General features: G+C 43.9%; 2 non-coding genes across 2 annotated transcripts; both read left to right on the forward strand.

Annotated features, from left to right (window-relative positions):
• The first annotated feature begins 200,470 nt into the window (after window positions 1–200,470).
• Window positions 200,471–200,545, forward strand: Trnat-ugu (transfer RNA threonine (anticodon UGU)). The gene has a single exon. It is a non-coding gene; the product is annotated as a tRNA-Thr (tRNA).
• A 369-nt stretch (window positions 200,546–200,914) lies between these two features.
• Trnat-ugu (transfer RNA threonine (anticodon UGU)) lies at window positions 200,915–200,989 on the forward strand. Its single transcript has one exon. It is a non-coding gene; the product is annotated as a tRNA-Thr (tRNA).
• The last annotated feature ends 87,369 nt before the right edge of the window (window positions 200,990–288,358 follow it).

A 288,358-nucleotide genomic window follows, 5' to 3' on the forward strand; every position in this document is an offset into this window, starting at 1 on the left:
ATCCATTCATGTTGAAACGCCGAAGAGGCGCCGGCCCCGAATTTAGTTACCGAGCAGTGTAGCGTAGTGGTTAGCCCGCTCTTCGGGAGGACGACGTTTCACATCCGCATCCGGCCAACCTGATTTAGGTTTTGCGTGATTCCCCTAAATCGCTTGAGGCAAATGCAGGGATGGTTTCTTCGAAAGGGACCGACCGCTTATAAAGGCACATTTGCATGCCGAGCGTGAGTTTCCTCGGAAACGCGAGATATTAATTAAATAAATAATCAGTGACAAATAAATAAAGCCTATGGCACACAACTGCAGCGCTGTGTCGCTGATAAAACAAAAGCACAATTACGTTACTCGTATGTTTGATTAAGAAAGAAGAGCTCTGGTTGAAGTGGTGCGAGAAGCACGTATTTTATTTTATTGTCTGGCACACCGCCATATTTCATGTTATAGAAAATTACTGCGAGTTGCAACCACACTAGGCACTCGATTCTGTAAAGAATTTATATTTATAAAAGTAAGTAGGATTATGAACTGTAGGCTTATTCATTGAATATATCTGATTTAACTAACAGTGTAACTTTTTTATGTTTAGTAGACAATCACCTCTGTACGACGTTTTGGCATGGCTGGCAAATTATTGTAATATTGAGATTTAGATTATGAGTCCGCACCTACCGCAGCAGTCTTTGGAAACGATTTAACTACGAAGTCCGATTATTTCAATTTTATTTCACGGTCAACTACGAGTAACATTGCCTTTACGAAAAAGCCATTGTCAAGCGTCTGATACCGAATAATTATCCAGATAAGCAAATATCAATTACAATTACAATCACCATCATACAGAATAATTAACATTAAAATAATTAATATTTTAATTAATATTTTATTTTATTTATTTTATATTGGCGACTGCGTGTCGGACTTGTTATTTTGTCATTTGTTACATTGTTCTCTTTGTTTCATGTAAAAAAATCAACTTTCTGGACCTGGACGTCAATGTATGAGAGATAACAAAATTTGAAGACATTGCAATTCTGAAATTTTGCCGGAAGACGCAAAGAAGCTTCCAGCAAAATAAGGTAAGACGCAGCATCCTTGCATTAGCAGGCTTGACCAGACGTATAATTCAGTGTATTAGCTTTTCAGTAAATTCTGTAGTGTTTCTTTTCCGCATAACAGTTTCAGTGATAAATTTCATTCTCAGTACTTTTCCCTAAACAATAACGTATGCAACAATACCAATACACGAGTGTACAATATGGCCGACTTCTGTACGATACGTAGTAACATGGACAGCAGCCATTACCAATAATCTCAAATTCAGTTTATATTTTTAAATTAATAGACAGCCATTGTTGCTACGAGCGATTCATGCTCAACTGCATTTTATTTTAAAATCAGTGTCAAATATTTTCTTGAAACATATTTCACGTGTGGCATGGTAATAACTAGAAAACAATACGCAAAAATGGAACAGCAAGGACGTACTATTCAGACGCAATCCGACTCGGACGTGAGACAAGTGTTAGAAAATGACTTTACGACAGCAACCGGTAGTGACGATTCATCAAACATTGACGCAAGTGTTGACGAAAATTTTGACAATAGGCCGTCCACCACAAAAATTTCAAAGTCTCAATCAGAGCCCATGTTAATGCATGACGTCACGTCTAATGACGCGGCGGGGGCAGAGACCTTGCAAACGGTAAACATTGCCGACATGTTACAAATGTTAATCAAACAGAACGCCGAAAACATGGCAACCTTAAAGACACAAAATGACGCAATTAAATCTGACCTCATAGCACTCAAGACAGGTAATGACACTTTATGTAAACGTGTGGAACTTATAGACGCCACACTGACCAAACAGATGACTGAACTCAGTACTAAATTTTCCCAGCTTAATACGAGACAAGAAAAGACTACAACTGACGTAGCACTTTTACAGACACAAATAAAAAACCTTAATGTCACGTGTGAAGTTCTTACTGAACAAATTCAAACATATCCTTCAGTACATGACAAACTTGAAAAACGAATTACTGACGTACAGAATAAATTTGACAATGTTGAACAACACCTGACTGACATCTTACAATCTGATGCCACAGCTCATTTTGAAAATATTAATAAAGAATTTAATGATTGGGTAGTGAACAAAGACAAACATTTTGATACATGCTTACGTGAAAATTTACCAACAATTGTGCACGACTCCGTAGCGCAATACATTACTAATAACAAACAGCTGATCAGTGACGCAGTACAATCCGTCACTGCACCCATGGGACAATTCACCGATCGACCACAGTCTGAATGTAACGAAAATATCAGTCAAAATGTACAGTTCAGAAACCAATATACATTCGAGTATGATACACACATTCCGCACACGACAAATACACAAGAACAAAACGCACCACGACTACAACACATACCACGATGTGCAAACACAAACACAAGCTATTATCATGGTAAACCACAGCAACATTATCGTAATTACTCGCCAGCTGGACATAGCAGTAATTACAGTGGGACAAATCCATATCATAATGCAAAGGAAGACGAAAGCTTAATGAAACACAGGCAATTTCAGATTTTTATCCCAGAAAAACGAACCATTCATCCGGTGATTTTTCTTAAATCTTTTAGTAACGCATTTCCACGCACTTGGAGTGACCGGAAAAAGATTTCATATATTGTCGGTTACATCCAAGGCGATGCAGCTGTCTGGGCATACAGTCAAGCTGACGTATGTACCACGTACAGTGAGTTTGAGCGTGCTTTTCTGAACAAATTCTGGTCGCAATCCGTCCAGGAGCGACTCAGAAGACAAATTTTAGAACCTGAAACTTTTAACAGTAAAAATGGCAACTTACGCAGATATTTTGAAAAATACTTGAACATGGGACACTTTTTAGACGAACCAGTCGCAACGCGTGATATACTCCGTGCGTTGAAGGCCAAATTGCCTTTCAACATTAAAGAAAAACTTCTACATATCCCGGATGACGATTCAGATTATTTTTTAACAGCTTTAGATTCGGTTGACATGTTACTTGAAGACCAGCGCTTCGCGCGGCAAAACAGCAGCCACAATGTTTACACTAGTGGTATGCAAAACATGCAGGCTTGCCAACACAATTCTGGCGCGCCCACAGTTGGATACGCGGTACAACAAGAACAGCAAACTCACATGCCGTCTCAGTACGGAAATCAAAATCAACACGCGTATTCCAATACAAACAATAGTTACAACAGTAATAACACTTCATGCGGCAATCCATACAAAAGGCACCGCGGTAATAACTACAACGGTAACAACGGATACAAAGGTAATAACAAAAACACAAACAGAAATAGAAATAATAATAACTACGAGCCAAGACAGCATCAAGGTTGGACTCGTAACGATCAGTACTTTCATTCAAACTCTGCTTTACCACAGCAGCCACCAGGTCAAAATTGGAGCATACCTTACGACCGACAGGTAAGTTATAATGCGCAACAGCAACAACAACCGCAAAAGTTTGGAGATCATAATAGGCAATATCCGAATGTGAATATAATAGAAATGACACCTGATGCACAACCTCAATCTGTGTCAGTACCTAGTACAAATGCTAATCCAACAAACTAGAAACAGTCACTACTTTGCCCCAGGTCGTGGCTGAAGAATTCTTGGGGGGCGGCTTCAATGTTAATCAGTTATTTGACACCACACTTGAACAACAGAATAATGATATGCCGAGTAATTCTAAACAAAAACTACCTGTTTTATTTATAAGATACAACCACAATAACAATATATCAGATGAACTTTTACAAGACAGTACACAATGTCGTTTAAACACAAATGAAATTGTTTTAGCATCCACTACTGGTGTAGTAGGTGGGATTCCAACTACTATTGTCCTAGATACAGGTGCAGCTGTGAGCGTTTTATCTTTTAATTTTTATAAAAAGATGTGTGAATTGGAACCTGTGCCTGAGTTTCCTGCCCAAAACTGTAAAATAACTACTGCACTAGGTAATAAGTCATGTAGGGTTACGAAGCAAGTTTTTGTAAACGTTAAAATAGGTAATGGAACCGTACAATGGCAATTCCTGGTTGTACAAAACCTTGTGACTAATTGCATATTAGGAATAGATATTATGAGCGAGAAGCACTGCATTATAGACTTCTCCAAAGGTAAATGTATTTTAAATGATAAAAGCAGGGTAATTATTGTTGATTTGGACAGGAGAACTCTAAAGCATGACAAACACTGTACAGGGTACAAGGTTCAGTTAGTACTTGACAAAGACATTCAAGACATGCAAACACACTCATCTGACGCAGAGCTAATGGACTTGAAAACATTGCTTGATCATAAGATAAGTGAAGCTACAGCTCTCAGTGTACATGAACGTATAAAACTACAGGAAGTGTTATCAAAATATTTACAAGTTTTTACCAAACGATTAGGTGTTATCAACACGTATGTGTACAAGATTGAAGTTAAGCCTCACAAGATCTTCTACCACAAGACATATAACGTACCGTTATCTCAACGACCTGCTGTGTGGCAAGAATTAAAACAAATGTTAGACTGGAAGGTCATTGAACCATCCACCTCACCTTACTGTAGTCCTCTACTTGTTGTCAAAAAATCAAATGGAAGCATTAGGTTAGTGTTAGACGCACGAGCTATTAATGAAATAATTTTACCGGTTCACACAAAACCTGAAAATTTAGAAGAGCAATTACAGAAATTTCTAGATGCAAAATATTTTTCCACAATAGATCTCGCTAATTCGTTTTGGCAGGTGGGTATCACTCCTGATTCTCGGAAATATACTGCATTTATGTTCGGGGGGCGAACCTATCAGTTTTGTGTTCTACCCTTCGGACTGAATGTCAGCTCTGGGGTATTCATTACAGCCCTGGATACCGTGCTAGGCGACGATTTAGTTGAGACAGTCACACACTATGTAGATGATATACTGATAGCTACACAATCCTGGAATGAACACGTTGACACACTTCAAAGAATTTTAGAAAAATTTGCACAAGCTGGAGTCACAGCCAACCTAAGAAAATCAAAATTTGGTTGCAGTGAGATAAAATATTTAGGACATATCATTAATTCACAGGGCATACGTCCTGATCCCAGTAAATTAGATGCTATCAGAAACTTTCCTAGCCCTCGAACTAAAAAGCAGTTAAAATCATTCCTTGGGCTATGTTCATTTTTCAGACGTTTTTTGCCACAACCACTTTTGAACAGTAAACATCTGCTAAATCTACTCAGAAAGAATCAAGTTTGGATCTGGTCGGAACAGTGCCAGAATGACTTTAATACAATTAAACATGCTTTAGTGAATGCTAACATATTGAGCCATCCAGATTTCAATTTAGATTTTTGTATGACTTGTGACGCTTCACGTACTGGCTTGGGCTGTTGCTTATTTCAAGTTGTAAAGAATAAAGAAAAGGAACAGATAAGAATTATTGGGTTTGCAAGTCGTACTTTAACTGAATGTGAGCGTACATACTCGACTACTGAGTTAGAAACACTTTCCATAGTATGGGCATTCAAGAAATTCAATTATTATTTATTTGGAAAACATACAGTAATTTACACCGATCACCAGGCCCTGACATTTTTGTTAACTTGTAAACTTGTACATCCTAGACTATCACGATGGGCAGTTACACTTCAGAACTACTCTTTTGAAATTAAGTACATAAGAGGTAAGGACAACACCATTGCGGACACTTTGTCTAGACTTCCACAAGGTATGAATGATACCAACAGTGACTTAGAAAATATAAATGACTACAGGATTCTCTTAATGCAAGACAAGCAGTATCACCAATATTATATTGATATGTGCAGAAACATGGCTGAATTACAAAAATCTGATCCTCACTGGTATAAGATAATAACATTACTGGTAGAAAAACAAAATCATCCTTCGACTAAGTATTACAAGTTACACAATGATGTGTTATTTTATCGACGACATCCAAATGCTACTAACTGGTGTGTATGCATTCCCGAAGAGTCTGAACGTAATTTAATTTGGCACACACACTTAGTTTGGGGTCATTATGGGACGAAAAAGTGTTTGGCAAAGCTCAGCACATACTGTTATTTTAGCAATATGAGAAGAAAAATTTACAGGGAACTGAAAACATGTGTCATATGTCAAAAATCAAAACCTCAGAATTTATCCACAAAAACAGATTTACATTCTATTTTACCCAGTAAACCCCTGGAAATTCTGTGTACTGACATCAGTGGACCGCATCCAGCAAGCTCTGGAGGCGTCAAATATATCTTAGCTTTTTACGATGTATTTTCTAAACATGTAAAACTTTATGCTTTAAAATCCGCCACTGCAAGTGCTATAATACGAAGATTCTCAAGTGATTACCTGACGCACGTGGGAAAACCTAAAGCAATTCTGTCAGATAATGCAGCATACTACTCTGGGTACAAATGGAGAAATTTCTTGAAGGACAATAACATTAAAAGTATATTTATTTCGAGGTTTAGTCCACAATGTAACGCGACTGAGAGACTTTTCCGAGAATTAAATCGATTCATGAGGACCTATATTTCATCAAAACATACTAATTGGGTGTCCTACCTAAGTCTTTTCGAAGACGTACACAATAACTTAAATATTTACGATACAAATTACACACCTAACGAGATCATGTTCAATTGCAAACAGAACGATCAGTGGATAGAACCATTACCTAAGTTGTCAGACAAGGAAATCACACCTGAACAGAAAATAAAAGAAGTATTGACTACATTGACACATCACGCACAAATACGAAACAAACATCACAGAAACATAATAAAAAGAAAACAAAAATTCGAGGTAGGAATGCTTGTACTACTTCGTACTCATCATAAATCTGTTGCACTCAAACGACGCAACGCTAAGTGGCGTCTGCTATATGAAGGACCTTATATAATTGTTAACATACCGCACCCTGGTGCGTATCTGTTACAACATCGTAGAACTAACAAAATTATTGGGCTATACGCACACCGAGATCTTAGAGCATTTCATGCTGAATAATGTCAAAGTCATACCCATCAAAACATTGCTAAGCAACTCGTTACAACACAGATAATAAGTAGTATAGAAATTTTCATTTCAGCGTTCCAGAGTCGCAGTTGAAGACAGAAGAACTTTTCTTTCAACGCCACGGCTCCACCGAGAAGACTGAATATTAAAGTAAAATTTATGATTACGTAGCAGTGAATGATATATTAATTTTTCACGGAACATTTGTGACTGTAGGTACCACTGACTTGGTATGACACCTGACGAACTGACAGACGTCATCTGTGAAGCGATCTTTTACTTTGAGAAATAGATTAGACGCACATCTCTCAACACGAAAAGCATCTACCAGTAGTCAAGGCCACACAGACACTCTACACACACGCACAAAACGCGAGGAATCGAACATTTTCTCTCTCTTACTATTTTGAATATTTATTGAGTAGTGAAAACGCCTGGTCTTGCCTACTGATGTAATGAATGTTGTGTCTAACCTATCTTAATTTCAGGTGACATCACAAAACCGATAAAGAGGACGTAAATATCTGCAATTCATGTAATCAAATGTGACACAATGTAATAACCTATAGCGATGTAATGATGATGTAAACATGTTTATGTGCAACTGTATTATGTTTATACTAAGAAAATATGTGACGTGTGTATGTATAATTACTTTTTTTTTAACTGATGTATCATGTAAAAATTTGAACAAAACGAGTGCCAAAAAGACATTGCATAGTGAACCTCTGTTCACGGACATTAACGAACATTACTAACTCTGCAACTACGCAGAAACCTATGTGAAGGAAACGGTTAATGCCATTCATTATGCATCGTACCTATGTAAACGCGATGAACGATTTCCTTGATTAATAACTACGAACATTTAGGTGAGCTATATTCAGCAAAAAACTGAAAATGTGAAGTGCATAATTCGTGCATCGTCTAGTGACATTACTACAGTACCTAACTTCAAGATGTTAACTGGATTAAATGGACGCAAAGTGCCTGTCCAGAAAACAACACGACGGGTGGAAGAATTTTGGTTGGAACTTCAGGGAATGAAATGTTCTCGAAATGTGACGGACACTCTTACCTGGTCTGTCCAAGGATCGACGCCAGCTATGTGCCGTCCGAGGTTCTACAACCAAGCTTCCACGGAATGTAAAAAACGAACTGCACGTGGACCAATTACTCGGCGGGTCACGTCTGATCTGTAATAAGCAATGCTTTTACTCACAACGAACTGCATCACAACGACTATAATGAAAATAGGAAATGGACACGCTTATGTATTAATCACGTTGTTATACAACGATGTTACTGTGATCAAAAAACTTTACCACGACGATACTAACCTGTAAAAAATTATTGTGCAGCAGATGAATATGAACTGTGATAACGACACGATGTGTATAGGTCAACGCACCTGAAACATACGGACATTTTTCTTTGAAGTATTTCAAAACAATACTATGTAACTAAGAACATTCAACAATCTAAGTTGTATTGTGTTATAACGAATATTGTAAATTTAAAACTAAGTTACCTGTCATAGAATGTAGTCTTCATATGTAATCTTGGTTGAATATTTTCTTGGTGCAACGACTGAGAGACGCGCGCACACGAACAATATGAACTGCAATACTGTGCCGCGTGATCTAACTGTACGACATAACGGCAGTCACACAGACGCTTTGCGCATGCGCGCACTCTATCTGCCAACATAAGAACTTTTACGGGGCACCCGCGTCATTCAAAGTTTGTATATAATGTGTATAATGTGTAGGTCATGTAAATAGTTGTAGATAACTTGGATTTTCTTGTGCCTTTAGGTGAATTGCTCGCCTGCAGGTGTGTCCTTTCGCCTCGCAATTCAGGGGGCAATATAAAGGCACATTTGCATGCCGAGCGTGAGTTTCCTCGGAAACGCGAGATATTAATTAAATAAATAATCAGTGACAAATAAATAAAGCCTATGGCACACAACTGCAGCGCTGTGTCGCTGATAAAACAAAAGCACAATTACGTTACTCGTATGTTTGATTAAGAAAGAAGAGCTCTGGTTGAAGTGGTGCGAGAAGCACGTATTTTATTTTATTGTCTGGCACACCGCCATATTTCATGTTATAGAAAATTACTGCGAGTTGCAACCACACTAGGCACTCGATTCTGTAAAGAATTTATATTTATAAAAGTAAGTAGGATTATGAACTGTAGGCTTATTCATTGAATATAACTGATTTAACTAACAGTGTAACTTTTTTATGTTTAGTAGACAATCACCTCTGTACGACGTTTTGGCATGGCTGGCAAATTATTGTAATATTGAGATTTAGATTATGAGTCCGCACCTACCGCAGCAGTCTTTGGAAACGATTTAACTACGAAGTCCGATTATTTCAATTTTATTTCACGGTCAACTACGAGTAACATTGCCTTTACGAAAAAGCCATTGTCAAGCGTCTGATACCGAATAATTATCCAGATAAGCAAATATCAATTACAATTACAATCACCATCATACAGAATAATTAACATTAAAATAATTAATATAATATTTTATTTTATTTAATTTATTTTATACGCTTTCCTTCTCCGTCCCTCCCTAATCTGAGCTTCTGGTCCGTCTCTAATGACCTCAACGTCGACGGGACGTTAAACACTGCTCCCTACCACCACCACCTCCACATCCTCCTCCGAATAGAATTCGTCTGGGGGCAGGGGGAGCTGGTGGGAAAGCCACCTTGATGGTTTCGCAAACCCGTCTGTGGGAATAGGGGGCTTGTACACACGTCCCACCTGTTACGTGATTCGCATTTAGAAAACACTGGTTCACATCTATTACGCGATACGCAGACAGCTGAGGTACCAATATTGCTATCTCGGGTGTCGACGAGAAGAATGTCCGTCCACCATGTCAACAAACCGCAGCAGTTCCGAAATACGCGGTCTTGGCGCATTAGTGTAACCACCACCGAAGCTAGACATCATCGTGCAACAGCCGTTCATAGACGACACAAGGCCCCACTAGCAGTGTAGGGCGCTTAAAGGCTGTTCAAATAGCTCTAAGCACTACGGGACTTAACATCAGAGGTCGTCAGCCTCCTAGACGTACTAGGGGAGATCACGACGTTTGGAACGCGGATTTACTGCAAACTTCATACACTCGTAGTACTCCATGAGGACAACAAAATGTGTAAGCAGTAGCGCGTACTTCTCGGGCGTTATTGAGAAAACCGCAAGATAATTTCGGTCGTCAAATATATACCTGTGCGTGGCCATTTTTATCATGAAGCGGCGGCAGACGAATGGGGACACCTTACGCCATCGCTTCACTTGTGGCGGTCATCTCATTAACTGAAAATGGGTGCAGCAGAGGCTGGGCCTGATTACCCGCAGCAGCCCAGCCAGCCACTGCACCGACATCCTGTTCTGGCCGGACACGAAACATTTTCCAGCTACCAAGAACAACATCGTTTTGTGGCTGTTAGGACAGTTTGTGACATACATCATCATTCACAACAGTGAAGATAATCTCATTAGTTTCGAGGCTTATATGAGAACGGCACGTTGGATGATGAAACGTTACCCAAATTTCAGGACGATCTTTGGTAACATGTTAGACATTATGTTTGAAAAAACCAGTCGTAGGGTAGTTCTCGACGCCGGTAAGGACACAAATAACATGCAAGACTGTGTATCGAACACAACACACAACGAATAAGGGGCTACACCTGTTCCTAGGACTGCTCCCGACTTGTCAATGATGTTATTAACTTCATTTGACGTTCTCCTTAATTTATGTTGGTTGTGCATGTCTTTGTTATTCGTTTGTATGCTCCAACTGACTTTCTGTGAATTGAGGCATTAGAACTGGAATGCACCTTGTAGAACTACAGGGTTATTACAGATGATTGAAGCGATTTCGCAGCTCTACAATAACTTTATTATTTGAAATATTTTCACAATGCTTTGCACACACATACAAAAACTCAAAAAGTTTTTTTAGGCATTCACAAATGTTCGATAAGTGCCCCTTTAGTGATTCGGCAGACATCAAGCCGATAATCAAATTCCTCCCGCACTCGGCGCAGCGTGTCCCCATCAATGAGTTGGAAAGCATTGTTGATGCGAGCTCGCAGTTCTGGCACGTTTCTTGGTAGAAGAGGTTTAAACAACGAATCTTTCACATAACCCCACAGAAAGAAATCGCATGGGGTTAAGTCGGGAGAGCGTGGAGGCCATGACATGAATTGCTGATCATGATCTCCACCACGACCGATCCATCGGTTTTCCAATCTCCTGTTTAAGAAATACCGAACATCATGATGGAAGTGCGGTGGAGCACCATCCCGTTGAAAGATGAAGTCGGCGCTGTCGGTCTCCAGTTGTGGCATGAGCCAATTTTCCAGCATGTCCAGATACACGTGTCCTGTAACGTTTTCTTTTCGCAGAAGAGAAAGGGGCCGTAAACTTTAAACCGTGAGATTGCACAAAACACGTTAACTTTTGGTGAATTGCGAATTTGCTGCACGAATGCGTGAGGATTCTCTACCGCCCAGATTCGCACATTGTATCTGTTCATTTCACCATTAAGAAAAAATGTTGCTTCATCACCGAAAACAAGTTTCGCACTGAACGCATCCTCTTCCATGAGCTGTTGCAACCGCGCCAAAAATTCAAAGCGTTTGACTTTGTCATCGGGTGTCACGGCTTGTAGCAATTGTAAACGGTAAGGCTTCTGCTTTAGCCTTTTCCGTAAGATTTTCCAAACCGTCGGCTATGGTACGTTTAGCTCCCTGCTTGCTTTATTCGTCAACTTCCGCGGGCTACGCGTGAAACTTGCCCTCACGCGTTCAACCGATTCTTCGCTCACTGCAGGCAGACCCGTTGATTTCGCCTTACAGAGGCATCCAGAAGCTTTAAACTGCGCATACCATCGCCGAATGGAGTTATCAGTTGGTGGATCTTTGTTGAACTTCGTCCTGAAGTGTCGTTGCACTGTTATGCCTGACTGATGTGAGTGCATTTCAAGCACGACATACGCTTTCTCGGCTCCTGTCGCCATTTTGTCTCACTGCGCTCTCGAGCGCTCTCGCGGCAGAAACCTGAAGTGCGGCTTCAGCCGAACAAAACTTTATGAGTTTTTCTACGTATCTGTAGTGTGTCGTGACCATATGTCAATGAATGGAGCTACAGTGAATTTATGAAATCGCTTCAGTCATTTGTAATAGCCCTGTATATTTGACGCCCGAAATTATCTTGCGATTTTCTCAGTAAAGCTTGAGAAGTACGCACTACTGCTTACACATTTTGTTGTCCCCATGGAGTAGTACGAGTGTACGAAGTTTGCAGTAAATCCGCGTTACAAACGTCGTGACCTCCCCTTGTTGACCTACTTAAACCTAACTAACCTAAGGACATCACACACCTCCATGCCCGAGGCAGGATTCGAACCTGCGACCGCAGCGCTCGCGCGGTTCCGGACTGAAGCGCCTAGAACCGCTCGGCCACCGCGGCCGGCTAAGCGTGTCAGGCTGACGCAGAAAACAGTGTAGTCCTCATGAAAACTCGCAAACGAAGCGTTTTTTTTTTCACGTCTATAAGGGCATCATCATTGGATTATTGGGTCAATGGTGGACGCATTTCCGAAACAGCTAAGTTTGTGAACTGTTCACATAGTGCCATTGTTAAAGTATAACGTTATGGCAAAGTGGCGCTATGCAAAAGCGGCACCGACTCAACTGTGGTGCACCACAAGTCACAGATGACAGGGGTGAACAATGGCTGCTGAGATGTGTATGTGCAACTGTTGAGCAAGTGACAGACCAGATGAACCAACGAGTTAACAACAGTGTCTTACCTACGACCATTCAACAAAAATTGCAGTATGCATTCATGCTGACCGCTATTTGTTGGCGACGAACGCTGGAACTTGCTCACCACTTCCCCAACTGGACATCCATCAAGTAGCGCCCGGTGGCGATGTCAGAACGAATCACCTTTTATGTTACTGAGGACACTGTCTTCGGCGTGTATTACGACCTGGGTATTTTATTAATGGCTTGCCCTTGGTGATGTCATCATGTATGCATCTATCACTAACGACCTTGTTCATCCCTCCATGTAGTTTGATTTACCTCAACATCTACCAGCAGGACAATGCACCATGTCAAAATACTCGCAGTGTACGTGCGTGATCTAAGATTTCCAGGATGATTTAATTGTATTCTGCTGGCCACCAAACTCCCTGGAGGTAAACCTTATCGAGAATCTACAGGACTACATTGATTGGGCTGTTCACGACATAGATTCTGAACTCACGACATAGATGCTGAACTGAGAAACTTATCACTGGAATCACCTTGGTTGCACGTCCCTGTCAGTACCTTCCAGAACGTCACTGATTCTCTTCTTGCATATCTTGCAGATCCCATCGAAACAGAAGTGTTTGATGTCCTGGAGGAGCACTTTGGGGACTGCATTCTGTGGTACTCAGAGGCCACTGGCATGGGCCTCGATTGGCCGACATATTATCCGTATCTGAACACCCCTTTTTGTGGGGATATATTGAAGACAAAATGTACAGCAATAACTCCGAACTGGTCCAACTAAAACATTCATATTTCTTTATGTACTACACGAATATGTAATAAACAATTGGGGTTCCTATTTTTAAAAAAATCCAGTTGATATCAGTTTGACCTATGGCAGCGCCATCTAGCGAGCCAACCACAGTGCCATCTGGTTTCCCTTTCCAAGCTAGGCAAGTTTCGTTCTTTGTAGTTTTTTCGTTTGACGCTTATTTCGTGAGATATTTGGCCCGGTCACGATCAATTGACCGCCCTGTATACCGTATGTGTTCTGGCCGGAGGCAGTTTGTTCCACGCTCTTGCATCTGCAAGTGCTGAATAAAACTTCCTTAAGTGTTTGTCATAAATCTAAGTACACCTTCTTCTATGTGGGATCTGTGGTGTCACCGCCAGACACCACACTTGCTAGGTGGTAGCTTTTAAATCGGCTGCGGTCCGCTAGTATACGACGGACCCGCGTGTCGCCACTGTCAGTAATTGCAGACCGAGCGCCACCACACGGCAGGTCTAGAGAGACGTACTAGCACTCGACCCAGTTGTACAGCCGACGTTGTTAGCCATGGTTCACTGAGAATTACGCTCTCATTTGCCGAGACGATAGTTAGCATAGCCTTCAGCTACAGTTGCTACGACCTAAATGGCTCTGAGCACTATGGGACTTAACATCTATGGTCATCAGTCCCCTAGAACTTAGAACTACTTAAACCTAACTAACCTAAGGACAGCACACAACACCCAGCCATCACGAGGCAGAGAAAATCCCTGACCCCGCCGGGAATCGAACCCGGGAACCCGGGCGTGGGAAGCGAGAACGCTACCGCACGACCACGAGATGCGGGCAAGCTACGACCTAGCAAGGCGCCGTATTCAATTGCTATAATACTTCTGTATCATCAAGAGCAATGTTCAACAGATGTGGATTAAAGTTAAGTATTCCAGAAGCTACGTACTTTTCTTTATAGCATTCATTACGTATCCTGTTTCAGACCTCACGCCAGACTGCTTGATTTTAACGCGTGCATTTCGGCCTTCTCTAGCTATACAACACGATCGATACCCAGCGTCTCCACCAGAATAATGTCATGTAGAAGAAGGTATAATTAGATAAATGAGGATCACTAATGTCATTTAACGGAGGTTTATTCAGCACTTGCACATAGAAGAGCGCGGAGCGATCTGCCTACGGTCAGAAGACGTACAGTATATATACAGCTACAAAACATTCCAGTATAATCATTGTTGACATTTGTGGATACTTCTAGAATGTACTCGAACCGAATATAGAAATTAAAATTGTACGGTACAGGTGAGTTTTGAACTCACGACCTCCCCATTCATCAGTTTAGTATCATAAACACTACATCACAGTGCTACTCCGCTTCTTCTGCGACACTATTAAAAAAGAATAATGAATACAGCACCATACTATAGTACTCCAGGGTTAGTCATACCAGCACCATTTTCTGAATAGATTGTGGATCAAGGGATGTTCTGCCGCTGCAGAGAGTGGAAGGAGAAAGCTCCCAGAGGCAGATAAATTAGTTACCCCTAAGTGGTGGTGAACGCCCTTGTTCATTAGGTTGCGAACGGAAGTGATGGGCTCGGAGAGGCTTAGGCTACTACCGACTTCTCCTCGGCCAGCCAGACTCTCGCTGGTGTGATGTTGTGGAGGGGTAAGGGGTGGGGAAGAGGGGGTGCTCAGGAAGTGGACAGGGAAGTGGCGTGGCTGTAGAGGTTGTAGGGGCGTGGGGTAAACAGGGAGTAATGTAGAGGTGGGGGGAGGTAGTGGGATGGTGAAGCTATTGTTCCGGACACGGAGCCGGAAGGGCCGGGGGTAGAGAGGCATCTCAGTTAGGCCTTCAGGGGCGGAAGTGGAGCGAACCGCATTAAGAAACTTGTTGGTCTGACAATCGCGTTGGATGGCAACTCGGCTGTGGAGTCGCGCTTCTGCTGTTTCCTCCATCTTAACTCCGCCTGACACCACACTGTGTACATGGGGGGGGGGGGGGACTAGGCGCTCTCGTTAGTGCAGCGAATCGGTGGCGTTCTACCACAGAACATTCCGCCCCGATAGCTGAGTGGTCAGCGTGACGGATTGCCGTCCTACGGAACCGGGTTCGATTTTCGGCTGGGTCGGGGATTTTCTCCGTTCAGGGACTGGGTGATGTGTTGTCTTCTTCGACATTTCATCCCCATCCGGCGCGCAGGTCGCCCAATGTGGCGTCGACTTTAATAAGACCTGTGAAACATCCCCTTTGAAAAATTGTACATGACTGTGCTTAAACTGACACACAATATTTTTAGCGCAACGCAGTCTGACTATCAAAATCCCTACAAAAGAATGGCCCTGACTAACATTAATCTATGCGTTTCACAAATCGCTTACCTCACAAAAATCTTGGTTACTCGAACTACCGCAATACAGCGAGCGCCACTACTGCCAGCTAAATTAAAGGTTCAAACTACGGAAGGCACTAACTACTGATAGGCATAGTTAGCAAATGAAAGATTTTGATAGAGAACAAACAATGTATTTACCTTAATAGTGTTGAAAAATCATAATATACATACAGTTCATAATATACAGTATTACAAATTTCAAAACTCCGCCATCTCTCTCCCCACATCCACCACTGCTGGTGGCTCACCTCCAACTGCGCAACGCTATGCGCTGTTCACGTCCAGCTCCCCAACACTACAATGGCAGACAACAATGCAAACTAGCCACAGACTGCACACAGCACAGCCAGTGATTTTCATACAGAGCGCTACGTAACGTTGCCAATAAGAAAACATAAATAGCATTTTATCACATCATTATTGGCCACTGCCCCAAACAATTTGTAAAATTTTTTGTGGGGAGCATGGGGACTATGTAAGTAGGCTGTTTATGTTTTCTTATCGGCAACGTTACGTAGCGCTCTGTGTGAAAATCACTGGCTGTGCTGTGTACAGTCTGTGGCTAGTTTGCATTGTTGTATGCCATTGTAGTGTTGGGCAGCGGCAGCTGGATGTGAACAGCGCGTAGCGTTGCGCAGTTGGAGGTGAGCCGCCAGCAGTGGCGGATGTGAGGAGAGAAATGGCCGAGTTTTGAAATTTGTAAAAATGGATGTCATGAACTGCTGTATATATTATGACTTTTGATGACTATTAAAGTAAATACATTGTTTGTTCTCTATCAAAATCTTTCATTTGCTAACTATGCCTATCAGTAGTTAGTGCCTTCCGTAGTTTGAATCTTTTATTTAGCTGGCAGTAGTGGCGCTCCCTGTATTGCAGTAGTTCGAGTAACCAAGATTTTTGTGAGGTAAGCGATCTGTGAAACGCATAGGTTAATGTTAGTCAGGGCCATTCTTTTGTAGGGATTTCTGAGAGTCAGATTGCGTTGCGCTAAAAATATTGTGTGTCCGATTAAGCACAGTCATGTATAATTTTTCTAAGGGGATGTTTCACCTGCACCAAGGCGGCTGGACCTCCCTACAAGGGGCATCCTGGCCAATGACGCCAAACGCTCATTTCCATTACCACAGAACACAGGGCCGAAAGGTTATGCCTCACCGCCAGCTTTGATTGAGGAAACCAGCATCACAGACGAGTAAAGTTCTATTTTTCTTAGAGAAAGCATCACCAGTATCTTCGATCGTACCACCAATATCAGGCATCGCTTGGTCATGCTTGTAACACTCTACTTACTTGCTTCCATTACCCTCAGTAAAGTATTTATTTCAACAATAAATGAGGAACGGTATCAATTCAAAATTTTCTCCGAGTGATGGAAGAAGGCCTGTTGGGGAGGGGAGGGGCGGACGTGGAAATTTTATTTTGTTAATTACTTGTGGAAAACATCGCAACTCTTGACTTTCTCAAGAAAGTGGAAAAGCAGTTTCAATTTTCAATGTAATCTTTATTTTCCTAGATCAAGAGCTTTCAAAAATCATATGCCTAGGTTCCGTTGTGTTGGCAATTACCTTCAGATCATAAAATATCGTTACAGAGTGTAACATTCACATGTCGTACTATCACGTATTGAGTCATTAATCTTCCTTTTCTAGGTAGCGAGCTTATAAAGTAAAATGAGCAGTTTCGGTTGTCTTAGGAGTCATCTTCAGACCATAATATATCTTTGCAGAGTGTGACACGTAACATGTTCTGTGATCAAGCACTGAGTCATTAAAGTAACCTTCATCTTTCTAAATCGCGAACTTATAAAATGATACGACCTGTTTTATCATAATATATCGTTACAGAGTGTAACAAGGCACATATTGAACTGTCAAGTACCAAGTTATTAAAATTTATTAATAACCCACAAATTTAGTGCTCAAATTGTGGCGTATTACACTCTGTAGCGATGTCTTATGATCTGAAAGCGATTGCTAGCACAACCGAATCTTGTCATATCATTTTCAATACCCGCAAAGTAGAGATGTAAAGGTTATATTTGTGGAAAGATTTGTTAAATTTCGTCAACTAATAAGTTCCTGCCGGCCGCTGTGGCTGAGCGGTTCTAGGCACTTCAGTCTGGAACCGCGCTGACGCTACAATCGCAGGTTCGAAACCTGCCTCGGGCATGGATGTGTGTGATGTCCTTAGGTTACTTAGGTTTAAGTAGTTCTAAGTTCTAGGGGACCGATGACCTCAGATGTTAAGTCCCATAGTGATCAGAGCTATTTGAACCATTTTTAATAAGTTCCGAGCCGCAGAACAATGGGCCAAAACAGCGTGGAGTCCACAACTCTCTGAAACAAGGTAAATTTTGTTAATATATTCGTCAGTCTTAGTTTTGTATCCATTCAGAATTGACTTGTTTCCTGTTGCATCAGGCTAGAGGCACTGCTATTTTTATTAGCAATTATTTGAGCTATTACGAAGTTAATACGATGACGTGCAGGGCCTGTAATTCTCACTGAAATTTTTACCATTTGTTGTTCTCTGGGGTTCGTTCCCTTCGCGAACCGAAATAATGTGAAAGGTAAATTAATTAACTTGAATCAGTTTTTAGATTGTACAGCATTTCTTCTTATATATATTTTTTTTTGCGTGGAACTGAAACTTGTTCATTCCTCGTTTTGTCTACTTGTATTATAATAAAGCTTTCTTTAAGTTTCACTCAGGTATTCAGATCAAATCTGCATCTGTATTTTAGTAGTCTGCTGCTCTCCCTCGGCTTGACCTCCATGCTACCTTCTGTTGTTTCTATTCTGTATAGAGAAACACTTGATATCATTAGCTATAGTTCTGAGCCTGTAATGGACTCGGACGTGTAATTAATTTTTTAATTAATGATACTGCTCATTGTACAAGTCGTTGAATCTCATGACGAGAGATCGATTGATAAAGGTCTCTTCGGGCACATGCTGAGATTTAACTAGATTATTTACGCCTCTTTAATGTTTGTAATCACTTTCTTCACAGTTTCAGGAATTAATTCTGCTATGAAGAAATTGGGAATTCGACAAGACAGTGAGCGAGTCTGCAGGCGGTCATTAAATAATTTCATAAACCTAGCATAGAAGATGTCGAGCCCCACAAGCCAGCATGCATTGCGCTGAACACAGCCATATTAGGTGCAAATACTTTCTTTACAAGAATCAGAATCTTAACTACTGGTGTTTCAAAGGAATTTGTGGAAGATTTCAGAATCAGTTTCAATTCAGAATCAAAATACACTTACAGAAACTTAATTAAATATCTTATCCAAATTAATTCGACAGAAAGGTTATGAAATAATTCAGTATTTTTCGCAGTCTAGGTGCGACAGTGTATTATTAATCATAGGAAAATACTTATTCTAGGGCCCCAGTCTCTTCCTTTGTGATGATAAATCTAGTTCCAGGGAATTTAGCAGCAGTGGATCAGCCCCATATATATATAGATATAGTTTTAGAACGCTGTGTTCTGCAATATTATACTTTTTCTGGTTAAACTAAATACATTCTCTGTGAATTTAAGCTGGCGTTAAAGTGAAACACGTACAATTTATTATTCTAATAACGACTGGGGCCATTAGATACCATGTGTTACAAAATAAACGCTGAGTACACAGATCCTGCACTACTAAATGAGATAAACACGCTGTTTGTTGATTCAAGTTGGAATTAACAGTGAGTCTGTGACGAATATATTTTTCTAATAATCACTGAGGCAATCAGCAATTACGTTTTGTTAAAGTAAACGCTTATTCATTTCAGTGATGGTGAGTATACAAATTCTGAATTGGCAAGCGAGATGACTTACAGCCAATTTCGGTAGCTGATAGATAATTTGCCTAACTGCCAGTTCAAGCCCTTTTTTGCGTGTGTGACTGAATGTAATAGAGATGTACTCCTGCACAAAATTATCGTCACCATCATCTGTTTGGAACTTAAGCCTCGCTATCTAGCGTTTTCCCATCATGTCACATAACTCATATTTCCACAGTACATCTTCTACATTCTGTTTGATTGTGTTTTGACTCAGTTCTTTTCTAGTGCTTCCCAGACATTTCTCCTACAGACGTTAGGAAATGCCTTTTTTACATCAGAGAAAGCGCTCATGATATCTTCCCAAAATTCATAGCGGTGCTCCTCTAGCTGTCAGCTAGGATGTGCATTTAATTGCGACTTGTATAAAAATGAAAGATTCCTGGCCATCAATGGGATTTATATTTTCATGCCCTGGTTTGTTGTTGTGATCTTCAGTCCAAAGACTGATTTGATGCAGCTCTCTATGCTGCTCTATCCTGTCCAAGCGTCTTCATCTCCGAGTAACTAGTGCAACCTACATCCGTCTGAATCTGTTTACTCTACTCATCCCCTGGTGTCTCAATGTGATTTTTACCCCCCACCCACGCTTCCCTATACCTAGTGCTAAACTGGAGCTCCCTTGATGCATCAAAATGTGTCCCACCAACCGATTCTATCTCTTTGTCAGGTTGTACGACAAATTTGTCTTCTCTCCAATTCTATTCAGTACCTCCTTACTAGTTTCGTTATCGACCTATCTAATCTTTAGCATTATTCTGCAGCACCACATTTCAAAAGTTTATATTCTCCTCTTGTCTAAACTGTTTATCATTCATGTTTCACTTCCATACAAGGCTACACTCCATAGAAATACTCGAGGTTCACAAATTTCTCTTCTTCAGACTCTCTTTCCTTGCCATACCCAGTCTATATTCTCTCTACTTCGACCACGGTCAGTTATTTTGCTTCCCAAATAGCAAAACTCATTTACTACTTTAAGTGTGTCATTTCCTTAGCTAATAACCTCAGCATCAGCTGATTTAATTCGACTATATTCCATTATCTTCGTTTTTCCTTTGTTGATATTAATCTTACATCCTCCTTTCAAGACAGTGTCCATTCCGTTCAACTGCTCTTCCAAGTCCTTTGCTCTCCCTGACAGAATTACAATGTCATCAGCTAACCTCAAAGTTTTTGTTTCTTCTCCTTGGACCATAATTCCTATTCGAAACTTTTCTTTTGTTTCTTGTACTGCTTGCTCAATATACAGATTGAATAGCATCGGGGATAGGCTACAACCCTGTCTCACTACCTTCTCAGCCACTATTCCTTATATGCCCCTCGACTCTTACAACTGGCATCTGGTTTCCGCACAATTTGTAAATAGTACTTTTTTCCCCGTGTTTTACCCCTGCCACCTTTAGAATTTGAAAGAGAATGTTCCAGCCAACTTTGTTAAAAGTTTTTTGTGAGTGTACAAATGCCATAAATGTAGGTTTGCCTTTCCTTAAGGGGAGTCGGAACGATCCATCTCCTCCATGTTAATTTTAGCAAATAGAAGGAAATTTTTTCTAAAACCATTAAACATATTGCTCTGAAATTTGGACTACATTTTCAGTGAATATGTCTCTAGAAAGTTGTAAAGCTATATTAAGAAATATTTATTGGTTTTTGTTTTACAATTTTTTTAAACAGATGCTTATTTTTTTCTCTAAAAGTTTTCATTTTTTCTTCTATAACTATTGAATTATTCAATATTTTCTACAATTTGTTATAAAAATGGAGGAACAGACGTAAAAAATATAGTGTATAAATTTCATTGGTATGCTGTTAGCGGTTTTTGAGAAAATGTTTCTCAAAGATGAAAATTTTAAAGTTACAGATCATGGCTTCCTAAGTTTTTTAGTACATTCCTGCCCCATATGATGGATTATCAACATCCTCTTCTTTTTCCAGTTTTAGTTTCCCTTTTGCTGCATGTTGTAGGCTTTTGTCTCTTCTTCCTGCACCTCCTAGTCTTTCTTCATCAATTAGGCGCATTGTGGAAATGGTGTTGTGTCCTGGTTGGAAACCTAAACGTTTCAGTATATCACATGTGATAATGTTTCCTTCATTGTATGTTGTCAATGCATCATACACTCCAAAATGCAATGTTTTTATCTGTACAAACATTCTTTTGGGAACCTTAATTGAAATTAAATTATTTACACTTTCCTGTATATTTTGTGTTTTCCCATGTAAACACTTTTTCAATAAACTTGGCTCTGATAAATCTCTGAATATGGGCTTAATTACATCAGTTACAGCATTTGGCAAACTGTTTTATGGGTATATTCCGTTCCTTATTGGTACTTATACCATGAGTCATCACCTGTGGGGCACAGTGCATGTTGTGGGTGCTCATTTGTTGATACAGTATAAAAAATAATGCCCTTACTGCGCTCCTCATGTGCTCAATGCTTGTATTTTGCCTAATTCCACACCCATAATACCTTAGCAATCTGTCAGTTGCTTCATCTGTCAATCTTCCTCTTCCTCCAAGGGTCTTACCGTCACTAAGTTCTGGGATCCTAACGTCTGCATTAGTTTGCGCAAGCGAGCCCCCATGCGCTTCTGCACATGTCCAATGCACTTCTGTTTTATAATGTGAATTTCATTGTTGTAAGTTTTGAGTTCCTCTAAAGCTTTACATCCCTTAGAATCACCATCTCCTAGATAATTAGTGTATCATACACTATGCCACTCCTGTGATCTGGAAAAAATTGCTTTCACTCCCTCTACTTCCATCGCTCCACTCGTGCCATGAAAATTTGTTTCATAACTTTCACTATGTTCGTCCTTGGTATAGCCCTTACATCTACAATGTTTTGAGAGAATAGCAACATCAGTTACTTTGCAGCTGTCTCCACTAGTAGCTGTCACAACTCCATTTAGAGAATTGTTACCTCTAGGTTGCCATGGTCCATCTAAAACAACAGTTAAATCTCTACAATTGCCATTATCTGTCACAGCTTCAACTGCTTTCTTCATTGTTGCTTGAGCAACATCTTCAGCAGAACATCCCACCAATTCATCATAAAATCCCAACTTGGTTGGTGGTTTTGGCAAGTTCATATTTCGACATAATATTGTCCCTGCAGCACTGTCCTTGCCAATGCAACGGAAGCCATACACTAGCCTAACATTTATATCTTACACCTTCTTTCCACTATTACCAGTACGAGGAATACTGTTAGAATCAGAGAACGAAACTTCTGCAGCGCATTTGTTACACTTCAATAATATTTTACATTCAAAACCAATGCGTGAAGTTATTTTCAATTCCAGTCCTCTTTCTTTGCAAACTTGGCATAATACTTTATGTTTCAAATTATTAGAGTGCAAGGAAATGTTAATTATTTCATTCACATCATTATTGTCACTTACATAGTTTTCATATTTTTATTTTCTGTCACAAAGTTTCTTGCTGGAAGAAGTTCTATCAATTCATTTGGAGTATTGGTGAAGCAGACTGAGGAGCATATTCCTTCGAAACAACAAAAGATTTGTTCTTGCACTCATCATGCCTTTTCGTAAACACTCGATTGCTGAAACGGGGCATACTGATATTCACAAACCAAATACGTAAAACAGGTACGAGCAAAATTCGTCAGATACGCAAAATTGAACAGCTAAACAACACAAAGCAAACTCCACAAGTCAACACACACGGTATAGCGTTTGTGTTTACCGATGTGAACAGTCACCTGTCACAGAGATAAAGTCATACAACGCTGGAAAACAAAACACTGTCTAATTCCGCAAAGATACTCTCCATGCAGCCAGCGAGAGGTGCCGTCAGAGGTCACACACCAAGTCGCTACAACCGTTTACGCGGCGCGTCAACTTTGCAGCGATAAAAAACACACTTAGAATTCACTTAGAAGGGTAAAACTGGATTTGTTTTATTCAGAAAACTCCAAATTTTATAATGAAAAAAAACTTGAATTTTGTTATTTTCATCGTTCCGGCTCCCCTTAAACTGACTTCTATGAGAACTCGGCGTCAGTATTACCTCGCGTGCTCCTATATTTCCCCGGAATCCAAACTGATCTTCCCTGAGGTCAGCTTCTAGCAGTTTTTCCATTCTTATGTAAAGGATTCCTGTTAGTATTTTACAGCCGTGAGTTATTAAACTGGTAGTTCGGTGATTTTCACACCTCTCAGCTTCTGCATTCTTTGGAATTGGGATTATTATATTCCGCTGGAAGTCTGATGATATTTCACATGTCTCATACATCCTGCACACTAGATGGAATAGTTTGGTCATGGCTGGCTCTCCCGAGTCGATCAGTAGCTCTATTGGGATGTTATCTACTGCTGGGGACTTGTTTCGACTTACATTGTATGCGGAGGTTACTAACGCGCAGAGCTCACCAACGAATTCCGTCCTGTTCTTCCGTAATGTGTTGTAGGTTCTGTCCGGTGGTTCTTCATTCTTTTTTGACCATTGAATTAACTGTTGCATGTTTCCTCAATGCAATTCGTATGATTGATTCTCATTTCTGGTGTCTTTATGATCCAGCATACCCCACCGAACCAGGCTTCTTCTTATTAAAGCATATCCTAATTGTTCTTATAAAATATATAAACAATGTTGGTTCAAAGAGTATTAAACTTGTCAGTCTGTAGCCAGCCTCGTATTTCATTTTCTTTTTTTACTCAGCACAATTAATTCACCGATTCCATAGGTCCACTTAATCAATAAATCTCTATGTAAAACAACTATTACCCTATGCTTATCTGACGGCAGAACCTCGCCTTCTTTCCATTTCACTTCACTGATCCCCCACTATATTTAGAGCGAGCATTTCCGATTCCACATTCTCTAGATTTAAAAAGCTTAAATTGTTGACATTCCACGACTGACGAGTATTGCGTTATCCTTTCGTTGGTTATACAATCTTTTTCTCACATTCATCTTCCCCTCGGCAGTCTACTCCCGGAGATCCGAATGGGGACTTGGCCGCAATCATTTACCAATGGAGAGACCATCGTGACACTTTTTCAGTTATAGGCCACATATAATGTGGAAACATACTATTTGTCTTTAATGGAGTGGTTTCCATTGCCTTATGCAGGCTGACGCTGTGGACCATATGTGATTCTTCCACCTTTTATGTTCAGTTTCCTGTCCCAGAGGGCAACAGAGTTTTCTGAACCTCGCTGTCCGCACCTCTGCAATCGTTGACTAGGTCTTTGGCAGACTGTGTCTTCTTTTGCTGGAGGTCCTAGTCCACTATTGCTGATGATTTTTATTCAGAATTTAAGCGATCGCGGGCTTTGAAGCCCGTACCACGTTTTGATTACTATACAAAGACGCTATCATCACACCACGTGTGCAGTCTTCAATGACAGCGAAGAAGAATTACAGGATCTGCTGAATGGAATGACCAGTTTAACGAGTGCTAAATATGGACTGAGAGTAAATCGAAGAAAGACGAAAGTAATGAAAAGTAGCAGAAATGAAAGCAGCGAGAACCTTAACACCACGATTGATGGTCAAAAAATAAATGAAATTAAGGAATTCTGCTGCCTATGCAGCAGTATAACGCATGACGGACGGAGAAGAGAGGATAGAAAAAACATTCTAGCACTTTCAAACAGGGTGTTCATGGCCAAGAAAAGTTTTCTGGTATTAAATATAGGTCTTAAAGTGAGGAAAAAATTTCTGAGGATGTATGTTTGGAGTGAAACATAGGCTGGGGGAAAATGCGACAAGAAGAGAATCAAAGCATATCTGATTTGGTCGTACAGAATAATGTTGAAAATTAGGTGAACTGATGAGCTAAGGAATGAAGAGGCTTTCCGGAGAAACGGAATGAATAGTTCAAATGGTTCATATGGCTCTGAGCACTATGGGGCTTAACATCTGAGGTCATCAGTCCCCTAGAACTTAGAACTACTTAAACCTAACTAACCTTATGAAATCACAAACATCCATGCCAGAGGGAGGATTCGAACCTGCGACCGTAGGAGTCACGCGGTTCCGGATTGAAGCGCCTAGAACCGCATGGCCACCGCGGACGGCGAAAGAACAGTTGGAGAGTACTGACAAGAAGAAGGGATACGAAGTTCCCATCAGTTAATACATCCGGCAATAGCTTCCATAGTACTAGAGAGAAGTGTAAAAGGTAAAAACTACGGAGGTAGGTAGAAATTTGGATACGTCCAGCAGATAACAGAGGATGTAGGTTGCAAGTGCTACTCCGCGATGAAGAGATTGGCGGAGGCAGGCATTTTTGACCGGCCACATCAAACCAGTCAGAATACTGGTGATTCAAAACAAACTGAAATGGAAGTAACTCGGCCGCTGCAGTGAGACGTCGGCGGCTGAGGACGCATACAGACATCTATTGCACTGGTGAAAAATCCAAGTGGCGTTCGCGTTCGTTCACAACACCTGGGGAGAGGCGTAGCAGGTCGATCATGGACGTCCACTGCAGAGAAAGAGTTAATAACCCGACAACCGTTTCATATGTTCTTCTGTTGATTGTTTCCAATGTACGAGGGTATTCCCAAAAGTAAGGCCTATTTTTTATAAGTACATACACCTGTTTATTTTTAAAACGGTTTAAATCAGTTTACAGCTTGAACATTTAGCTATTTTTCTACATAATCACCATTTGTGTCGATGCGGTTTTGTAGACGCTATGGCAGTTTTTGTATGCCCATGTCATACCAGCTCGCCGCCATGCTGTTCAGAAAGCTACGAACCTCTTTTTTCACCTCGTCGTCGGAGCTGAATCGCTTTCCGGCCAAATGTTGTTTTCACTTAGGGGACAGGTGATAGCCACTGGCCCCCAAGTCAGGACTACAGGGTGGGTGGGTGATTATGTTCCACTGAAATTGTTGCAGGAGAGCAACGGTTTGCCGACCGATGTGTGGGCGAGCGTTGTCATGGAGAAAGTGTACGCCCTTGCTCAACATTCCTCTTCCCCGGTTCCGAATTGCCCGTTTGAGTTTTTTCAGAGTCTCATAGTACATGTCAGCGTTAATTTTGGGCCCAGTGGGCATAAAGTCGACCCCGTTATGATCCAAAAAAATCGGTTGTCATGACTTTATCGTTTGTTTGAATTTCCGCGGCTTTGGCGAAGAAGGATGCCGCCACTGGCGTGATTGTTGCTTGGTCTCAGGTGTAAAGTGGTGTGCCCAGGTCTGGTCATTCTTGACAATTGAGTCCAGAAACTTGTCCTGTTCGGGTGCAAGGCGGTCAAGAAATGTGCGGGAAGCATCAACTCGTTGCCGCATGTGGACCTCAGTCAGCATGCGTGGCTCCCATCTTGCGCGCACCTTCCGGTAGTTAAATGTTTCCGTTAAAATTCTGTGACTGGTTCTTCGGGAAACCTCAGGAACCAACGTGCAGAGATCATACAGGTTGTTCCGCCGATCTTCACGCACGCTTTGCTCGACTTTCAGCACTGTCTCCTCAGAAATGACGGTCTCCCGCTCCTTTCTTCGTCGTGGATTTCGGTCCAACCAGCTGCAAACTCTCTACATCACTTACGAACATTTTTGACATCGATGCACGACCCACCATACACTTCCGTCAATTGGCGATGGATTTCAATCGGCGCAGTCCCCTTTGCGTCCAAAAACCTTGCCTTTCGCGGGCAAGTGCTCTACCAACTGAGCTATCCAGGCACGACTTACGCCCCCTCCTCACAGCTTTACTTCTGCCAGTACCTCGCCTCCTACTTTCCAAACTTTACAGAAGCTCTCCTGCGAACCTTGCAGAACTAGCACCCCTGAATGAAAGGATATCGCGGAGACATGGCTTAGCCACAGCCTGGGAGATGTTTCCAGAATGAGATTTTCACTCTGCAGCGGAGTGTGCGCAGATATGAAATTTCCTGGCAGATTAAAACTGTGTGCCGGACCGAGACTCGAACACAGAGTACTTGCCCGCGAGAGGCAAAGGTCCCGAGTTCGAGTCTCGGTCCGGTACACAGTTATAATCTGCCAGGAAGTTTCAATAATTTTCTCAATTATTTCAATAAGGGACGTTGACAATATTTAACTTCGAATTTACAACGGTGCGCAAGCGATGGGCGACATGCAATCAATCAAAGTCCTTTGCTGTATACAAGGTCGATGTATACAATTGATATGGATCACACGTCACTGCTATCGTAGTACCAGTCTAGTGGTGTCCTAATGCTGTGCCCCCAAGGCTGGCAGGAGCGGCCCTGATATTCTCTTCTTACAGAGACCGCTCCTGTCATGGTGCGGTCATAGTCAGCGGGCTATTGGCAGACGTCATCTCATACTCTTCTCTACTGTTTGTCATGTACCGAGTGCGACCCCAGCATGGGAGGCAGGAGCGCGGGTGCATCGATGGACCGGGAGATGTGATCAGAGTTTTGTGAGTGGGGTTGTTGACAATTCTTCCTGGTTATATGGCCGTGGTCCATGGAATTCTTCTATTCCTAACGTTTCGTTCAATACTACGTTGGACATCCTCAGAGGTATGGCTTGTCCTGCTGAGTCCTGCCGATTGACGAGTCGGGCGTCGGAGAGCGGCCTAAATACCGAGGAAAGTGGGCGTGGTCTAGCTTGCACATAGTAGCAGAGAGAAAATGTAACTATCGATAATAGTCCGTCATAGATAAAAATGACTTATCGAGTCTGTAACGTCACTGTCCATATCTCGCTTAATTTCAGTGCCTCTTATTTTCTATTAAAATTATCGTCATGTTTATAAATTTCAATAGCCTCCCTATACAGTCGTGGATAATAGTTCGTGGTAGCACTTAAGACTGTAGTTTCAGAAAACTGAACTACATGGTCACCTGACTGAATTGCATCTTCCGCAACGGCCGATTCATCTATTTTTCCCATCGGCAAAGACTTTTATGCTCCTTTACCCTCGTATTCACACTTCTTTTCGCAGTACCAATGTAGACCTTGCCACAAGTACACGAAATTTTATACACAGCGCTAGATGATAATGGTGGCCTTCTATCTTCAACAGAACGAAGTACTTGTCCTATTTTTCTGGTAGGTTTGAATACCGGTTTCACTTTATGTTTCAGCAGAATTTTGCCAATTCGATCTGTAACCTTACGAACGAAAGGTAAAGACACCGTGTTCTTCCATTGCTGTGTACCATCCTTGTCCTTTGGCCTGCTGTAATTAGGTCTTAAAACTCTATTAATTTCTTTGTTTGAGTACCCATTCTTTTCGAAGGCCTGTTTCAGATGATTCAGTTCCGTATCCAGATGTTCCGGCGTACAAATCCGTTTTGCCCTAGATGTTCCGGCGTACAAATCCGTTTTGCCCTGTCCACTACACTTATGATTACACCTCTTTTTTGTTGTGGGTGATGATTGGAGTTCTTATGTAAGTATCTATCAGTGTGTGTGCTCTTCCGAAACACTTTATGTTTTAGACTGCCATCGGTCTGTCTCATGACTAATACATCGAGAAACGAAATAGCCTGGTCTTTTTCCACTTCAATGGTAAACTGATGTTTGGGGTTTATGCTATTAGGATAATCAAAAAAATTAGTCTAAGGATTTTTTACCGTGTGTCCAAAACACGAACGTGTCATCTACATAACGATACCAACAACAAAAATAAACATGGTCTCTTATTTGCTTTATTCAACGCAAATCGTTCAAATTTCTCCATGTAAAAATTGGCAATCGCAGGGCTCAACGGGTTATCCATGGCAACACCATCCACTGAAACTGGCTCGATGTAAGATGTGAGTGGGCCGAATTCTTATGTTTATTCCGTTGCAAACACACGGATTGCACATGTCCTTACCAAACCACAAGTGTAACACTTAGCTTGTCAGGAGGGGCAGTTTTGGAGTTTGTGCCGTGAATATCACGTAGGGCAAGACTTGATTCTGTTCACCAGTGTAACCGCCCGCTTAGCGAACTGCCTACGCGGCGTGGAGAGGTGTTGTTTACTCGGCTTGGCCAGCGCAAGCTACCGCCGATGAATGAGCCGACCGCAAGTAAGGGACTCAACCCTACTAACAGCAGGCTGCTCAAATTTATCGGCTGACAAGGCAACTGAATCGTACTGATCTACTATTTGCACTACCTGCTGAAATGATGGCTCGGATTGTTGCAAAATCTGTTCTGAGTTTTTCATCATGCATATTGTACACGATCACATCACACAATATAACATCCGAATAAAAAGTACTGCAACCACATTTGAATTTGCATTTTCTTCTCATACCCTGCGAATCTGTTAATCACTCGCGATAAATTTGTCCTGATCGATTTTTGCAATTAAAGAATTGATACCTAGCTGCTTCCACATTCACTTGTTGGTAATGATAGTTTGTTATCGAATCTACCACTTGGTCGTAAACAAGTTCGCTCGTGGCTGCGTTAGGAAAAAGTTTTAGTGTTTAGGCGGAACACTGCACTTCCAACTGTTGATGTTATATACAGGGTTATTACAAATGATTGAAGCGATTTCACAGCTCTACAATAACTTTATTATTTGAGATATTTTCAAAATGGTTTGCACACACATACAAAAACTCAAAAAGTTTTTTTAGGCATTCACAAATGTTTGATATGTGCCACTTTAGTGATTCGGCAGACATCAAGCCGATAATCAGGTTCCTCCCACACTCGGCGCAGCATGTCCCCATCAATGAGTTCGAAAGCATCGTTGATGTGAGCTCGCAGTTCTGGCACGTTTCTTGGTAGAGGAGGTTTAAAACACTGAATCTTTCACATAACCCCACAGAAAGAAATCGCTTGGGGTTAAGTCGGAAGAGCGTGGAGGCCATGACATGAATTGCTGATCATGATCTCCACCACGACCGATCCATCGGTTTTCCAATCTCCTGTTTAAGAAATGGCGAACATCGTGATGGAAGTGCGGTGGAGCACCATACTGTTGAAAGATGAAGTCGGCGCTGTCGGTCTCCAGTTGTGGCATGAGCCAGTTTTCCGCGGGCTACGCGTGAAACTTGCCCGCACGCGTTCAACTGTTTCTTCGCTCACTGCAGGCCGACCCGTTGATTTCCCCTTACAGAGGCATCCAGAAGCTTTAAACTGCGCATACCATCGCCGAATGGAGTTAGAAGTTGGTGGATCTTTGTTGAACTTCGTCCTGAAGTGTCGTTGCACTGTTATGATTGACTGATGTGAGTACAATTCAAGCACGACATACGCTTTCTTGGCTCCTGTCGCCATTTTGTCTCACTGCGCTCTCGAGCGCTCTGACGGCAGAAACCTGAAGTGCGGCTTCAGCTGAACAAAACTTTATGGGTTTTTCTACGTATCTGTAGTGTGTCGTGACCATATGTCAATGAATGGAGCTACAGTGAATTTATGAAATCGCTTCAATCATTTGTAATAGCCCTGTATAGCTGTTTCACAGTACCTGGCACGTTGTGTGCGAGAAGGTGCGCTTCAAACTGGGACAACCAATGGAGCCATTCCTCGTCTTGTGCATTAAACAGTCGAAAAGGTGGTATAGCAGTAGATGTAGCTGTAATTGGTGCTTGTTCCGTAGGGACCGCAGTATTGGAGAGCAGCTGCTGCTGATAGGTGTTGAGTCTGCAACTGAAACATCTGCATTAGCTGTGTGGCATCTAACGCTTGCGGCTGTCGCGCCTGAACAGGGGGCGGGACATTAGGCGTGGGCATCTTGGAAGAGACAAATGTAACGAATAGACAAGATAAGCAAAACATACAAAACAAAAAAAAAAATCTGCAACGCCCACCTGAAAACACTGATTAGCAAAAATGACAGTAAACAGCAAATGAGCGCCCGTGCAAAGTAAAGACAAGAGACAATTACGGCGCCACCAAAAAAGATATTCCATGCCCGTCAGGCGCAGGGTTTGGTTTTAAGTCCTCGTCACCAATGTGGGGCCCAGCCTACTCGTCGCTTATAGGGTGCGTAAGGAATACTGCGTTCTCGGATAGCTATAGAGCAATTCAAGCAAATCACATTAATAATTTTGAAATGTCCCCTTTAGAAAAATTATACATGACTGTGCTTAAACTGACACACAATATTTTTTAGCGCAACGCAATCTGACTTTCAGAAATCCCTACAAAGGAATGGCCCTGACTAACATTAACCTGTACCTTTCACAAATCACTTACCTTACAAAAATCTTCGTTACTCAAGCTACTGCAATACGGAGAGCGCCACTACTGCCAGCTAAATAAAAGATTCAAACTACAGAAGGCACTAACTACTGATAGGCATAGTTAGCAATTGAAAGATGTTAATAGCGAACAAACAATGTATTTACCTTAACAGTCGTAATATACATAATATAGTAGTTCATGACACCCAGTGATACAAATTTCAAAACTCCGCCATCTCGCTCCCCACATCCACCACTGCTGGCGGGTCACCTCCAACTGCGCAACGCTACGCGCTATTAACATGCAGCTGCCCAACACTACAATGGCTGACAACAATGCAAACTGGCCACAGACTGCACACAGCACTGCCAGTGATTTTCATACAGAGCGCTACGTAACGTTGCCAATAAGAAAACATAAACAGCCTACTTACATAGCCCCCATGCTCCCCACAAAAAATTTTACAAATTGTTTTGGGCAGTGGCCAATAATGATATGATAAAATTTTTCATAATTACAATAAAAAAGAAATCAAATGCACACACTTATTAATACAATGTTGGTCAAAACTAAAATTTTCTCACAGTCCATAAAGAAAGTTCTGGTCATTCATCACAGTGTTGTTTTTTTTTTCTCAAAGTCTGAGCAGTAAAAGAGAATGCACACAGAAGTAGTGGATTTCCATGCAGTTTTGAAGAAGTAGTGTTGTCCTTCCAACGGAAAGAGAGTGCTGACACTCGACATGCAGACAGGTAATAGCAATTGAAAGATGTTAATAGAGAACAAACAATGTATTTACCTTAACAGTCATAATATACACTCCTGGAAAGTGAAATAAGAACACCGTGAATTCATTGTCCCAGGAAGGGGAAACTTTATTGACACATTCCTGGGGTCAGATACATCACATGATCACACTGACAGAACCACAGGCACATAGACACAGGCAACAGAGCATGCACAATGTCGGCACTAGTACAGTGTATATCCACCTTTCGCAGTAATGCAGGCTGCTATTCTCCCATGGAGACGATCGTAGAGATGCTGGATGTAGTCCTGTGGAACGGCTTGCCATGCCATTTCCACCTGGCGCCTCAGTTGGACCAGCGTTCGTGCTGGACGTGCAGACCGCGTGAGACGATGCTTCATCCAGTCCCGAACATGCTCAATGGGGGACAGATCTTTGCTGGCCAGGGTAGTTGACTTACACCTTCTAGAGCACGTTGGGTGGCACGGGATACATGCGGACGTGCATTGTCCTGTTGGAACAACAAGTTACCTTGCCGGTCTAGGAATGGTAGAACGATGGGTTCGATGACGGTTTGGATGTACCGTGCACTATTCAGTGTGCCCTCGACGATCACCATTGGTGTACGGCCAGTGTAGGAGATCGCTCCCCACACCATGATGCCGGGTGTTGGCCCTGTGTGCCTCGGTCGTATGCAGTCCTGATTGTGGCGCTCACCTGCACGGCGCCAAACACGCATACGACCATCATTGGCACCAAGACAGAAGCGACTCTCATCGCTGAAGACGACACGTCTCCATTCGTCCCTCCATTCACGCCTGTCGCGACACCACTGGAGTCGGGTTGCACGATGTTGGGGCGTGAGCGGAAGACGGCCTAACGGTGTGCGGGACCGTAGCCCAGCTTCATGGACACGGTTGCGAATGGTCCTCGCCGATACCCCAGGAGCAACAGTGTCCCTAATTTGCTGGGAAGTGGCGGTGCGGTTCCCTACGGCACTGCGTAGGATCCTACGGTCTTGGCGTGCATCCGTGCGTCGCTGCGGTCCGGTCCCAGGTCGACGGGCACGTGCACCTTCCGCCGACCACTGGCGACAACATCGATGTACTGTGGAGACCTCACGCCCCACGTGTTGAGCAATTCGGCGGTACGTCCACCTGGCCTCCCGCATGCCCACTATACGCCCTCGCTCAAAGTCCGTCAACTGCACATACGGTTCACGTCCACGCTGTCGCGGCATGCTACCAGTGTTAAAGACTGCGATGGAGCTCCGTATGCCACGGCAAACTGGCTGACACTGACGGCGGCGGTGCACAAATGCTGCGCAGCTAGCGCCATTCGACGGCCAACACCGCGGTTCCTGGTGTGTCCGCTATGCCGAGCGTGTGATCATTGCTTGTACAGCCCTCTCGCAGTGTCCGGAGCAAGTATGGTGGGTCTGACACACTGGTGTCAATGTGTTCTTTTTTCCATTTCCAGGAGTGTATATAGTAGTTCATGACATCCAGTGTTACAAATTTCAAAACTCCGCCATCTCTCTCCCCACATCCACCACTGCTGGTGGCTCACCTCCAACTGCGCAACGCTACGCGCTGTTAACATCCAGCTGCCCAACACTACAATGGCTAACAACAATGCAAACTGGCCACAGACTGCACACAGCACAGCCAGTGATTTTCATACAGAGCGGTATGTAGCGTTGCCAATAAGAAAACATAACCAGCCTACTTACAATTTTTATTTTAGAGCAGACTGACAATATTTAACTTTGAATTTACAGTGGTGTTGCAAGCGATGGGTTGAAGAATGGTTCAAACGGCTCTGAGCACTATGGGACTTAACTTCTGACGTCATCAGTCCCCTAGAACTTAGAACTACTTAAACCTAACTAACCTAAGGACATCACACACATCCATGCCCGAGGCAGGATTCCAACCTGCGACCGTAGCGGTCGAGAGGCTCCATACTGTAGCGCCTAGAACCGCTCGGCCACTCCGGCCGGCAGCGATGGGTGTCATGCAAACGATGGGTGACATGCAAGCAATAAAAGTCCTTTGCTGTATACAAGGTCCATGTAAGCAACTGATATGGATTACACGTCACTGCTATCTAGTGCTGTTCTAATGCTGTGCCCCCCGAGCCTGGCTGGAGCGGTGGTTGTACTCTCTACTTGTAGAGGCCGCTGCTGTCGTGGTGCGGTCCTAGTCGGCGGGCTATTGGCTGACTTCTCACAGCCTTCTCTACTCCTGCGTTCTTCATCTCCGTGTCTGCCCTTGTCTACAGGCCGGAACAAGTAGTTTAACGTTTTACAATTGTTTTCAAAATATACAATTTCAGTATACTGATAAACAGAACCACTACTTGAATCAGACTATAAGTCCTTGTACAGGCATGCAACCTATATGAATATAATTGGTTTAAATGGCTCGGAGCACTATGGGATTTAACTTCTGAGGTCATCAATCCCCTAGAACTTAGAACTACTTAAAAATATCAAACCTAAGGACATCAATCACATCCATGCCCGATACAGGATTCGAACCAGCGACCGTTGCGGTGGCGCGGTTCCAGACTGTAGTGCCTACAACCGCTTGGCCACCCCGGCCGGCTGAATATAATTATTGGAAGAATTGTGAAAAAGCTGCTTCGTTATTTGTAAACAATCACTACCTTTACGAAAAAACTGTTGGTTCAGTTTTTATTAGAAAGAATTTACGCACATATGTGGGCAACCAACTCCCAAATGTTCTATATATTATTAATAATCAATTTCTGTAACTGTCTTTTAAGAATTTAAGTATAATACTGACTTTGGCCTCGTATCTGCGTGGCGTTCCTTAGATGTTCTTCGATACTGTTACACCACCTTGAGTGACCATGTGTTTCTCTCAGAACATACGACTGCGCCGGTCATTGCTTGTATGGAATTTAAACAGTTAGAATCAAACTGTACAGTTACTGTTGTTACTTACTTTACTGCATTTTGGTACTGACGTCTTTAACACTTACATCAAAGTCGTTGCTTGTATGGAATTTAAACAGTTAGGATCAAACTGTACAGTTACTGTTGTTACTTACTTTACTGCATTTTGGTACTGACGTCTTTAACACTTACATCAAAGTCCCATGTACCGGGTGATCAAAAAGTCAGTATGAAATTGAAAACTGATAAATCGCGGAATAATGTAGATAGAGAGGTACAAATTGACACACACGCTTGGGATGACACGGGGTTTTATTAGAACCAAAAAATATAAACGTTCAAAAAATCCCCGACAGATCGCGCTTCATCTGATCATAATAGCAATAATTAGCATAACAAAGTAAGACAAAGCAAAGATGATGTACTTTACTGGAAATGCTCAATATGTCCACCATCATTCCTCTACAATAGCTGTAGTCGAGGAATAATGTTGTGAACAGCACTGTAAAGCATGACCAGAGTTGTGGTGAGGTATTGGCGTCGGATGTTGTCTTTTAGCATCGCTAGAGATGTCAGTCGATCACGATACACTTGCGACTTCAGGTAACCCCAAAGCCAATAATCGTACGGACTGAGGTCTGGGGACCTGGGAGGCCAAGCATGACGAAAGTGGCGGCCGAGCACACGATCATCACCAAACGACGCGCGCAACAGGTCTTTCACGCATCTACCAATATGGGGTGTTTTTTTGTTTGGTTCTAATAAAACCCCATGTCATTCCAAGCATGTGTGTCAATTTTTACCTCTATATCTGCATTATTCCGTGGTTCATTAAGTTTTCAAATTTATACTAACTTTTTGATCACCCGGTGTTTGTTTCTAAAATGGTTCGTATTCCTTTATGAAAAAGCATTTTGCCGGCCGGTGTGGCCGTGCGGTTCTAGGCGCTTCAGTCGCGAACCGAGTGACCGCTACGGTCGCAGGTTTGAATCCTGCCTCGAGCATGAATGTGTGTGATGTCCTTAGGTTAGTTAGGTTTAAGTAGTTCTAAGTTCTAGGGGACTGATGACCACAGATGTTAATTCCCATAGTGCTCAGAGCCATTTTTGAAAAACCATTTTTTTTCTTGAATACTATTCCTTTAGAACAGACATTTTAAGACATTTGTGTGTTTTTGAAAAAACTGTAACATGGCGTTTGTTACTTTTTTATAGTAGCTCATCAGATGATCGATTGAATCTGAAACGCGCCACCACAGTTAATAAACAAAATCCCTTCCCAAACCAAATTTTCCAGATAGAAGAAATCTTATGACAAATTTAAAATAATAAAATACTTTTGAGTTTTATAGTAGTTTTACATCTTCTTGCAACATTAAATATAGAGTGGCAAAATGTTAGATCTACTTATGAAAAATTTCCATACTTGCGCATTGGCATCTAAAACTAAACACCGAACATGTGTCGGAAGGCCCAACGCTGTCGACCGACCGCCGTGTCATCCTCAACGACACGAGTCACCGGATGCGGATATGGAGAGGCAAGCGCTCAGCACACCGCTGTCCCTGCCGTTGTCAGCTTGCGTTTTCGGAGCCACTAGTTCTCATTCAAGCAGTTCATCAATTGGCCGCACAAGGACTGAGTGCCCCAGCCTTGCCGGCTGTTGTGGACCGGGGGCGTCCAGTTTGATGGCAATGTCTCTGCCGCTGGACAATAATAACGCAGGTGTTTTAGAGGGAATGGTGCGTGGGTTCTAGAGCAGTGGACGCACAATGAAAGTAGCACAGAATAGTAAATAGTAGATTACATTAATCAACTTTGGTAGCGCTGGATACAGCAACTGTAGGATGCAGATTTAGCCTGTCTTTCCTGCGTTGACTATAGATCCATGAACACGATGTGAATAATGTTCTCTAAACTAAAGTCGGCAGAAACTTAATCATCTGTCGTCCTGTACCATTCGAAAAACAAACTAACCGAAAATAAATTTAATCTCTAGGCAGCTGGTCTCTGTCCGTGCACAGTGATTACATTTACAGTCCAATAGGGCAAGCGGTTCTGACGTACCTGGTATCTACATCTGCATCATACCTGACGGTGTGTGGCGGAGGGTACCTTGAGTACCTCTATCGGTTCTCCCTTCTATTCCAGTGGAAAGAAGGATTGTCGGTATGCCTCTCTGTGTGGGCTCTAATCTCTCTGATTTTATCCTCATGGTCTCTTCGCGAGATATACGTAGGAGGGTGCAATATACTGCTTGACTCCTCGGTGAAGGTATGTTCTCGAAACTTCAACAAACGCCCGTACCGGGCTGATGAGCATCTCTCCTGCAGAGTCTTCCACTGGAGTTTTTCTATCATCTCCGTAACGCTTTCGCGATTACTAAATGATGCTGTAACGAAGCGCGCTGCTCTCCGTTGGATCTTCTCTACCTCTTCTCTCAACCCTATCTGGTACGGATCCCACACTGCTGAGCAGTATTCAAGCAGTGTGCGAACAAGCGTACTGTAACCTACTTCCTTTGTTTTCGGATTGCATTTCCTTAGGATTCTTCCAATGAATCTCAGTCTGGCATCTGCTTTACCGACGATGAACATTATATGATCATTCCATTTTAAATCACTCCTATTGCGTACTCCCAGATAATTTATGGAATTGACTGCTTCCAGTTGCTGACCTGCTATATTGTAGCTAAATGATAACGGATCTTTCTTTCTGTGTATTCGCAGCACATTACATTTGTCTACATTGAGATTCAATTGCCATTCCCTGCACCATGCGCCAATTCGCTGCAGATCCTCCAGCATTTCAGTACAATTTTCCATTGTTACAGCCTCTCGATATACCACAGCATCATCCGCAAAATGCCTCAGTGAACTTCCGATGTCATCCACAAGGTCATTTACGTATATTGTGAATAGCAACGGTCCAACGACATTGAGAATGACATGCTGCGTTATGTGATCTAGGAACTCCTCAATCCAATCACACAATTGGTCTGATAGTCCATATGCCCTTACTTTGTTCATTAAACGACTGTAGGGAACTGTATCGAACGCCTTGCGGAAGTCAAGACACACGGCATCTACCTGGGAACCCGTGTCTATGGCCATCAGAGTCTCGTGGACGAATAGCGCGAGCTGGGTTTCACACGATCGTCTTTTTCGAGACCCATGCTGATTCCCACAGAGAAGATTTCTAGTTTCCAGAAAAGTCATTACACTCGAACATAATACGTGTTCCAAAATTCTACAAGTAATCGACGTTAGAGATATAAGTCTATAGTTCGGCACATCTGCTCGACGTCCCTTCTTAAAAACGGGGATGACCTGTCCCCTTTTCCAATCCTTTGGAACGCTACGCTCTTCTAGAGACCTACGGTACACCGCTGCAAAAAGGGGGTCAAGTTCCTTCTCGTACTCTGTGTAAAATCGAACTGGTATCCCACCAGGTCCAGCGACCTATCCTCTTTTGAGCGATTTTAATTGTTTCTCTATCCCTCTGTCGTCTATTTCGATACCTACCATTTTGTCATCTGTGCGACAATCTAGAGAAGGAACTACAGTGCAGTCTTCCTCTGTGAAACAACTTTGGAAAAAGACATTTAGTATTTCGGCCTTTAGTCTGTCATCCTCTGTTTCAGTACCATTTTGGTCACAGAGTGTCTGGACATTTTGTTTTTATCCACCTACCGCTTTGACATGAGACAAAAATTTCTTAGGATTTTCTGCCAAGTCAGTGCATAGAACTCTACTTTCGAATTCATTGAACGCCTCTCGCATAGCCCTCCTCACACTACATTTTGCTTCTAGTAATTTTTGTTTGTCTGCAAGGCTTTGGCTATGTTTATGTTCGCTGTGAAGTTCCCTTTTGCTTCCGCAGCAGTTTTCTAACTCGCTTGTTGTGCCACGGTGGCTCTTCACCCACTGTCCCTGCTGTCGAGACACCTTTGCGGGTACCGGGCGCGGTTGGGCCAGATGGCTCGAGCGCGAGCCACGCGCGGCTCAAGTATCGTGTCGTTACATTTTACAAAAATAAAGAAACACCAGCCTCAGATATTAGGCTGATCAACGAAATTTTCACCAGCGTGCCGAGTTATCTATTCAGCGCGGACGAATCGCAAGCGAGTTTCCCTCGCTATGCAACAAACCGCGCAGCTGTTACGAGGCCTGCCTCCCTCCCTCCCTCCCACCCACCACATAAACAGGCCTCAGCGAGCGACGCGTCCGCTGCGAACCAATTACCAGCGCCGCCACCAATAAACGCCGGAGAGCCAGTCTGGATCCGACGGACGTACGCACCGTTTTAAACACGCGCCCCCGAATTACCGGGGCGCGCTATGCTCCATAATGGACGTAATTAGAGGGGTCGCCATGCATGTTTTAACCGCCGTCTTTAATCATCCGCGGGCGCTTGTGATCACGCCGCATAGAAAGGATTAGCGGGCGCGGCCGATCGGTACGTAAACATGTGTGGCGATCCCCCACACATTATTATTAGTCATAACGAGCTAAGCCGCTCGGAGCTACACGGGCTGCGTCCGTTCCAATGAGCGTTACATTTGTGTCAGACCTGATCGTGGTTTCATCATTACCTAGCTCGTCTAGCAACAACGATTTCATTAAATGCCAACACGATTTTAACTTTCACATTTATTAAAATGTTCTGCTCAGCACTGGCAGGCATCAACAAAGCAAACCAGGACGGATGGCATATAATGATACTTTAGTTACGATGTGTTGTAACATATTATTTCCTTGCCAAGTCCATCGGCTGCTGCTCGTTTCCCACTTTCCAATTTGGAGACAATATGCAGATATTCCGACACCTAACCCGAATAAATGAACGGTTCTCTTTTCTCTAGACAAATTCGCTGACACAAAAAAAGTCGCAACACCAAACAGTACTAAATACAGAGTAACGAAATGTCGGGAATATTTTTTTCTAGGTAACTTATTTAAGTGATTAACACTGCAAGATCACAGCTTAGTATAACCGAGAGATAAGCCATTGCAGATGTGAGATACTGATAAATTAATAACCGGTGTAGCCGACAGAATCCTTCCTCGCATTTTGTTGTACAGCTGTCGCATGTCAGTTTCTGGGATGGAGGTCCATGCCGGATGCCTTTCGTCGCTCAATTAAGCGATGGGTAATGCTTTTGGTGGATGACAGTGAGATTGTCACCCGTTGTAGTCGCATATACACTACTGGCCGTTAACATTGCTACACCACCAATATGACGTGATACAGAGGCGAAATTTAACCGACATGAACAAGATGCCGTGATATGCAAACGATTAGGTTTTCAGAGCATTCACACAAGGTTGGCGCCGGTGGCGACACCTACAACGTGCTGACATGAGGAATGTTTCCAACCGATTTCTCATACACAAACAGTAGTAGACTGGCGTTGCCTGGTGAAACGTTGTTGTGATGCCTCGTGTAAGGAGGAGAAATGCGTACCATCACGTTTCCGACTTTGATAAAGCTCAGATTGTAGCTATCGCGATTGCGGTTTATCGTATCGCGACAATGCTGCTCGCGTTGGTAGAGAGCCAATGACTGTTAGCAGAATATGGAATCGGTGGCTTCAGGAGGGTAATACGGAACGCCGTGCTGGATCCCAAAGGCCTCCTATCACTAGCAGTCGAGATGACAGGCATCTTATCAGCATGGCTGTAACGGATCGTGCAGCCACGTCTCGATCCCTGAGTCAACAGATGGGGACGTGTGCAAGACAACAACCATCTGCACGAACAGTTCAACGACGTTTGCAGCAGCATGGATTGTCAGCTCGGAGACCGTGGCTGCCGTTACCCTTGACGCTGCATCACAGACAGGAGCGCCTGTGATGGTGTACTCACCGACGACCCTGGGTGTACGAATGGCAAAAATAATTTTTTCGGACGAATCCAAGTTCTGTTTACAACATCCTAATGGTCGCATCCGTGTTTGGCGATATCGCAGTGAACGCACATCGGACGTTACCTTTCAGATGCGTTACGACCCGTGGCTCTACCCTTCATTCGATCCCTGCGAAATCCTACATTTCAGCAGGATAATGCACGACCGCATGTTGCAGGTCGTGTACGGACCTTTCTGTACACAGAAGTTGTTCGACTGCTGCCCTGGCCAGCACATTCTCCAGATCTCTCACCAACTGAAAACGTCTGGTCACTGGTGGCCGAGCGACTGGCTCGTCACAATAAGCCAGTCAGTACACTTGATGAACTGTGGTATCGTGTTGAAGCTGTATGGGCAGCTGTACCTGTACACGCCATCCAAGCTCTGTTTGACTCAATGTCCAGGCGTATCAAGGCCGTTATTACCGCCAGAGGTGGTTGTTCTGGGTACTGATTTCTCTGCTTTTATGCACCTAAATTGCTTGAAAATGTAATCACATGTCAGTTCTAGTATAATATATCTGTCCAATCAATATCCGTTTATCATCTGCATTTCTTCTTGGTGTAGCAATTTTGATCGCCGGTAGTATATGCTCGAATGGTGACGGATATGGAGACAGAGCAGCTAAGACAACATGTCGACTAGATGTAGAGCATGTTCAGTTACAACAACGATATCTGTCCTACCCTTATCCTGTTGCATAATAACCTCTGAAATGCTGCTCGTGGATGGAACCACAACAGGCACCGAAAAAGGGATCCTAAAAATCAGACAAATATCCGTGTCTTCGGTTTGTTGCAGATTCCAGATTGACGTGGAAAACTGCAGAGAGGCTACGTGGGAGAATCATGGGAGTGCTCCTGCTGTCACACGAAACCTTACCCAAGACCATAACTCTAGGTTTAGACCCAGTATGTCTAGCACGCGCACCGGATCTTTGCAGGCTCCCAAACTTGCCTCCTCCTAATTGACACACGGACATCACTGAGTCAGAACCAGCTTTCAGAAGCTCACGCTTGATAATACTAAAGTCACAAATGGCCACCCAACTTGAGTTTTAGACCCAGTATGTCTAGCAAGCAGACAGGCTCGTTGCAGGCTCCCAACCTGCCTCCTCCTAATTGACACACGGACATCACTGAGACAGAACCAGCTTTCAGAAGCTCACGCTTGATACTACTGAAGTCACAAATGGCCACCCAACTTGGGTTTTAGACCGAGTATGTCAAGGAAGCAGACAGGCTCGTTGCAGGCCCCCAACTTCCCTCCTCCTAATCGACACACGGCCATCACTGAGTCACAACCAGCTTTCAGAAGCTCGCGCTTGATACTACTAAAGTCACAAATGGCCACCCAACTCGAGTTGTAGACCCAGTATGTCTAGCAAGCAGACAGGCTCGTTGCAGGCTCCCAACTTGCCTCCTCCTAATTGACACACGGACATCACTGAGTCAGAATCAGATTTCAGAAGCTCGCGCTTGTTACTACTGAAGTAACAAATGGCCACCCAACTCCAGTATAGACCCAGTATGTCTAGCAAGCAGACAGGCTCGTTTCAGGCTCCCAACTTCCCTCCTCCTAATCGACACAGGGCCATCACTGAGTCAGAACCAGCAATCAGAAGCTCGCGCTTGTTACTACTGAAGTAACAAATGGCCACCCAACTCCAGTATACACACAGTATGTCTAGCAAGCAGACAGGCTCGTTGCAGGCTCCCAACTTCCCTCCACCTAATCGACACACGGCCATCACTGAGTCAGAACCAGCTTTCAGAAGCTCGCGCTTGATACTACTAGAGTCACAAATGGCCACCCAACTTGGGTTTTTGACCCAGTATGTCTAGGAAGCAGACAGGCTCGTTGCAGGTGCCCAACTTGCCTCCTCCTAATTGACACACGGACATCACTGAGAGAGAACCAGCTTTCAGAAGCTCACGCTTGATACTACTCAAGTCACAAATGGACACCCAACTTGAGTTTTAGACCCAGTATGTCTAGGAAGCAGACAGGCTCGTTGCAGGCCCCCAACTTCCCTCCTCCTAATCGACACACGGCCATCACTGAGTCAGAACCAGCTTTCAGAAGCTCGCGCTTGATACTACTAAAGTCACAAATGGCCACCCAACTCGAGTTGTAGACCCAGTATGTCTAGCAAGCAGACGGGCTCGTTGCAGGCTCCCAACTTGCCTCCTCCTAATTGACACACGGACATCACTGAGTCAGAATCAGCTTTCAGAAGCTCGCGCTTGTTACTACTGAAGTAACAAATGGCCACCCAACTCCAGTATAGACCCAGTATGTCTAGCAAGCAGACAGGCTCGTTGCAGGCTCCCAACTTTCCTCCTCCTAATCGACACACGGCCATCACTGAGTCAGAACCAGCTTTCAGAAGCTCACGCTTGATACTAATGAAGTCACAAATGGCCACCCAACTTGTGTTTTAAACCCAGTACGTCTAGCAAGCAGACAGGCTCGTTGCAGGCTCCCAACTTCCCTCCTCCCAATCGACACACGGCCATCACTGAGTCAGAACCAGCTTTCAGAAGCTCACGCTTGATACTAATGAAGTCACAAATGGCCACCCAACTTGTGTTTTAAAACCAGTACGTCTAGCAAGCAGACAGGCTCGTTGCAGGCTCCCAACTTGCCTCCTCCTAATTGACACACGGCCATCACTGAGTCAGAACCAGCTTTCAGAAGCTCGCGCTTGATACGACTATAGTCACAAATGGCCACCCAACTTGTGTTTTAGACCCAGTATGTCTAGCAAGCAGACAGGCTCGTTGCAGGCTCCCAACTTGCCTCCTCCTAATTGAAACACGGCCATCGCTGAGTCAAAACCAGCTTTCAGAAGCTCGTGCTAGATACAACTGAAGTCACAAATGGCCACCCAACTTGTGTTTTAGACCCAGTATGTCTAGGAAGCAGACAGGCTCGTTGCAGGCTCCCAACTTGCCTCCTCCTAATCGACACACGGCCATCCCTGAGTCAAAACCAGCTTTCAGAAGCTTGCGCTTCATACTACTGAAGTCACAAATGGCCACCCAACTCGAGTTGTAGACCCAGTATGTCTAGCAAGCAGACAGGCTCGTTGCAGGCTCCCAACTTGCCTCCTCCTAATCGACACACGGACATCACTGAGACAGAACCAGCTTTCAGATGCTCGCGCTTGATACTACTAAAGTCACAAATGGCCACCCAACTTGAGTTGTAGACGCAGTATGTCTAGCAAGCAGACAGGCTCGTTGCAGGCTCCCAACTTCCCTCCTCCCAATCGACACACGGCCATCACTGAGTCAGAACCAGCTTTCAGAAGCTCACACTTGATACTACTGAAGTCACAAATGGCCACCCAACTTGTGTTTTAAACCCAGTACGTCTGGCAAGCAGACAGGCTCGTTGCAGGCTCCCAACTTGCCTCCTCCTAATTGACACACGGCCATCACTGAGTCAGAACCAGCTTTCAGAAGCTCGCGCTTGATACGACTATAGTCACAAATGGCCACCCAACTTGTGTTTTAGACCCAGTATGTCTAGCAAGCAGAGAGGCTCGTTGCAGGCTCCCAACTTGCCTCCTCCTAATTGACAGACGTTCAACACTGCGTCAGAACCAGCTTTCAGAAGCTCGCGCTTGATACGACTGAAGTCACAAATGGCCACCCAACTTGTGTTTTAGACCCAGTATGTCTAGGAAGCAGACAGGCTCGTTGCAGGCTCCCAACTTGCCTCCTCCTAATCGACACACGGCCATTTCTGAGTCAATACCAGCTTTCAGAAGCTCGCGCTTCATACTACTGAAGTCACAAATGGCCTCCCTACTCGAGTTGTAAACCCAGTATGTCTAGCAAGAAGACAGGCTCGTTGCAGGCTCCCAACTTGCCTCCTCCTAATCGACACACGGACATTACTGAGTCAGAACCAGCTTTCAGAAGCTCACGCTTGATACTTCTTCTGTCACAACTGGCCACCCAACTTGAGTTTTAGACCCAGTATGTCTAGCAAGCAGACAGGCTCGTTGCAGGCTCCCATCTTGCCTCCTCCTCCTAATCGACACACGGCCATATCTGAGTTAGAACCAGCTTTCAGAAGCTCACGCTTGATACCACTGAAGTCACAAATGGCCACCCAACTGGAGTTTTAGACCCAGTAAGTCTAGCAAGTAGACAGGCTCGTTGCAGGCTCCCAACTTGCCTCCTCCTAATCGACACACGGCCATCACTGTGTCAGAACCAGCTTTCAGAAGCTCGCGCTTGATACTATTGAAGTCTGAAATGGCCACCCAACTTGAGTTTTAGACCCAGTATGTCTAGGAAGCAGACAGGCTCGTTGCAGGCTCCCAACTTGCCTCCTCCTAATCGACACACGGCCATCACTGAGTCAGAACCTGCTTTCAGAATCTCGCGCTTGATACTACTGAAGTCACAAATGGCCACCCAACTTGAGTTTAAGACCCAGTATGTCTAGCAAGCAGACAGGCTCGTTGTAAGCTCCCAACTTGCCTCCTCCCAATCGACACACTTCCATCACTGAGTCAGAATCTGCTTTCAGAAGCTCGCTCTTGATACTACTGAAGTCACAAATGGCCACCCTACTTGAGTTTTAGACCCAGTATGTCTAGGAAGCAGACAGGCTCGTTGCAGGCTCCCAACTTGCCTCCTCCTAATCGACACACGGCCATCACTGAGTCAGAGCCAGCTTTCAGAAGCTCACGCTTGATACTACTGAAGTCACAAATGGCCACCCAACTTGAGTTTTAGACCCAGTATGTCTAGCAAGCAGACAGGCTCGTTGCAGGCTCCCAACTTGCCTCCTCCTAATCGACGCATGGCTATCACTGAGTCAGAACCAGCTTCCAGAAGTTTACGCTTGATAGTACTGAAGTCACAAATGGCCACCCAACTTGAGTTTTATACCCAGTATGTCTAGCAAGCAGACAGGCTCGTTGCAGGCTCCCAACTTGCCTCCTCCTAATCGACACACGGACATTACTGAGTCAGAACCAGCTTTCAGAAGCTCACGCTTGATACTTCTTCTGTCACAACTGGCCACCCTACTTGAGTTTTAGACCCAGTATGTCTAGCAAGCAGACAGGCTCGTTGCAGGTTCCCATCTTGCCTCCTCCTAATCGACACACGGCCATATCTGAGTTAGAACCAGCTTTCAGAAGCTCACGCTTGATACCACTGAAGTCACAAATGGCCACCCAACTGGAGTTTTAGACCCAGTAAGTCTAGCAAGTAGACAGGCTCGTTGCAGGCTCCCAACTTGCCTCCTCCTAATCGACAAACGGCCATCACTGTGTCAGAACCAGCTTTCAGAAGCTCGCGCTTGATACTATTGAAGCCTGAAATGGCCACCCAACTTGAGTTTTAGACCCAGTATGTCTAGGAAGCAGACAGGCTCGTTGCAGGCTCCCAACTTGCCTCCTCCTAATCGACACACGGCCATCACTGAGTCAGAACCTGCTTTCAGAATCTCGCGCTTGATACTACTGAAGTCACAAATGGCCACCCAACTTGAGTTTTATACCCAGTATGTCTAGCAAGCAGACAGGCTCGTTGCAGGCTCCCAACTTGCCTCCTCCTAATCGACACACGGCCATTACCGAGTCAGAAACAGCTTTCAGAATCTCGCGCTTCATACTACTGAAGTCACAAATGGCCACCCAACTTGAGTTTTATACCCAGTATGCCTAGCAAGCAGACAGGCTCGTTGCAGGCTCCCAACTTGCCTCCTCCTAATCGACACACGGCCATCACCGAGTCAGAAACAGCGTTCAGAAGCTCGCGCTTCATACTACTGAAGTCACAATCGGCCACGCAACTCCAGTATAGACCCAGTATGTCTAGCAAGCGGAGAGGCTCGTTGCAGGCTCCCAACTTGCCTCCTCCTAATTGACACACGGACATCACTGAGACAGAACCAGCTTTCAGAAGCTCGCGCTTGATACTACTGAAGTCACAAATGGCCACCCAACTCCAGTATAGACCCAGTATGTCTAGCAAGCAGGCAGGCTCGTTGCAGGCTCCCAACTTGCCTTCTCCTAATCGACACACGGCCATCACTGAGTCAGAACCAGCTTTCAGAAGCTTGCACTTGATACTACTGAAGTCCCAAATGGACACCCAACTTGAGTTTTAGACCCAGTATGTCTAGCAAGCAGACAGGCTCGTTGCAGGCTCCCAACTTGCCTCCTCCTAATCGACACACGGCCATCACTGAGTCAGAAACAGCTTTCATCAGAAAGCGCAACATTTCTCCACCCTGCTTTATAATGAGCCCGCGCTTGATACTACTGAAGTCACAAATGGCGGTGGTTTGGAGTCAGTGGAATGCACCCTGTAGGACGTCTGGCTTGGAGATGTCCTTGAAGTAACCGATTTATAAGAGATCCTGGTGTCAGTCTGGTGCCAACTGCTGCTCAAATTGTCGCTGCAGACGCAGTACGAATCATGATTTTTAGTTTAGAGTCGGATTCTGACGAGTATAAGGACATGCTGGGTCATTACATAAAACTTCAAAACGAATCAAATCAGAATGGAGAAAGGGATGGACGAAAAAGAGAAATGATACTGGCGAATTCGCTTTGGCATCAAGATCTTACAGATAAACTGTTCACGAAATGAGCATAGCGACGGAAGTAAGGCCGTGAGGTCGGGTCATAGCTCTTCTTGGGTAGCTTAATCGGTTGAGCCCTTGCATGCGAAAGGCAAAGGTACCGACTTCAAATTTCGGTAAGATACACGGTTTTAATCTGCAAAGAAGTGTCAGTCCGGAGTCAGTTCCACGAGGTTCATGAGTTTCTGGGGAAATCTATAGTTCCTGAGCAGTTGGAAGTGAAGATCTCACTGTGTTCTTGGGATGACATTTACTGAGATTTCTTACAAAGTAGACATCAGCAAGAGCTACATTGGTTACTTTGGAAAATTGGTTATGTAAATTGTAGTTCTTTTTAAAGAGTTAAACGTAAGATCCAGCAGCTTTTATTAAAGGCACGTGTACTGAGTTCTGAAGAAGTGTCAAACACACGCCGCTTTCTTCCGACGAGTACAATGCACGTGAAGTATTTGTTCCTCGTAATTCTTAGGTGTTTCAAGTTGTTGAGCTGTAGGTCTGTGAATTCCTAGGAGAGTTTCTTCAGCTTGCAAAATCATTTCAAATGGTTTACTTCACTTGAAATGTTGATCTCTTGGTGGAATATTTTTAGTTGCTTGGTATTAGGGGCAATCAAATGAAAAGCAAACACCCACCACTGCACCATGGAATGGCAGAATTTGAAAGTAATCACCACTCACTTTAAGACATTTATCCCACGGGAAGACGAGACGATCAATTCGGGTTTCATAGAACGCGATCGGCTGCTGATGAATTCAAGACCGCGACCTATCTTGATCTCCCTAGTCTTTCCAATCAAAGCGCTGGCACGTACCCTTCGCCCGATTGTTGTTACATGCCGGCCGCAGTGGCCGAGCGGTTCTAGGCGCTAGAGTCTGGAACGGCGCTACCGCAATGGTTGCAGGTTCGAATCCTACCTCGGGCGTGGATGTGTTTGATGTCTTTAAGGGGCTCCGGAACGCCCTATACTTGCAATGTTAAAATAACGCTTATAAATTACATCTTTCCTCACAAAGTATTTGAGGTAGGAAGTTGAACTTATTACAGATTATTTATTGGAATATGGGCTACAACTTAACACAGGGATTTTACAGAATTTTTGTTCAGTTATTAAAGATGATTTTTTTTCAATTGTGTTGAAAATTCACAACGTTTTTTTGCAATTTTTTATTTATATATTCAAAAATACACAGTTTTTTGGAAAAAGGCTGTGTTAAATTATACAGAAGGTACAGTGTAACATTTACTGAAAGTTTGAAACAAATATGTTTGGAAGATCCTTAGAAAACATGTAATTAGTATGAGAAAATAAAAGTTTTGGGAATCGAGCGAAAAAGATTGGATTAACTTTTTAGTGCATTCCAGGTCCATAGGATGGATTATCTTCATCCTCTGCAAACTGCTCCTCCAGCTTCCTCTTGTTCCTCCTCCTGTTTACTCCTGCTTGTATTTCTAGACTCTTTACAGCCCTGTCTGCAGCCCGAAGGCGTTCCTTGTCTAAAGCAAGCATCGCTCATACCATGTTAGAACCTATCTTCATTCCCATATTTCTAAATACCTTGCACCTTACAATGTTGCCATCACTGAAAGTCGCAACAGCATCATACACACCAAAGTGAAGTGTTTCTATTCCAACAAATACAGTCTTGGGGATTCTCGACCATATAACACTATTTACACTTTTATTGGGGGTTTGAGTTTTTCCGTGAATACACTTTTTTAACAGTTCAGGTGCTGCTAAGTCTCTGAAAATAGGTTAGCCACAACACATATCTTATCTCACATCACTAAAATGTACCTGGTGAACACGGACGTTAATAATAACACCATTTGACAGCAGTTTAACAGCGCCACAGTGGGTCAGGCCCATGTAGAACACATTTCAAAAAAAATTAAAAATAGTTGTAGTCTTCGGAATTGAATAAATTATATATCTATTGAAAGGTAATAGTATGCAGATTCAGAAAACGCAAAAAAGTAAAAATTGAACTTTTCATGATTTTGAGCCTTTCCGGAGCCCCTTAAGTTAGTTAGGTTTAAGTAGTTCTAAGTACTAAAGGACTGATGACCTTAGAAGTTAAGTCCCATAGTGCTCAGAGCCCTTTGAACCATTTTTTTGTCGTTACATGGCAGAGTAAGTTGTTCCCACGACGTTCGCCTGAGCCGGTGTAGCGAGCGGGCGAGGAATTCAGGCCACGGCTGCTGCGCAGCTGTATGAAGGGTAGTCGAACTGCAGGCGTTAGCCTTACGATACTGTGACACCTGGACGATTACGCTATGGTCCTAAGTAAAATGCGGGTGTATGGATTCCATTCCAACCCTTGTTGATCAGTCTGGTGTGGCAGTTGAAGATAGGAAAACGAATGCCGAAGTTTTAAATTTCGCATTCAAGAAATCGCTCACTCGGGAGAATCATACAAACATACCACTATTTGACCATCGGACAGGCTCCCGTATGGACGACGTAGTAATAATCGTCCCTGACGTAGACAAACAACTGGAAGATTTGAAAGCAAATAAATCACCAGGTCCGGTTGGAACCCAAATCGGTTTTACGGCATTGGACCCCTACGAAGCTTGTGTTTATCGTGAATCTGTTACCCAGTACAAAGTCCCAGGCGACTGGTAAAAAGCTCAGACGACACTAGTATATAAGAATACTAGTAGAACAAACCCGCAAAATTAGGGCAATATCCTTAATTTCTGTTTGCTCCAGAATCTTTGAAGATATTCTCATATCGAATACAATAAACTTTCTTGAGACCGAGAAGCTTATGTCCACAAATCACCATGGTTCTAGATCGTGCGAAACACTGCTTGCGCTGTCGTCACATTTTACAGTGCGGGCAATGGGTGAAGGGCAATAGGAGCATTCCATATTTCTAGAATCGGTGTCCCACTGCAGGCTGTTAACGAAGATACGTGCATATAGAATAAGTCCACAGTTGGCTCGAAGACTTCTTAAGTAACAGAACCCAGTACGTTGTCCTCTGTGGCCAAAGTTCATCAGAGACAAGGGTATCGTGGGACGAGGGAAGTGTCAAAGAACCGCTGTCACTCTCTGTATACATAAGTTACTTGGCGGGCAGGGTGGACAGAAACAATTGGTTCAAATGGTTCTGAGCGCTTTGGGACATCTGAGGTCATCAGTAACCTAGAACTTAGAACTACTTAAAACGTAAGATAATGCGGATGCTTGACATAGTCAAATAAATATCTGGGGGTAGAGTGGCAAAGCGAAATTAAATGGAACGAGCAAGTGAGAATTGGGGTAGGGAAGGCGAATAGTCTACTCCGATTTATTGGGAAGCTTTTAGGAAGGAGTGGTTCAGCTGCAAAGGTGACTGCATGGACGACCGTGGTGCGACGTACTCTTGGGTACTGATCGAGTGTTTGGGACCCGTACCAGGACAGATTGAAGAAAAACATGTAAGTAACTCAAAGGCAGGCTGCAAGATTTGTTACCGGAGATGCTTCGGGAACTAAAATCAGAATCCCTAAAGAGAAGCTGACGTCCATTGCCAGAAACGCGATTGAGAAAATTTAGAGAACCGGCATTTGAAGCTGGCTGCCGATCGATTCTACCTACGTCAACAAACACTACTGGCCATTAAAATTGCTACACCAAGAAGAAATGCAGACGATAAACGGGTATTCATTGGGCCAATGTATTATACTATAACTGACATGTGATTACATTTTCACGCAGTTTGGGTGCATACATCCGAAGAAATGAGTACCCAGAACAACCACATCTGGGCGTAATAACGGCCTTGATACGCCTGTTCATTAAGTCAAACAGAGCTTGAATGGAGTGTACAGGTACAGCTGCCCATGCAGCTTCAAAACGATACCACAGTTCATCAAGAGTAGTGACCGGCTTATTGTGACGAGCCAGTTGCTCGGCCACCATTGACCAGACGTTTTGAATTGGTGAGAGATCTGGAGAATGTGTTGGCCAGGACAGCTGTCGAACACTTTCTGTCTCCAGAAAGGCCCGTACAGGACCTGCAACATGCGGCCGTGCATTATCCTGCTGAATTGTAGGGTTTCGCACGGATCGAATGAACGGTAGAGCCACGGGTCGTAACTCATCTGAAATGTAACGTATACTATTCAAAGTGCCTTCAGTACGAACAAGAGGTGACCGAGACATGTAACCAATGGCACCCCATATCATCACGCCGAGAGATACGCGAGTATGGCGATGATGAATACACGCTTCCAATGTGCGTACACCGCGATGTCGCCAAACACGGATGCGACAATCATGATGCTGTAAACAGAACCTCGATTCATACGAAAAAATGACGTTTTGCCATTCGTGCACCTAGATTCGTCGTTGAGTACACCATCGCAGTCACTCCTGTTTGTGATGCAGCGTCAAGGGTAACCGCAGCCACAGTCTCCGAGCTGATAATCCATGCTGCAGCAAACGTCATTGAACTGTTCGTGCAGAAGGTTGTTGTCTTGCAAACGTCCCCATCTGTTGACTCAGGGATCGAGAAGTGGCTGCACGATCCGTTACAGCCATGCTGATAAGATGCCTGTCATCTCGGCTGATAGTGATGCGAGGCCGTTGGGATCCAGCACGGCGTTCCTTATTACCCTCCTGAATCCACCGATATCATATTCTGCTAACAGTCATTGGATCTCGACCAACGCGAGCAGCAATGTCGCGATATGATAAACCGGAATCCCAATACGCTACAATCCGACGTTAATCAAAGTCGGAAACGTGATGGCACGCATTTCTCCTCCTTACACGAGGCACCACAACAACGTTTCACCAGGCAACGCCGGTCAACTGCTGTTTGTGTATGAGAAATCGGTTGGAAACTTTCCTCATGTCAGCACGTTGTAGGTGTCGCCACCGGCGCCATCCTTGTGTGAATGCTCTGAAAAGCTAATCATTTACATATCACAGCATCTTCTTCCAGTCGGTTAAATTTCGCGTCTGTAGCACGTCATCTTCGTGGTGTACCAATTTTAATGGCCAGCAGCGTACATTGCGCGTGAGAACCATGAAGTGAAGATTCGAGAAAGAGGGGCTCACGCGAGGCACACAGAGAGTCATTTCTCCCGTGCTCTGTTTTTCGAGTGGAGCAGAAAAGGGAACGACTAGTTGTGGTAGAAGGTACGCACCGCCACGCACTGTGCGAAACCATTTTGTTGAGCCCAACCTACATACGTAGGAATGATCATCAAAATAAGAGAAAACAGAGCTCGAACAGAAAGGTTTAGGTGTTCGTTTTTCCCACGCGCTGTTCGGGAGTGGAATGGTAGGGAGGTAGTATGTTTGTGTTTCGATGAACCCCCTGCCAAGCACTTAAATGTGAATTGCAGAGTAATCATGTAGATGTAGATGTAGAGTATAGACGCATTTGTAAATGTATACATTGGACAAATCCACCAACAACCGAAATCATAGGCCTGTGATGTGGCGCTATACCTTTCCCCTGCCACAATGGTGACAGTATGGAATCGTAACAACAGTGGGGCCACCTGTCACGTGGGTTGTGTGTTATAGCGGGCATGTGCATCTCATGACAGGAATATGTTGTCGACCCACCTAACTTGTACACTTAGCAAATGGGTAAAAAGATTATTCTACCTTCCCCGATTTAGGTTTTTCTATGGATGTGATAATCACTCCCAAAAAAAGTGATGGAAACATAAGAGTTTGTCACTCAAACAGCAACAAATGAATGCAACAGTTTCACAGTCGCACAGTTTCCCGTGTGCTCTGTCAAAACATATGTTTTTAAAGTTTTCAAATTTTTCTGTGTGTAGCCCGTTAAATCCTGCATATGTCCAATCAAATCTGAGCATGTCCTGGAATTTTGGAGAGCGTAGTTGATTACGTGTGAGTGCCAGAACTTTGATAATTGACACACAATCACTTAAAAAATACTGCTCTGTGTACCTGTGCAGCTTCGCAAAATAATTGTCAGAAAATAAAAAATTAAACTTTTCATTTTTTTTGTAACGTATATAAACTTCTATTTACAATTTTTAACAGTTACAGGTTCTTACATAAAATGGTGTGCTTGATTATTGGACCGTGGTGTACATTTTCTCGTTTCTGTTGTGATTGTTCTTTTAGTTGTCTTTTGGTTGAGTTATAATACTTCTATTCTTTGAGTGTCCTTCAGATAATTTTTCCTGTCATTTGTTTATACCTTTTTTAAATTACAAACGTGCGTTACATAGATCTTTTTTTTGTATTTTGAATTTAAAAACAAATATTATGTATGGCATTAGAAATGCACCTCTTTTGGAATGTTCGCTATGTGTTTGCCAAAGGGGAAGGGGAATATAAACCAGAACATCTATGTGAATAAATAAATGAATACAGAGGTTATTCATGTACTGTGCAAGGGTGGACGAAACAGCTTTCACAGAATTTTGGGGCATAGAATGTCTAAAGTTAAAATTATTTTAAGTCGCAAAGAGCATGCTACGTTTAGGTACATAATGAGCCAAAATATTGAGAGGTGGCAGAAGCACCCTCTCATATTTCTATCTTTGAGTAATTCGATTTTCCTCTCTAATTGCATACGGTGAATGTTGCTATTCCTTCACATGCGGACTTCCCACGCAACATCTCTCGTCATCCGGGTTGCCTGGTGACAGGCTGGCACTGCTGATCTTGAAAGTGTTAAGCTGACGGGTGTGAGGGAGTCGAGTGAATGCTTTCCAGACGCCGACATTGTCATAATAGCGGCGGAGACACGCCCGCAGGGGCCTGAAGGAGCGGCTGGGCTAGAGATTCCGTTACTTCGCAGAAACTTAGCGAAAACACTTTCTGGCGGGCTACCAGTGGGGCGTGGGAATGACTTGTGTTCCCAAGCAGTCTTGGCGGGCAAATTCCCGCGTTTTCCGCAAAATCGTAACTGTGATAGGCTTGCTCAGGGCATAGCTCCATGACGTAGCAAAATCGGCGAAGAAATTGGCGCCAAGAATCTCCATTGGTGAAATGGTAGTGCTTTGGCAGTAGAGTGGAATTTTCCGCCGGTTTTATAGCTGCTGATTGGAATGTTTAACCTCGGCCACTGTCGTGGGGGCGGGAATTTTCTGTGTTCGGTTTGTATGGGTGCTCTTGTGGGAGTCGGCTCTCGCCTTTCGGTCAGAGTAGGTTACAAGACTGAGCTCGCTGCTCTGGACAGCCTGCCTTCCGTTGGCTGTCTAATGTACTTTCATTTAATTGTAACTGTTTGACGAAGTTGCTGAAGTTTCGAATTCAACGTAACTTTCCGAGTACAGTTCGCAATAGAGTGTTCTGCATACAAGAAGCCTATGTTGTCTGTCTTGAGCAGTTTTGGCTAATGTTGACTGTATCGGAGCTCCTGTGTGACTTCGCTTGTTAAAATCAATCACTGTACCGCCACTGATTGTGTGGCGAGCCTTCTTCGTCTCCCTCAGAGGCGCATTTGTATTGCTAGGAAGTCTTTAGTCTGAAACAACCAGACCAGGAGAATTTGTTTTGTGCTATACTCGTGACATTATCATCACCACGACGGGACGTCGAAGCAACCAGCCATCGCCTCCAGTACACCAGATCGTGTCCGTGCAATTGAGAAGACAGCTTGGTAATGTACGTCTGCAGCACCGGCAAAGCAGGCAATTTTGCTAGGTGATAATCAGAGCTGAGCAGAGCGCGCCTGTTTGTCTTTTCTAACTTTGTTCTGTCTTGGGTGTTCATTGTCTGAGTTCTCACTAATGTAGCAGCAATTAATGTTGGGTTGGCTGTGTGTCTCTCTTAAGATTTGAGTTGGAAGGAATTGGCTCCGTATACCACTTCGTCATAAACGTCACAATCTAGTTTAGGGACAACTTCACCTTCCCAGCATTTATTTGGGTATCCAATTTGAGCCAATTTGATGTATTGTGAATGTTTCATGTGGTTTGTTTATTATTTCTAGTTTAGTAATAATAAATCATATTGTTATTTTGGACACAACTTTCATTCTTTTAATCAGTAGAGCAACCATTTCATTTCTCACTATGTTAATGAAACTTCCTTTATTTAACTTATTTATCAAATTAAATTATTGCAGGTTCCAAACTCTTTCCTATTCCACTTGCAGGGTCGATTACAGTCAGTTCGCGTTTCTTTTTAATCCATGTGCAACAGCAAAAGTCGGAGTTAGAATAGGGGGGCTTAGAGCATCATTTATATTCGAAGATTCTCGAAGAATTTAGTGTTAAATACACTCCCAGCCCCGGCACCTCACAATATATATATATATATATATATATATATATATATATATATATATATATATATATATACACACACTGCTACACGTACTCACTTTCACTTTGCACACATTTTCGCAAACGCTTTCCGCACTAGACCACTCTTGGCGTCGCGGCTTCGAAGGGATATATATATATATATATATATATATATATATATATATATATATATATATATACCACAGGAATGAACACTAGAAACAAACAACAAAAAAGTTCAAAAACAAGAAAATAAACGTACCTTGAATGGAGAGAGCGAGAGAGAGAATTTGAGTGAGAGAACACATTAATTACATGAAATACACTTTTTCACATTTCGTTGTTTTCTTGGAAGAGTTATTTGTATCCTTTGCACTAAATTAATGGCTGATTATTTCCTTTTTGCCAGCTTTATTTGGCTGTTGGGCACTGGACACTGTGTGGCTATAATTGGCACACGTCACTCTCACTTTGGCACTGATACGCGTACTCACTTTCACTTGGTATACATTTTCGCAAACGCTTTCCGCACTGCACCACTCTTGGCGTCGCGGGTTTGAAGGGATCGTTTGGCGACGTCCTCAGGGCCTGGGGTGTGGGTGTTGTGGGAGGGCTTCGGTGACGGCGTATTGAAGGCGTCTCGGAAAGCGGCGTCCAGCGCTACCTGCAGGAAGTTCCGGAAGGTCTCGCGGTACTTGGAGCGTTGTTTGGCCCTCTTGTGTTCCTCCCACAGGTCCGTGAAGGACTGCGCCTTGTCGGTCTGCCGTTTGCTGACGATGGCGTGTGCCGTCATGGTGGTGATCCACATTGTGGCCAGGCGTTTTGCGTTGGGGAAAGGCTTCGCGTCCGGGACAGTGACAACTGCGACGTGTAGCGCCCTCTCGTCGGTTCTGTTGATGTGGGCGATCATTCTTCTCGCTGTCGCCAATATTTCCCCGCTCCCTCACAGCCAAACAGATGCTCGATGGTGTCGATTTGGTTGCAGAGTTCTCAGTTGGGAGATTCCCGCATTTTTATGCGTGCTAGTTTTCCCTTTGTCGGCACTGTTTGGTGGATGATTTTATACCACGTGTCCCTGGAGTGCTCAGGAAGTATCCATTCCGAGACATTCTTCCAGACCAGTGGCCAGTCGTGGTCGGGAAGTCTCGTCTCTATTTTCGTCCTTCTTGCCTTCCCCCTCAGAGCGCCGTAAATCTTCCTCGCCATTCTCTGTTGTGGGTTGGCAACAACCGCGGCGATGTAACTCTTGTCGATTGTCATCTGTTTAAGGGGCTCCGGAACGCCCTATACTTGCAATGTTAAAATAACGCTTACAAATTACATCTTTCCTCACAAAGTATTTGAGGTAGGAAGTTGAACTTTTTACAGATTATTTATTGGAATATGGGCTACAACTTAACACAGGGATTTTACAAAATTTTTGTTCAGTTATTAAAGATGATTGTTTTTCAATTGTAATGAAAATTCACAACATTTTTTTGCAATTTTTTATTTATATACTCAAAAATATACAGTTTTTTGGAAATAGGCTGTCTTAAATTATGCAGAAGGTACTGTGTAACATTTACTGAAAGTTTGAAACAAATATGTTTGGAAGATCCTTAGAAAACATGTAATTAGTATGAGAAAATAAAAGTTTTGGGAATCGAGCGAAAAAGATTGGATTAACTTTTTAGTGCATTCCAGGTCCATAGGATGGATTATGTTCATCCTCTGCAAACTCCTCCTCCAGCTTCCTCTTGTTCCTCCTCCTGTTTACTCTTGCTTGTATTTCTACACGCTTTACAGCCCTGTCTGCAGCGCGAAGGCGTTCCTTGTCTAAAGCAAGCATCGCTCGTACCATGTTAGAACCTATCTTCATTCCCATATTCCTAAATACCTTGCACCTTACAATGTTGCCATCATTGAAAGTCGCAACAGCATCATACACACCAAAGTGAAGTGTTTCTATTCCAACAAATACAGTCTTGGGGATCTCGACCATATAACACTATTTACACTTTCATTGGGGTTTTGAGTTTTTCCGTCAATACACTTTTTCAACAGTTCAGGTGCTGCTAAGTCTCTGAAAATAGGTTTAGCCACAACACATACTTTATCTCACATCACTAAAATGTACCTGATGAACACGGACGTTAATAATAACACCATTTGACAGCAGTTTAACAGCGCCACAGTGGGTCACGCCCATGTAGAACACATTTCAAAAAAAATAATTTAAAAATAGTTGTAGTCTTCGGAATTGAATAACTTATATATCTATTAAAAGGTAATAGTCTGCAGATTCAGAAAACGCAAAAAAGTAAAAATTGAACTATTCATGATTTTGAGCCTTTCCGGATCCCCTTAATGTGCCGCAACTTGAATGGAATGTGGATGGAGTGTACGGGAGCCTCTTCAGATTCCAGTTTGTAATCGTTGATCAGGCTGAACGTTATGCTGTTGTTGTTCTGGTTCTCCATTTTCATCGCACGGAGCAGTGCCGCGCATTTTGTTTTTACGTCCGTCAGACCGAGTCCGCCTTCATGCCTCGACAGGGAACACGTCGCCTGGGAGACCTTGAAGATTTCCCGCCTCCACAGCAGGTAGTAGGCCGCGCCTGCTATCGCTCGCGCAATTCCTGTCGGTACACACATTATCTGGGCCACGTACCACGCTTCCGACCGGATCGTTTCGTTTACCAACTGCACTCTTTGGCTCAGCGTCAGGTTCCGGTTTGCCTGTGTCCTCACGAGCCCTCTCGTTGTGTTCAAGATGCTGCGCCAGTTTTGTGCTGCCATTTTCAATGGGCACTGTTGTAGTTTCACTCCGAGGGCCCTATGGTTGCTTGTCACTCGTGTAAGTAGGCTGTTTATGTTTTCTTATTGGCAACGTTACGTAGCGCTTTAAATGAAAATCACTGGCTGTGCTGTGTGCAGTCTGTGGCTAGTTTGCATTGTTGTCTACCATTGTAGTGTTGGGCAGCGGCAGCTGGATGTGAACAGCGCGTAGCGTTGCGCAGTAGAGGTGAGCCGCCAGCAGTGGTGGATGTGTGGAAGGAAATGGCGGAATTTTGAAATTACATATATTATGACTCTTGATGATATTAAGGTAAATACAATGTTTGTTCTCTATTAAAATCTTTCATTTGCTAACTATCCCTGTCAGTAGTTAGTGCCTTCAGTAGTTTGAATCTTTTATTTAGCTGGCAGTAGTGGCGCTCGCTGTATTGCAGTAGTTCCAGCAACGAAGATTTTGTGAGGTAAGTGATTTGTGAAAGGTATAGGTTAATGTTAGTCAGGGCCATTCTTTTGTAGGGATTTTTGAAAGTCAGATTGCGTTGCGCTAAAAATATTGTGTGTCACTTTAGTGAATGTTTGAGTACGTTCGGTTTTGCTCAGCTGTTTGAAAAGCAAATAGTGTAAGAGGTTTATCAGCACAGTCGTGTATAATTGTTTCCAAGGGGCAGCAAATAAACAATTTTTTCAGCCTTCAGTTGCAAGGTAATTTTACTCGTTTACCTAGGTTTCGATTCCAGTAATGGAACAAAAAATGAAATTATTTTGTGAGCCAAACACTGGCCATGTCACAGATTAAAAATTAAAACGTTAAAGACGCATAATCATAAATTTAATCTGTGACATGGCCAGTGTTTGGCTCACAAAATAATTTCATTTTTTGTTCTGAAGAAGATTCCATTACTGGAATCGAAACCTAGGTAAACGAGTAAAATTACCTTGCAAGTGAAGGCTGAAAAAATTGTTTATTTGCTGTACATTTCACAGTTGCTGACACGCTGCAATATGTTAAAGATTTGTAAAAGTTTCTAAGGGGACGTTTCACTCGGTACCACTGTCTAGCTGGTCGCAGTCTGCCGTTGCCTATTGGTAGTAGCACTGTCTTCCTCGGATTCGTTTCGGCACCTGAAGCTCTTTCGAAGGATCCCATGGTAGGCTGGATAATTTCTAATTCTTCCTCGTTTTGAATGAAAATGCGCATGTCGTCGGCATAGGCCATACATGCGACGTTTGTTGCACCTATTGTGTAGCCTCCGATTTCAGCTGTTAGTATTCGTAGTAGAGGGTCGATAGCTATTGTGAAAAGTGCCATCGATAATGGACATCCTTGCCTGACAGATCTTCCTAATCTTAATGACTTGGAAGTCCATCCGTTTACTGTTACTTTTGAGGTGGCACTTGTGATGACGTTCTTGATTGTTCTTCCGAATTTTGGTGCGACAGTTTTCAGCAGGTACCAGTGACTGATCCTGTCGAAGGCCTTGTGGAAATCGACAGAGATTACGGCTGCGGGTCTCCTAGTTGTTGCGGCGTGGGCTAGGATGTCCCTATATGTGCAAACGGCGTCGAAAATCCTGCCAAGCACTGCACAGGTTTGCCATGAGCTAATGGCTTTCTTTAGTGCGACCTTGATGTTTGCTGCCAGGCACTTTACTGCTATTTTATAGTCCGAATTTAAAAGTGTTATGGGCCGAAAATCTTCGATTTTGGTGGCTGCCTGCGTTTTGGCGAGCAGAATCACCGTCCCTTGCAGAAATTTTCAAGGCAATTCTGTCCCGTTGAGAACTTCATTTATTATTTCGGTGAGTATTCCGCCGACTCTGCACCAGAGCGGAGTGTAGAATTCCGTTGGGATTCCGTCACTCTAGGGACGACTTGAACCAAGGACCTCTCGTTCCGCAGTTGCTCACGCAAACCACGGGACCACGGCGCTCCCGAGCTCACAATAACCTCGATGTTTCCTGTCTTGCACATGGACTGCTCAGTTTGCATATTTTGCTTATTTTTTTCATAGTCCCACACAACTTCTTCCTGTTTTCTCGAGTGATCTGTGTTCAGTTTTTCAAGGCCTGTCCACTGTGCCGACTTATAACTAAATCTGAGGGGGGTGCAATGGGGAGGTTCCCTTGCTAGAGCAATTTGCATTTTAGAGGTCGTCCAGCAGCATTGTCTCATGCTCAGCTTCTTGCAGTAAAGTACAGGGTGTTTCAAAAATGACCGGTATATTTGAAACGGCAATAAAATCTAAACGAGCAGCGATAGAAATACACCGTTTGTTGCAATATGCTTGGGACAACAGTACATTTTCAGGCGGACAAACTTTCGAAATTACAGTAGTTACAATTTTCAACAACAGATGGCGCTGCAAGTGATGTGAAAGATATAGGAGACAACGCAGTCTGTGGGTGCGCCATTCTGTACGTCGTCTTTCTGCTGTAAGCGTGTGCTGTTCACAACGTGCAAGTGTGCTGTGGACAACATGGTTTATTCCTTAGAACAGAGGATTTTTCTGGTGTTGGAATTCCACCGCCTAGAACACAGTGTTGTTGCAACAAGACGAAGTTTTCAACGGAGGTTTAATGTAACCAAAGGACCGAAAAGCGATACAATAAAGGATCTGTTTGAAATATTTCAACGGACTGGGAACGTGACGGATGAACGTGCTGGAAAGGTAGGGCGACCGCGTACGGCAACCACAGAGGGCAACGCGCAGCTAGTGCAGCAGGGGATGCAACAACGGCCTCGGGTTTCCGTTCGCCATGTTGCAGCTGCGGTCCAAATGACGCCAACGTCCACGTATCGTCTCATGCGCCAGAGTTTACACCTCTATCCATACAAAATTCAAACGCGGCAACCCCTCAGCGCCGCTACCATTGCAGCACGAGAGACATTCGCTAACGATATAGTACACAGGATTGATGACGGCGATATGCATGTGGGCAGCATTTGGTATACTGACGAAGCTTATTTTTACCTGGACGGCTTCGTCAATAAACAGAACTGGCGCATATGGGGAACCGAAAAGCCCCATGTTGCAGTCCCATCGTCCCTGCATCCTCAAAAAGTACTGGTCTGCGCCGCCATTTCTTCCAAAGGAATCATTGGCCCATTTTTCAGATCCGAAACGATTACTGCATCTCGCTATCTGGACATTCTTCGTGAATTTGTGGCGGTACAAACTGCCTTAGACGACACTGCGAACACCTCGTGGTTTATGCAAGATGGTGCCCGGCCACATCGCACGGCCGACGTCTTTAATTTCCTGAATGAATATTTCGATGATCGTGTGATTGCTTTGGGCTATCCGAAACATACAGGAGGCGGCGTGGATTGGCCTCCCTATTTGCCAGACATGAACCCCTGTGACTTCTTTCTGTGGGGACACTTGAAAGACCAGGTGTACCGCCAGAATCCAGAAACAATTGAACAGCTGAAGCAGTACATCTCATCTGCATGTGAAGCCATTCCGCCAGACACGTTGTCAAAGGTTTCGGGTAATTTCATTCAGAGACTACACCATATTATTGCTAAGCATGGTGGATATGTGGAAAATATCGTACTATAGAGTTTCCCAGACCGCAGCGCCATCTGTTGTTGAAAATTGTAACTACTGTAATTTCGAAAGTTTGTCTGCCTGAAAATGTACTGTTGTCCCAAGCATATTGCAACAAACGGTGTATTTCTATCGCTGCTCGTTTAGTTTTTATTGCCGTTTCAAATATACCGGTCATTTTTGAAACACCCTGTATGTGCTGTACATGCGGCGATGGCTAAATACTCTTCTTCTCAAGTAGCATCGGACAGTGAGATTACAATTAAAACGCTACTTCGTAACAACAACAAAACGGGAGCTACTTCGATATCACAGGCAGCTACGATTCCACGTGGTCGAATACCAGGAGCCCCAACCGCTTGTTTCGTGGAGGATGAGATGCTGACTTGTGTTGGCGACTATCATGCGGCCGAATCCATCAGCTGTAATTTGTTGGCCATCGTTGGCCTACTTTGTGCGCGTCCGTAAACGGTGGCGAGCGCACGCATCCAGCGCCGGCGTCGGCAAGAAGTGCTCTGCCGCAGCTTTCTCGGCCAGCTTTGCCCTCTCAGCTGCTGAGGGGCGGCCGCGCCGCTTCCTTTGTGCGCCGCCGCTGGCCGCCGAGTGGTCTCTCCCCCGGCCACACAATGGGCCATTGTCTCGCCCGCTCGCCCCGCATCACATCACAGGCGGCCCGCCTCCCGAGGCGACGCCCGCGCGGCCCGTTATCTGCGTATTTATCTCCCTCCGTCCGGCCGCCAATTGCCGCGAACGCAGCGGAACGGCGTTTCGCTGCTTACCTTCGCACCGCTGTCGCCACATCGTGGGCAGCCACATCAATGTTCGACACGGCCGCCGCGGGGGAGCGCCATAAACTTAGACGAAATGTGTGGCCACACATTCAGGAGTGCCCGGGGAAGCGGCGTTTACACAGTCACTCTTTCCGGTCATGTTTGGCAGCTTGCTTGCTCGGTAGAGCATCTTCTTCAGGGTACGCCCTCTTACCCTCGTTGGTCGGAGTACTTGCAGGATACCCCTGCATTGCCTCCATATCATCACTTCGACGAAATGTAGTTGTTTCTTCACTTATTGTTCGTGTCTTCTCGTTGCCCTTCTCAGGTTTGTAGGCTTCTGTGTTGCCCGCGTGTGTGGACTACGGTGTTGGCCCATGGCGGGCCGACTGCACACCTCCCGGCGCGGACGGCGCAGGGAGCGCCTCACTGCAGTTGCCGCTTAGCGGCCGCTTGTGTGGCCGTCAGCATGGCCTCTGCTACACGCTGCAGCGTGTCGGCAATGTTTGCCACCTTGTCGATCGCCACAGACAGTGCAGAGACGGCTGTTGCCAGGATGTCTTCGTTCGCTGCAGGTGCAGCCTCTCGCCTTGCAGCAGCAGGCCACTCTTGCCTCCGCCCGTTGTTGTGGCGTCTTCTTTGCGCATTTTCCCCTTGTGGGGGGAAACGCGCTCAGCTTCAGGTGTGCCCTCTCGGACACGTTTGATGGCGCGGATGCGCCTTCTTCTGTTCCCCACCGCGGTGGGGGCGTTGGTAGCGCCTGCGGCTGTCCTCTTCGTAGTCGCTGTTGCCTGCCGCCTCGCCGGTTTTGCGCCTGGGCGCGGACGGCCGAGGGAGCAGCCGGCAGACTTCTGTGCTGGCTGCCCGCGCTGGCGAGCAATCGCGGCTTTGAAGACTTCACAGCCACGATAACTCGCCACATGTGGGCCGCCGCAGTTTGCACACTTCGGAGTGTGCGTCCTGGGATGTGGGCAGAGCCCACTTGCGTGGGGGCCTGCGCACTTCACACATGCCTCGGGAAAGGAACAGTGGCGAGCCACGTGTCCCATCCCCTGGCAGCGGAAGCACTAGACGAGCCCCCTGCTTGAGGCCCTCCGCGGTGACCGATGTGTTGGCCACCTTCTTCAGCTCGAAGAGCCGCCTGTTCTCTGGTGTGTCGGTGGCAATCACCAGCAGGGAAGGCGACTCTTTATGGTTGACGTGGGACTTGACCCTTGTCACGTTCCTGACGTGGAAGTCAAGGTCCGCCAGCTCTTCCTTCAGCAGGTCCGGTTCAGCCGCCATGGGGAAGCCCTTGACGACTACCTTTAGTAGCCTCTCGGGGACGGCGGCGTGCGTGTACCAGTGCAGGCCCTGGTTCGACGCCTCCGACGTCACCTTCATGTAATCCTGCGTGTTAGCGACCTGCAGCCGCACAAGGTTTCCAGAGGCAGCTCGCAGCGTGAAGTTGGCAGTCGTCCACTGCCTGACGAGCTGCAGGAAGCCCTTGTAGTCCTTGGCCACCTCAAAGACTATCGGCGGCGGTCGCCGATGAGACCGCCCGGTGGTGGGGGCCGTCTCTCCTTCGTAGTCCGAGCAGCCCTCCAGTGCAGCGGTCGTGGGCGCCGTCTGCGCGGATGATGACTGCTCCGGCCTCACGTCGTCTGCAAGCACGCCGAAACGGTTTGCAGTCGATGTGGGAGGCGGGGAAGGCGCCGCCCTGGGTCTGGCCTCCCGTCGGGACGAAACGGTCGTCCAGGTGGCGCCTGCCACGATGTCGTCACGGATGGCGCGTTTTCTGCCTCCTGTGGCAGAGACAGTAGGCTGCCTCTTCTTCTTAGTCGCCTTTCTGGCGCCGAGTTGAGCGGCGGACATCGGCCGTTTGCGCCGCCCGCCTTCTGGGAGATGCGGTGCGCTGGCTGTCGTCCTTCGCTCGTTCGTCGTGGGCAGGAAGTCTGCCATGTTGACGATGACATCGTCATCTTGTTCCGAGTCGGGGTCCGTGTGCGGTGGCCGAGTCGTCGTAGGCGGCGGGTCAGACGGGGCCGCCGGGTGAGCACGCTCCTCCGGACGGCGGTCTGCCACACCAGCTTCTCCAGTCGTCGTATTTGGGGGGCCGGATGGGGCCGTCGACTGAGCGGGCTCGGCCGAACGGCGATCCGCCACACCCATAGCTCTGCTCAGCGATCCTCTGAACTCCGGGCGCGCCCACGACATCTCTGCGCGCTGCCGGAGCGACGACTGGTGCGGTCAGCAATAGTGTTGCTGCCCTGTCGCAACGATAGACGGCAAATTTGCCCTATAGGCAGGCGATATTGCTGATAGGACGTTCCGGGCAGTTGCCACTTACTGCTGAGGTGCTGCACGTGTTTTTCAATAGACTGGCCGAACACGCCGTGAAGGCTCAACGGTGCCGACCAGCCACCATGTCATCCTCAGACCATAGGTGTCAGTGGCGTGGCCAGCACAACACTCTCCCGGCCGTATATCACTTTACGCAGACACTCCTTCCTGTGATGTTTGGCTGCAACACTAATGCTGCAGTATTACAACGATACACGGCAATATTGCCCTAAAGGCAGAAAATATTGCTGATAGAACAGGATGTTGCAGGCAGTTGCCAATTACTGCTGAGATGTTGCCTGTGGTTTTCGATACAGGGAGCGAAAGGCTATTTACAATTTGTACAGAAACCAGATGGCAGTTATAAGAGTCGAGGGGCATGAAAGGGAAGCAGTGGTTGGGAAAGGAGTGAGACAGGGTTGTAGCCCATCCCCGATGTTATTCAATCTGTATATTGAGCAAGCAGCAAAGGAAACAAAAGAAAAATTCGGAGTAGGTATTAAAATTCATGGAGAAGAAGTAAAAACTTTGAGGTTCGCCGATGACATTGTAATTCTGTCAGAGACAGCAAAGGACTTGGAAGAACAGTTGAATGGAATGGACAGTGTCTTGAAAGGAGGATATAAGAAGAACATCAACAAAAATAAAACAAGGATAATGGAATGTAGTCGAATTAAGTCGGGTGATGCTGAGGGAATTAGATTAGGAAATGAGACACTTAAAGTAGTGAAGGAGTTTTGCTATTTAGGGAGTAAAATAACTGATGATGGTCGAAGTAGAGAGGATATAAAATGTAGTCTGGCAATGGCAAGGAAATCGTTTCTGAAGAAGAGAAATTTGTTAACATCGAGCATAGATTTAAGTGTCAGGAAGTCGTTTCTGAAAGTATTTGTATGGAGTGTAGCCATGTATGGAAGTGAAACATGGAGGATAACTAGTATGGACAAGAAGAGAATAGAAGCTTTCGAAATGTGGTGCTACAGAAGAATGCTGAAGATAAGGTGGGTAGATCACGTGACTAATGGGGAGGTATTGAATAGGATTGGGGAGAAGAGAAGTTTGTGGCACAACTTGACTAGAAGAAGGGATCGGTTGGTAGGACATGTTTTGAGGCATCAAGGGATCACAAATTTAGCATTGGAGGGCAGCGTGGAGAGTAAAAATCGTAGAGGGAGACCAAGAGATGAATACACTAAGCAGATTCAGAAGGATGTAGGTTGCAGTAGGTAATGGGAGATGAAGAAGCTTGCACGGGATAGAGTAGCATGGAGAGCTGCATCAAACCAGTCTCAGGACTGAAGACCACAACAACAACAACAACAACAACAACAATAGACTAAACTGCGGCCGAACAGGTCGTGAAGGCCTGGCGTTACCGACCGGCCGCCGTGTCATCCTCAGCCCACAGGAATCACTGGCGTGGTCATCGAAACAATCTCCCGGCAGTATGGCAGTTTACTCAGTCACTCTTTACGGTGATGTTTGGCTGCAATAGTGTTGATGCAATGTCGCAACGAAATGCAGCAACATTGCCCTATAGGCAGGCGATATTGTTGATAGAACGGGATGTTACAGGCAGTTGCCACTCTCTGCTAAGGTGTCGCATGAGCTTTTCAATAGACTAGACTAAACTCCGGCCGAACAGTCCGTGAAGGTTAAACGATACCGACCGGCCGCCGTGTCATCCGCCACCCAAAGGTGTCACTGAAGTAGTCAGCACAACCCTTTCCCGGCTGTATGTCAGTTTACACAGGCACTATTTACGGTGATGTTTGGCTGCAATAGTCTTGCTGCAATGTCGGAACGATAAAAGGGAACAATACCCTATAGGCAGGCGATACTGATGATAGATCAGGATGTTGCAGGCATTTTCCACTTACTGCTGAGGCGCTGCCTGTGTTTTTGAAATACAAGACTCAACTCAAGCCCAAGAGGCCGTGAAGGTTCAACGGCACCGACCGGCCGCCTTGTCACCCTCAGTCCACAGGCGTCGCTGGCGTGGTCAGCACACCCCTCTCTCGGCCGTATGTCTGTTTACACAGTCACACTTTCCGGTGATGTTTAGCTGCAGTAGTGATGCTGCAATGTCGCACGATACGTGGCAATATTTCCCTGTAGGCCGGCGATATTGCTGATAGAACAGGACGTTACAGGCAGTAGCCACTTACTGCTGAGGTGTTGCAAGTGTTTTTCAATAGATTAGACTACGGCCGAACAGGCCGTGAAGGCACCACGGTACCGACCGGCCGCCGTGTCATCCTGAGCCCACAGGCATCACTGGCGTGGTCTGCACACCCCTCTCCCAGACGTATCTCAGTTTACGAGATCGGTTTCTCAATGAGGGTGGAGAATATTTCGTGAGACTAGGTCGTACCTGTTCGTATCCTCGTCTGTAAAATGGTTCCCTCTCATTCCCTCTTTCTCTCGCCGACTGCGCTGCAGTGATAAGTCACGACATCTCTCAAGGGTACAGGGAGTGTGCTCCCTGCCGCCGTTGGATAAGCAGCTGCCAGCAGAAAGTCGTATACCCCTAGCTCACTTATTTGTAACATAGTTTGATTCTTAATTTCCTTGCGTGATTTTGGTACTTGCATTGCTTAATTCATAAATTTCGGGCATACTATAGTATTTGAGAGTTGTAGCATCGCGTTTTAGTACCTGAATAGTGTAAATTCGCGTAGTCGTCTGTATTCTGTTTTTGTTTTGAACGGCCAGTGTCGGTTGGTCACAGCCAGTGTGCTCCCTGCCGCCGTTGGATAAGCAGCTGCCAGCAGAAAGTCGTATACTCCTAGCTCACTCATTTGTTACATAGTTTAATTCTTAATTTCTTTGTGTGTTTTTGGTACTTGCATTGCTTAATTCATAAATTTCGGGCGTATTATAGTATTTGAGAGTTGTAGTATCGCGTTTTAGTACCTGAATAGTGTAAAATCGCGTAGTCTCCTTCCGCAGCCGAGCAGTGTGGCAGCAGTGCGCTAGTAGCAGCATTACTGCATTTACTAGGCAACAATCTTGTATTTTAATAAGCGCTTAAATTTTGAGTCTATTTGTTTGTGCTCTCTGTAGATTAGTTCAGACGTTCTTTGCACAACAGTTTTTAGCATGGATAGGGACTGCAACTACTGTGTTCGGATGCAGGCTGAGTTGGCATCCCTTCGCTCCCAGCTTCAGGCAGTGTTGGCTTCGGTCACACAGCTTGAGGCTGTAGCCAATGGGCATTACTGTGAGGGTCCGGATGGGGATGTCCAGCTCGTCCCACGCATCCCCCGATCGGCCTACGACTGTGGCTGCCCGGGATACTGCCCACATTGAGGCTGATCCCTCACCTGTGGTAGAGTGGGAGGTCGTCTCGAGGTGTGGCAGGGGGCGAAAGACATTAAGGAGGGCTGAACGGAAGGCCTCTCCGGTTTGTCTGACGAACCGGTTTCAGGCTCTGTCTCAGGCTGATACTGATCTTGGGCCGGACATGACTGCTTGTCCTGTTACAGAGATTGCCCCTCAGTCTGCAAGATCTGGGTGGTTGCAGAGGGTGGGCTTACTGGTAGTTGGGAGCTCCAACGTCAGGCGCGTAATGGGGCACCTTAGGGATATGGCAGGAAGAGAGGGGAAGAAAACTAATGAGCACTCCGTGTGCATACCTGAGGGAGTCATTCCAGATGTGGAAAGGGTCCTTTCGGATGCCATGAAGGGTACAGGGTGCACCCAATGCAGGTGGTCGCTCATGTCGGCACCAATTATGTGTGTCACTATGGATCGGAGGAAATCCTCTCTGGCTTCTGGCAGCTATCTGATTTGGTGAAGACTGCCAGTTTCGCTGGCAGGATGAAAGCAGAGCTCACCATCTGCAGCATCGTCGACAGGACTGACTGCGGACCTCTGTTACAGAGCCGAGTGGAGGGTCTGAATCAGAGGCAGAGACGGTTCTGCGACCGTGTGGGCTGCAGATTCCTCGACTTGCGCCATAGGGTGGTGGGGTTTCGGGTTCCGCTGGATAGGTCAGGACTCCACTACATGTAGCAAGGGGCTACACAGGTAGCAGGGGTTGTGTGGCGTGGTCTGGGCGGTTTTTTAGGTTAGATGGCCTCGGGCAGTACAGAAAGGGCAACAGCCTCAAAGGGTGCGGGGCAAAGTCAGGACATGCGGCGACTAAGCAGCAATCGGTATTGTAATTGTAAACTGTCGAAGCTGCATTGATAAAGTACCAGAACTTCAAGCGCTGATAGAAAACACCAAAGCTGAAATCGTTATAGGTACAGAAAGCTGGCTGAAGCCAGAGATAAATTCTGCCAAAATTTTTACAAAGGCACAGACGGTGTGAAAGGTCTCTGTTGGATTCCTTTCATGTTAATTTCTTAAATCGGTTGTCATTTACGGCATAAATTCCTCTTCTAAATTTACTGTGGCGTTTCTGACTATCTGGGAGGAGACTGAGTAGTGGAACGTGTTACTTTTACACATAAACAAGAACGATCTGTCACACTACTACACTTAAAACACAGTTTATATGTAATTCATGTCACACCGTCTCATACGGAACCTACGCCTGCTTTCTTTTATATACTGTATATGATAAGATACTGTCATGCCCCTTCCCTTCTGTGTGAGAGGATAAATGAGCAAATGTATTTCTAGTTGCATGCTTGAGGGTAGCAGACAAGCCTGCCTGCTAGAGAACAGTAGGACCAACGTCGGAACAGGTAGCTACGCTTTTTAAAAGCAGAGAGGTTTCTATTCTTAGTACGGTCTGTCCGTCCCTTGTCATGTTGGTATAGGAAGCTGCCTCTCTGGCCACTTCCGTTTATATTTGTGAGCCACCCTCAGAAAGCGACCAGGTCAGTCTGTCCGCGGCGAGCGTCTGAAGTGGTAAGATCTCCGGCTAAGCGCGTGTCTGCTAAGTCCGTAGGACAATGGATTTCCTAAGTCCAGCCTAACTGAAAATTTAATCACCTTTATTTCAGGTTTAGCTCTGAAATATCTAATGTTATCTTAAATTGCAACGCAGTGTAATTCGCGTGTGAAGTTCAGAATATCTTCCGGTAGTTGCTTTGTCACTAGTTTGTAAAAAAAGTGGAACCACGTGTTGATCAGTAACTCTAACTAAGATCATGAATCTTAAATGCGAATGCTCGTGTGATTATAACGCCTCGTCTTGACAATATTTTTCAATATAGCAACTTTCCTTTATGTTCAACTCACGTGGGGTGTACTTTGTGAGACCAGTACCACGTGCTTATACAATTGTTTGACCCATCAGGTTAATAGTAAGACGTTAGTAACCACTTCGAGGTTTTCCTTTTGTAAATTGCTTTTCGATCAAATTTATTTTAATTATCAAAATTATTGTGGAGTTACACTCTTTGTGTAAACCAAGTTGACCACGTGAAGCATGTGGTGTAATCATCAAAGTAGCCCTCAGCCATTCTTTACGGGAAGATTTCACAGAGAGAGTATGAATGTACTATACCTGTGTGTGGTATTTACATGACGGACAGGATTGCGCTACGAACGCAACTTCTTTGGATGAAAATTGAATCGGTTGGTAGTGGTTAATTTCCTCTTGCATATATTTCAACGTTCTTCGTGTGTTATTTTATGAATGCAGTGTTGCATGCAGTCTCCCAATCTTGGCTCCATATTTGATGTGTTCTGTAAGATTACAAACTCACATTTTCACAATCCTAACTAAGGCACCAGTTTAGTTATGTATCAAGTTTAATATGCTGAAATTTTAATGATCAATGTTAAAGTAAATTTCCCAATATATACTGAATTATTTCTTTTTCTTTAAATTCTCTTTTATATATACACTCCTGGAAATGGAAAAAAGAACACATTGAGACCGGTGTGTCAGACCCACCATACTTGCTCCGGACACTGCGAGAGGGCTGTACAAGCAATGATCACACGCACGGCACAGCGGACACACCAGGAACCGCGGTGTTGGCCGTCGAATGGCGCTAGCTGCGCAGCATTTGTGCACCGCCGCCGTCAGTGTCAGCCAGTTTGCCGTGGCATACGGAGCTCCATCGCAGTCTTTAACACTGGTAGCATGCCGCGACAGCGTGGACGTGAACCGTATGTGCAGTTGACGGACTTTGAGCGAGGGCGTATAGTGGGCATGCGGGAGGCCGGGTGGACGTACCGCCGAATTGCTCAACACGTGGGGCGTGAGGTCTCCACAGTACATCGATGTTGTCGCCAGTGGTCGGCGGAAGGTGCACGTGCCCGTCGACCTGGGACCGGACCGCAGCGACGCACGGATGCACGCCAAGACCGTAGGATCCTACGCAGTGCCGTAGGGGACCGCACCGCCACTTCCCAGCAAATTAGGGACACTGTTGCTCCTGGGGTATCGGCGAGGACCATTCGCAACCGTCTCCATGAAGCTGGGCTACGGTCCCGCACACCGTTAGGCCGTCTTCCGCTCACGCCCCAACATCGTGCAGCCCGCCTCCAGTGGTGTCGCGACAGGCGTGAATGGAGGGACGAATGGAGACGTGTCGTCTTCAGCGATGAGAGTCGCTTCTGCCTTGGTGCCAATGATGGTCGTATGCGTGTTTGGCGCCGTGCAGGTGAGCGCCACAATCAGGACTGCATACGACCGAGGCACACAGGGTCAACACCCGGCATCATGGTGTGGGGAGCGATCTCCTACACTGGCCGTACACCACTGGTGATCGTCCAGGGGACACTGAATAGTGCACGGTACATCCAAACCGTCATCGAACCCATCGTTCTACCATTCCTAGACCGGCAAGGGAACTTGCTGTTCCAACAGGACAATGCACGTCCGCATGTATCCCGTGCCACCCAACGTGCTCTAGAAGGTGTAAGTCAACTACCCTGGCCAGCAAGATCTCCGGATCTGTCCCCCCTTGAGCATGTTTGGGACTGGATGAAGCGTCGTCTCACGCGGTCTGCACGTCCAGCACGAACGCTGGTCCAACTGAGGCGCCAGGTGGAAATGGCATGCCGAGCCGTTCCACAGGACTACATCCAGCATCTCTACGATTGTCTCCATGGGAGAATAGCAGCCTGCATTGCTGCGAAAGGTGGATATACACTGTACTAGTGCCGACATTGTGCATGCTCTGTTGCCTGTGTCTATGTGCCTGGTGTTCTGTCAGTGTGATCATGTGATGTATCTGACCCCAGGAATGTGTCAATAAAGTTTCCCCTTCCTAGGACAATGAATTCACGGTGTTCTTATTTCAATTTCCAGGAGTGTAGAGATATATATATATATATATATATATATATATATATATATATATATATATATATATATATATCACCGGTTGTCGTATGACTATTAAAAGATTATAATTAATGTTAGTCTGGTTGGGAATTTGGTAAGCTAGACTGGACACCTGGTGAAACAGTTGCTCAGTAATGCAAGGTTAACTTCCCCAGACAGCTCACAGCTTTTAAACCGCTTTTATTGTCTATCAGCACCGCTTTCAAAACAAATTAAAGCAACAACCTTACACATGGCGACCCTGTTCTGTGATTCCGCTAGACTCTGGAATCTCTGAAACGTTAGATTGCGAGCGCTGTATAATCTTAATTTTTTTTTTCCTGCAGCGCTGAAACAACTTCTGCGTTGTTTCTGAGCAGACTTTCAAATCATTCACGGCGTTGTTGAACGGCGTTGTGTTGTTTGTCTTGTTGTTTTGTTTTCAATATTTGTGTGTTTTATATGTGTGTGTGTGTTTTTTTTCTCGCTTGTAAATTGCACTGTTTCGATCAAAGATAAAAATTTTTTTTGCGTGTGAAAAAGTGCGTACTAGGTTGGGTACCTTTCGAGTAACTGTCATAATTTTTGGGGGATACATTTATTGTGATTAGTGTGTTGCGTACTGGGTATAAATTGAACTAATGCAGACACGTAACCAAGCTAAAAGTAGGCGGTCCAACAACTTAAGCAACATGGACCAAGGGGATAATGTGATATCGAATATTAACGCGTCGGACGGTTCCAAAAATGCAATGGGGAATACTTCAGACGAAATGCAAAACAGGACGAATGGGCTCACAGCAGAGCCAGAAATTAATTTGCCTCCTACTAATCAAATTGATTTGGCAGAACTCATGAAAGCCTTATTGCAACAAAAGAAAGAAAATGGAGAGAAATCTGAAAAATCGATCCGGGAGCTAGGCGAACAAATGACGCAGAAATCTGAAAAATCGATCCGAGAGCTAGGCGAACAAATGACGCAGAAATCGGAAAAATCGATCCGCGAGCTAGGCGAAGATATGACGCAGAAGTCTGAAAAATTGATCCGTGAGCTACGCGAACAAATGACGCAGAAATCTAAAAAATCGATCCGCGAGCTAGGCGAACAAATAGACGAAAAACTAATCCAGCAGACAAATAAAGTCGACAAGTCGATGCAGAGAGTGTCCGATGATATCTCACAAAGAATAAACAATCTGGCAAGTGAAATAAAAAGTGATATTATGAAAGAATTAGGCCGTACATTACAACAAATCGATGATCGTCTGCAAGCCTTAGAACAGGGCAAGCGGAGTCGCGATGCGGAATCGAAAGTGAGCGAAGAACAGCTACTTAGGAATTTCCAAGCGCTGAGGGAAGAATGCCAAAGAGAACACCAGCAGGTACTTTCCAGGGTCCAGGAGGCGGAAACGCATTGTCCCGCGTCCGTTAGCAACACAGTAGCGGACAACAGTCAAGCGATTCACGAACTCGAACAGCAAGTAGAACAATTGAAGCAGACTGGGGCGGAGGACAACAGACAAATACATGATAAGATTGCGGCATTAGCGGCCATCGTAGGCACGATGAAGGTGACGGAGAGCGATAACTATACTACACCGGTAGCGGTCGCAGAGACCGAAGAAGTGCGTTCGCTTCTTAAATTTCAGAAGGGACAGTTCGAAGTGAACAGGCGACACAAAGCTGTAACAGACGAATTACAATAACGCATGGCGCATCTGGAAAGCCGCATGGGGAGTGATTCCGAACTCGCCAATAGCACTAAAAATAGCCGTACAAACAGTGCAGAGAGGGACTCCGGCCACGAGGGAGATTTTAACGACTGGGAGGAATGTATTTTGAGGGGCAGACATGAGAAAAATAGAAACATACAAGGGCCTCGCCGGGAGGAAATGCGGGGATTTGATTTCAAACATTTCCTTACGGTGAGAAAGTTTGAGATATTCCGAAATTCGCAAAAAGGAATACATCCACGAGCATGGCTCGAGCAATTTGAGTTTTGTCTTCCCCCCGACTGGGCAAGTTCACATAAGATAGAATATATGTGTGGCTATTTGGAAGGCGAACCGGCGATTCGCATGAGGTTGGCAGCGCGTCACTGCAACTCCACTCGGGAGTTTCGACAAGCCTTTCTGTCCGCCTATTGGTCGGAAGCGGCACAAGATAGGGTCAAGCATGGCATAATTATGCTGCCAAATTTGAACCAGTTTGGTTTCGGCAGCCCAGCACACCCATTCGCCCACATGCTGCAGGCAAATCATTTTCTCTACGACCCATACGGGCCTGCGGAACTAATTAGGACATGCATCACGAAATTGCCGATGCACTTGCGCCACGTCATTCTTGCGGGACGATGCAAAGAGGACGTGGAAACGTTTAAGACACTTCTCCAAAAGTTGGAATATAATACAGCAGAATGCCCGCCTAATCAGGCACAAAGTTATTACGGGGCACAGCAGCGCGATCGCAGTCGTGGCCGTAGTACTAATCATCGGCGTGACTGGTCGTCGCGACACGAACGGAACAATAATCGGGACCGGCCATATAGAAACTGGGGTAACAGTCGCGAACACAGGTGGAACAACGGAAATGTTCGAGGACGTGGACAAGATCGTGAACGCTACAGGTACGGCAACCAGAATCGATACTACGATGAATACGGTGGGAATAGGACTGTAGGCGGAGCACCTCATGATGTTGAAATTCGGCCGGCTAACCCTAGACATAATCCAGCAAATGGAAATGAACAAAACTGGCAATGACAAACGATCAGCGCAGAAGGCGCCCAATCGGAACAAATGAGCGACATGGCAAATGAGTAGAAAGGACAGTGAGAAGTAGAGAGGACGGTGAGGAGAAAGAATTGATTAGTTTAAATTTGTGGCGTATGCATTTTGAATAATATGTTGGTAAAAATAATGATAAAGATGTTTCGATGTGATTGATGATTTTAAATTTTTTTTCTTTCCTTGTGCAATTAGGATTTAGGTTGTTTCAAAGGTGAAGATAAAAGCTTTCTTTGTGAAAGAGAAATGCTGTTTATGTTTTTTTTTTGTGTGAATTGAAACGAGTCGCTCCTGAGAGAAGCAAGATCTGTGATGAATTAATGCAAAATTCAGGGGAATATCCGATCTGTGGATATTATGGGTCTGGCAAACCCAGGTCCCCAGCTGTTAGTAGCCTTGTTTCCAATTTTCTGCTTTCAGTGCTGCTATCTATCTATTACTATTCTATATCTGTCAGTATAAACGAGAACCTCTTACTATAGTATGCGTGCTGTATGAATATTTTAAAATAGGAGAACTCTGAGAAAGGAATGAGTAAGTTTGGAATCTTGAAAACAGGATGCGATAATACGATTGTTTAACCATTGGATTCCCAATATGCGATGATATGTTAATATTGATGATATATGCCTTTTTTGTTCTTTATAGCTGAGTTGTAAAGTGCTGTCTGTGGATTTCGTCAGTATATTGATTCCCTTCAAGGTGAAAGAAGAATTGTGGTTTGTGTAATTTACGTGGCCCTGTGGTAGTCAAATACGAGCAGTTTTTCAGCAAATGGAGAATGGAACAGATATATGGATCCTTTCTGTAGTCTTGATTGATGTTGAGCCAGAGCCTGAAAAATTATTCTGCGTTAATACTTGTCCTAGAAAAGCGACGTTCATGTGTTTTGCTGATGCTGTGAGCATTACAGCTTACTGTTTTCGCTGGTGCGGGATGTACTGCAGCCTATATGAGTTGAACTGAAGAAATTTCCTTCCTGAAGGTAGAAGAAGATTAAATAATTTTGATTATGGGACCGAAGGAACGCTTGGTTTAATATAATAAGGATGAGGCAAAACATTTGTCATTTAAACTACAGGAGGATTCGGATCTTTTGTGTCTGTTGTAAGTTCAATATGTTAAGATGAAACTGTTTTACAGAATAGAGGAGACCACAATTTTGCCATTCATGAGAAATGAATCCAGAATAACCACCACAGCCGAAATAACTGATTTGGAAGCGAAAGGTAACTTAAAGAAGGAACGAAATTGGAGCAAAATGGGTAAGAAAATGTAATATAAACTGTAAAAAAAAAAATTACCTTCTCAGAGTCATCAGCGTGATTAACTCTTGTGATAACGTAATTTTAGATGAAATTGTCTTACTGTTTTATGTATAAACATATGAGTATGATAAATGTATAATTGCGAGTCTCTTATCAGGTGTGTCAACTGGTATAAGTGTTTTGGCGTGTAAATAACCATTGTTCCTTTTACTGTGTATGTTTAAGGAAACTTTCTCCATATTTATCATGTGACAAGACATATGCGGCGGGCGTCAGGAAGAGGACAAATTAGAACAATGTTGTAGTGGTGTAAACACTATGTTAAAGTAGCATTGAAGTAGCTTGTTGGATTAACTACTAGTGGATAGAAGTAGAATTTTGAGTAATACGTGTTTATGGGTAGTTAGTTTGTAGTATAGGCAACAGGTGTACATGTGTGTGTGTGTAAATAACATGTGAACCTATGCTGTCCTGACCTGTACTTCCACAAGGCATAATCTTATTCATTTTAGTGAATTAATAAGTGGCATATGATTTTTTAAAACGCAAGTGAACCACACTAGTGATGTGGATTTAGATATTATATTGTCAGTTCATTTAAATTTAGTTTTTATACTGTCAAGCCATTTCACTTTTATTTTTTTTATATTGTCAAGTCATTTAACTTTTATTTTTTATATTGTCGATTCATTTAACTTTTTTATTAAAAAAAAGAATAAGTATCACTTTTGTTCTTAAAAATTGTGAAAGACCATACTAATGTATGTATGACATTTGTAATCACATAACTATGATGAACAATTTCTGTGAATGCAGTTGAGAACGTGAAAGCGAACCGGCTAAACTCTTATGAGGCAGTGGGAGCAGCGAGGAGGAGGACTAGTTGTAAACCCGCGGGTTTCCCAGCAGAACACACTGTCAACCGGGCCACATCGGGGGACTGGGACAAACACTTTCCCTTGCACCCGGAGCTAATGGCCGACCGCACCAGTGCGACCCTTCGTGGAGGCGATGACCTGAGATGGCCGAGCGGTCCACCGCGCGGAAATCCATCTGCTGGCAACGCACCACACGCACGCGACCGTGACAAGACGGCCGCGGTGAAACGACAGAAGACAGGAAATAAAGGGGCGTGCGCCTATCAACATTTCCTGATGGATGCCCACTGTCAAGCCACAGTAAATCATGGTTCGATGTTCTCTGGTCGCTAAGGGTGGCACAAAGATGAGCCATTAAGTGTCATCCTTGCCCAGGAATATCAAACCGGCGAGCCAATTGAGGATAACTCAAGAATGTAACAATACAAGGAGTGTGGAGCCTTTTGAGAAACTGGCAGACTTCAACGACGCCTATCAACATTTCCTGGCGGATGCCCACTGTCAAGCGACAGTAATTCATAGTTCGATGTTCACTAAGGGTGGCACAAAGAAGAGTCATTAAGTGTCATCCTTGCCCAGGAATATCAACCTGGCGTGTCAAAAGAGGATACCGCACGAATTTGACAACACAAACATGGAACCAAATCGAGATGCACATGACACGGACCACCAAGAGAAACTTCATGAGAGGGCAGAGACGGCGGGATTGCACGCAACAGATGGACAAAAATCCCTACTGCCAGATGCGGCGACGAACCCCCCGCCCCCCTCCCCTTATATTGTGCCACGGAGCAGTAGAGCTACTGAGTGTGTCAGTGAACAGTGATTATACGGTTCTTAATTCAATGCATATATGTGCGTTCCTGTCAGAGAAACTTTGAGTCGTGAGTTTTGCCGGGGTTCGATTTATTGGTGTTTATTAGTCTGACTCTTGAATTTTGCAGGTGTTCTATTTATTGTTTTTTTTAGACTTTGACCCTTGTATTTTGCAGGTGTTTTATTTATTGGTGTTTTTTTAGATGTTGACTATTGTACTTTCAGAGCTGTTTTATTGATCAATGTTTGTTCTTGTGTGATGTATTAGATTTGTGATATTTTGTTTCGTAAATTCATTCCTTTGGCATTGCTTCGTTTATCAGTCAGATAGCTATTCATTCTCATTGGACTGCGATCGATTAGCCTTTGCATGGGGCATATTTATTGTGAGGAACCCCTTGAGGGTAACCATCACATAATTAATTGTAGTTTCAGTATAATGACACAGTGGTCATTGTTTGCTAACTAACTGAAATATAGTAGAGTGATCAAATTAGTGCCACAAAGTTATTTTAATTCTACAAATTATTGGTTTTATAAGATATAGAATTTTCTGTGATAACCACTTTGTAAAACATATTTTTTTTTCTCCTATCACTTTTTTGCTTTTGCGGATTGTGCATTGTAATGTTCTGCTTTATAATACTGATGTTATTTTCATGTTTCTTTTAATTGCTGTGGCACCTTTGCTATTTTCATAAATGTTACTTGTTAATAAACAGTCATAAATTTTCCTGTGATCAGTTGGGTCTTGCAATGGGCAAATACTGGTGAACTCCATAAGGGTAACAACCAGAAATTGTTTTCATATTAATGACACAGGGACCATTGTTTTTACTTGCTTAGAAAGGATAGATTGCATGCAACCAGTGGTGGCGTGTTTGTCGTTGTTAGTAGTAGTTTATACTGTATTGGAGTAGAAGTGGATAGTTCCTGTGAATTATTATGGGTGGAGGTTACACTCAACAACCGAGCTAGGTAAATAATTGGCTCCTTTTACCGACCTCCCGACTCAGCAGTATTAGTGGCAGAACAACTGAGAGAAAATTTGGAATACATTTCACATAAATTTTCTCAGCATGTTATAGTCTTAGGTGGAGATTTCAATTTACCAGATATAGACAGGGACACTCAGATGTTTAGGACAGGTGGTAGGGACAGAGCATCGAGTGACATTATACTGAGTGCACTATCCGAAAATTACCTCGAGCAATCAAACAGAGAACCGACTCGTGGAGATAACATCTTGGACCTACTGATAACAAACAGACCCGAAGTTTTCGACTCTGTAAATGCAGAACAGGGAATTAGTGATCATAAGGCCGTTGCAGCATACCTGAATATGGAAGTTAATAGGAATATAAAAAAAGGGACGAAGGTTTATCTGTTTAGCAAGAGTAATAGACGAAGATTTCAGACTACCTAATAGATCAAAACGAAAATTTCTGTTCCGACACTGAAAATGTTTAGTGTTTATGGAAAAAGTTTAAGGCAATCGTAAAATGCGTTTTAGACAGGTACGTGCCGAGTAAAACTGTGAGGGTCGGGAAAAACCCACCGTGGTAAAACAGCAAAATTAGGAAACTACTGAGAAAGCAAAGAGAGCTTCACTCCAAGTTTAAACGCAGCCAAAACCTCTCTGACAAACAGATGCTAAACGATGTCAAAGTTAGCGTAAGGGGGGCTATGCGTGAAGCGTTCAGTGAATTCGCAAGTAAAATTCTATGTACCGACTTGACAGAAAATCCTAGGAAGTTCTGGTCTTACGTTAAATCAGTAAGTGGCTCGAAACAGCATACCCAGACACTCCGGGATGATGATGGCATTGAAACAGAGGATGACACGCGTAAAGCTGAAATACTAAACTCCTTTTTCCAAAGCTGTTTCACAGAGGAAGACCGCACTGCAGTTCCTTCTCTAAATCCTCGCACAGACGAAAAAATGTCTTACATCGAAATAAGTGTCCAAGGAATAGAAAAGCAACTGCAATCGCTCAACAGAGGAATGTCCACTGGACCTGACGGGATACCAATTCGACTCTACACAGAGTACGGGAAAGAACTTGCCCCCCTTCTAACAGCCGTGTACCGCAGGTCTCTAGAGGAACGGAAGGTTCCAAATGATTGGAAAAGAGCACAGGTAGTCCCAGTCTTCAAGAAGGGTCGTCGAACAGATGCGCAAAACTATAGACCTATATCTCTGACGTCGATCTGTTGTAGAATTTTAGAACATGTTTTTTGCTCGAGTATCATGTCGTTTTTCGAAAACCAGAGTCTACTCTGTATAAATCGACATGTATTCCGGAAACAGCGATCGTGTGAGACCCAACTCGCTTTATTTGTTCATGAGACCCAGAAAATATTAGATACAAGCTCCCGGGTAGCTGCTATTTTCCTTGACTTCCGGAAGGCGTTCGATACAGTTCCGCACTGTCGCCTGATAAACAAAGTAAGAGCCTACGGAATATCAGACCAGCTATGTGGCTGGATTGAAGAATTTTTAGCAAACAGAACACAGCATGTTGTTATCAATGGAGAGACGTCTACAGACGTTAATGTAACCTCTGGTGTGCCACAGGGGAGTTTTCTGGGACCATTGCTTTTCACAATATATATGAATGACCTAGTAGATAGTGTCGGAAGTTCCATGCGACTTTTCGCGGATGATGCTGTAGTATACAGAGAAGTTGCAGCATTAGAAAATTGTAGCGAAATGCAGGAAGATCTGCAGCGGATAGGCACTTGGTGCAGGGAGTGGCAACTGTTCCTTAACATAGACAAATGTAATGTATTGCGAATACATAGAAAGAAGGATCCTTTGTTGTATGAATATATGATATCAGAACAAACACTGGTAGCAGTTACTTCTGTAAAGTATCTGGGAGTATGCGTGCGGAACGATTTGAAGTGGAATGATCATATAAAATTAATCGTTGGTAAGGCGGGTACCAGGTTGAGATTCATTGGGAGAGTCCTTAGAAAATGTAGTCCATCAACAAAGGAGGTGGCTTACAAAACACTCCTTCGACCTATACTTGAGTACTGCTCATCAGTGTGGGATCCGTACCAGATCGGGTTGACGGAGGAGATAGAGAAGATCCAAAGAAGAGCGGTGCGTTTCGTCACAGGGTTATTTGGTAACCGTGATAGCGTTACGGAGATGTTTAACAAACTCAAGTGGCAGACTCGGCAAGAGAGGCGCTCTGCATCGCGGTGTAGCTTGCTGTCCAGGTTTCAAGAGGGTGCGTTTCTGGATGAGGTATCGAATATATTGCTTCCCCCAACTTCTACCTCCAGAGGAGATCACGAAGGTAAAGTTAGAGAGATTCGAGCGCGCACGGTGGCTTTCCGGCAGCTGTTCTTCCCACGAAACATACGCGTCTGGAAGAGGAAAGGGAGGTAATGACAGTGGCACGTAAAGTGCCCTCCGCCACACACCGTTGGGTGGCTTGCGGAGTATAAATGTAGATGTAGATGTACAAAGTTGCCCTCCCCGATTTAGTTCATATTCAAAGTATGTGTGGGGAACGACTTCGACTTCAACAAATGTAAATAGGAAGGCGCAACTCTTAACTGTTCCGAGAAAATCGAGCTCGAATATTTTACGTGTTTTTGTACAGGGTGTTCGGAACTTCTCTAAGACTTATGGCCTGTAGAGGGGAAGGAGTGCATAATACTTTGAAAAGAATCCCATGTCCAGAAACGTAAGGCTTCCGTTCTACAACTGTTTCAGTACAGATGTTTAACTGCAGTACTTCTGCTTGGGGAATTGAATTAGGCGTCTCACAATACAATTATTAGGGAACAATTCGAAGGGAAACATAACGAAATATCCATTTATCACTTAAGCACATTTTATTGTATTAAAACCTGAATATCAGGTGTTTACAATTGTCAGAAGATAGAAGAACCCAGCATAGTGCACATACAGAACGTAATGTTTAAGTGCTACTACAGACAAATGTTCTTAAGTCATAGATGGATGTTTCGTTACGTTTCCTTTCGAATTGTTACCTAACAATGATACAGCGTCGCGTCTTATTTAACTACTGAAACAGAAATAAGGTAACCATCTGAATTGGAGCTGTTGTAGAACGAAAACGGCACGTTTCCGGACACGGGTTCCTGTTGAAAATATTACGTCCTCACGTCTCCTTACAAGCCGTAGAAGTTTCTAACGAGAATTCCGGAACACCAGGTATGTTTCGTATGGTCGCTCTTACTCGAGAAATCCAGAGCCGAGTGTTTTAATCGGCTAGTTTCAGGAGCTCTGGGTCTCTGGATCTAAAGCCCTGCCAGCACTTCTTTTTCGTTATATCTGAGCAAACTGTCAGTATTCAATAATTCATTTATAATTTTCATACTCCTTATTATAGAAAAATCAAGAAAAAATTTTTCCTATTGTGCCTGCAAGAAATGGATTAACAAGAACTTTCACTCAAATCAGTATGGTAATTTTATTTGTATTATTTAATTTCCATGTGTGGCAAGTATAGTGTGTACCATATGGACCACTGGACGAATGAGGATGATACTGACCATTGCGACATAAAGCACTTGTATTGAACGCTGAATAACCTCATATCCATTGTTTTTTCATTGTGTCTATTGGGAAACAAACTTAGATACATTCGAAAGCAGAACTCGATCATCACATAATTTCGCTGCGTACCACGCATATCTGCTGGTAGAATTACATGGGAATGAAATAAAAAAAATGTATCGAGCGCAATTCGGTCCACAGACCTCACCCTCGTTAAACTAATCGCTTACACGCTTATTTGGGCATTTGTTGGTGACTAGCCAATTTACGAAGTGCGAAAGTACCCATAATGTTCGTACTCGATTTTGTCGAATACGGTTCAGAATTGCGTCTCGCTGTTTACATATGCTGAAGTATTACTCGAGTCCTACACAGCCTACCAGTGTGCATCAAATTGGTGACAGGAAGTTCGGAAGGGCACCTTGTGAGGAGTTATCAACACAATTTCGATACAGTTTGTAAGCAGGGGTGCGATAGTCGAGTCACTCGATTTGTTTCATGTCTACACGAATTCAGAAATGGGGAAAACGATAGAAACTGCATTCCATAAATCTGTCACGTATAGTTACTACCAGAATCACGGAAAACAGGAGATTCTTTGCTGATGGTGCAATCATTTACCGTCTAGTGATGTTATCGGAAGATCAAAACCTACTTACACACGATATCTTCATGGTGCAAAAAGTAGCAATTTTCATAGAATAAAGATTCTGATAACATGATCGATCATGCAGATTTAAAGGCTGTCATTCCAACCATATACCTAGGAATTTAATTACGAACCGCTTGAATTGGAACGATCGCACAAATAATTTTTTTTTTTGGGGGGGGGGGGGGGGGCAAACCAAAGACAAGCTTTATTGGCAGAATACAACGTAGAACAGGTCTACAAAAGAGACTGCCTCATTACACTTTTCCATCCTATGTCAGAGTACCGCTATGTGGTATGGGATCATTACCAGATGGGATTGAAAGAGGACATCAAAAAATTCCAAATAAGGGTAGCATATTCTTTATTATCGTGAAATAACGGAGAGGGTGTCACGAGCATGATGTATCTTCAGGGGTGGCAATCATTAGAACATAGGCGTTTTCCGTTGCGGCCATATGCGTTCAAGAAATACCAATCACCAACTTTCTTTACTACAGGCGAAGATATTTTAGTGCAGCACAACCTACTTAGGGAAAAATTATCAACACAATGCAAAATGAGAGCTAGTACAGAAACATTTTGGAGTTCATTTCTTCCACGTGCCTTCATATATTCAATTTTGTCATTATGAGAATGTTGAAGGGTGATCTGATTCAGTTGACAGAAACCATTCAAAAGCCAAGACCACATACAATATTTTTTATTCGAGACAACCTGTTTCAACAGTCTTAGCCATCATGTTCAGGCCCTAAAATTTTTTTTATAGCAAAGGATGCTCATTTTACGCCGACCTCATGCACAAGATGTCAAGTAGATGTAACTCAGCTCATTACAAACGTTTGTCATCGCTAAAATATTTTAAAATGCACAACATCTTGTCCAAAAGGCCATGTCCATACACATATTACTCACAGATGCTAGTTGCATTATAAAAATACGTGCTGGACACATACTAGAAAGTGCAAATATACTTTGATGTCGTACAAGGTAGAGACGGTGTTCACATTACTTTTCGTGAGGTACCACTTCGATTAAGATTTCATTTTTGTTTTTTCGTTGTTTCTCTGCAACCAGCATCTATATTTATTCAAAGCAAGGGCGCTGATGACGTCGCTGTTAGAGTTCACAAGATACCAGTTATCCAGTCATCATCATCATCATAAGAGGAAGAGAATGTGGTGAGAACATATCTGGAAATTTGCTTCCTACAGTTGAGCAATATCTGTTTCAGAAAGTTTAGGGAGTGGTTGCCGCGGAAATTTGTTTTAGGTTGGTTGGTTGGTTTGGGGAAGGAGACCAGACTGCGTGGTCATCGGTCTCATCGGATTAGGGAAGGATTGGGAAGGAAGTCGGCCGTGCCCTTTCAGAGGAACCATCCCGGCATTTGCCTGGAGAAATTTAGGGAAATCACGGAAAACCTAAATCAGGATGGCCGGACGCGGGATTGAACCGTCGTCCTCCCGAATGCGAGTCCAGTGTCTAACCACTGCGCCACCCCGCTCGGTTTTGTTTTAGGTGTCTGGCGTTCTCAACCTCCAGTGATAGTGCAGATTTGAAAACCTGAAGCACTTAAGGCCTGTTTCGTTGCTCAAAGTTTCAGCAGTTAATCCACTTGTCTTCTATGTGTTTCGATTTAAAATTCCGTTTGATCTGTTTTACTTTAGACTGTGAATTATTCTAGCTAAATAGCCTGGAATTTATCGAAAACTGTAATTTTTTTGTCGATTTTAAATTCTGAGTTTTGCGGATCCTCGCTAATAATGTTTAACTTCAAATTCTCACCTATTTAATAAAGTTGCCGCTGTTCTTGAATCCTTAGAAGCACTTTCACTCTATCAATATGTGTCTGGCATCAATGTGTTTTGCAAGAGCTACACTTTTCATTTTATTTTGTTTGAGCAACAAATAATAACCACAAAATGTCGACAGTTTACAGAAGTGCTTTTGCTTAGAGCATTAGCGAAATTTCGTCACAAATGAATTTTTGTATTATTGAAGTTAGGTTATAATATTTTCATCTACTCCAAATCGAAACTGTGTCAGCCTTTCCCTATTCAACATTGACGTTGTCGCTATTAATACACCTTCATCCTTGAGGTTATCCCGGGGTAACGACAACGGAAGGGAAAACCAAGGATCCGTTGATGACGAACAGTGTGACTTTAGAGTTCTGAGAATGGAAGGCAGACTACAGAAAAACCAAGACACGTTAATACAACATGTTGACCTGGAAAAAGCATTCAACAATGTCAAATGGTGCAAGATATTCGAAGCTCTGAGAAAAGTATGCGTATTTAATAGGTAAAGAATGCAATATGCAATATGTACAAGAATCAAGAAATAACAATTAGATTGAAAGGCCAAGAACAAAGTGCACGCGTTAAAATTGGAGTAAGTCATAGTCGTACTCCTTCGTTCCTACTGTGCCAGCTAGATTTCGAAGAAACAGTAACTGAAATAAAAGGTTGAATCAAGTATGACATTAAAATGCATGGTGAAAGGAGTCAGTGATAAGACACAAAGATGATATTTCTATTCTCTGTGAAAGTGAAGAAGAATTACACCACTTGTTGAATGGAATGAACAGTCTAATGAGTATAGACTATGGAGTTAGAGTAAGTCGAAGGAAGATGAAAGCAGCAAGTAGTAAGGGAAGTGAGAACAGCGAGAAACTTAAGACCAAAATAGGGGACCACGAAGACGATCAAATTAAGAGTCTGCTACATAGGCAGCAAAAGAACCTTGACGGACGTAGCACGGAGGGCACAAAATGCAGACTAGCGCTGCCAAAAAGGACATTCCTGGCCAAGAGAGGTCTACTGGAATCAATCATAGGCTTATTTTGAGGAAGAAATTTCTGAGAATATACGTTTGGAGTACAGTATTGTATGTTGGTGAAACATGGACAACAGAGAAACCTAAACAGAACGGAATCGAAGCATTTGAGATGTGGCACTACTGTGGAACGATGAAAATTAGGTTGACTAGTGAGATAATGAATGATGATGGTCTACCGCATCGTGAATTGTCCAGTAGTGAGACATCACCTTCTTTTAACCTTTGCAATCACCGCTGGATATTGCTGCTATCCACTGTGTCCTCCCCGTAAACAGGGAGCAACTTCCCGTAAATCCTTGTGGGAGAGTCATCACCGGTCTTGAAGATGAACTCCATCACCGACGGTTGTCCCAACTGGAAATCTTCTTCACGGTCTATTACGGCTCACCTGTAAATAAAAGAAAATACTTTTATATACGAACTTGTAGTTAAATGTTCCAAGTATGTTCGCAGAAATTTTCATTCTCCTCCCGCAGAAAATTAAAAAAAATTAAAAATAAAAAAAAAATTGGTAGCCCGCATCTCGTGGTCGTGCGGTAGCGTTCTCGCTTCCCACGCCCGGGTTCCCGGGTTCTATTCCCAGAGAGGTCAGGGATTTTCTCTGCCTCGTGATGGCTGGGTGTTGTGTGATGTCCTTAGGTTAGTTAGGTTTAAGTAGTTCTCAGTTCTAGGGGACTGATGACCATAGATGTTAAGTCCCATAGTGCTCAGAGCCATTTGCACCATATTTTTGAAAGAAATTGGTGACGACTGTGCAAAACATTTCAACGCCCCTTGTAAATATGGGACTGATGCTCCATGGTATAACAATTAGTATTGCTCACAGTTTGGTATCGATAGTTACGATTCCACGGCATAGGTGCGTAGGTTGGCACTACGACACCGACACAGACGACAGCGCTCTCTAGCCGGCACTGTGCAACTCTACGAGCGCCCCTCCAGATTCAGCCCAAGAGATTCCGAGGAGACGACCTAGCAGCATTGTTTCTACTTCATAGGGGGCTATCCAATACAGACTTTGTTACTTCAGTGTTACCAGAAGCTGTTAGCGTTGAGCCGGCCGCGGTGGTCTCGCGGTTCTAGGCGCGCAGTCCGGAGCCGCGCGACTGCTACGGTCGCAGGTTCGAATCCTGCCTCGAGCATGGATGCGTGTGATGTCCTTAGGTCAGTTAGGTTTAAGTAGTTCTAAGTTCTAGGGGACTGATGACCACAGCTGTTAAGTCCCATAGTGCTCAGAGCCATTTTTGTTAGCGTTGATGCCTGTATGGCTTCGCATCTACGTGCTCATCTCAGCCAAAGTTAAGTAATGTTATAATTTGTACATGTTTATACACTAGTAAAAGAGTTTTAACTTACACGCAGTACTGCAGTACTTCACCTTTTCCTGCTCTTATTCGCTTGCTACATTCGGCCTACCCTTAAAGTTTACAGGAGCAGACCACGCGCCGCCTGCCACGCGGGATACAAAACACAGTGTGTGTGTGTGTGTGTGTGGAACGTTACGCAACTTGACTAGGAGCTCACCTAACGGCACGGTTTGAATACCTGACCCCCGAGGTGTACCGCATGGTTTCAGCGAAACTCTCCCTCCCCCTCCCCCTCCCCCTACCCCTCATGCATTCTCGTTAACGAGGAACTTCGCCTCCAAAAGTTGGACACATGAGCACGCAGCACGGCCTACGGAAGCTGCTGAAACTGGACCGTAGGTGTGCTCAGCAGCTCCGGAATTAAACGCCAGTCACCTGGGAGGTTCTCGCCGGAGCTTAATTACATTCCACGTTCGGCGTTCAGCCACATCACCTCCTTCAAGGGAGTCGACGTATCCCTATGTCAGAGCGAAGTACCGACAACGCGAACAGAGGCCAAATGAATGTGAAGAAGAGAAGGGATGAGAACTCTTTGCACAAGTCTTGTGACAGCTCTGTTCAGTAAAGACTGATTTACACTGGAGCGAATGTAAGCGTAGCAGCCATCCCCTCTTTGTCACCCTTCTTCATTTCCGCGTATACAGGGCTATTACAAATGATTGAAGCGATTTCATAAATTCACTGTAGCTCCATTCTTTGACATATGGTCACGACACATTACAGATACGTAGAAAAATTCATAAAGTTTAGTTCGGCTGAAGCCCCACTTCGGGTTTCTGCCGCCAGAGCGCTCGAGAGCGCATTGAGACAAAATGGCGACAGGAGCCGAGATAGCGTATGCCGTGCTTGAAATGCACTCACATCAGTCAGTCATAACAGTGCAACGACACTTCAGGACGAACAAAGATCCACCAACTGCTAACTCCATTTGGCGATGGTATGCGCAGTTTGAAGCTTCTGGATGCCTCTTTAATGGGAAATCAACGGGTCGGCCTGCAGTGAGTGAAGAAACGGTTGAACGCGTGCGGGCAAGTTTCACGCGTAGTCCGCGGAAGTCGACGAATAAAGCAAGCAGGGAGCCAAACGTACCACAGCCGACGGTTTGGAAAATCTTACGGAAAAGGCTAAAGCAGAAGCCTTACCGTTTACAATTGCTATAAGCCCTGACACCCAATGACAAAGTCCAACGCTTTGAATTTTCGGCGCGGTTGCAACAGCTCATGGAAGAGGACGCGTTCAGTGCGAAACTTGTTTTCAGTGATGAACCAACATTTTTTTCTTAATGGTGAAGTGAACAGACACAATGTACGAATCTGGGCGGTAGAGAATCCTCACGCATTCGTGCAGCAAATTCGCAATTCACCAAAAGTTAACGTGTTTTGTGCAATCTCACGGTTTAAAGTTTAGGGCCCCTTTTTCTTCTGCGAAAAAAACGTTACAGGACACGTGTATCAGGATATGCGGGAAAATTGGCTCATGTCACAATTGGAGACCGACAGCGCCGACTTCATCTTTCAACAGGATGGTGCTCCACCGCACTTCCATCATGATGTTCGGCATTTCTTAAACAGGAGATTGGAAAACCGATGGATCGGTCGTGGTGGAGATCATGATCAGCAATTCATGTCATGGCCTCCACGCTCTCCCGACTTAACCCCATACGATTTATTTCTGTGGGGTTATGTGAAAGATTCAGTGTTTAAACCTCCTCTACCAAGAAACGTGCCAGAACTGCGAGCTCGCATCAACGATGCTTTCGAACTCATTGATGGGGACGTGCTGCGCCGAGTGTGGCTTGATGTCTGCCGAATCACTAAAGGGGCACATATCGAACGTTTGTGAATGCCTTTTTCAGTTTTTGTATGTGTGTACAAAGCATTGTGAAAATATCTCAAATAATAAAGTTATTGTAGAACTGTGAAATCGCTTCAATCATTTGTAATAACCCTGTATATCGCATCCCACATCACTGCAGCCATCGTCCCCGGCGATTCCTTTCTCCCAACAGTTGCAACTACAACTGCTTCAACGATGTTATTTTTGTATTAAAACATGACCTGCGAGTCTGTCTCTTCTTTGGATGTGCCTTCACAGAAATCTATTTTCCTGTGCTCTTCTCAGCACCTATTCACCGATAACTCTGTTTATCTGGCCTTAGTCAGCATTCGCTTGGACTACTCCTTCTACTGCACCAAATCCCCACGGCTTCTAGCTGCCTTCTCTCTTGTTTTCCTTCCGTCTAAGTTTCACACACGCTGAACATGTATTTAGTAAGCCGTTTTCGTATTCCCAGACAGGTGTTATTTCTCGTATATAAGTTCTTTCCCAAATTAAACGCTATTTTTGCCTGTTTTATTCTGCACACAATTTGTTTCCGACTTCTACATCTACATCTACATCTACACCCATACTCCGTAAGCCACCTGACGGTGTGTGGCGGAGGGTACCTTGAGTACCTCTGTCGGTTCTCCCTTCTATTCCAGTCTCGTATTGTTTGTGGAAAGAAGGATTGTCGGTATGCCTCTGTGTCGGCTCTAATCTCTCTGATTTTATCCCCATGGTCTCTTCGCGAGATATACGTAGGAGGGAGCAATATACTGTTTGACTCCTCGGTGAAGGTATTTTCTCGAAACTTCAACAAAAGCCAGTACCGGGCTACTGAGCGTCTTTCCTGCAGAGTCTTCCACTGGACTTTATCTATCATCTCCGTAACGCTTTCGCGATTACTAAATGATCCTGTAACGAAGCGCGCTGCTCTCCGATGGATCTTCTCTATCTCTTCTATCAACCCTATCTTGTACGGATCCCACACTGCTGGGCAGTATTCAAGCAGTGTGCAAACAGGTGTACTGTAACCTACTTGCTTTTTCGGATTGCATTTCCTTAGAATTCTTCCAATGAATCTCAGTCTGGCATCTACTTTATCGACGATGTACTTTATATGATCATTCCATTTTAAATCACTCCTCATGTCTACTCCCAGATATTTTATGGAATCGACTGCTTCCAGTTGCTGACCTGCTATATTGTAGCTAAATGATATCGGATCTTTCTCTCTATGCATTCGCATCACATTACACTTGTCTACTTTGAGATTCAATTTCCGTTCCTTGAACCATGCGTCAATTCGCTGCAGATCCTCCTGCATTTCAGTACAATTTTCCATTGTTACAACCTCTCGATATACCACAGCATCATCCGCAAAAAGCCTCAGTGAACTTCCGATGTCATCCACAAGGTCAATTATGTATATTGTGAACAGCAACGGTTCTACGACACTCCCCTGCGGCACACCTGAAATCACTCTTACTTGGGAAGACTTCTCTCCATTGAGAATGACATGCTGCGTTGTCTTATCTAGGAACTCTTCAATCCAATCACACAATTAATCTGATAGTCCTTATGCTCTTTGTTCATTAAAGGACTGTGGGGAACTGTATCGAACGCCTTTGAGTTTCGTGGACGAATAGCGCGAGCTGAGTTTCATACGATCGACTTTTTCGAAACCCATGCTGATTCCTACAGAGTAGAAGAGAAGGAACTACAGTGCAGTCTTCCTCTGTGAAACAGCTTTGGAAAAAGACATTTAGTATTTCGGCCTTTAGTCTGTCATCCTCTGTTTCAGTACCATTTTGGTCGCAGAGTGTCTGGACATTTTCTTTGATCCACCTACCGCTTTGACATAAGACCAAAATTTCTTAAGATTTTCTGCCAAGTCAGTACATAGAAATTTGCTTTCGAACTCATTGAACGCCTCTCGCATGGCCCTCTTCACATTAGATTTCGCTTCGCGTAATTTTTGTTTGTCTGCAAGGCGTTGGCTATGTTTATGTTTGCTGTGAAGTTCCCTTTTCTTCCGCAGCCGTTATCTAACACGGTTGTTGTTCCACGGTGGCTCTTTCCCATCTCTTATGATCTTGCTTGGCACATACTCATCTAACGCATATTATACGATGGTTTTGAACTTTGTCCACTGATCCTCAACACAATCTGTACTTGAGACAAAACTTTTGTGTTGAGCCGTCAGGTACTCTGAAATCTGCTTCTTGTCACCTTTGCTAAACAGAAAAATCTTCCTACCTTTTTTAATATTTCTATTTACGGCAGAAATCATCGATGCAGTAACCGCTTTATGATCGCTGATTCCCTGTTCTGCGTTAACTGTTTCAAATACTTCGGGTCTGTTTGTCACCAGAAGGTCTAATATATTATCGCCACGAGTCAGTTCTCTGTTTAACTGCTCAAGATAGTTTTCAGATTAAGCACTTCTATCATTCCTCTCAATTTCCGTATAATTTATTGCTCCACCCTTCCAATTCTTGTTGTCAACTGATCGTTTTCCTGGTCAGCACTGCATGACCTTACTTCTGCCTTTCGCTTATTTATTTTCATACCATACTGGTTACAGAAAATCCTGTCCATTTTGTTCAGGACCTTCCCCAGATCTTCTTTCATATCCGTGACAACAGAAATATAATCTTGGTAACGCAGCATGCCTCTCTTTTTCCATTTATGTTGGTCCCCACAGCAGGAGTTAGATGAACTTGGTCTATAGGTTACTGGATGTAAACACTGACCGAAAGAGGAGGAAGGGCACATTCTTGCTTCTCGCCTTTTCTTATGTTCACTTTTTAATCCCGATGAAAATTCGTACTCACAGCTACTTCGTTCTTATCCGACCTGTCTGTCACCGGCATGCCTTTGTATTTTTGATCTGCTTTCTGAACATCTCTTGCCAGAAACATATTCAAATTCCTTTCGCAGTCTACAAAGGCAAGATGCTTCATTTTCCTGTCTTTGCTTTTCGATATGAATCCTCAGTGCCAGATCTGCTTCTCTTATTACTAATCTCCTAAATCCGAACTGATCTTCCCCCATCATGTCCTCCGCCTTTTCTCCAATTCTTCCTAGAACTACAGGGTTATTACAAATGATTGGAGCGATTTCACAGCTCTACAATAACTTTATTATTTGAGATATTTTCACAATGCTTTGCACACACATACAAAAACTCAAAAAGTTTTTTTAGGCATTCACAAATGTTCGATATGTGCCTCTTTAGTGATTCGGCAGACATCAGGCCGATAATCAAGTTCCTCCCACACTCGGCGCAGCATGTCCCCATCAATGAGTTCGAAAGCATCGTTGATGCGAGCTTGCAGTTCTGGCACGTTTCTTGGTAGAGGAGGTTTAAACACTGAATCTTTCATATACCCCCCCAGGAAGAAATCGCATGGGGTTAAGTCGGGAGAGCGTAGACGCCATGACATGAATTGCTGATCATGATCTCCACCACGACCGATCCATCGGTTCTCCAACTCCTGTTTAAGAAATGCCGAACATCATGATGGAAGTGCGGTGGAGCACCATCCTGTTGAAAGATGAAGTCGGCGCTGTCGGTCTCCAGTTGTGGCATGAGCCAATTTTCCAGCATGTCCAGATACACGTGTCCTGTAACGTTTTTTTCGCAGAAGAAAAAGGGGCCGTAAACTTTAAATCGTGAGATTGCACAAAACACGTTAACTTTTGGTGAATTGCGAATTTCTGCACGAATGCGTGAGGATTCACTACCGCCCAGATTCGCACATTGTGTCTGTTCACTTCACTATTAAGAAAAAATGTTGCTTCATCACTGAAAACAAGTTTCGCACTGAACGCATCCTCTTCCATGAGCTGTTGCAACCGCGCCGAAAATTCAAAGCGTTTGACTTTGTCATCGGGTGTCAGGGCTTGCCGCAAACGGTAAGGCTTCTGCTTTAGCCTTTTCCGTAAGATTTTCCAAACCGTCAGCTGTGGTACGTTTAGCTCCCTGCTTGCTTTATTCGTCGACTTCCGCGGGCTACACGTGAAACTTGCCCGCACGCGTTCAACCGTTTCTTCGCTCACTGCAGGCCGACCCGTTGATTTCCCCTTACAGAGGCATCCAGAAGCTTTAAACTGCGCATACCATCGCCGAATGGAGTTAGCAGTTGGTGGATCTTTGTTGAACTTCGTCCTCAAGTGTCGTTTCACTGTTATGACTGACTGATGTGAGTGCATTTCAAGCACGACATACGCTTTCTCGGCTCCTGTCGCCATTTTGGCTCACTGCGTTCTCGAGCGCTCTGGCGGCAGAAACCGGAAGTGCGGCTTCAGCCGAACAAAACTTTATGAATTTTTCTACGTATCTGTAGTGTGTCGTGACCATACGTCAATGAATGTAGCTACAGTGAAATTATGAAATCTCTTCAATCATTTGCAATAGCCCTGTATCTTTATGATAAATTTTTGATGCATGAGGTATTAGACTTAAGATCGCTATTGTTCACATTTCTGGGGAGCCGCCTTCTTCGCTATGAGAACTGTGATGCATTTCCGGCAGTCAGTTGGTATCTCTTCTGTGTTACGGATGGATCTAATCAGTATCAGCATCATTTTCACTCTTGATTAGTTTTGCGGGAACGTCTTTAACACTGGTTTCTTTGTCGTCCCTTAGAACCTTAAGAGCTTTTTCAAATGCTTCCTGCAGAATGTTATTTTCATATGCTTCCTCCTCTTTTTCTATTACATCCTCTGATAATGGTATACCGTCAAACAATTCCTCAACGTATCTTCCTCTTTCTCCATCGTGTCTACACCAAATATCATTTCTTCCTCCTTTTTTTCTATTGCACGCGAGTGTGTTGTTTTGTGTTTGCTAAACATTAATCTGCTTATCCGTAGGTTATATCAGTTCTTCCATTTAGCAAATTTTCTTCCATTTCTCTGCACATTTCATCAAGACAACTTTATTTTTCTTTCCTTACTTCTCTGTTGACTAAATACCTTAGCCTTCACTATTCACCTATTCCTTGTACATCACATTCATTTTTGCATAGTCTTCTGTTTTCGATGAGCTGAGTAAATCCTCGTGTAATCATTTTTCCATTGTATTCCCAAATATTTTTCTGGTGCTTTGTATATGCCAGATATAATTTGTGCCCAGTCCTCTTTTAACCCTTCATGTTGGAAAGTTTTTGCTTTGTTGTCTGCGTCCTTGCCTTGCGTAGCCCTCAGTTTTCAAGCTTTCTTGCTTCCCATTTCTGTTATACTGTCTTTTTCATCAGACATTTGAAACTGAATGAGCCTTTCGTCAAATGACTGGTGCCCGGACCGAAACTCAATTATTCGGGCTCGTCTTTAATTTCTTCTTCTAAGTCGATAGTTTCCCATAATCCCCCTTCCGGTTCTTCAGCTATACCTACGTTCCACACCGCCACGACAATCAGATTTTCGTCTTCTTAGAATGTATTATCATGTTACTTATTAATTCATGTATTTCGTCAACTGAAGCAGCCGCTTCTTTGGATGTCAGCATCTAAACTTTTGTTATCACAGGGTCGTTTTGTTTAGTTTCAATTTTCTCTTGCATTGTGCTAGAGCTGTATTGCACATATTCCTCGACACATGAGACAGTGTTTTTTTCCCTTAAAATTACTCCCGATCCTCCCATTCAACAACTGTCCCGATTAGTGGCGATCTGAATGACTCTGTTTCTCGAGACCAGAAGTCTTCTGATTGCGGCCCTCTCCGATATGCCGAGCATATGTATTTCCAGTCGTTGCATTTCACGTTATAAGTCTTCTAATAACTGCAGCAGTGTTTCCACATTCCAGATGGCTATTTTAAAACTGGAATTGTTGTTCTCCACCTTGTCAGTATCTTTTGCAATCCCCAGCTGGGAATCCAATTCAGGGACTATATTACCTCCGTAAATTTTTACAGAAGATACTGGCATGGTTTACTGCTGACGCCTGGGATGTCTGTGGATCTTTAATGTGGTGGTTTCCTTTTCCTTCCAAATGCATTCCCACTGATCATCAATTTGTTATTTCTCCTTCGTAAATGGTTTCTCATTTCCAGGGCGAGAGGGCACCTTGTCCTGCCTGGTCATTCCTCGGTCGTTGCCTTTGTTCGTCCTCACATGACATTCGGAACCCCCTCTCTTTCATGGGGAGGCGTAGATTAGGAGTTTCACTTCATCGGGTCTAGGACCTTAGGGTAAATACCTTGATTTCTCTACCATTTTAAGGGAAGATTGAACATGAACCTTGAGACTTATCAGGTGATCCACACATTTTTAATTTCAATAAACATAACTGATAGATTAGGTCGGAAGACGCTAATTGTGACTTTCCGTTTTAATAAAAATAAATACTAAGTTTGTGCTTATTCACACGGTTTCTTCTTGCTGCAGGAATCTAACGAATCTCTCGTCTTTTCTACATTCCCAGTTGAACCAATATTCTACCAATCATAACTCTTTTGTTTTCACCATTTGTGCTGAGACTCTCTCGGATCCTAGAAGAATGTTTGAACTATTCTTCTATCAGCAACATTATTTTCTCTTCAGATAGCTTCATCGCTGACGCAAATCATGTCAAAAAGAGAAACAGGCTAGAACTTTCAGTAATGCTAGCGCCTAACCAGAGACGTCGGGAAATTCTAATTATGTCTCGTTAAAACAGACGCGAGCAGTAGGATACGAGTGAACAAATGCGAATGAGAACCGAACGGTACCATCGTAGTTTGCTCTCGTTCGCCTATCGTAACACCAGAGAGAGTTCTCGTTCGGTGTGCTAGTTCGCTCGTGTTTGCTGCGGAGTGAACAAGGCTTAACAGTCATTAAAATGCACATAAGCTGAATAACGAGTCACTAATGTTTTCACTGGTCTGATGCTGTCCGTTACTTCCCGTCTTATAATAAAATTTTCTTCTCCACGTACCGTCCGAAACATTGACGACAGAGATCGCGTTCGAGCGGTATAATAATTAGCGCCTTGATCTAACCCTACTATTTTCCTCCCTACTTCTCCTACTCGTGCACAACTATAAAACGTCCCATGAACCTGGATCTTTTCCTGGTAATGGTCTTCCATAGATTCCCGTCCTTACCTATTCGTTTTAGGCTACTACTTTTCGTACCTGCCCACTAAAACCTTAACGTGCCTCTACGGCAACATATTTCGAACGATTCTAGTATTTTCTTCTTCGGGTTTCCGATGGCCCACGCTTCAGTTCCCAACGTTCTACTCTAAACATCTATTTGCGTAAATGCCTTCGCAACTGCCACGTAAATATTCTATGTCACACTGAAGAACGCGTTTTTTCACAGTGCCACTCTACTTATGATGTTTTCTTCGGCCGTCCTGTTTATTCTTACTGCCGAGTTATAATTCTTATACTTTCCTGTGTTGCTGTGTTATACGGATGACTTCATGAACGAGGTTTGCTAGGCCTCGCCTTACTGCCACACTTAAAATGTACTCATTACTACTTAGCGGCTCTTCAGAGTCAATTTCAACTCTAATTATTACGGAAACAAAATGGTTTGAACACTCATCTCACGTTATGGAGAGGTCCCACAATATTTCATATCTATCTGTCTGAATCTGAGTCCTAATCCACTTGGTACACAGTTTTAAAACATTCTCGTAGATCAAGTCGGGATGTGATGAAACAATGGATGAGTTGCGTCCATTGGAGAGTGGTTGACGGCTGTGTCCACTGGCGCTCGTCGTAACGGGGTTGTCTCTTGGACTCTCCTGTGAACAGCCTTAACTGGATCATGCAGCGCACATAAATACCCCGTGGGTTCCCATGACAGCTAACAACTCTCAGTTATCGTCCAAGTGGCAAAGCCAAAGTATGGCACCAAACATGTCATCCGTAGGCCAGACGGAATTGCGGCTTCAGATGTACGAGGGCTGTTCAGAAAGTAAGCTCCGATTGATCGCGAAATGGAAACGACTATGATAATCCGATAAAGCTTTGCACAGAAGTGTTGGGCAGTGTCTCTAGTATAGCATCACGTCACTCCTCTCATTTCTGAGCTCACAGTGATCGCGTAAAGTTGTCTAGAGAATAGTGTCTCCCGCCAAGTACGAGGACCTGGTGAGAAATTTCGCCTGAAGCTATACAGCCAACATTACATAACTGTCGTGCAGTTTCTTCTACAAGGCAATATTCTCAGCCGCATTCTGAAGGGGCAATGAAGATGCTCCTGCATCGTTTTCAATTGGAAATGTTTGACTACCCACAATACAGCCCGTAATTGACTCCCCCTGCGTTTCATTTCTGCTCACATGAACCGCTGGCTATGAGTACAACATTTTGGCACAGAAAACGAGCTGTAGGCCAGCGTAGAGAATTGGCGGAAAGCACTGGCGGCTGTCTTTTATGATGAGGGTATTGGAAAGTTGGTACAACGCTACGACAAATGTCTTAGTCAGAACGGCAACTACGTAGAGAAGTAGCTGGATGGTGTAGCTAACTGTTAAAAATAAAACATTTCTAATTTTCACTGTGGTTCCCATTTCGCGATCAATCGGAGCTTACTTTCTGAACAGCCCTCGTACATCGTCTCGCCGCCTAACGCCAGCTACGCAGGCAACCATAATGGCACTGCTGTACCACTTACAGCCTCATTCCTTGCAGGATGCACTGAGCTGCTCGGTCGTTGTAAATAATTGTTACGTAGGTCGTTAGCTTCCTCTCCGATTTACTTCATCACTTTCACTCTTGTTGTCTTTAACACTGAGCTTTACTCTGTCCTATGTGTGTAACGTATTGCCTTCATCATATCTTCCTAGTGTTTGTTTCTTTAACTTGTGTACCTTCACAAAGAAATATGTTTCCCTTCAAACTTTATTCCCTTCCTTCAGCTACCATTTATATTGCACAGTTCGCTACTAGTTTCAGCCAATGACGATTACCAAGCTCAACTGGCACAAACGGCAGGAAAGTTGAACCATAATTTGAACAAAAGTAATTTGCTTTTTTAAGCCCACCATAGCACGTAGACAATATCTCACAATAATAACGGTTTCAATAATTTTCGTCAAGAAGCAAGTCCACATCGAAAGCTAGTAACACGCTACTTGCTGTCGATGTGGACTTGCTTCAAATTATGGTTCAATTTTCCTCCCGTTTATGCCAGTTAAGGGTGGTAACGGCCATTGACCGAAACTAGCAGCGAATCGTGCAAAATAAATGGCAGCTGGACGTTTCAGAATTAATTTTCACAATTATTTGGCGGCTAATTATCCCCACCTGCAAACATACATAAATTTGTTCCTTTCTCTTAATTACGTCTCTGATGTAGCAGTTGATCAGCAATGCCGCATAGTATATGTCTATTAACCTCAGTGAGCTCCTTATTTTCCGTAAAACACACTTTCGTTGCAGTAATATAATAAAGATTTCATTTGTATGACAATTTTTGTGTGTACATAAGGTATTTTAGCCTTTTCGACACATTCTTGTAATATTTTGAGCCTAATGTGGAATTAGAAAGCCGGACGGAGTGGCTGAGCGGTTCTAGGCGCTTCAGTCTGGAACCGCGCGACCGCTACGGTCGCAGGTTTGAATCCTGACTCGGGCATGAAGGTGTGGGATGTCCTTAGGTTAGTTAGGTTTGAGTAGTTCCAAGTTCTAGGGGACTGATGACCTAAGCTGTTAAGTCCCATAGTGCTCAGAGCCATTTGAACCATTTATTTGGAATTAGAATTTGTTGCTTGTTCTTCTCCGTCCGCCGTTTCTAGACTTATCCGATGCTAACCACAAGTTTCTCGGTTTTAGCATTTAGATTTCAACCACAGTTCTAATTCATGGTACCCCCCCCCCCTTCTTTACAGTATTTATTACTTTCAATAGCACTATTAAATAGATGCATAGCAAAATGTCATTGCAATGGTGCTTTCTTATAAGCTATTCTTCCTAAAGTTCTCCAATGCCAAAAACAAGTTTTTCCATATCAGCTATTAGCTCTCAACAAATCTTAGTACGTGACATCCTCACCCCTTTTACATAGTATTTCTTGTTTTTAAAAACACAATTTATTACACGCACAGCGAAATATCGTTGCATTTGTGCTCTGTTATAAGCTTCTATTTGTAAACCCTTTCAACGTTAAACGTAGAATCACTTTAGTCGTAATTCATGTTTTATGCTCTCTGAAGATAGGGGTCTCATACGACAAGAGCCATTTGGTTTTGTTCGTCGTACTTAATCGACATGTGATGTACCAAGTGAGTACACTTGTCATAACATCATTTCGCTGCAGTTGTTATTTTATTCTGTTTAAAATATTTTTATAACTACTAATGTAATACACTGTATGAGGAAGACAATTTTAAAACTGTCGAAACCTAGTTCAAGGTTTCCAATACACACTTATTTGCAACTGGTTTACTGACGTTTCAACCTCTCAAAGGTAACTGCTGATGAGCTTCAACTGTAGAATTTATGTTCCTTGATTTTCCATTACTACCATCTGGGTTCTATACATGTTGTAGATTACTTATTTATCTCTGTACTTTAACCCACATCTTCGGAGTGTAGTAATGCGATTAATGGAAAAGAAAAGGGGTAATGTAAACAATTTTGTGGTCCGCTTAAGTATCTGAATCTACATTTACGTTGATACTCCGCAAGCCACCGCACGCTGCGTCTTGAAGGTACCCTGTACAGCTACTTGTCAATTCCGTTTCTGTTCCACCCGCAAATAGAGCGATGGAAAACCAACTGTCTATATACCTCCGTATGAGCCCTAATTTCTCTTATCTTCGGTCCTAACGCGCAGTAGAATCGTTCGGCAGTCAGCTTCAATGCCGTTTCTCTAAACTTACTCCATACCGTGTCTCGGAAAGAACGTCGCTAAAGCTCAGTCATGTTTAAAATTAAAGAAAGTTAAACCTTATGGGAAAGGTAAGGGGCCGAGAGATAGGTTGGCGTAACTTATTAAGCAAATGTAATTCAGTTTATTAATAGGTATAAACAAAAGTGCATCCAGAATAAGCAGTGACTGAAAAACTCAGCGGTGGGTAGAACAAAATATTTATTACCACCTGATGAAGGTGAAGCACTTTTACGAAGAGCTTTGGATAAGTAATGTAATACATATTTTTCCCCGACAAATGTCGGTACACAAAGAGGTCCAAATGTTGAGAACAATTTAAAACTGAAGACGGACGAGCGCACAGAATGAAATAAACAAATGCAACTGCACGAAGACTGGTGCAGATGGAAGGAGGAAAGAGAGACCATGTGAAAAACAATGAAACCGACTGTCGGAAACAAGGTTGTTTCGTCATAAAACGTCAATCGAAACTGTACTGGATGCTATCTCAGAAAGTTACTCTGAACAATTAGTTCATAAGCCCACTCGAAGCGTAAATGTTTACGGAAGCATACTTGACATCTTAGCCAAAACCAATCCTGGACTAATAGTTTCGTGATGAATACAGGGATTAATGACTACAAGGTAGTTGCTGCTAGGCTGAATACCGTAACACCCACAACCATCAAAAACAAAAGCAAAGTATATCTATGTAAAAAAGCTAATGAAAATGCTTCAACGGATTTTTAAGAGACAGTCTTCACTCCTTCCGATCTGATCATATAAGCGTAGAAAAAATGTGAAACGAATTCAAAGAGATAATATCGACGGCAATTAAGACATATATACTACATAAATTAATAAGTGATGGTACTGATACCCCATGGTACACAAAAAGGTCAGATCGCGATTGCAGAAGCAACGGAAAAAGCATGCCAAATATTAAAGAACGCAAAAGCCCCAAGATCGGCAAAGTTGTGCAAAAGTTCGAATTATAGCGCGTACTTTACTGCGAGATTCTTTCCACAACGAAACTCTGTCTCAGAATGTGGCAGAAAACACAAAGAGTTTCTGGTCATACAAAAGCACACCAGTGGCAAGACGCAATCAATACCCTCACTGCGCGATAACAACGCAGAAGTCACTGACGACAGTGACAATAAAACAGAGTTATTAAACACGGTTTTCCGAAACTCCTTCACCAAAGAAGGCGAAGTAAATATTCCTGATATCCAATCAGGAACAACTTCCACGATGAGATTCACAGAAGTAGATATCCTCGGTTTGTCAGAGCAGCTTAAATCACTTAATGAAGGCAAGGCCTCCGGGCCAGATTGTATACTAGTCGCGTTCCTTTCAGAGTATGCTGATACAATAGCTCCATATTTAGCAATTATATACAACCGCTCGCTCATAGAAATATCCGTACCTGTTGTTGTTGTTGTTGTTGTCTTCAGTCCTGAGACTGGTTTGATGCAGCTCTCCAAGCTACTCTATCCTGTGCAAGCTTCTTCATCTCCCAGTACCTACTGCAACCTACATCCTTCTGAATCTGCTTAGTGTATTCATCTCTTGGTCTCCCCCTACGATTTTTACCCTCCACGCTGCCTTCCAATACTAAATTGGTGATACCTTGATGCCTCAGAACATGTCCTACCACCCGATCCCTTCTTCTGGTCAAGTTGTGCCACAAACTTCTCTTCTCCCCAATCCTATTCAATACTTCCTCATTACTAATGTGATCTACCCATCTAATCTTCAGCATTCTTCTGTAGCACCACATTTCAAAAGCTTCTATTCTCTTCTTGTCCAAATTATTTACCGTCCATGTTTCACTTCCATACATGGCTACACTCCATACAAATACTTTCAGAAATAACTTCCTGACACTTAAATCTACACTCGATGTTAACAAATTTCTCTTCTTCAGAAACGCTTTCCTTGCCATTGCCAGTCTACATTTTATATCCTCTCTACTTCGACCATCATTAGTTATTTTGCTCCCCAAAAAGCAAAACTCCTTTACTACTTTAAGTGTCTCATTTCCTAATCTAATACCCTCAGCATCACCCGACTTAATTCGACTACATTCCATTATCCTCGTTTTGCTTTTGTTGATGTTCATCTTATATCCTCCCTTCAAGACACCATCCATTCCATTCAACTGCTCTTCCAAGTCCTTTGCTGTCTCTGACAGAATTACAATGTCATCGGCGAACCTCAAAGTTTTTATTTCTTCTCCATGGATTTTAATACCTACTCCAAATTTTTCTTTTGTTTCCTTTACTGCTTGCTCAATATACAGATTGAATAACATTGGGGAGAGGCTACAACCCTGTCTCACTCCCTTCCCAACCGCTGCTTCCCTCTCATGCCCCTCGACTCTTATAACTGCCATCTGGTTTCTGTACAAATTGTAAATAGCCTTTCGCTCCCTGTATTTTACCCCTGCCACCTTTAGAATTTGAAAGAGAGTATTCCAGTCAACATTGTCAAAAGCTTTCTCTAAGTCTACAAATGCTAGAAACGTAGGTTGCCTTTCCTTAATCTTTCTTCTACGATAAGTCGTAAGGTCAGAATTGCCTCACGGTTCCAGCGTACCTAAAGACTGTAAAATTGATCAAGTCACACCAACACCGAAAAATGGAAATAGGAGTAATTCGCTGAATTACAGGCCCATATCTCTAACGTCTTTATGCAGTGGGGTTTTAGAACATACACTGTGATCGGACATTATGAAGTAAATCGAAGAAAACTGTTTATTGACAGGTAGTCAGCATGGATTCAGAAAATACCGTTCTTCTGAAACACAACTAGCTCAGGAGTGCTATCGACAGGGGATGTCGAATTGACTCCATATTTTTAGATTTCCAGAAGGCCTTCGACACCGTTCCTCACAAGCGCCTTCTACCCATACTGCGTGCCTATGGAATATCGCCTCAGTTGTGCAATTGGATTCTTTATTTCCTGTCAGAAAAGTCACAGTTCATAGTAATAGACGGAAAGTCATCGACTAAAACAGAAGTAGTATCTGGCGTTTCCCAAGGAATGGTTGTAGAGCCTCTATTGTTCCTGATCTGTTTAGCAACATAGGAGACAATCTTAGTAGGTGTCTTAGATTGTTTGCAGATGATGCTGTCATTTACCGTCTTGTAAAGTCATCAGATGACCAAAACAAGTTGCAAAATGATTGAGATAAGATACCTGTATGGAGCGAAAAGTGGCAATAGACCCTGAATAATGAAAAGTGTGAAATTATTCACATGAGTACTAAAAGAAATCAGCTAAATTTCGATTACGCGATAAGTCACAAAATTCTGAAATCTGCAAATTCAACTAAATACTTAGCGATTACAATTACAACTAACCTAAATTGGAACGATCACATAGATAATTTTGTGGCTAGAGCAAAGCAAACATTGAGATTCATTGGTATAACACTTAAAGGTGAAACAGATCTACTAAAGAGACTGCTTACACGACGTTTGTCCGTCCTACTCTGAAGTATTGCTGTGCGTTATGGTATCCTCTCTAGTGGGACTGATAGATGACATCGAGAAAGTTAAAAAAAAGGGCAGCTCGTTTTGTATTATCGCAAAATAGGGGAGATAGTGCCACAGACATGATATGTGAATTGGATTGGCACTCATTAAAACTAAGGCATATTTCGTTGAAACTGTTTCTTCTCATGATATTTCGAACACCAGCGAGCTGTGAAGAACCCGGCTTACACATTGCTTTAAAACTTGACTGCTATTCTGCGCTTTGTTTCTCGTGGCTCTGAACACTATGGGACTTAACTTCTGAGGTCATCAGTCCTCTAGAACTTAGAACTACTTAAACCTAACTAACCTAAGGACATCACACACATCCATGCCCGAGGCAGGATTCGAACGTGCGACTGTTGCGGTTTCCCGTGGTTATTGCTGTTATGCCGTGGTTCTTCCTCTTTCTACGTGTGGGAGCAGCGGTGTGTATCGATATTGGCACCGTATACCACCTTTGGTATGGTGTTTGGTCCCGGCGGAGGTTCGAGTCCGCCCTCGGGCAGGGGTGTGTGTGTTCGTCCTTAGAATAATTTAGGTGAAGTAGTGTGTAAGCGTAGGAACTGATGACCTTAGCAGTTAAGTCCCATAAGATTTGACACATATTTGAACATTTTTGTATGGTGTTAACAGTTCCTGCTTGGCGGCGTGTTGCCAGTCGGTTGGTTGGAGCGGATCAGCAAGCAAGTTTCCGAGCAGTGCATTCGGCCGGGCGCGCTGCCGGTCTCTATGCAGTGGCTCACTGTTGGCGGTATTCCTGAGAACAACACCGAGTGTGCAGTTGGTGAAGATTTAGTCTCCGTTTGGCGGAATGAACCACGTTTTTCGGTTTGAAATTCAAGTTCTCCAGCGGAATTTTCTGCCTTGGAGCCGATAGTGTTCCGGTTACCTGCCCTGGTCGTTGACGTAAATTCAGGCAGTGTCCTTTCCTCACCCGTTGTCGCTGTCCAACATGGTGTGTAGTTTTGTCACCTTAATGTATTTTTGGTTGTGGGCGGCTATGTCTGTGACGTTTTGGCTTTGGAATCCTCGTATACTGGTCCGTGTTTAGCAAGTCGCCTGGTCAGTGGGTCCCTGACTGGCTCTTCGTTGTGTTGACGGCGGATCGAGTATGGTTCGGCCGACTTATTGTCTCACGTAAGCGTATGTTAAGATTTCAAGGGCAGACCGAGCCCCCTGGAAACTTCTGAGCGCCGTTGCCTGTACTACCTTTCTGTTGGCGTTTAATTGTGTATTTTTAATGGCTCATAGCCGGTGGTTGGATTTTGTATGCTTGTAATTGTGTTTTTAAAAGCAGAGGCCTTCAGCTGTTTTAAGTTTTTCTAAATTAGGCCACTCTTACATTGTCTGAAGATAAATCTGGGGCCTTCTGCATGTTGAAAATTTGTTGCATTGCTTTATGGTATCGGCCTTCAGCCGCTTTAAGTTTTAAGGATACTACTTGTCAAGTATTACCTTTTAGAAGATAAAGATGTGGGCCTTCGCCCTGTTGAAAATTTATCGTAGTTGTATTTTTCTCAAAATGTTGGGCCTTCAGCCGCTTTAAAATTTTGGATTCTTACGTGTCAAAATTTACGTCACTTGGGCTTAAATACTATTGAAGGTCAAAAGCTTTGAGCCTTCTGCCTTGGAAAATTGGTTGCAGTTGTTTTTAAACAAAGGCCTTGAGCCCTTTTGGAGTAAGTTTCTTATTGGTCATAAATCTTGGGCCTTCTGCCTATTGAAAAGTTACTGTAGTTATGTTGTTTTAAATTTATCGGTCTTCAGCCGCTTTTAAAAAACTTAATCCATCTGACTGGTCAAGTATTACATCGCTTGAACTTAAATATTATTTTAGGTTAAAGCCTAGAGCCTTCTGCCTCTTGACAAAATATTCATAGCAGTTGTATTTAATTCATGGCAACGGCCTTGCCGCAGTGGATACACCGGTTCCCGTCAGATCACCGAAGTTAAGCGCTGTCGGGCGTGGCCGGCACTTGGATGGGTGACCATCCGGGCCGCCATTTTTTCGGGGTGCACTCAGCCTCGTGATGCCAATTGAGGAGCTACTCGACCGAATAGTAGCGGCTCTGGTCAAAGAAAACCATCCTAACGACCGGGAGAGCGGTGTGTTGACCACACGTCCCTCCTGTCCGCATTCTCAGCTGAGGATGATACGGCGGTCGGATGGTCCCGATGGGCCACTTGTGGCCTGAAGACGGAGTGCTTTATTTAATTCATGAGCCTTTAGCCGTTTTAGAATTAAAGATGTCTTCTGTCGATAGTCAAGCTTCGAAGTTGCGCTGTAATGTTAGGACAACTAAATAAAGTGTTATGTTTGGGGCAACTCATTCTGGCCCCCTTCCACAATTCCTACTACTTGTCCTGTCCTGCGGGTGTAGTAGGGCGTCTCAACCAGTTTTCTCCTCCGATTGCGAAAACATTATGTTGGCACCCACCTACATAGGGAGAAATGATCATCACGATAAAATGTGAGAAATTACCGCTCTTACGGAATAATTTAAGTGCTCGTTTCCCCCGCGTGCTCTTAGAGAATGAAACGGTAGAGGATCTTGAAGGTGGTTCATTGAATTCTATGCCAGACAATTTATTGTGAATAGCAGAGTAATCACGTAGATGTAGATGTAGATGAAGGGAACAGTGTGTCGTAGTTGGCACTTTTCCAGCTAGTAACTGAAGTGGGATGCACTTTCGCCGTCTGGCGTAGTCCAAACCGTTGGCACACGGGTTGTTTATCTGTGGGGCAGCGAGGAGGAAGTGGCGAGAGTACGGAGCGGGGACGAGTGGGCCGTAAGTGCGTGGTGGGTTGTTGTGCCTTTTTGCCTCCTGAATGCACTGGCAGCAGCTGGTGTGTTGCAAGCTACTGTTACTGGATATTTTGTTTGAGTGGAAGGCAGGAGATCGACTTGGTTAGTCGTTGTACCGGAAACTTACGCACATGATCGATATTTAAATGTCGACACTCTGCAAAACCCTCTACTTAGGAAAGCGGTCCTAAACACGTTAGTATGCCGAGCGAAAGTTATTTCTAACGACGACCACAGTCTGAATTTATAATGTTACTTAAAATCCGTCTTGATTGCAAAAATTTTTTTTTTTATTATTCATATGACCGGTTTCGGTTCATTCAGAACCATCTTCAGATCTGATATTTCAGTTACAGGAGTAACCTGTCCAAATCCAGCAACTTTCACATGCTACGTAGCATGTGAAAGTTGCTGGATTCAGACGGGTTACTCCTGTAACTGAAATATCAGATCTGAAGATGGTTCTGAATGAACCGAAACCGGTCATATGAATAATAAAAAAAAAATTTTTTTGCAATCAAGACGGATTTTAAGTAAAATTATAAAATCACTGATTGCTGTTATCCCATAAGACATTATGTCTGTTTTTGCAAAACAGTCTGAATTGTAGCACTTGAGACACCTGTTCAGAGAGAATGGTTACAGAAAATAGAACTTGTAAACGCAATTCAGTTGCGACGCCTTGTGAATCGGCAGAAGATGCCGAGCCGGCTGCTTTCCTGCCATATTGAGTGGTAACGAGCAGCAAGTTAGGGCGTGTGTTGCAGAGAGACATGGGCTGAGACCAGTGTTCCGGCCGACCCCCACGAAACGAGGTAGTAAACAAACTGAGCTTTACAAGTCGGCCATATCTGGGTATTGCTTGGGACACTGACACAAATGCACTTAAAAAACATGAGAGTCTCGGCTTATGCGTGGACGTACTGGTATTTCATTACAAAATAGGCGACTTGAGATTAGAATGCAGAACAACAGTTTTAATGGAGATCAGCGGTAAACACTTAATGGTGTGGGCTGAGGATGCTTCACGTTTTTAGAGAGGCGGCAGCGACAGTTTGAAACGTAGTGCCTTCGCCTCGCACAACCTGACGCCACTCGGTCCAGTGGAAGGCCGGAGCTGCTATGAGTTGCCCAATTCACATTGCATGCACGCGTCTGATTGGCGCCAGAGACTGCAGTCGTGGCTATATAAGCGGAAAACCGCATAAGCCCAGCAGTTAGCAGATTTACTCCTGACGACGATGGCGGAGATAACGATCTAAGACTCGAAAATTCCGCGGCTTGAAATTCGAAAAGATTTTATTCAGGCATGCTGCCGCAAAAGATTCCAAGGGCACATGGTTGCATTAAGTATGACCAATGACAAATTTAATGTCCAGTGCCAGTACCCTGCTAGGCAAGTGGAACTGAAGAATGTGAATATGTGGCATGCGTAGCCATTCTGGGCACCGCTCCCTCTTAGTGTTAACAGACACTGTGATATTTCTTGGTTTCTGTTGTGGGTGACAGCTAGCTGTACCGAGTCGACCGACAGACAGTGTTATTGTGTTTGCAAACACGGATTGTTCTTATTGCTTGACATTTCGACATGCTGTTTTCTCAATCCAAGTTGTCATTACGTATATGAAAGAGAGAACACTGCACACCCGGTATTTCTATCGGTTCTGACATTTCTACATGCTATTTTCTCAATCCCATTTTGGCCCACGTGACTGACAGATAGTTACTTCTAGGCGCACTGGCAATTTATGCGGGATTACATTGGTAGTGAATAGGAGAATTACTGAATGGCGTTGATAATAATGAAAGTGGTTGCCGGGTATTAATGGCAGTTTGTGGGAAGTCTGATTCACCTGCATTTATACTACTCGAATTAAATCATTTACTAAATGCCTGCCACCTGTGAGAAGGAGGGCTACGTCAGTGCAGCATGCAATGAAACAGGGTACCTAATTTCTTTTCTGTACGTACATTAAGCCAAATGAACTGTATCCTTTGGAACATAAATTTGCTCACGTTAGTTGGACATGCTGTTAAGATAGTTTTGTTTCATGAGTCCCTTAGCAGACTCTAAACAAATTCGTTTACAATGTTTTCTTGACTGTCGTACAGAACTAAATGATGAAAATTCTTTCCTTATTGATCATAACTCTACTATGAATATTACCTGGTCTTTGAAGCTAAGTTACTTGCCAACCTACTTTAAATAATTAAAAATATAGCTGATTCCTGAGTTAAGCATTACTGTCAAACCTGTTTGAATAAATGAAAGGTATATTGGCTAATGTTGTCATAATGGAATGACACTTGCCAAGTTGTTGAATAGCTATAGATTAACGTTTTTATAATTTAGTGTTAGTTATCAATCTGTTGAAAATAATAAAAGATTAAGGTCTCCTAAAAAAAAATCAGTGTTGTGATTGGAACACATAGTCAGCTGTGAGTCCATGTCAGAATGAAATGTTTTCTTTTGGATTATGGCCATATTAAATTTTATTAAATTTTTCAGTAAATATGAAACCCCAGTTCAGTCACTCTTTTATGCTAAGACCCGACACAACTTTGAACGAGCTTTCGTAAAAAGTCGTTGATCAGATCTTCAGTTTAGTGAAATTTTCCTTTGTACCTGTACCCTTTTCTTTTTTTTTTTTTTTCATGGCCGTCATGGGACCACTACAGTCAATATTACGAATGAGGTTCTTATGTTTCTTGTTGGCCCAATACTTTTTCATTCTCTGCTCATCTGAAATCATCCTTACAAATCTCTGTTTAGTAATTTTGATTGGTAGTGTGATATATTTCTCCTGAAGTATCTCTAGCGTGTCTATGTTGCGTTTCAAATCCTCCGTTGTAATCTGCAATTTCATCATGTCCACCTTGTCTCTGCGATCCATCTAATGCTGATCTTACTATTTCATACTCCTGCTAATTCTATTTCCTGTTGCCCACATCAGATGTCCTACGAAAGAGATCCGTTTCTTATTCACTGTACTTGTTATTGGTTCTATTTCTTTAAAACCTCTTTCATTTGAAGCTTTTCACTAAACTGAGTCTTTTTGGTATTTTTATTTACACGTGTTCTGACCATCCTTCTTCATATTTTAAGTAATCTGCATACTGCTATAGTGTTGGTTGTTTTAAATATAGTTCCGTTATCATATGTTATTTTCCGGCTGTGTGGCTCTTTTGTAGTGTTTCAGTTTTGTGGCTATTGTGAGACATTTTTTGTTATCTGTATTCTTGGTAACATGTGTTTTTATGAATTTCTTTATTCTACGCTGCCTTGATGGTTTCCCATTCAGATTGTGTTATTATTTCTCCCAAGTATTTCAACTTTTCTATTTTATGTCGTGGTGTCCAATTATAATTTTGTTTTCCAGTGGCGGCTCCATTAGCATTATTTCTTTTTTTCCAAAAGATACTTTAAGGCTATTGCTCTGGTCTATCTCCTGTAATGATTGTATTTCTTGAGACATCTTGGGTTGTCGGGTGTTCTGCCAGATATCAGCGTCGTACTTGCACGATATTTCGGTCACGTAGCTCGTGATCTTCATCAGGTGCGACCTGAGACTGCTCCTCGAGTGGACCTGGTCCAGTATTTATGCCTATACAGAAGAACCATAGACATGGAGATGGACAACGAGCCCCTGACGGACTGCCAGGCGCACCAGACCGAAGAGGGAACACCCAGAAGTGGGACTGGTGGGCGCGGACCGCAGAGGGAACACCTAGAACCGCAGCGGACGGAAAACGGAGCGGCAACGCTCCAACAGGTCGTAGGGAATGGGCGCGGACCACAGAGGAACCGCCTGCAGCTGTTGGTGGAGGGTGAAGGCCATAGGCATAAATACTGGACCAGGTTCACTCGAGGACCGAATCCTCCACCAATCAGACGAACTATACGACAGAACTCTAACGCCGACTGGAATAAGTACAAAGACGTACTCGAACAAGAATTATCCATCCCCATGACCGTGACAGACCCCCACGACCTTGAACTTGTCACGACTAAAATAGAATCAGCTTTTAAACACGCAATAGAGGAAGCCATACCGCAAATCACCATAGACAACTGGAAACCTACTATCCCCCGAGAAGCTCTCGACCTAATACAACGGAAAAGACGACTACAAAGAGAGATGAGACGAACCAACAACCCGAACTTACAACCGCGTCAAACAAATCATCTCGACACATCGACAAAGACAGTGGGAAGAAACATGCGAGAGACTAAACTACAGAAACTGAGGAAAATTTTGGAAACGATTTAAAACACTGACGGGACAAAGAGCGACAACTACCAACACACTAATTACAAACAACGAGCCAACGACAGACCCACAACAACAAGCCGACATCTACAAAGACGTGTTAGAAAACGTATACTCCTTCCCACATGACAACAACTTCGACGAGGTTTTCAGACGAACGGTAGAACTCCGACTCCCACGACTACTTAACACACACACAGTAGAGACGGAAAACGAAAACTCCCTAACTAAACCGATAACTGACAAAGAAATAATGGACGCGATACTAACGGGACAGAACTCAGCGCCAGGCCTAAACGACATACGACGAATTCACCTACAAAAGGCAACTCTCCTTACACTCATCCCTATCCTATCCCTCATATTCAGTTATTGCATCAGTACAGAGACCATCCCAACTGCCTGGAAAACAAGCAAGACGATCATGATCCCTAAACCAGACAAACTAAGAACAGACCCACGATCCTACAGACCCATCTCTCTTTTAGACGTACTGGGAAAAACCTATGAGAGAATCATCACAGACAGACTCAAGACATACGTAGAACAGAAAGAACTCCTTCCCCTGATCCAAGCTGGCTTCCGCAGTAAGCACGCCACGAATGATCCACTGTTCAAACTTGTGAACGGAGTCACACAGGGCTTTAACAATGGACACTGCACCCTCGCAGTATTCCTAGATATTGAAAGGGCGTTCGACAAGCTATGGCATGACGGACTCCTCTACAAGCTGTGCGAGATAGGGATCCCTGTCAAAATGGTCCGGCTCATAAAGGCATACCTCACCGACCGAGTATGCAGGATACACGTACACAACACCTCTTCCCAACCTTTCACCCCACAAGCAGGAGCGACGCAGGGCGGCATCCTGTCTCCGCTGCTGTACGCGCTGTACACAGCAGATATACCGACCACCCAATCCACAGACGAAACAATAGCCCTATACGCAGACGACACAGCTTACTGGTGCACATCACTCAGGACAACAACTATACAGAGAAAGTCGGACGCATACCTAAAACGACTCGAAGACTGGATGGAAAAGTGGAGAATCAGACCAAACCCAGCAAAGACACAAACAGTACTCTTTCGACACAGAAACCTGACCAAAAAGAGACAGCATAACGACAACGACATACAATTAACACTCTGGAACACGCCACTCAGACTTGTCAACACGGCCAGGTACCTTGGCGTATTCCTAGACAAACACATGAACTGGATGACTCACCTGAACTACCTTCTCGACAAGACTAGAAAACGCCAAAGACTGATACGACAAGTACAAGGACGCCTCCGTGGCTGCAGCATGGAAACAGCCATACACACTTACAAAACTTTTATCAGACCTGTCCTAGAATACGCCAGCGCCCCGCTGGGAGGAATTCCGCACACGGTAGCAGACAGACTTTACAGTACAGAACGACGACTGCTCCGCAAGCTTGCGAGACTCCCGGCAAGGACGCCCAACAACGACGTATACGAAATAGTTAACGTGGAACCACTCCAGACACGACTGACAAAACTGCGCGCGAACTACGGACAACGAATACTAACGCAAAGACCTGACATGGAAAACCTAATTACAACAAGACCTCGTACTCAACGACTCCCCAAACACAAGTATATCTGCCCAGTGCGTACGGTAGCACAAAACACATCACACCACTTCCCAGACTTAGCCCCAACTATGGAACCGCTGACAACCCATACCACTACCCCTCCCCACCTAGACGTCACACAATAATACACAGACAGACATATACCCTCTCTCCCTCTTTCTCTCTCTCTCTCTCTCCCTCTCTCTCTCTCTCTCTCTCTCCCCCCCTCTCTCTCTCTGTCTCTCTCTCACACACACACACACACACACACACACAAACACGCACACACACACACACACACACACACACACACACACACATACACACACACACACACACAAGCAACAAAACGACAACACTCGCACAATTAAACAAGCCGGCACACTCTTCAACTACTCAATCCTGTTCTGCCACTGAAAAATATGAAAATAGAAAATAGCAATAACTGTACAACAAAAGCAAGGAACAATAGTAACATCATTATACGCTACTCACAGACTAACATCCAAAACCTCTTCTCATATGCTCTCCTCCCCTCTGCTCCACAACCGAACACAGACGTAATTTCGGAAATATTACACAAAAATCACACACAGAAACACTACACACTCCAACGTAAATAACCACAATTATATATCACCATATGTCAATGTTTATACCTTCAAACCTCACCAAATGCCACTGCTTGTATCTTTATCTCTTACTGTCACACCCCCAAATCTCTCCCTTAACCTCTCCCCTTCCATATTCTATTATTATAAACATTGTTAATTCTAGTACTATGTACATTGAGAAACTAAAATATAACCTTGCAAATCATATCTCGTTGTTAAATTCTTCTACTATATTCTTTGTTAAACCAAAATATAACCTTGTTAATTTTATTACAACCTTGTTAATTATATAAACTTGTTAATTATGTAATGTAATACTAAATATTAATTGTTAATGACCATATCAAAGTGCAAAAAAAAACTGTAAAGCACCTTTCTGCAAGCACTTTAAATTGTATAAAAAAGAAAAGAAAATTGTAAATCTCGCCTAAGGCTAAAAAGTGCAATGCAAGCACTAGAATAGCCCGCTGTCCCCCCTAAGGGAAGGGAATGAAATGTGCTAAAAAAAAAAAAAAAAAAACTCGAGGAGCAGTCTCAGGTCGCACCTGATGAAGATCACGAGCTACGTGACCGAAATATCGTGCAAGTACGACGCTGATATCCGGCAGAACACCCGACAACCCATGATGTCATTAGATCGCTGGGAAAGCCTGAAGAGTTATATTGTATTTCTTGTTTAGTTTCTAATAAACAACAAGATACTGCATTCGGTTAAACTGCAAGATACATTAATACTCCCGTCTAGTTTGGCGAACCGCTCCTTAGGACCCATTCCTTCGTCAAACACCCACCTCCACTCCATAAGTGTAATGTTGACCACCACTGTAGTCAAGAGAGACCAGTGAGTTCACAGGGATAAGAGGCCGTTTGTTGGACCTGGAAGGAGGCAGGCTAATGCCTGAAACGGGCGGGCAGGCCTCATCGCTTTCAGGTCAGCCACGTGTATCGAATTAGCGCTCGTCACGAGACAAACAACTGCACAAAGCCAAACACACAAACACACACATTCAGACGCGTATTCAGCTACGCGACGGAGACGGGTCTTGGCAGAATGCAGCGACAGCGGCCGCGCTAATGGCATTAATTAGTGCCAACTGACTCTAATCCCAGGGCGAGAAGCGCCACGCGCTCCGAGCGGTAATTCGTCACGCTGAATGCTGAACCTCCGCGGTAGGGGTTTGTAATTTGGCTAATTGCTCATACGTGGTTTGAGATAGGGTGGGGTGGGGCAGTGCGTTAGAGAGACGGGGAGAGTAGATACGCAGTCGCCGTATGGACTTGGCGAGAGATATATCTCTACATTCTCGTCGGCAATTCGCTGTGCGCCAACTCCTCGTGTCAAAGGCAAACACGTTAATTTAGCATGGATATTGGCCAATGGATAATGTTTTCATCAGCTCTCGGATTGTTTTATTATTAAACCAATTTTATAATGTCACGGTAACGTCTTATATTTCATACGTTACATCTACATATATATTTATAGTTTCCCAACATTACGGTATGTAACAGAGGAACTTTTGAGTTTCTCTGTCCGTTCCCATCTTTCTTGATAGTAATGGACTTCGTTACTTAGTACCGCTAATTTTCTTAATAGACAACAAGATATGCCATTCCATTAAACTACACAATACATTGACATTTCTCATACTATAAACTGGTCCTTGTTTTGTTACATATTTTTCATAGATCATTTACATTAGCCGCAAGTACGTGTAAAAAAGAACTGCCTTTTTGAAGCACGCCTGCACCTAACCGATGTTAATGCCAGACCTTTGGACCTCCGTCAGATTCCCTCTTTCCTGTTCGTGATGGAACGCCAATACTTCATGATTGCTTAGTAAACAGTAAGTGGCACCATTCCAGTAAACTGCCGATATGTTAATGCGAGAAATTCTCACACTGCTTCCTGGGTTCGTGTTCTGTTAATTATTATTATGATCAAGCCCTGTATATGATGTACACATACGTTTCAGTTGTAAATGCTTTTGTGTGTTGTGCCTGCTCCAATACGATGTTAATTCAAGAACTGAGCATACTTTGACTCACACATTCACTCACACACTGGCCATTAAAATAGCTACACCACGACGATGACGTGCTACAGACGCGAAATTTAACCGACTGGAAGAAGATGCTGTGATATGCAAATGATTAGCTTTCCAGAGCATTCACATAAGTTTGGCGCCGGTGGTGACACCTACAACGTGCTGACATGAGGAAAGTTTCCAACCGATTTCTCATACACAAGCAGCAGTTGACCGGCGTTGCCTAGTGAAACGTTGTTGTGATGCCTCGCGTAAGAAGGAGAAATGCGTACCATCACGTTTCCGACTCTGATAAAGGTTGGATTGTAGCCCATCGCGATTGCTGTTTATCGAATCGCGAGACTGCTGCCCGCGTTGGTCGAGATCCAATGACTGTTAGCAGAATATGGAATCGGTGGATTCAGGAGGGTAATATGGATCGCCGTGCTGGATCCCAACGGCCTCGTATCACCAGCAGTCGAGATGACAGGAATCTTACCCGCATGGCTGTAACGTATCGTGCAGCCATGTCTCGATCCCTGAGTCAACAGATGGGGACGTTTGCAAGACAACAAACATCTGCACGAACAGTTAGAGGACTTTTGCAGCAGCATGGATTTTCAGCTCGGAGACCATAGCTGCGGTTACCCTTGACGCTGCGTAACAGACAGGAGCGCCTGCGATGGTGTACTCAATGATGAACCTGGGTGCAAGAATGGTAAAACGTCATTTTTTCGTATGAATTCAGGTTCTGTATACAGCATCGTGATGGTCGCATCCGTGTTTGGCGACATCGCTGTGAACGCACATTGGAAGCGTGTATTCGTCATCGCCATACTGGCGTATCACCCGGCGTGATTGTACGATGTGCCATCGGTTACACGTCTCAGCCACGTCTTGTTCGCATTGACGGCACTTTGAACAGTGAATGTTACACTTCAGATGTGTTACGACCCCTCGCTCTACCCTTCATTCGATCCCTGCGAAACCCTACATTTCAGCAGGATAATCCACGTCCGCATGTTGCAGGTCCTGTACGGGCTTTTCTGGATACAGAAAATGTTCGACTGCTGCCCTGGCCAGCACATTCTCCAGATCTCTCACCAACTGAAAACGTCTGGTCAATGGTGGCCGAGCAACTGGCTCGTCGCAATACGCCAGTCACTACTCTTGATGAACTGTGGTATCGTGTTGGAGCTGCATGGGCAGCTGTACCTGTACACGCCATCCAAGCTCCGTTTGACTGAATGCCCAGGCGTATCAAGGCCGTTATTACGGCCTGGGGTGGTTGTTGTTCTGGGTACTGATTTCTGAGGATCTATGCACCCAAATTGCGTGAAAATGTAATCACATGTAAGTTCCAGTATAATATTAGTGTAATATATTTGTCGAAAGAATACCCATTTATCATCTGCATTTCTTCTTGGTGTAGCAATTCTAATGGTCCGAAAGCCACCTAACAGTGCGTGGCTGACGGGACGGTACCCCATACCAGCACTAGTCATTTCCTAAGCTATTCCACTCGCAAATAGAGCAAGACAAATACGAATGTCTGTCTGCCTCCTTATGAATCCTACTTTATCTTCGTGGTCTTTAAGCGCAATAGATGTTGGCGCCAATACAATCGTTCAGCAGTCAGCTTCAAATAGCGCTTCTCTAAATTATATCAACTGTGTTTCTCAAAAAGAACGTCGCCTTACCTCCAGCGAATCCCATTTGGGTTCCCGAAGCATCTCCATAACAGTTACGTGCTGTTCCAAGTTACCGGTAACAAATCTAACATCCCACATCTGAATTTCTTTGATGTCTTTCTTCAATCTGACTTGGTACGGAATCAAACCACTGGGGCAGCACTCAAGAAAAGATCGCATCAGCGTCCTACACTCGGTCTACTTCACAGGTGAACCATTCAGAAGTTCTGTTTATCGTTACAGATTTGTAACTAATACTGTTGATAATTGAAATATTGGCAAATAATGAATGCAAAAGCTTGAACCATATATGAATTTCTTTTGTTTGTATTAAAATGTTAATGTTAGAAGTACTTTAATAGCATTAATGTACATTCTATGGTATGATGGTTTTTGGTGAGTCTAATTTTTAGTTGGACCTCGCGTCGTTTGAGTGTGTTCATGAAGTACTGTGATAATGTAAGAGGAATGAATAAAACTTGGAAGATTCAAACACCCTGCAACATTCCTATTAGTAATATATACGGAACTAATCGTGTCCTAAGGACTCCTACGAGATAAGCAGAAGAAATGTACATTCATTACAACACAGTTCCAGTATATACGAGGTGCGACAGTAAAGTAATGAGACTGATTTTCTTTGCAAGATGTGGCAACCCTGCAGGCTTGCGTAGGCACAATATCTTTGATCTTAGTCTAAAAGCTGCTTCTAGTCCTAGCCGCACATCGATGCAACTGCACAGTCTTGAGTTGTGCTGCAATAAGTTCACACGTGTTTGTGTCTCTCGTCACGGAAATGGAACGCATAATACTGCGCAACGGTATGCCATTTGTTATTGCGTTAAATTGGATGGAAACGCTACGACAACTTACGGTAAGTTTCAGAAGGCTTTTGGAGAGGAGGTTATGTCAAGAGCTTAAGATTTTCGTTGGAATAAAATGTTTAGTGAAGGCAGAACGAATGTTGAAGATGAAGACCGCAGTGGGCGACCATCAACCTCACAGACAGATGTCAACTTGGCGAGGGTGCGTGAACTCGTACGATCTGAAGATTATCCGTGAAAATGATTGCAGAAGAACTGAACATCAATCGAGGAACGGTTCGTCTAATAATAACTAAAGATCTAGGTATGTGCAAAAATGGTCCCCAAAAATCTCACACCACAACAGCGAGAAACACGGAAAAATGTGGTAGCCGATCTATTAGAGCAAATTGAAATCAATCCAGAATTGTTGAGCCGTGTTATCGCTGGTGACGAAAGTTGTTTTTTTCCAGTACGATCCAGAGACAAAACGCCAAAGTTCTCAATGGTGCTCAAAGCGATCACCCAGACCAAAAAAAGTTCGCTTGTCAAAGTCAAAAGTGAAATGCATTCTTCTGTGCTTCTTTGATTCCAAGGCAACTATTCATAAAAAGTGGGTACCTCCTGGACAAACAGTAAACCAATATTACTACAAAGATATTTTAGAAAGACTTCGTAAAAGAGTTCTTCGTGTCCGTGCCAACATTGCTGATAACTGGATTCTGCATCACGATAATTCGCCATCCCGTACTGCTGTGTCAGTACAGCAATTTTTGACCTCAAAACAAGTTTCAGTACTACCACAGCCACCTTATTCACCAGATATCACTCCGTGCGACCTTTTTCTATTTCCAAGTGTCAAAGCGGTGGTCAAGGGACACCATTTTCAAACAACACAAGATGTCCAAAGAGCTGTGGCGGATATTACAGAGGATGAGTTCCAGAAATGTTACCATCAATGGCAGAAGCGCTGGAAAAAGTATGTGCAATCAGAAGGGAACTACTTTGAAGGAGACGACACTAAACTTGACTAAAACGGTAAGCAACATTTTTTTACATCAGTCTCATTACTTTATTGTCGCACCTCGTATGAAGGGACTTAAAATGTTTACGCAATATTATTGTAGGCGAAGTTACATTTACTGAATGCTATACCACAAAGTGACACTGACACTTAGTACCTGGCCTGTCTAAGCAACGATCGGAAAGTTCCACCATTCATTCAATTTCTCAACGGTAGAAATTCGCTCCTTAGTTTCGCTGACGTTTCAACGACCGCATGCCTGAAAAATATGCTACTACTACGAACAGTCCCTCAATTTGCTGGAAAATATCGTCTGTGGTCGATATTGTTGGCTTTTCTTAACTGTCAACATCAGCCTCGTCTGTGGGTCCCTGATCAAAATGTCGACAATGTTTCGTTGCGGATGGACGTGACATAGCCTCTGGTCCTTACGGCGCCAAAATATCACGATGAACGTGTGTGCATTTTAGTTTTTGGGCCCAAAATAATTGTACTGTCCTACAGGCTTCAACTTTGGAGTACATTGCCAATGGCCGTGCTGCTTCATTTGTACAGTGTGAGCCACAGTTTAAACGAACTGCAGGTGAACACTCACTGCAGAAAACGCAGAACATCTACTCACTCCTGACAACGCCGCACAGTTGCCGTATAGTGATGCTAGCGTGAGACGGCATATGTAGTCAACTGTTTGAAGTCCCCTTGTAGATAAACTCTTCCTGTTATGTTTTCCCCAAGTGTGAGAAAATATACTACGAAGTAAGTGACAGCAGGTATTGGCAGGGTTTTCGAAGAAAATTTTTGAATCGTTATTCAACTTAATAACCCAAGCCAGAGGATAACTATTCCAGTCACGAATGGTCTAAGTAATTCCGTGTAAGCTCCCATGTTCACTCAAAACTTTCACATTTTACTTTCATAATCAGCGTACTAAAACCGCACTCCATCTGGACGTGTTTCAGCAAGAGATACTGTACACAGAGATGTCAGTGCAAAGTGGCGTTATGTTCCATTCCTTTCACGTGCTAGAATCTGCAATGACAAAGAAATGGCCATTGACTTTGTGGTCCGGCACAATTCACATATGTTCACATAATCCCTTTTTCTGCAAGTTGTCGCCGGGCATAGTATAAAAACCAGCCATAGAACAGATCAGACGTAGGAATACCAAGGCACTTTTCCACAACGCGTATTACGAAGAGGTGGCACGGAGGCGGGGGTACTTTACGCCTACCCTATAAAAAATAAAAAGGCCAAATTGTTGTTGAATTATATGAAGTGCATTCTTTTTAAGGAGATACTGATATCTAAGTAGGGTCCGGAATCCGAAAATACCTTGTAGCACACTCGTGGAAACATCTATTTACATTCAGTAGCCTGCACTGCCAACATTCTGACCTCAATGAGTCGTACTGCCAACATTCTGACCACCACAAAAAAATTAAAAATGAAAATTTCGTTCATTGTTGCTGACCATTACTCTCAACCCATAGTTTAAAGACATAAAGACAGTGCTGCCAAAGCAGAGTTACTAAACATAGTCTTCCGAAATGCCTTCACAAAAGAAGGCGAATATTCGAGAATTGGAATCGAGAACAGCTGCCAACATGAGTGACGTAGAAGTAAATATCCTCGGAGTAGCGAAACAACTTAAATCACTTAATAAAAGCAAGTCTTATGGTCCAGATTGTATACCAATTAGGTTCCTTTCGGAGTATGCTGATGCGTTAGCTCCATACTTAACAATCATATACAACCGTTCGCTCGACGAAAGATCCGTACCCAAAGACTGGAAAGTAGCACAGGTCACACCAATATTCAAGAAAGGTAGCATGAGTAATCCACTAAGTTACAGGCCCATATCGTTAACGTCGATATGCTGCAGGAATTTAGAACATATATTGTGTTCGAACATTATGAATTACCTCGAAGAAAACTGTCTATTGACACAACATGGGTGTAGAAAACATCGTTCCTGTGAAACACAGCTAGCTCTTTAATCACATGAACTACTGAGTGCTATTGAAAAGGGAGTTCAGATCGATTCCGTATTTCCGGACTTCCGGAAGGCTTTTGACACTGTACCACACAAGCGGCTCGTATTCAAATTGCGTGTTTATGGAATATCGTCTCAGTTATGTGACTGGATTTGTGATTTCCTGTCAGCGAGGTCACAGTACGTAGTAACTGACGGAAAGTCGAAGAAAGTCATCGAGTAAAACATAAGTGATTTCTGGCGTAGTGTTATGCACCCTTTGCTGTTCCTTATAAACGATACTGCAAAACAATTTAGAAAAAAATATCTGAATGGTGCGAAAAGTGGCAGTTGACCCTGAATAACGAAAAGTGTGAGGTCATCCACATGAGTGCCAAAAGGAACTCGTTAAACTTGGGTTACACGTTAAATCAGTCAAATCTAAAAGCCGTAAATTCAACTAAATACCTAGGTATTACAATTACGAACAACTTAAATTGGAAAGAACACATAGAAAATGTTGTAGGGAAGGCTAACCAAAGACTGAGTTTAATTGGTAAGACACTTAGAAAATGTAACAGACCTACTAATGAGACTGCCTACACTACGCTTAAAGGAATGAGGGAGTACATCGAAAAAGTTCAAAGAAAGGCAGCACGTTTTGTATTATCGCGAAATGTCGGAGCGAGTGTCACGGAAATGATACAGGATTTGGGCTCGAAATCGTTAAAAGAAAGGCGTTTTTCGTTACGACGGAATCATCTCACGAAATTCCAATCACTAACTTTCTCCTCCGAATGCGAAAATGTTTTGTTGAGACCAACCTACATAGGGAGGAACGATCACCACGATAAAATAAGGGAAAATAGAGCTCATACGGAAAGCTATAGATGTTCATTCTTTCCGCGCGCTATACGAGATTGGAATAATAGAGAATTGTGAAGGTTGTTCAATGAACCCTCTGCCAGGCACTTAAACGTGATTTGCATAGTATCCATGTAGATGTAGATGTAGATAGATGTGTAAGTAGCGCAATGTGAATGGAAAGTATTGAATACGACACTGTGACATCTAATAATGAGAGTTAAGTTGGTGGATTTAACTGAAAAATTTAAATAAGGTGACTGATTAGGTTACAATATTTTCAAAAGGTGTGGATAAATTCCCCCTCACCCTCTTGGTCCTCCGAGGGTTCAAACCAAACCAAGATGGACAATCTTTCTCCTCCTGGAACTGCAAGACAAAGAAGTTCTAATTAAGAAAGACAGTGGCGTGTTACTGAGTCAGGCATGGAACCATGCACCGAGCCGAGGTGGTGGCTCTGGGCACTATGGGACTGAACCGAGGTAAAACAATGTGTTAGCATACAGTGGCGTCCACACCCGGCAGGGGCAGCACGGAGACAGAGGGTTGCCACTCGCAGCCGGGGTTAACCACCTCCATCCCCACCACCATCTACCATGGCTGCTCCAATGACAGCAACAGGAGCAAGATGATGGAGGAGGTAATGGTACACTCTTAATAAGTTCCTGTGAGAAGTACGGGCCACTTCGGTGTATCTCGTATTTGCCATTATGCAGCGAATGCATCCAGTGCCTCGAATAAAAAGCAGTAGACACTCCGTCATATGCTGCAACATGAGTGACGTAACTATTGCGTAAGCGTCACAAATAATTTTTATTTTCGAGAGCCGAAGCTTACGAATGGTGTAATTAGCGGCACTGTTATATACAGCTGAAGATTAGAAGTAACATTATTGCTATACGTCACGTAGTGACACGCCTAACAGACAACACTTTCGAGATCTACAAGAGGAAGATTTATTAACTAAGCAACAGGGCACTGACAAAACAAAAGCTTCTTCCCCCAAAAATTAATACAAGACTCTCGTAGTCTTCTATCAGGCTTGCGTCTCGAAAACAACAAAATGAATTAAGATGAAGGGACGTAGAGACTAATGCAACGAAATTTCCCACGGGAAGAAAGTACAGTGTACTCGGCGAAGGCTGGCCAAAGATACTTCTCGGGGGCGGTGGTAGAGAAGTCCGAAGACCCTCTGCGGTGGCTCCTACCCAGCTTCGGTTGAAGGACTAGGATTAGCCGACAATTGATTCGGCTTGGCTCGTCGACGGATAACTGCCGATGAGTGGAACATTACAAATGGCCAGTGCACCGAGCTACTCTTGTGAATGTATTTACACGCCCGTGACTTGGTGGAGGGAAGTAGATTTCCAGTGAGGAGGACCTCCATTGCCGTACTGCCGTTTTTTTCCAACGTCTACTGGTTTCAATACGTCTGTCACCAATCGCTAAAGTGCCGTACTGCCGTTTTTTCCAACGTCTACTGGTTTCAATACGTCTGTCACCAATCGCTAAAGTCCTGGAAGGCGACGCCTTGGCGGTCTGAATACATGCGATGCCCTTCCGTCTGAAGGGTTGCCGGTCCTGCAGGGGTATTGCTGGTAAATGACAGTTGGCATACCAGTGTTTTAAGACAGTCTCATGTAGGTTCTATTGTGACCCTGTCACTCAAGAATGTTTTTGTTTACGCCATGTTTTAATGTGCTGCGTCACTCCCGTAGTATCGGCCATACTAGGGCCGTGTAAGAAAACACTTTCTTTAGGGCAGGATGTCACAATGAAGCAAGCGGTCTCAAGTGTACTGTAAGGCGAAATGAAGGAATCAACTGCTGCCGATCGTTTAAATGTTCGCAGAACTACACTCCAGACGGGATGAAAGTCATTGTTTGGACTCAGCGTGCAAGTGCGACACACTCAGATGCGATTTTTCAATCCAGCAATGTTTGTATGGAATTTTTCTAAGAAAAATGGTGTGGGCATTGTAGGCAAATTCGAGTTATGATGAAGACCTTTATTCGCGGCAGTGGCACCAGCACCTGTAGGCTGTTGCGAAGGTGGAGTCCGAAGGTAGAGAGAGAGAGAGAGAGAGAGAGAGAGAGAGAGAGAGAGAGAGAGAGACAAGGCATTGCGTTGCGAATCGAGGGAACAGTAGAGTTGGTCATGAGCTAATAATGAGCTAATAATGCGCAGCTGGATTAGCCGACGTGACTACAGCAGGTGTGTTACAATTGTGATCGGCGCTACATACGCTACAGGGGCTTCATGATACTGCAGCAACGTTGGTACCAGAGTTGTCTGAAGTGGAATTAAACACGACACCATAGAGGATTCCATCAGCACAGCTAAACTTCCAGGAAAAGGGCCATGGCTGTGCAAGGGACAGTAAATTCATCGGTACATGTCCTCTGAGAGTTAAAGTGCTTGACTTACGTAAACTGAACTCGAGTGCCATTGGATCCAGATCCTCACTTGAGTAGACTCCAGCTCGTGGTCTCGCGGTAGCGATCTCGCTTCCCGAGCACGGGGTCCCGGGTTCGATTCCAGGCGGGCTCGGGGATTTTCACCTGCCTCGAGATGACTGGGAGTTGTCGTGTCGTCTTCATCATCATCATCATTCGTCCCCATTCAGGTCGGAGGAAGGCAATGGCAAACCATCTCTACTAGGACCTGGACTAGTACGGCGGTGTGGGTATCCCGCATCGTTCGCTCTGTTACGTAGTATGGGTACTTCATCATCCATCACTTCGGTAACTGCATTTGGTAACACATCCTCCCTAGAACGCCAAGCGCCGGGACAAGCTAGTCGGCAGCTGCACAAGGCGTAGAAAAAAACAGGAGTAGATAAATAATTAATGAGTGTTAAACCAGATGACAGATTCGCGAACTTTTTAAAAGAAAGAATCCGTTGCCGTATCCATAATTTGCATATCAATTTTATTTCTAAATACCTAAATACTGAACTGGGAATAAAAGCATGAAAGTAATTATATACAGGAAAGGACCCTTACCCTACATGCAGAAGAAACGAAATCTGTAAACAGATTTTTGCTTCTATCATTTTGAGACGAAATAATGATTTTCTCGGTATGGTGGCAGCCGTTAAAAAGATCTGACTTTAAATGGAGCATCGTTTTGGTCTTGAGGAGCGCACGAATACAGGAAAGTCGGCCGTTCCAACGGACGAGGCTGTTCCAAGCAAGAAAAAAGGGCGAAAAAAGATGCGGCCGGTTATGCGGCTCAACAGGCGAGAGCTAGTTGCTTGACCTCCCAGCAAGTTGCACCAGAACTAACTTCCTTCAAGCGTGGGTACACTTGTTTGAGGTGAAGGCCAGCTAACAGGCCCCCGTCCGTCGCCGCACGAGACGTTTCTGGAACATGTTCCTGGAAGGTCCACGAGATGCTTTCTTGGCCGCGACCGCGTCTTGATTATAGGCATGCATCGCCATGCTGCAGTAGATTTTAACTGTTCTTTGCTTTTGACAGAGATAAGTAACGTCAGTTGGGTCCTATCATCATTTTGGTCGTTTGGCGAGCGTGAGTATTTCGTGATGCAACTGGGCAACAGTTGTGTCAGCCAGGTGGCGGGGCTCACCGAACATTGCCTCCCGTCTTTGTTGCTTAAACCTAATTCTCGTGGTTCAGTCCCCCCCTCCCCCCCCCCCCCCGATGTGCCCACTCTTAGGACTGTGTGGTTGTAACTCAATATCCATCTGATATATCATTTTGCAAACATGTCTATGTAAGTGGACGCTGCCCTCGTCTGAAACTGCTGTGTCCTGTTTTGATTTCAGAGTACTTCTCTGTTGTTATATTTTCTGAGTGCTTTATCTATTAGTATTGCAATTTACACCATATTCCTCCCGAATTCATACAAGTCAGTGGCCTCCTGCAAATAGGAGTGCAGTTAATGCCTTCACGTGCTCAGATACTCGGTAGCCAATAAAACTGACCTACCGACGGCTTATTAACATTTATCTCGCCCGCTACCTGGGCTCTGTTGCTGCCTGGGATACACACACTGTGTCAGTCACTTTAAGTTCGGCGACGCATTCTGAACTTATCTGTCGAATTCCAATCTTCGGGTATGCAAGCTATGGATACTAAACTCACAGTTGGCGCCTCCGTTTGGATTTTTCTGGGTACACATGTAATTAGTTGTACATTGGAAGTTTTATTTAAGGGGCTCGGGAACGCCCTATACTTGCAATGTTAAAATAACGCTTATAAATTACATCTTTCCTCACAAAGTATTTCAGGTAGGAAGTTGAACTTTTTACAGATTATTTATTGGAATATGGGCTACAACTTACCAAAGGGATTTTACAAAATTTTAGTTCAGTTATTAAAGATGATTTTTTTTCAATTGTAATGAAAATTCACAAATTTTTCTTTGCAATTTTTTATTTATATATTCAAAAATATGCAGTTTTTTGGAAAAAGGCTGTGTTAAATTATGCAGAGGGTACTGTGTAACATTTACTGAAAGTTTGAAACAAATATGTTTGGAAGATCCTTAGAAAACATGTAATTAGTATGAGAAAATAAAAGTTTTGGGAATCGAGCGACAAAGATTGGATTAACTTTTTAGTGCATTCCAGGTCCATAGGATGGATTATCTTCATCCTCTGCAAACTCCTCCTCCAGCTTCCTCTTGTTCCTCCTCCTGTTTACTCTTGCTTGTATTTCTAGACTCTTTCCAGCCCTGTCTGCAGCCCGAAGGCGTTCCTTGTCTAAAGCAAGCATCGCTCGTACCATGTTAGAATGTTATTATTTACAGTAATAACACATAGCTTTGGCCTTCCAACATTTCTCCTTTTCTTAAAAGCCTTCAGAGGATTTCTAATAACTTTACTTTTACTCATTATTATACTTCAACAAAACAGAGACTCAAGAATTAATTACGAATATTTTCGAGATAACGACAGAGTAAATAAACATGAAAAAATCGACAATCACACCAGCGATATATATTGAACCATCACAGGTTAGCCACAACACATACTTTATCTCACATCACTAAAATGTACCTGATGAACACGGACGTTAATAATAACACCATTTGACAGCAGTTTAACAGCGCCACAGTGGGTCACGCCCATGTAGAACACATTTCAAAAAAAATTTAAAAGTAGTTGTAGTCTTCGGAATTGAATAAATTATATATCTATTAAAAGGTAATAGTCTGCTGATTCAGAAAACGCAAAAAAGTAAAAATTGAACTTTTCATGATTTTGAGCCTTTCCGGAGCCCCTTAAGAAAATCTTGTAATCTTGGGTAGTAGTTAATGCACAAGGCACCAAACCTAATAAGTCATTAACCTACATAAGTTTAACTTCGACGTTTGGTGTTTTACTGATGATGTATTTTAAGACGTATTTGGTAATTACTGTTACTGTTACGAGTACTGTGATTTCTTTTATCGAGTTGGCTAGACAGTTATGAATTTAGTTTACCGAGTTGTTAAAATTTTTACTTGCTCAGCGTGAATTGGTACAAAACTAGTGTACATATTGATAATTCTGATGAAAATATTTCTGTATTTTCTTGCTGTAACTCGAACAGTCATTTGGAGTACCTGTGGTTTATTATAGCTAGTGTCAGGTCATGCTTGGACAAAATGTTATAGGAAAAGGTCCCAAATTGTTGCAGTTGCGATTGTAACCGCTGTTCGATGAATAATGATGCTTGTTATTTTTCACGTGTTCTAAGTTATTTTCTTATGTAATCTGTTATAACCTCCACACTGAAATTATGTGTTGAACTTTGTGGCCCGTGGACCGACTCTCTCTAAGTGACTTCCATTGTCATCTGTTGTGATATCATAGTTGAGTAAATTATGTGCTCCTCTGAATGGTCTACTGAACGTTATTTGTTAAGATAATTTTACTGACTGCCTTTGCCACTTTTAAAATCAGTTCATCGTTTCATTCCTAAAATCATTTGTTAACTAATTTTTCTTTTCCTTTTAACTGTAATATTTTTGGGCTGTCTCTGGGCAGCTAAACTTCTTCTTATAAAATTATTTCTTTTTATCTAACAAATATTTCTAATTACTTTAATGTGACATTCGGCACATTATTTACCCTGGCCTCATTCCACATAGCCCAGTGGCTCACTACATCCAGTGTCCGCCCCCGGTAGCTGAGTGGTCAGCGCGACAGAATGTCAATCCTAAGGGCCCGGGTTCGATTCCTGGCTGGGTCGGAGATTTTCTCCGCTCAGGGACTGGGTGTTGTGTTGTCCTAATCATCATTATTTCATCCACATCGATGCGCAAGTCAAATCGAAATACTTGCACCAGGCGAACGGTCTACCCGACCGGAGGCCCTAGTCACACGACATTTTTACTGCCTCCAGTGTCTCTGAAAGAGACATAGAGGTTCGTTGTACAAAAGTGAAAACAATATTTTTTTTATTTTAAACTTTGAAAATTACAAAAGAATTAGTTAGCTAACTTGGATCGTGAGGAAAACCAAACTATTATCTACCATAGTAAAATTTACGTATGTTATGTTTTTTTATCTTTTTATTATATTTTACATTTGATATAAAACCAGATTACATTTGTTTAACCACAAGAATACCTTTTTCCTTTAAAAATCTGTATGGTGTTGTTTGGCCCATACTACCTTACGCTTTAATTCACCCTTCCCAGCCCAAATTTTACATTGGATAAGAAAAGAAACTTAAGCGTTGTTTCTGACTTGTTCCATTGTAGAAACATATTAAACATTAGTTCATTTTATTATTAGGGCATTTTTTCTAATAGAAACCGTGATATGAATACAGTCAATAACAGTCATAACATAATTTTAGAATCTTCAAACAAATACTTAATACTATACTATATACTACTACTATACTATACACTAATAGGAAAAAATGATAATAATTAAGATAAACAATGGACCACACTAGACGGAAATTACAATGTTCGCTAGTGGGAATTCGGTCAGAACACTTCTCTTTGTCATGGAAACATAACTTCAAGTCACATTTACCGCATCTAGTGTGTGTTTCAACTTGTATAGACAATCTGCATCTTTGTTATGCACAGACGAGGGTCCAGTCTGGTCGAACCTAACATGGTCGATAGGTGCTGGATGAACAGCACTCTCCCCTGGAAGTTCAAAAGTCCCTACTTCATTTGATGTGCTACCGTGTTTCTATTTGTTGTCGGAATTGAAACAACGGCATACGCCATTCCTTTACCCTGATTAATTTGATTATAAGGAAATAACTGGCGAAAACCCATGTCAAGAGAATATCTTTTGCCGTGTTTTATCTGGTAAAACGCAACAAGCAAGTCCAGAAGGTGTACTCTCTAACAATACCACGACTTGCAAAGTAGGTTAGAAATCAGATTAATAATGTTACTCACGCAGCATATGTTCGCTTTATCGGGCAACAACAAAGTTATTGACTGTGGATGGTTTCATCAGAATGGAAATAATTAGGTCACTGTAAAAAAGTCATTAATTTGGCACTTATCTTGAATGGATTCCCACGTAGATTTCATCGAAGTCGTTATGGCTCATCTTGTTGATTCTAGGGTGATTCCACTTTGACTGCTAGAAGGTCCAGATCTGTATTTTAGCAATATTTGAAGACCCAACAAATGCGTTTTTCAGGAAATTCTTAATGATCAAACAATCCCAGATCAGAACAGTGCCAAGGTAGAAGTAATTTTTGACTTGGTGTTCACGATCCACATTTTTATTAAACTTCATGTAAATTCACATTTACTTCTTCTTAATTGCCACATCATCAAGAAAACAGTTTTGTATCAATCTTGATATATTTAATTTCCACTTTAACCAAACACAAGACTTGACTGTTCTTTTACTAAGCGAAATAACAACTTAACCTCTGCCAAAGTGAAACAAAGTCTGCTCTGTGCGCATTCGCGCCAAAAAAAGTTGCAAGTAAGTCAAATATTATGACAGTCTCACAGAAATTAATACACACAAGAACCATATCGCTGTAATATATGGATACATCGGAGTACTTATACATTAATAAAACCAAATGTGAATATTGTCACTAAAGTATGTCTGTTACTTCGCAGAAAAGTAGTACGATATTACTGGTATCGAGAACTGGGGTTGGAGTGCCGTAATGGTCACGCAAATAAAGAACCATTACAAATCCACCTGTATACTTGTTGTACTCCCTAACAAAATCAGGTAGGTTTCCAGTAAGGTATTCTTTATGTTTTACTGACCGTCTGCTCTTTGCGTCTGCTGTTAATTTATAAACCAGCAAAGGGACATAAAAGTGATTTGTTCACACAGTAATGCTTTCTTAAATAACATCACTTGTAGGCCTACCGTCCGCAGTTCGTGGTCGTGCGGTAGCGTTCTCGCTTCCCACGCCCGGGTTCCCGGGCTCGATTCCCGGCGGGTCAGGGATTTTCTCTGCCTCGTGATGACTGGGTGTTGTGTGATGTCCTTAGGTTAGTTGGGTTTAAGTAGTTCTAAGTTCTAGGGAACTGATGACCATAGATCTTAAGTCCTATAGTGCTCAGAGCCATTTGATTTTGTAGACCTACCTCCAGATACCAATGTTCCCACTGGGTCCATATGGGTTCCTTTGATTACTCACTGGTAATACTGCAAGTAACACGCACATTTCCCTGTAAGAATGTAGTTTTAAAAGCATTTCATCCATTCTAATTACATATTTTTAAAAATAAAAAATAACCAATACTTACCTAATAAGCTAACTTCTTTAGGAGGTCTGATGACGTAGTATCTCCATGTGTTCACTTGATTACAAGATGATGGAAACGCCCTGTCTGTTCTTGTTCCTGTTGATGCTGCCAATTAGTGATCTAGCTTAGACACTAGTATGTTGTGGTGTCAGCTGGAAACAATGGGATTTTGTGGATATTGCAGAAATATTTAGGAACTGGAATGGGGCCCATTTGGGCCCACTGCACAAGAAGTGCTTGCTTAACATCTCGAATTGTAAGTCTGCTGTGTGTCGCTTTGGTTGCAAATCTTCTTTCAGCATTTATGCCAAAGCAACAGGATATATGTCGCACTGAGTACGTATTCCAGGAGAATGGGTGGTCAAATAATGTCAATGGTGGCTTACCGGGTCATTGCACATGCCACTAACAACGAAAACGAAAATGAAAGGAAAAGAAAATGATGGTAGAGGAGATGAATATTTGAAGAAGGCCATCGGACCAGTGAATTGGGAGATCTAGCAGCAAATGATGGTACCTTATTTAGTAACGTTACCAGAAAGTCCAATAAAGGCGTTAACTATTTTTCCCAAGACCTGTTTCGACAGATACATGCTGTCATCATCAGTTCTTTTAAGGGGTTTGGTACGTCAATTGGGCCGACTTGGAGCAGGCGAGGCATCACAGGACATTTTAATTTCCACTGTCTATATTTTTACAAATAAATTCATAAATCTTTGTGAGCATGACTAGGAAGGATTCAGAATTTACACTCACAGCAGTGGAAGTTCTAAAACTAGAATTTTACAAATCTATTAAAAACTGAGGTAAAAATTACTAGAAAATTTGTGTTTTTTCTAAACTTGATGTTTAAAATATAAGAGCTCATTCGTTTTTTCATAAATTAAATAAATTCTAGAGTTTCATACACCTGTAAGTATGGTTTGTATGCTGTGCCAAATTCATCGGAGCATCTCTCTAACTTATGAAGGAAAGTGTACCTATAGCAACAAATGCAGCCATTAGTATGTGAAAGATTGATGAAATTTCACACGTAAAAAAATATTTTGTTATGTTTTCGATCTTCCACTGCAATGAATGTGAATCCTGAATCCATCATGGCGATGCTGACAAAGTTTTATGAATTTATTTGTAAAATATGAACAGTGGAAATTAAAATGTCCTGGGATGTCTCTCCTGCTCCAAGTCGGCAAGTTTGACGTCCTACCCCCCTTGACATTATTATATGAGTGCTTGTTATAATACTAAAAGTCACATGGTGATGTTCTGTTAATAAAATGTGGCAGCAAACATAACCATGTCACAAATGAAATAATACACAATTAATACATTCAACATGTTCTGTTGATGCTCGAGTAGATTCTCCATGCTGCTGTAAGTTGGGACATTAGCACAATATGTTGTATGTTCTAATTGTGAATTATTTGATTTGTGACACGGTTATGTTCCCTACCGTGTTTTATCTAACGCTACATCACTGTGCGACTTTCAGAATTGTAACAAGCATGTACGTGTAACAATGCTGCAAGATATGATGGTGATAGCGTGGATCTGTTGAAACTGGTCATAGTAAGAGACAGAATTGCTAGCGATGTTGGAAAACTTGATACTTCAAGAATAAAATGACTTTCAGGTCGCTGCCAAACTGATGCAATGTTAAACGTGCATGATCATGTACTTGTACAAACGCATTTGGTAGAAAGTATTATGTGTCATCTATTGATTAAAACAAATTTAATAAATGATATTTTCCATAAACAGAATAAAATTTCCGAATTTACAAGTATACTTATTGATAATCTTATGACAGTAGTGTTAGAGTCTGAAGAAATATTTTAAAATTGGTTCCCTGGCCAGGACTCGAACCCAGGTCTCTTTCCTTATGAGGTAGGTGTGCAAGCCATCACATCAGTGTATCCCTGTACACAATGCCGATGCACAGACTAGCTTATTCCGATGTCCTATACTGCCACGCTTCTGTAATGGCTATCACATCTGCCTAGTAAGCAAGGAGATGTCGGTTCGAGTCCTGGCCCGGACACGAAGTTTAATTCATTTCTTCAGCTTCTATCATTACTTTAGATAATGTTGACGTTTCACGGAGAATTTGATTATATCAGGTCTATAATAATATGAGCATTGGTTGGTGTACTAAAGAAGTCTCCTCAGTGTTTGTTAGTGAAATATCGAGATAGTTGTCTAGTGAACTGGCCATTCTTAGTCTTGATAACGTCACATAGAGAATGAATTTCGTCCCTTCATATGCAGACCGTACCTTTGTTTTCTTTCAGCCTTCTGACTGGTTTGATGCGGGATGCGACGAATTCCTTATCTGTGCCAACCTCTTCGTCTCAGAAAAGCACTTGTAACCTATTATCTCATTTAGCAAAGGACTTGGAAGAGCAGTTGAACGGAATGGATGGTGTCTTGAAGGGAGGATATAAGATGAACATCAACAAAAACAAAACGAGAATAATGGAATGTAGTCGAATTAAGTCGGGTGATGTTGAGGGTATTGATTAGGAAATGAGACACTTAAAGTAGTAAAGGAGTTTTGCTATTTGGGGAGCAAAATAACTGATGATGGTCGAAGTAGAGAGGATATAAAATGTAGACTGGCAATGGCAAGGAAAGCGTTTCTGAAGAAGAGAAATTTGTTAACATCGAGTATAGATTTAAGTGTCAGGAAGTCATTTCTGAAAGTATTTGTATGGAGTGTAGCCATGTATGGAAGTGAAACATGGACGATAAATAGTTTTGACAAGAAGAGAATAGAAGCTTTCGATATGTGGTGCTACAGAAGAATGCTGAAGATTAGATGGGTAGATCACATAACTAATGAGGAAGTATCGAATAGGATTGGGGAGAAGAGAAGGTTGTGGCACAACTTGACCAGAAGAAGGGATCGGTTGGTAGGACATGTTGTGAGGCATCAAGGGATCACCAATTTAGTATTGGAGAGCAGCGTGGAGGGTAAAAATCGTAGGGGGAGACCAAGAGATGAATACACTAAGCAGATTCAGAAGGATGTTGGTTGCAGTAGGTACTGGGAGATGAAGAAGCTTGCACAGGATAGAGTAGCATGGAGAGCTGCATCAAACCAGTCTCAGGACTGAAGACCACAACAACAACAACAACAACATCTCATTTATTTGCTGGATGTATTCCAGTCTCTGCCTTACACTTGTTTTTAACCTCTACTATCCTGCAAGTTATTCCCTGATGTCCTAACAGATTTCCTACCACCATGCCCCTTCTTCTTGTCAGTGTTTTCCACATGTGGATTTGCTCGCCAATTATATGGAGAGCCTCCAAAATTCTTGCCTTATTATCCTGTCAATCATATTATGCGAGAAGGCGATTTCTTTTTATTGGTCACACGGAAGCATTCTCGCTGAAATGCACTCAGCAACTACACTTGTTAGCACTCAATTTCCTATTTTATTCTGCGGTTCCGTATACGGTTACTTTTTTAATTTCTTTCTTGCACGTTCCATCGCCTGTAATTTTCAGTACACTCTACTTTTTATTAGACCACACTCCGGTTCAAATTTAACGCTGCCGCGCAGAAAACGTAGCACAGGAGTCGAATGAGCCCGGTATGTAGCCTCTGAGGCAGCTTGTGACATGAAACGTGGTGCTGCCTTTTGTCTCATGAGTCGTGCAATAATATGCGGCACTGCGGCTCGAGTTACTGCCGCGTACCACAACGTGTGCAAGATGTAGACACGGTGTCAGCCTGTAAGCCCACTGCATATGGCGCAGAGCAGTGGCCCTCGCGGCGACATCTCTTCGTTCGCTCAGACCCGTGGGACAGTATGCTCCTGGTGAGCACCGGCGAGCACGTCTACCGTGAAATTAGCTGCCTTCACAGACGGCTGGCCGACCGAGGCGCGACTTATGGGGCCATCTCGCAAGAGTCACGCCGCTGGTGTCTTTTCGCGGAGCGCGAGGCTGTAACCTGTTCTGAGTATCCTCCTACTACAGGCGACGTTCTTGTCTGATGGACGCCCACGTGCTGGCAAAGTTGTTTCGACTACGTTGTAGATATTTCGCTCGTAAGCCCTTAGACACCCTCTATAAATTCCCGGTCTCTCCCGTATGATTTACACGTTTCTAGAGACCTGAAGCCGTGCAAGTACGGGTACAATCATCTTTCCGCCAGTGACTGTTCAAATAATCCTAATGGCTCTAAGAAAAATGGGACTAAACATCTGAAGTCGTCAGTCCCCCAGAACTACTTAAACCTAACTAACCTAAGGACACCATACACATACATGCCCGAGGCACGATTCGAACCTGCAAGTAGATCAGCAGCGCGGTTCCGGACTGAAGTGCCTAGAACCGCTCGACCACAGCGGACGGCCCAGTGACTGTTATAAGTTTTTATCACACTATTGCAATTTCGGCGTTAGGTCATTATCAAGTGCTGATGTTATGGCTTTAAGCCATGTCAACGTAATGTAAGCTGACTCATTTGTATGATTTTTCTTTCTCTTTATTGAGTTTCGATTCCCCCGTAGGAGGCGGGCTGGCAGCAGCTTAGTACGCCGCTCTTCAGCCTACAGAATGTGTTTTAAAAAGATGAAGATAATAAATAATAAAAGCAGGCGATAAAATCGGTGACTTAAATGGTGAAATGGCGGAAAATCGTGGAAAACATAGAACGAAAGGTTGATGATGCTAATAAAATACATATGAAGAAGGGAGGTAAAAGAATAGACAGACAATTAAAAAAACACATCGACAGTGGTTTCTGTTCGCAAGAGACATAAAAGTTACACCCAGCGACAGCATGGTTTCTGTTCGCAACTCTTTGGAAAGACGAACAACACTGAACATTCACTTGAACACTGCACTAAAAAATTGGCACAAATATGATATACCACAGCCGAGGGCATATGGGGGGAACCTGAACAGATGATGGGAAAGGAAAGGGGGGAAGGAGAGGGAAAAAATCATGTGGGGGGGAGGGGCGAAAGGAGCCGATCGAGAACGAGGACCCATAAGAGGGGGGCGGGTGCTGGGCAGAAGCGACAGGGAGTGGAGAAAGGCAGAGAAAGGGTATACAAAAGGACTCGATGGGAAAAGGGGAGGCAAAGAGAGGTTAGGTGGGGAGAAAACAGGATGGAAGGGGGGGAAGAGGGAGCCTGGGGAAAGGCCAGAAGAAAGGAGGGGGGTTGAGGATCAGACTTGATAGGAGGGATAAATGGAGGGAGAGACGACATCATCCAAGAGGGGGGGTTGACGGAAGCCGCCTTGGGAAAGGAGATGAAGGGTGTAGAGATGGAGGGTAGGAGGGGACACAACAGTGGCGGCGTGGCAGAGGGTGGGGATGGGAGAGGAGAGGAGCAACCAGTGGGTGAGGGGGATCGAGGTCGTAGAGGATCCACGTGGGGGATGGGAGGCGTATACGGAAGGCGAGGTGGAGTGCATGGCGCTCGAGGATCTCGAGGGACTTATAGAATTTGGTGGGAGGGGGGGGGGGCGGATATCAAGATGGGACTGGCATAACAGAGGATGGGACGGATTAAGGATTTGTTTGTATGTCGTTGTCAGTACTGTTAAATACACTCGTGGCGTTGTTACACAGTGCGAGCACACGTATTCAAACATTGTAAAACAACATAATTTGTAAGTGCACATGTTCGTTAAACCATCACTAGTCTCACTTGCATTAGACCACAGCTGCAGATACTGTTTGCAGGCTATTCAAACAGTAGTCTGCAGCTGTGGTCGAATGCATTTCTGACTAGTGATGGTTAAACGAACATGTGCATTTGCAGATTATGTTGATTTACCATGTTTGAATACGTGTTCTCACACTGTGTAAAAACTGAGTGTATTTTACAGTACTGACAACGACATACAACCTCCCCCCTCCCTCCCCATCAGCCGCCGTGTCCCCTCTACAGTGCTGTTTTAAGTGTTCAGTGTTGTGCATCCCCTGTCAGTGCTGTGAACAGCCACCATACTGTCACTAGATGTGTTTTTTTTCTCATGCGAACAACAGAAACCAGACTGTCACCGTGTTTTTTAATTCTGCATGTCTCCTTCCTGTGTGTCTTCATCCGCATCGTTAACGCCGCGTTTTTGTTTTTTAAATTCTGCAACTTTCCGCCATTTTACTGTTATTAACGACGTCACCATTTTATCGCCTTTTTATATTGTTTGTTCTCTCTCTCCATTGTTTGTTTAATATTTCTCTCGGCTGTAGAGCAGCGCATTAAGCTGCTGTCAGCCCGCCCCTCCCAGGTGGAGGGGAATCGAAATTCAATAAAGGAAAAAAGAACAGACATACAAATGTGTCAGGTTACGTTACGTTGACGTGGCTTGAAGCCGTTATATCAGTACTTAATATTGGCCTAAGGCCGAAATTGCAGTAGTGTAATAAAGACTTATAACAGTCACTGGCGGAAGGATAATGTTCTTAAAAATATTCTTTATGACTGTGAATCCCAGCTACAACAAGTTTAATCATATTTCTGTAGGAACCACAAATATTTTTCCATGAAGGCAATAATAGTCTGGCCTCTTAATGGGATAAAAACACTGAAAGCTTTGGCGATTGCTTCTTAAATAACAAACGTCAACTTAATTTCTCCGTATGTCTCGTTTTCATTCGACTGCTGTATATAAGCTCACCGTACAAAAACGCTTTAGATGAACCGTTACTGAAATGGACATGTGACTTCATGTGGTCATAAAGTTGTAGAAATAAGGAAAATCAAAAGCTGTACTTCTTATAAATGATATCAGTTAGCGACCAGTTTGGGCGCTACATTACTGTCGTCCTCAGACTCCTATGCAAACTGTACTAGGAGAGGTACCATGTGTATTGACTGGTCTCACGAATTTCTATTTACAGGATGTGTACGCTCCAGCTCCCTAACAACAACTCTCAAGATACCTAATATAGAGGTGTGACAGAAGTTCTTACACGGCTGGAGTTCACACATCGTGTAAATAGAAATTCGTGAGACCATTGAATCTAGATGGGACCTCTTCTTATGCACGGAGGCTTGGCGTTCGGTTTGCTTAAGGGCCCAAAGATGACACTTGCAAAGTGACGAAACTAGTCGTGTAATGAATATACACTCCTGGAAATGGAAAAAAGAACACATTGACACCGGTGTGTCAGACCCACCATACTTGCTCCGGACACTGCGAGAGGGCTGTACAAGCAATGATCACACGCACGGCACAGCGGACACACCAGGAACCGCGGTGTTGGCCGTCGAATGGCGCTAGCTGCGCAGCATTTGTGCACCGCCGCCGTCAGTGTCAGCCAGTTTGCCGTGGGATACGGAGCTCCATCGCAGTCTTTAACACTGGTAGCATGCCGCGACAGCGTGGACGTGAACCGTATGTGCAGTTGACGGACTTTGAGCGAGGGCGTATAGTGGGCATGCGGGAGGCCGGGTGGACGTACCGCCGGATTGCTCAACACGTGGGGCGTGAGGTCTCCACAGTACATCGATGTTGTCGCCAGTGGTCGGCGGAAGTTGCACGTGCCCGTCGACCTGGGACCGGACCGCAGCGACGCACGGATGCACGTCAAGACCGTAGGATCCTACGCAGTGCCGTAGGGGACCGCACCGCCACTTCCCAGCAAATTAGGGACACTGTTGCTCCTGGGGTATCGGCGAGGACCATTCGCAACCGTCTCCATGAAGCTGGGCTACGGTCCCGCACACCGTTAGGCCGTCTTCCGCTCACGCCCCAACATCGTGCAGCCCGCCTCCAGTGGTATCGCGACTGGCGTGAATGGAGGGACGAATGGAGACGTGTCGTCTTCAGCGATGAGAGTCGCTTCTGCCTTGGTACCAATGATGGTCGTATGCGTGTTTGGCGCCGTGCAGGTGAGCGCCACAATCAGGACTGCATACGACCGAGGCACACAGGGCCAACACCCGGCATCATGGTGTGGGGAGCGATCTCCTACACTGGCCGTACACCACTGGTGATCGTCGAGGGGACACTGAATAGTGCACGGTACATCCAAACCGTCATCGAACCCATCGTTCTACCATTCCTAGACCGGCTAGAGAACTTGCTGTTCCAACAGGACAATGCACGTCCGCATGTATCCCGTGCCACCCAACGTGCTGTAGAAGGTGTAAGTCAACTACCATGGCCAGCAAGATCTCCGGATCTGTCCCCCATTGAGCATGTTTGGGACTGGATGAAGCGTCGTCTCACGCGGTCTGCACGTCCAGCACGAACGCTGGTCCAACTGAGGCGCCAGGTGTAAATGGCATGGCAAGCCGTTCCACAGGACTACATCCAGCATCTCTACGATCGTCTCCATGGGAGAATAGCAGCCTGCATTGCTGCGACAGGTGGATATACACTGTACTAGTGCCGACATTGTGCATGCTCTGTTGCCTGTGTCTATGTGCCTGTGGTTCTGTCAGTGTGATCATGTGATGTATCTGACCCCAGGAATGTGTCAATAAAGTTTCCCCTTCCTGGGACAATGAATTCACGGTGTTCTTATTTCAATTTCCAGGGCTCACTTTTAAAACGGATGAAGGCCTTTTTTTCTAGAAACACAAGTACAAGCATACAAATATAAACCATGTACTATGAGCCATTAAAAATACACAATAAAACGCTAACAAGAAGGCAGTACAGGCAACGGCGCTCAGATGTTTCCAGGGGGCTAAGTCTGCCCTTGAATTCTTAATGTTCGCTTAGGTGAGACAAATAGTCGGCCGAGCTATACTCGACCCGCCGGCAACACAACCAACAGACAATCAGGGACCCACCGACGAGACGACTTGCTAACCAACAACCAGTATACGAGAATTCCAAAGCCAAAACGTTACAGACACAGCCGCCCACAACCAAAAATATACAGGGTGTTTCAAAAATGACCGGTATATTTGAAACGGCAATAAAAATTAAACGAGCAGCGACAGAAATACACTGTTTGTTGCAATATGCTTGGGACAACAGTACATTTTCAGGCGAACAAACTTTCGAAATTACAGTAGTTACAATTTTCAACATAGGATGGCGCTGCATGTGATGTGAAAGATATAGAAGACAATGCAGTCTGTGGGTGCGTCATTCTGTACGTCGTCTTTCTGCTGTAAGCGTGTGCTGTTCACAACGTGCAAGTGTGCTGTGGACAACATGGTTTATTCCTTAGAACAGAGGATTTTTCTGGTGTTAGAATTCCACCGCCTAGAACACAGTGTTGTTGCAACAAGACGAAGTTTTCAACGGAGGTTTAATGTAACCAAAGGACCGAAAAGCGATACAATAAAGGATCTGTTTGAAAAATTTCAACGGACTGGGAACGTGACGGACGAACGTGCTGGAAAGTAGGGCGACCGCGTACGGCAACCACAGAGGGCAATGCGCAGCTAGTGCAGCAGGTGATCCAACAGCGGCCTCGGGTTTCCGTTCGCCGTGTTGCAGCTGCGGTCCAAATGACGCCAACGTCCACTTATCGTCTCATGCGACAGAGTTTACACCTCTATCCATACAAAATTCAAACGCGGCAACCCCTCAGCGCCGCTACCATTGCTGCACGAGAGACATTCGCTAACGATATAGTGCACAGGATTGATGACGGCGATATGCATGTGGGCAGCATTTGGTTTACTGACGAAGCTTATTTTTACCTGGACGGATTCGTCAATAAACAGAACTGGCACATATGGGGAACCGAAAAGCCCCATGTTGCAGTCCCATCGTCCCTGCATCCTCAAAAAGTACTGGTCTGGGCCGCCATTTCTTCCAAAGGGATCACTGGCACATTTTTCAGATCCGAAACGATTACTGCATCACGCTATCTGGACATTCTTCGTGAATTTGTGGCGGTACAAACTGCCTTAGACGACACTGCGAACACCTCGTGGTTTATGCAAGATGGTGCCCGGCCACATCGCACGGCCGACGTCTTTAATTTCCTGAATGAATATTTCGATGATCGTGTGATTGCTTTGGGCTATCCGAAACATACAGGAGGCGGCGTGGATTGGCCTCCCTATTCGCCAGACATGAACCCCTGTGACTTCTTTCTGTGGGGACACTTGAAAGACCAGGTGTAACGCCAGAATCCAGAAACAATTGAACAGCTGAAGCAGTACATCTCATCTGCATGTGAAGCCATTCCGCCAGACACGTTGTCAAAGGTTTCGGGTAATTTCATTCAGAGACTACGCCATATTATTGCTACGCATGGTGGATATGTGGAAAATATCGTACTATAGAGTTTCCCAGACCGCAGCGCCATCTGTTGTTGACAATTGTAACTACTGTAATTTCGAAAGTTTGTCTGCCTGAAAATGTACTGTTGTCCCAAGCATATTGCAACAAACGGTGTATTTCTATCGCTGCTCGTTTAGTTCTTATTGCCGTTTCAAATATACCGGTCATTTTTGAAACACCCTGTATATTAAGCTGTGAGAAACTACACACTATGTTGGACAATGACAACAGGTGAGGAAAGGACACTGCCTGAATTTACGTCAGCGACCAGGGAAGGTAAACGGAACACAAACGGCCACATGGCAGAAAATTCCGCAAGTGCACTTGAATTTCAAACCGACAAATCCAGTTAATTCCACCACACGGCGGCTAAATCTTCACCAACACGAACATCCAATAGCGAACCACCAACCAAGGGGACAACGTGAACAGACGTGGCTTCGGTAATAAAATCACCACCCAACTTTTATGACCTGGGTCGGTGAGCCAGGAACCTCATAACACTCGGTACAGCCTCCACACGCTCTGACACTGCATAGAGTGCAGCCAACTGTGCCGCGCGGAGACTTGCTTGCTGATCCGCTCCAACCGACCGACTCACTCCCAGTACCCAGACAACATTTAAAACAAGTTGTCAGTGGAAATGACACCAACTACACACAGACAAACTCTTGCACGAAGACTTGAGTGACACCTAGCAGTGGCTGTGCAATCACGAAGACACATCGCGGGTCGATACACACACACAGCCAACCCACAAGCGATCGGCGAGCCAATTCACGTCGTCCAGTATGACGACTGACAGAAGATCCTCAGAGACGGTCCCCGGCTCAAGTGATGCGTGGCGGCAACGGTCGGGTGAGCCATGGACAATCAGGCCTCAGTGCTACTCCACCCCGACTGAACTAGTGCTGCGTTTCAACTCCACGACTGGCAGGTCCGAACTGCCCTCCTGGCACGTTCCAACTGGCTCAACGACAGACGACAACTGGGAAGTAATAGCAGTGCAACAAAGATGACACGTGAGGGCTATATCGATAGGCCCTGCTGCTGCCGCTGACGGGCAGACTAAGCAGCAACTCAGTTACAACAGAAATTGAAACTAACATAACGAGGTGGAAAAACGAGAAATAAGGGATGAAAAATAATATGCAACAGCGCAAGCCACACGCGGCTCACTATGATGCTTGTGCTGATTTCTCTAGGGGAGGCTAATTTAGCTATGCACGGCTAATTAAAAGAAAACCATATTAGCTGAAAGGCTGAAAGTATTTTGTTTCGAAAGCGTTTCTAACTGGATGAAATTTGCTTCGGTGTTCTGTTCCCAGTGCTGCAAAAGAAGCACACAAGTGCTGGAGTTTTCGAAGCAAGTAACTGCTGCCGTTGTACATGCAGACAAAGTCAGCTTCCCACTAGGACTACGTTTGAGACTGCAAAAGGTTCCAGACGACTTTTATTCAGACGCAAAGCACTGTGCCTCCTTGAAAGGGCTGATAGGTAGCTTCATGAACAATTGCCGTACTCGTATCACCATCATCGCTTTCAGCCTCTAAGGCCGCACGTTCATCATGACTAAGGGCGATTTTGTCAGTGGCTGTTCAAATGGTTCAAATTGCTCTGAGCACTATGGGACTTCTCATCTGAGGTCATCAGTCCCATAGACTTAGAACTACTTAAGCCTAACTTACCTAAGGACATTACACACTTTCATGCCCGAGGTAGAATTCGAACCTGCGACCGTAGCAGCAATATGGTTCCCGACTGAAGCACCTAGAACAGCTCGGCCACAACGGCCGGATCAATGGCTGTTGCAGACGAGTGCCGCAGATCCACATCTCACATCCATGATCTTATTTATCCATGAGGCAGAGTTTAGAAGAGATAGTGCTATGACTTTTCATAACCAGCATGTACGGGCAGATATAAATCCCCAAGTAATTCAGGAAAGTGGCCACCCAGTCAACGTTTGGGTAGGCGTAATTGGCGAAAGATTAATAGGGCCATACATGCTACCACAAAGGTTAACTGGGGCGCATTATGTGGACTTACTCATTAACGTATCGCCTACTGTTACGTCTCCCACAGACGGCCCCTGCCAGGCAGACTATACTCAAGACACCCCTGTGTACCATATAACATACACAAACACGTGCAGGCGCTTCCAAGAGGAAAACAATTCTTCAAAATAAACAGAACTTGCTAGAGACTAATGTGAACCTTTTTCTGCAGACGTCTACTCACAGATACAGGGAAAGTTGGAGTCCTCCGCCGACCTCCGCTGGCCTTATACGGCCAGCGCAGCAGCAGTACAGCCAGTTCCTCGCCGAGCTAGGACCAGCTCCGACGGACCTCACTGACGCTCTTGATGAATAGTCGTCTACATGTTATTTGTTTTCTTTGTGTGTATATAGTGATATTTCGAGATGTGTAGTTCAGTTTCAATATACGACATCATACTGAGTGTTCTACAATACTTCACCTACCTTGCTGGAGACTGTGTCATTGCAGCAATAAATGGCGCACCAGCACACTTTCGTCACAGCGTGCGCGAACATCTGACACTGACATTTCAGGACAGCTAGATTGTTCGTAATGTGGGGGGTGGGGATGGTGGGAGAGACACCTCGGCCTGCTCGTTCCCCAGACCTCAATTCCCTACACTCTTTGGTATGGGGACACGATCGAATTTGTATACGCTACGCCATTCAACGATGTGCTGACACTATTAGGAACGCGTCTTCAACGCTAGCCATCAGGTACAACTGGGTTTACTTCAAAGGATAAAGGGTGCATCATTCCTTACTCCGGAGGAAAGATGGGTGCACTGTCATGAATGGACCTCACGTCATGAATGGACTTACCTCAGAAAGTATGCATTTCCGGATCCATGTATATTTGATACGTTTTTCTTATTTCAATGAGTACTACTACCTCTCAATGTATTGGACTCTTTTTTGGACACCCTGTATAATGGAGTGCCCATGGTGGGGGAAGTTGCCTTTTCTGAGGAGCACTGCAGCTGCCTTAAGGGATGACTAAGAATCAATTTTTCCGATAGCGGTGTCAGCGTGCAGAGGTTTACGTATTCTCTGTCCATACGCATTACTTACATTAGCGTTATTAGTAACTCATATCTGCTTTCCAAGAACTGTTATATTTTGTGCAAAATTCTCCTCGCGTATGTCTGTGCAGTGTGTCGCCAGTGAACCATAAGGGACGCTGTGGAGGGCCGTATAACTTTGTGAAACACCCCATAGTTACTTCTTCTGACGTAGAGGATAAACAGAATGGGATATCACAAACTTGACATTCCGTTTGCAAACCTATGAAGGAGGGAAGTGCATGAACACAATCTGCTACCACCCTTCCCTCGCACTTCTAGCCACACATGTCTCCCTACCAACCTGTTTCATCCCTAGAATACAATATGTCCATTAATACGCTTGTACTGCCCGGGATGTAGTACACACATTCAATATCTGTTTTTAACGCTCTTCATTTAATTATGAACATTAATTCTGTGCTGCTAGGACACTTTTTAGCCAACAGCGTCTCCGAAATGGTAACAGCTGTTCACGTCAGATCACCGCGGTGTTGGGCCTAAATAGCATTTGGATGTGTATTCATCTGGGAATGACGAGAGCTGTCAGCAAGGGGGGCGCACTCAGACGTTGTTAAGGCAACTGAGGAGCTACTAGATTGAGAAGAATCGGCTCTGGTCACGAAATCTGACAAGAGCTGTACCACATGGCCCTCCATATCTGCATCCAATGACAGCTATCGATAAAGGATGACACGGCGGTCGGTCGACACGTAGAGCCCTATGAGGCCTGTTCGGCTGGAGAGAGCAATATTTTTGATTGCGATTATTCTGTCCCCTAAAGGCAGAAACTAGTAATCCTAGAGAGAAATTAAATGTTACCTTCTTGTGGGAAATTTAACGTTGTTTAGTTTTCTACTGGGAACTGTTTTTGTGGTGTCACCGCCAGACACCACACTTGCTAGGTGGTAGCTTTTAAATCGGCCGCGGTCCGCTAGTATACGACGGACCCGCGTGTCGCCACTGTCAGTAATTGCAGACCGAGCGCCACCACACGGCAGGTCCAGTGAGAGAGTACTAGCACTCGCCCCAGTTGTACAGCCGACGTTGCTAGCCATGGTTCACTGAGAATTACGCTCTCATTTGCCGAGACGATAGTTAGCATAGCCTTCAGCTACATTTGCTACGACCTAGCAAGGCGCCGCATTCAATTGATATTGAGATTCTATTAATGTATCATCAAGAGCGATGTTCTACAAAAGCTACAGAAGCTACGTACTTTTCTTTATAGCATTCATTACGTATCCTGTTTCAGACCTCACGCCAGCCTGCGTGAGTTTAAGCGCGTGCCTTTCGGCTTCCTCTCATTGTGTCTAGGCTGTCTTGTCTAGACACAACAGTTTTCGCTAGACACTACAATTTTCGATTTGTTCGAGACAAACCTAAGAAAGTGACATTTAAATCCATGCCAACCCAACACCCACACACCACAGGACAGGATACATAGAACGTCGTTCCTGACACTCCCTCCTAACACTGTGCAAAAATTCACGACTACGCGATTTTCCCAAGGATTTTGCTTCTTTGACTGGACTAAGTAGATGCTATGCCTCACCTTGACAGCCCCACCTTAGCTACAAATTTAATGATGCATTACTCCTGCTATACTGTATAGACGCATTGGGTATAATTTCGTTATGTGCTATTCTCCATGGACTTGCAATTTTGAAGCCCGGCAGTGCTCACGCTCACCTCCGAAGATTACAGTCGTCTGGCGATACGCCCACTGCAAGAGTGTAACTAGTAGTAAGCTTTTTTCCACTAGCGAATAGAGTGGATTAAACTCTTACGCACATAAGCGGCACGTCATATCCCTTTCATCAGTCACTGTATGAATGTTTCAATTAACTCTGAAACGAGGCAGATTTTTTAATCGCCGGGTGGACGGTTTTGACGGCAGCCTAACAACAAACCACATCAAAGTACTCTTCATGTTTTGTTATTTACGTAACCCCCTTTTCTGCCTCGCCGACGGACCGGATTCGACATTTATCATTTCTGTCTATTGTTACCTGCACGTAATTAAAGGTGGCGCCCTTTTGTGTCGGAAATGTCTCCCGCCATCACTGTTCTACGCTGGGCAGGAATTCTCTTAGACTCGAATTAATAACCAGCTCTTTGATCTGAACTGAGCCTTTCCAGGTCACCATTTCAGTACGTCTGACCGGCGATGGAATAGCCCATCGTTTGAGCCGTACAAATATTTTTTTCGGTTTATTATTCAAAACAGGTTTGGTACCTAGGATTCACCTTCAATTAAGAGGCTGTGAAATATATACTCTTAACACAGTGAGATGAAAGGTATCACTTTTAGCTACTTATGGGTAAAGGTTCCCAACTTACTCCATAATTCGCAGTACACTGTCAACTCTTGCAAAATCTTCTTACAACACTTTGACTTACCTGTAAACAAGTACTGCCATGATATTATACGGAACCATTTTGTCTTACCTGTGAGTCATTGATAATATCGATAACCTACTCTCCTTATTGCTGCCACAAATATTGGCTGAAATCGTAATCAGATAACTACAGGTCTCGCAGCTGTTGTGAACTTCAGTCCAAACACAGGCTTGATGCAAAGTTTCGAATTGTCTGTCGTGTGAAAGCTTCTTCATTTCTGCATGACTGTTACAAGCTACATCTGTTCGACCATGCTTACTGTATTCGTGCCTCGTTTTAAGCGTCTCCTGGACTTCCTTCCGTTACGAAACTGACGATCCCTTCTTTTAGTCAAGTTGTCGCAAATTTCTTTTTCTGCTTTCGATTTTGTACCTCATTAGTAGCTCGATCTATCCATCTGCCACTTATCATTCTTCAGCAGCACAAAATTTTGAAAGATTAAATTCTCTACTTGTCTGAGCTGTTCATTATATATATGTTTCCTTTTCGTATAAGGCTACAGTCCTGATAAAAAACCTTCAGAAAAAACTTTACAGCACTTAACATTCAACGTAACTAAATTCATCTTTTATTCGACATAACTAAATTCATCTTTTACTGAAACACTTTCCTTACTATAGACAGTCTGTGATTCATATCCTCCCTACCTCGGTTATTTCAATTAACTTGATACCCAAAGCATAAAAAGTTGCCTACTACTTGGAATGTATCACTTGCTAATCTAATTCGCTAGATAACGCCTGATGCAGTTCGACTGCATTTCATTCCATTCGTTTTACTTTTGTGGGTTTTATATAACAACCTCTTTTTAAGAAACTGTCTAATCCATTCAACTACTCTTCCTACTCCTTTATAGTCTTTGACGGAAATGCAGTGTCAAAAGCTAAAATATCTTCTTCCTGAACCTTAATTCCCTTCCCAAATTTCACCTAGGTTTTCTTTACTCTTTACTGTAGGTACAGATCGAATAACATTGGACTTACACTGCATCCCTTTCTCACTATTTTTCAAATAATGCATCACTACTCTTGTAATTCAAGTCTGATTTTTACACACGTTGTAGATAACTCGTAACTTTCTCTGTCTTATTATTGCTACCTTTATAAGTTAATTCAGTGCAGTTCTGCCACCATAGGCAAAAGCTTCCTTCGCATCTACAGATCCTGCAACTGCAGTTTCGCCTTTCTTCAATCTGCCATGTACGACGAACCGGAGAGTCTGTTCCGAGATCTGCTTCTGCTACTTATTCTATTCTCCGTAAATAATTTGCATCAATATTTTACAACCATGGCTTATTACAAAGTAAAAGAGCTTGTGTTATTAAGAAGTAAGGTGCACTCTTCCTTCGGACATGCATGCATGCATGCTGGCAGCCATCAGGAGAAACAGGAAATGCATTGACAGCTGCGAATATGAAGTACTTTCGACTGTATGTTGGAATGTAACAGTGAACATGGGTGGCCGATCAGGACTCTAATCCGGACTGTTCGCTTTACGAGAGAGGTCACTTTAACCGCTTCGGTCATCCGAGTACGAATCACTGAGATACCTAAACTTCCATATGACGTGATACACGAGTTGTAACCTGCTCTCGCACGGTACGTATATTCCCGTCCTGGAAGGACATATTTATAAACAGTCGAGAGCCTGGTATTGGAGAATAAATACGAAATAGCAATGCCCATGTTATTAAGCAGTACGATGCAACGTTCTCTGGGACTAGCATGCATGTCTGATGGAACAGGCGCTGTAGCAAACACAGGCGTCAAGCAATACAGGAAATATATACGCAGTTCCGTGTATGGACCACCTCCAGATGTGTATTGAAATAACGGCAATGAAGATACGTGCCGGAATGGAACTTGAACCTGAATTTCCCGACTTGACTAAACAAGGCAGCTGTGACTTTTAGAATTCTCTATTGGAGAAGATGACCGGTTCAACACATTAAATTTGCGTCTTCAGGTTCTTAACATCAAGAGATTAAAGGTTCTACTTAAACCGGATAGAGCCATTCCCAAAATTTGTATCCAGGTATTGAAAACTTTGAAACGTGCCCTTAGAAAAGTTAATGAATTACTGTGCTGATAAACCTCTACGTTATTTGATTTTCAAACAGATGAGCAAAACTGAACGTACTCAGACATTACTCTCTTTACTTATGCTGATCAACACTAAGCTGACACACAATATTTTTAGCGCAACGCAATCTGAGTTTCAAAAATCCCTCCTAAAGAATGGCCCTGACTAACAATAACCTATACCTTTCGTGAATCACTTACCTCACAAAAATCTTCGTTACTCGAACTACTGCAATACAGCGAGCGCCACTACTGCCAGCTGAATAAAAGATTATAACTACCGGAGACACTAACTTCTGATAGGCATAGTTAGCATAATGAAAGATTTTGATAGAGAACAAACAATGTATTTACATTAATAGTGTTCAAAAGTCATATTATATACCGGGTGATCAAAAAGTCAGTATAAATTTGAAAACTTAATAAACCACGGAAATGTAGATAGAGAGGTAAAAACTGACACACATGCTTGGAATGACATGGGGTTTTATTAGAACCGCCCCATATTGCTAGACCAGTGAAAAATCTCTTGCGCGCGTCGTTTGGTGATGATCGTGTGCTCAGCCGCCACTTTCGTCATGCTTGGCCTCCCAGGTCCCCAGACCTAAGTCCGTGCGATTATCGGCTTTGGGGTTACCTGAAGTCGCAAGTGTATCGCGATCGACCGACATCCCTAGGGATGCTGAAAGACAACATCCGACGCCAGTGCCTCACCATAACTCCGGACGTGCTTTACAGTGCTGTTCACAACATTATTCCTCGACTACAGCTATTGTTGAGGAATGATGGTGGACATATTGAGCATTTCCTGTAAAGAATATCATCTTTGCTTTGTCTTACTTTGCTATGCTAATTATTGCTATTCTGATCAGATGAAGCTCTATCTGTAAGACATTGATTGAACTTTTAAATTTTTTTGGTTCTAATAAAACCCCATGTCATTCCAAGCATGTGTGACAATTTGTACCTCTCTCTCTACATTTTTCCGTGATTTATTCAGTTTTCAAATTTGTACTGACTTTTTGATCACCCTGTATGACATCCAGTCTTTAAAATTTACTCTTTCTGATGGACACAGGTCCAGATCATCCGCTCTCAAAACTCCGCCATCTCTCTCCCGACATGCACCACTGCTCGCGGCTCACCTCCAACTGCGCCACGCTACGCGCTGTTCACATTCAACTGCCCAACACTACAATAGCGAATATTACAACAATGCAAACCAGCCACAGACTGCGCACAGCACAGTCAGTAATTTTCATATAGAGCGTTACGTGGCGTTACCAACATAAGAACCTAAACAGCCTAGTTACAACTTCTGGCTCACGAAAGTGCCAGCGTCTATGATAAAATGTGATGGAGGCTAAGACCATCCCCACCCAACATTTAAGACAGCCTGAAGAGGGAGCGTAGCTATTTCCGGCGCCAGTAAAGTTATGTCTATAGCGAGGGATATGCGGCACGCCGAGCATGCAGAGTATCGCCAACATTAAATAACCAGATGCCTTGATTGAAATGTCGGGGACTGGCTGCACATTTTTGTTACCAAAAGCCAAAGGATCAACGATTCTATTTAAACCGGATTGTTTATTGACATCATGAAATACACTCCTGGAAATGGAAAAAAGAACACATTGACACCGGTGTGTCAGACCCACCATACTTGCTCCGGACACTGCGAGAGGGCTGTACAAGCAATGATCACACGCACGGCACAGCGGACACACCAGGAACCGCGGTGTTGGCCGTCGAATGGCGCTAGCTGCGCAGCATTTGTGCACCGCCGCCGTCAGTGTCAGCCAGTTTGCCGTGGTATATGGAGCTCCATCGCAGTCTTTAACACTGGTAGCATGCCGCGACAGCGTGGACGTGAACCGTATGTGCAGTTGACGGACTTTGAGCGAGGGCGTATAGTGGGCATGCGGGAGGCCGGGTGGACGTACCGCCGAATTGCTCAACACGTGGGGCGTGAGGTCTCCACAGTACATCGATGTTGTCGCCAGTGGTCGGCGGAAGGTGCACGTGCCCGTCGACCTGGGACCGGACCGCAGCGACGCACGGATGCACGCCAAGACCGTAGGATCCTACGCAGTGCCGTAGGGGACCGCACCGCCACTTCCCAGCAAATTAGGGACACTGTTGCTCCTGGGGTATCGGCGAGGACCATTCGCAACCGTCTCCATGAAGCTGGGCTACGGTCCCGCACACCGTTAGGCCGTCTTCCGCTCACGCCCCAACATCGTGCAGCCCGCCTCCAGTGGTGTCGCGACAGGCGTGAATGGAGGGACGAATGGAGACGTGTCGTCTTCAGCGATGAGAGTCGCCTCTGCCTTGGTGCCAATGATGGTCGTATGCGTGTTTGGCGCCGTGCAGGTGAGCGCCACAATCAGGACTGCATACGACCGAGGCACACAGGGCGAACACCCGGCATCATGGTGTGGGGAGCGATCTCCTACACTGGCCGTACACCACTGGTGATCGTCGAGGGGACACTGAATAGTGCACGGTACATCCAAACCGTCATCGAACCCATCGTTCTACCATTCCTAGACCGGCAAGGGAACTTGCTGTTCCAACAGGACAATGCACGTCCGCATGTATCCCGTGCCACCCAACGTGCTCTAGGAGGTGTAAGTCAACTACCCTGGACAGCAAGATCTCCGGATCTGTCCCCCATTGAGCATGTTTGGGACTGGATGAAGCGTCGTCTCACGCGGTCTGCACGTCCAGCACGAACGCTGGTCCAACTGAGGCGCCAGGTGGAAATGGCATGGCAAGCCGTTCCACAGGACTACATCCAGCATCTCTACGATCGTCTCCATGGGAGAATAGCAGCCTGCATTGCTGCGAAAGGTGGATATACACTGTACTAGTGCCGACATTGTGCATGCGCTGTTGCCTGTGTCTATGTGCCTGTGGTTCTGTCAGTGTGATCATGTGATGTATCTGACCCCAGGAATGTGTCAATAAAGTTTCCCCTTCCTGGGACAATGAATTCACGGTGTTCTTATTTCAATTTCCAGGAGTGTATTTCGCCTGTGGTTGCCCTATATGTGAAGTAGTGTGTACGAATAGCCCGCTTTATGAGAGCGGCGCGATCAGTAAAGGTGAGAACCACAGATCACCGGGCTCCGACGCGTTCCCTCTGGAGTTCTATCGAACGCTCCAGTATTTACTCGCACAGTATTGGCGATCCATCTATGAAGACTTGCTGTCCCCGGAGACGTCAATTTCTGCTACCTCCAGTGAAGGGTTGATCATCCCCAACCCCCGAAACCGGCAGGCGGAGTACGGACTGTCTTAACACTCCGTAATGGTGACAAGAAAATATTCACTTGCCTCTTCACGGCAAGAATCCGTCGGACACTGTTTAACGTCATCTCGTATAACGAAGCATCGTTAGGAAGGCCGAATAATGTCCCAGCTGCGTTGTGTCGACATCGTTATGTGACGCCCTGGCGAAGACGGACTAATTACCAGGTGCTCTGGCTTCCATGTGCTCTTAGAACGGGTCTCGAGCGCGTCGACCGTGCTTACTTGACACACTCTTTCCTGAATATGGGGTATCCGTAGCCCTTCTTTACCGTGGTCATATGCCTCTTTCGAAGAGCGACCCCAAAAATCCTGATCAACGGCCTCCTTATGTGCACTATTCATGTTGCAGGCAGGGTTGCCTGTCATCAACACTCCTTCATGCACTGGTGCTTGAACTTCTGTTATGTAGCCTTCGCTAGAAGATTACGGGCACGATGTTCCGTGGGGTTACGCTTCGATGTACAGCCTACGCCGACAACATAGTGATTGCGCTCCTGTTCGTAGTAATAGACGGAAAGTCATCGAGTAAAACAGAAGTAATATCTGGCGTTCCTGAGGAAGTGTTGTAAGCCCTCTATGTTCCTGATCTATAGTAACGACATAGGAGACAATCTGAGTAGCCGTCATAGATTGTTTGCAGATGATGCTGTCATTTACCGTCTTGTAAAGTCGTCAGATGATCAAAACGACTTGCAAAATGATTGAGATAAGATATGTGAATGGTGCGAAAAGTGGCAATTGAGCCTGAATAAAGAAAAGTGCGAAGTTATTCACATCCAACTAAACACTTAGGGATTACAATTACAAATAACCTAAATTGGAACGATCGCATAGATAATATTGTGGGTAGAGCCAACCAAAGACTGCGGTTCATTGGCAGAACTTAGAAGGTGCAACAGGTCTACCAAAGAGACTGCTTACACTACGCTTGTCCGCCCTATTCTGGAGTACTGCTGTGCGGTGTGGAATCCACATCAGGTAGGATTGACGGATGGCATCGAAAAAGTACAAAGAAGGGCAGGTCGTTTTGTATTATCGCGGAATAGGGGAGATAGTGTCACAGGCATGATACGCGAATTGGATCGGCAATCATTAAAACAGAGGTGTTTTTCGTTGCGACGGGATCTTCTCATGAAATTTCAATTACCAGTTTTCTGCTCCGGTTGCGAAAACATTCTGTTGGCACCCAACTAAATAGGGAGAAATGATCATCATGACAAAATAAGAGAAATCAGGGCTCGCACGAAAAAAATTAAGTGCTAGTTTTTCCCACGTGCCGTTCGAGAGTGGAACGGTAGAGAGACAGCACAAAGGTGGTTCATTGAACCCTCTGCCAGACACTTTATTGTAAATAGCAGAGTAATCTACATTTACATCTACATTTATACTCCGCAAGCCACCCAACGGTGTGTGGCGGAGGGCACTTAACGTGCCACTGTCATTACATCACTTTCCTGTTCCAGTCGCGTATGGTTCGCGGGAAGAACGACTGTCTGAAAGCCTCCGTGCGCGCTCGAATCTCTCTAATTTTACATTCGTGATATCCTCGGGAGGTATAAGTGGGGGGAAGCAATATATTCGATACCTTATCCAGAAACGCACCCTCTCGAAACCTGGCGAGCAAGCTACACCGCGATGCAGAGCGCCTCTCTAATCACGTAGATGTAGATGTAGAACGACGACGATGTGTCTAACGCACAGGATTGGATGTCTTCCTTAATGCTGAAACATAGGGCGACGAAGTGAGCTCGGACGTGTTGAAGAAGTAGCTGATAGTTAGGGCCGCTGCGTGGCGTATTTCGCTACTGAATTCCACGCTTAGGCACTTCATTGTGTCATAAAGGGGGATGTGGGGGGGGGGGGGGGGGGCACATGCTGAATGCAGTCTCGCCCCTACATATGTATGTAGGGGCGGGACTGCATTCAGCATGTGTGTCCCCCCCCACCCACCCTCCTTTATGACACAATGAAGTGCCTATGCGTGGAATTCAGTAGCGAAATACGCCACGCAGCGGCCCTAACTATCAGCTACTTCTTCAACACGTCCGAGCTCACTTCGTCGACCAACAGTTGTGGTCCATTGACATCATTCAACGAACACACTTTGTCAGCATCTACCTGCTTTCCCGTATACCTCACCTGACCCAAATCTTACCTACGGCAGCCTCGATTGCACGACGTTCGTTAACAGCGTCGGATCCTTCGTTATCACTGACATGCTTTTCAATGTCAATTACGGACCTTCCTAATCGAGAGGGACTCGTTCATGTCCGTGACAGGGCGGTGGCCCCCTCCATGAACACTCAGACTCTGGAAGCCAGGAAACGCATTCCCGCTCACGCTGCGGTGAGGTACGCATAGCAGATTGTCGCTGTTGCTACTGGAGATGCCTGGACGCGGAAGTGGACGCAAAGCTGCTGCCTTGGCGGAGTTGCTGCTCACGATAGCAGGGACTTCCGGCAAGAAAAGAGGAAGACTGCAGCACAGTGCTTTCGCTGCCAAAAGCTTGGCCACTTCGCCAAGCACTGCAGCGGCGCAGTTGCGTGCTTGAAGTGTGCGCAAGCACACGACACACGCGACTGCAAGAAGCAGAAGGACGCCCCCTGCACCTGCGCCAACTGCGGCGGCGCACACGCGGCCAACGCCCGTTCCTGCGCCTACAGAAGAAACTGGCGCGGACCGGAGAAGAAGGCGCAGAAGCAAGTGACCACCACACACGAAGAGGTGGTCACTTGCACAGAAGACGTCGTCACCAGGCGCCTTAACGACGCCGTACAAGAAGCCATGTCCGCCTTCAAATCCGCCATAGCGGAAGAGAGGGCGGCCATGCTGGCGGAACTGGGCGAGGCTCGGCGTCAGATTGCTATGCTGACGCAGGAGCTTCGCTCAACCAAAGAAGTCTCCGCCACAACAGAGGACACCGCCACCCAGGCGACTCCTCCACGTGAGAAGGAGTTCGCGACGGTGGCCACGCAGACAGACGAGCCTGCTGAAGGGGAGGCGACACAGCACAAGAAGGACACCGAAGCAGCAGCGCAAGAAGAGGAGTGGGAAAAAGTCCCATTCCTGCCGCTTCCAGACATGTACAGCGCAAGCGCTTTGACGAAGAAGATCGCTGACTCGCTTCGCGATGGTACATACCCCCACCACGACAACCCTTATCCTTTCTTTCCACCTAACCATTCTAAAACTCCACCCCCACACCAACCAATTGAGTATGCGGAAGGCCTTGTTGGTCTTTCTAGGGAGGATTACGATCTGATCAATTCCTTCCCTATCTTCACAGAGTGGCAAATGCGCTACATCATCTTCGCTCTGGTCAACGGAGAGTATGAAAAAGCAGGATACACTATGCCCAGTATCCCAACCGAGGGAGAGCCCTCAGCAACAAGCAAGAAGAAGAAGAAAAATCGTCATATCGCCAAACTCAAGAAATAGGACATCGGCACTCCTTGCCAGTATAGATCCAACCAACAGTACAGACAGAAGACTCCACAAGATTCCCAGGGGAGTAAAGGCTAGCAGGCCACAAACTTCCACTCGAACCTCCTCACAGTGCGGAAGTCACAAAAGGAGAGCCAGCCAGGCAGGAAACGTCCCTCCCGGGTTACAACATCTAAGCCATTGTTGCGACAAATTTAGCTGTGTTCGCCTCTCTGTGCCGGCAACACGTCATATGTTGACGAGGGACGTTCTTCGTTTCCTCAAATGGAGTCGACCCCCGAACGTCATGAAGCCGAAACATCTACCCATCCGATGGAAGGTCTTGGGGAAAACGACAAGGGCGGACCTGATTAACATTGATGTTCAGTTCTTGTGGTATGTATTGATCAATTGCAAACGTAATAATTTCCGAATAGCCCCCATTCGGATCTCCGAACGGAGACTGTCAAGGGGGAGGCGATCATAAGAAAAAGACTGAATAACCGACCAAAGTATGACGTTCTACGAGACGGGGAGTGGAATGTCACAAGTTTGTACGTCATAGGGAAGGAATAAAATCGCGCGACTGCTACGGTCGCAGGTTCGAATCCTGCCTCGGGCCTGGATGTGTGTGATGTCGTTAGGTTAGTTAGGTTTAAGTAGTTCTAAGTTCTAGGAGACTGATGACCTCAGATGTTAAGTCCCATAGTGCTCGGAGCCATTTGAACCATTTAGGAATAAAATCTCAAAAGGGAATTACTAAGGCTCAGTCTAGATATAGGGGGTGTAAGGGAAGTGGAATGGAAATAAAGATTTCTAGTCACATGAATACAGAGTAATGTCAACAGCGGCAGAAAATGATTTTGGGGAGGTAGAATTAATTATGAATATGGAGTAAGGGCACAGAGTAAGTTACTGTGAACAGTTCAGTGATAGGACTGTTCTTATCATAATCGACAGGAAACCAACACCATCCACGATATTTCAGGTACACATGTCAACGTCACAACCCCAGGGTGAATAGAAGGAGAATATATGTGAGGGTATTGAACGGGCTGTTCAGTATGTAATGGGAGATGAAAATGTAGTACTCATAGGGGATTGGAAAGCTGTTGTAGGGAAGGAGTAGAAGAAAGAGTCCCGGGAGAATATGGGTTTGGTACTAGGAATGAGAGACGAGAAAAATTAATTGAATTCTACAATAAATTTCAACTAGTAATAGCAGATACTCTGTTTAAGAATCGCAAGACGAGAAGGTATACTTGGATAACGCCTAGAGATGGGGAATTATTTCAGTTTGATTACATCATAGCCAGGCAGAGATTCCGAAATCAGACAGTGGATTGTATGGCGTACCTAGGAGCAGATATAAACTCAGATCACAGTTCAGTAGTGGTGAAGAGTAGGCTGAAGTTTAGGATACTAGTCAGGAGGAATCAATGTGCAAAGACATGAGATAGGGAAGTACTAGGGAATGAACAGGTATTATTGAAGTTCTCAGAGGTTGTAGATACTGTGATATGGAACAGCTCAATAGGCAGTTCAATAGAAGGGGAATCGACATCTTTAAAAAGAGCAATCACAAAAGTTGAAAGGAAAAATGCCAGTAAAAGGAAGGTAACTGGGAAGAAACCATGAGTAACAGATGGCTAACAGAAGAAATACTTCAGTTGATCGGTGAAAGAAGTAAGCAGAAAAGTGTTGAGTTGAATTAAGGAATGCATCAGTACGATTCACTTAGGAATAAAATAAACAGGATGTGCAATGAGGCTACGGCGAATTGGCTGCATGAATATCGTGAAGAATTCGAAAAAGAAATTGTGGTCGGAAGGGCCAACTCAGCATAGAGGAAAGTGAAAACAGCCTTCGGTGAAACTAAATGCAAGAGCCGTAACATTAAGAGTGCAGTGGTAATTCCACTGTTAAATGCATAAGTGAATGCAGGTATATGAAAATAGTATAATGAAGGCCTCTATGAGCGGATGACTAATCTGATGGTGTGATAGAGGGAGAAACAGGACTCAATACAGAAGAGATAGCGTGATCTATTATTAGAATCAAAAACTGAAAGAGCTCTGGAAGACTTAATATCGAATAAGGCAGAAGGGATGGATAACAATACATCTGAATTTGTGAAGTCATTGAGGGAAGTTGCAACAGAAAGACTTTTGACGTTGGTGTGTAGAATGTGAGTCTGGCGATATACAATCTGACTTCCGGTAAAACATCATCCACACAATTTCAAAAACTGCAATAGCTGACAAGTGCGAGAATTACCGTACAATCAGCTAAACAGCTTATGCATCCAAGTTTCTGACAAGAACATATGCATGAGAATGGAAAAGAGATTTGAGGATTTATTAATGACCGTCAGTTTGGATTTAGGAACGGTAAAGGCGACAGAGAGGCAAATCTGACATTGTGGTTCATAATGGAAGTAAGACTCAAGAAACCTCAAGAAACGTTCATACGATTCGTCGACGTCGAAAAAGAATTGGGCAGTGTCAAATGGTGTAAGATATCCGAAATTCTGAGAAAAGTAGGGGTAAGCTATAGGGAAACATGAGTGTATACAATATGTACAACAACCAAGAGGGAACAGTAAAAGTTTAAGACCAAGAACGAAGTACTCGGATATAAAGGGTGTAAGACGGGGGTGTAGTATTTCGCCCCTACTGTTCAATCTATACATCGAAGAAACAGTGGCGGAAATAAAACAAAAGTTCAAGACTGGGACTGAAATTCTAGGTAAATGGACATAATGATAAGATTCACTGTCAACTTTGCTATCCTAAGGTGAAGAGGGATACAGGGATACAGGATCTGCTGAATGGAATGAGCAGTCTAATGAGACAAAATATCAAGGGAGAGTAAGTCGAAGGAAGACAAAGTTAAGGGGCTCCGGAACGCCCTATACTTGCAATGTTAAAATAACGCTTATAAATTATATCTTTCCTCACAAAGTATTTGTGGTAGGAAGTTGAACTTCTTACAGATTATTTATTGGAATATGGGCTACAACTTAACACAGGGATTTTACAAAATTTTAGGTCAGTTATTAAAGATGATTTCTTTTCAATTGTAATGAAAATTCACAACATTTTTTGCAACTTTTTATTTATATATTCAAAAATATACAGTTTTTTGGAAAAAGGCTGTGTTAAATTATGCAGAAGGTACTGTGCAACATTTACTGAAAGTTTGAAACAAATATGCTTGGAAGATCCTTAGAAAACATGTAATTAGTATGAGAAAATAAAAGTTATGGGAATCGAGCGACAACGATTGGATTAACTTTTTAGTGCATTCCAGGTCAATAGGATGGATTATCTTCATCCTCTGCAAACTCCTCCTCCAGCTTCCTCTTTTTCCTCCTCCTGTTTACTCTTGCTTGTATTTCTAGACTCTTTACAGTCCTGTCTGCAGCCCGAAGGCGTTCCTTGTCTAAAGCAAGCATCGCTCCTACCATGTTAGAACCTATCTTCATTCCCATATTTCTAAATACCTTGCACCTTACAATGTTGCCGTCATTGAAAGCCGCAACAGCATCGTACACACCAAAGTGAAGTCTTTCTATTCCAACAAATACAGTCTTGGGGATTCTCGACCATATAACACTATTTACACTTTCATTGGGGTTTTGAGTTTTTCCGTGAATACACTTTTTCAACAGTTCAGGTGCTGCTAAGTCTCTGAAAATAGGTTAGCCACAACACATACTTTATCTCACATCACTAAAATGTACCTGATGAACACGGACGTTAATAATAACACCATTTGACAGCAGTCTAACAGCGCCACAGTGGGTCATGCCCATGTAGAACACATTTCAAAAAAAATTTAAAAATAGTTGTAGTCTTCGGAATTGGATAAATTATATATCTATTAAAAGGTAATAGTCTGCAGATTCAGAAAACGCAAAAAAGTAAAAATTGAACTTTTCATGATTTTGAGCCTTTCCGGAGCCCCTTAATGTGAAAAAACAGAAGTGATAACAGTGAAAGACTTAACATCGGGATTGTTGATCACGAAGCAGATAAAATTAAGGAATTATGTTATCTAGGCAGCAAAATAACCCATGATGAATGGAGCATAGAGGACATAAAAAGCGGTCTAGACTGGCAAAAAGAGCATTTCTGACCAATAAATATACCTAGTCTTGAAGATCGACCTTAATTTGTGAGAATTACGTTTGGAGCACAGAGATTTATGGTAGTGAAACATGTGCTGCAGGAAAACCGGAAAAGAAGAGAGTCAAAATATGAGACCTTAACTTTTCCCGGCGTATTGAATGTTCAAATAACTTACGGGTTTGCTGCCGGGTGACGTCGTCGATCACCGCCGATATTTCAACAGGAGGACACCCTGCCATTCTCAAGGCACAAATGCCTTGAGAATGGCAGGGTGTGCTCCTCTCGAAATATAGGCGGTGGTCGACGAAGTCACCCGGAAGCAAACCCCTAAGCTATTTGAGAGTAAAAATATTTGAGAACTGGTGCTGCAGAAGAAAGTTGAGAATTAGACGATCTGATAGGGTAAGGAATGAGGAAGTTTTTAGAAAAATCGGCGAGGAAAGGAAGATATTGAAAACACTGACAAGGAGGGTCAGAACGGTAGGACATCTGTTAAGACTTCATGGAATAACTGTCATGTTACTAAAGAGATCTTTAGAGGGTAAAAACTGTAGAGGAAGGCAGAGATTACAAAACATCGAGCAAGTAATTATCGAAGTGGCAACTGCGACTCCGAGCTGATAAGTTTGGCACAGGAGAGTAATTCGTTGCAAGCAGTCAGAAGATTGGTGACTCAAATGAAACATACCGAAATATTGACATGGCACGGACGTTATTTTATAAATTATACTTGCTTCATTATTATGAGTGTTAAGAAATTACAAACCAAATCGAAGCCCTGTACTGTGGAAAGTGTAGTGTGGAGCTTTTTAAAGAGCGAACAGTTGCTTAGTGCTTCATTTCTTAAGTATTTGTTGCTGTATTTATTAGAGATTTGCATCACCACCATGTGAAGTCTTTCTTCTCCCAATCTGAAGCGTTTTCTTTAAACTTAGAGGTCATCTTTTATGTAACATTTATAAATAAAGCAGAAAGGTGGAAGGAGTATATAGAGGGTCTATACAAGGGCGATGCACTTTAGGACAATATTATGGAAATGGAGGAGGATGTAGATGAAGATGAAATGGGAGATACGATACTGCGTGAAGAGTTTGACAGAGCACTGAAAAACCTGAGTCGAAACAAGGCCCCCGGAGTAGACAACATTCCATTGGAACTACTGACGGCCTTGGGAGAGCCAGTCCTGACAAAACTCTACCATCTGGTGAGCTGGATGTATGAAACAGGCGAAATACCCTCAGACTTCAAGAAGAATATAATAATTCCAATCCCAAAGAAAGCAGGTGTTGACAGATGAGAAAATTACCGAACAATCAGTTTAATAAGCCACAGCTGCAAAATACTCACACGAATTCTTTACAGACGAATGGAAAAACTAGTAGAAGCCGACCTCGGGGAAGGTTTGGATTCCGTAGAAATACTGGAACACGTGAGGCAATACTGACCTTAAGACTTAATTTAGAAGAAAGACTACGTATCTAGCATTTGTAGACTTAGAGAAAGCTTTCGGCAATGTTGACTGCAATACTCTCTTTCAAATTCTAAAGGTGGCAGGGGTAAAAAACAGGGAGCGAAAGGCTATTTACAATTTGTACAGAAACTAGATGAAGTTATAAGAGTCGAGGGACATGAAAGGGAAGCAGTGGTAGGGAAGGGAGTAAGACAGGGTTGTAGCCTCTCCCCGATGTTATTCAATCTGTATATTGAGCAAGCAGTAAAGAAAACAAAAGAAAAATTCGGAGTAGGTATTAAAATCCATGGAGAAGAAATAAAAAATTTGAGGTTCGCCGATGACATTGTAATTCTGTCAGAGACAGCAAAGGACTTGTAAGAGCAGTTGAACGAAATGGATGGTGTCTTGAAGGGAGGATATAAGATGAACATCAACAAAAGCAAAACGAGGATAATGGAATGTAGTCGAATTAAGTTGGGTGATGTTGAGGGTATTAGATTAGGAAATGAGACACTTAAAGCAGTAAAGGAGTTTTGCTATTTGGGGAGCATAATAACTGATGATGGTCGAAGTAGAGAGGATATAAAATGTAGACTGGCAATGGCAAGGAAAGCGTTTCTGAAGAAGAGATATTTTTTTAACATCGAGTATAGATTTAAGTGTCAGGAAGTCATTTCTGAAAGTATTTGTATGGAGTGTAGCCATGTATGGAAGTGAAACATGGACGGTAAATACTTTGGACAAGAAGAGAATAGAAGCTTTCCAAATGTGGTGCTACAGAAGAATGCTGAAGATTAGATGGGTAGATCACATAAGTAATGAGGAAGTATTGAATAGGATTGGGGAGAAGAGAAGTTTGTGGCACAACTTGACCAGAAGAAGGGATCTGTTGGTAGGACATGCTCTGAGGCATCAAGGGATCACCAACTTAGTATTGGAGGGCAGCGTGGAGGGTAAAAATCGTAGGGGGAGACCAAGAGATGAATACACTAAGCAGGTTCAGAAGGATGTAGGTTGAAGTAGGTACTGGGAGATGAAGAAGCTTGCACAGGATAGAGTAGCATGGAGAGCTGCATCAAACCAGTCTCAGGACTGAAGACCACAACAACAACAACAACAACAACATATAAATAAATAACATTTACGTGAATGTCATTTAATTTATTTATTTTGCCTTACCATTACGTTTATCGTCAGTCAAATGTAAATGATGTTGTAGGTTTCCTGGATCATTTTCGTTAATAATTGTGGTGATAATACATCGAATCTGAGATCTTCTTATCTTCTGCCAGTAGTGATAAATCCTAATGTAGGTAACATTGTCTCCGTGCAGTTTAGAGCCTCCCTCATGGCTGTATTCTTTTTCGTTAAGAATGGTTTGATAATACTCAGTAGTTCTGATGTGCTTCATTCATTTACTCTTACGAATCCCAGCTGCTTAAGCAAGAGAACGTGGGTGAAGTTCTTTCCCTGCATTAACCATTTCTTCACTTCTGTGCCCACAACTTCCTCTCGGAGTTTTTTGTTTTTTGTTTTTTTTTCCATACGACAAACAAGGTAAACCCCTGTGTTTTGGCTCCTGTGTAAAAGCAAGGGGACATCGTAGAAGGTATAAACACATTGAACTTCAGACAAACAAATCACAACAGTGTGTCGCTATAATCGGTAGGACACTATTCTTCTCCTTGTCGAGATATGTGAAAGCGAAGCGACACAGCACTATATGTTACTGCAATCAATGTTTGTAATAGTGTCCGGTCTTTGCACTAATGCGAGTCTGCATTCGAGGCTACAAAAATCTTTTAATGTCTCTTTCGGTAATATACTTAAATTCTAACTTGTACTGTCGTCTAACTGCTTTGTTTAGCCGTTGCCACCATAGATATTCATTAACAGTTACTAGGCGGGTGATTGGCATTTGAAAATTAATTCATATCTTCGGTCAGCATGCACATGTATACCAAATTAATTCCTTCAAAAGACACAGGGTTCATTTAAAACAGCGCGATGTTTCGTCCGCTGAAAATTATTCCCTATCTCTACAGCCACCACTCGGACGTCATGCTTCTGAGCTGCCCATTCACGGTGTTGATTACACTGCCTATTTTCAGTTTTGTTTATCATTTGATGTGGCGTGTATTGCCCTGACGTCACTATTACGTTTTCAGACACTGTCCATGGAACGGCCGATTGTTTACCTCATTGGAGTGTATAATGTTGTTATTCTGCGATGGCATATTATGATCGTTGTATTTTCGCTTCTGTGTGTAGTTAAATTGAACGCTATTACTGTCGTTCGCTCTCTGGTCATAATTCCTATTATTATTATTGTGCATAGCACCATTGCTATTATTACTGTGACTCGGCGGACGATCATGTGAACTGGACCTTCTATTTCGCGAATCATTGACGTTACACTGATTATGTTGCAATTTTCTCTTTCGATGGTTTTCATTGCAACAGTGACCATGATATACATTGTACGGATTCTCATTATATACATGATTTCCGAACTACCTACCGTCCTCGCGGATTAAATCTACCATGTCTATTACTGACTGGAATTTATGTAAGTCGTCATCGGGTGCATTAATTAGTGCCTCCCGCAAGTTAATTGGTAATTTATCTTCCAGAATTCTTAAAACCTCCCTATATTTAATACATTAGAAATTCGCCCTTTCCCAGTTGTAAAATTCTGGAATGTAAATCTCGTTTCTAACTTACTTTGTGTACTCTTCGACTCGTATTTCGCATTAATAGTTTTTCAAACTCATAGCACGCTGTAAAAGTCTCTATCTCAGGTGCTCATAGCTAGAATTCATCACTGAATTTTGACACTATAAACTGAATTTTGTCCTGTCCATTCAAGGGTTTAGGAAGCACGCTTCAAATCTATTTATGAACACCAAAAGGTGGCTGGAATTTTCCTCTGCTAAAAACTGACGGCATTGCCTGACTTTAAATATACTATTTTCGACCAACGAAGGTGCCCTTCGATGGTCAAACTGTCTATTCCCGTAATCTGATGCTTCTCTACTGCTAACCAGTTTCTCCCGGCAGTCATCCCACCTCCTTTTATTTATCTTTGGAATGATAGGTGAACGTTGATCGGACAATCCATCCAGCAATTTCAGCTCGGTTACAAATACTGTCTCAGCTACAATATCAATTCGGCAACGCGACAAACTTGCCGTAGTCATCCGCCAGCTGTCAGAATATATTTAATTGAAGCATACTGAGCTATGACTAAACCTTTAAATAGCGATTATTATAGCAAGTTCCCCGTGTCTATTATTTCGACACGTACTTGGGTTTTGTGTCTTTCGTAACACATGTATGTGTGCCTGTCTGTGCACAACGTCTACCGCCTTCAGTTCATTGTATTACCTCCTTTCTGTCACTCCGAGCGCAGTTTCTCGAAAGCAGAGAAGATATAACACGAGAAAGTTTACACGAATAGTTATTTCGTTCGTATATTGCCACTAAACAATTCACAAGATCACACGTATAAATTGTACAGTGTTGATTTTATACCTTCGAGCCGAACGCTGGGTGCAATTTGTGACGTCTCCTATTACTGGCACTTCAGCGATCACCGGAAGTGTTATGTCTTTTTTTCTACGCCCAGTCAGTATTATTCACCTCTTCGAGATATACGCGAAAGCGAGGTGACACAACACTATGTGTTACTGCAGTCAATATTTGTTGATAATGTCCGCTCTTTGAACTAATTTTAGTCTCTATTCGGGGGTTATACAAGTCTTTTAAAGTCCCTTTCGTTAGTAAGTATGGATTACTATTACTACTACCGTGTAGCTGCCACGCTTAGCGGTTGCCACCAAAGATTCTTATTAACAGTTCTAGACAACCGATTCGCTTTTCAAAATGAATATCTATGATTATCGTGCACACGTAAACCGAAACAATTCCTTCAAAAGACACAATTTCATTTACCATGGCAAGGTGTTTCGTCCATTGAAAATATTCCTTTTAACATGAATGTGGTATAAACTGTTATTATTATTATTATTAGTGTTATTATTATTGTTATTGTTATTACTATTTTCCACAGCTAATCCAGTACACGGTCCACTTCGTGATACTGTGTTCGAAATCAGTGAACACCATATTTTTTCCATAATTCGGTTTTTATTAACACATTTCCTTTTATACAATTCACGACTATGAAAGGTCACACTTTAGCTCGTTAATAACAGTTCAAAAATGGTCTATAATCGAAAGTAAAGTTGCAATGCAATGTTTGAAAAGTAGCTTCGGCAACAACTGAAGTTCTTAAATTGGAATTGCTGATATAGATCTTTTATCGATTGAGATGTTCGTTGCATGTAAGCGTTATCTCAGTTCTGTCACTTTTCGTACTTTTGATAGTAAATTAAACAAAGAAAATTTTACTTTTAATCGACCAGGTTTCCTACGAAATTAAGTATTTCACGCAGTGGAGCAAGAACTTAAGAGACATGAATACTCAGGACTCAACAGTAAAAGCTTGGACTCTAAAATCTCGAATGCAAAGACTCCCATGGGCTAGAAAATCCCAGACGGTAAAGACTCTCAGACACTAAAGACATTAACAACACCTGCGTTGGGTTTATATACCAGTTGTGGAACAAAAGGGGCGTTCGTTAGAACCTCTTTGACTAAATCCCCTTGCTACTTTGCATATAATTCTCTATTCTATTGCCTCTTATTAATGGTTAGTTTAATTTTCTCTGTTTTAAAACGTGTAATCATGATTTTATATGAAATATGGCTGTTGTTCATGGCCAGTTCGAATAATTTTAGTTTCAAAAAATACCTGATGGGTAACGAGGGATTAAAAACCCCCAACGATGACTACTTTATTTTAATCGAATTGTCATCGTTTCAGTTAAGGCGTGTTGTGCTGACATCAGGCCTATTCGAATTTCTCTTGGAGGTTTGGGGTTCTTCCTTAACTATGTTTGATTTTCACTGAGAATTGGATATTTCTAATTTCAGTTTTATGGACCAGAGTTTCAGATGTTTGCCAGGGGCCTTACTATTTTCTTTATCTACCTCTTTCTTTCCTTTCTAAGATCTAGCAACAGTATGTATCATATATATATATATGAATAGGTGATCTGACATGATTACAAAAATTGGTTTACTGTTTTATTGTATTTTACTTATATACTACACTCCTGGAAATTGAAATAAGAATACCGTGAATTCATTGAGGAAATTATAGGACTGTAAAGTCGTGTACAGTATGACTGTAATAAACTAAGGGACTCTTGGTAAGTTGCTGCCAAATAAAACAGAAATATATGTGATGGAATTTCAAAAAGCTTCGATAGTCTTAACGTTCCTTGCAGAATGCAACTGTGGGTTACTGTTGGAGATCTATCACAACTCTAGCGGCAATAACTTTTTTTGGGTTTGCGGCTTATGTAGAAGGTGTACAGAGAATCTCTGGTTCAAAAGTTAAACTACGATTGATAGACGAATGCTACATATGAAACATAAGACGTGTTTATCGTTCAAAGTCGTAAAAATTTTATGTAGAAATTGTGCAGAAGTTTCAAATTAGTTGGAAAAGCTACTACCAGATGCCACTGTACACTCTGCTGCTTGTACAGTATCAGCATGCATAATTAAACTTATCCTCTGCAAACAGCATTTCCTATCTTATGACTGCCTTATCGGCATGACCACCACTTGCAGAGCGGACGTGGCGAAAACGAGCAATGAAATTGGCCGTCACATCCTGCAACGTCTCAACGGAAATACACTCCTGGAAATTGAAAGAACACCGTGAAATCATTGTCCCAGGAAGGGGAAACTTTATTGACACATTCCTGGGGTCAGATACATCACATGATCACACTGACAGAACCACAGGCACATAGACACAGGCAACAGAGCATGCACAATGTCGGCACTAGTACAGTGTATATCCACCTTTCGCAGCAATGCAGGTAGCTATTCTCCCATGGAGACGATCGTAGAGATGCTGGATGCAGTCCTGTGGAACGGCTTGCCATGCCATTTCCACCTGGCGCCTCAGTTGGACCAGCGTTCGTGCTGGACGTGCAGACCGCGTGAGACGACGCTTCATCCAGTCCCAAACATGCTCAACGGGGGACAGATCCGGAGATCTTGCTGACCAGGGTAGTTGACTTACACCTTCTAGAGCACGTTGGGTGGCACGGGATACATGCGGACGTGCATTGTCCTGTTGGAACAGCAAGTTCCCTTGCCGGTCTAGGAATGGTAGAACGATGGGTTCGATGACGGTTTGGATGTACCGTGCACTATTCAGTGTCCCCTCGACGATCACCAGTGGTGTACGGCCAGTGTAGGAGATCGCTCCCCACACCATGATGCCGGGTGTTGGCCCTGTGTGCCTCGGTCGTATGCAGTCCTGATTGTGGCGCTCACCTGCACGGCGCCAAACACGCATACGACCATCATTGGCACCAAGGCAGAAGCGACTCTCATCTCTGAAGACGACACGTCTCCATTCGTCCCTCCATTCACGCCTGTCGCGACACCACTGGAGGCGGGCTGCACGATGTTGGGGCGTGAGCGGAAGACGGCCTAACGGTGTGCGGGACCGTAGCCCAGCTTCATGGAGACGGTTGCGAATGGTCCTCGCCGATACCCCAGGAGCAACAGTGTCCCTAATTTGCTGGGAAGTGGCGGTGCGGTCCCCTACGGCACTGCGTAGGATCCTACGGTCTTGGCGTGCATCCGTGCGTCGCTGCGGTCCGGTCCCAGGTCGACGGGCACGTGCACCTTCCGCCGACCACTGGCGACAACATCGATGTACTGTGGAGACCTCACGCCCCACGTGTTGAGCAATTCGGCGGTACGTCCACCCGGCCTCCCGCATGCCCACTATACGCCCTCGCTCAAAGTCCGTCAACTGCACATACGGTTCACGTCCACGCTGTCGCGGCATGCTACCAGTGTTAAAGACTGCGATGGAGCTCCGTATGCCACGGCAAACTGGCTGACACTGACGGCGGCGGTGCACAAATGCTGCGCAGCTAGCGCCATTCGACGGCCAACACCGCGGTTCCTGGTGTGTCCGCTGTGCCGTGCGTATGATCATTGCTTGTACAGCCCTCTCGCAGTGTCCGGAGCAAGTATGGTGGGTCTGACACACCGGTGTCAATGGGTTCTTTTTTCCATTTCCAGGAGTGTAGATTCCGATGCCAGTGTCATGGTATGGTTCTGGCAGAGTGAGTCTTTCGATGCGCGCACGGGAAGTAGTCACAGGCAGTTAAATTGGGTGAATATCGAGGCCATTCCGTCCCTGCAGCTGGCGTTTAGCAGTAGCCAACGCAGTGACTCTGTTTCGGAACCACTCACCGAAAAAAAAAGGAGACACCTGATTGGTACGTGTTGTCAGGCTCCATCATGCATAAACCACTCGGTGCTGGTACATCCTCCAACGCTAGCTCTGTGACTGCAACGTAACGTTCAATAGGGGTTGTTTTTCGTATGTACAAACAGGGCCAGTAATGCCTCTGCTGCACATGGCAAACTTTGGCAAACACTGCGAGAAATTGGTGCCTCCGTGTCACACAAATGAGGATTATCGGGAACCCAAAATCCTCTCTTTTGAATGTTCTTGACTCCTTTCAGGCGGAAGTCTGCTTCATCTGCGCTCCAGAAGCAGCCAACGTCAAATTCTTCATTATCAGTCATTGTGAAAATCTGGTCCACAAAGTTAGCACTCCGTCGCACGGTTCCCCCAGGTATGACACGGTGGCTTTGGATTTTGAATGGAGACACGTGCTGGCTAAATCTCAGTACCGGAACGCTTACAGTGAGCCTCTACCGCAATTCGTCGGACGAATTTCCTGGGGTTTTGCTGTATAATTCCAGAAACAGTGTCGATATTTAGAGGAATATCTACAGTTTGCCATTCTGGGTCATCAGTCACAATTACTATCCACTGGAAACTGGAGAAGAGCTTACGTGTCTTTTTGAAACATTAAATCATGTTTGAAAACTGTGCCTTTTGTTCAAGGACTGTATTCTAAACAGTGGAATTCTGGTACCAGTGACACACGTTGTCCAAAGTGTTATATGATTTCAAACTCTCTTACTTCTACATCTACATCTACATCTACATTCATACTCCGCAAGCCACCTAACGGTGTGTGGCGGAGGGTACCTTCAGTACCTCTATCGGTTCTCCCTTCTATTCCAGTCTCGTATTGTTCGTGGAAAGAAGGATTGTCGGTATGCCTCTGTGTGGGCTCTAATCTCTCTGATTTTATCCTCATGGTCTCTTCGCGAGATATACGTAGGAGGGAGCAATATACTGCTTGACTCTTCGGTGAAGGAATGTTCTCGAAACTTTGACAAAAGCCCGTACCGAGCTACTGAGCGTCTCTCTTGCAGAGTCTTCCACTGGAGTTTATCTATCATCTCCGTAACGCTTTCGCGATTACTAAATGATCCTGTAACGAAGCGCGCTGCTCTCCGTTGGATCTTCTCTATGTCTTGTATCAACCCTATCTGGTACGGATCCCACACTGCTGAGCAGTATTCAAGCAGTGGGCGAACAAGCGTACTGTAACCTACTTCCTTTGTTTTCGGATTGCATTTCCTTAGGATTCTTCCAATGAATCTCAGTCTGGCATCTGCTTTACCGACAATCAACATTATATGATCATTCCATTTTAAATCACTCCTCATGTCTACTCCCAGATATTTTATGGAATCGACTGCTTCCAGTTGCTGACCTGCTATTTTGTAGCTAAATGATAAAGGATCTATCTTTCTGTGTATTCGCAGCACATTACACTTGTCTACATTGAGATTCAGTTGCCATTCCCTGCACCATGCGTCAATTCGCTGCAGATCCTCCTGCATTTCAGTACAATCTTCCATTGTTACAACCTCTCGATACACCACAGCATCATCTGCATAAAGCCTCAGTGAACTTCCGATGTCATCCACCAGGTCATTTATGTATATTGTGAATAGCAACGGTCCTATGACACTCCCCTGCGGCACACCTGAAATTACTCTTACTTCGGAAGACTTCTCTCCATTGAGAATAACATGCTGCGTCCTGTTATCTAGGATTTCCTCAATCCAATCACACAATTGGTCTGATAGTCCATATGCTCTTACTTTGTTCAATAAACGACTGTGGGGAACTGTATCGAACGCCTTGCGGAAGTCAAGAAACACGGCATCTACCTGTGAACCCGTGTCTATGGCCCTCTGAGTCTCGTGGACGAATAGCGCGAGCTGGGTTTCACATGACCGTCTTTTTCGAAACACATGCTGATTCCTACAGAGTAGATTTCTAGTCTCCAGAAAAGTCATTATACTCGAACACAATACGTGTTCCAAAATTCTACAACTGATCGACGTTAGAGATATAGGTCTATAGTTCTGCACATCTGTTCGACGTCCCTTCTTGAAAACGGGGATGACCTGTGCCCTTTTCCAATCCTTTGGAACGCTACGCTCTTCTAGAGACCTACGGTACACCGCTGCAAGAAGGGGGGCAAGTTCCTTCGCGTACTCTGTGTAAAATTGAACTGGTATCCCATCAGGTCCAGAGGCCTTTCCTCTTTTGAGCGATTTTAATTGTTTCTCTATCCCTCTGTTGTCTATTTCGATATCTACCATTTTGTCATCTGTGCGACAATCTAGAGAAGGAACTACAGTGCAATCTTCCTCTGTGAAACAACTTTGGAAAAAGACATTTAGTATTTCGGCCTTTAGTCTGTCGTCCTCTGTTTCAGTACCATTTTGGTCACAGAGTGTCTGGACATTTTGTTTTGATCCACCTACCGCTTCGGTACGCTAACCTCCTTTCACGCTTCAACGGTGAAAGTTGTTGCTCTAGGCTGCGGCGTACAGTTTATGGGCTCTAAATATTCTGATTCTTTATAAAATATCTACAAGGTGATCGGAATTCCGAGAAAAGTAGGGGTAAGCTGCAGTATAGGGAGGGACAAAAAATGGTTCAAATGGCTGTGAGCACTATGCGACAACTTCTGAGGTCAATAGTCGCCTAGAACTTAGAACTACTTAAACCTAACTAACCTAAGGACATCACACACATCCACGCCCGAGGCAGGATTATATGCTGCGACCGTAACGGTCGCTTGGTTCCAGACTGTAGCTCCTAGAACCGCACGGCCACTGGAAACTGGAGAAGAGCTTACGTGTCTTTTTGAAACATTAAATCATGTTTGAAAACTGTGCCTTTTGTTCAAGGACTGTATTCTAAACAGTGGAATTCTGCTTCCAGTGACGCACGTTGTCCAAAGTGTTATATGATTTCAATCTCTTACTTCGGTACGCTAACCTCCTTTCACGCTTCAACGGTGAAAGTTGTTGCTCTAGGCTGCGGCGTACAGTATATGAGCTCTAAATATTCTGATTCTTTATAAAATATCTACAAGGTGATCGGAATTCCGAGAAAAGTAGGGGTAAGCTGCAGTATAGGGAGGGACAAAAAATGGTTCAAATGGCTGTGAGCACTATGCGACAACTTCTGAGGTCAATAGTCGCCTAGAACTTAGAACTACTTAAACCTAACTAACCTAAGGACATCACACACATCCACGCCCGAGGCAGGATTATATGCTGCGACCGTAACGGTCGCTTGGCTCCAGACTGTAGCTCCTAGAACCGCACGGCCACTGGAAACTGGAGAAGAGCTTACGTGTCTTTTTGAAACATTAAATCATGTTTGAAAACTGTGCCTTTTGTTCAAGGACTGTATTCTAAACAGTGGAATTCTGCTTCCAGTGACGCACGTTGTCCAAAGTGTTATATGATTTCAATCTCTTACTTCGGTACGCTAACCTCCTTTCACGCTTCAACGGTGAAAGTTGTTGCTCTAGGCTGCGGCGTACAGTATATGGGCTCTAAATATTCTGATTCTTTATAAAATATCTACAAGGTGATCGGAATTCCGAGAAAAGTAGGGGTAAGCTGCAGTATAGGGAGGGACAAAAAATGGTTCAAATGGCTGTGAGCACTATGCGACAACTTCTGAGGTCAATAGTCGCCTAGAACTTAGAACTACTTAAACCTAACTAACCTAAGGACATCACATACATCCACGCCCGAGGCAGGATTATATGCTGCGACCGTAACGGTCTCTCGGCTCCAGACTGTAGCTCCTAGAACCGCACGGCCACTCCGACCAGCAGAGAGGGACAAATAATGTAAACGATGTACAAAAGCCAAGAGGGAAGGATAAGGGTGGACGGCCTAGAACGAAGTGCTCGGATTAAAGTGAATGTAAAACAGTCTTTCGCACCTGCTGTTCAACCTGTACATCGAAGAAGCAATGATGGAAATGAAAGAAACGTTCTGGAGCGGAAGGACATCAAGATGAAAGGACATCAGCGATACGATTCGCTGATGAAATTGCTATCCCGAGTGAAAGTGAAAAAGAATTACAGGATGTGCTGAATGAAATGAACAGTCTAAAGAGTGCAGAATATAGACTGAGAGTAGCAGATATAGGAACAGCGAGAAACTTAATATCAGGATTGGTGGTTAAGAAGTAGATGAAGTTAATGAATTTTACTACCTTAGCAACAAAGTAACCAATGAGCGACGGTGGAAGAATGACATAAAAGCAGACTTGCAATAGCAAAAAGGGCATCTCTGACAAAGAGAAGTTTACTAATTTCGAACATAGGTCTTAATTTGAGGAAGAAGTTTCTGATAATGTACGGTTGGAGCACAGGATTGTATGGTAGTGAAACATGGACAGTGGAAAAACGGCAACACAAGAGAATCGCAGCATTAATGAGTGTTGTGCTACAGACGAATATTGAAAATTAGGTGGACTGGTAAGGTAAGCAATGAGGAGTGTCTGCGAAGAACTGGAGAGGAAAGAAATATGTTGAAAATTCTGATATGGAGAAGGGACAGAATCGTAGGACTTATGTTAAGACATCATGGAATGACTTGCATGGTACTCGAGGGAGCTGTAGAAAGACATCATGGAATGACTTGCATGGTACTCGAGGGAGCTGTAGAAAGTAAAAACTGTATAGGAAGGCAGAGATTGGAATACATCCAGTACGTAATAGAGGACGTAGGTTGCAAGTGCTACTCTGAGATGAATAGGGTGGCAAAGTGGAGGAATTCGTGGTGGGCCGCATCAAAGCAGCCAGGATACTCCAAAAAAAAAAGTTTGGCACTCGTCTAGCGATGGTAGATTTACATATTACATGTATGTCATTATGGACTATCTCCTTTGCCATTTCTAAATTTCTTCAGAGAACAGTCAAATCGAATGTCTGTACGTACTTGCACAATCCTTCGAAATGAAGTGAAATAATCATGGTTCACCGCTCAGAAGGTGACGTTCATATTCCTCATCATCGAATTTTGTACACATTTGGAGTATATGCAAGGATTGGCCAGAAACGAAAGCTACAGATCGCCAAGCATTTACGTAAATGGTTCAAATGGCTCTGAGCACTATGGGACTTAACATCTGAGGTCATCAGTCCGCTACAACTTAGAACTACTTAAACCTAACTAACCTAATGGCATCACACACACCCATGGCCGAGGCAGGATTCGAACCTGCATCCGTAGCAATCGCGCGGTTCCGGACTGAAGCGCCTAGAACTGCTCGGTCACAACGGCGGCTTACATAGATGAAACAGCGCTTATGGGCGGGTCGGGTGGCGTATGGGTCATTACATTAGCGTAGCGCACAGACAGCGGTTGATGTAACGGAGAGACTGCAAAACAGTACAGCCCCGATGCGGACAGTTTTTTATGTCTACTTTTTACGTGACTTATACTGCAAATAAATCCAAATATTATTCAATACTTTGTGTTTGTTAAATTTTTCTTATGGGCAAGAGACAAAGAACTTCGTGTACAAACTTAGATGTACTACAAAAAGGACTGTCAGTTTTCTCCCGTTCGAAGGGAGGAAATCATGCTTCATCGATAAGAAACTGCCACGATCAGGCTCCTAACGCACAAGCAGTTCCGGACAGGTGGTCTTTCGTTGCTCTTAAAGGGCTCCGGAACGCCCTATACTTGCAATGTTAAAATAACGCTTATAAATTACATCTTTCCTCACAAAGTATTTGAGGTAGGAAGTTGAACTTTATACAGATTATTTATTGGAATATGGGCTACAACTTAACACAGGGATTGTACAAAATTTTAGTTCAGTTATTAAAGATGATTTTTTTTCAATTGTAATGAAAATTGACAACATTTTTTTTGCAATTTTTTATTTATATATTCAAAAATATACAGTTTTTTGGAAAAAGGCTGTGTTAAATTATGCAGAAGGTACTGTGTAACATTTACTGAAAGTTTGAAACAAACATGTTTGGAAGATCCTTAGAAAACAAGTAATTAGTATGAAAAAATAAAAGTTTTGGGAATCGAGCGACAAAGATTGGATTAACTTTTTAGTGCATTCCAGGTCCATAGGATGGATTATCTTCATCCTCTGCAAACTCCTCCTCCAGCTTCCTCTTGTTCCTCCTCCTGTTTACTCTTGCTTGTATTTCCACACTCTTTACAGCCCTGTCTGCAGCCCGAAGGCGTTCCTTGTCTAAAGCAAGCATCGCTCGTACCATGTTAGAACCTATCTTCATTTTCATATTTCTAAATACCTTCCACCTTACAATGTTGCCATCATTGAAAGTCGCAACAGCATCATACACACCAAAGTGAAGTGTTTCGTTTCCAACAAATACAGTCTTGGGGATTCTCGACCATATAACACTATTTACACTTTCATTGGGGTTTTGAGTTTTTACGTGAATACACTTTTTCAACAGTTCAGGTGCTGCTAAGTCTCTGAAAATAGGTTTTATCACCTCCATTATTGCATGAGGCAGACTATGCTTATGAGTGTACACTTCACCAGTTAGCAATCCTTTGTTATATTTACACCAACTGTCTTCTTCTTTGGGACACAAGCTATGTTGGGGATTTTCATCGGTTGAAGAAGTATGAAAAAAAAAGAGCCCAAACAGCCTTCTTCATTTCGTCGACACTTTGGATTTCTAATTTCTAATAACTTTACTTTTACTCATTATTATACTTCAACAAAACAGAGACTCAAGAAACAGAATTAATTACGAATATTTTCGTGGTAACGACAGAGTAAATAAACATGAAACAATCGACAATCACACCAGCGATATATATTGAAACGTCACAGGTTAGCCACAAAACATACTTTATCTCACATCACTAAAATGTACCTGATGAACACGGACATTAATAATAACACCATTTGACAGCAGTTTAACAGCGCCACAGTGGGTCACGCCCATGTAGAACACATTTCAAAAAAAAATTAAAAATAGTTGTAGTCTTCGGAATTGAATAAATTATAATCTATTAAAAGGTAATAGTCTGCAGATTCAGAAAACGCAAAAAAGTAAAAATTGAACTTTTCATGATTTTGAGCCTTTCCGGAGCCCCTTAAACTGTCCTCCGTTAGGCATCTTAGATCCCGGTGGGCACGTGCCTTAGAGTACGGTAACTGGTAGGCGAGTGTTTCAGCACTACCAACAGAGACGTCCAAGTTGTGCAACGACGCCATTGGCTGTGATGCGTCTATCACCTCCAGTGAGAGTGTGCGCTGGAGTCACGGCTGTGTGCGGCCGGCAGGTCCGCGAGGGACGACTCGTCGTGCTTTTGTCTTCACTGCCAGGTCTTTGTAGACGTTCTGCAAGTGGCTATGAATATCTGCGGTGCTCTGATTTTCCGGGAAAAAGAAACTCAATATCGGCTCTGGCTTGCTAATCACCTCCGCTACAGACGCCATTTTGTACGATACGTATAGCGCCGCTACCTGTCGGAGCTTCATGAAACCATAGAGCCACGAATATTCCACGTTGTTCCACAGAAAATTTCGCATTTTTCAAACGCAATTCGTTGAGAAAAAGAGATGTCTCATTACACACTGAACGGCCCTAACTATAAACTTTGACGAAATCGGTGATGAAATGTAGGGGCGGTCCCTGAGATGGCGCACGCCCCTATCGTGTAATCTTGTTTAGAGCCACACTATAGTCGATTATAGTTCGCTGTTCTGGTGCGGGTGGCGCTCCGGTGATTTGCTATTAGATCGCTGGCGTTTGTTTGCGGTGGCCGACGGAAAGCGAGAGGGTAGTCGGTTTTCCGGGTACTGCACGGAACGTGAAGTTCGCTCTGCCTGACCTGCTGGTGACTAGCGCTAAGGTGGTTGTGCCTCGCAATACGAGCAGAGCGGTCTGGGGCGGAGGCGACTCGCCGCTGTGCTGGCCATGCGGTGGTGATTAACTGGAGTCGGCGTACTCGTTCTGCCTGCCTGTCTGATGTGGAGGTCCGGCGGGGTCCTGTGATACTCTGGCCCGGAGACAACTTGTTTCTGATTCAAACAAATTTCGGGCTTGCAGCCGGTCGTCGTTCAATACTTCGCACGATATTTCAGCTGGGCACCTGCCACTCATCTTCAGGTGAGCCGTCGCAGACTGGCGATAACGTTTATTTTTTTTTTTGTGGTGGTGCTGAAGTTTGATTTTTACTTCTGTAGGGAATGGAAGAGGTAAAAATTTTCTCTTTATTTATTTATTCTTCTTTCAGCTTTAGTTTGGGCACACAGAAGGGTCCTTTAACTCGCTGCTTTTGGTGTGTATTTGAAAACATGTGTGGAGAAGTGCTAAAGGACGATATGTCCTTAAATTATGGAGAAGTACGTAGGGATATCATTTACGGAGGCTCAAATACTATCGCCTTCGGTACTTTATATTTGTGGTTGCGTAAGGGTTCTACCGTACCTACTGTGGTGAGTTGTGGTGTACTGTCACGTATCATGTCCAACTTCCGAAATAAGGTTCGTGCCTTCTCCTTGACCTTGTCTGAGAGGTAAGATTCGCTTAAGGCTCGATGAATGTCATGATTTTGGCTCCACCATTGGGCTCCTGTGATCCATCGTAGGCATCTGTTTTGTACAACCTGTAACTTCTTGTAGTTAGTGGCACACGTAGTACCCCAAGAGGTCGATCCATACAAAATAGATGGTTCGACTGTGGCATGGTACAACTGGAGTTTCGTGCGTTGGCTGAGGTATGAGCTCTTCAGAAATGGGAGGAGAGCTCCCAGCATTTTGAGACCAGACGTCTTCTTCTCCATAATGTGATGACTATACAACAGTTTGGCGTCCAGATGCACTCCCAGGTATTTTACAGTTGTTGCCCAGGGGAGAGGCTGGTCTGATATCCGTAGGCGTTCATTGATGATGGGTCTCCGACGTGTGAAGACAATAACTTTGGTTTTCTCTGCGTTGACCGTTATTTTGTTCATGTGGGTCCAGTGGTCCACTAAATCTAGTTGGCGCTGCATCCGTGTGACGAGGTGGTCCATTCTGGTGCCTGCAGTCAGGAGCGCTGTGTCGTCGGCATAGAAACTGGCAGTAACATGTGGCACCGTCGGGAGGTCGTTAATATATAAATTAAACAGCAGTGGAGAGATGACCGATCCTTGTGGAAGTCCTTCAAGGACAGGCCGTGTTGATGAATTCTTGTCATCAATGCGAACATATAATCTGCGATCCTGAAGAAAATTGTCGAGAAGTTTTAAATAGCAGTCTGGTAGGGGAGTGGTACGTCGGAGCTTGACGATCAAGTTGCGTCGCCATACTTTATCGTAAGCCTTCTCTATATCGAGAAAGACTCCAATAGTATGTCGTTTCTTGTTGAAATTGTCTTGGATGGATTCCGTGATGCGCAGTAGTTGTAACTCAGCCGATAGCTTCGCCTGAAAGCCAAACTGCTCCGGCCGGATGATGTTGTGTGCCACAAGGATGTCCAGCATGCGTTTCAGTAGGACACGTTCCAGTACCTTTCCCAGTGTCGGCAGTAAACTTATGGGTCTGTAGCTGTCAGGGTGTGAGAGATCCTTGCCCGGTTTTGATATTGGCACTATTCTGGCAATCTTCCATGCCTCTGGGAAGTATCCAGTCCTGAGGCAGCTGTTCACTATCCGGGTGAGAAGCACAACAGGCTTTCTCGGGAGGTGTTTCAACTCCGCATTGCTGATTCTATCTGCTCCAGGTGAGGTGTGTTTGCTATACTTGATAATCCTCCTAATTTCCTCCGGCGTTGTCAGCCGGGGCATAGCGGTAGTCGGGGCGTCCCGAATAGCTTCCCATTCCGCCGCTGTGTCCTCCTCTGCACGGTGGAGTGCATCATCTCCATCCTCCGTGGGGGGCGTAGTCATCTGTTGTTGGTATGTATCCACATACAGCTCCGCCTGCGCAAGTGAGTCGTACAAGAGGCCATTGGGTCCTCGAATTGCCCTTTTGGGGGGCTGTTGTTGTCTGGGACTTTTAACTATTCGCCATTCATCTTTGGTGCGTAATAGAAAGTTGTCCATTTTGAGTTCCCACGTGTGTTGCTTCCAGTCCTGAACCTTCCGCCGGAGTTCGCGGGATAGTCTGTGAGTCTCCCGTCTATCGTCCGGATGGCGGTAGCGGAACCATCGTTTCCGAAATCGATTGCGCCTTGCCTTAAGTTCCTGCAGTGGTGGTGGAAACTCGTCATAATTGACTTCTGGTTGCAGGTGCTCCGTGAGTGCTCGTTGTTTCGCATTGTTAATCTTCTTTGTGAGTACTGCGACTGCCTCATCAATCGCTTCTCTGGCAGTAACAACCTGGGCGGTCGCACATTGTTGTTGAGGTACGCTTGGAACTGCTGCCAGTCGTAAGTTCTTGTCGTCGGCAGTGGGAGTTGCAAAGTAGCCCTCTCTATGAGTCCTAACACCGGTCTGTGATCCGACGAAAGATCATCCAGCGTCCGCAGATGGAGATTCGGGTTGATGTTCTTGATTATGGCGATGTCTAGAACATCAGGGTCTTGTGTCTGGACGTAAGGTATCCTCGTCGGTTCCCGTGGTCCATGGACGGAAATATGTAAATTCTCAGCCAGTGCAAACAACGTATGTCCTTTTGGGTTAGTCTTACGGGAATTCCAGGCAACATGTTTACTATTAAGATCCCCTCCAAGGAGGATCTTGTCGTAACCCTCAGTAACGGAGTAAAGATCTTCTGGATGGAGAGGCTTCTTTGGGCTAAGGTAAGCCGCAATACAGGTAATGTTTCCGAGCGTCGTGTGGATTGTTACTGCCGTGGCCTCTAAAGTCTGGAGTGGGGGTAAACGTTCTTGGTGGTGACGAATACATTTTTTGATCAGAACTGCGGTCCCTCCACCCCGTTGGTCCCGTCTGTCCGTCCGGTAGATGTGCATGTTCCTCAAGCGGAGGTCGGTTGACTCGCGGAGATGTGTTTCGGAGACAAATGCTACGTCTATCTTGTGGCGATGTAAGAAGTCCGTGAATTCTATTTTCTTCAGTTTCAGGCCGTTGGCATTCCAAATGCAGAAGTTAAGATGCCTCGCGTGATGCCGTCTATCCATTTAGGGTGTTTGAAAAGCTGTCAGTACGCTTTCTACAAGCGAGGGGATAGACGTCAGCTTCTGCTGGAGGGCGGTGAGTAGTTGAAGAATATCTGTTAACGCTGGTGTAAAAGTGGTCGACCAGGCAGATGGTGTCTCCGCTGGTGTTGGCGTCGGTGGATGGGCACGTATTGCTTCGGAGTACGAGCGCTGTTGTCTTGTCTGTCGGAGAGTCACTCTGGGTGCCGGTTGTGGTCGAGAGGCGATTGTTTCCACAGGGAGAGGTGCCGCTTGTTGTTGGGTGGCCGGAATCGCTGCCATGGCCGATTTCTTAGCAATTATAGGCCGTTGTGGGGTCGACTTCTTTGGTGTCCTTCTAGTATATTTCCGTAGGAGTTCTTGAAATTTTGGGCAGCCACGGAAGGTCGCTGGATGTTCTTGTTCACAATTGGCGCACTTTGGGGGCGCCGTCCTAGGATGGGTACAATTCGATGATTTATGGGATCCACCGCAGCGGACGCAGCGTGCTGGCATGCTGCAGTAGTTCGCTGTATGCTCGAAACGTTGGCAATGTCGGCACTGGACTGGTCCTTCTTTACTATTATAGGTTTCTATTATCACTCGTGTGTAGAGCAGGTATTTGACATCATATATCTTGTCACTGTCTTTTCCGGATGGGAGGGTGACTCGGTACACAGGTTGCGGTATCAATTGTTTCGTCTTCTCGTCGCGTTCCTTAAATTGGTAGACTTGTAGCACGTTGAAGCCTTTTTCCTTGAGGGCATAGTAAAGTTGTTCTTCGGTAACTTGCGCCGGAAGGCGTTTGACAACTACTTTCAGTTCCCTGTCGTCTGGTGCTTGATGCGTAAAATAGGAGAAGCTGTGGTTCGTGAAGTATTTTATTGCACGCCTTTGGTCTTCGAAGGACTCAAAGTGGTATTTGATGCGGTCCTTTTGGTATATAGCTTTAAGGGTGCCCTCTAGAAGTCCGTTGAGCGTTTCATTGAGGTGAACGTAATCCTTTGTGTAATAAATTGTGACTGGGGGGCACTTTGCGAAGCACATTCTTGTCTCTGTCCACGGCTTCTGCGGCATTAGAAGTTTGTGCCTGCGGCTTGTTGGTGGTTGATGGAGGCGCAGCTTGAGGTGTCAGTGGGGCGAATCGGTTCGTTGTGGGGATGGTCTCCGTTCGTCTCTTAGCTGGGTTGGCTAAGTCCTTGGCTAATGCGTTGCTTCTGCGCCGTTTGTTGTGTACGAGCGTAAAGTCCCCCTCTGCGTGTGGGGAGTCGTTGTCGTTTTCTGCTGGAAAGGCCGCTGCCATCTCCGCGTCGTCGACCGTTTGGTGGGAGTGCTGTGATTCGACATCTGAGTCCACAGATAGAGATGCCAGACAGGTGTCGTTATCCTGCTCTTGCGCGTCCCGTGAATAGCGGATAAGGCGTTGTATGTCCTTCAGCGTTTCTTTGTCCTCCTCCCGACATATTTCGAGTCTTATGGCGTAGTCCTGGCGGTCTTCTTCATTGCTGCGTCCGTCGTGATGTGATGTATGGCCGACGTCCGAATACGGTTTCGTCGTGCGGTGTGTAGTCTTCTGCGGTCGAAAAGCGCCTGTCGATCGTCGTTCTATCCTGTCATGAACCGGTGCCGTAGCCTGGGTCGTCAACGTGGGATCCGTCCTGTGTGGAGCGGCCGCTGGGGCGTCCGGCGGGCCAGGCCCAACCGACCGACCAGCGGCCGACTCCGGCGCGTCCGAGGCGGCTGCCCCGGCCGCGCGCGCATCGTCCTCGCTCTTCCGCATCGCGAAATCGACGATGGCGATAACGTCCTCCGCTCCGCAGTATACAGCTCACTGTAACTATTCTGCGCATGCGTCGAAAACTTGATATTTGAACCAACACTGCCCGCCGGCAGCGCCCTCGCTGGTGGAATAGCGGAACTCAGTCGCCCTCTGCGTTGCTGTTTGCCACGGCGGTCGACGCACTCTGTCGTCTTCGATTTGAGCAAATCGTGGAGATGATGGGATTCCATGCACTGTCCAGCTGGTAGCCGCTGTCACGGTTTAACAGATTTTCCGCCAGTCGTATTTCTACGGATTCTTTAATAATGGAGTCCCAGAAAGAGGTTGCTGTGGACAAAATCATTGTTTTCTCATACTCCATTGAATGTCCAGTAGAAATACAATGTTCAGCAATAGCGGACTTGCTTGGCTGCAAAAGGCGGGTGTAACGTTGATGTTCAGTGCAGCGTTCTTTCACGGTGCGTGTGGTTTGACCTAAGTACGCCATACCACATTGGCACGGTATCTTGTAAATTCCGGCCTTTCGTAGTAGCGGATTGTCCTTAACTGATCCCACAAGGTCCGCAATCTTTGATGGTGGGCGGAAAACCACTTTTACCTGAAATTTTCAGAGGATTCTTGCTATTTTAAACGAAGTGTTGCCAGCGAAAGCAAGAAAAGCTAAAGATTGTTCCGGCATGTTCTCCTCTTTATTCACTTCCTGCTTCTTAGTTTTAACTGTTAGTGCCCTGTTAATCTGCCGGATGGAATACCCATTTTCGCTGAATACTGTCTTTAGATGGGCGAGTTCTTGAGAGCTATCTAGATCTGAGACAGTATGAGCTCTATGAACAAGCGTTTTAAGCGAACTCATGGTTTCCGATGGGTGATGGCAACTCGATGCTTGCAGGTACAAATCAGTATGAGTGGGTTTCCGGTAAACTGAATGCCCTAGCGAACCATCATTCTGCTGCACTGAACATCAACGTTACACCCGCCTTTTGCAGCCAAACAAGTCCGCTATTGCTGAACATTGTATTTCTACTGGACATTCAATGGAGTATGAGAAAACAATGATTTTGTCCACAACAACCTCTTTCTGGGACTCCATTATTAAAGAATCCGTAGAAATACGACTGGCGTAAAATCTGTTAAACCGTGACAGCGGCTACCAGCTGGACAGTGCATGGAATCCCATCATCTCCACGATTTGCTCAAATCGAAGACTACAGAGTGCGTCGACGGCCGTGGCAAACAGCAACGCAGAGGGCGACTGAGTTCCGCTATTCCACCAGCGAGGGCGCTGCCGGCGGGCAGTGTTGGTTCAACTATCAAGTTTTCGACGCATGCGCAGAATAGTTACAGTACGCTATATATTGCGGAGCGGAGGACGTTATCGCCAGTCTGCGACGGCTCACCTGAAGATGACTGGCAGGTGCCCAGTTGAAATATCGTGCGAAGTATTGAACGACGACCGGCTGCAAGCCCGAAATTTATTTGAACAGTCAATTCGCCGGGAAAATTTCAAAATTCACAACTTGTTTCTGAGTTTTGGAGTCGTCTGCCAGGTTAGGGTGTGGGCTCGGTTGGATCATCATATTTTCCGCTGGAAGTTCCAGCAGCGGTCTCTGAACTTCATTCTGATGTGGGACGGCGTTGTTGGAAGTTTTTCGTATGTGTGTGTGGCAAGTTACGATATTTGTTGGTACTAATTTATTTGCTCAACTGGAGTATGTTTTGGTTATCCCGCTGAGTGGGTCGGTGGGTCGCTGCCCACCCGGTCTGCTCAGCGTTTCCTTTGGTGGTGCCTGTTTGTTCCTTTTTGAAGGAATTCACGTAGGTGGTTCGTGTTACCTGCCCGGAACTGCGTTCATGTATGGTATATTTGGCATTTGGTGTGTTAGGACAAGTCTGCCTAAGAAAGGCGGTTTTGGACAGTATATGCGTAGTGAATTACTGCTGCTCGGTATATGTAGTCTTCTGGGACCTGAACAACACGATCTCGTCATTTCGGTTTGTGTAACAGCATTTAGTGGTATGTTCAGTATTTTTATCTTACTGTGTTATTATTAACTTGATGTAATAGTCGCGTTTGGTGTCTTTAAGGCACTTCTAAGACTGTAGTTTGACTATTCCTATGCACTTTGCTTTTATTGTTCCGTTTTAGGAAGCGAGAATTGTTTATTGAGATTTGTGTGTATTGGCTTCCGGCACTTATTAAGAGCGCCCGAGTTAACGGCGCCGTGGTTATCATGTGCTGTCGGGATGTATATTGTATTTAATAAGACTTAAAACAGCCGACCAGTTGCAATGAATAAAGTAATCTTTACCTAGGTTTCGACAGATTTAAATCTGTCTTCTTCAGAAGGTGGCAGTATTATATTAATATGGAATGATGTATCATCGTCGTTTTTACAAATATCTGCATAGATCCATTAGTCCAAATTAACATATAGCCCTGAAAATAGGGTTTGTCATGTAAATAAAAATTAGTACATGGATGTTGCAGAGCTCAGAAGCTTTTAATTTTATCTTGTGTTGATATTATGTGTCGTGTGTTACAAAACATAACCAAGGCGCATAAGTGATGGGCAGTTGTTGGAGGCATGTCGGGGAGCTCTCAGCGGTTTACTTCGGGGACCGTTTCTAGTGGGAAGGCTCCGAAGTGTTGAGAGCTCACTTGTCAGTGATTGCGTTGGAAGTTGTCCTCGCCCTTCGGTTGTATCAAATTATTATTTGTTATTATATTTAGTTGTTGTGTGTCGCTTTTCTTTGATTTTATGGTGCGAAGTGCCATTATCTTTCTCAAAGTTTTTTTTCTATAAATGACTTTAAATTGTAATGCCAAGTTAGCTTATTATTGGATTTTGTCCCTTGGGTAAACTCTAAAAGCAGTATTGTAAAAGGTTCTTGATTTTATTGTGGCAAGCCCCCGTTATTGTTTTTAAAGCTCATTCTTTTAACCATTTGAGTTCTCTAAGTTATATGAATTTGTTGTTAAAAGAGTTTAGCATTGGCAATTTAATAAATAGAGTACAGAGTCTGCTGTCTGGATATTATTGGGTGGAAATCTTTGGATAGTTGTCCTTTAAGAACACACATTCCAGTCCCCTTGTAAGATACTGGAGCGCGGTCGGCCAAAGAAATATGAAGCAGAAATAGGAGATTTACAACGACGGACGAAAATACGCCGCGGCCACACGAAATATTCTGCACTCCTGATGAACAGAACTGGCAACACCTCGGCAGTAACGCGACAACAGTCTGCTCCGTAGTCCGTACTACCCAGCGATACTGCCCTGTATTCCATACACATTGCAGCAATGTTGACGATGACACTACCGCAGATACAGGGTGTTTCAAAAATGACCGGTATGTTTGAAACGGCAATAAAAACTAAACGAGCAGCGATAGAAATACACCGTTTGTTGCAATATGCCTGGGACAACAGTACATTTTCAGGCGGACAAACTTTCGAAATTACAGTAGTTACAATTTTCAACAACAGATGGCGCTGCAAGTGATGTGAAAGATATAGAAGACAACGCAGTCTGTGGGTGCGCCATTCTGTACGTCGTCTTTCTGCTGTAAGCGTGTGCTGTTCACAACGTGCAAGTGTGCTGTGGACAACATGGTTTATTCCTTAGAACAGAGGATTTTTCTGGTGTTGGAATTCCACCGCCTAGAACACAGTGTTGTTGCAACAAGACGAAGTTTTCAACGGAGGTTTAATGTAACCAAAGGACCGAAAAGCGATACAATAAAGGATCTGTTTGAAAAATTTCAACGGACTGGGAACGTGACGGATGAACGTGCTGGAAAGGTAGGGCTACCGCGTACGGCAACCACAGAGGGCAACGCGCAGCTAGTGCAGCAGGTGATCCGACAGCAGCCTCGGGTTTCCGTTCGCCGTGTTGCAGCTGCGGTCCAAATGACGCCAACGTCCACGTATCGTCTCATGCGCCAGAGTTTACACCTCCATCCATACAAAATTCAAACGCGGCAACCCCTCAGCGCCGCTACCATTGCTGCACGAGAGACATTCGCTAACGATATAGTGCACAGGATTGATGTGGGCAGCATTTGGTTTACTGACGAAGCTTATTTTTACCTGGACGGCTTCGTCAATAAACAGAACTGGCGCATATGGGGAACCGAAAAGCCCCATGTTGCAGTCCCGTCGTCCCTGCATCCTCAAAAAGTACTGGTCTGGGCCGCCATTTCTTCCAAAGGAATCATTGGCCCATTTTTCAGATCCGAAACGATTACTGCATCTCGCTATCTGGACATTCTTCGTGAATTTGTGGCGGTGCAAACTGCCTTAGACGACACTGCGAACACCTCGTGGTTTATGCAAGATGGTGCCCGGCCACATCGCATGGCCGACGTCTTTAATTTCCTGAATGAATATTTCGATGATCGTGTGATTGCTTTGGGCTATCCGAAACATACAGGATGCGGCGTGGATTGGCCTCCCTATTCGCCAGTAATGAACCCCTGTGACTTCTTTCTGTGGGGACACTTGAAAGACCAGGTGTACCGCCAGAATCCAGAAACAATTGAACAGCTGAAGCAGTACATCTCATTTGCATTTGAAGCCATTCCGCCAGACACGTTGTCAAAGGTTTCGGGTAATTTCATTCAGAGACTACTCCATATTATTGCTACGCATGGTGGATATGTGGAAAATATTGTACTATAGAGTTTCCCAGACCGCAGCGCCATCTGTTGTTGACAATTGTAACTACTGTAATTTCGAAAGTTTGTCTGCCTGAAAATGAACTGTTGTCCCAAGCATATTTCTATCGCTGCTCGCTTAGTTTGTATTGCCGTTTCAAATATACCGGTCATTTTTGAAACACCCTGTACATGCTGTTGTAAAATGTGACCCATGTGAACACACCTTTATAGCGATGCTGACGGTAATTTTCCGCCGGTTCAGCTGCAAGTGCGCATCTTAAGCCGTGGAAACTGGGAACGCGTTACTCAGACTTGGCTGAAGGGGAATTTCGACCCGCGTGCCTTCTCCACCACAGCAGCAGGGAACGCGTCCAGAAGCTGCTCCGCTTGTGCTTGGCTTGGCTTTGTCCCAATGCTAATGTTTCTTTAAGCCCAGACGGTCCCCCGTGACTGTTTAATTATGCATGTAAGTAATTTACAGGCCAAATTAAAAAATAATCTCCAGCACTGTAATGGCTACCACTTCTCTGTGTTTTTCGCGCGCTCGTTGTTGTTATTCTGTTTATTACTTTCTTTCGTCCTTTTTTTTAAACTCTGTGTAATTGAGGACGCATGCAAGAGTTGCCGCAACCACTTGGCTAATGCAGTTAGCCCGCGCATCACGTTACTCCTCGTATTACTGCAATGTACCCGCAGCTTCGCTACTGCCAAAAATCGCATGCGATGCAACTTTGGTATCCACGATACGAGGTGCGGCTAGAAAAAAACCGGACTGATGCTGGAAAAAAACATTTATTTACAATTATTTACAATTTCATGTTATCTCCTTCAATGAACTCTCCTCCTCGGTCTCTACACCTCTCCATACGAATTTTCCAGTGTTCATAGCAATGCTGCAGATCATTTTCGGTAAGTCCATACATTACTTCCGTCGTTTTTTCTTTTACTGCTTCAACAGTCTCAAATCTAGTTCCTTTCAAAGCTGACTTGACTTTAGGGAAAAGAAAAATGTCACAGGGGGCCAAATCAGGTGAGTAGGGTGGATGATCTAAGATGGGAATGTTGTGTTTTGCCAAAAACGTCTCCACTGACAACGCACTGTGAGCTGGAGCATTGCCTTGGTGAAGGATCCATGACTTTTTTCTCCACAAATCGTTCCGTTTTCTCCGTACTCGCTCACGTAGGGTAGTCAGGACGCTTATGTAGTAATGCTGATTCACTGTTTGTCCCTCTGGTACCCAATCAATGAGCACAATCTCTTTGATGTCAAAAAAACCAATCATCATTGCCTTGAATTTCGATTTTGACATTCGTGCTTTTTTTTGTCGTGGAGAACCAGGAGTTTTCCAATGCATCGATTGGCGTTTAGTTTCGGGATCGTAAGTAAAAAACCACGATTCATCGCAAGTAATAACATTTTGTAAGAAGGTGAGATCACTTTCAATGTTTTCCAGGATGTCAGAAGAAATCATTCTTCGGCGTTCCTTCTGTTCAATTGTGAGACACTTTCGAACCATTTTTGAACACACTTTGTTCATGTTGAAACTTTCATGAAGAATCTACCTAACACTTTTTTTGTCAACTCCTGTTAGCTCAGACACTGCTCTGATTGTTAAACGGCGATCTTGTCGAACAAGTTTACCGATTTTTTCAATGTTTGCATCAGTTTTTGCTGACAATTGTCTGCCAGTGCGAGTGTCATCACTGGTGTCTTCGCGGCCATCTTTAAATCGTTTAAACCACTCAAACACTTGTGTTCGCGATAAACAATCATCGCCGTACACTTGTTGTAACATTACAGACGTTTCACTTGCAGATTTTCCTAGTTTGAAACAAAATTTGATGTTAACACGTTGTTCTTTCTGTACACTCAACATTTTCCGACGCACAGACAAAACGTCAACTACCTAAAACAGACGCCACGGGCAGACTGAGTGCAGGAGGCAGATGAAACTCGAGCAGTAGGCAGAGCGAGAGTCACGTGACAGGCCACGCGACTTTCAGCCTTATTGCAATCGTTTTATTGTTTCACCAGTACTAGTCCGGTTTTTTTCTAGCCACACCTCGTATATTCTCACCTACCGAATTAAACTGACCACTTTTGATTCCAAGGTCTTTAATGATGCTGTCAACCACAACACGTCTTTAATGATGCTGTCAACCACAACAACGGTTAAAATGATAGTAAAAACTATACGTGGTTGCGCAGGAAAGTAATGCCTCCGAATTTCTTATCTGAACACTCTTAAGTATTTTAAAATAAAACAAACACTTTTGAGACGTGGCGCTCGTTACTGGCCCGCCAGTCTCTTTGATGTCCATTATCGATCCTTCGATGTTTCTTATCTTTGCTTGTCTTGTTGTTTTCCGCATTCGCGGGGCGAGTGACAGTTGACGTTTGCTCGGGCTCCCTGCTGAGACGCCGCGAGGTGGGAAGCAACCACGTATATGTGGAGTTGGTTGTACGCGGTCTGCCGGTTCAGGATGTAGGACATGTGTTGGCTGCCAGCATGTCTGCTCTCCTGATTTTGCTCGCCGTGCCTTGCGACCGCCTAGCTTGGGTTGCTGCCTGGTGTATCCTACACGAGCCATACCGGACGTCTAGCATAAGTTAAGCAGCCTTGTGTTTCTTTAAAGAAAAGGAGCAAATGTGTAAGACCTTTTGTAACCAATTTTGGTGGCCTGTTAAGTGTAGCCTTCGCGTTTACACTGCCTTTGGGGAGAGCTAAATCTTTTAAATTGAAATAGTTGGGGTTCCCTGTCCTTTGTAATCTTTTGGGGGTTTTATTTTAATTTTCTCTTTGGGGTTCCTTCCTTGTGCTTGGTTAAATGTTTAATAGCATAGCGGTAACTGACTCCTGGTTAAAACTCGGAGAAGGTGTTTGATGTTACTGCCGCTTCCTGCATTTGTCTTTTCAATAAAGTGTTGTCATCCCTTCGAGCGACCTGGTGTCACTCCTCGTTAATTAATGCTGGTTTATGTGTACTTAATTTGGAATTGGCCATTTGAATTAATAATTTGGAGTGCAGTATAGCACTAAGGCAACGTCATTGTATACTACCTTGTCGCCCGGTCTAGTACCTTAATTTTCAGTGGCACGAGTTAGCTCCACTACCGGTTTTACTGATGTGCTCCCTTCGAAATCTTGTCTTGTATAAGTTTTCCCCATGTGTGTCTGGGAACACAGAGATGAGCTTTAGTGTGACTTCAGTGCTAGTCACTTAATGGAATCTTCATTTTGGCTTGGCTTCCACTGACGAGTTTCAGTGGTGTGTAGTGTGTTTGATTTGTTATTCATTTAATTACTGTAAGTTTGTTTATTTAATGGGGAGCAAGACATTTAAAGACTGTTGGTATTAAGTCCCCTAGTTGCGGGGTGTTGATAATTCGTTCCAAATGGCCTACTACTTATTCAATGGCAAGGCTGTTGAATAGTTGGTTACTGTGAGTACAAATTCACGCTATTTATTTGTTACCGAAATTGTTGAAGTGTCTGTGTCGTGATTCAACCACTACCTACGTGTTTGAGCTAAATTGATATAAACCTTACATTGGCTCCTTAAAATTTGTTGCCAGCAGAAACCCTTAACACAACAAAGTTTTGTCACTGCTTATGTTAACCTTTACGGGGAGCAATATTTTATGTAGTTAAATTTTGTCTTAAAATGTGTATTTCTCTGATGTAATAAACGAGTGATAAAAGAAAAAACCAAAGGGGCCTGGTCCTTCCCATTGTGTCCGGTTTGTAACACGTATCAACTTTACATACAGAAAAAAAGTCTTGGTTGCACACGATAGGTTTAATTATTCATCACACGTGACGCGTTTCGCCCGTTATAGGCATCATCAGATAATCGTTAAAATCTCTTGCTAATCGTAACCTAGAAGTCGAAAGTAATTAAGTGTCCCATAGAACTGCTAGATAACAGCCAGATAGCCACTGTCAATGCTTCACTACATCACCCATGAAGAAACCGCCTCATGAACATAAATACGGTGAACACGCGCTATCATGCCATCATGACGCCTCGGTTAACAGTAGGGAAAATTTTATCGGTGATGTAATGACGCATTGGCAGTGGCTACCTCGCTGTTACTTCCAAAAAAAAAAAAAAATGGTTCAAATGGGTCTGAGCACTATGGGACTTAACATCTATGGTCATCAGCCCCCTAGAATCTAGAACTACTTAAACCTAAATAACCTAAGGACATCACACAACCCCTAGTCACCACGAGGCAGAGAAAATGCTTGACCCCGCTGGGAATCGAACCCGGGAATCCGGGCGCGGGAAGCGAGAACGTTACCGCACGACCACGAGCTGCGGACGAGTTACTTCCCAGTTGTATGGGACTTTCAATTACGTTCGACGCATCGGTCACGATTGGCAAGAGTTTTTATCAGATTGTCTGATGTCGCCTAGAAAAGGCGAAATGCGTCACACGCGAAGATTAAATAAGTTCTCTTGTGCAACCAAGACTGTTCTTTCTGTTGAAAGTATCTTGATACGGTTGCTATACCAATGCTACAGCGGTAGTCTTGAAGTGAAGCGATATCAAAATAAACGGTGTTAATATTCTACATCTTTATTCTTCATGTCAGCATATTGACAGCACTCTGCCGATAGTGGGCTCTCAACTTCAGCTTGCAACGTGGCGATGTGTAATATGGCCATATCAGTGCTTGGGACACAAATAACAGTAATCGAGTTTCGAATTTTAAGAGTTCGTCCACATGTGTAGCACCCTCTGCATCAGCATGAAAAATGCCAGACTACAGTGGCACGCTGCCACATTTGCAACAATCCGACGCCTTAGGTTCACAGTCACCGATTATCTTCCATGCAATTCCTACCTGGCTGCAACCGATTTTTATCTGTTTCCCAAACGTAAAGAACACCAGCGAGGCCTTCACTTTGAAAGTGATGAGGTGGTGCAAGCAGAGGTGGGGTTGTGGGCCCGTCTACAAAGTCAAACTTTTCATCAGCGATTGTCTCTCGTTGAAAGATAAGTGTTCGTCGCCATGGTGACTATGTTGAGAAATAAATATGTACCGGGTGATCAAAAAGTCGGTATAATTTTGAAAACTGAATAAATCAAGAAATAATGTAGATAGAGAGGTACAAATTGACACACATGCTTGGGATGACATGCGGTTTTATTAGAACCAAAAAAAATACAAAAGCTCAAAAAATGTCCGATGATGATGATGATGATGATTAGTGTTTTAGGGCGCACAACAGCGAGGTTATCAGCGCCCGTTCCCAAAAGTTCAATTCAGAGCCTAATTGTGAGAGAATTGGTATCGTCCAAATGGCAAGAGTGGACACAGCACATCAAAACAGGGAGATAAAACTAAAAAGAAAATAGCAGTACAAACAGGTAAAAATAATTAACGGTGGCTGAGTGACCACTTACAAATAATGGGTGACCGAACCTCTGGACAGCACATTAAGACTTCAATCCCAATAATTTGGGAAGAAGGCCAGACATCACACAAAAACGTAAAACTCTAGCGACACTCGCCTCATTATTAGTTAAAAGAGAGGGTAGGTCTGGTGGGAAACTGAAATCTTCCCTCAAACCCGCATATAAAACACACTCAGTTAAAATATGTCGTATCGACAGCTGTGTCCCACATGTCTGACACGTTGGTGGCTCCTCGCGACGTAACAGAAAACCATGTGTCACAGGACAATGTCCTATTCTAAGCCGTGTAAGGGCTACTTCCTCAGCGCGTCGTTGTCAGAAGGAGGTGAGCCACGGTCGGACAGAATCCTTCACCGCTCGCAACTTATTATCCCTCACGTCCAGCCACTGAGCCTCCCACCAACGCATGACCTTCCGAGTCACGAAAGACGCAATGGCCTGCAGGGGGACGGAACAGCGAGCAGGAGGTGGGATGGAGCAAGCCTCCTTGGCAGCCGCATCTGCAAGTTAATTTCCAGGAATCCCTATGTGCCCTGGAACCCAGCAGAAAATTACATCCTTACCCTGCTGTTGCAAGAGCAGGAGTGCGTCCTGCACCTCTTGCACCATCCGATCCGCTGGGTACATTCCGACCTAATGACTGTGCCAGATACTTGTTGTCTTATATAGGCGTTGTCGACCGCGGCGCCGTATTCTGCGTATTTGCGTATCTCTGTATTTGAATACGCATGCCTACAACAGTTTCTTTGGCGCTTGAGTGCCATTAACACCCTATTTCGTACTTCTATTGAAACAGTACATCTTGCTCTCCTCCAGAAAACTAAAATATGCATTGGTATGAGCCCACACTTCTGCAGGATCGAAAAATATTTTCCTTTGCATTGTAGCTACTGTTCACACGTAAGAACAGAAGTGTGTGTGTGTGTGTGTGTGTGTGTGTGTGTGTGTGTGTGTGTGAACGCGTGCGCTCACGTGCCATTGCGCCTAGTAACGAGACTCAAAACTGAATTTGTTGTCCGCATTTCGTAATGCCGACCCTTTCGGTTTGCTCATCAAAAGCAACGACGTACTACTGATTTGTCAGGGGGCACATATCCATCCCGACAGGTAGCCATGTTCTGCCGGTATGCATTTCGAGCCACACAATATGCAAATGGAATGAAATCAGATACGAGTCGTCGTTCCCACGCGGCGAATATTCCCGCAGAGAACAGTGAGCGGAAAACAAGTCTGCCACCGTAATCCAAATTACAGTTTAAATGAACCCGGACGCCGCGCGTCGCGGTATCCGATAACGAAAATATACGAAAATCGTGACATTTAGTGTGCTGTAGTCGCGACGCAGGGAACCCCTCTGACGTCACACAAGCTGCGCGCCCGGTGGAATGAGGTACAAACAGTTTCCTGAGCCCCATCAGCTATGCATATCCCGGACATAAATCCGGAGTCCAGATAATGGAGTTTCGACCCGTAACGGGCCTCTGCATTTTCAGTGCCGATCGTGCATCATTATACGTCCTGATGCCTGGGTCGTTCTCACCACACGTACACGACACAGGCATCTTTTGCATATATGTGTGTCAGAAATACGGAGTCGAGCTACAGATCCATTCCACAGGGTCGGTGGGAAATTATTCAAGCTAAAATATTGGACTGATAGTACACGATAGGGAGAGAGTAGTTTCATACATCAACAGCAGCTGATGAGCTGGGAAGTTTTAACGGGAAGTTAGAAATGAACCGTGTAATGCTACGTTTCTTGAAAGCTGGCTCCATAAATATCTGAGTTATTATACATGCATTCCTAAAATGACTGGATACTTTATATTTGACCGATATATCTAGTACGTTGAAAACAATGCTGACAGTCATTAGTGACTGTGCATAAAATAGCGAAGCGTTTGAACAGCTTTGAGGTGAAGTTTGTCGTCTCGTTGTCTGCAGCTTTAAAATATTTTTCATTATAGCGAAATAAGTGGAATATGTTGATTCTCAACAACAACGATGGCTATGAAGCGCTGTAATATGAATGTAAATAATCTGCACTAGCAAATGATTGTACAGAATAGTTGCAGAGTCCAAAACACTTTTTATAAGGTGAGTATAGGTAACTGTACAGTACGTGAAAGAAAAATTCGCTCTCTCTCTCTCTCTCTTTTTTTTTTCTGGTACCAGAAACTTAGTTGATTGGAAATTGGCCGACGGAAGTACCACTGACTGTATTTGCCGAAGCGGAAGTCAAGGGAGAGAAAATACTTTATATCCTGTAATTAGCTCGTTGGTAGTCCGTAGTGAGTGCATAAAGAGCTTTATGTGGCCAGTTTGCGATAGCAGTACAGTGAAGTGGTACAAGAATTTCGACGAACATGTCTGTACAATGCAAAATTTTTCGGGCCGACTTGGCATTTCATATCAAGCAGTGGATCATAAGAAGGCGTGATGCTGCGAAGTCGTTCAAAGTCTGCCTATCGAGATGGTGCAGGGTGGAACATCCCTCAGCGGACAATGGAGATTTTTTTTCATGATCGATGAACAGAGCAGTAGCACTTGGACGAATTAGTGGTGGCAATGACGGGGCGAAGGGCCCAATGGAATCAGCGTTCGTAAGAAAGAAGGCTTTTGTTCATTGTCGGTACACTCTTTGTCATGGCTCGGCGAGGTAAAAGACGCCACACCCTGTTTTTGCTGGCTGGCGCTGGTGTATGGGCGGTGGCTTCTGCCGTTGCGAGAGGACAGTGTGTAGGCACCTAGCCGATGGTTTTCCCGTGGGTGGCTGTTGGCCACTGCTGTGGCGTGTGGAGACTGCTGTCCCAGGGAGAAACTCAGTGCTGAAACCCGCACGTGCAGACAGCAGGATGGTCATGCTGTGGCTGTTGTGGACTGACAAGACAGCCAGTCCACAGTGACGGGTAACCGAAAGGCACGCGTACACACACGCCGGCTGGCGTGAGGTCTGAAAAAGGATACTTAATGAATGCTATAAAGAAAAGTACGTAGCTCCTCGAATACTTAACTTTATTCCATCATTGTGGTACATCGCTCTTGACGATACAATTGAGAGTCTTTAAATACAAGCTCTGTAAGGCTAATGGCGCCTTGCTAGGTCGTAGCCATGGACTTAGCTGAAGGCTATTCTAACAGTCTCTCGGCAAATGAGAGAAAGACTTCGTCAGTGTAGTCGCTAGCAAAGTCGTCGTACAACTGGGGTCGAGTGCTAGTACGTCTCTCTAGACCTGCTGTGTGGTGGCGCTCGGTCTGCAATTACTGACAGTGGCGACACGCGGGTCCGACATGTACTAATGGACCGCGGCCGATTTAAAGCTACTACCTAGCAAGTGTGGTGTCTGGTGGTGACACCACTGTGGCACCATATTCCATGAGAAACTTAGCGCTGGCATCGGCAGGTGCCACTTGATCTCGAACGCTTGTCTGCTGCTGTCGATTCCCAGGCGTATTGCTGTCCAGCGTGGCCCCGGAGTCGTGGATGCGCCGTTGGACTCCAGTGACAAGAAGTGCCTCTGCCTCCAAATTCGAACATATCTCTGTAGCTCCAAGGTGCAACTGGTTCGCTAAAACCTGACATGTGTCACATTGCAACAAGGGACTTCCCCTGGTGTCTTGACATCAGCCTACTCGCTTCAGTGGTGCAGTCTTCTGCGAAGCTCTGTTAGTCTCATCACATGTACCCTCAACCGCCGTATAAACTGGTATAGGCATGCATATTCAAATACACAGCCATGCAAACAGGCAGAATACGGCGCTGCGGTCGGCAACGCCAATATCAGACAAGTACAGGGCTATTACAAATGATTGAAGCGATTTCATAAATTCACTGTAGCTCCATTCATTGACATATGGTCACGACACACTACAGATACGTAGAAAAACTCATAAAGTTTTGTTCGGCTGAAGCCGCACTTCAGGTTTCTGCCGCCAGAGCGCTCGAGAGCGCAGTGAGACAAAATGGCGACAGGAGCCGAGAAAGCGTATGTAGTGCTTGAAATGCACTCACATCAGTCAGTCATAACAGTGCAACGACACTTCAGGACGAAGTTCAACAAAGATCCACCAACTGCTAACTCCATTCGGCGATGGTATGCGCAGTTTAAAGCTTCTGGATGCCTCTGTAAGGGGAAATCAACGGGTCGGCCTGCAGTGAGCGAAGAAACGGTTGAACGCGTGCGGGCAGGTTTCACGCGTAGCCCGCGGAAAATAGGCTCATGCCACAACTGGAGACCGACAGCGCCGACTTCATCTTTCAACAGGATGGTGGTCCACCGCACTTTCACCACAGTTTCACGCGTGGCCCGAGGAAGTCGACGAATAAAGCAAGCAGGGAGCTAAACGTACCACAGCCGACGGTTTGGAAAATCTTACGAAAAAGGCTAAAGCAGAAGCCTTACCGTTTACAATTGCTACAAGCCCTGACACCCGATGACAAAGTCAAACGCTTTGAATTTTCGGCGCGGTTGCAACAGCTCATGGAAGAGGATGCGTTCAGTGCGAAACTTGTTTTAAGTGATGAAGCAACATTTTTTCTTAATGGTGAAGTGAACAGACACAATGTGCGAATCTGGGCGGTAGAGAATCCTCACGCATTCGTGCAGCAAATTCGCAATTCACCAAAAGTTAACGTGTTTTGTGCAATCTCACGGTTTAAAGTTTACGGCCCCTTTTTCTTCTGCGAAAAAACGTTACAGGACACGTGTATCTGGACAAGCTGGAAAAATGGCTCATGCCAGAACTGGAGACCGACAGCGCCGACTTCATCTTTCAACAGGATGATGCTTCACCGCACTTCCATCATGATGTTCGGCATTTCTTAAACAGGAGATTGGAAAACCGATGGATCGGTCGTGGTGGAGATCATGATCAGCAATTCATGTCATGGTCTCCACGCTCTCCCGACTTAACCCCATGCGATTTCTCTCTGTGGGGTTATGTGAAAGATTCAGTGTTTAAACTTCCCCTACCAAGAAACGTGCCAGAACTGCGAGCTCGCATCAACGATGCTTTCGAACTCATTGATGGGGACATGCTGCGCCGAGTGTGGGAGGAACTTGATTATCGGCTTGATGTCTGCCGAATCACTGAAGGGGCACATATCGAACATTTGTGAATGCCTAAAAAAACTTTTTGAGTTTTTGTATGTGTGTGCAAAGCATTGTTAAAATATCTCAAATAATAAAGTTATTGTAGAGCTGTGAAATCGCTTCAATTATTTGTAATAACCCTGTATCCTGCGCAGTTGTTAGATCGGTTACTAGCTGCTAGAATGGAAGGTTATCAACACTTAATTGAGTTCGAACGTGGTGTTACAGCCGGCGCACGAGCGATGGGGCACAGCATCTCTGAGGTAGCGATGAAGCGGGGATTTTTCCGTACGACCATTTCACGAGTGTACCGCGAATATAAGGAATCCGGTAAAACATTAAATCTCCGACATCGCTGCGGCCGGAAGAAGATCTTGCAAGAACCGGACCAACGACGACTGAGGAGAGTCGTTCAACATGACAAAAGTACAACCCTTCCCCTAATTGCTGCATATTTCAGTGATGGGCCACCAGCACGTGGCAGCCGTCGAACCATTCAACGAAACATCATCGATATGGGTTTTCGGAGCTGAAGACCCACTCGTGTACCCATGATGACCACGTGACACAAAGCTTTATGTCTCACCAGGGCCTGTCAACACCGACATTGGACTGTTGATGACTGGAAACATGTTGCCTGGACGGACGAGTCTGGTTTAAAATTGTATCGACATGATGGACATATACGGGTATGGAGAAAACCTCATGAATCCATGGACCCTGCGTGTCAGCAGGTGACCGTTGAAGCTGGTGGACGATCTGTAAAGGTTCGGGGCGTGTACAGTACGTTTTATATGTGATCCCTGATACGTCTAGATACCATTCTGACAGTTGACACGTACGTAAGCATCCTGTCTGCTCACCTGCATCCCTTCACGTGCATTGTGCATTCCGACGGACTTGGGCAATTCCAGCAGGACAATGCGACACCCAACGCGCCCAGAATTGCTACAGAGTGACTCCAGGAACACTCTTGCGTGTTTAAACACTTCCGCTGGCCACCAAACTCCCATGACATGAAGGTTATTGAGCATATCTGGGACGCCTAGCAACTTGCTGTTCAGTAGTGATCTCCACCCCCTGGTATTCTTACAGATTTATGGACAGCCCTGCAGCACTCATTGTTTCAGTGCCCTCCAGAAGATAATACTCGAGTCCATACCAGGTCGTCCTGCGGTACTTCTGCGTGCTCGCGAGTGTACCAGTTTCTTAGGCTGTCCAGTGTATATTATTCTATTCAACATGTCATCACGCTGCAACTGCCATCCGGCGCCTGCTAATGCAATGCTTCACGGTGGCGTTGTCACTACTTCTCATTCCCTTTGCTAAAGACATTAGTTTTGTCTAAGGCTTGGCAGTGACGCTACAGTGATTAAGAATGAAGCAATACAAATTGCAGCTCCTGAAAAAGATAAAACATGTCGAGAACTTGCACTGCCTTTAATTCTGAAGTGTTATTCAGAATCATTTTCAATGTGACGACTTATCAAGCAAATCAATGTTCAGTGACGAAGCCATTAACATCTTTCATGAAAGATAAACTGCGCATTACGTAGCTAAATTGATTGGGCATTTACATGCAACTGTGCAACACATTCAAGGTAACGAGAACATCGTACCTTGTCCGGCAAGGCAACTGATGAAGCTTTCGACATCATTGAGAGAACTGTCATTGGTATCACCTAACCTGATGCATTGCCTTTATGATCCACGATCACATATTGAAACTAATAGCAGGGATTTAATCTTTCAACAACGTGGCCTCCGTCCACATTTCCACATTCGTGTGTGATATTACCTAAAAGAGATGTTGCCACGTCGATGGATAGAGAATCCTGTGGCGCTTACCTAGGGTTAGTCGAGTTGCCACCAAGGTCGACGGATATGATGCCTGGGGATTTTTACTTGTGGCGGTTGTTCAAGGCTAGTGTTTATGTTCCACTTTTACTACAGAGCCTCGAAAAGTTGCGACACTCCATCAGAGCAGCTGTTCTTACCATCCCTCGTGATATGGTTAGGTCATGTGTGAGCAGAACTGGACTACCAATCGTAGGTTTACTGTGCGACCACATAAAGAAATGCGTGCACAAATTTCCGTCATAACCCAAACCTTATCCATCGATCTGGTTTCCAAATGCTCTTGCTAAGTTCCAGCGGCTCCGTTGTGATCGCCTTCTGGCTTAAGGGGCGCTCAGGGGTATTAGCACACACAAATATGGGTTTGCACCTGGGAAGTCGATTGATGGCGGGGTTAATTCGCCGATTCGAATAGTGAACAGAACGGAAAAGAAATTGGCAATTACATTAATAATAAATATATCACAAGCATATGATGATTTATGGTGCCGCGAGATGTTGGTACGCCTTCGAAAACTGCAGTTCGCAGCGGCTCTGTACAATATTCTCGGCTACTGCAGAAAAATAGTTGGTAAATGGCAAATGGGGATCCGGGAAGTGATCAAAAACTTCACTTAATGGTAATAGTAGGTTTTGATTTGGGACCCATCTCCTGGAAGTATCCTAACATCAGTGGAAGGCGACACCATCGCACAGAGGAAGCAATCTTATATGCTGACGACATCCTCCTTGTTATAGCAACCAGCTCGAAAGAGCACTCTGAAGCGAAAACATCAGCAGTTCAACAAACGCTGAGCAGTTGATGAGCTGTAAATATATCGTATTGAGAGCAACGTGTTGTACGAGGGCTGTCCAGAAAGTAAGTTACGATCGGTCGCGAAATGGAAACGACTATGAGAATCCGATAAAGCTTTGCAAAGATGTGTTGGGCAGTGTCTCTAGTATGACTCTAGGTAGAATTACGTCGCTCTTTTCATTCCTGAGCCCTTAGTGAGCGCGTAAAGATGTTATAGAAAATAGTGTCTCCCGCCAAGTACGAGGGCCTGGTGAGAATTTTCTCCTGAAGCTATGCAACCAACATTACATAACTGTCGTGCGGTTTCTTCTTCAAGACAATTCTCAGCCTCATTCTGCAGGGGCAATGAAGATGTTCCCGCATCGTTTCAATTGGAAATGTTTGGTTACCCACAATACAGCCCGTAATTGTCTCCCACTGAGTTTCATCTATGCTCAAACGATCCGCTGGCTATGAAGACAACATTTTGGCACAGACAACGAGCTGTAGGCCAGCGTAGAGAATTGGCGGAAAGCACTGGCGGCTGCCTTCTACGATGAGGGTATTGGAAAGTTGGTACAACGCTACGACGGATGTCTGAGTCAGAACGGCGACTACGTAGAGAAGTAGCTGAAAGGTGTAGCTAACTGTTACAAATGAAACATTCCTGATTTTCACTTTGATTTTCATTTCGCGATCAATCGTAACTTACTTTCTGGACAGCCCTCGTATATAGGGTCGGGAACATAAAAGTGGCTCAGAAATTTATTTGTGGCAGCATTAATGGAAGAGAAAATACCTGCAGTTACTTTCAACAGGATGCAGCAACTGCTCATACAGCCGGTCAAATCTTGGAGTACTTTTACACTATCTTCACGACCTGACGGAATTGTTAATGGGGCCAGTCTAGTTGCGGCCTTTGCTGGCCACTCAGTTCACTGATCTGTCGGTGTGCTATTACTTTGTGTGCGGAGTCCTCGAGTCTAAGGCGTTTTGCAATAATCGTCATAGCCTTCATGAAATAAGGCAGAAGATTTTGGATGAAACTGCAGTATTTGCAGCAATCCAGCTTCCATCCGCCTTCAGCAACTTGCTGACCAAGGCTCAAAAGTGTCGAAAAAGCAGTGGTGGTTACTTTCAAGATTTCCTATAGTCTGGTTAGATTTGTATTTCCTTTCCTGAGTTGTGTGTCTTTGTACCCTGGAACACTGTTCTCTGGGCGACTACTATTTGTCCCACCTTGTACCACCGGTGCGCCTACAGCATCGGCAACCCATCGGAGAGAGAGGCGTCGCACAGGTGCATACATCCAAGGCGTCACGGCGGTGCCGGTTACTTCAGAGGTTCTCTCCGATGAGAATCTGCTTCCCTCCGCCGAATCACGTGCTCAGAATCAGATCCACAAGTTTACCTACGCGCAACAGTAATTTTACTTGTCTTCCGCAGGAAGGATTCACGGGGGGCGTGCAAGGGATAAGTCCCTGCAGACGCACTATCCTCTGTGCCCGCGGTGGCTCAGATGGATAGAGCGTCTGCCATGTAAGCAGGAGATCCCGGGTTCGAGTCCCGGTCGGGGCACACATTTTCAACATGTCCCCATTGAAGTGTATCAACGAACGCCTGCTTGCAGCTAGGGTGTCAATTTAATTATCATTTCATTTCTAGCAAAGCTGCATGGTCATCGACGGTAACTGTTCTTTCGGGAACAGATACTACCGTCACATATAGTTAAAAATATGGGTTCCCGGCCTCGACCTTCTTGTGCGAACGCACACGCTATGCCCGAACTCGTACGGGACTTGGTAGATTAATCTGCCACAAGTAATGAGAATGATGGGCAAACATCTATTAGGCGCACTACGAATGTAGTGTTGTGGACATGTTGGGAATGTGGATCTCACGGGGGGCGTGCAAGGGATAAGTCCCTGCAGACGCACTATCCTCTATGCCCGCGGTGGCTCAGATGGATAGAGCGTCTGCCATGTAACCAGGAGATCCCGGGTTCGAGTCCCGGTCGGGGCACACATTTTCAACATGTCCCCAATGAAGTGTATCAACGTCTGCTTGCAGCTAGGGTGTCAATTTAATTATCACTTTGTTGTTCCCCAGGCGCACGCCTGATAGAAAACTATGGGAGACTTGTATTAATTTTTGTGAGAACAAATTTTGTTTTGTCAGTATCTCGTTGTTTTGTTAACAAAACATTCTCTTGTTAATATGAACTCGATGTCTCTTAGGCATCTCACTACGTGAGATAGAGAACAGTCTTTGAAAAGAATTCTGCAGTTAAGACTTATGGTAAATGCATGAAAAATAATAGTGTTACAAAATACTTGGGAATTTTCGTCGGCCAGAAATAATGGTTAATCAACTCTTTAAAATAGCTACAAAAAGCGCAAGCAAGTTCCTGCGTATGCTTGCCGTGTTCAACGCAGTAAAGAACAGACTATCCCAGAGAATTACATCAACATGCCACTGTGATCTCGTCGAGTCACCAACGTGTTTGTTTGCTAGAGTATCGGCACATAGACTCTACACAATGGCTAATACCATCAATGTGAGGCGATGACAGCTGTGTGATTAGATTGAATAGCTTCTAGCAAACATCGCACAGCGTGTCGTTACGAAACAAGAGAAGGCTTCAGACGTAAAAATGACGTAGAGCATGCCCCAGGATCACTGTTATAGGACCATTAATTTTCACAATACATATAAATGACAAGGTATCTGGAAGATAATGTCAGAAGTTCCGTAAGGGATTTTCGCAGATGATGCTGTTGTATAGGGAGAAGTTGCGACAGTAGATAATTGTAGCTAAATGCCGGAAGACGTGCAGAGATCGACGCTTGGTTGGAAGGAGTGTCAATTCACCCTCAGTTGAACCAGATACACTATTGGCCACTGACATTGCTACACCAAGAAGAAATGCAGATGATAAACTGGTATTCATTGGACAGATAAATTATATTAGAACTAACATGTGGTTACATTTTCACGCAATTTGGGTTCATTGATCCTGAGAAATCAGTACCCAGAACCACCACCTCTGGACGTAATAACGGCCTTGATACACCAGGGCGTTCAGCCAAACAGACCTTGGATGGCGTCTACAGGTAAAGCTGCCTGCCCATGCAGCCACAACACGATACCACAGTCAATCAAGATTGGCGTATTGTGACGAGCCAGCTGCTCGGCCACCATTGAGCAGACGTTTTCAGTTGTTAAGAGGTCTGGAGAATGTGCTCGCCAGGGCAGCAGTCGAACATTTTCTGTATCCAGAAAGGCCCATACAGGACCTGCAACATGCTGTCGTGCATTATGCTGCTGAAATGTAGGGTTTCGCAGGGATCGAATGAAGGGTAGAGCCACAGGTCGTAACACATCTGAAATGTAACGTCCACTGTTCAAAGTGGTGTCAATGCGAACAAGAGGTAATCGAGACGTGTAACCAATGGCACCCCATACCATCACGCCGGGTGATACGCCAATATGGCGATGACGAATACACGCTTTCAATGTGCGTTCACCGCGTTGTCGCCAAACACGGATGCGACCATCATGATGCTGTAAACAGAACCTGGATTCATCAGAAAAAATGACGTTTTGCCATTCGTGGACCCAGGTTCGTCATTCACCATCGCAGGCGTTCCTGTCTGTAACCGCAACCATGGTCTCCGACCTGATAGTCCATGCTTCTGCAAACGTCGTCGAACTGTTCGTGCAGATGGTTGTTGTCTGGCAAACGTCCCCATCTGTTGACAGAGGGTTCGGGACGTGGCTGCGCGATCCGTTACAGCCATGCGGATAAGATGCCTGTCATCTCGACTGTTAGTGATACGAGGTCGTTGGGATCCAGCACGGAGTTCCGTATTACCTCCTGAACCCACCGATTCCATATTCTGCTAACAGTCATTGGATCTCGACCAACGCGAGCAGAAATGTCGCGATTCGATAAACCGCAATCCCGATAGGCTACAATCCGACCTTTATCAAAGTCGTAAACATGATGGTACGCATTTCTCCTCCTTACACGAGGCATCACAACAACGATTCACCAGGGAACGCCGGTCAACTGCTGTTTGTGTATGAGAAACCGGTTGGAAACTTTCCTCGTGTCAGTACCTCGTGTGAAACCTCTGAAAAGCTAATCATTTGCATATCATAGCATCTTCTTCCTGTCGGTTAAATTACGCGTCTCTAGCACGTCATCTTCGTGGTGTAGCAATTTTAATGGCCAGTAGTGTATTACGTACTGCGAATATACAGACAGAAAGGCCGTTTATTATATGAATACAGAACAGTCACTGCAAGCGGTTAGTAGCATTAAAAACCTAGGAGTATGCCTACGGAAGGAATGAAATGGAACTACCGTACAAATTTATCACGTGTAATGCAGACGACAGACTGAGATCTATTACAAGAATGCTCAGGAAGTGTAGTCAATAACAAAGGAAGGATCTTACAAGACACCCTTTCGCCCAGTACTTGAATATCGCTCGTCAGTATGACATCTGTACCAGGTATGACTGACAGGAAAAGCCAAAGAAGAGCGGCGCATTTCGTTGCAGGCTCATTCAGTAAGTACGAAAGATTCACAGAGATGGTCAACCGACACCAGTGGCAGACGCTGAAACAGAGGTGTTCTGCATCGACGTGTGGTTTGTTCTTAAAGTTAAAAGAGCGTACAAGAAGATTTTTATTGAACTATATGAAAAAACCTAAATTAGGTCAAAACTACGCTGTGCACACGCTTTATTCAACTTGTAAACTTCACTACGCCACGTCTCATATGCCTGCCATCATTGGCGGTGATGTGGCGCAGACGAATAGCGAAATTCTCCATGACCCGCTGAAGCGTCGGAACATCTGTGGTGTCACCGCCAGACACCACACTTGCTAGGTGGTAGCTTTTGAATCGGCCGCGGTCCGCTAGTATACGACGGACCCGCGTGTCGCCATTGTCAGGAATTGCAGACCGAGCGCCACCACACGGCAGGTCTAGAGAGACGTACTAGCACTCGCCCCAGTTGTACAGCCGACGTTGCTAGCCATGGTTCACTGAGAATTACGCTCTCATTTGCCGAGACGATAGTAGCATAGCCTTCAGCTACATTTGCTACGACCTAGCAAGGCGCCATTACCAGTATAGATATTGAGATTCTATTAATGTATCATCAAGAGAGATGTTCTACAAATGTGGATTAAAGTTAAGTATTCCAGAAGCTACGTACTTTTCTTTATAGCACTCATTACGTATCCTGTTTCAGACCTCACGCCAGCCTGCGTGAATTTAAGCGCGTGCCTTTCGGCTTCCTCGCATTGTGTCTAGGCTGTCTTGTCTAGACACAACAACATCGATGCTGTCAATGAGGTCCTGGATATCTGTTTTCAGCTCAGCAGTGATTTTGGGGTTATTTCTGTACACCTTGTCTTTAATACAGCTCCACAAAAGGAGTCCCGTGTGCTTAGATCCAGAGAATATGGCGCCAAGCGAGGCCTATGCAAGTAGCCTCTGGGTACCACAGAGCCAGAATGAGGCCCCAACGTGTTCTTGCAGGACATCATACATTCTGTTGCTTCTATGCGAACGAGCCCCGTCTTCCATGAACCACATCTTGTCGAAATCACCGTCACTTTGGATAATGGGGATGAAATAATGTCCCAAAAGCTTCACGTACCGTTCGGTAGCCATCGTGTCATCCAGGAATGTCGCACCGATTATTCCGTGACTAAGCATTCCACAACACATTGTCTCCCGTTGAGGGTGAAGCGCCTTCTAGATCGCGAAATGCGGATTGTCAGTCCGCCAAATAGGCAAGTTTGGCCTATTGACGAACCCATCCTAATGAAAGTGGGCTTTGTCGATAAATCAAATCTTACTAATAACCATCATGCCGTGCTGCCACCCGTGCAGTTGGAACGTCCTAATCGAAACCGTTCAGAAGTTATAACGATTTTATTTAGTATAGTTCAGTAATTGTCACCATGTATGATCCTAACAGAGTCAACAATCATGTAGCTTCCTTCTACGTGTATCTCGCGAAAAGTCCATACAGATAAAATTAGAGGCTTACCGGCAACCGTTTTTTGAGGGAAGTGCTTGCAATTGGAACACGAAAAGGCGGTTGGGCGTGGCGGGGGGGGGGGGGGGGCGAGGTATGGGGGAATATGGCAGTTGTACACGAAGTATCCTCCGCCACACACTAGAAGATGGCTTGCTGCCTATGGATGTAGATGAACACGACGAAAAGCCAATAATTTGTCCAACAGGCGTTACGTTCGTCCATGGAACGGCTGTACTCTAGCTCCAAGATCTCCGGTTTTCAAAAAGATGAGGCAAGGCCCCAGATTACTCGTGTTGCCATTCCCCACTAAAGATAGTGCTCGACTGCTTGTGTGGCTAGGACAGGTCTCTGACCCACTGAAAACATTTGATCGCTGATTGTCAAGAGACCGACCGTGTACCACTCCCCAGCTGCTACAGCTCATGCAATCTGGCCTAGGGTGGATGCAGCAAGTGGTTGTGTAAACACATCTGTTGCCCAAGTTCACTTCGATTCGATACACAGCCAGGTAAGAGCCATTTCTTGTGCCACAGTTGGCACCTGATCATACTAAATTTCAGACACTTTAACCGCTCAACCACTTACATATTATATCAAGCATTCTTCGTACTATTCTGTATATGCACTATAAACAAACTTTCGTTAGGATAAAATTTTATCCAACGTCCAGCCACATCATGCATTTAAATATCCGCAAGGCTTTGGCCGTCTGCTAGTCAGCCGTTATCAAGTGCTGTCACACAGAGTATTCGGTAGGTAGCTCGTGAAAATTTAACCACTTGACCCAGCAGGAAGCACGAGAAGGTTGTGTTACAATGCATCGTCTTGGTAGCCTGTTTTCGTTCCAAATTTCATTATTTTCTATGTGTTGTTCTGCCACTATAGTGGTCACCATTTTTTTAGTTTTTTAGAGTAATCTAGTAAAACAACACAGTGTGCATGGTGACATAATTAACAGATCTGGAAGAGGGCAAAATGAGACTCAATAGCTCGTGCACCTACTATTTTTTGAGAGTGAGCGTTTGAAACTGGTTACCACCTCCGCATCTCTTACACTTTTAAGAATATACCTTAGCTACTGCACCCAGTGAAAACTCATCCCAATACAGAAAACATCCCAGAAACTAGGCTGGTTATATTTGTTATTTGAGGGTCACCTAAGGATAGGGAAGTTGTAGGACATGAGGCATCTCAAAACGTTAGTCACAGGGAGAAGATGAAAATTTTATTTAATCTGATGAAGTGCACAGTTGACAACGAATGGTAAAGGGCAATATTCTGAAGATTTTATTAAACTAAATTGACTCTAAGCTCTGCGTGACTCACGTTCAATTGGAAGACTATTGGAAGCAAATATAAATAAGAAATCCACATATTGGAAGCTCGCAAAAATCAGATAAATTAGGAGAAGATTTAATATAGATAATTGAGCATTCGCGATGCATAACCAAATGAGTTAAATGGGAACGACTCAGAAGATTGATTACGCTACACCCTGAGTGAAACACATATTCTCCAAGTACAGCAAGAGGGCACCCATCAGCTCCAAACGATTGCTAGGAAGCGAATCTTTCTGATCTAAACTACATAACAACTGCAATTCCAAAGCTCAGCTGGAGGAAAGACTGGATACTGATGCTAACTGGACGACGATGTGTTCATTTTCTGCGAAAAAGCAGAGGAAAGCAGGAGAAACTATCCACTAACACTTGGAAAAAGGTATTATTTCGATACATGAGGTTGAAACTGGTTTCGGACAGTCTCTCTCCGTTGGTCAGCATCTTCTTCACTGTGTTTGGTGTCAGGTGTGCAAACCTGGCTCGAAAAGCACATAGTTTTAGGTAGAGCAAAGAATTTTCCACCCCAAAGAAATGCCGGTGGGCGACTCCTCTTCTAAGATCGCACAGAAAGGCAAGTTTCACCCTGAAGTACAGTCAGGGTAAAGCTGTTGCGGCGTGCGGCAAGTGGATTGGCGCCAGGAATTGTTATCAGTAAGCATTTCGGGAAACACGGCCAGTTCCATCGGCAAGTGGCAGCCATCCATGAGGTAAGCGTTGCTACATTTGAGACACTGTGAAAACCTTTCTGCCATCTCAACAGGACTGCCGAATCCTCCAGACTGGCCCCTTTCTGAGGTGAAATCGAATATTACCCACTACCTGCAAAATGTACCAAGCTCACGATATTAGTTATCGGGCAATGATAACAAGAGATGAAACAAAATTATAAAGTGATATGTGACAGTGGTGTCACCCAATATACGTTGGAAAATACCTATAAATTGGAGTTTTTCGTTTGAGTCATCAGTCTTCTGACTTGTTTTATGCCGCCCGCCACTAATTCCTCCCCTGTGCCAAACTCTTCACCTCACAGCGGCACTTTCAACCTACATACTCTTATTTCCTGTATGTATTGCGATCTCTGGCTTCCTCTACAGTTTTTGCCCTCTACAGTTCCCTCTGGTACCATGGAAGTCACTCCCTGATGTCCTATCATCTTCTTCCTTCTTCTTCTCAGTTTTTTTCACATATTCCTTTCCTCTCTGATTCTGCGCAGAACCTTCTCATTACTTACCTTATAAGTCCACCTGATTGTCGACATTCGTCTGTAGAAACTAATTTCAAATGCTTCAGTTCCCTTTTGTTGCAGTTTTACCACAGTCCTTGTTTCACTACCATACAATAGTACGCTCCAAACGTACATTGTCAGAAATGTCTTTCACAAATTGAGGCCTATTTTTGGTATTAGTAGACTTCTCCTTGACAGGAATGCACTTTTTTCCACTGCAAGTTCGCTTTTGATGTCCTTTCTCAGTCCGTCATTGCTTATTTTGCTGACTAGGTACTGCAATTGCTTAACTTCATCCACTTCGTGACCACCAATTGTGATGTTGAGTTTCTCGAGGTTCTCATTTAAGCTACTTCTCTTTACTTTCGTCTTTCTTCGATTTACTCTCAATCCATATTCTGTACTCGTTAGATTATCCATTCACTTTAGCAGATCATGTAATTCTTTTTCACTTTCTCTCAGGATAGCAATGTCATCAGCGAATTGTATCATTGATATCCTTTGAACTTCAATTTTAGTTCCATTCCTGAATCTTTATTTTATTTCCATCATTGTTTCCTCGATGTACAGACTGAACAGCAGAGGCGACTGGCTACATCCTTGTTCAAAAATGGTTCAAATGGCTCTGAGCACTATGGGACTTAACATCTATGGTCATCAGTCCCCTAGAACTTAGAACTACTTAAACCTAACTAACCTAAGGACAGCACACAACACCCAGCCATCACGAGGCAGAGAAAATCCCTGACCCCGCCGGGAATCGAACCCGGGAACCCGGGCGTGGGAAGTGAGAACGCTACCGCACGACCACGAGATGCGGGCGCTACATCCTTGTCTTACACCCTTTTTAATATGAGTACTTTGTTCTTGGTCGCCCACTCTTATTATAGCCCACTGGTTCTTGTACGTATTATATACGAGGATTGGAACTTAAACAGTGGCAACTATTTATTCTCAACCAAAAGAGTCAGATGTTGGCCCCTGTTACTGTCCCTCGAAGTAGTCAGCAGTGTTGTGTAGAATCCGTTTCCAGCGATGTGGAAGGCGTAGAATACCGTTAGCAGAGCCTGTTCTGTTGACGGTGCGAATGGAGCGGTCTACTGCCCGTCCAATCTCTGGAATAGTTCTGAAGCGAATGCCACGAATTGATTCCTTCATCTTCAGAATCAAATCAGAGTCACAAGGACTTCAGTCCGGGGAGTATCGTGGCTGGTGCAGTACTTCCCAGTCTCATCGACCGAACACAGCAGCCACAGCCTGCGCTGTATGCGTAAGCGCATTTTCGTGGAAATTAATGGGTGGGTTGCGCAGAAAGTGTCGCCGCTTCTTTTGCAAATCTGGTCGCGGGTGATGCTCCAAAACGGACCAGTAATACTGACTATTGACGGTCTGCCGTCGAGGAACGTAGTGCTTTAGAATAACACCATCACACGGGAATCACCATAAATTTAGACCGCTCCATTCGCACCATCAACAGAACAGGCTCTGCTGACGGTATACTACGCCTTCCACATCGCTGGCAGCGGGTTCTACACAACGCTGGTGACTACTCTGAGGGACAGTAACAGGTGCAAACTTGCAACCCTTTTGTATCGGTTGTCAATAAATAGCTGCCACTATTCAATTTCCAACCCTCGTATTACCAGCCTTTCCCTATAGCTTACACGAATTTGTTCAGAATTTCGGACATCTTGCACCATTTTACATCGTGAAACGCTTCTTCCAGGTCGAGAAATCCTTTACTCTAAATTGGACTACAACTCGAAAATGAAACGAAAGAGATGCAGCTAACATAGACTGTCACTGAATGCTGAAATTCGTGATAGACTTGAAGAACTTAAAAAATGTTAAAGTTACATGAATTAGTTACCCGATTTCGGCGAACGCTACTGGATAGCCTCTCATAGAGGAAGTAGATAGTCGCCAGATACACAAGGAGAGGTGTTTCGACTGGCAGACCATTTGCCTGTGGCTAGATACTGCAAGCTTCCTGCGCCATTGCGGCGCTTGTTAATTGTGTGTTTCCCCGCAGTGTCGTTATTGTGTGGGACTTAGGCCAACCTCTGCAGTAGCTTTGTTCGGAGGGCAAGAAGATCCAGCGAGCAGTGGGATGAAGGCATTCGCTGCCTCCAGCAGTCCATTCCCCCAAGAGACAACGTTTTCCTGCTGCACCCAACGCCTCTGCCTCGACCGCTGGCTTTACCCTCCGTTCTAATGCCGACCTCCGAACTGCACATTTTCTCACCAGTATTTTCATGGTCTCCAAGAACTGAACGATTCCTGCAGGGGAAGTACGCAATAATCGATTTCCAGTCTGACTTCTACCTTCAATGCTTTTTTCTTTCTTTTCTTTTTTTAAGGTTGCTGTTTCTGTTCCACTGATATAACCTACAGCATTTTGTGACTTTCTGACCCTATGGCTTTTTGACATGGTGGAAGGTAATTAGATGCCAAGGTTCGCTTTATTATTGTAGCAGCACCACCGTTTAACATATGAAAGTTAGATTCTGTGTAGTACTTCTGAGGACACAAGTTATAGCCAGGCACATGTCTGTTGACAGTAAGTTACGCTGAACAGCTGTTGCGAAGTACACTCCTGGAAATTGAAATAAGAACACCGTGAATTCATTGTCCCAGGAAGGGGAAACTTTATTGACACATTCCTGGCGTCAGATACATGATCACACTGACAGAACCACAGGCACATAGACACAGGCAACAGAGCATGCACAATGTCGGCACTAGTACAGTGTATATCCACCTTTCGCAGCAATGCAGGCTGCTATTCTCCCATGGAGACGATCGTAGAGATGCTGGATGTAGTCCTGTGGAACGGCTTGCCATGCCATTTCCACCTGGTGCCTCAGCTGGACCAGCGTTCGTGCTGGACGTGCAGACCGCGTGAGACGACGCTTCATCCAGTCCCAAACATGCTCAATGGGGGACAGATCCGGAGATCTTGCTGGCCAGGGTAGTTGACTTACACCTTCTAGAGCACGTTGGGTGGCACGGGATACATGCGGACGTGCATTGTCCAGTTGGAACAGCAAGTTCCCTTGCCGGTCTAGGAATGGTAGAACGATGGGTTCGATGACGGTTTGGATGTACCGTGCACTATTCAGTGTCCCCTCGACGATCACCAGTGGTGTACGGCCAGTGTAGGAGATCGCTCCCCACACCATGATGCCGGGTGTTGGCCCTGTGTGCCTCGGTCGTATGCAGTCCTGATTGTGGCGCTCACCTGCACGGCGCCAAACACGCATACGACCATCATTGGCACCAAGGCAGAAGCGACTCTCATCGCTGAAGACGACACGTCTCCATTCGTCCCTCCATTCACGCCTGTCGCGACACCACTGGAGGCGGGCTGCACGATGTTGGGGCGTGAGCGGAAGACGGCCTAACGGTGTGCGGGACCGTAGCCCAGCTTCATGGAGACGGTTGCGAATGGTCCTCGCCGATACCCCAGGAGCAACAGTGTCCCTAATTTGCTGGGAAATGGCGGTGCGGTCCCCTACGGCACTGCGTCGGATACTACGGTCTTGGCGTGCATACGTGCGTCGCTGCGGTCCGGTCCCAGGTCGACGGGCACGTGCACCTTCCGCCGACCACTGGCGACAACATCGATGTACTGTGGAGACCTCACGCCCCACGTGTTGAGCAATTCGGCGGTACGTCCACCCGGCCTCTCGCATGCCCACTATACGCCCTCGCTCGTAGTCCGTCAACTGCACATACGGTTCACGTCCACGCTGTCGCGGCATGCTACCAGTGTTAAAGACTGCGATGGAGCTCCGTATGCCACGGCAAACTGGCTGACACTGGCGGCGGCGGTGCACAAATGCTGCGCAGCTAGCGCCATTCGACGGCCAACACCGCGGTTCCTGGTGTGTCCGCTGTGCCGTGCGTGTCATCATTGGTTGTACAGCCCTCTCGCAGTGTCCGGAGCAAGTATGGTGGGTCTGACACACCGGTGTCAATGTGTTCTTTTTTCGATTTCCAGGAGTGTAGAATGGGGGCCACAGGACCGTCGAACCGCTGAAGAGAGTAAATGCAGCGGTTTGCACGGCGCAAGTATCAATCAGAAAGGGCCCACAGGCGCAACCTAGGTGTTACGAGTGCGTAGAGTGGAGCATTAGCAAAACAGGGGCTCAAAGCCGTGTATAAATAGGTTCCGGTTTTCTAACTAGGAGCATTCAAGTGTAACAGCTCTCCTGGATGGAGTGTCACACCACTGGCTACACGCTGCAGCAGATGCGCCAGCGTTCCAGTCCACGGTGGGTCACTGGTTAGACCCTCTGAGGACACCTTGGGACCCATAGCCAGTTAGCGGCGAGCCACTCGACAGATCAGTACCGTGGGCCGTCTTGTTGGCTCCCACCACATGATAGTCGGATGGCAGGTGCTTGTTGTCCCTATGATCTTAATAATGACGGCGTAGAAGCACACAGCGGGCTGCCCTGCAGCTCTCAATGAGCGGCGCTGAGGCAACGGAGATGAAGGCCACTGAGTCAGCTGCTGGCACATCCTGACGTCGTCAAAACTCTGTGGCTGTACAAAGCCGGCACTCCACAGTATGTTGCAAGGGGTTGCTGAGGTAGCCCTTCCGAACCAAGCTGTTTTGCAGACAGCGAAGTGACGTCGTCAGCATCAGGGGCCCTGTGACATAGACAGTGAGGAACGCGGCACTGTAGCTAGGAATAATAAAGCACTTGAAGAACATGGCCGAGTTTTAATACGATGCATCCTGACAGTTTCCAACCACACCCTACATTCCTCTCACACGCCACCATCTACATGTGGCAGTGATGGTTACATTATGAATAAAAGTGTGGGTTGCCAGTCAACAATGCGAGTATAGCGGCTGCCACGAAGTACCCATCTGCGTACCATTCTTTGTAAAACTTGTAGACAGCCAATTTTGGTTGGACTGGCAATACCCCAGACCGAACTGCCATATAGTATCTCAGAGGGCACTGTCGCCTTATAAAATCGAAGCTTTGCTGTGGTACTGAGGTCAATACTCTTGAAAATAAGGAGTTTCTGGGCCATACCGAATGATTTGCTCCTGAGAAGCTGAACATGTTTATGGAGAAAGAAGTGTTTGTCCAAAGTGACCCCCATCGAATGGCGTTTCGTGCTGAAATAAGTGGCTGTCATCATGGCGGGATTTAGTTGCACTTTATCGGTCTTATATATATATATATATATATATATATATATATATATATATATATATATATATATATAGGGTCTATACAAGGGCGATGTACTTGAGGACAATTTTATGGAAATGAAAGAGGATGTAGTTGAAGATGAAATGGGAGATACGATACTGCGTGAAGAGTTTGACAGAGCACTGAAAGGCCTGAGTCGAAACAAGGCCCCGGAGTAGACAACATTCCATTAGAACTACTGACGGCCTTGGGAGAGCCAGTCCTGACAAAACTCTACCATCTGGTGAGCAAGATGTATGACACATGCGAAATACCCTCAGACTTCAAGAAGAACATAATAATTCCAATCCCAAAGTAAGCAAGTGTTGACAGGTGTGAAAATTACCGTTCAGTTTAATAAGTCACAGCTGCAAAATACTAACGCGAATTCTTTACAGACGAATGGAAAAACTAGTAGAAGCCGACCTTGGGGAAGATCAGTTTGGATTCTGTGGAAATACTGGAACACGTGAGGCAACACTGACCATACGGCTTATCTTAGAGGCTAGGTTAAGGAAAGGCAAACCTACGTTTCTAGCATTTGTAGATTTAGAGAAAGCATTTGACAATGTTGACTGGAATACTCTCTTTCAAATTCTGAAGGTGGCAGGGGTATAATATAGGAAGCGAAAGGCTATTTACAATTTGTATAGAAACCAAATGGCAGTTATAAGAGTTAAGGGGGATGGAAGGGAAGCAGTTGTTGGGAAGGGAGTGAGACAGGGTTGTAGCCTCTCCCCGATGTTATTCAATCTGTATATTGAGCAAGCAATAAAGGAAACGAAAGAAAAATTCCGAGTAGGTATTGAAATCCATGGAGAAGAAATAAAAACTTTGAGGTACGCAGATGACATTGTAATTCTGTCAGAGACAGCAAAGGACTTGGAAGAGCAGTTGAACGGAATGGAGAGTGTGTTGAAGGGAGGATGTAAGATGAACATCAACAAAAGCAAAACGAGGATAGTGGAAAGTAGTCGAATTAAGTCAGGTGATATTGAGGGTGTTAGATGAGGAAGTGAGACACTTAAAGTAGTAAAGGAGTTTTGCTATTTGGGGAGCAAAATAACTGATGATGGTCAAAGTAGAGAGGATATAAAATGTAACTGGAAATGGCAAGGAAAGCGTTTCTGAAGATGAGAAAACTGTTAACATCGAGTATAGATTTAAGTGTCAAGAAGTCGTTTCTGAAAGTATTTGTATGGACTGTAGCCATGTATGGAAGTGAAACATGGACGATAAATAGTTTAGACAAGAAGAGAATAGAAGCTTTAGAAATGTGGTGCTACAGAAGAATGCTGGAGATTAGATGGGTATATCACAAAACTAATGAGGAGGTACTGAATAGGATTGGGGAGAAGAGAAGTTTGTGGCACAACTTGACTAGAAGAAAGGATCGGTTGGTAGGACATGTTCTGAGGCATCAAGGGATCACCAATTTAGTATTGGATGGTAGCGTGGAGGGTAAAAATCGTAGAGGGAGACCAAGAGATGAATACACCAAGCAGATTCAGAAGGATGTAGGTTGCAGTAGGTACTTGGAGATGAAGAAGCTTGCCCAGGATAGAGTAGCATGGAGAGCTGCATCAAACCAGTCTCAGGACTGAAGACCAGAACAACAACAACAACATCGGTCTTACACCAAGCGGGTGTGGCACCTAACTAATATTGAAGGCAGCGTCGAATGTTGGTGTGAATGTGTCTCCCGCTGATGAGAAAAGCCGTATCATCAGCAAATTTTGTACCCCTGTGACAGTTGGCATGTCATTGATATAGAGTTAAAATAGTGGTGAGGATGAAACGGATCCTAGAAGCAGCCCTGCCAAAGCTAGTCGCGTATCGAACCATTGGTCCTCTATTGTAATAATCATCTTTCTGTCTGTCGGAAACCTCTCTGTAAGTTTCACATAGCAATTGTGTATCGACCACAGTTCATCTAGTTCCAGAATTAGCTGATTGCTCCACACCATATCATAGGCCCTTTCACTATCTAAGAAGACCGCTGCAGTAGCACTAGACTTGTGAATTCACCTCTTTTTTTCTTCTTTATTGTCAGTTTTGATACCTTACAAACAAGGTAGGCCGGTAGTGGCCTATCTATGCCGCTCTTTGGCCATAGAAAAGATACACAGTATAACAGGAATACAGAAAAACTAACATACGCGGAGGACAAAAACTGGAGACAAACATAGTAAAAATTAGCGAAGTCGTTCACCGACGTAATGCTCGGATAAAAAAACGTTCTACCCTGCACACAACGGAAAATACAGAATTTCACACGTGAAGAGAGGAGCTCGGATGGAGACACACTGATGCATTGACGGGAGGACAACACGAGCACTGCGGTGTCGACCTCCGGCACATGAAGACGCTCAGTTCACACTAAAAAACTGGCGGCCTGCCAGAGGGAAGAGGTGAGGATAGAATGGAGAGGGGGTTGATGGGAGAGGGTGGGGGGTGTGGAAGCCCATTGAGGGGGGGAGTGGGGGAGGGGAGGGAGGGAGGATGACAGTAGGGAGAGGAGGAAAGATGGTGCCCTGGACAAGAAAAAACAAAGGGGGAGGAAGGGGAGGATGATTGGTAGGAGGTGTAGATGGAGGGTATGAGGGCATCATCAGGGAGGGGGAGTTGGCGGAAGGCACCGTAGTCAAGGTGTAATCTCCCCACGGAAAATTACCCTCTACCACACACCAATTAATCATTGTCAATCAAACCATCCACATTTATTTACTTTGGAAAAGTATCTGATCTGATTTTCTAGTAACATATGCGGCGACAGTTCGTCGACGCCAAAGTATTTTCTAGTACGTTTATTCTTTGGAATAACAGAGATACATGTAGGTATTCTCCATGGTTGTTAGACTGGTGACGAGGACAGCTTCGGAAGTATCTGTTGAAAGATTGACGGGTTTCTAAGAGAGACATATTTCCTTTTCTTCTCGCTAAAGCGAGCTATTAACATTTGTGCCACTAGCGGGTTATTTGAAGAGAGAGAAAGACTGTAAACGGAAAATAATTAAGACTTGGAACCAACAGAAATCTGGACATGTAATGGAGATGGATTGAATATATAATTTCCTTCATAAATAAGGTTTGTGACCCTTTTTATTCTGGAGTGAATGAACGAATGAGTTCTTTGTCTGAATCATTGATGATCGCGTTGGCTCTGTAATTAGTGGGGAAGTTTCAGCTGTGTCGAAGAGAGCCTGCAATCACCGAGTCTTTGTTAAATCGTCCAAAAAGGCTTCGTACACATCTGGAATTCGAAATCTGTCGTAAAAGGAACGAATTGTTCAAACGATCGATTTTTCCAACTGAATGCAGCGCTTAACAATAATAATAAATGTAAAGATCTTTTACAGCAAGCCAGCCGCTGAATACTAAGACGAAGGGCTCCACCAGAGATTCTATTGCGCTGATTTCAGGTAATGAAATATTATATTTAAAATTGTACATAGATAAAGGAGAGAGAGAGAGAGAGCGAATGAAATTAGAGAAAATACTCATAAGCCTCCATTAGTCTAACTTTTCGCCTGTCTTATCACGGATCAGCCTAAAGACAAAACGGGAGGCCCTTACTTTACTGTATAGATTTATGTGTGAAAGTGAAGGGATCTTAAAGGCAACAGATACACGTCTATACAGACAAAACATTACACAAAGTTAGCGACAAGCTGCATGCATTCATCATTCAGCATCTATTCTCTCCTTACATTAATACATTATAAAGGGTATGGAGTGTGCAGAAATGGAGAGCGGGTGGGATGTGGAAGTACAGGTGTGGCAGCAGATGGGGGTGGGAAAGGATGGGAGAGACAAGCGGGTAAGGGGGGTCAGGTTTGCGGGAGGTGTAGAGGATCCGTATCCGTTCGAGGAAAAGTAGGAGGTGTGGGAACGGAATTACCTCATGGAGGATCAGCATGATGGAGGTGAGACGGATGCGATAGGCGAGGCAGAGCACATGGCGTTCCGGTATTTGAAGGGATTTGTAGAAGATAGGAGGGGCGGCGATCCAGGCGGGATGGGCATAACAGAGGATGGGGCAGATGAGGGATTTGTAGGTGTGGAGGACGGTGGAGGGGTCTAGACCCCATGTGCGGCCAGAAAGGAGCTTGAGGAGGCGGAGTCGGGAGCGTACCTTGGCTAGCATTGTCCGGAGGTGGGGGATCCAGGAGAGGCGACGGTCAAGGGTGATGCCAAGGTACTTGAGGGCGAGGGTGATAGGACAGATGCAGATACATAAAAATCAAGGAGGCGGAAGGAAGGCATGACTGAATCCTACTCAAGATGATTCAGTTGTACGAGGACACTGTGAAAGGTAATGGCACTGAATACTATTTGAGAAAACAATTTTTTTCAATAAAACAAAGCTTCTTAACATTCTACATCTACGTTCTTCATATTTACATACTAACAGCCCTCTGCCGCCATTAGGCTCCGAATTGTAGCTGTAGCCAGGCGGTGTGTAACGTAACTACGTCGGCCCGTGACAAACAGCGTGTTTTAATCGACTTTCGAAGTCGAAGACTTCGTCCACAGATGGAGCACTCTGTCCTTCAGAATGACAATGTCAGAGCATACACGCTCTGCGACATCTGCTAAAATTCGAAGCTTTCGATTTGCTGTCACCCAACATCCTCCATATAGTCGCGACGTGGCCTCATCTGATATCTATCTGTTTCCGAAACTTAAAGAATGCCTTCGAGGAATTCTTCACTTTTACAGTGATGAAGCGGTGCAAGGAGACGTGAGGTAAAACATTCTACTGTGCCGGTATCAAAAAACTGCTCTCCCGTCGGGAGAACTGTGTTCGTCGCCAGGATGACTAAGTTGAGAAATAAACATGCAGACATTAAGAATAAAGATTTAAAAGATTTTGTATTTTGGGGATCCACTGCTTCCAGATGCTTGTCAAGTGCTTTGTTACTTCTGTATGTCATGTTATTTTCAAATCACTCTTAATTACAAGTAAAAAGTTGCCATATTCCGTTATTTTAGTAAAGTATCCACACTACAGCGACTCTATATAAATAACGCATTACAGAGTACTACCGACAATGTTTACTTTAATTAATAAAGATGTAGAATGTCAAAAACGTTCGTTTTCTTCTATGAGTCATACAAGTTTGCACACAAAAATTCGAAGGTTTTAGTATCCAGCACGACCTCCTATCAATACTACATTAAGTTTATTAATGTGTTACTATTATTAACATATTGACCACATACTTGGTGGCCTTTCTGAACCTAAACTTCTCATGGTAGCTTTTGTAATGTCTTTGAGTTGTGTTATCATAAAGACTAGTTTCTCAACAGGAAATAGAGCAAGTCTACAATGTGTGGCTTAATTTGTCAGAAAGCTGGTACTAGTTTCTACGAAAAGTCTAAACTTTCTGGATTCATTCTGTAGAATTCGTGTAATTTTTCGTGTTGAGAGATCCAATGAGAAGCCACAACAAACCTAAGTTTGATATTGGCCTCATTTTGTGGTTGCAGCCCGTACGTCTCTATGTTTTCGGTTTCTTTTGTGTTTAAATAACGTCGTCTTAAAGGAGAGCTCGTGATTGCAACCGAAACAGAAACAGAAGTGTGATTCGTGCTGTGTTGTTTCTTGCCGTTTAGAAAGTCGCATCGCTTATCGTGTCACACATGTATCATCCCACTGGATATGCGACTGACGCACCAACAAGCGTCATGTCGCGAAATTTTTATAACGGTGTGTCATCTCGATAAGGTATACTGTCAGTGTGAACCGTGTATTATATTTGCAGTTTACTAAATTTGTGAGAATTATGTTGTGAATCGAGAATGTATACTCAGTTTTCACGAGGGGGGCCTGCCCACCCTCGCCCTCCCCCCCCCCCTTTTTCCCATCTCCTGCCTTTCCTCCCGTGGACGCCTCTGGAGGAGCTGGTACCACAGTGAAGGGGTATCAGTGAAGAGACTAGGCTAACCTTCCTGAAGAGGGCAACAGCTATTCCAGTAGTTGCAGGGGCAAGAGTCTGAATGGTTGGTGCCAGCCGCTGTGGCCGAGCGGTTCTAGGAGCTTTAGTCCGGAACCGCATTGCTGCATCGGTCGCAGGTTGGAATCCTGCCTCGGGAATGGATGTGTTTGATGTCCTTAGTTAGGTTTAAGGGACTGATGACCTCAGATATCCCAGAATGCTTAGAGCCATTTGAACCATTTGAATGGTTGGTTGATCTGGCCTTGCAACATCAGCCATCATGACCTTCTTATACCGGTGCTGCAATATCGGCAGACAGGGTCCTAGAGCTGTTTTTATCCCTGTGGCAAGCAGCTTTGCCACTATTAAATAAAGTATTACGGAGGTAAAACTGTTGCTCCATTCGCATGCTCGGGGTGCGACTACGGCTATCTGGACAACAGAACTGTGGCTCTTCGGGTCACGACTTGGAGTGGGTAGTCAGCTGGAGGATTTAAACCGCGAGATGCATAGGTTGATGTTGGATGTAGCGGGCGTTTGTGAACTGGTGTTGCACGAAGAGCGGAACTTATGGTGAGGTAAACTCAGGGCAATCAACGCCAAATAAAATAGGTGTGTTGCAGCAATATGTCTAATAACGGATAAGAAAATACGAAAGCCACTGTGAACTACACAGAGAACTCAATATCGTAGCCAAGAGTGACATGAAGACAACATCTTCAACTCTGGTAGAAAGTATGTGTCTAGGAGCCCCGTAGATGAGGCGGAAATTGAAGGAATTGTTCCCAGTTGGTTTAACAATCATGAAAGATTTTTGTGTATGGGTAACTGACCTGCAAATTCATGTATGTTATAAATTCATATATGTATTTTTATGTCTGTATATGAAAAAGCGTTCGACAATATAAAATGGTGCAAGCTGTTCGAGATTCTGAAAAAAGTAGGGGTAAGCTATAGGGAGAGACGTGTCATATACAATATGTACAACAACCAAGAGGGAATAATAAGAGTGGACGATCAAGAACGAAGTGCTCGTATTAAGAAGGGTGTAAGACAAGGCTGTAGCCTTTCGCCACTACTCTTCAATCTGTACATCGAGGAAGCAATGATGGAAATAAAAGAAAGGTTGAGGAGTGGAATGAAAATACAAGGTGAAAGGATATCAATGATACGATTCGCTGATGACATTGCTATCCTGAGTGAAAGTGAAGAAGAATTAAATGATCTGCTGAACGGAATGAACACACTAATGAGTACACAGTATGGTTTGAGAGTAAATCGGAGGAAGACGAAGATAATGAGAAGTAGTAGAGATGAGAACAGCGAGAAACTTAACATCAGGATTGATGATCACGAAGTCAATGATGTTAAGGAATTCTGCTACCTAGGCAGTAAAATAACCAATGACGGACGGAGCAAGGAGGACATCAAAAGCAGACTCGCTATGGCAAAAAAGGCATTTCTGGCCACGAGAAGTCTACTAATATCAAATACCGGCCTTAATTTGAGGAAGAAATTTCTGAGGATGTATGTCTGGAGTACAGCATTGTATGGTAGTGAAACATGGACTGTGGGAAAACCAGAACAGAAGAGAATGGAAGCATTTGAGATGTGGTGCTATAGACGAATGTTGAAAATTAGGTGGACTGATAAGGTAAGGAATGAATAGGTTCTACGCAGAATCGGAGAGGAAAGGAATATGTGGAAAACACTGATAAGGAGAAGGGAGAGGATGATAGGACATCTGTTAAGACATGAAGGAATGACTTCCATGGTACTAGAGGGAGCTGTAGAGGGCAAAAACTGTAGAGGAAGACAGAGATTGGAATACGTCAAGCAAATAATTGAGGACGTAGGTTGCAAGTGCTACTCTGAGATGAAGAGGTTAGCACAGGAAAGGAATTCGTGGCGGGCCGCATCAAACCAGTCAGTAGACTGATGACAAAAAAAAAAAAATGAAGCTTAGTCTCAGGAACTACTGTATGGATTTCACTTAAGGATAGATTGTTTCATGAAGAAGGTTTGTGTATATAGTTCATTATCAGTATGTCAGACAAATCATGTGATGGCTGGTAAATTATAATCAGGCAAGATAGAGATTTAGAAATTAGCTGTTAACCTGAAAAACATTCATAGATGGAGAAGCTGTCGCTGATGATAATTGATTGGCTATCAACTGCAAGTTAAACCTGAAGAAATTGCAGAAATTACGAGTTTAAGGAGTCAGAACTTGAATAATTTGATAAGAAGAAAAGGACTTTTCGTCTATGGAGTGCACGCGTGATTGATTATTTTGTAAAAAAATTTTTTTTGTTTATTTATAGACGCAATCACATGTTTATGACGCAGTCATAACCGTTTTCGGCTATACAATCACCATCTTCAGATTCTAAAGGCGGCATAAACTGAACACAGGATCATGCGATGTCAACGCATGAACCAGGGTTCAGTGTATGCCGAATTTAGAATCTGGAGATTGTCCTTGTATGGCCGAAACCGGTTATGACTGTGTCATAAACATGTGATTGCGTCTATAAGTAAACAAAGAAATTTTTAAAACTTGATAAGTTTGTCAGAGCTTCAAAGGAAATACTAGGCAACGATTGACTGAAAGAATGGGAAGGAGTTGAATAGAAGACGAACTGGTAGCTTTGAAAAATGAAATCTTATGAAAAAAAATGGATGAAATAGATTAAAAGACCTGGTTGAGATTATTATTAATAACTCACATGGTAAGCATCAAGACTGAAATCTGAAGGGTGCAGAATCGCCATACAATGGAAACAACTTAAAAGAGAATTATTGAAAGAGGAGAGGAAATAGATGAAGAAATAGACGCATGAGAACGGAGATTTGATACTGTGAAAAGAATTTGAGAGTGTGCTGTTAGAACCATCTGTCATAATAAAACCTTTCCATTGCTTATGTGAGAGATGAAACAAACAAATACCAAGGATGTCTTTTGAACCAGAAGGTTGGAAAAGGAACTTGGGGTGTAGCCCGGGGAGACAAAAAATCAACTTGCTTCAGGTCAAAGCAATTGCCCCTAAACAGGAAAAATGAAGGGTTTGACGTACTAAATTGTTACAGCATCTACCCTACTGACCGGAGTTCTACATCACTCCCTCCTGCTTTACATCTACAGTAACTCTTCTTGTTCTCCTGAAAATTGAGTACGAGATGGACAGCTGTTACGATGCCCATTGTTTCAGTGACTGCCTAGACCTTTTTGTACTTTTAATTCTTTGTTCCTAATGTGAGAGACATTCAGTTTATCTTCGTTCTTGTTATACATGGATTCAAATTTCTTCTATTACCTTCATTGTTTCTAATGCTATAGATACGTTTAATCATTTGTAGTCTTCACCTTCTTCGAAACAGTTTCCAACGCATGAATGTCTTGAGGTACTTTAACCCTCTTACTACCCTCTTACTACCCAGAGTACCGCTGGGGTCAATAAGACCACAAGTAATCAACACGGGATATATTGGCATTAATTTATTTATTTTAATAAACTGACATAGAAGCATGCAGTACAGATTGAAACCGGTAAGTCTCTCCCACTAGTTGTACCAATTCATCTTGAGTTTGACGCGAGTCTCCACTCAATAATGTCTCCAATTCTGCATCTTCGAAAACATTCTCTCTTCCACCACTATTCCGGTCTACGATGTTAAAAGCACCGTTCTTGAAGCAATGAAACCACTCACGACACGTTCTTTCACTAATAGCGTCATTACCATACGTATTTTAGAGCATTCGATGAGGCTCAGCAGCTGTTTTCTTCATATTAAAACAAAATAGTAACACCTCACGCAAAGGACGAGAATTAGGCTCGTCAACTGACATTTTCAGTCAAGAACAACTTTATGATGCAGACACAAACCGACTAATGTTTGAACGAGGTTGTGTTGACCGAGGTCCAAGCTAACTTCCTGACGTCTGCGATCTGTTTCTTTCGACCGCTGCTTACCATTGTCGCCACATATCGTCAAACGGCGGAAGCAAAGTTGTAACACATTTAGCTGTTTTCTTTTTTTCAGTCAGGATTTAAGTCCTGCCAAATTATGAAGGAATGTAGAGCACTAATATCCAGAATAATATAAAAAAATAACCGCGGGCCATCTTCTGGTCATATGTTTTGTGCTGTAGGTCCTGACTCACTTGTCCATCGTGTCTACACCTGATTTAGCTGCTTCATAGTCTACGATTGTAATAGGTTTAGCTGCTTCGCCCTCACCTATTTCCTCTCTCAAATGCTTAGTACTCAGCAGTGTCACTATCTTACCACTTTTGGTCAATAGGAGGCTATTGTAGCTGATTCCTGGAATCCGAAAAGACATGTAGCTGCAGTTCTCGCCCTTGCTTCGATAAATTCTGCGGGTAGTTCATGACGACGTTCTCTTGGTGTTCCTAGCAGAGTCATCCCTTTTCGTTCAGGTTCGTTTCCCAACTCGAAACTTGTAAAGAAATTATCTGTTGTGATATTTCTACCACTCCTGGATAAATGTTCTGTCAGTTCTAACACTTTTTCCCTGATTTATTTCTCTTGGCTGGCCTTCGCCCTTTCCTGTGTACACCTGCAGGTGTGTGTGACGTAGTAATTAGTGCTGTCACATGCAGCCCATATCTCTATACCATACTTTTTATTGTAGGCAATGTACCGGCGAAATGGACACCCACCCCTGAAAGTTACCAGTTGTTCAATATTTTCGTGTGGTTCGTATGCGTCACGTAATGTGCTTACCCACAGTTCATGTAAATCCCTTATAGGAGGCAGTTTATCAGGGCTACAACACTGTCACCGATGATGAGCATCTTCAAACCGAATACAGGGTAATATTTCTGTAAAGCGGTCCCTAGCCATAGAGCAACTGAAAAGACGTCAGCCATGGTCTTCGTTCCATAAACTCACTTGCTCTCATAGTGAGCTTTGTACACTGCCGCAAGGGTAAGCAGACCAAGAAAGCATTCAAATTCTTCTCTATCAAGGTTGGTCAATTTGTTACCGAAAGTAGTGTTACCTTCTTTGATGTTCCACCTCAAAATAATCTCGAAAATGCTTGGCTTGATAAAGAACTCAAATGCTGACTCCACAGTATTTACGTTCCTTACAGTATGCCCCGGAGGACCTGGCGCTGTCTTCATTATATTTTGTGCTGTCTGTCTCCCATGTAATCTGACAGGATTTTTCTCCATGTTTCATTTCCATTTCTCGACCTGAAAAATATGGGATTACTAATTAACGTACGTACTTACGAATTATTATTATTAGTACTATCATTAAAGTTTTTGCAAACATACGGTAGATCGTATGTACCTACTTGAAAACATTCTGATCTGAGATGTCAGAAACTTCAGGAAGTAAAATTTCTAAATCTGCGACAACTTCATCAGAATCTTCAGTTGATTCACTACCCTTCAGAAATAATAGCAGCAATCTCTTCATCGTCATCAGATGGTATATCTCCTAATTCATCTTCTTCATTCAAAATTCCTTGTATTTCAACAATACTCTAACTTTTTTTTTGTCATAATGTAGTTCTAGCACACTGAGGCAAAACACTAGCAACAATTGAGGCAATACACCACAACGGTTGAGGCAAGAAACGCCTATAATGGGTATAAATAATAAGTGGGAAATGTTAGTTTCATTTGTAATAGGTGTTTCGTATAACATCTGTTCAACGTAATATTCGTCATTCTGCTTTCGTAATGTTACATTCAAGAAACAAAACAAAAATTTAGATTGGGGTCATGCTGACTCCAATAGTACTCAGTGCATAGCCCATGCATAAATTTTAATATGTTGTAAATGTAAAACTGAACAACGTGTCATTGCATACAAGAAACTTAAAGAGAGAGTCATAAATTTTGAATACAATCGATTTCAAAACTAGGGAGATATATATATTTCAAATTTGCTCATGGGCTCATATTGACCCAAGTGGAACTACTAGGGTGAAGATCCACATTTGTTTTTTTTAAATTTCATCCTTGTTTGTTGCTTTGCTTGCGAGTTTTCGTATGTTGCTAGAGATACTTTTCTCGCAGACGTCGGTAATTTGACAACCTAGCTAATCAAAGAAATTAGTTTCCTCTGTTATTTCATTATGCAGTAAAGTAGAACAATATGAAAAGGGATTTTCCTTTATGAATCACATCAACGATTAAAACAAGTACTATCCGGCTCTAGGCGCTACGGTCTGGAACAGAGCGACCGCTACGGTCCCAAGTTCGAATCCTGCCTCGGGCATGGATGTGTGTGATGTCCTTTGGTTAGTTAGGTTTAATTAGTTCTAAGTTCTAGGCGACTGATGACCTCAGAAGTTAAGTCGCATAATGCTCAGAGCCATTTTTTTAAGTATTATCTAACTACGTTCCTGCAGTGATACGTTGTTTCTATTTCTGTTTATTTCTGCAAAGATTTCTGATTTCGTGAATAATGACTATTGTTAGTAGGAAGTAAATTGCGCATCCCCCGTGTTTCACACCAGTGCACACAATTATTCCCATAAAGTAGTTTTCTTTCCTAATGTTACATTATGGAAAAGATGCAAAATACCTATCTACGTCTCCCATAAGGGTTTTATGATATTTGAAACATCATCCGAGTTAAAAACTCATCTTGAACATAATTTCAATGGTGCACAGAATTCATCAGCCCTATTTAAGTCAGTAATATTAATTCAGCTAGTGCACCTTGGGTTGCAGCTACGTGTATAAAATATGATGTTTTGTCGTCCGAACTCCGCTGAATAATTGATAAGTTCTAAAGAGTCATTTAACTGAATATTACACACAGCTTCCTTTGTTCGTATTCGGTAGAATTTTGTAATTAGTCAAGTGAGTCGCTCTACTATGGTCTTTAGTTGCTATCGATTCTCAGTTCATGACATCAAAACGTGTGGTAACGTGTTACAGTGGTTTCAAGATTCTATATACCGGTTTCTTATGGTAATACTGTGATACAATTTCGGGAAAACTGAACTGCATGAATGAAATTGATAACCAATGAGCAACACTGCGCTGGTTTCATAAATATATCACGCATTTATCACCTGATGATGGTGGAGTGAACCACTGAAACGTATAGCATGGCTCACATTGCGGTTCCCGCAAAACTGCTCTGACGGTCTTTGCATACAGAACAATGAAAACTGGAAACAGATACTTTAACATATTAGTAATACAGTTCTTCGAACTAAATGCGTACAGAGATAAGTCAAATTCTAAGAAAATGGTTAAGCACACACCTGTTGATAGAGTTCAGGCAACAAAATCGAGGTTTTCATGCGAAAAATCTAACTCCAGCCAAACAATATACGTTCGCATAACCAATTGTTTACAGTCGTCTTCGGAGGTGGTGGGGGCACACACGTACGCATGACACGGCCAGGTGGCAGCACTTACTGCGTCCCACGGCGTCCTAACCCATTTTTAGACCACTGCCCACATTTGGACCTTCTCCTCTTCCCGTAACTGTTCCTTTATATGCACAAAACGCTGTTGTGTTCAAGAACTCCCTGACGACTTGCTAATGTCAACAGTTTCTTGCCAGTTCATAAACTTCAATGTTAGTTACTTGCAAACGAAGTAACGACCAAAATATATACACACTTTATTGAGAAAGTTTAGTATTCGGGAAACGTTCAGATATTTACACAGAGGTAACTTCAGAGAAGGTTGATTAAATTTTGTGCATCCTCCTTGAAAACAGAAGATCTACAGACGCTACGAGTGGACTGGTATGCTGAACAACATCTCGCATGGCTCAAAACTGAAATTAATCTTTCTAAAAATAAACAGTTGTTATTGATAATATTATTGACCTTCCCATCAGATTCTTCAGGAAATCAAAAACATGGTATTTCTGAACTATATTTCAGATTGCATTTACAGTTCATTGCGCCACGATAAGCCCAGAAATACTGCTATATTTAAATCTACTCCTCCACTTTATACCATTTCTCAGTATGCTTCTACAGGTTGTGAGGTGGCTATAATTTCACACTTTACAGGCACCCATCTACATACTTTGTCGTCATATACAAACACAATTAGGTATCATGTGATTGGTGGTACATCGTACATACAGGGTGTTTCAAAAATGACCGGTATCTTTGAAACGGCAATAAAAACTAAACGAGCAGCGATAGAACTACACCGTTTGTTGCATTATGCTTGGGACAACAGTACATTTTCAGGCGGACAAACTTTCGAAATTACAGTAGTTACAATTTTCAACAACAGATGGCGCTGCAAGTGATGTGAAAGATATAGAAGACAACGCAGTCTGTGGGTGCGCCATTCTGTACGTCGTCTTTCTGCTGTAAGCGTGTGCTGTTCACAACGTGCAAGTGTGCTGTAGACAACATGGTTTATTCCTTAGAACAGAGGATTTTTCTGGTGTTGGAATTCCACCGCCTAGAACACAGTGTTGTTGCAACAAGACGATGTTTTCAACGGAGGTTTAATGTAACCAAAGGACCGAAAAGCGATACAATAAAGTATCTGTTTTAAAAATTTCAACGGACTGGGAACGTGATGGATGAACGTGCTGGAAAGGTAGGGCGACCGCGTACTGCAACCTCAGAGGGCAACGCGCAGCTAGTGCAGCAGGTGATCCGACAGCTGCCTCGGGTTTCCGTACGCCGTGTTGCAGCTGCGGTCCAAATGACGCCAACGTCCACGTATGGTCTCATGCGCCAGAGTTTACACCTCTATCCATACAAAATTCAAACGCGGCAACCCCTCAGCGCCGCTACCATTGCTGCACGAGAGACATTCGCTAACGATATAGTGCACAGGATTGATGACGGCGATATGCATGTGGGCAGCATTTGGTTTACTGACGAAGCTTATTTTTACCTGGACGGCTTCGTCAATAAACAGAACTGGCGCATATGGGGAACTGAAAAGCCCCATGTTGCAGTCCCATCGTCCCTGCATCCTCAAAAAGTACTGGTCTGGGCCGCTATTTCTTCCAAAGGAATCATTGGTCCATTTTTCAGATCCGAAACGATTACTGCATCACGCTATCTGGACATTCTTCGTGAATTTGTGGCGGTACAAACTGCCTTAGACGACACTGCGAACACCTCGTGGTTTATGCAAGATGGTGCCCGGCCACATCGCACGGCCGACGTCTTTAATTTCCTGAATGAATATTTCGATGATCGTGTGACTGCTTTGGGCTATCCTAAACATACAGGAGGCGGCGTGGATTGGCCTCCATATTCGCCAGACATGAACCCCTGTGACTTCTTTCTGTGGGGACACTTGAAAGACCAGGTGTACCGCCAGAATCCAGAAACAATTGAACGGCTGAAGCAGTACATCTCATCTGCATGTGAAGCCATTCCGCCAGACACGTTGTCAAAGGTTTTGGGTAATTTCATTCAGAGACTACGCCATATTATTGCTACGCATGGTGGATATGTGGAAAATATCGTACTATAGAGTTTCCCAGACCGGAGCGCCATCTGTTGTTGAAAATTGTAACTACTGTAATTTCGAAAGTTTGTCTGCCTGAAAATGTACTGTTGTCCCAAACATATTGTAACAAACGGTGTATTTCTATCGCTGCTCGTTTAGTTTTTATTGTCGTTTCAAATGTACCGGTCATTTTTGAAACACCCTGTATGAATATTAAAAGGAGACTGCCATTGTCAAGTACGCCTTAATGCTTATTGCATGAAAGGTAACGGTGTGCCTATATTATCAGAACGGCGTAATGAATTATTGCCTATAGTAGTACAGGTTGGAACGACAGTGGAAATGAAACGGCAGGCAGAACGCAAGCTCTGGGTGGAGGGCCCGCACAGGTGTTGGTCCAGCTTAAACACAGGAAGTAGCTAGACAGACGTCGTGGCACCTGAGCTCTGGAGTACAGTAGGGTGACGGCCGGCCGCTATTGTAGCAGGACCGGAAGGATGACGGGGAACTCTGCAAATCTTGGACGCAGGTGAGAGGAACGAAGAAGCGGCACCTCGGAAACCACGCAAGCTGGGTTATTTCCAAGGATTTTTACTCAGAAGCATACCTTTGTACGAGTATAGTTTTTTCCTCGCAAACTTTCCGCGCTGGACGACAACAGACTGAAATGTGGTTGGTCGTCATTCGGAAGAATCTATAGAGAGGGAGAATAGTCCGTGCTTTCGGGAATAAGATTCGTTTTCGGAGTTACGAGGGTGGAGAGCCGAGCCTTGCTGGGAAGCCAGCGCTGAAGAAACGAGGTCAGCTTTGTTGATACAGATGGACTTGCTGTCTTTGCTCTCAGGAGAGCTTATACTTAGAACAGTTAGGCACTGTACTGTTACGAACCTATACGATTCTGGACTTCACCTCCGGGCCGGAAGTTGTCGTTGGGTACGCAGCGTTCTACAATTAAGAGCACTTCCTCTGCCTAAACTTACGTTGAGACGTAATCTTAACTCCGTCCTTGTGGCTGGGTGTTCGCGTTTCTCGTCTGTAGAACACAGAGAGGAGAAAGTAGTATTAGAGTATATTAGTCAGAGGACCGCCTTCTGCCGTCCTAGTGTTTGAAAGAGTTTATTTGAGGCTGGAGTTCTCCCATCGTCGCAGACGAGTACGAGAACCATCACTTCGACGCACCGGACGCAGTACATACGGTGATATCGCAAATTGCTTCGGCTTATTAGGGCTACAAAATCTAAACAGCTGTGATCACGTTAGTTTATTTCTACTGAGGTTCCACACCACCGTAGATCATCTTTGAAAGTAGTGTCTTCTAGTGCTTGGTACGTCGATGATGCCAGTTATTTCGCGTTATTGAAATTAGATCGCGCAGTCGTAATAAGTGGCAGAGTTCGACAATTGATAAGTAATTTTGTGGTGTCACCGCCAGACACCACACTTGCTAGGTGGTAGCCTTTTAAATCGGCCGCGGTCCGCTAGTATACGTCGGACCCGCGTGTCGCCACTGTCAGTGATAGCAGACCGAGCGCCGCCACACGGCAGGTCTAGAGAGACGTCCTAGCACTCGTCCCAGTTGTACAGCCGACTTTGCTAGCGAAGCTACACTGAAAAATACGCTCTCATTTGCCGAGACGATAGTTAGCATAGCCTTCAGCTACGTCATTTGCTACGACCTAGCAAGGCGCCATTACCAGTTAATATTGAGATTGTAAAACCTGTACCGTAAAGAGCGATGTTCACCAATTGTGGATTAAAGTTAAGTATTCCAGAAGATATGTACTATTTTAGGCTACTATAATTCCTTGTCATTTTCCAGACCTCACGCCAGCTTGCGTGAGCTTTAACGCGTGCATTTCGGCGTCCACTAGCTATACGGTGTTGGCTCTTCTGCCAACACATCACATGACGACGAGGATTTTGCGTATTGATACGGACTGATTTACTTGTATCATGGCTTCGCCACCATCGCCAGATGTACTGTCCGAATTTTATCGCTTGCAGAATCAGCAGACGTAGGCCTTATTGGATGCCCTTGGACAGCTCGTCCAGGGTCAACGTGCAATGCAAAACGATGCGGCCGCCGCCGCTTCATCGCTACCGCAGCCACAACACGCAGTTGCACCACCTTTTCGTCCGTTCGATGCGGCACTGGAAAGCTGGACGGAGTGGTCACGCCAATTTGGATTTCATCTCGCCGCCTCCAGAATTCCAGGTAACGAGCGGCAGCCACACTTATTGGCGTGCGTAAGTGTCCAGACGTACCGAGTGATAGTGAAATTGTTTCCCCGACGCGACGTAGCAACTCTGTCCTACGACGAAATTTTGTCTGCTTTAGATGCCTATTTCAAAGAATCAGTCAATGTAGTTGCAAAAAGGTATACATTCTTTCGTACAAAACGTACGGCCGGTCAAACTAATAGGGAGTGGGTTGCAACCTTGCAAGGCCTTACTAGGGATTGTGCGTTTGAGTGTCAATGTGGACTCCCTTATTCAGATACTATGGTGCGTGATGAAATTGCACAGAACGTTTCTGATGTTCGTATCAGGGAGCTAATTTTGAAACTCGTCAATCCCTCCCTTCAACAAGTGATGGACATAAAGGATCGGCAAGACACACTTGACTTTGCTCAGGAATCATTTGAAACTTCGCCAGCTGTGTGTCACGTTAACCGGCCCGCCGGGCGAGCTGCACGGAACTGTAAACAGCACTCGTGCCCCACCGCGCAGCCACGTGTGCAGCGTAAGCAAGCAAATGCAGTGAAATCATGCCCGCGGTGTGCTACTAGACATTCGCGTGAGAATTGCTCGTCACGCCAGGCTATTGGCTTTTTCTGTAATAAAAAAGGACATGTTCAAAGTGTTTGCCAGAAAAAGCTCTGAACGGACACTCACAACCATTCCAGGCCCTTTGCTTCGCGCCGAAATCGAACCAAGAATACTCGGGCTCGTGAACCGTTCGCCGATTTGCGGGGGAGGAATGTGGTGTCACCGCCAGAACCCTCACTTGCTAGGTGGTAGCCTTTTAAATCGGCCGCGGTCCGCTAGTATACGTCGGACCCGCGTGTCGCCACTGTCAGTGATAGCAGACCGAGCGCCGCCACACGGCAGGTCTAGAGAGACGTCCTAGCACTCGCCCCAGTTGTACAGCCGACTTTGCTAGCGAAGCTACACTGACAACTACGCTCTCATTTGCCGAGACGATAGTTAGCATAGCCTTCAGCTACGTCATTTGCTACGACCTAGCAAGGCGCCATTACCAGTTAATATTGAGATTGTAAAACCTGTACCGTAAAGAGCGATGTTCACCAATTGTGGATTAAAGTTAAGTATTCCAGAAGCTATGTACTATTTTTGGCTACTATAATTCCTTGTCATTTTCCAGACCTCACGCCAGCCTGCATGAGCTTTAACGCGTGCATTTCGGCCTCCTCTAGCTCTACGGTGTTGGCTCTTCTGTCAACACATCCAATTTTACTTAGGAAATGTAAACTTTGTAAAATAAATTTTTTTTTAATCTACAGTAAATATATAAGCAGGAACAACGTTAATCATTTAGTAGTATTAGTTGCCTTAATCATTCTTTTATATTTAGTTTTTAATTTATATGTTAATGTCAATTGAGATCCTAAGATCTGCTTCAGGGGGTAGTCAGACAGGGACAAATCTTCATTTTAGCGTTTATTCTTTTACATTGCGCACATTCATTTTACACCCGCCTGGAGTAGCATCTTGGAAGGTTAGCCCCTTCGCTGCGCTGTAGCAGCGGAGTTGCGGAAAAACTATGGGAGTTCTGCGACTCGTTGACTTTGCAAATGTCATACAAAATTTTAGTTTGTTTTCAGTCCTCAATATCTTCTCGCAAATCGTCAAATGAAGTACAAGACAACGACCACAAGTTTGGTATATAGGCGGAAGATTCTGTTCTGAGAGACTTGTGGACGTGGGCCCAATTTACTATGCATAAAGAGACATTACACTTATTTAGATCTCAACGGCAGCATCTAAGAAGATAAGAAAAAGAATGCAGTACGTGTCATGTTGGTTGAAGCTGTGAGTCCCGCTGTTAGGGGAGCGCACAGGACTTCGCCTCCGGAGTAGTTCACGAGAGCAGCTAAATAACACGCAGCTGGCTGCCGACGATTCTTCTTGGAAGAGATAAAACTGACTTCACGACGCAGCCCCCTCTCTGGTAATGGGCGCCATCTGTCTCACTTTTTTTCTCTGCGTCGGCTTGTGCTGCGTCTAAGTTTCTCGAGAGGAAAAGAAAAATTCTCCACTCTTTTATTATACCACGCGTCAAAACTGCAGTTATGATTATTTTTAGGTTTTATCACAGCATTAATAATTACAAAGCACACAAGGCTTACTGCACTCATACTCATAAATTAAGGATATTGCTGATACCTGATGAAACAACGCTCTGGTGGGCGCTTTGCGGATTTAAATAGCCTCGGGGTATGACCATGCGGTGCATCTGACCTGCGGTCGTCGCACGGTGGCGCTGGCAGCAGTCCACATACGCAGAGGTGTGTTTGTGCATGTCAGCGTACTGTGCAGCGAGTAAGTATGCAGGCGTTTCCAGACTTGCTAATGGTGACTGTGTGTTGAAAATGGAAATGAAAATGAAACACATATTGATGCCGTTATGAGGGGTAGAAAACTAGAGCGATTGCAGGCTGGTCGTTGCACAGGCCCTATGTATGCCACAAAGTGTGGTCTCAAGATTATGGCAACAATTCCAGTAGACAGGAAACGTGTCCAGGCGCTTCAGTACGGGACTTCCATAGTGCACAACACCAGAGGAAGCCGATATATCACCATCAGTGCCCGAAGACGGCCACGGAGTAATGCAGGTAGCCTTGCTTGGGACCTTACCGCAGCCACTGGAACAGTTGTCTCCAGACACACAGTCTACAGACGACTGAACAGACATGGTTTATTCGCCCGGAGACCTGCAAGGTGCATTCCACTGACCCCTGGTCACAGGAGAGCCCGTAAAGCCTGGTACCAAGAACGCAGTACATGGTCATTGGAACAGTGGTCCCACGTTATGTTCATGGACGAGTCCAGGTATAATGTGAACAGTGATTCTCGCCGGCTTTTCATCTGGCGTGAACCAGGAACCAGATACCAACCCCTTATTGTCCTTGAAAGGGACCTGTATGGAGGTCGTTGTTTGGTTGGTTCAAATGGCTCTGAGCACTATGGGACTTAACATCTATGGTCATCAGTCCCCTAGAACTTACTGAATCTCAGCGCATCACGGACCGTAGTATATGCTGAACCAGCATTAATATCCAAAAAACTAGCTATTTCGAAACTTCCTGGCAGATTAAAACTGTGTGCCGGACCGAGACTCGAACTCGGGACTTCCACGAGCACTTGCCCGTGTAAGGCAAACGTCCCGAGTTCCTGACCCCGCCGGGAATCGAACCCGGGAACCCGAGGTCGTTGTTTGATGTTGTGGGGTGGGATTACGATTGGTGCACGTACACCCCTGCGTGTCTTTGACAGAGGAACTGTAACAGGTCAGGTGTATCGGGACGTCATTTTCCACCAGTATATCCGCCTTTTCAGGGGTGCAGTGGGCCCCACCTTCCTCCTGATGGATGATAACGCACGACCCCACCGAGCTGCCATCGTGTAGGAGTACCTTGAAACAGAAGATATCATGCGAATGGAGCGACCTGCCTCTTCTTCAGGCCTAAACCCCATCGAGCACGTCTGGGATGCACTCGGTCGACACATCGCTGCACGTCTTCAGATTCCTACGACACTTCAGGATCTCCGACTGGCACCGGTGCAACAATGGGAGGCTATACACCTGCAGCTGCTCGACCACCTGATCCAGAGTATGCCAACCCGTTGTGCGGCCTGCGTACGTGTACATTGTGATATATCCCATATCGATGTCGGGGTACACGCGCAGGAAACACTGGCATTTCGTAGCACATATGTTTCGGGACGGTTCTCTTAACTTATCACCAATACCGTGGACTTACAGGTCTCTGTGTTCCCTATGTGCCTATGCTATCAGCGCCAGTTTTGTGCAGTGCCACGTTGTGTGGCACCACATGCTGCTATTATCCTTAATTTATGAGCAAGAGAGTAGGTACGAGGACATTTCAAGTGGGAACCTAGAAATCGCTACTAATTTGCTAATGGTTTTACTGTCTGGCGGATGGCAGGAGCTATCCTTACTTTCCGACGAACGAGAAGCAATTGGCAGCTTCGTGTGGCATCACAATGGAAAGACGGTCGCACCATTATAGACTTGCACCACGTTGGTACAGAGATCTGCGATACGTTTTCTGAGTAGTGAAACTGTTAAACTGTGGAAATGTGTCGTAGGACGTAAGCACAGTAAGGCGATTCGTTTGCGTACCTGTGCTAAATGCATGAGTGGCGCAGAAATTTTAAAAGAGGCGCAACTTGTGCAGGAGATGCCAGCTACACCCCCAGGTGACGAACGAAAATATGGCTTCAGTGGAGGAGGTTGTTAAAGATAACAGGCGTATTACTGTAAATGAAATAGCCACTGGAATGAGATATTCACTCTGCAGCGGAGTGTGCGCTAATATGAAGCTTCCTGGCATATTAAAACTGTGTGCTAGACCGAGACTCGAACTCGGGACCTTTGCCGTACACGGGCAAGTGCTCGTGGAAGTCCCGAGTTCGAGTCTCGGTCCGGCACACAGTTTTAATCTGCCAGGAAGTTTCGAAATAGCTACATTTTTGGATATTAGTGCTGGTTCAGCATATACTACCGTCCATGATGCGCTGAGATTCAGTAAGGTATACGAAAGATGGGTGCCACGTCGGGTGATTGCTGTCTTGAGAGATCACGTCGATGCCAGCGATTAACTATCATGATTTTCCCTGGCAGAAAGTGTGAAGAGGGTGTCTCAGGAGATAAAACCTTGGTGAGCCGTTACCAGACTGACATGAAAAGAACGACCATGGAATGGCATCAAAGCTCTTTTAAAAAAAGTTGGCACTCAATAATCAGCATGAAAAGTCATTCTCACTCTTGCTGATAAACTTGGCGTTGAGCACCGGTTAACTCTTTTCTCCAATCATTCTCATTCTCTTGTGGGATACAAAGGGGTAATTTTGCAGCTAAACATGGAAAGGAAAGCAACAGTAATCAGTAATACATAGTCAAATCTGCTATGCACTCGCCTCCGCCCTGCAATCATGTTACCTAGTTAGGTTAGTTTGATGTTCCCCTGATTACTTTGTGCGATAATTCGCAATGATGTGGAACGGCCCATTTAGTCTTCACCATCTTCTGTAGCGCCGAATTTCAAAAGCTTCTAATCCCTGTTTCTCCTCCAATCATCACACTACACCGTACAAATACCTTGAGAAAAAACTTTCTAACACTTAAATCAGTATCTGATATTAACAAGTTCCTCTTCTGAAACGCTTTCCATGCCATTGCCATCAACACATAGTTTGCTATCCAAATATCAAAACTCATCTATTGCTTTCAGAGCCTCGTTTCCTAATATAATTCCCTCAGCATCACTTTAATTAATTAGATTAACTCTTTTATCCTTGTTTTGCTTTTGTTGATATTCGTCTCATGTCCTCAAGACAGTGTCCATTCCGTTCATCTGCCCCTCTAAGTCCTTTGATGGGCCCGAGAGAATTACAATGTCATCAACAAACTTCAAAGTTAGTATTTCGTTTTCCGTGTACTTTAATTCCTGCTCTAAGTAATTCATTGATTGACTTTACTGTTTCCTCAACGCACAAACTGAATAAGATAGAGGACAGGCTACAACACCATCCCACTCCCTTCTCAACACCAGATTCCCATTCATGCCCTTCGACTTTTATAAGTACAGTCTAATTTCTATACGAGTTGTTATTAGCCTTTCGGCCCCTGTAGTTTACCCGTGCTACCTTCAGAATTTCAAAGGAAATGCTGCAGATAACTCTGTCAAAAGCTTTCTCTGAGTCTACAAATGCTATTAACATAAGTTTGCCTTTATTTATCCTGTATTCTAGGGTAAATCGTAGAGTTAGTGTTGCCTCACGTGTTTTCAAATTTCTCTGGTATCCAAACTGATCTTTCTAAGCTCACCTTCTACAAGTTTTCCCATTTTTTCTGTAAAGAATCTGCGTTAGTATTTTAGAACCATGGCTTCTTACACATGTTGTTCGATAATATTCACACCTGTCAGTATTTACTTTCTTTGGAACTGGAATTATTACATTCTTCTTTCCGTTTGAGGGTATTTCACATGACTCATACATCTTGCTCACCAGAAAGAAGAGTTTTGTCATGGCTGACTCTCCCAAAGCCATCAGTAGTTCTGACGGAATGTCTTCTACTCCCGGAGTCTTGTTCTAAATTACGTCTTTCTGTGATCTGTCAGATGTTTCTGGCTGTGTGGTATCTCCCGCCTCATGTTCGTCTAAATTCTTCCATTTCTATAACATTGCAATCAAGTTCGTCTCACTCTTACAGACTCTCTGTATTCTAATGACACCTTTCAGTTTCGCATTTTCTGCTTAAAACTGGTTTTCCATCTGCGCTCTTAATATTCTTGTAGCTGCTGCTCTTTCCTCCATGGCGTCTAATAATGTATTCCTGTAGATTGTGTCTGTCTTTCACAAACGATATATGCTTCTAAAATCTACCATTTCTCCTCTAGCTATCCCTGATTAGCCACTTTGCACTTCCTGTCAATCTCATCTTTAGACTATTATATTTCTTTCCACCTGCTTCATTTGGTGCCTTTTTCTATTTTGTCGTTTCATCAATTAAATTCAATAAATTTTTTAGCTATTTGATCCTCTGCTGCCTTCACTATTTCATCTCACAAAGATACCTGTCAGCTTTCTGCTGTATTCTTCTCCCTTCACGTACTCAATTGTTACCTAATGCTCTCTCTGAAACTCCCAACAAACTCTGGTTCTTTCAACTTATCCTGGTCACATCTCGTTAATTTCCTACCTATTGCAATTTGTTCAGTATGATTCTACAGTTCATAACAAATAAACTGCGGTCAGAGTCCCCATCCCCCTCTGGAAATATCTTACAATTCAATATCTGATCGGAAACCCCTGTGTCTTACCGTTATATAATCAATCTGCAAGCTTCCACGTATGCAACGTTCTTTCCTGAGTCTTAAACCAAGGTTTAGCAATGTTTAAACTATGCTCTGTGCAAAATTCTTCCATGTGGCTTCCTCTTTCATTCCTTTCCCCCAGTTCTAATTCGCCTGCTACTTTTCCTTCTCTTCCTTTTCTTACTATCGAATTCCAATCAGAATCACAATTACTCTTGATCATCTGAATAATTTACTTTACCTCGCCATACATTTCTTCTATCTCTTCATTATTTATGGAGCTAGTTGGCATACAGACTTGTACTACTCTTGTGAGTGTGGGCCTCCTGTGTATCTTCGACACGATAATGCGTTCGCTATGTTATCAGTGGTTAAGTGATCAAAAGTTTTTGTTTCACCACTGTACAATCCCATTTGTGCCGAAGGCAATATTGTATGAGTAAAGGATATGTTATTCCTTCTGGTATTGTAATTAAGCACATTGTTGTTCATTATGAACTGAGTGGATTATTTATAACGTGTTCGATGAGTGAATAAATATACTTTGAAGCAGTTGTGAGAAGACACTCAAGAACTTTGAACTTTCCACTCTATTATGTCTTCATCATAAGTTCCACTTAATATTGGTGTGGAACCCCTAGATGCGCAGAAATGAATATGTTGTTTCTTCTTAAAACTGTGTCCATTCGCGGAAAACTACTAAATGATACATTTAAGAACATTGCTTACCATTTATTCTCTTTTTGCCATGTTTGCTTAGACTGATTACAATACCAGTTCCATATGCAAAAAGAACGAATTCTGTTTGTCGTGCATTACACGGAAGATAATTGACACGTATGAGAAGCAATAGTGAATGCAAGATTTAGCCTTGCGGAACCCCACACGAGAATTCTCCCTGTCAAAATTACGTCCACGTGTTATACTGGTTGAATTACAGCTCTCTGTACTCATTTGGTTAGATGGTTAAACCATCACTCCCACTAAACTTTAGTTTAGATCTGCATTTCTTTGGAAGATCTTTAAGCATCTGGAACATGATAAAGACAATATCCTTAACGACCAACTCCTACTAAGAAACAGAAATTTTTTTGAAGGTTTCGCACCTTTAATTTGTTTTTCATGCTTGTAAATCTGATGATCTGGGGATTTTCACATCGGTGTGCTGATTGGCGAGCGCGGTTGGTTAAGCTGTTCATATTTTCTTTTTTCGTCGTTTCCTATACGATGAAGGTGATTTTAGCCCGTTGAACACCTCACATTTCTTCCCTATATCTTTATCTGTTGTCATAGATAGCTTCATATATATTTCTTTCCTAGCATAATCAACCGTGTGCGGCTATTTTTAAGCTTCATCTCCTATGTAGCTCATCACTCTTTCTATCCATTCTATTTTTGAAATACGTTGATCCACGGTTGGGAATATAAGGGCTATTTCGCCACGACCCATGTATAAACTTTCACGTATTAGTATGCGCATGCGCATTCAAGTAACTTCCCTTGTCTTGCGCATGTGCATAGGTAGTGGGTCGAGCGTGTAAGTGAGCGACCATTTGTAGCTGCAGTGTATTGCGGGTCGTGGCCCATCGAACACAAGCCGGTGTGAGGTGGAGGTTACACCATTAAGTTAAGTAACGGTTTAGACTTTGTACATATGTACAGTTTGTGTTTCCCTTTTTTCGTTTATAAATGTATAGCCATGCTGTTCTTTTAATAATTGACAAAGGTCTTTTTAGGCACTTGTGGGTTTTATTGTTCTGAAGAAGGTGTAGTTATCTACACCGAAACCTAGGTAAACACTAGGTGCTTTTTTCGCAATCGAGGCGGGTTTCTAGTTTTTTAAATACTTTTCTTATCTCTTTTGTTAAATAGTGGTGTCACGACGACATATGGCATTATGAGTCGTCCAATAACAGCAGCAGCAACAACAACAACCCAGAGGGTGAGATTTAAATCTCTAAAATGTACAGCGAAAAATGTAGCGAAATGCAGGAAGATCTGCAGCGGATAGGCACTTGGTGCAGGGAGTGTCAACTGACCCTTAACATAGACAAATGTAATGTATTGCGAATACATAGAAAGAAGGATCCTTTACTGTATGATTATATGATAGAGGAACAAACACTGGTAGCAGTTATTTCTGTAAAATATCTGGGAGTATGCGTGCGGAACGATTTGAAGTGGAATGATCATATAAAATTAATTGTTGGTAAGGCGGGTACCAGGTTGAGATTCGTTGGGAGAGTCCTTAGAAAATGTAGTCCATCAACAAAGGAGGTGGCTTACAAAACACTCGTTCGACCTATACTTGAGTATTGCTCATCAGTGTGGGATCCGTACCAGATCGGGTTGACGGAGGAGATAGAGAAGATTCAAAGAAGAGCGGCGCGTTTCGTCACAGGGTTATTTGGTAACCGTGATGGCGTTACGGAGATGTTTAACAAACTCAAGTGGCAGACTCTGCAAGAGAGGCGCTCTGCATCGCGGTGTAGTTTGCTCGCCAGGTTTCGAGAGAGTGTGTTTCTGGATGAGGTATCGAATATATTGCTTCCCCCGACTTATACCTCCCGAGGCGATCACGAATGTAAAATTATAGAGATTAGAGCGAGCACGGAGGCTTTCAGACAGTCGTTCTTCCCGCGAACCATACGCGACTGGAACAGGAAAGGGAGGTAATGACAGTGGCACGTAAAGTGCCCTCCGCCACACACCGTTGGGTGGCTTGCGGGGTATAAATGTAGATGTAGATGTAGATGTAGATGTAGATGTAGATGTAGATGTAGATGTAGATGTAGATGTAGATGTAAAACTCCAGCCTCAGTTACCAATTCTGCCCCCGGGTGACTTTCGGACAGCTGAGAGAAGGGTTGGGAGGCTAGGAGGCAAGCACTTCAGACGCGATGGAGAGGAGGGAACGGCGACGTAGGAGTGGCTGCATTCACAGCCAAAAGAATTATCCTCACGAAATGTTAATGTACTTCAGATTCTGTGTGATGAGTGCAATATACGTTGTGGGTATTACGCCGAAAAAGAAGACCTCATGCTCAAAATTATAATAAACTGTGAAGATACTAAACTACGTATTCCTAGATAATGAACCAGTTGTAGGTGAGCACATGTCGGGCAGCACGTGGTACTCTCTAAACTGAGTCTTACCATTTCCCTTTTTAAATTTTCCAACTTCCCTATCACGTTAAAACGTATAACATTCCAAGCCCCTACTCGTAGAACGATGTCCGCTTGTTCGTTATTAAATCTTTTTGTAAAGGGCACCTCCCACTGCCAGTCACCTTACGGGGATCCGGACGGGGGACTAGTCCGAAATCTTTTGCAGGTAAAAAGATAATCTTGACACATTTTCAGTTACAAGCCACATGCCCTGTGGATACATATTATTTACCCTTAATGCAGTGATTTCCACAGCCTTTTGCATGCCCCCCCTTCATCACAGCAGATTCTTCCACCTTTAGGAGCAGTTACCTGCCCCAAGGGCAACAGGGTGCCCTGAACGTCTGACCGCTCCTCTGCCCACTTTGGCAAAGCCGTTGGCTGAATGACGGAGACGTCTTATGTCGGAAGATTTTAGCCGCTATTGCTGATGATATTTATTCAAAATTTTAGAGGTGCCGAGGTTCAAACCCAGAACCGAGAAGGTTTTGATTAGTGACATAAGACGCCCAGGCCGTACACCAAGCGTCTAGATGTAAGGAGGGGGGGAAGGGGTCACTGAAGGATTTCTGGACAGATGAGTAGAGGTTAATATCAACACAATCAAAATGATACAACAGCAGTAGGATTCATATTAGTAGGAAGATAGGGCAGAGACGGAGTAATTGAGTAGTTCTGTGACAGGGTTGTTCTCAAGAGAATTGACAGCTAACCAACATCGACAACGATAGTTCATGCACATACGCCTACGTTGCAAGCCGAAGGCGAAGAGATGGAGAATGTATGAGGACACTGAACGGGTAATTCAGTACGTAAAGGGAGATGAAAATAGGGAATTGGAGTGAGATTGTAGGGGAAAGAGTAGAGGAAACTATTACGGGAGAATATGGGCTTAGTACTAGGAATGAAGATCAGAAAGATTAATAGAAAAGTGATTGTCGGAGGGACTGACTCAGCATACTGAAAATTCAAAACAAACATTGGTGAAATTAAAAGCAAGGGTGGTGACGAAGAGTGCAATGTGAATTACACAGTTAGATACAGAGGAGAGAGTGGGTACATGGAAAGAGTATCCTGTGCTCGTCGATAAGGCGGAGGACTTATCTGGTAACGTGATAGAAGAAGAAACAAGAGTCGGTGTAGAAGAGACAGGGAACTTAGTATTAGACTCAGAATTTAAAAGAGGTTGGCAAGACTTAAGATTGGATAAAGTAGAAGAGATTGGCAACGAAATGACTATTCCCTTAGGCGTGTGGAATGTAGAACTGTGTCGATATACCAGTCGACTTTCGAAAAAACATCAACGACACAATGTCGAACACTGCACGAGCCGACTCGTGCGGGAATTGTTGCACAATCAGCTTAATAGCCCATGTACTCAATGCGTAGAAGAACGGAAAACTGAGGATGTGTTAGTTGACGAAGAGTTTGGGTTTGGGAAAGTTAAAAGCACTAGATGCAATTCTGAAGCTGCGGTCACAGGAAAATTTCAGTACTGAATTCTTGTTTGTTACTTCAAGAATTCAGGATAGTTGAGACTACATGGTTATCTTTTATCCACAATTTATGCTCGTTCTAGTACGAGTAGCTGCTACACCAACGTCCAACTGTGGGTAACAATGGTACATGTTCATACGATTTAAGGCGACTTATTTACAGAGGAGCAGAAGAAAACTGGTAGTAGACCACTTAAGGGAGGATTAGTTTGGGTTCTGGAGAAATGAAGGAGCACGCGACTTCATACTGATCGTACAATCTAGTTTCGAGGCTTCACTGAAGAAATATGAATGTTCATTTATAGCCTTGGTAACGTTGGAGACACTTTTGATGGTGTTGACTGGAATACACTCTTTGAGATTCTGAAGAGAGCAGGGGTAAAATACAAGAAGTGGAAGGGTATGCCGGCCGGAGTGGCCGAGCGGTTAAAGGCGCTACAGTCTGGAACCGCACGACCGCTACGGTCGCAGGTTCGAATCCTGCCTCGGGCATGGATGTGTGTGATGTCCTTAGGTTAGTTAGGTTTAAGTAGTTCTAAGTTCTAGGGGACTTATGACCACAGCAGTTGAGTCCCATAGTGCTCAGAGCCATTTGAACCATTTTTTGGAAGGGTATCTTCAACTTGTACAGAATCAAGATTGTGGGTATGAAACTCCAAGGACGTGGAAGATGTTTAGTCTTTGGACTGAGCAAGCAGTAAAAAAGATGAACGAGAAATCTGCAAAGATAACTAAAGTTCACGGAGAAGAAATAAAAAACTTTCAGGTTTGCTGACAACATTTTAAGTCCTTGCGGGACGGCAAAGCTTTTGCAACAACAGTTGAAAGGAATAGATAGAGTGTTGAAAAGGGGTTAAAAGGCGAATGTCGACGAAAGTTAAACGAGGGGAACTGAATGCTCTTTAAGGTATTTGTACGGACGTGAACTATGGACGGAGATCAATTCACAAGAGAATGGGAACAGTTCAGTTGTGGTGCTACAGAAGAGCGACGATGATAATATTGGTATATATAACTAATTAAGGAGCAGTAAATCGAATTGCTACTAAGAGTGGAGATTAGTTGATAGGAAACGTCCTTGGTAACAAGAAATTGTCAATTTGTTAGTGGAAGAGAGAATTGTGGGCCAGAATTGGATGAGAGAGCAGAGATTGCATACAGAGAGTATGTTTAAATGTACGCGGCCTGAGATTCTAACAACCCTCCCACAACAAAGGTCAAAATATAATAATGATTGTGGTGTTGCTCACGCTGCTAAATACTGCATTTTCGAGCAACAACAAAGTTATTATGTGGCAGGTGTCTTAGAGTACAGTTAATAAAGTCATTTCATGTAATAATGAATAAACTAGGCACTCATCTTTTCGTGTTTCCCACGCTGGTCTCGTTGTAAAATCATGGCTCAATCGTCGAAAATCTAGGTGGTGATGATTCCAAGCTCGGATGCAAAGAGGCCTAGGTTTTATTCTGCGATATCCAAAAGTTTTGTAGATGCGCTTCACAAACCATTCTTGAAGATTAAACTTTTTCAGGACAATGGTGATGTAAAAAAGTAATCAGCACTCCGAATTTAAGTTACACTTCCTTTTTATTACATTTTCTGCAATATCACGTAACACACAAAACATCACTTCACAATACAAAACATACTTGAAAACATCTTCTTCACTGTTAAAGTTCACATTTTATAAGCTGACTACAATATGCGTCTTTCCAACATTACGTTCAAGACTTGACCTTCTCAAGGTCCGACTCTGTAACAACTAGCTAATAATCGCTTACGCGCCCAAAAATCAGAGTTACAAGTACGACAAAGATCATAGTGACAAAAGAAAGAATACATATAAGAATAATATCATTGCAATACAAACATATCGATGTATCAAAGTACGTCTACATTAATGAAACCAAATCTGAATGTTGTCTCAGAAATGTGTCAACTACTTTACAGAAACACAGTAGTATATTGCTGGTATCGAGAGGTTCAGATGAGCTGCCGTAATGGTTACGTAATTCAAGTACCATTACAAGGTGGTAACGCATAATTAGAGAGACTTGGACAGGATAGAGTGGTTTGGAAAGCTGCAATAAGGCAGTCTTCGGACTGAAGACCACGACAACAACAACAATAATGGAGTGGCAATGCTCAGTAGAATACGCAAAATGTGCATTGTCTATGCCCGAACGAACCACTGCCGACTGTCAACAGACTTTCGCTTTTCTCATCCACAACTGGCAGTGTGTTTGTACAAAATACTGCTGTTGACGGTGTTGCACAGTTGTAGGTAGAAGTCATTAGCCACACGGTCACCAAAACTGACAACCGCCGGGAAAGAGGTGTGCTGACCACATCCCCCTCCGTTACCACATCAGATGACGCTTACGAACTGAGGATGACACGGCGGCCAGTCGGTACCGTGGGGATTTCTACGCCTGCACGGCCGGTGTTTGTATTTTTTAATCATTAGCCTATGCTGGAGGGAGGCTCTCTGAATTGTTACATACACTCCTGGAAATTGAAATAAGAACACCGTGAATTCATTGTCCCAGGAAGGGGAAACTTCATTGACACATTCCTGGGGTCAGATACATCACATGATCACACTGACAGAACCACAGGCACATAGACAAAGGCAACAGAGCATGCACAATGTCGGCACTAGTACAGTGTATATCCACCTTTCGCAGCAATGCAGGCTGCTATTCTCCCATGGAGACGATCGTAGAGATGCTGGATGTAGTCCTGTGGAACGGCTTGCCATGCCATTTCCACCTGGCGCCTCAGTTGGACCAGCGTTCGTGCTGGACGTGTAGACCGCGTGAGACGACGCTTCATCCAGTCCCAAACATGCTCAATGGGGGACAGATCCGGAGATCTTGCTGGCCAGGGTAGTTGACTTACACCTTCTAGAGCACGTTGGGTGGCACGGGATACATGCGGACGTGCATTGTCCTGTTGGAACAGCAAGTTCCCTTGCCGGTCTAGTAATGGTAGAACGATGGGTTCGATGATGGTTTGGATGTACCGTGCACTATTCAGTGTGCCCTCGACGATCACCAGTGGTGTACGGCCAGTGTAGGAGATCGCTCCCCACACCATGATGCCGGGTGTTGGCCCTGTGTGCCTCGGTCGTATGCAGTCCTGATTGTGGCGCTCACCTGCACGGCGCCAAACACGCATACCACCATCATTGGCACCAAGGCAGAAGCGACTCTCATCGCTGAAGACGACACGTCTCCATTCGTCCCTCCATTCACGCCTGTGGCGACACCACTGGAGGCGGGCTGCACGATGTTGGGGCGTGAGACGGCCTAACGGTGTGCGGGACCGTAGCCCAGCTTCATGGAGACGGTTGCGAATGATCCTCGACGATACCCCAGGAGCAACAGTGTCCCTAATTTGCTGGGAAGTGGCGGTGCGGTCCCCTACGGCACTGCGTAGGATCCTACGGTCTTGGCGTGCATCCGTGCGTCGCTGCGGTCCGGTCCCAGGTCGACGGGCACGTGCACCTTCCGCCGACTACTGGCGACAACATCGATGTACTGTGGAGACCTCACGCCCCACGTGTTGAGCAATTCGGCGGTACGTCCACCCGGCCTCCCGCATGCCCACTATACGCCCTCGCTCAAAGTCCGTCAACTGCACATACGGTTCACGTCCACGCTGTCGCGGCATGCTACCAGTGTTAAAGACTGCGATGGAGCTTCGTATGCTACGGCAAACTGGCTGACACTGACGGCGGCAGTGCACAAGTGCTGCGCAGCTAGCGCCATTCGACGGCCAACACCGCGGTTCCTGGTGTGTCCGCTGTGCCGTGCGTGTGATCATTGCTTGTACAGTCCTCTCGCAGTGTCCGGAGCAAGTATGGTGGGTCTGACACACCGGTGTCAATGCGTTCTTTTTTCCATTATCAGGAGTGTACAAATTACAACAGTACAGCATCCAGAAAGTCACTTCGATCCCTATCTTCGTTAGATAAACAATATTACGAGACGCAGCCGGGGAAAACCGTCACTACAGAAGAAAGAAAAGGAGATTGTTACCTAGATAGCAAAAAGCGAAATAGAGGCCATGCTTGTGAACTTCAACAAGTATTCGTAGAAATAAACATTGCACAGCGGCCGAACTGTAAATTACCTCCAGCACAGCTTGCCATTTATATGGAAATTACTCTCACAGGGTTCCCCTAGAAATAAGGGTGCTCGGAATGCGAGGTCAACTGTTCCGCTGCTGTACACTGAAAACCAATTCCGTTGGTTCCTGACGTTAAAGTCTAGCGACACAATTTACACACTAATATCTTTAAACTGTTTACACTGTGAGGTAACACGGGGACAAGAATCTACAGCAATATAAAAGAGCTTAACTTTGGACACAAAATGCTGGGCGTGCTCCTGAATGGAATTAGAGTTCTATATTGCTTCTTTGTTCTGGCCATAAATTAGATAGACTTTACTGTTCTGGCAATAAATCAGGCAGCAGGTATCTTTCTTTCTGCCCTTCACTTTCCCGTAGATTTAACTGCCAACGGAAGGTCAGCGTCAGCGCTACATCTTTGCGAACGAAGCTATTTCTTTCTTCGATAACATAAGTCAGATGTTTGGAAGGCCGACAGTATTTGGACGAAATTAAAGAAAGGAGAATTAAGAACTTGAAAAGCAACGGGTGAAATAATTGATATTCATAGTTCTAGACTTCGGCAAGTACGTTGGGCCGCTTTGCTGCTATTTATGTGTGTGATTTACCTTGCTGCTGTAGTGGCTTAAAATTTACACAATTCAGAGCTGTATTATAAAAGGAATGTTTTCGTTAACGATTCTGGTGCATATTGCTTGCTGTTATTGTGGACCGCCCAAAATGTTTTTTACTATATCAGAGAAATCACAGATTTAGTTAACTCTTCCAGTACCGGTGGTTTCTGCCGGAATCGAATTTTTTTTACATATATCAGTGCCTTTAGCATGAGCCACCGGTGCAGTTGGAAAAGCATCTAGTTATACACTGAGATACTTCTGTCAATCTAGTGCAGTCATTTACAATGTTAAATGAACAAGAGGTCACCGACAATAAAAGTGAGTGTATATAAAAATATTGTAACGTAAATTTGAGTTCGTACTAGAGCTTTTGTTTTTAGGAGTGGTTTCTAAATGGAACCACTGAGGCCGTATGTAAGTATAATACAAAATTTATTAAATTTTGGGTCCATTTTTGATTGTTATTTAGGACCATAATATTTTTTTAGGCACTATGAGTTCGTGGAAGTATAGAGATGTGGGACTGTGAATGACAAAATTCTAATTTGCTTTCAAATTTATGGAATGAAATGTTGGGTGACTGAGAACTGTATGCTGTAGCGGCGTCAAAGTGAAACCACATATTTAAAACCAGTGTGTCTTTGCGTCTTGCCAAATCTGTCATATATTCGTTGCTTCCTATGATAATAAACGTTAATCACATTAAAAAAATTTTAAATTATATTTTTTCCAGATTGATGGGATGCTTAGTGCTAATAGATGGGAGGGAGAACGTCGCTAGACAATTAGTAATAAGTAACCATTTGGCGGAACTGGCAAGGTCCTCTTTCCGTTTCACTCGGAAATTCAGTTTTGTGTTATAAAAACCTCTGAGTTTTGCTGAAAATCTGTTCCTCCTTCCCACAAAAAATCCAGTACGAATAAGGAAAATGAAAGCCTCATTCAGTTGGAAGTACCACTACTAAGGTCAGTAGAGGTTAACTGACAGTGGAAGTCAGGCAAGGTATTGATCCGAAGTTCCTTCCTTTTTCTTCCTATTTTTGTACAATCACGAAAATGCTTTAGACACCTGTAAGGAAGACATTAATGTTCGAAACATCATATTTCTTTCATTAAAGCCTGTAAGGAACCCAAAATCAGATAAACATAATAACCTTCCTTCGGCCCGAAATGCACTCTAGTTTACAACTGAACACAGGATTCGTAATTGTACAACATTGTAACAGACTGAAGATTCTGTTTAACGTCTTACACCACTTAACGACACTTTGGGAAAAAGCAAGTACGACGAATGTAATTTTAAGGAAAAGTGTGTGCAATGAAAAATATCAAATTCATTTTCACAGGGGGAGAAAATGGATATTCGTTCCAGTTGCCATTAGGATCTGATACTGATTTATTCACAAAAACGAGAAATGCGCCTTTAGAACTTGAACGAGCACGTTCTCCGACATATCCATGCGTGTAGAATATAGAGATTAAAATTCAATTTTTATGCAAGCTTTTTGTTCTTGAGAGAAACATAAGACAGATCAAAGGAAATTTTTTTTGTCATCAGTCTTCTGACTGGTTTGATGCGGTCTGCCACGAATTCTTCTCCTGTGTTAACGTCTTCATCTTCTGTTCCGTTTTCTCTGCCTCGTGATGGCTGGGTGTTGTGTGCTGTCCTTAGGTTAGTTAGATTTAAGTAGTTCTAAGTTCTAGGGGACTGATGACCATAGATGTTAAGTCCCATAGTGCTCAGTGCCATTTGAACCATTTTCTGTTCCGATTTTCTCACAGCCTATATTTCACTGCCATACAATGCTGTGCTCTAGACGCACATTCTCAGAAATTTCTTCGTCAAATTAAGGCCGATATTTGATTTCTGTAGACTTCTCCTGGCCGGTAATGCCCTTTTTGCCATTGCTAGTCTGCTTTTGATGTCCTCCTTGCTTCGTCCGTCATTGATTGTTTTCCTGGCTAGGTAGCAGAATTCCTTAGCTTCGTCTACTTCGCGACCATCAGTCCTGATGTTAAGTTTGTCGCTGTTCTCATATCTGCTACTTCTCATTACTTTCGTCTTTCTTCGATTTACTCTCAGGTCAGTCCGTATTCAGTACTCATTACATTGTTAATTCCATTCAGCGGAGCATGTAATACTCCTTAACTTTCACTCAGGATAGCAGTGGCATGGGCGAATAGTATCATTGATATACTTTCACCTTGAATTTTAATTCCGCTCCTGAACCTTTGTTTTATTGTCGTCATTGGTTCTTCGATGTGCTGACTGAACAGTGGGGCAGAAATATTTCATGCAGTATTGAGCCCTTATGGGTTCAGCATTCGTTTTCTGGATACGAACTTGACGATCTGGGTTACTGAACTGAGGACTGGTAAGGGCCACTAGTCATTTGTCACTGAGAGCTCTGCGCATGCTTCAGCGGCCACTCTATAGCGCGGCATTGGAACGCGTAGTGTCTCAATAAACGGAGATCTCGGTTTGACAGCCCAAACCACGACGACGACACGCATGGCTGTTGAAGTGCAACAGTCATTAGCGGGAAACCTCAGTAGAAATTGCCGCACCTCAGTTGTGTAAGGGGGCTCAGTCTGATTAGACCCTTGTATGCTGAAAAAAATTGTTGAAATGGCACTAACCACTATGGAACTTAACATCTGAGATCATCAGTCCCCTAGACTTAGAACTACTTGAACTCAACTAAGGACATCACACACATCCATACCCGAGGCAGGATTCGAACCTGCAACCGTAGCAGCAGCGCAGTTCCGGACTGAAACGCCTAGAACCGCTCGGTCACAGCGGCCGTCCCCTTGCATGCCTGCTTGTGAGACCGAGACGGATCGCTAGACATTTGCTTTTCCTTGTTTCAGTGGAACGGGTGGGCCACTGGTAGGTAATAAGAGCGAATGCGACAGGAGCGTTCGTGTAGCCATTATTGCAGGAAAATTTTAGAATTCTAGCATCTAGCATACTGTTTGTCAGAATGTGTCTCTATTAGTTAAAGGAAAGAAAGAAGCTTTTGTAAAGTCTCTCACTTTTATGTTCAAATGTGTTCGAAGGGGATCGCAGGTACATTAAAATCTATTAAGCGGTAGTGGAATGTGACAGTGTTGATCAAAACCTCACGTTCACAACAAGCGACAAACCCGCAGAAAGCCAAAAGCCTTCGGGAATATGCCATTGAGACTGAGTTCCATACCACATTGAACTACAGCAAAGATGTTGTGCCATGCAGGGATCTGGTGGACATTCCCAAAGAAGAACTTAAAACTGAATGGTTCCAAGAAGGCATCAGTGAAGCCCAAAACGTAATGAAAAGGGTGGATGACGATGTGGTAACACAAACTCGCTTATACTCACTTTTAAGAGCACGAAACTTCCAGAGCACAACTCTGGTTTCCTTCGTCTAAGCGTGGGGCCGTATGCCTCCCACTCAATGCCTGCTACAGATGCAAGAGCTTTGGGGATACTACTCTTGGGTGTAATGGAGAAGGCACTAGTGGCAACTGTGGTAACGCTGCCAACGAAGGAGTCGCTAGTTCATCTCCTTTGAAGTGTGTGAACCGCTCTGGGCTCTGCAGTGTGTATCTTGAAAAACGAATCGTACAAGAACTTAAAACTACGAAGCACAGCCACAAAGTTCTATCAGGTGAAGCAGCCGCCTCGTCCACTACCACTGCTACAAAAAATGGTTCAAATGGCTCTGAGCACTATGGGACTCAACCTCTGAGGTCATTAGTCCCCTAGAACTTAGAACTTGTTAAACCGAACTAACCTAAGGACATCACACACATCCATGCCCGAGGCAGGTTTCGAACCTGCGACCGTAGCGGTCTCGCGGATCCAGACTGCAGCGCCTAGAACCGCACGGCCACTTCGGCCGGCGCCCACTTTTACACAAACGGAGGTTTCTAGTGCCAGTACTACTAGTAACTGCGTTCGTCGATGCACTTGCGCTAAATTACAGGCCGACATCGTTAATGTCAATACGCAGCAGGGTTTTAGAACATACACTCCTGGAAATTGAAATAAGAACACCGTGAATTCATTGTCCCAGGAAGGGGAAACTTTATTGACATAATCCTGGGGTATGATACATCACATGATCACACTGACAGAACCACAGGCACATAGACACAGGCAACAGAGCATGCACAATGTCGGCACTAGTACAGTGTATATCCACCTTTCGCAGCAATGCAGGCTGCTATTCTCCCATGGAGACGATCGTAGAGATGCTGGATGTAGTCCTGTGGAATGGCTTGCCATGCCATTTCCACCTGGCGCCTCAGTTGGACCAGCGTTCGTGCTGGACGTGCAGACCGCGTGAGACGACGCTTCATCCAGTCCCAAACATGCTCAATGGGGGACAGATCCGGAGATCTTGCTGGCCAGGGTAGTTGACGTACACCTTCTAGAGCACGTTGGGTGGCACGGGATACATGCGGACGTGCATTGTCCTGTTGGAACAGCAAGTTCCCTTGCCGGTCTAGAAATGGTAGAACGATGGGTTCGATGACGGTTTGGATGTACCGTGCACTATTCAGTGTCCCCTCGACGATCACCAGTGGTGTACGGCCAGTGTAGGAGATCGCTCCCCACACCATGATGCCGGGTGTTGGCCCTGTGTGCCTCGGTCGTATGCAGTCCTGATTGTGGCGCTCACCTGCACGGCGCCAAACACGCATACGACCATCACTGGCACCAAGGCAGAAGCGACTCTCATCGCTGAAGACGACACGTCTCCATTCGTCCCTCCATTCACGCCTGTGGCGACACCACTGGAGGCGGGCTGCACGATGTTGGGGCGTGAGCGGAAGACGGCCTAACGGTGTGCTGCACCGTAGCCCAGCTTCATGGAGACGGTTGCGAATGGTCCTCGCCGATACCCCAGGAGCAACAGTGTCCCTAATTTGCTGGGAAGTGGCGGTGCGGTCCCCTACGGCACTGCGTAGGATCCTACGGTCTTGGCGTGCATTAGTGCGTCGCTGCGGTCCGGTCCCAGGTCGACGGGCACGTGCACCTTCCGCCGACTACTGGCGACAACATCGATGTACTGTGGAGACCTCACGCCCCACGTGTTGAGCAATTCGGCGGTACGTCCACCCGGCCTCCCGCATGCCCACTATACGCCCTCGCTCAAAGTCCGTCAACTGCACATACGGTTCACGTCCACGCTGTCGCGCATGCTACCAGTGTTAAAGACTGCGATGGAGCTCCGTATGCCACGGCAAACCGGCTGACACTGACGGCGGCGGTGCACAAATGCTGCGCAGCTAGCGCCATTCGACGGCCAACACCGCGGTTCCTGGTGTGTCCGCTGTGCCGTGCGTGTGATCATTGCTTGTACAGCCCTCTCGCAGTGTCCGGAGCAAGTATGGTGGGTCTGACACACCGGTGTCAATGTGTTCTTTTTTCCATTTCCAGGAGTGTATATTGTGTTCGAACAGTATGAATTACCTCCAAGGAAACACTCTGTTGACACACAGTCAAAATTGGTTTAGAAAATACCGTTCCTGTGAAACGCAACTAGCTCTTTATTCACATGAAGTGCTGAGTGCTATTGACAAGGGATTTCAGATCGATTCCGTATTCCTGTAATTCAGGAAGACTTTTGACACCGTACCACACAAGCGGCTCGTAGTGAAATTGCGTGCTTGTGGAATACCGTCTCAGTTATGTGACTGGATTCGCGATTTCCTGTCAGAGATGTCACATTTCATAGTAACTGACGGAAAGTCATCGAGTAAGACAGAAGTGATTCAAGGCGTTCCCCTAGGTAGTGTTATAGGCCCTATATAAACGATTTAGGAGACAATCTGAGCAGCCGTCTTAGGTTGTTTGCGGATGACGCTATCGTTTATCGAGTTATAAAGTCATCAGAAGATCAATACAAACTGGAAAACGATTAAGAAAAAATATCTGAATGCTGCGAAAAGTGTGAGGTCATCCACATGAATGCTAAAAGGAACTGGTTGAACTTCTGTTACACGATAAATCAGTCTAATCTAAAAGCCGTAAATTCAACTAAATACGCAGGTATTTGAATTACGAACAATTGGAAAGAACACATAGAAAATGTTGTGGGGAAGGCAAACCAAAGGCTGCCTTTTATTGGCAGGACACTTAGAAAATGTAACAGACCTACTAAGGAGACTGCCTACACTACGCTTGTCCGTTCTCTTTTAAAATACTGCTGCGCGGTGTCTAATCCTTACCAGATAGGACTGAAGGAGTACTTCGAAAAGGTTCAAAGAAATGCAGCACGTTTTGTATTAACGCGAAATATTGGAGAGAGTGTCACAGAAATGATGCACGGTTTGGGATGGAAATCATTAAGACAAATGCGTTTTTCGTTGGAACGGAATCTTCTCACGAAATTCCAGTCACCAACTTTCTCTTCCGAATGCGAAAATATTTTGTTGACATCGACCTACGTAGGGAGAAACGATGACCATGATAATATAAGGGAAATCTGAGCTCGCACGGAAAGATATACGAGTTCATTCTTTCCTCGCGCTATACGAGATTGGAATAATAGAGAATTGTGAAGGTGGTTCGATGAACCCTCTGCCAGGCACTTAAATGTAATTTGCAGAGTATCCATATACAGGGTGTTTCAAAAAGGACCGGTGTATTTGAAACGGCAATAAAAACTAAACGAGCAGCGATAGAAATACACCGTTTGTTGCAATATGCTTGGGACAACAGTACATTTTCAGGCGGACAAACTTTCGAAATTACAGTAGTTACAATTTTCAACAACAGATGGCGCTGCGGTCTGGGAAACTCTATAGTACGATATTTTCCACATATCCACCATGCGTAGCAATAATATGGCGTAAACTCTGAATGAAATTACCCGAAAACTTTGACAACGTGTCTGGCGGAATGGCTTCACATGCAGATGAGATGTACTGCTTCAGCTGTTCAATTGTTTCTGGATTCTGGCGGTACACCTGGTCTTTCAAGTGTCCCCACAGAAAGAAGTGACAGGGGTTCATGTCTGGCGAATAGGGAGGCCAATCCACGCCGCCTCCTGTATGTTTCGGATAGCCCAAAGCAATCACACGATCATCGAAATATTCATTCAGGAAATTAAAGACGTCGGCCGTGCGATGTGGCCGGGCACCATCTTGCATAAACCACGAGGTGTTCGCAGTGTCGTCTAAGGCAGTTTGTACCGCCACAAATTCACGAAGAATGTCCAGATAGCGTGATGCAGTAATCGTTTCGGATCTGAAAAATGGGCCAATGATTCCTTTGGAAGAAATGGCGGCCCAGACCAGTACTTTTTGAGAATGCAGGGACGATGGGACTGCAACATGGGGCTTTTCGGTTCCCCATATGCGCCAGTTCTGTTTATTGACGAAGCCATCCAGGTAAAAATAAGCTTTGTCAGTAAACCAAATGCTGCCCACATGCATATCGCCGTCATCAATCCTGTGCACTATATCGTTAGCGAATGTCTCTCGTGCAGCAATGGTAGCGGCGCTAGGGGTTGCCGCGTTTGAATTTTGTATGGATAGAGGTGTAAACTCTGGCGCATGAGACGATACGTGGACGTTGGCGTCATTTGGACCGCAGCTGCAACACGGCGAACGGAAACCCGAGGCCGCTGTTGGATCACCTGCTGCGCGTTGCCCTTTGTGGTTGCCGTACGCGGTCGCCCTACCTTTCCAGCACGTTCATCCGTCACGTTCCAAGTCCGTTGAAATTTTTCAAATAGATCCTTTATTGTATCGCTTTTGGTTCCTTTGGTTACATTAAACCTCCGTTGAAAACTTCGTCTTGTTGCAACAACACTGTGTTCTAGGCGGTGGAATTCCAACACCAGAAAAATCCTCTGTTCTAAGGAATAAACCATGTTGTCTACAGCACACTTGCACGTTGTGAACAGCACACGCTTACAGCAGAAAGACGACGTACAGAATGGCGCACCCACAGACTGCGTTGTCTTCTATATCTTTCACATCACTTGCAGCGCCATCTGTTGTTGAAAATTGTAACTACTGTAATTTCGAAAGTTTGTCCGCCTGAAAATGTACTGTTGTCCCAAGCATATTGCAACAAACGGTGTATTTCTATCGCTGCTCGTTTAGTTTTTATTGCCGTTTCAAATATACCGGTCATTTTTGATACACCTTGTAGATGTGATGTAGATGTGCTGCTGTAGACCTTCAGAAAGGGCTTCCACAAGCATTCCATGCGATTCCCCACCAGTTTTGTTCAAATGATAACACAAAGCCAGTGCTGTCCACAAATCGTAATTCTTAAACACGGAGCTCGACTTGTGTACGGGTTTGAAACAAATATCCGTGTGTGGGAGATTGGTTACTGTGTGTTAACACTCGTCGTCAGCTAGTACAGGAAGCAGATGGCGCTCCAGACGCGGTCTCACTGTGCATCCACTGACGGCTAGCACCACCTGTAGGGGAATTCCGGTTACATACTTCCACATCTGGTAAGTGCGAGAGGGACTCGCCCACTGAGGCTCCTGTACAAACTTCAGTATGCATTGAGCTAGGGATTTCTACATCTACATCTACATCTACATCCATACTCCGCAAGCCACCTGACGGTGTGTGGCGGAGGGTACCCTGAGTACCTCTATAGGTTCTCCCTTCTGTTCCAGTCTCGTATTGTTCGTGGAAAGAAGGACTGTCGGTATGCCTCTGTGTGGGCTCTAATCTCTCTGATTTTATCCTCATGGTCTCTTCGCGAGATATACGTAGGAAGGAGCAATATACTGCTTGACTCTTCGGTGAAGGTATGTTCTCGAAACTTTGACAAAAGCCCGTACCGAGCTACTGAGCGTCTCTCCTGCAGAGTCTTCCACTGGAGTTTATCTATCATCTCCGCAACGCTTTCGCCATTACTAAATGATCCTGTAACGAAGAGCGCTGATCTCCGTTGGATCTTCTCTATATTTTCTATCAACCCTATGTGGTACGGATCCCACACTGCTGAGCAGTATTCATGCAGTGGGCGAACAAGCGTACTGTAACCTACTTCCTTTGTTTTCGGATAGCATTTCCTTAGGATTCTTCCAATGAATTTCAGTCTGGCATCTGCTTTACCGACGATCAACGTTATATGATCATTCCATTTTAAATCACTCCTAATGCGTACTCCCAGATAATTTATCGTATTAACTGCTTCCAGTTGCTGACCTGCTATTTTGTAGCTAAAGGATCTATCTTTCTGTGTATTCGCAGCACATTACACTTGTCTACATTGAGATTCAATTGCCATTCCCTGCACCATGCGTCAATTCGCTGCAGATCCTCCTGCATTTCAGTACAATTTTCCATTGTTACAACCTCTCGATACACCACGGCATCATCTGCAAAAAGCCTCAGTGAACTTCCGATGTCATCCACCAGGTAATTTATGTATATTGAGAATGGCAACGGTCCTATGACACTCCCCTGCGGCACACCTGAAATCACTCTTACTTCGGAAGACTTCTGTCCATTGAAATGACATGCTGCGTCCTGTTACCTAGGAACTCCTCAATCCAATCACACAATTGGTCTGATAGTCCATATGCTCTTACTTCGTTCATTAAACGACTGTGGGGAACTGTATCGAACGCCTTGTGGAAGTCAAGAAACACGGCATCTACCTGTGAACCCGTGTCTATGGCCCTCTGAGCGCGAGCTGGGTTTCACATGACCGTCTTTTTCGAAACCCATGCTGATTCCTACAGAGTAGGTTTCTAGTCTCCAGAAAAGTCATTATACTCGAATATGTAGACTGTGGATCGAGAAGCTCCACGATTTTTTGCTGTTATCTTTATCGATACTGGCAATGCATTGTTGCCGAGAATTCCAAGACTTGGAATGAATGCTTCACGGTAAATGACAACAGCCAAACAGATGAAGGATAAGGATTTTTTGAAAATCTTGACCACGGTATCGGTATATGGAAACATATGTTCATCAGAAGCAAAAATACACATGAACAGGAAGACACCTTCATTAGCAAAAATCTTAGCAACGTAACTGAGACAGAAGTAGAAACAAAAGCTTTTATCTTTAAGGGACTCCGGAACGCCCTTTACATGCAATGTTAAAATAACGCTTATAAATTACATCTTTCCTCACAAAGTATTTAAGGTAGGAAGTTGAACTCTTTACAGATTATTTATTGGAATATGGGCTACAACTTAACACAGGGATTTTACAAAATTTTAATTCAGTTGTTAAAGATGACTTTTTCAATTGTAATGAAAATTCACAACATATTTTTTTGCAATTTTTTATTTACATATTCAAAAATATACAGTTTTTTGGAAAAAGGCTGTGTTAAATTATGCAGAAGGTACTGTGTAACATTTACTGAAAGTTTGAAACAAATATGTTTGGAAGATCCTTAGAAAACATGTAATTAGTATGAGAAAATAAAAGTTTTGGGAATCGAGAGACCAAGATTGGATTAACCCTAGCATTACCAACGGGGGGGCCTCGTAGGCCCACTGACTCAGTTTTTCTATGTTGTATCCACACCCTTTGATATATGAACTTGAAAGCAAAGGTAATTGTTCGTTATTGAATGTACTATTGAGTCATTACAGAATTTCGGAGTAAAAATGTAATTAAAATTCATTTACTTGATTTAATTCTCTGTGGGCCTTAGAAGCCCACCCGTTGGTAATAGCATGGAAAGATTTACGAGGTTGAGTCTCTCGTTTCAAATTCTTACCATGAAACGAATTTTGGCATTGTTGCCTTCAGACATATTATTATGAAGCGTACCATTGTTATTTTCAGTGTTTCTGCTGTTGTTGAACCAGCAACATGAGTAGACATCGTTTACGTGATAGTTCCATTGAAAGAGTGCTAGAAGAAGTTTTGAACGAATCAGATTTAGAGGAAAGTGAAGTGGATGATGATGTGGAAGAAATTAGAACTGATTCATCGTCTGAGAATGAAGATGAGGTTGAAGCCAATCCACCAGATGATAATGAAACGGAATGTGATAAATTCATTGCAAAAAGTGGACGAGAGTATATTACGAAGCCATCTCGACAATATCGGCGTTCTGTACAAAATATAGTGCGAGAAAGAATGGGGCTAGGACAACAAGGAAGAATTGCGTCTCCGAAAGAGGCTATAGAGCTCTTTTTTACACCTCAAATTATGAATCTAATAAAACTACACTCAAATGAAGAGGCTTCTCGACTAGGTATTCAGCACACAGATGAAGATGAGTTATTTTGTTATATAGGACTCTTGCTAATCATGGGTTCAAATCATGACAATAAGATACCTGTCCAAGATTTATGGTCTTTGCTTCAGGGCCGACAAGTGTACTATGGATCAATGAGTCGGACACGATTTTTCGAATTGACTAAAATATTGAGGTTTGATGATAAGAACACAAGAGAAATTCGTCGCCAGACTGACAAGTTTGCTCCAATGAGGGAAATTTTTGAAAGCTTCAATTCTTCACTTCCATTGTATTTCATTCCTGGTCTACATACAACAGTGGATGAGATGTTGTCTTTGTTCCGTGGTCGCTGTCCGTTCAAGGTGTTTCTAAAAGAAAACCCTGGAAAATACGGCATTCTAATTCGAATGCTGTCTGATTCTGAGACTAGATATGTGATCAGCATGGACATCTATACAGGCAAGTCAGGAAATACACAGCATTCAAATGGACCGATGGAAATTGTAAAGAGACTAATAAAACCTATTGAAAAATCAGGCCGTAATGTTACCACAGATCGGTACTATACTTCAGTGGAGCTTGCTGAGACTCTATGGAATGATTTTCACCTCACACTTGTTGGCACCCTACAGTCTAACAGACGACACATACCTGAAGAGCTGAAGACTACAACTGGCCGCAGTTTACACTCTTCCATCTTTGCTTATACTGACCCTCAGACACAGAGGCCACCAGTTACTCTTGCATCAACGCTAGTCCGCGAGAAGCCAAAACGACTGCTGTTGATGCTTTCAACTTATCACTCAGAAGGGGTGTTGAATGAAGACTCAAAAAAGACTAACATAAATCTTTTTTATAATTCTACAAAGGGAGGCGTGGACACCATAGACCAGATGGCAAGACACTACAGCACAAAGAGAGGAACAAGAAGATGGCCTTTGTCCCTCTTCTACACACTCATTGACATAGCAGCAATAAATGCATATTCACTCTTCCTCCTCAACTTTCCGAATTGGAAAAAGAATTTGCTAAACCGCAGAAGAGTTTTTATCACTAACTTAGGTCTCGAACTAATAAGATCTCAAGTAGATAAACGGGCACAAAATTTGTATGGACTTCAGAAGCCAGTAATAATGGCAATGGAAAGCATCACACAACGGAAGCTCAGCTGCTCTGTAGAACCATCATCCTCAACAGCAGAACCAGGAACACGTGGACGGTGCCACCTATGCTGCCAAGAAGCTGCATCTAAAAAGATCAAGTACAACAAGCTGGGAAAGTCAACTGTTACCTGCCCTCAGTGCCACAAACACGTCTGTGGGAAACACTGCAGGATGACAGTGTTGTGTGAAAAATGCGTTGCAGAATGAGACAGTAAATTTTGTTTGCTTCATGTAGTGTATCGAATTAAAAAAGTCGTTTTTATAAGAAAACACTATTTTGAAACATTATTCCAAAAAATATACAAACTGAATCTCGTGATTTGTTCATTTTATTCCTATTATAATAACATCTTTTATTATCCAGTATACAAAAACAATGTCTAAGCATTTTGAATTGTTATTAGAGGTATCAGAAGTAAATAAACTTTATTTATGATAAAATAAATTGTGGTATTCTTTATGGGCCTTTGAGGCCCCCCTGTTGGTATTACATGTAACAAAAAATACGTTGGTAATGCTAGGGTTAACTTTTTAGAGCATTCCAGGTCCATAGGATGGATTATCTTCATCCTCTGCAAACTCCTCCTCCAGCTTCCTCTTGTTCCTCCTCCTGTTTACTCTTGCTTGTATTTCTTGACTCTTTACAGCCCTGTCTGCAGCCCGAAGGCGTTCCTTGTCTAAAGCAAGCATCGCTCGTACCATGTTAGAACCTATCTTCATTCCCAAATTTCTAAATACCTTGCACCTTACAATGTTGCCATCATTGAAAGTCGCCACAGCAACTTTACTTTTACTCATTATTATACTTCAACAAAACAGAGACTCAAGAAACAGAATTAATTACGAATATTTTCGAGATAACGACAGAGTAAATAAACATTAAACAATCGACAATCACACCAGCGATATATATTGAACCATCACAGGTTAGCCACAACACATACTTTATCTCACATCACTAAAATGTACCTGATGAACACGGACGTTAATAATAACACCATTTGACAGCAGTTTAACAGCGCCACAGTGGGTCACGCCCATGTAGAACACATTTCAAAAAAAAATTAAAAATAGTTGTAGTCTTCGGCATTGAATAAATTATATATCTATTAAAAGGTAATAGTCTGCAGATTCAGAAAATGCAAAAAAGTAAAAATTGAACTTTTCATGATTTTGAGCCTTTCCGGAGCCCCTTAACAGATTGGCAGACAGATAACGAACAACAAAAAAAAATTCGTGTGCTTTAACTCCAGAGTAACACTGTTCTTATTTTTTTCCTTTACTTGTACTGTGAAATATTGCTTCTTGCTAAATTTCATGATTTTTTGCCAACGAGAACTACTGTAGTCGTGTTCGGATAGCCAAATGGTGAGGCGACCTCTCGTGATAACCGAGAAATCCGTGCTGGAATCCTAGTCCGGCATAAATTTTCACCGTCATCATTCCATGAAAACAGCTGATGATTTTCCATACTCGAAATTGCGACTACATTTCATGTATTTCATGATGGCTGTAGGCGCCGCAGTGCCTGTTCCTTCGGATATGTATACAAGTGCGAAGGGACATCACATCTTAATTCGGAATAATACAGTCACTGCTGTATCGTACTTTACAGGTTTTGATGAGTGAATTCGCAAGTATCAAATTACGTTATATAGATAGCCGTATCTTTTGACAGCATTGCATTGGCTGAGAAGTTTAAATTTTTCACATCGTCATCGCCCGAAAACCACAGTATGTGACACATATGTCAACTCGATACGCCCAGCAATTCTGAGAAGAAGTAGTCTTAACACCCGGACAGACAAACAGGCGGGCAGCAAACTGAATATATAAGGGCTCCGGTTTTAGTAGTTGAATTACGGAATCGTAGAAAATAAAGGAAGAGAGGAAAATGAAGAGGTTTAACACCTCGTCATCAGAGACTGTGCACAAACTTGGATGAAGAAGGGATAGGTGCCCTTTGAATGGAACCATCCCGGAATTTATTTGGGGCGATTTAGGAAAATCGTGAAAAATCAAAATCTCGATGGTAGACTGGTTTTTGAACCGTCGTCCTCCCGAATGAGAGTTCAGTATGCTAACCACTGCGGCACCTCACCCTGTCAAAGCATTATGAAAGTTAACGATATGTATTTAGCGATGTTTTAATTAATTACTACTAATCGAAACATCGCCTTTCAAGTAAAACTTGTTATTAGAATCGAGTATACCGACCCTGTGCTACGACTGAAATATACCAGTTGCTTAAAAAGAATTTCTAAAGTAGTGTCAAAATTAAGATCAGTACTTCCCTCAAATCACACTGGGGATAATTTCTACAAGGGAAACATTAAGAAAAAAATACTAGAACCATCGGAAGAAACATTATAAAATAAATACAAAGAAAAATGGTCGACACAGAAAGGGACGAGCAATCTCAGCAAATTAACATTGTTACCGAAAGTCTGCAATATTTCATTGAAACCGATCTTCAGTTACGTAAAACGTTAGGTAACTTTTTACACCAGAGTTTTTATCTGAAGCGATCGACACGGACAAGATCTCGATACTGTATTCATAAAAAGAGCGGTGCAGTAAAGTCGTAACAACTCTAATATCAGATACCTCACAACACACTCACACCAGTTTGATCACCACTTACGTCATACATTGGTACACTAAGATGACCCTCATTAACCAACGAAAAGTTCATATTTTGTTACCTAAATGACTGAATCTTCCTCTTAGTTATACATGAAATCAGTCTGGCTAAAGACTAGATGCAAATGTAGAACCAAAAACACCTACAGCCGTCTATATTTCTAATTTTATTTTGCTTATGAGATCAGTTTCGGAGTCCCATTTGGTCATCTTCATGTACCCTGACCGACGTCTAGGGAAAATACACTCTCACGTGCAGTCGAAACACCTGCCAGCATTGAGTAACTGGATCCATAGACTACTGTTTTAACAACGCGATCCCTTAAATCATCAAATGGAGACTCAGTCTACAATTAACGAAAGAAAGGATCGCGTTGCTAGGAAAGAATTCTACGGATACAAGTTACTGAATGCTGGTCCCTATTTCGACTGCACATCAGGTATTTTTTTTAGACAGCGGTCACGGGCCCTGAAGATGGCGTAGGGCGTAGTGAAACGCCGAAGTAGTGAGACACAGAAGCTGATCTCATAAGTAAAAGAAACATTCAAATATAAACGGGTATAAGTGTTTTTAGTTTGACATTCACCAAGTAGTATTCACCTAGCGAAGTCCACCAACCATCCCGTATAAAGATGGATTAACAGATAAAAAGATGTGTTTAACTGCTGCCTTCGCGCCTGTCAGGCAAATGAAATAAAAGTCCTCATCTACTGTTCTCTTTCCCGCTATATATATCTGTGCTTGGATTTTGCTTCGCTCTCAGCCAGAATGTAAATTTTTTTAAACAAGAAAATTCCGTTTTATTAAAATTTAGCGCTTTAATATCTGGTAACAAAGCGTAAAACTCGACAGCGTCGAGCGGTAGAGTGCTGTTCACAAAACACTGCGTTGGCGCTGTTTATCACGGTAATTTCTAACGGGCGGTCCCGCACGGTTTCGTCAGTGTTTTAATTTCAGCATTGCCACACATGCGGCGCCGCTGAGAACCACTGTATTAGCTAGCGATGTGATATTTTGATACGCCAGTGTAATAAGACAGAACAGCGTATCTCCGTAACATTAAAATGAAATTTTGTGCGTCGTTCATTCTTAGTGTTACAGCTTATGTTAATTTTTAATCCTCGTTTAATTTATCCGTTAGCATATCAGATAAATGGCAACTACTTTGCTGCAGCGATACGACCTGTTTCCATTATATCACGGAAGTTAGGCGCTGTCGGAGTTGACAAGCAACTGGATTCGTGAAGGTTGGGAACTGCACAGCGATGTTGGCAAGCGGGGTGCACTCAGCCCTTGTGAGGCGAACGATTGAGAAGTAGCGGCTCCGGTCACGAAAAAACGACGACCAGGGCAGCAGTGTGCTGAACACATGCCCTTCTACATCCTCATCCAATGTAGCCTATGGAGTGAGGATGACATGACGGTCGGTCGGTATCACTGGGCATTCAAGGCATGTTCGGACCGAGTATGTCAGGTACGTAATGATGTAAATACACCTTAAACGTGCTTCGTTATTACTTAATGCATCTCACCTAAAAAGGTTTCCAAGATCGACTGTAATTGCACTTTAAAGTTGCTTCGTTATTACCTGTTGCGCATCATATAAAAAGTGTTATAATATCGGAGCTGTACTAGCGTCTTCGCGCTGTCTTGTCGACAATAATTATGCGAACAGTTGCTGTGGTACAGTTACATGGTTTTTAGTTTAAAACAACAGCCAGCCGTAGACATGATCCAAAAAGTTTATTCACATCAAACCGCTACCGGTTTCGGATTTATTACAAGTACTTCTTTTGATGGCTTTTACGGATTTCTTGGGCGTCGTCGTTTTGTATTCTTATTGGCTTCGTTCTCTAAAGTAAACTAGAAATATTTCGTTCAGTATTCGGTGAACAAACGAGAGAAGATTTTCTTTTCGTTTTTGATAGAAACATACATAAAAAGAAACTTAGTGAAACAATATATGGCGTAAACTTAAAAAATCTATCTTTCTGTGCAATGAGTTCGTCGTGCATCATTGATGGCTACAATTTCTATATTTACGTTGCACATTTTAATGTGAAGACATTTTTGCACTTGCACAGAAGACTGTTTAAATTCTCTAGAGACCGCTTGATCACACACTATTCAACGTCTTATGCCAGCACACACGCTCTACAATCAGCGACATGTATCAGATGAATGTTAATAGTAACGCAGCTTTAGACTCAATATTCATACTTGCAGCTTTAGACTCAAAGTTAATACACAGTTTTGTGACTGTGACAAAAACCAAAAACTTTTATTGTGCTCTTCTATTTCACAGAGTGCTCATCACCTAATACCCACATTCACTGTTTGTTGTACTCAATATAAAAACACTGGAACACACATCAAACACTCTAATTTATGTCAGATGTAGCTAGGTAGATCATTCCTATAAACTCTTTATATGTATTATTGGTTTTTGTAATCTTAGACATTCAGTACAACGAACACCGTTTCATTATTCATTGTACATAATTTTACTTCTCTTTTTTTACCTCTATTTTAATTACTTGCCTCTAGTAAAGAGATATTTTAGTAACCCCTGATCATTAGCACTCTAACGTCTTAAAAATTAATTTTTAAGTTACTTACGTGTAGCTGGTCCTTGTTTTGTAAATTATAAGTTTATTTACTGTTAAAAGATCATGGAATGTTTCCCGTTTAAGCGGTTTCGAGATTATTTAACACCAAGTATAGTTGCCGTTGACGTAAAAAGATGTAATACTGCTCCAAATCGACCTCACAAATTACGTCTGGTGTATGTTCAGCAGTGTCTGTCGTCTGAGATAGCGCGAATCGAAGCAGAGTTTGTGAAATTTATAGCTATCAGGCAATCGAACAACCAGTGTAATGCCGTATCGTTGCGAGGTCCTGGGAAGAAAGAAAAACAAAGACCGAAATAAAATTGGCAGTTAACCAGGACGATAAAATACAATGTTTGACCCAGAAACACGAGCTAAAAGACAGATACCGGGCAAACTTCAACGAGAACTGCGAACAAACAATGAATTTCTAGCTCGTTAAAATATTGGTGGTCTGTGCACATAATATGGGTATTGGAAGTACTGTCTGGAGTTGCAGTTCGAGTTAAAATCCATAGGTAGTTTACACTGCAGTATCGAAGCGAGCTGTAATTTGTACTGTAATGGCACGCTATACGGGATAGCGAGTCCGTTTTCTTACCACTAGCGGAGTATCTCCACCTCGGTCCGAACTGTATTCTTTTTGGCTCTCTTGTTGATACCACCTTGCAAGCGAAAGATAGGTAACCAGGTTCCAATAGTAATTACAGAGACAACCGTGATTTTTACATGTATTAGCGCTAGTTTCCTGTTCCTACTGGAGAACAGCTGTCTGTGAGAGCAAACTACCAAATTTTATGCAAAGAGAGATATGGCACGGCGAGGAACATTTGAAATGAGTTGTCACTGAAGGCAGTTGAAAGAAAAGATGGTATGGTCTCGTGGAGAATGAAAAGGTCATTGTAACGATTCGAAGATTCATGTGTAGTAGTATAATTTAATCTTTACATATTGAATGTTGCCTTATTGTAATTTTGTCAGCATTAATGATACTTTCTCATAAGCTATGGTAACGTTTGTTCATACCTCTGGTACTCTGTACTTTTGTTACTAACAACAAACATGCATAATACAGCATTCATACAAAATGTGCACCTATGTGTTTTCATTTTGCCATCTTTTGGTACCATTCTCTCTGTGTTAATTGTAGCTTAATCTCGTATTTTGAGTCTATTATTAGATTATTCTCCATTACGATATCCATGGTATCTCCACACAGTTCTTCAATCCCAGCTTTCCAGTAATGTAAGTCGTCTGTTCTATTTTCATCTGGTTTCACCATACCGCGTTATGTCTTTGTGATTCGCTTGAAGTCTGCGTTTCGACAATGACGACAAACGATCAGTTTTCTTTGTTTACTAATACAAAACTAACATGTTTTTGTTCCCCTTTGGTCTATATAGGGCTTTTCAGGAGTAATTGTGAATATGTTAGGAGACGGTGGTATAGGCTACTTCGAATAAAACATTATATGACCACCCGGTTTATCAACAGTGCTAAGGGGCAATCGATGAGAAACACTGTTACTTACATATGGTAAGCGGTGTGCTTCATTCATATTAGCTGATGACTCCACTATAAACCGATAAATGTCAGCTTTATCTCTAATTTCAAATTCTCACTAATGACAGCTTTGTTGGGATGGTACGTGTAACCAATAAATAAGAGCCAGAAACCTTGCTACGATTCGATATTGCAGTGCCTGTGTTAAGAAGAACGATGCGACGATCCTTCAGACATGCATGCATTTCTGAACAAGTACATTCCTTCATGTCCAAAGGCACACTGCTCCGTCTTTGATTTAAAATGTCTTCCCTTAAATGGGAATTCCATAATGTGTAATGGCGCTTAGCATTAGTGCTAAACAAAGTGTGTCCGAGTGGTAGACACCCGTAGAAAAAGCATTTCTGTTCAAGAATATGCACGGGAACTGAAGCATAAATCAAACATGGAATCATTAGAAAAACACCATTGTAAGGTAGCTATAATATGAATACTCATACGATGGATGTCTCCATGTAGTACAGTGCAATGTCCTTGGTCTAATGATGGCATAGAAATGCACTATTGTAAGTCTTTGAACAATAGTTCTGCTACGCCCAAGTGAGGTTAACGTTCTACAGAGGTGCATTAACTGTTCTAGCCGTGAGACTAAACACTGAGTACTGAATAGCGAAGTACGTCACCGTACTGCGATGTCGCTCCGCTGGTGACGTCATGAACTAAATTGGCTAGACCCCGAGGACTAACTGCAGAGTAGCCAAAGAGTAGGTGTAAGAGAACTGCGGATGTCTTAGATGACGAATAGCTTGGCTTTAGGAAAGGTAAAGGCACCAGAGAGGCAGTTTTAAAGTTGTGGTTGATAATGGAAGAAAAGTCAAGACACGCTCACAGGCTTTGTCGACTAGGAGAAAGCGTTCGACAATGAAAAACGATGCAATATTTTCGAAATTCTGAGGATAATGGGCGTAAGCTACAGGGAGAGGAGGGGTAATATACAATATGTACCAGAGAAAAAAGGAATAATAAGAGTGCACAACCAGGAACAAAGTGCTTGTATGAAACAGGGTGTAAGACAGGGTTGCAATCTTTCGCCCCTACTGTTCACTCTGTACATCGAAGAAGCAGTGATGGAAATAAAGGAAAGGTTAGGGAGTAGGATTAAAATTGGAGGTGGTAGGATATCAATGATACGATTCGCTGATGAAATCGCTGAGTGAAAGTGAAGAAGAATTACACGATCTGCTGCATGGAACGGACAGGCTTGTTATTGTACTGTTGGGCTTCAGTCCAAAGACTTGTTTGATGCAGCTCTCCATGCTGCTCTATCCTGCGCAGATATCTTCATCTCAGAGTAACCACTGCAACCTACATGCTTCTGAATCTGCTTACTGTATTCATCACTTGTTCTCCCTCTGCGATTTGTACCCCCACTCTTCCCTCCAGTACTAAATTGATGATTCTTTGATGCCTCTGAATGTGTCCTACCAACCGATCCTTCCTTCTAGTCAGGTTGTAACAAAAATGTCTCTTCTCCACAGTTATTTTTAGTATCTTCTCATTAGTTATGTGATCTACCCTACCAATCTTCACAGTTCTTCTGTAGCATCACATTTCAAAAGCCACTATTCTCCTCTTGTCTACACTGTTCATCGTACATGTTTCTCTTCCATATTTGACTGCATTCCATGCAGATATTTTCAGATAAGACTTCCTGACTCTTAAATCTATATTCGATGTTAACAAATGTCTCTTCTTCAGAAACGCTTTTCATGCCATTTCTACACCACATTTTATATCCTCCCAACTTCGAACGTCATCAGTTTCATTGCTTCATCTACTACTTTAGGCGTCTCATTTCCTAATCTAAATCCCTCAGCATCACCTGATATAATTCAAGTACATTCCATTACCCTCGTTTTGCTTCTGTTGATGTTCATACTACATCCTCTTTTTACGACACTGTCCATTCCATTCAACTGCTCCTCCAAGTCCCTTGCTGTGTCTGACAGAATTGTATTGTCATCGGCAAATCTCAAAATTTTTGTTTATCTTCCCTGGACATTAACTCCTACGCCAAATTTTTCTTTGATTCCTTTAATGCTTACTAATTACACAGATTAAACAGTCTAATCAGTACAGCATATGGACTGGGAGTAAATCGAAGAAATATGAAAGTAACTAGAAGTAGCAGATATGAAAAGAGCAAGAAATTTAACTTCAGGACTGATGATCTTGAAGTAGATGAAGTTAAGGAACTTTGCTACCCAGGCAGCAAAATAACCTATTACGGACGGATCTAGGAGGACTTCAAAAGAGGACTAGCACTGGGAAAGAGGACCTATCTGCTCAATATTAGTCTAGTAGTGCCAAACGTAGGCCTTAGGGTAGTGAAACACGAACTCTGGAAAAACCAGAAGAGAACAGAATCGAAGTATTTGAGATCCAGTGCTGAAGACGAAACGAATGTTGATTGTAGCTGATTGTTCTGCCTCTAGGGGCAGTTTTACACCCCGACACGAGAGTACCCTGAACCTCTATTAGCCCCTCCGCACTCTTTGAGAAGCCTGTATGCATAATGAGGTTGACTTTTTATGCCGGAAGTCTTTGTCCGCCAGTGCTGATAATTAATCAAAATTTAGACGGTGGTGGGTTTCGAACTCGGAAACGAGGAGGTTTCCAGTGCTAATCAAAGACGCTACCCCTTCCTTTTTTTAATAAACCTTCCTGGTGCCCAAAGGGAGGGTTGGGGCAAAGTAGACAGGGTCACAACCCGACGTCTGGCCAGCATGCCCCTTTCCCACCCTGTAGGGGCCAAGGAAAGCGTAGGGAACGCGGAGTAGAGGTACAATGAACATCGTTTATTATTTGCCTTTTCTTTCTTTTTTATTTTTATTTATTTACTTATTTTTTCACATTAATATCAGAATTGCAGGAAACTGGCGTCGCGAGGAGAGCTTAGCAAGACGTCAGACTCATTCAGACCATCAAAATATGGTTCGTCTGCGAAGAACATTCCGATGACCAGAGAATACATCGGTAGCAGTGGAATATAGGGGTATCAACTTCTCTTGACAGGAAGAAACCAGTTCCCGGGTGGGTTAAGGGAGACAATGCAAAGGAAACTGAAGAAAAATTTTATTTTGATTAATGGTCAATTGCACAATGGCGTTCATTAAGGATCTGCCAAAAATCAAGGATAGTTTTCTCTCCATCAGCTAACAAATAGTGAGCTTCGTGTCCACAAATCCACTTCACAGAGCTCGTCTCCGCTTGCAGAAAGTATCCCGTGACCGGAAACAGGTGCAGTTGAGTAGGTATCTGATGAGGAGTCGTATGGGTAATTAGGGACAACATCGGCTGCACGTAGAATCAGACACCTCTTGCCCATCTGCGCTCCAGGTGGTGCTCGTTTGTGTCTAAGACATCACAGGCGAAACACAACGGGGTGTTAGCGAGATGATTCCTGTAAATGCATGATCGACACATTACCTTCCCATTGACAGTAAGGTACCATGCAGACTGGGCATCAGTGTGAAGATAAGCAGCGCACACCGATCGCCAAACGGCAAGCCAGTCGACGTGGGGATGTTCCCATCCGCCACATTCAGTGACCTGTGCTCCTGAGTGACAGCGTAGATCGCCTTCGTGGATGTCAAGTGCGCTGGTATTATCGCAGTACGGACATAGCTCAGTTCGGGAAAAATGTGGCAGAAGTAAAAGAAGGGTGGCGGGGCTTACGAAAGTTGGATAGGTGCGCAACGTCATGTGAGAGCCAGTGAAAGGGGCTACCGCTCTGTTGAAACGGTACAGTAGTTTCCGCTCCATAAGCAGCAGGTTTCGCTGCTCGCTCGCATCGGGAAATACAAACTGAGGCGGCTCCGCCGCCAATTTTATTACTCGACGCGGCCGGCCGCAGGTGCAACAGAACCCATGTGGACGGGTGGAAAGAAATGTGTCAGGCTTCATAATACGTATTTATATGTGTCGTGTATTATGAATTTCTTGTACGTGAATGTGAATCTGCACATGAACTTTCCTAATCCTCCTCACACCTTTCCGTAAAGCGTGGCCAAATCTTAGTTGGGAAGTAGTTCTGTAGTACAGTAGTGCCAACCTTACTCCTGGTAGGGGATCAGAGAGACAGCACAGGTAGGTAAAAGTAAAAAACATTCCAGTGTCACAAGATTTGGGATGGAGAGATTGGTCACGGCCAAGTGGTTCGACCACCCCGTCCACCGGGGCCCAGGAAGACCTCCGGGTGCCCGCCATATTCTGAGGTGTTACAGAAGACGGGTAAGTGAGCAGACGTGCCCTCAGTGTGTCTGACTCAATGTTCACGCATGGAAGAGAGGTATTTGAATATTTGCACTAATTCTTTTGTTTCCAGCTTCGGATTGTGTAAGGAAATGAATGAGCTCGTTTAATTTTGGAAATTTGACACCCTGTGTTAATGTAGTTATCCTCCTCACATAGTGAGTGTCCTATGTAAAATATTCGGAGACTTTCGTGGTATACATTTGGCCAACGCATTTCCGTCTTACCCGTAGAAATGTGCGTGCAGATTATTATACAATACACTCGAGCCATAAGTTGTAAAATTGTAATAACTTTAAACTGAAACAATTGCTGCAATCGCTGTAAAGTCGAGTGATAATGTTTAAAATAAATAGGTAATCAACTGTCATCGATCTTTAACATACCGTAAAAATCTCAAAGATGTCAAGTTAAAGGAATTCATTTAAAGTAAAAGATATGGAATTCAGGGATCCACACATCAGCGGGTGAGCCCTCCAGCCCCTTGGCTAGTATCGTACAGAAAGGGCACGCTATCTAGGTACCGCTGTCAAACTCCTTTCCCCAGTCATCAGTTGGGCAGTTTTCATTCTGGGCTTGACGACATCAGCTTCCATCTGACGCCCCCAGGCAAGGAGGTTGGACGGTAATCTTTCACTGCCAGGCACTTGATGCAGACCTAAACCGCTCTTGCACACCACGGGAGGGTGAGGGTCACGGACCTTATCTTGAACAGCAAACCGTGGCAAAGATATGAACCCAATGCCGCTAGCACGCGGCGGGCCATGGATGGCGGAATAGGATGTGTCTGCGTCACTTTCGGGATGCATGACGCCAAATATACATTTACGTATTGTGTCCGTTGCAGAGGATCAAGGGCTCGTAAATGGCGAGGTAACAGCCCACCTGGTAGTTGGGAAACTAGACGTCGGCCCTTGAGGGCAATTGTCCGCCGCAAATCACTTGAGAAATCGAATCCTAAGCACCGGAGAGTATCAGCCACCCGCAAAGGAGCAACACAGTCCCCGGGAATTACCACACCTGTAGCCATGGCCATTTGCGGACGTTTAGGCAGCTGCCGGAAGCTTCGCCGTCGGTGGTAACTCACGCCAATGACTCCCTGATCCCAGCACCGCAACGGAGAACGATGACGAGGTCTGCATAAGCAGTACAGCTGAATATATGGTTGAGCCGTGTATTGACTCGGGCTACACCTTGCGTTTAGATTGCATTGGTTTTCCTTTTCTTCCCCTGACATGTTTGTTTGATATGTTGTCTGTCATTAAGTGGCTGCTTGGTTGTCTTTTACCTCTGCTATCGAAATCTGCGTTTCTGCTTCCGGGAAACTGCTATGGAGGAAGTGAGATCTTTGACCGGTTTTAACTTTTTGTGGTGGCGCGGAAGTAGGGGCGTTGCGCAGGGAGAGAGCGGTGGACACGGGAGGGCAGTGTGGCTCTCCAGCGCGAAGCAGGCGTGGTCGGTTGTACCGAGTCGCAACGTGATGTATGTCGGTTGTGTGTAACGAGAGGGTAGAGTTGAAGAGCTCCCCGCGTGTTTTTTATATACAGAATCGCTTCACGAGTAGTTGCTGTTCATTTCGCCTTGGTGGGACGTTAACAAGCTTCTGTAAATCCTCCGTTTCAACACTGGAGTTTAAAAGGAGACACCTAACGTGAAGGAGCGGTCATTACCCGTCAACGTTGCAGAGAAGACGTGAACTCCGGTGACAGAGCGTTTTGTCGCGTGACCGTGGCGTGTTGGGTACGCTGGCGACGCGTGCGCGGTCGGATGTGTGGATCCTTGCCATCGGAGGTCGTGTACTGACTGTTCGAGCTTCATTGCAAGTTAAGTTCGTGGAAGGTCTAATCATTAAGGGATAATTTTGTGTAAGCAGCGTCTCTTCTGCCTTGTGGCCTCCGGCGACCGGGTTTCCTGTCCCTGGCACCGGTGTAATTGAAGACAGTGTTCTTTCCTCCTCCTCTCGTTACTGTCCGATGGGGGGTGTAGTTTTGGCAGTTTGATTGTTTCGCTGTTCTGTCGTGGGTTATGAGTAAATTCATGCTTCTTGTTGGTTGATCATGAGGTCGCTCATTCAGGACGGTGTGGTGTAATGTTTCCTTGCACGAGTTTAGTTCTAATTCTGTGAGCAAGTTAAGCCATCTTATAACAAGTTTTTGCTGGCTAAAAGTCGGTGTAGTGACCAGCCTGAGAGTGACAATTGTATTTACGGGCCTATTTAAATTGGTCAGTATTCTGTCTAGCCTGAGCAACCCTGAGTGGGTGATTTGTGGCCGCCTTACACGGGCCCGTCATATCTGTTACGTTCTAATGATATTCCAGGACACTTTGGTTTAAATTTTTTTTAAATTCTTCCAAGTCTGTAAATTCCTTTTATTGCCATTAATCGTGTGTTTGCTGAGACCTGTTTAATCTTTTTAATGGTGGTGTTAGTAGCTTCACTACCTTCCGTACTTTATTAACAAAGTTCTGTATTTACTTTAGTAGCCTGTTTACTAATGTTCTTTAAATTTTTTAAAAATTGTTGTATTGCTATAAATTACTTTGATTGGCGTTAGCGGCGTGTTTTAAAAGGTGCTTATTGCTGAGATGTGGTTAAGGAGGTGGTTAAGGAGGTGGGACCTGGATAAACTGAAAGAACTAGAGGTTGTACAGTGTTTCAGGGAGTGCATAAGGGAACAATTGACAGGAATGGGTGAAAGAAATACAGTAGAAGAAGAGTGGGTAGCTTTGAGAGATGAAGTGGTGAAGGCAGCAGAGGAGCAAGTAGTTAAAAAGACGAGGGCTAATAGAAATCCTTGGGTAACAGAGGAGATACTGAATTTAATTGATGAAAGGAGAAAATACAAAAATGCAGTAAGTGAAGCAGGCAAAAAGGAATACAAACGCCTCAAAAATGAGATCGACAGGAAGTGCAAAATGGCTAAGCAGGGATGGCAGGAGGACAAATGTAAGGATGTAGAGGCTTATCTCACTAGGGGTAAGATAGATGCTGCCTACAGGAAAATTAAAGAGACCTTTGGAGAAAAGAGAGCCACTTGTATGAATATCAAGAGCTCAGATGGAAACCCAGTTCGAAGCAAAGAAGGGAAAGCAGAAAGGTGGAAGGAGTATATAGAGGGTCTATACAAGGGCGATGTTCTTGAGGACAATTTTATGGAAATGGTAGAGGATGTAGATGAAGATGAAATGGGAGATATGATACTGCGTGAAGAGTTTGACAGAGCACTGAAAGACCTGAGTCGCAAAAAAGCTCCGGGAGTAGACAACATTCCATTAGAACTACTGACAGCCTTGGGAGAGCCAGTCCTGACAAAACTCTACCATCTGGTGAGCAAGATGTATGAGACAGGCGATATACCCTCAGACTTCAAGAAGAATATAATAATTCCAATCCCAAAGAAAGCAGATGTTGACAGATGTGAAAATTACCGAACTATCGGATTAATAAGTCACAGCTGCAAAATACTAACACGAATTCTTTACAGACGAATGGAAAAACTGGTAGAAGCCGACCTTGGGGAAGATCAGTTAGGATTCCGTAGAAATATTGGAACACGTGAGGCAATACTGACCCTACGACTTATCTTAGAAGCTAGATTAAGGAAAGACAAACCTACGTTCCTAGCATTTGTAGACTTAGAGAAAGCTTTTGACAATGTTGACTGGAATACTCTCTTTCAAATTCTGAAGGTGGCAGGGGTAAAATACAGGGAGCGAAAAGCTATTTACAATTTGTACAGAAACCAGATGGCAGTTATAAGAGTCGAGGGACATCAAAGGGGAGCAGTGATTGGGAAGGGAGTGAGACAGGGTTGTAGCCTCTCCCCGATGTTGTTCAATCTGTATATTGAGCAAGCATTAAAGGAAACAAAAGAAAAATTCGGAATAGGTATTAAAATCCATGAAGAAGAAATAAAAACTTTGAGGTTCGCCGATGACATTGTAATTCTCTCAAAGACAGCAAAAGACTTGGAAGAGCAGTTGAATGCAATGGATAGTGTCTTGAATGGAAGATATAAGATGAACATCAAAAAAAGCAACACAAGGATAATGGAATGTAGTCGAATTAAGTAGGGTATTAGATTAGGAAATGAGACGCTTAAAGTAGTCAAGGAGTTTTGCTACTTGGGGAGCAAAACAACTGATGATCTTCGAAGTAGAGAGGATATACAAAGTAGACTGGCAATGGCAAGGAAAGCGTTTCTGAAGAAGAGAAATTTGTTAACATCGAGCATTGATTTAAGTGTCAGGAAGTCGTTTCTGAGAGTATTTGTATGGAGTGTAGCCGTGTATGGAAGTGAAACATGGACGATAAATAGTTTGGACAAGAAGAGAATAGAAGCTTTCGAAATGTGGTGCTATAGAAGAATGCTTAAGATTAGATAGGTAGATCACATAACTAATGAGGAAGTATTGAATAGGATTGGGGAGAAGAGAAGGATGTGGCACAACTTGACCAGAAGAAGGGATCGGTTGGTAGGACATGTTCTGAGGCATCAAGGGATCACCAATTTAGTATTGGAGGGCAGCGTGGAGGGTAAAAATCGTAGAGGGAGACCAAGAGATGAATACACTGAACAGATACAGAAGGATGTAGGTTGCAGTAGGTACTGGGAGGTGAAGAAGCTTGCACAGGATAGAGTAGCATGGAGAGCTGCATCAAACCAGTCTCAGGACAGAAGACCACCACAACAACAACATTGTCATACTGCTAGCTTCTGTGTTCTTTTTTTAATTTTTTAAATTGTTGTTTTGCATAAATTACTTGACTGCCGTTAGCGTCGTGTTTAATAGGCTGTTTACTGCCGTACTGCTAGTTTCTGTAAGATACGAATAAAACATTTGTGAAAATCTCAACTCGATAATAAACTACGAGAAATTTGGCCGTTTCCCAACTTGTGGCGTGGCGTAACCACTGTGTGTGTCAATGGTCACCGAGAGACATCCCAGAGATGCGTTGACGAAGGGCACAGAGCAACGGTACCCTGGCGAAAGCATACAACAGTGCAGAGAGCGGGCAGCCTTGACGGACGGATCGACGGATCGAAATGGGAGGAATCAAACAGCCACTGTAGTAGAGTACACGAGACGTAGCTCCACGAAGGAGAAACATCGTAACGTCAACGGTGTCAGAGTAGCACATTTTGTGGAGCAGCCCTTTCAGGTAATCGTGATCGGCCCTATCGAACTTTTGGATGAATTTAAGAGCTGCCAGAAGTCGAGGCATACGACGAGCCTGAGCAAGATCGATTATGTCCCGACAGCGGCAGGGGGCAGTGCGGGTGTCATTGGCACCTCCCGAAAGAAACTTGATCGGAGGGAACCACGTACCGAGCTGTTCGTTTAAGCCGCGCAGCCAACAGCCGTGGATATATTGCAAAAACGTACATATAAGTTCAGAAAATAAATAAAGAATTTATTAAGACTTTAATTAGTACAAGCGGTTATGAAACATTAGAATAATTACGCAGTTCAGTTTTGTTGCCGAGAAGTCGGCACCTTTTTTGTTCTTGAAGCGGTCCAGATCGGACGCATATCTGCCATAATTATTTGGCACACCGCCATTATTCTATTTTATTAAGACGAAATCTTACTAGGCGTACTCGTATTCACACACAGAAGCAGAATTAATGTATGTGTCTATGTAATTTAATTTATTATAATATTTAGTGAACACAGTGATATTATTTAAACCTTGTGTTTCATTTACGTTGCAAGCTATTCTTCCGATTAAACCGTGTTTGGAACGCTAAAGGTTCCGTGTTACAAACCTTGTGAATAGTGCAATATCAGCTAAAACTTTGGAATCATTCAATCTACGAAATCCGTTAAAGAAATATTTTCGGAAGAGTCACTCACGAACTTACAATGAAACGATTTTACGTAAAAAGCCATTGTCAAGCGCCACAAGTTTGTATTACGCACCGTTAAAAAGTTTTACTCTGTAAACGTACTACTATCATTACCTATTATTATTTACCTGCTGTCTGGTATTCTCAAACCAGAACGGAAAAGCCAATAAATTAAAGGCGCTAATCGCATGTCCGTGAGGTACCCCAAGGCCTGCAGACGGGAACGAGGAATCTATCAAGGAACACGTCTGGAATCGGCACGCAAGGTAACATAAGTTTCTGGCAAATTTCCGTCCACACTGGTATTTTTCCTCCACGTGGGGTCCGAAACACGGACCCCTAGGAGGTTCCACGGACCCTAGACCACGGATGTACTTATGAACAGATTAGCGAACGCATTATTGTAGCCAAGACGGACATGAAGTCCACACCTACAATAGTTGTGCAAGTTTATGTGCTATAGTTCAATTCTTTTATCTTGGCGGCTCGCGCATGCCCGCCCACACGCGGGAGATTGCTGCGTTGCCAGTTGCACACGACGCACGCGCCAAGAGAAGCAGCGCCATAGTATAGCATAGTTCGCAAGCTTACGTTTAGGGGGGAGCGCGCAGTTCATGAAGTAAAGCCACCACTGCCGCATTAACCCTTTCGCTGCTGCAAAGACGTGCTCTCTGCATTCCGCGCTGTGCGCGATTTTGTCACTGCACTGCTCGCCTGTGCAGACACAAGGTGTTCCGACTGCTTTGACACTCTTATCATTCAATCCCACAAAAACTATTTGGCCCAAAAGTTAGATTTTTTACACATCTTCTTGACTGATACCTTCCCCCCATAAATGACTTGATTTTGTTTCGATGTTCAACACAGTTATTAAGCAGCATTAAATATAGTAAACCATTGCACGAAATTTTGAAGAGTTTGCTGAGGTAAAAGTCCATAGAGTATACTTTCCGTATGGTCGATTGTAGTTGCCACAATGTTGAGAATGAAATGTGGACAAGATACCTACATTTCATATAAAATTTACTGTATAACAATATTTAATTTAAGTACCACATAGTTGTCGTATGTAATATTGAGAAATATTCCATCTTTTGCGACTGTAACAAAAGTTTTGTTTACACTGGGCACGTTTGGATTTTTTTTAAAGGATTTCAAGCAATCAAAAGCAAGTAGACAAAATACATGAAACAAAAACAAAAACATTAGTATTTGAATATACCGTCTATCACAGAAGTGCTCTGAGCTATGTCAAATATAATTTTTGTGTGTCAGTGTCAGTCTATTGTGGGTTTTCTATTGGATGTTTCGACTTTACTTGCTGGTCGATGGTTGGTACAAGCTATTTTAGTGTACTAGTTAACAGGGCAGGACGGTCATAAATGCTTAGGTAGAAGTCACGGAGGCAGAAGGTGGAAAACTGGCGTCCTATTCCAGTTGTTGCCTGGTTCAAATGGTTCAAATGGCTCTGAGCACTATGGGACTTAACATCTGTGGTCATCAGTCCCCTAGAACTTAGAACTAGCTAAACCTAACTAAGCTAAGGTCAACACGCACATCCATGCCCGAGGCAGGATTCGAACCTGCGACCGTCGCGTTGTTGCCTGGGTTTTGGAAAGGGTTGATCATAAGGAGCCATTGGTTACATACAGAGGTAAACTAAGTGAATTTAGAGGGATCGTTGGGATTTCTTGATTGGTAGATACAGAGCGAGTAAAGCGATGTCATCAGAATTATGAAGGAGGTAGCCTGGAGGAGTGGTTTGGGCATATCAGCAGTAAATATTATTCTATCTAGCAATACATATATGAGAATGAGATTTTCACTCTGCAGCGGAGTGTGCGCTGATATGAAACTTCCTGGCAGATTAAAACTCTGTGCCCGACCGAGACTCGAACTCGCGACTTTTGCCTTTCGCGGGCAAGTGCTCTACCATCTGAGCTACCGAAGCACGACTCACGCCCGGTACTCACAGCTTTACAGGAGACGAGGTACTGGTGTAAGTAAAGCTGTGAGTACCAGGCGTGAGTCGTGCTTCGGTAGCTCAGATGGTAGAGCACTTGCCCGCGAAAGGCAAAGGTCCCGAGTTCGAGTCTCGGTCGGGCACACAGTTTTAATCTGCCAGGAAGTTTCAATACATATATGATTTAAATTTCCCCGCCACATTTTCGGTAAGGATATGAAGGGCAATCTTAGGAAACACCAGGGGATTTCCAATGCAGTTTCGACTAATAGACTGCTTCCAGAGGAAGGTTGGTGTACTTAATTTATAATTTGAATAAGGATAAGTGAGCAATATGTGAATTGATATCTGTTAACTGTCGATTGGAGTGAAGCATCACGGCAATAATGGGAACTACGAACTGGTCATCTAAAGTAGCAGGTGTATGGCGGGTAAAGGAATTAACAAACACCTGTCACAAATCTAGAGTACTGTGAAGCTTGACCAAAAGTTGTACTTTCCTTTCATAAACATTATAAATGATGTAATTCTGTCTGTATGCGAAAGTCGACCACAGAAACTGCTACAGTGTTTTTGATACTGTCTTCATTACACAGAGATTGATTCATGAGAAAGGTTTGTGTTTACAATCCACTACCTCTCCACAAGACAAGTCCTCCAACCGTAGACTTGTGTGAAGCTAGTGTGCGTGTCAAGTTATATTTCTTAACACAATGAGACACCATTAAGCGCCAGTGAAAAATTTTATATTGGAATGGCATGGCACCTCGACCATGAGGAATATCCACCTTCAGTATAAGGTGCTGGGTTCATTTATTAAAACAATAGCTGTGTACCTGGCATCCCCTCGATATGTATTTATTCAAATCTTCGATTAGTTCAGCCTCCTTCCACCTCTGTTCATCTCCATCTACACTTGCCCCTCTCTGTATCACTTCCGCCTCTCACTCTCTATCAATCTACTTCTACCCTTCTGTCCATCTCCTCCTACCTCCTTTTGTTATTCTACTCCCTCTAGATAATCATCTCCTCCCCTGTTCTTTCGGTGCCGATCTCCTTCATACTCCCCCCCCCCCACCCGCTCAGGCCCGGCCCCCTCCCTTATCTCCATCCATTTCCTCCTACCACTATCTGTATCTATCTCGACCTTTCTTCTCGCTGTCCATCTCGTAGTCTTGCCTTCTTTCTCCACGTTATCACATTCATCCCAATAGGACAGTGGTCCTTACCCATACAGTAATCCTTTCCCGATTGTTACTAATATGCGTACCAGACTGATTTAAACCATCCAAGGGATTTAGTGAGCCATGGCGGCTTTGTCGCAGTATATCGATATCGCTATTCATATTGAGCAAGCAGTAAAAGAAACAAATGAAAATTCGGAGTAGGTATTAAAATCCATGGAGAAGAAATAAAAACTTTGAGGTTCGACGATGACATTGTAATTCTCTCAGAGACAACAAAGGACATGGAAGAGCAAATGAACAGAATGGACAGTGTCTTGAAAGGAGGATATAATATGAACATCAACAAAAGTAAAACGAGGATAATGAATGTAGTCGAATTAAGTGAGGTGATGCTGAGGGAATTAGATTAGCAAATGAGACAGTTAAAGTAGTAAAGGAGTTTTGCTATTTGGGGAGCAAAATAACTGACGGTGGTCGAAGGAGAGAGGATATAAAATGTAGACCGATAATGGCAAGGAAAGCGTTTCTGATGAAGAGAAATTTGTTAACACAGAGTATAGATTGAAGTGTCAGGAAGTCGTTTCTGAAAGTATTTGTATGGAGTGTAGCTATGTATGGAAGTGAAACATAGACGATAAATAGTTTGGCCAAGAAGAGATTAGAAGTTTACGAAATCTGGTGCTGAGGATTAGCTGGGTAGATCACATAACTAATGAGGAGGTATTTAATAAAATCGGGGAGGAGTTAATGGCACGACTAGAAGAAGTGATCGGTTGGTAGGACATGTTCTGAAGCATCAAGGGATCACAAATTTAGTATTGTAGGGCTGCGTGGAGGGTAAAAGTCGTAGAGGGAGACCAAGAGATGAATACACTAAGCTCATTCAGAAGGATGTAGGTTGCAGTAGGTATTGGTAGATGAAGAAGCTTGCACAGGACAGAGTCGCATGTAGAGCTGCATCAAACCAGTCTCTGGACTGAGGACCACAACAACAACGTGGTCTTTGGCTAACATGTTGGCGTTGAGCGCATTGCCCTTCATTATTTGTTATATTCGTTAAACTTGTACATCGGTGGTGCTTGTGAATCTTTAGCCAGTGTTAAGCGCCGTGTTGAGTAAGAAAACTTATTTTGAATTTTGTGGCTGTGCGTTAGTATATCCGTTGCCTGCTACTGTAGGCCTTTCCTTAATTCTTCTGATTTTTAAAATAAATGATTCGTCATGTAATTTTCAACTGTAGGCGCAGTGAAATGTTTAGTATTACCAGTTAATTGTTCGTGTCAAAATGTGTCTGTTTGCTGTTTTATTGGACTGAGCCGTGCATGGCTCACCGTCCCACCACCTGGTATTTGACACCCTGTTTTAACGTATTTCCATCTCACCATGATGATTTAAATTACTGGCCTTACTGAGTTGCTGTTCTGCCTGACCGTCCCCGGCGCTAGTAGCGCGTATCGATGTACAGGGTGTTTCAAAAATGACCGGTATATTTGAAACGGCAATACAAACTAAACGAGCAGCGATAGAAATACACCGTTTGTTGCAATATGCTTGGGACAACAGTACATTTTCAGACAGACAAACTTTCGAAATTACAGTAGTTACAATTTTCAACAACAGATGGCGCTGCGGTCTGGGAAACTCTATAGTACGATATTTTCCACATATCCACCATGCGTAGCAATAATATGGCGTAGTCTCTGAATGAAATTATCCGAAACCTTTGACAACGTGTCTGGCGGAATGGCTTCACATGCAGATGAGATGTACTGCTTCAGCTGTTCAATTGTTTCTGGATTCTGGCGGTACACCATGTCTTTCAAGTGTCCCCACAGAAAGAAGTGACAGGGGTTCATGTCTGGCGAATAGGGAGGCCAATCCACGCCGCCTCCTGTATGTTTCGGATAGCCCAAAGCAATCACACGATCATCGAAATATTCATTCAGGAAATTAAAGACGTCGGCCGTGCGATGTGGCCGGGCACCATCTTGCATAAACCACGAGGTGTTCGCAGTGTCGTCTAAGGCAGTTTGTACCGCCACAAATTCACAAAGAATGTCCAGATAGCGTGATGCAGTAATCGTTTCGGATCTGAAAAATGGGCCAATGATCCCTTTGGAAGAAATGACGGCCCAGACCAGTACTTTTTGAGGATGCAGGGACGATGGGACTGCAACATGGGGCTTTTCGGTTCCCCATATGCGCCAGTTCTGTTTATTGACGAAGCCGTCCAGGTAAAAATAAGCTTCGTCAGTAAACCAAATGCTGCCCACATGCATACCGCCGTCATCAATCCTGTGCACTATATCGTTAGCGAATGTCTCTCGTGCAGCAATGGTAGTGGCGCTGAGAGGCTGCCGCGTTTGAATTTTGTACGGATAAAGGTGTAAACTCTGGCGCATGAGACGATACGTGGACGTTGGCGTCATTTGGACCGCAGCTACAACACGGCGAACGGAAACCCGAGGACGCCATCGGATCACCTGCTGCACTAGCTGCGCGTTGCCCTCTGTGGTTCCCGTACGCGGTCGCCCTACCTTTCCAGCACGTTCATCCGTCACGTTCCCAGTCCGTTGAAATTTATTGTATTATTGTTTTATCCTTTATTGTATCGCTTTTCGGTCCTTTGGTTACATTAAACCTCCGTTGAAAACTTCGTCTTGTTGCAACAACACTGTGTTCTAGGCGGAGGAATTCCAACACCAGAAAAATCCTCTGTTCTAAGGAATAAACCATGTTGACTACAGCACACTTGCACGTTGTGAACAGCACACGCTTACAGCAGAAAGACGACGTACAGAATGGCGCACGCACAGAGTGAGTTGTCTTCTATATCTTTCACATCACTTGCAGCGCCACATGTTGTTGAAAATTGTAACTACTGTAATTTCAAAAGTTTGTCCGCCTGAAAATGTACTGTTGTCCCAAGCATATTGCAACAAACGGTGTATTTCTATCGCTGCTCGTTTAGTTTTTACTGCCGTTTCAAATATACCGGTCATTTTTGAAACACCCTTTGTCTCGTCTGATAGGACCTTTTCTCGGCTGCTATTACTTCCCAGTTGTGATCTGTCATGAAGTGAGTGGGAACGTGCGAGGAGGAGAGTTCACGGCGGCAGTTCGGGTCGTGAGTTGGGCCCTGGCAGTCAGTTGCAACACGTCTGGAGCGCAGCCCGGGCCAGCCAGTCGCCGGCTTGCAGCAGCAGTGAGAGCCCTGGGTGGACATCGCCCGCCAGACCGTTGCCGCCAACCTTCACTTAAGCCGGGCCTCACTTTTGGTGGATTGTTGGTCGGTCGGTTGGTCCGAAGACATCTCCGTGCGGCGTAGTCGACTGCGCCCGCTGGCAGTCTCTGCGCAGTGGCGGACTCTTGTCTGGAGCTGTCCGATCGGCACGAGCATCGTCGCTCGCCGACCCAGGACGTCTAAGTTGAGTGGTTTTGAGCATTACGTGGTTGTTTCCGGCGTTGCTGATGTGGAGGTTTTTCTGTGAGCAACAAAGAGTGAAGTGTTGGAGATAGCGGTCGTCAGGTGGAATTGATCAAATTAATCTATCCATAGTCTAGTGCAGGGGCGGGCAGGAATCCTGCATTTGTGCGATGCACTTGCACGTGTGCAGTTAACAGGTGTTCTGCGTGCACACAGGGGCAAGCTGGCCACCCGCTTCTCTCCACTCCCCACGATACCGTCTCTCGGCTTCTTCCTCTGTAATGCGTTTTGTTTCCTGGCCTTTTTACTGAATGAAGGAATAAGGTTAGTAGGAGTGCTTGAAAGAAATCGTGGTTTGAACGAGTACCTATTACCTACGATACGTTTTATTTAATTATCACAGGTGGAGTTTACAATACATTTAATGTCTGGAACAAAATTTCTACATACATACAGACAAACACAAACAATTACGTAAATTTTCATTACTGATGTTTGCTCTTAACCGAGACTTATTAATTTTCGTAACAGAAAAAGTCTCTCACAAACGTATGTCGAGCCAAACATTGACATTATCTTCGCGGCTTCACGATGGAGACGAGGAAACTCTTGCTGTGGGAAGTCGTGATAAAAATCTACTACACGTATTGCCAAAAGGAACTTGTCTCTCAGACGAGAATTATGCTGTAGAAGCTACAGTGCAGATCTATTAATTCATTTACAAACTGTGATGAATATCATCTACAGAAACAGCAAATTGTCTCGAGAACTATTCAAAACCTTGGGATAAGTATGATATATCCCCAAATCGCTTGAGAAATTCCTCTTTCATTGCACTAAGTACGGGAACATATTGAAATTTATTATAACGGCGTTCAATATTAAACTTCCGCTGACCAGCGAGAATACTGTCACATATTATACATTTCGAATTTTCACGTTTTTGCACAAAGAAAAATAATTCTCCCATTCCTTTTTAAGAGATAGCAAATCTCCACTTCTCCGTTTCCTTGATTCACTCTGCATTTTCCGGTTCTTGAAATACAACGTTCACTACGTAGTGGTCGCTTCGCTTCAACGTCCGCAGCTTAGCCTTGTACTACACTGCCGCACCCTGCCGGCTGTCGCCACTGCCCCATTCGACGATTTCACGCGAGCAGCACACGTGCAGCGCCGTGTGCTCATGAGCCGCGTGCAACGTTTGCCCGCCCCTGGTCTAGTGCAATAGCGGAATTTTCTGCCTTGTGGCCGTTAGTGTACTGGTTACCTGCCCTGGCCGCTAACGTAGTTTTTAGGCAGTGCCTCCACCTCACCTGTTGTTGCTGCCCAACATGGTGTGTAGTTTTTGCAGCTCAGCTCACGTACGCGTTTGTTTGCGGATAGTGATACTTGCAATTTTTTTGGGGCCTTGAATTCTCGTGTACTGTATCGTGGCAAGAAAGCGATTCGTCGGTCAATCCGTGACTGTTGGATTCGCACGAATTAAGTGTAGTTGGACTCACCAGCTGTCTCGCCTAAGTGAACGAGGGCAGACCGATCCACTGGAGGCTCCTGAGTGCCGTTCTCTTAATTATCCTTTTGGCAGTCTTAATGTTGTTGTAATTTAACTTTATTTTATATTTTTAATTTGACAAGGTTTGTTGTGGGCCTTCATCCCTGGAAACATGTTCTCAGAGTTTCCTTCAACTCCAAACATTATCGCCTTCTGCTCTTGAAAGGTTATTGTAATTTCCTCTGAAAGATTTTACAAGTTATTGGGGGCCTACCGCCGTTGGTATTGCAAAAAGAAAATTTTTAATCTTATTGTACTGTTCTACCGATTTTTGCATATATATATTTCCTTAATTTGCAGAATTTAACTTTGCGGCCCTCAGCGATCTTACTGCGTTTGTTTATCTCTTTCTGTTCACCTTGTCTGCCATAAGCCCTGTTAGCATCTTAAAACAGTGTGGCCTTCTTCCGTCAGTAATCATCATAGTATATTTGGAATTTTGAAGATTTAATCCGGCTGCCCTCAGCCGCTCCGCATGCTGATCTCATATACGTATACGATTTATCTTAGTCGTAAAAGTAACTGTGGGTCATGTCCTTTCAAAATTGAACTTATTCTGAAGCATCTGTTTGGAGGCCTTCAGCCGCGAAGCAATTTTATTTCTTTCAAAGTTGTATTTGTGGTCTAAATGATAATAAATTACAATTGTTAAATGAATCCGACCGCAACTCCCTTGGCCCTCTCCACAGCCCTATTACCTGTTGGCCCTGCGCGGATTAGCGGGCGTCGTATGGACTATTTGTAATATACTTTTGTGTACTGGTTTCTTCGAAGCTAATGCCGAAGACTTATGTTGTCTAAAAAATCATATAGTTCGTCTGTACTTATTAAGTTAGTCTGTTCCAGTAGACATTTGATTTCTATGAACTCCTACGGTCTAATGTGTGTACTGACAAGCTCTTAATGTCACGCGAATGTCTTTTCGGCTGCTTTAGGGGTTTTGCAGAAAGAAAAATTTTTCTTTTATTGTAATCTTATTGCTGAAATTATTTTTTTAAAAAAATAGTTGTTGCTTGTTTCTTAAATCACGTGGTCAAGTTATTGGAGGACGGTTAATTGTCATGGTTTTGATAAGTGCTGAGATTAATTGATTCTAACCTACGAGTACTTATTTGATGCACGGTTTTTTTGGAATTTTAATTAAAAGTATTCGTGCTGCGGGAGACGCTGGTTAATAATCTCCTGTACTCCACTGCTGGTACGTGTTACCGAGGGTCGGGCCCCAAATAGTCACACCTCGTCGGCTTGCGTAGCCGGCTGTTTCTGTCATTTCGAGTGCACACACTCGACAGCTCTCACTTCTGTGCTGTTTCCCACAACCGCCTACATAATCTTCCTGTTCAAGTTAAGCTTGGACAGTAGTTCTGAATTTGTATCCATTAACTTGTGGCCTTTACCTTAAGCAAGCCGGCCGGCCGGCGTGGCCGTGCGGTTCTAGGCGCTACAGTGTGGAGCCGAGTGACCGCTACGGTCGCAAGTTCGAATCCTGCCTCGGGCATGGATGTGTGTGGTGTCCTTAGGTTAGTTAGGTTTAAGTAGTTCTAAGTTATAGGCGACTGATGACCTCAGAAATCAAGTCACGTAGTACTCAGAGCCATTTGAACCTTAAGCAAATTTTGATGATCCCAACATATAACTTAATCTTTTATAACTTAATTATTCTTGTGTATTGAAGGAAAGGTGTTAAATCTTCAACTGATGTGTTTTCCTGGGTTTACATTTATCTTGCCTACTTATCGGTGTTAAATTGTTTTTCATTGTTTTGCAGTATGGTAGTAAGTTTTCTTTAATGAGTGAAGTTAAAATATGTTTCTCACCATTTTAATTTTGTAATTAAGGCTGTTCTGATTTATTCGGGTATTCTTTAGATTTACGTCTGCCTTATATAGAGCGTGTCTACCCCTCAATAATTTTTTTTTTTTTTTTTTGGCTAGGGGGTTGGAGGATAAAACTAACTTTAAATTATTCTGTAAATTATTTCAATTTGCACTGACCTTGGTCTTTTGATTAATTTAAATCAGCTTTATTGGCTCCTATGTGATTGACATTGTGCAAAATAAATTTTTCTGCTACTAGTGAATGAAATGTGTAAAATCCCCCTGGTTCAGCCCTACCCGGTTTTCCTTCCTGGTTGAATTAAGAGTCCGTAGTTATGACAATTTCATTTAGTATGAGGTTTGCGCTGGTCGCTTTGTACGCATACGCACCTGTTAAAAATATTTCACAAGTACCCAACATATTTCACCGCTATGTCTACTGAATTTCGCCCAGCAGTTTCATTTTCACGTAGCTTAATGTTTATTACGTGGTATCTCCTGAACCATGTGCTGCACAGTGATATAACTTTGGAGCTATACAGGGTGAAAAGTATTTAAATCGACAAACTCTGGGAGGTTGTTGGAGACATCAAAACAAATATTTTTCCCTTATGTCATTTTTTCCTATGAGGATTATTTAAACCAGTGGAGGCCATGTTACGCTCTTCAGATGTTAGAGGCCGTTTTACGATCTTCAGTATTTAGAGGTCGTATTACGTAGACTCTTCAGTTGTAGACAACTGCTGTGTTGTAGTGCATTGTCTCTGTTTACTAATGGATCGATACACCTGGACGCTACAGTCTGGAACCGCACGACCGCTACGGTCGCAGGTTCGAATCCTGCCTCGGGCATGGATGTCTGTGATGTCCTTAGCTTAGTTAGGTTTAAGTAGTTCTAAGTTCTAGGGGAATTATGACCACAGCAGTTGAGTCCCATAGTGCTCAGAGCCATTTGAACCATTTTGATACACCGGGAGTGAGTACACTGATATGGTTGGTGCGTACTACGTAGCGCACCACAACGGACGAGCTGCATAGCGAGTTTATCAACAACAATATCCTAATCGCCGTATCCCGCATCATACGACCTTTGCTGCTGTGTACCAACGTCTGCGTGAGACCGGGTCATTTAGCGGATTACCTGGACAGGGACGGCGTTGCACGGTAAGAACGCTGCAATTTGAGGAAGCTGTCTTGCAGCATGTGGAGCGGGATCCTCCAATCAGCACTCGTGTAAGCGCACGTAACATGGGGACGAATCAGATGAATGTAAGAACTGTCTTTCGAGAGCAATTATTACGTCCATTTCACTTACAGCGTGTCCACAATCTGGATCCAGTTGATTATCCACCCAGAGCACAGTTTTCGCAGTGGCTCCTGAAAGAGTGTGAAATGCATCCTACATTTCCATCCTGTGTGTTGTTTACCGATGAGGCAACGTTCGGGCGTGATGGAGTCTTCAACTCGCACAATTCGGATGTTTAGAGTGAGGATAACCCACATGCCACAGTTACTAGCGCTCATCAAGTGCGGTTGTTCGTTAATGTGTGGGTCGGTGTTTTTGGAGACTGTTTAATTGGGCCGTATCTTCTACCTAGGCCGTTAAATGGCAGGCACTATTACAATTTTCTCGCCAGAGCATTGCCAAAATTGCTGGAAGACATCCGGCTCCCTACGAGACAACGCACGTGGTTCCTACATGACGGGGCGCCGGCATATTTCAGTCGTCGTGTGTGTTGATTCCTGGACCGACGGTTCCCAGAAACGGCGATTGGCACAGGTGGTCCTGCACCATGGCCTGCTCGATCCCAAGATATGTCCCCTACGGACTTTCTTGTGTGGGGAGAGATGCGCAACCTTGATTACGCAACTCCTGTTGCATCAGAAGAGGATCTGGTTGCCCGGATACAGCAAGAGCAACAATTCAGGATACTCCTGGGGTTTGTGCTCTTGTCAGACAGAACATGATCCGACGGTGTAACCTTTGTTTACGTGTCAATGGAGCCATTTTTGAAAATCTACTGTAATTGAAATTGGGTTGTGTTAATGTGTTGCCTCTTGGTCATAATAAACGGAAAAGTGTTTGTTGGTTTAATTAATTTCCGCCAGATAAATCTTCCTCTACCGGTTTAAATACTCTGCATAAGAAAAAATATTTGGAAAATCTATTTGTCTTGATGTCCCCTACAACCTCCCAGAGTTTGTCGGTTTAAATACGTTTCACCCTGTATACAGTGATATATGTTGTGAATAGAGTTAGTATCGAAGAAGTATTATATTAAAACTAATGTTTCATGAGACAGCCTTACTGCATCAACAACGAAAAAATAGCAAGCGATAAAAGGTTCTCCTTTCATCTTTTCGTGGGAGGGCGTCACCAGCGACGACTTTGCTGACTTTTGAAATTGTGTGTTAAGTTTGTTGGGAGTCTCTAATTGCTCTCATT

This window comes from Schistocerca cancellata, chromosome 10 (assembly GCF_023864275.1).
Source record: "Schistocerca cancellata isolate TAMUIC-IGC-003103 chromosome 10, iqSchCanc2.1, whole genome shotgun sequence".
Classification (NCBI taxonomy): domain Eukaryota; kingdom Metazoa; phylum Arthropoda; class Insecta; order Orthoptera; family Acrididae; genus Schistocerca; species Schistocerca cancellata.